The sequence below is a fragment of the Chelonia mydas genome, chromosome 5 (assembly GCF_015237465.2).
Source record: "Chelonia mydas isolate rCheMyd1 chromosome 5, rCheMyd1.pri.v2, whole genome shotgun sequence".
Lineage (NCBI taxonomy): Eukaryota > Metazoa > Chordata > Testudines > Cheloniidae > Chelonia > Chelonia mydas.
In genome coordinates this window covers 93,136,324-93,398,268 of record NC_051245.2, presented here as the reverse complement: position 1 = coordinate 93,398,268, position 261,945 = coordinate 93,136,324, and the positions used below count along the sequence as shown (strand labels likewise).

The 261,945-nt window shown below is 41.3% G+C and overlaps 1 protein-coding gene and 1 long non-coding RNA gene across 11 annotated transcripts; one reads left to right on the top strand and one right to left on the bottom strand.

Moving 5' to 3' along the window:
• Window positions 1-38,092: 38,092 nt before the first annotated feature.
• Window positions 38,093-223,739, bottom strand: PRUNE2 (prune homolog 2 with BCH domain). Of its 9 annotated transcripts, none has more exons than XM_027827905.3 (20): window positions 223,162-223,739; window positions 174,114-174,218; window positions 172,924-173,126; window positions 171,102-171,265; window positions 160,823-160,975; window positions 157,322-157,416; window positions 108,644-108,802; window positions 100,408-107,035; window positions 99,104-99,938; window positions 71,329-71,408; window positions 69,934-70,134; window positions 63,707-63,883; window positions 57,340-57,442; window positions 52,074-52,205; window positions 51,821-51,907; window positions 49,626-49,724; window positions 47,144-47,179; window positions 46,560-46,598; window positions 44,230-44,277; window positions 38,476-39,912 (listed from the first exon to the last, which is right to left on the bottom strand). In XM_027827905.3, exons 1-20 carry the CDS (start codon window positions 223,195-223,197, stop codon window positions 39,879-39,881), a joined length of 9,414 nt encoding a protein of 3,137 aa, XP_027683706.3. In that variant the 5' UTR covers window positions 223,198-223,739; the 3' UTR covers window positions 38,476-39,878. The 9 variants fall into 9 exon arrangements, with proteins under 9 accessions (XP_037757746.2, XP_043403148.1, XP_037757747.2 ...); XM_043547211.1 differs by having other exon boundaries at window positions 63,707-63,880; window positions 223,162-223,328; XM_037901818.2 differs by lacking the exon at window positions 47,144-47,179 and having other exon boundaries at window positions 38,093-39,912; window positions 223,162-223,328.
• Window positions 223,740-237,164: 13,425 nt separating this feature from the next.
• LOC122466020 lies at window positions 237,165-255,339 on the top strand. 2 transcript variants are annotated; one of them, XR_006291218.1, is made up of 5 exons: window positions 237,165-237,218; window positions 237,886-238,072; window positions 242,708-242,904; window positions 248,597-248,635; window positions 253,701-255,339. It is a non-coding gene; the product is annotated as an uncharacterized LOC122466020 (long non-coding RNA). The 2 variants fall into 2 exon arrangements; XR_006291217.1 differs by lacking the exons at window positions 237,165-237,218; window positions 237,886-238,072 and adding an exon at window positions 238,413-238,926.
• Window positions 255,340-261,945: the final 6,606 nt, after the last annotated feature.

Here is a 261,945-nt window from a genome sequence, read left to right as displayed (position 1 = left end):
AAGGGCAGGAATTAGGGGAAATAGCTGCTGCTGGCATTGTAAAACCAAAAGGCATATTTTATTTGATACGCCAAATTGTTGTGGTCCTGCAGCAAAGTTACTGGTTTTTAATACTAACATACCACAAAGAGCCCACAATATTTACCCCTGGACATGGTAGCACAATTAAGAAAATATCAACACCACAAAATAATATTTCTTTTGAGAAAGGTAATAACTGCTAAGTGAGTAATAATGCAGGACTGGAGATCTTCCTTTCCTTTAAACTCAGAAAACTAGCATGTGAGTCCAGGAGTGAGAGATGACCTTGAGAAGGGATTCTTTCAGCCAAGTAAATTAGAAGTCTCCTTTCCCCTGCCCCCATAGCAATAAAGGTCTTATTCTTGAAAGTATGTGACTGTGTACTGTTTAGGGGTCATTTCTGAAGGACATGCTTTCTTTTCACATTTCTGATTTTCGTTCTCAACCTATTAGATTTTTTAAAAAGCTAAACACAGTAATTCAATTGTCTGGAGTCAAGAGATCCGTGACACCAGCTCTCATCCTGCACTGCATCAAGACACTTAAGATCACCTGAGATGCCCTTGTTGGTTCCAGGAACTAAACTCTTTAGGGTAGGGACCATCTTTTGTCTCTGGTTACAGTGCCTGGCGCAAAGGGGCCCTGGTCCATGACAGGGCTTTGAGACACTATTGCAACACAAATAACTTTCCAGTTGCCGTAGCTGGTCTCTCAGTAGAGGGCCTCCAACTCTGGAACTCAAACCCACTGCTGTCTGCCAGAGACAGCTTGGCAGCTGTCAGGGAAGGTTGAACAGCTAGCTTATTTTCGTTAGCATTGGGTTAATTTTGTATTGGCGTTGTTTTTCCCCCATCTGGTAATAAACCTTGGAAGGTGATGACAGCAGCATGCTGACATTTTGGCATTGCTTATTGTTTGTGATGTAATATGTATATTTTGCCTACTTGTAATTTGTTAAAATCCCTAGTGATTTGTTGATAGCACTTTAGGATCAGTCTTTAAACCCTTACTCACCCAAGCAGGCTATACCTGTGCAACGAGTGCTATTAACTTCAATGGGACTATTTATGGGCAAGATTGTGACCAAAGTGGCTGCAGAGTAAGGGTTCCCCAGGGTTGTATTAATTTAGGTGAGATAAATGGGCCCTAAAAGGTCAAAGGTCTTAACATGACCCTATCACTGTCCAACATTAAACAGTCTAAACAAATTTGGGATTTGGTATACAGAGACCTCAGCCTGCTTAGTACCCCACACCAGCCCTGAAGGAGATAAGGTGGCTCAGAACGGGCTAATTAACCCAATAGATTGAAGCTTGTGGGGAGACTTAGGCTTGATTGACAAGCACTAGTTGAAGATGGAGCCCATCTGGGCAGGAGTAAGTGGTGGCTTGCGTAAAGCCAGGAAATAAGTGCACAAGAGGTGGCAAGGTGGAGGTCTGCAGTCACTTTTTGGGCCTAGGGAGGAGAGAAGAAGGAAACCCAGAGGGGAGTAGAAGTCCTGGACTCCTGATTGAAGGGGTTTAACCAGAAGGGTGGTGGAGAATGAAGCCTGCCAAGGGCAGAGTAGGAAGAAGCCCAGGGAAATGAAAGCAAGGGTTGAGAATGAGATGCTATGGACCTTGGCTACTGATTGCAGGGTCCCTGGGCTGGAACCCACAGTAGCAGGCCAGCCTGGGTTTCGCTACCAACCACTGAGAAAGCAGCATAGTCTTGAACTGGAAGACTGCTCAGAGTGACACTTGGACAGAAGGGGAAACTGTACAGTGACCTGGCCAGAGGGCCAAGCTGGGAAGAAGAAAAACAGAAACTCTTGGAGAGTAAACATGGCATGAGTTGAGAGAAGGGATGGGGCAACAGACCTGGCAGAGCTAATGAGATGCAGCCAGGAGGACATGCCCCAGTGGTGAGTGTACCCCATTACACAAGGCAAACAACCATTACAAATCTTCTTAAGCTTTCATTAAAGATGCAGAAAAGAGGGTAAAACAGTTAAAGCATTTGAAATGTAAAGTATTAAATAAGATTTTCATTTAACAACTTCCCCTGTCCTCTGGCTGGAGAGAGTCTTTAGAAGGAAGCCCCCATTTGACAATCTATTGGATAGTATCAAAGATGATAATAACTGTCCTTTTGGGAGAAAAGTTAGCTGAGATGAGCTGGAGCTATCATTGTTGCTGTTGTTTAAAGTCCAATCCTGTTTCCTAGAAGAAAACCCCAAGACAAACACACACAGAAAGGGGAGAGAAAAGAACAGCGGGGAGAGAAAATACAGCTTCTGTCTCTGGCTTTGACACTCACTTGCAATCTTACTGCTAGAAAAACACAGGGAGAGCACCCGGTCATCTTAGCCTCTTGTACCAGCATCAGGCTGTTGAGGGCATTGCATTTAGCTGCCTCTTTGTGGTCACAGGCTTACAGCAGTGATGCAAAATATGCAGTCCTGGAAACCTAAGCCAGACTCTTATTGAACAGAAGGAGTAAGGAGAGAGAGATGGGAAAGAGAAGAAATAAGGTGGGGTGGGGGACAGTGCAACCACTAGGCAACTAGGGGGCCGCCTAGGGCGCTAAGTGGTTGGGGGCAGCCAAAAGCACCCTGCAGGGAGGCGGTGGAGCGGAGGTGAGCTGGGGTAGGGGGGCGTGGGGTGGGCTGCCTGCAGCAAGTAATGGGGGGGGGGGGGAGCAGTGCACAAGGGAACCGCGCCCCGCCCCAGCTCACCTCTGCTCCGCCTCCTCCCCTGAGCACGCCACCCCTACTCTGCTTCTCTCCCTCCCAGGATTGGCGCTGCAAGCCTGGGAGGTGGGAGAAGTGGAATGGCGGTGGCGTGCTCGGGGAGGAGGCGGAGCAGAGGTGAGCTGGGGTGGGGAGCTGCTGCACGGCTCCCCGGGCCGAGGGGAAGGAGGGAGTGAGGGGGGCAGGGAGCTGCCGCAGGGGGGGTGCCTTGTGGGGGGGCGGGGAGCTGCAGCAGGGCTCCTGGGGCAGGCGCATGGTGGAAGTTTCGCCTAGGATGCGAAACATCCTTGCACTGGTCCTGGGACAGTCTCACATCCCAGTGGTGTCTAGGATTTAGCTGGAGCTGATGGGGGTGGTGATATCATCTAGGTCCTTCTCAGTGGCCTGACCTGGTCTGGTCAGGACATCACTCAGGATCAGGATAATGAAGGCACAATGGTGTCATGCTGAATCCTGGGGTGCCAGGAGACAGTGGGGCTGGCAGTCATGGTGCTAAAACTTGTTCCTTCCCCTTGTCTTTTCTTTCAGCCAACCACCATGGTGGCAGCCAGCTTCCAGCCCTCTCCCCTCAGTCTGTTTTTTTGAAGACACCAAACTGGTGTGGTGGGCAGAATAGCCCATCCTCTCATTATCTTTATCCACATATTTGGCCCAAATACTGACACATCAGTTTTGGTTAATTGATTTCCAGTCCCACACTTCTCTTGTGCACCAGGCATGATCTTAACACAGTCCTTGAATTATAGCAGTAGGCCTTTGTACTAATTCATTCTTTGTCTCCTTTTTGCAACTTTTTCCATCCAAGTTTGTTATAGGTTATTGTGACATTTTATGCATTTTCACAGTTGAGCTCACAGTTGGGGTAAATTTGTAGTTCCAACTATCTCAAAACCACCTCCCTTGTGCAGCAGTGTTAGGGCTACCCCAAACTTAGTTCTGCATACTGGGCAGAGCTGCGCCTCCCAGGGAAAAAGTGGACAGGGAGTAGGCAGATAAAGGGCTCTGAGCTCTCATTCTAGCTAGCAACTGAATCCTGAAATGGGCTGTAGGAAATTGCTCCTTCTTACTCCTTTCCCACCTGCTGAGTGAAACCAGAGTGCCCCAAGGAGGCTCTGTAGTACAGTGACTTCTGGCACTTTGGGCCAGTGTAGTCACATACCTCCGCCTTACTCCGGGGGGTGAATAAACATAATTACTCATGCAAGTAAGGATTACAGAACTGGGCTCTTAGGCAACAACCCACACTGTGTAATTTAAAGGAGAAGAACTGCTACAGAATTGATTATGTGAAAATCCCTTACCTAGACAAAGAGCACAACATGCACTGTGTATATTTAGAGCCAAATCTCACTAGCCTTCCCAATACTCCCCCATGAGCGTAAGACAAACAGGATTTGGTCCATTATTAGTTCAGTAAGACAGCCCTTGACAACAAAATAACCTGTCTTGACTAAACAATCAAGACACAAGACCTTGCCCAAAATAATCCCAGGTAGAAAAGACGGCTTCAATCTGCTAGATGCTGACCACCCTCAGCTCCCCAAATCTTCAGTTTTAGTTCAGTTTAGCTAATCACTTTACAGGACTGGGCACAGAGCTGCCATCCCTGAAACTGAACTCCATACTAATTTTGTCCCTTTCCATTTTTCCTTCAACGCTTTCCTTTTTCCATGGATGATTTTTCCCTGCAGTAAGCCCAGCACACAATCATGCTATTGATTTGTACATGTGTAGAGTAATTTCTGTTCAAATTCCCTGTGTCTAAACTGGTTAGTAGGAGCCAAGACCCAATTATGTTCTTTGGCTATAGATCAAGTTACTAGTTTAAAACATATAAAAGCAGATTTGTTTCAGACTCACACTAAAGTACAGATCAGGTAATAAAGCCAAACAATCATAGTATTTAACTTCCAAATAAACCTTCTTTAATATACGTTGAGATTGTTATGCTGAATAGATGATTTTTTTGAGAGAAAGAAACAAACAATTCTGTTCAGATATATTTCAGGTTGACACAAACCAACAGATGCCAGGAAGTTCCAGTTCAACAGGAAAAGAGGTCAGCATGTTTGCCTTAACTTTGAATTGCCTGCATATGAAGGGTGTATCACTGTCTTTCACATTTTTACAAACTATTTACATTTACATTTTTGAACATTTTTCAATTTTTGTTTAAAAGAAAATTAAGAGCACTTCTACATTATTAGAGACCAATTATTTACATAATACTTCATATTCTTTTGGGGCAAATCCAGTTTTTCTAAGGTAAATGTGTTTTAAGCTGCTATGGCTTATAAATATTGTGACAAAGCTCTGTCCTTGCCTCCATGGGTCCCGCGTTTCCTGGCAGATTTCACTCACTGTGACCCTCCACGTAACCTTTCTCTCTCTAGAGACAAGTCTACTGAGCCATTTTCATCATAAGCCAGCAAGGGAGGTGAGGAGAAGTTATCCTTCCTTGCACAGTCTCTGTTGTCTCCCAGTCTCAGTGATTAATCAGGGGACAAAGGTGGGGGGGTGGAGCCCAGGCCCACCCTCTACTCCAGGCTCCAGCCCAGGGACCCTAATAGTATCAGCTATGGTAGCTGACCTTTTAGAAACTTGACATGTACAATTCCCTGGGCTACTTACCCCACAGCAGCCCTCACTTCCTCAAGCTCCACTTCACCCTTACCTCAGGGCCTCCTTCCTTGTGCCTGATATGGTGTGTATTACTCAGTCTCTCCAACAGCACAGCTTCCTCCCACAGCTCCTGATATGCACATCCACCTGACTAACTGGGAGGCTTTTAACTAGTTTCAGCCAGCCCCTGATTGGCTTCAGGTGTCCCAATCAACCTAGCCTTCTCCCTGCCTTCTGGAAAGTTCTTAATTGGCCCCAGGTGTCTTAATTGACCTGGAGCAGCTGCCATTTCACTTATCCTGGTCCTAGGGATTTGTTTAGCCTGGAGCTAATATATCTATCTCCCACTACTTTTCCATAGCCATCTGGCCTTGCCCCATCACAATATTTATTTACTTCTGAGTCGGTTGGTTTTTTGATTGTTAATCCCCATACCAACCAGCCATAATATGACTCATTTCATTCCACATTTAGTGACTTCGATTAAAATCTTTTTCTGAATGCTGCCAAGTGTGCTAACTCCAGGTTAAAACATGGTTCTGGCACCATGGTTTGGTTAGATTTTAGACAATGTAGTCTACTGCAGCAGAAGTCACCTTCCAACAACACAAAACAAGGTGGCACTTGCTTCAACTGTATTCTTTATAATTGCACAAATGACAAAATATAATTACAATGATTTCAGTAGGCTCACACCTAGAATTGTCTGCAGAATGATCATGTGTGGCAGACAACTCAGCCAGACCTTTAGGTAAAAGTATGGGCTGAATGTAAGCATTGTACTCTGTAGGGATGGTATATTTTTTCACACTTGCCAACTATACCTATTTGTGGGTTCATTGGAGAAGCTGGGACATTCTGTGAAGTTCCAGGTAGAGAGTTTTTTTGTATCCAGAATGAGATAGTGCTTTCTAGATTTCATAAAATAGACACATCCTGAGGGTACTTACAGATATAACTTACAAGGATAAGTGTGGGCAAAAGTGAGTTCCAAGTTAGCCCTGATTCTGCCAGCCTCAGGGCCGGCTCTAGGCACCAGCAAAACAAGCAGGTGCCTGGGGCGGCACATTTCTCGGGGCAGCACATTTCTCGGGGCAGCATTCTGGCGCTGGCCATGATGCCCCTAGAAATGTGCCCCCGCCACCACAGCTCACCTCCGCCTGCTCCCCTGAGCCGCGCCACCGCCACTCCGCTTCTCCCCCCCCCTTCCTCCCAGGCTTGCTGCGCCCCAAACAGCTGTTTCACGTGGCAAGCCTGGGAGGGAGGGGGCGGTGGTGGAGTGGAGGTGAGCTGGGGCGGGGAGCGGTTCCTCTACCCCCCCCCACCCTCACTCACCTCCGCGCCGCCTGCTCCCCTGAACGCGCTGCCTCTCCCTTGCCGGAGAGGGAGCGGGGAGAAGCGGAGCGGTGGTGTGTTCAGGGGAGCAGGCGGAGTGGAGGTGAGCTAGGGTGGATGGTTGCGGGGGTAGGGGGGAGCCGCAGGAAGCAATGTGGGGTGGAAATGCAGCACGCCCGGGGGAGGAGGCGGGGCTGGGGATTTGGGGAAGGGGTTGAGAAGGGGCGGAGTTGGGGCTTGGGGCGGCAAAAATCCTAGAGCCGGCCCTGGCCAGCCCTGCTCACAATGAGATGTAACTTACATTGCTATCAGCTAGCTAGACCACTCTACACCAGCTCTGACCCCGTTGCAGGCTAAAAAGAGAGCGTAGCTGAGGCAGCTGACCCATGTATGTGCCTGTAGTCTCAGATGGATATGTACGTGGGGCAGCTAGCTGCTCAAGCTGCCACAGATCTGCTGTATTCCTAGCATTCTTGCTCAATCAGGGCTAGCGCAGGTATGTCTCCTCCAGCTGCGAATCACATGCCCAGCTCGAAGTATAGACTAAGGGTGGCAACTCAGGTTAATTATTAAGCTAAAGAGAACGGCAATTGCAGGCAGTTAGCACCCTGTGGGTAGGATCAGGCCCTAAAGTGTTCAGGGTGTGACCCCCATCCACCCGTTCTCCACCACAGCTCATTCAGTAAAAGAATGGGAGGCCTATCTTTTTTTCCCCCTCAAGCACCAGTGGACATTGTTCGTGGATTTCACTTGTTAAAAAATTGACAAGTAATACAAGAACATTCTTTGGTTTCAAAATTGCAATTGGGAGATTAATCTGTGTGGGGAAAATGAAAGTGATTTCTGCCATGGAGTCTTGCTGGAATTTAATGGCATGCATCACCAGGCTCTTCTTCAATGCCTGTTCCATCAGTGCTGCTTCCTTCTAGCATCTGCAGAGAGGGGAGTAAGAACCGTCTACATCTGTGCTGCTTGTTGGGGGAGGGAGCATGAGAACCCCCACCCTCTTTTTTATTAATGAGGAGAGTCAAAGGGAATACAAAACACTGGTGTAAATAGGATTTAATCCTAGCACAGGAGAAGACACTGTAGTTATCATGCAGACAAAACTCTCATTGACTTCAGGGCATGTCTTCATTAAATAACCCATCAAACAAGAAAGAAGCCTTGTGTAATGCAAAGGAAGGAAAGTATTAACTTTTGTATATTTGAAGGCAAATGGTCATTGTGTGTGATGATCAAAGACTCTAAATGCATTCCTCTTTCTTTGCCTTCTTTGCCCTTGGAGAAAGAGCCCATGTAGGTAGTTACCCTGTCAGCTTGTTTTCTGTGAGAAGCTATAAGTATGGACACAAGGAAAAATGCTTCATTTCTTGACTGTTTGGATTCTAACAGGGCAGAATAACTGAACAAGACAAAGATCCCCAGAGTTATTCTGGATAGCCCTGAGAGACTTTTGGGAAACTGGCAGATTACTACATCTCTGCTACCCATTTGGAATTATCGGCTATGACTCACCTGTATCTATACTTTTATCTGCTTTAACTTCTCAACCATTTGTTTTTCTTAGCTAAAACCTTTAGTTTGTTTACTGTAGAACTGGCTACCAGCTTCTTTGGTGTGAGATCTGGGATGCAAATCAACCTGAGTGAGTGACTGGTCTCTTGGGACTGGATGTAACCAGGAATGTTTGAGATTTCTGGTGTAGGTGACCATTTATCACATAGTCGAGCTTCTCTGGGTGGCAAGATAGACTACTGGGTTGGTGAAATCCAATTGTAGAACATACCACCAGTTTGGGGTGTCTACCCTGCTTTTGGCAGTCTGCCCTGAAGTAGGCACTCACAGTGGTGAGCCACTCCAGACAGCATGGCACTCGTATGAAGGGAATCCATCAACTTTAAATGTCTCCTTATGTAAGTATGTTTTGGTCTCAAGTCGACCACCATCAAAGAGTACACATTATTTTTCAGAGACGCTATAAACTGCCTAAAATGGTGGTTGATACTGCATACATTGATTTTACCTTGACTAAAATGGTACAAACACTCCCCGTTTCAAACCTTATGTTAACAGGAGTAAAATTAATTCAAAAGAAAAATAACAGAGTTCTGTTTAAAAAAAAAAATCCTGAAAGCTTATTTATGGAAACTTCTTAAAGAGCCTAATAAATAAGAGTGATTGAATGAAGGAGGCCATTCTTCTCTGCTAAGACTGCAGTGGCTGAGACTGATACAAAGCCAAATAAAAAAATTAGTTTCCCTTAAATGCAGGAGTGGATCTTGACTCTGTCATTGGTTACTGACTTCTGACACCTAGTGAATAGATGCTTGTCCTATGATAAGCCAAACCTTCAGCAATGGAGTGGCTAATATCACATATTGATTTGTCAAAAGGAGATTATGAAAGATAATTTTACTTCTGCAATCCCATCTGCCCATTTGAAGAACTCCCTCCCAAACTTGATGAAGGAAAGTGACTTGTGTAAAATGAAGGTTGTGAAAAGCAGCTCACACGTGGTGGAAGTATGTGCATTATTGAGGCTTCCTGCAGAGAAACAGTGAGACGACTAAGTAAAGGAGCTTTGTGGTAATCTGCAAGATGCAATGTTCTTGTCATCCTACTAGGTATCTCATTTCTGCAGAAGCGTACATTTCATTTACTGTATGAGTTTTTAAATATCACTTTCCGAAGGACATTATAACATGAAGATACTAGTACTTTGCAGGTATATGGCACCTGCCATCTGGCACACACTAGAGACCCCATTGTGCACCCCTTATTCAGACTGGTGAGCACTTACATTGGTGGGCATTTATACAGATACTTCCATTGAACCATGTATGTAAAAGTTCCACAAACTGGGCTCTAATGCATTACATTTGACATCATCATTGTGAGGTAGGGAAGGATTGCTGTCTCCCCCATTTTACAGTGAAGAAACTAAGGCACAAGGATAACATTTTCAAACATGCGTGCCTAAAGATATGTATCCAAATCCACAGACAGGCACCTAAATTTTCACCTATGTGCCTTAAACAGATATTCAGTTAACTACATATGGATTTAAATGTCTACTTTGGGCACCTAATGTTCCATCAAAATTTGATTCAATTACTTGCCCAAAGTCACACATCAAGTCAGAGACTGACTCATTCAAGAATTAAACCCAGATCATCCAAATCTCTGCAATTATCTGTAACTGATGTAGGGTATTTTAAAGCACCTCACACCTGCATGAAATTTCACTGCAATGATAACCTGAAGGGCACAAGGAAAAAATTACTTCAAGGTGCACAAGCTGCTGCTCATTGCTCAAAGTTAGCTGGGGTAACATCAGCTGTTTTCACTTACCAAGGAAAGTGAAAAGCTATTTAAAGAAAAGATTTCTTTAGAGTGGAGTGGGTTAGGATTTATGTGTTAAAAAACATTTACAAAACAGTTTTTGATGAGTAAATTACAATATAGCTAATAACAGCAATATAAAAACCACTCTGATTTTGAATGATAGGTCAGGGTTTTGTGTGTAGCAGAGCAGCTACTTCATCCAGCCCTCTGATTACGACCCTATGCTCCTCATCCATGTGGGCACTAATGATACTGCGAGGCATGACCCTGAACAGATCAGAAGTGACTACAGGGCTCTGGGAGTAAGGGCAAAGGAGCTGCGGATGCAGGTGTGTTCTCTTGGATCCTTCCAGTCAAGGGCAGGCAGAGACAGATGCATCCTGGAGGTGAATGCATGGCTGCAAGATGGTGTCGCCAGGAGGGTTTCAGCTTCCTTGACCACAGGATTCTGTTCTGGGAAGAAGGACTGCTAAGCAGAGATGGGGTCCATGGTATCAAGAAAGGGGAAAAGCATATTTGGATACAGACTGGCTAATTAGTGAGGAGAGCTTTAAACTACATTTGACAGGACCAGGAGACAAAAGCCAACAAGTAAGTCAAAAACACTGAGACCTGGGAGGCGGGTTGGAATCTTGGGGAGCATGGGCCGTTATAGCAGGGATAAGGGAGAGACAGGAGAACGTGGGGGGAAATCAAATCAGTATCTTAGATGTCTGTATACTAATTCAAGAAGTATGGGGAATAAGCAGAAAGAATTTGAAATGCTAGTTAATAAACACAACTAGACATAGTTGGCATCACAGAAATACACATGACAGGAATATTGGTATGGAAGGACACAGCTTGCTCAGGAAAGACCGGTAGGGAAAAAAGGAGGACATGTTGCCTTATATATAAAAATGTGTACTCTTGGACTGAGATTGAAATGGAAATAGGAGACAGGCTTGTTGAAAGTCTGGGTAAGGTATTAAAAACAAGGATGATGTCATAGTAGGGGTCTACTACAGAAGAAGAGGTGGATGAGGTTGGTTTTTTTTTTGTTTGTTTGCTTGTTTTTTAACAACTTACAAAGTCATCCAAAGCACAGGACTTGATGGTGATGTGGGATTTCAACTACATCTGTTGGGAAAATAACACAACAGGGCACAGGTTATCCAGGAAGTTCTTGGAATGAATTGGAGACAAGTTTTTATTTCTGAAGATGGAGAAAGCTACTAGGGGAGAGGCTGTTCTAGATTTGATTTTGACAAATAGGGAGGAACTGATTGAGAATTTGAAAGTGGAAGGCAGCTTGGGTTAAAGTGATCATGAAATGGTTGAGTTCATGAGTCTAAGAAGGGTAAGAGGGAAAACAGCACAATAAAGACAATGGATTCAAGAAGGCAGACTTTAGCAAACTCAGACAGTTTGTAAGTAAGATCCCATGGGAAGCATGTCAAAGGGGAAAAACAGTTTAAAAGAGTTGGCAGCTTTTCAAAGAGATATTAAGGGCACAAGAGCAAACTAACCCACTGCACAGGAAAAATAGGAAGTGTGGCAAGAGACCACCCTGGAGACCTTCAATGATCTGAAACTCAAAAAAGAGTCCTACAAAAAGTGGAATTGCAAAATTACAAAAGATTAATATAAACAAATAACGCAATTGTGTAAGACTAAATCAGAAAGACCAAGGCACAAAGTGAGATTAAACTAGTTAGGGACAAAAAGAGTAACAAGAAAACATTCTAAAAATACATTAGAAGCAAGAGGAAGACCAAGGACAGGGTAGGCCCGTTAGTCAATGAGGAGAGGGGAAACAATAACAGAAAATGTGGAAATGGCAGAAGTGCTAAATGACTTTTTTTCCCGGTTTTCACCAAAAAGGTTAATAGCGATTAGACATCTAACATAGTGAATGCCAGTGCAGATGAGGTAGGATCAGAGGCTAAAATAGGGAAAGAACAAGTTAAAAATTACTTAAGCAAGGTCTTCAAGTCACCAGGGCCTGATGAAATACATCCTAGAATACTCAAGGAGCTGACTGAGGAGATATCTGAGCCATTAGTGATTATCTTTGAGAAGTCATGGAAGATGGGAGAGATTCCAGTGGACTGGAAAAGGGCAAACATAGTGTCCATCCATAAAAAGGAGAATAAGGATAACCAGGGAATTACAGACCAGTCAGTTTAACCTCAGTACCCAGAAAGATAATGGAGCAAATAATTAAGCAAACAATTTGCAAAAACCTAGTAGATAATAATGTGATAAGTAACAGTCAACATGGATTTGTCAAGAACAAATCATGTCAAACCAACCTAATAGCTTTCTTTGACACGGTAACAAGCCTTGCGGATAGGAGAGAAGCAGTAGATGTCTTATATCTTGACTTTAGTAAGGCTTTTGATACTATCTCATATGACCTATTCATAAACAATCTAGGGAAATATAACCTAGATGGAGCTACTATAAGGTGGGGAAAATAACTGGTTGGAAAACCGTTTCCACAGAGTAGTTATCAGTGGTTCACAGTCAAGCTGGAAGGGCTTATCAAGCGGGGTCCCGCAGGGATCATTTCTGGGTCTGGTTCTGTTCAATATCTTCATCAATGATTTAGATAAGGGCATAGTGAGCACACTTATAAAGTTTGCGGATGATACCAAGCTGGGAGGGGTGGCGAGTGCTTTGGAGGATAGAATTAAAATTCAAAATGATCTGGACAAACTGGAGAAATGGTCTGAAGTAAAGAGGATGAAATTCAATAAGGACAAATGCAAAGTATTCTCCTTAGGAAGGAATAATCAATTGCACAAACACAAAATGGGAAATGACTGCCTAGGAATGTGTACTGCAGGAAGAGATCTGGGGGTCATAATGGATCACAAGTAAAATATGAGTCAGTAGTGTAACACTGTTGCAAAAAAAAAAAAAAAAAAAAAGCAAACATCTTTCTGGGATGTATCAGCAGCAGTGTTGTAAGCAAGATATGGGAAGTAATTCTTCCAATCTTCTCCATGCTAATAAGGCCTCAACCGGACTATTGTATCCAGTTCTGGGTGCCACATTTCAGGAAACTGGAGAAAGTCCAGAGAAGAACAACAAAAATTATTAGAGATCTAGAAAACATGACCTGTGAGGAAAGATTGGGAAAAAATTGGTTTGTTTAGACAAGAGAAGTCTGAGGAGGGTCATAACAGTTTTCAGGTACATAAAAGGTTGTTACATAGAGGAGGGAGGTAAATTGTTCTCCTTAACTTCTGAGGATAGGATAAGAAGCAATGGACTTAAATTACAGCCAGGACAGTTTAGGTTGGATGTTAGGGAAAACCTCCTAACTGTCAGGATGGTTAAGCACTGGAATAAATTGCCTAGGGAGGTTGTGGAATCTCTGTCATTGGAAATTTTTAAGAGCAGGTTAGACAAACACCTGCAGGAAGTGGTGCGGGCCGAGGGACATGCTGGCCACCACTTCTGCAGTCCCCATTGGCCTGGAGCGGCAAACCACGGCCACTGGGAGCTGTGATCGGCCAAACCTGCGGACATGGCAGGTAAACAAACCGACCTGGCCCGCTAGGGTCTTTCCCTGAACAAGTGGCATCCCTAATTTGGGAACCACTGGTCTAGATAATATTTGTTCCTGCCCTGAGTGCAGGGGACTAGACTAAATGACCTCTCGAGGTCTCTTCCAGTTCTATGATAACGTGAATAATAATAAGCAAGTATATGTGAGTAAATCATGAAGGGCCAGATTATGATAGGCCAGGACACTCTGAGAGAACACTAAAAGTTAGAAACCAAAATTGAAGTTGGAGTCACACCAACCACTTGCCTTTTAGTTAAAAGATTTGGAGTATTAAGATGACTTTATAAAATTTTTAGCTTAAAAGACATGGGGAAAAATATATTGACGTGGGTAAGGAATACAGGACTCCTAATAGTTGGTTAGGAGCAGTCTAGAGCTGGCAAGAGTGAGGGCTGCAGGACCTACTTAATTTTTACTCCTCACACTGTGGCACCACCCAGGGGTGAGCATGCATGTACCGAATAGTGGGACACAACTGATGTGCTTGGCCAAGTACTAACAGCAATACAGCGGTGCCATTAGTGAAGTATGCATGTAGAACTTGCTTAAATAAACATTTTTGTTTTCAGTTTTTATATTTCTTTCAACTTCTTGACCTCATTTTCCATTTGGATACCCCCATCTATCCACACATGCATATTTAAAAGATTAAATTAGTGAAGAGGACCTGTTATCTGGTGGCCTAAGTCTCAGACTGAGAAGATAGGACCCCCAGTTTCTATTCCCAGTCCTGCTTTGTTGTTTGACTAAAGCAACTCAGTTTCTGTGTCAAGTTTATCATTCACTTAAAATCATTATAGTTATACTTGACTCTCTCATAGGGGTATTGTGAGATTCTATATAAGTAATGTTTCTAAAACACTGTGAGATCTTCAATGAAAGGTGCTGTCAAAGTGCAAACTACTATTGTTTTTATAAAAATAGTGGAACAGAAAAATCTTGATAAGAAAACATTCTTTCCTTCTTATCCTTTTTTATTAATGACAACACATGGAATACTAACTATTAAGCTAGGTAAGGGGCTATTGCAAAAGAAACTATGAAACTAAAATAATATCTTCACATTAAGACAAAAAGAGTGTCATTGGGAAGCAGAACTTGCAAAATTACCCTTCCTTGTGGGTTGAAGCCCTTCTGCCATAAAGTTCTAATTGGCCACTGGATTCAGCACAGTGGTGACAATGGTCACAGACTTGTTACTTTCTGTGTTTTTCCCACCCCATTGTAATCCGTTCCCATCAATACTCAAGACAAAATTACAGCTCTGAAAAATCACCAGTTGAGATGGGAATTCGTTGTTTTTAGCGGGATTGATCCTGGAGCTAGTGACAACATCGGGTAATATTAGGTCAGCTCTGAACCAAAGGGATGTGTCGAGCCTTGTGATTAAGTAGTTGCAATAACATGTTTGTTATTTAGCAAAGACAAGCCATGATAAGACCAGATCAGTCCAGACCGATCTCAAGATTTTGTTTGTCTAAAAGCAACTTCCTCTTTAAGGTAGCATCACAGTAATTCTATCCAGCAGCTATCCTACCACCAGTTGTGGGAATAACAGATTTGGATAACAATGCAGTACAAAATGTAAGTAAAACAAAAAAAGTTGCCCACTAAACATAGGGACCTATCATAGTTTTTGTTCTATGCAAAGAACTACACCCTCCTACATGTAATCTTAGGAGTGCAAAGACACAGTGGGAGCGAACTGTAGCTACCACAACGAGGCAACCTTGGTATGTTTAGGGAGGTTAAAGTGGAGGTCAGCAATTTGGAGAAGGAAAGAGATCAGACCAAGGCATCTGACAGATGTGAGAGGGTTTGGCAGGTAGAAAGGCGGGACATCAGGCATGGTGCTGGAAAGACATGGCAGGTGGAGGATGGAGGTGTTGGGCCTTCACGAGCAGAGAATTTTTGGCTTAAGTTGCTGCACATTTGGGAGGGAGAGAGAGTCAGGTTATTTTACGTGGTTGCAGGAAAGTTAATTGTTTGAGGCAAGGGATGGTCAGTTGTTGGGAGGAGATTACGGTCAGATTCACTCAGTTTAAAGGATTAGCAAGTCACCATCTCTGTCACTGATAAGTATGTGGTTTACCAGCATTGGGACATGCAGGAATTACCAGACTGCAGAAGACCCAAGGTCCATCAAGTCTAGTGTCCTGCTTCCAACAATGGCCAGCACCAGGTGCTTTAAGGGAAGGTGCAAGCAACCTCACATTAAAATAGATGAGGGATAACCTGCTTCCCAAATTAAGTCTCCTCTTCATCCCTAATAGTGAGATTGGTTTAAACCCTGAAGCATTAGGTTTGATATCCCTTCCAACATTTCTTAGCATTAACCATTGTAACTTTAGATATTAACCCATTCTGAATAATTAGACCCATTTTTGCCTAGGGCACAAGCATTTTATACGATTATTTCAAACTCCAAAAAGAATGAATCCACAGGGAGAGGTTCATCCCATTTCTCCTTATACACCATGTAATTGTGTATAGGGGCCATAAACAGCCCACAAAAGGCCAGGGGAAAACACCCTGTATGCAGCCACTGCATTGGGTGCCATAGGAAGCCCTACACTGCCCCCACTATTTGAGGATGACCACCATTTCACTGCAAGTCATCAACAGCACAAGGGAGGCTGCTATGACTTAGAACAGCCCCCAGGCTGCCTAGATTACACCAGGAGCCTCTTGTGTCCTCCCAATTCTGGGCACTGAAAGCTGGATATTGAAACCTTTGCGGCCCCCCACCCCCACCCCACACACACACACAGCCCTTAGTTTGCACCTTTATGCTGCATTTCCTGGAGCACATTATCTGACCCAGGATTCCTACACACATTTTCCACCTTTTCCTGAATCCAGTCTGTCAGAGCAAATACGGTCAGCTAGTAAGTTTACTTTACCATTAGCGGCATTTCACAATTGTCCAATATTTCAAATCCACCATCCACAGCATATGATAGAGTATAGAAAACTAGGATAAATCTTGAATTAGGAATAGAAGGAAAATGGCTTAATGACAAATGTACCAACTTTCCCTTGAAAAAATAAATCCAGGTCTTTATGAAGCTGGTATCATATCATATGGGTTAGGTTTCCCACCTTCAGTTAAATATGTTAAAGAACATCTATCTGCCTTGAGAGCTCCATCACTGAGGACTGATTTGTGTGGGTTTTTTCCCCTTCCTGAGCATTGGTCCAGGCCCATTGCTTAGAAAAAAATAATTTTCTGCTTTCTTAAAAGCACTTTCAGTGGTCCACCAAAGTACTTTTAACCTTGGATATTATGAGATATCATCATACTTTTGAACATCTCATTCATTTTCCATCCTACATCTCTTCCCCTTCCCCCTCCCCAAGAGTATGGAAGGTTATACATGTCTTGGGGCTTATTTATAATGGAATAGAAATTAAGAGATTGAATTGCTCTGTTTGATTACATCTTATCCACTGATAATAGGTTAACCACTTATAGCTTAGATCTTATCCATGGAAGGGGAGATTCTGTGCTGAGCCTCTAAGAGATGCTATACAGAACAATCAGCTCAGTAGGTGTGGGGCCGTGAAGGCTTTAAGCTACATTTGCACTCTCCTGATCCTGATCTTTGTGCCCCTGTCATAATTGGAGGGGCCTGGGAACCAGTCAAAAGTATGGCAGCCTCTCTGCATTGCCCTATGGGTGGCAGAACCTGCTCCGAGTCTCTTCAGTGCTATATGCTGTAGTCCCATCCCAACCCAACCCTCCTTCCTCCAACACATCCACCATGCCAGACCTTGTAATTGGGTCCTCAGAAGGCAGCTTTACTGTCGTCTTCCTGAGTTCCAGCACCAGGGGAATGGTTCTCTGTTTGGATCCAGGATTTTAGAGGCCTTTTACATCCCACGCCAGCCCTTTTAACCTGACACAGAGGCCAGAGAGAGAATCTCAGCATCATCAATTATTATTACAATCAGAGCTCGGAACCAGCCAGCTCAGAGGTAACAGCTGCAGAGACATTCTGGTATCTTGTTCTCTACAGTCTCAACGTACTTTCATTTAAAAAAAAAAAGTGTCTAGTTTATAGTGTTGCGAAGAAAACCACCAAAAAGGTGAACTGGGTATAACTGATGCAGAGATGTCCATGTGATTTTTATAGAGAGCCTGGAACAGTAGCTTTGTGGGGCAACCTGCCCCATTCCTATAATTAAAGTGTAAACTCAGATGCCCAGTGTTTGGAAATTTAAATGTCTATATTATTGACTATTCTATTCCTCATGTAAGGAAAGAAAGGAAGGACCACAGAGCTGCAAATTTACTGTGAGAGACCACCACTTTTTTTTTTTTTTTTTTCTGCAATCAAGAACAAGCCCAGCAAGTTGCCTAGTAGGGCCCCAGGTATATTCAAGCCCAAATGAGGAGGAGCCCAGTGGAATGCAGAGAGCCACGTAGTCCTATTTTGAACATCTGCACAATGTGGTGAGTGGAGTCTCTTTCTCACATGGGTGACTCACACGGGTGGAGCTTGAACGACTACTCTTCCTCTGCCCGCATCTGTCCCCTGATTGCTACCTTTAATAGTTCAGTGTCATTGAGAAGCCACTGGCATTTTCAAATGACTACTGTACTTGAAAATGCAGCAGAGCCTCTCCCTGAACAACATTCTATGGAGCGATCAAACTGAATGCATCCGATGAAGTGAGCTGTAGCTCACGAAAGCTTATGCTCAAATAAATTTGTTAGTCTCTAAGGTGCCACAAGTCCTCCTGTTCTTTTTGCAAACTGATCTAGTTCACATGAATACTTCAGATGCTGATCATATAAAGCTAAACTGACTTCATCATTCGCAGTTTCATCTTTGACAGCTTATTCTTATTTTAATGTATAACCTGAGTCTGCTTCAGGCCTCTGTTCTGGGTTCTCTTATATAATTCATAGGTCACAATATTAAAAGAAAAAAACAGAGAATTGTGAATCCTAAGGTAACAAATATCCACCAGGAGAGCCCTGCATGGGACTTTTTTTTTTTAAATCCTTCTCCTGTCCTGCCCCACAATACCCACTCCCACCCCCTCCCGCTCCTTCATTGTTTCTTGCACTCTTATCCCACGCCCACCCACAAAAACCTTAGATTCCCCCAAATCCCACAAAAGAGGCAGTCCCCCTGCTATGTAAAAAAAAAAAAAAAAAAGTCAGTTAATATATGGCAACTGAATTCAGAGCCAATTTTTACCACTAAAAGAATAAAACAATCTTGTTTAAAGCATCTTGTTATAACAGATATCAAATCTCTTTCTACCCCTCACTTAAGTATTAAAACCTCTATTTTTCTTGAGAGAAACTTGCTTTATATTGCTGAAATTCTATTTATGATAAATTGATGTGAGATTTAGTGTTTTCCCGCAAATTACTGCAGTCTGGTTTTTTGGTGATCAGTTGGGGGTTTTTTGAGGGTTGGGGTTTTTTTGGTTTTGATTTTGCCCACCCAATCCCACTTGCAACACAGTACATTTTTCCTGCTATTCTGGTAGCGGGTCCTGCGGGACCCATGGAATCCCAGTTCCACTGCAGGACTCTACCTACTAGCACACAATCATAAAAATAACCCCCTTCTATAGCAGAGCTAAGAGCCTTTCCAGCCCTCAACCTACCCCTTTCCCAAATGCTAATGTCCAAGTTAAAGAAAGGGAGGGTTCCAAAGTTTGTTAAAATGTTAATTGTGCAGAATATTTGCTTAGGATGTATGATAACATTCTTCCCTTTTGTTGAATGGCAATGATGACATGCTAGCCAGCTTCTCTCTCCCTCCTACCCCAAACCACATGGTAATTTACATGCTACAGAGTAGGAGTGTGTGACTTATCTAGTTTGAATCATTTAGCCATTGTAGCTGTTGCCTGCAGCACATGGATTCATTACAACATTCATCAAACTGCAGAATGGAGATTCGGGACCACTTTTCAAAATAAATACAGTTTGTAGGCACGCGAATGGCCACATAAGTACCTAAATCTTGTTGCAAGTGTATAAATTTGAGTGCCCAAACTGTGTGATCTGGTTTTTAGGTTGGGATCCCTGTCTTTTTAATTTCTAGAAAGATCATACTCTCCAAAAAGAACAATAGCTGACATAAAACTGAAGTTCTTCGACAGCTCAGACTGATTCATAGTTGGGATATGAACTCTGACAAGGACATTTTTATAGATTAATATGTTTTCACCCTATATTGTTTGTCACTGAGTTTTACAGAGCTGGGACATAGAATTTCTTCCTCCTTCCTGTTTGTCCTCTGTTTACCAAACATCACTCTTTCTCTCTCACCCCTCTCTGAAGTCTTGTCAGGACTATTTCTGTTTACTTCCTAGTTCATCCTGTACAAAACAGAAACTATGTCCAAGTCATATTTTAATAATAGATCAAGTGCACTACAGGGTTTTGAGGGCCACACAAAAAGTGACAATATTTTAAAAAAATCTTTGATTGTAAAACAATTTTAAAAACACAACAAAAATAGCAAAAACTTTACAAAAACTAAAGGTTGACACATCATACCACCTTGCTCTCCACAACACTCCTGAAGACTTCTTTCACAATTGAACTTTTTTTAGATAAGAAATACAGCCCATTATCACAACCTGTCCCAGTCCCCCGCACTGGACAAACACCAGTCTGTTGTAAGGGGACCCAATCTCTTGATCCCATCTGCTTCTCAGGCCTTCTACGTATGGATAGTTACAGGCCTCTGTTCATAGCTCTGGGTCTCTCGGATGCAGACCCCATGTCTGACACTCTTCTTGGACCTATAGTCCATTAGCCTTAGACCCCAGCCTCAGTGTCACAGCCCTCCTGAACTCCCTGTTGCTTAGACCTGTTTTCCTAGAGCCCACCTAGCTGTGGGAACTCTAGTTTCTTGTTGTAACCCCTTCAGGGACAATGTGGCAAGAAAACAAGGCACACAAGCTAAGCAATAGGTTTCTTAACCACAAACACTTTATTCTTAAAAAAAGCACAAGAGTCACAGCTCTTTTCAAAACAACAAAATCCTGAATGCAGCCTCTCAGTCTGCTTTCACCCTTCCTGTGAGTTGAGCTCTGTTAGGTGTCCTTTAGGTTACGCCTTCCTTAGCCTGGTGGCCTTATACGTCACAGGGTTCTGGCCCCCTTGGTAGAAAAGCACTCCTCTTTTAAAATAGTCTGTGCCCCTTTGGCCATGTGCTTCTGCTTGGGGAGTTCCAGACTCCTTTGTCCGCTTCTGTGTAGGGTCATTCAAAGTCAATGGCCTGACCAGTACAAAATGCACTGTACCAATCGGAATGAGTCATTCAATGTTGATGGCTCTTGACACTCTACTTCCTTCTCCAGACTTGAGGAAGAGCTCTGTGTGCTTGAAAGCTTGTACGCTCCACTAACAGAAGCCAGTCCAACAAAAGATATTCTCACCTACTGTGTGCTGTAAGTGGTCAACAGATCTCTGGGGAGAGTCAGAGGGAACAATGCTGCCTAGAGTGAATTTTCCCATCAGCAGAAACCAGGGGATTAGCCATGTATCTATGTCTGTCCCAGCTCCTCAAGCATTTATTTTGTGCTCCTTACTGCAGTATCTGAAGATCATGGTATCTGACACAGTTGCCAGTATTGTATGGGGCTTCCTTCTTGCCTCCCCTTAGTGCAAGTCCCAAGACTTCCTTGGGGGCAGCTGCAAACAGTGAGGCCATGGGAGCAGGGCATCTGCTGAGCAGTAGTGGTAAGAGGGCGGGGCGGGCAGAGTCAACACAGAGGGCCTTGGCTTCCAGCAAGCAGCCCCAGATCAATGGCTGTGAGTGAGTGGGAGGGTAAATGGAGAAAACTCTCCAGGCCCTTCTACAGGTTTTTCCTCACAGATGATTTGACCCTAAGGCTGGTTGGAGACCTAACAGCATCAGGAAAAAGTCAGTGTGCAAACCCTGCTTACATACCTTTATAAGTCAGTTTGTGTAGTAATATGGCATTTAGCACAAACAGGCCTTCATCAGAAACTGGAGTAGAAAGGTGAAAAGAGAAGAATGAAATGTTGTGTGCTTCTTATCTCATAATGAAACTACGCACTACATAATCGAGTGAGGAAAGCAAACTGGGGTGTGTGTGTCTAGCCAACATTAAAAAAAAGTGAGTAGCAGCAGTGGATTAGCCAGGCTGCAAGATGGAACACACCTTCAGCAAATCCAGAGTGGGCATGAGAGGGGTGGAGGGCAGTATGTAAGATTGAAAGACCAGATGAAAAAGATACATGGTGCCATTTAGCTTCATGCAGAAATGTTTGGTAAGAAGCCAGTGCGGACTTACAAGATGTGTTTTCTTCTTGGTGGCATATAACCAATGAAATAGTCTTATAACACATACTTTGCTTTTTTGTAAGGAATGGTAAAAGCTGCCTAATCAGCTTTACATCAAATTGAATGCTACACAGAGAGAAATCTAAGGGTCTGTCTTAACTGCAGCACTGAATTATCTACACTGAAGGTATTCCTCTCACATTAGCTTAGCTTGAGTAAGAGCAAACACACAACAAAATAATTCTCAAGTGGCTATGTCCACAAAGGTGCTGCACTTACTCATGTGAGGTGCTAAGACTTCTGGGGCATCTCCAGTGGATCTTGATACTGCAACAAGTTGAGTCATTTTATTAATTCTTCTTGGTGTATGGTGGGAGAACGAGTCTGTCCTTTCTGGGCACAGAGGGGAGAATTGTGGGAAGGCACTGGAGGGCAGGTGCTGCTAGCCTGTTTCCACACTGCAGAATTAGCAGCTGATGAGTTGTGCTCACTCAAACCTTAGACCACATCCCCCCTCTCAGGCCAGCCAATTAAAGTGAAGAGTACCACCACACCAATAAAGGGCTTTATGAGTGGGCGAGAGTCTAGTTAGGGGAAACCCTTGAGCCATAACTTGAGTTAACTTAGCAGTGAAGACAAGACATAAGAGGTTGGATCAGCGATTTGGAGTCAGAATGATCTGAAAGGTGTTTACTAGCTTGCCAGGGAGCCAAATGTTGTCACATGCTGTCTAAAACGGCTTTCCTTGGGGAGAAGGTGAATAGTGTTGTAGGTAACCCTAATTAGTCACCTATATCAAGATAGGATTGCCCAGCATAGTCTTTTTGATTCTCTGATCTTACCCATGCTACTCTACACCTAGAACACAAACAGCATGTTCTGTGATTCCATAAACATATATAATTTAAAAGCTGATGAGCAAAATACTACACTTGTAGAACTTAACTGACATCCCTGAAACAGCCCCTCACAGGAAGCAGGGATAGCTTTGCCTACATGGACTTTACTAGCAGCTTTAAAATGGCTCTGCTCATACCTTTCATATGTCAGATCTGCCTACACACTCTCAGTTGTCAGCCTCCACTGTTTCACAGTTAGTAAGCATAGGTGCCTCAGGTCATTAGCAGATCACTGAAGGAGCTTCCCACGCTGCTCCTGAGATCTCAATGGTACTACAGTCTCCCTCAATGAGGAAGCAATTCAGAAAGTGTCTATTTGAGACCAGCAAATGACTTAAAGCTATAAAAAGACATGTTTCTATCTAAGTTTGGGTAGAGTTTTCATTAAACTGTCAACAGAACCTTAGAGACTACAGCACGAAAAATGGCATAGAATGGTATTGTGGAGCTAGCCTTGCTGGAAGAAAAACCAAAGCAGGATATGAAAAAGTATTTGGATTCTGTTTCACAAAGCAAACTGGAGCTGATTGCAGGTTGGGGTCAGCTAACCGGCCTACCTTTTCAGATTCTGCTCATCTTATGTTCCTGTAGAAGCTACGCACCTGATCTTGTCAAATTCCCTTTGCTGTTCCAGTGACACTCAGTCAGGCAGGAGCAGTGGGAGGTAGGTCGACTGTTTGCTTTGTAGGAAATTCTGGCTATATGCCCATGGCAGGTGGAAGCACAAAGAAACGAAACAGGTGCTTAAGAAAAACTGTTCCACTCGTAGATGGAATCTTGTCTCCCTGAATTATAAACTGGAAAGCATGAGATGTTGATCCCCTACCATGACTCACTCTTAGTGCATGAGAGGCAATGGAAAAGACCTGTAAAAAGGCTTGGAGCAGTAGCAGATCACATTGTGCTTGATTGGTACATACCACTCGCATCAGAGTGCAATTCATTGCTGTTCAGTTTTATTATTAGGAGCATTGCCAGCAGATCGAGGGAAGTGATTATTCTCCTCTATTTGGCACAGGTGAGGCCACACCTTTTTTTTGTCCCCAAAGGCCAAATCCTTCATTCCTATTCTATAGTTCTCCTCTCCATGCCCCCAAGGTTGATGGTTTAAAGTAAACTCTACCAAAACCTCAAAAGAATATTAAAGGAGCAGATGAAGATCTTTCAGGCTCTTGCTGGCTTTAATGCTGGTCTGTCATAAGCCAATGCTTTTATATAGTCTCCTTTTCTGTCTCACTTCTTTCTCAAGGGAAACAGTTTTACATGTAGAGCCTCAGGAGCTGTATGGGGAGCGCTATGTGGATTCTGAAATACCTAGTGGAGAGGCAAGAAGTTTAGGTTTTGACATTTCTAACTTTTTTGAATTGTTCAGGGATTTATTTGTGTGGGTTTTTTTGTTTTTGTTTATCTGACTAAATATCAGGAAGGAGATTTTTGTAAACGATTTCTGCATGTGAATCTAATGCTACTGAAAAGTGCTCGTTGCACAGCCCTGGAGAATGTCATGTTTCCTTTATCACAAAGATAATACAGTATATGCAGCAGTGCAAGCTTCGCTGCATTACTCAACCAATATGTCTCAACCTTGAGCTGAAGGGACTGACTGTGAAAGAACCAACAGTTCATTCTTTACACCTCATCCTTCACCTCTCAGGGTATTCTACACTACGGAATTAGGTCCAATTTATAGAAGTCATTTTTTTAGAAATCGGTTTTATATATTCGAGTGTGTGTGTCCCCACAGAAAATGCTCTAAGTGCATTAAGTGCATTAACTCGGCGGATGCTTCCACAGTACCGAGGCAAGCGTCGACTTCCGGAGCATTGCACTGTGGGTAGCTATCCCACAGTTCCCACAGTCTCCGCTGCCCATTGGAATTCTGGGTTGAGATCCCAATGCCTGATGGGGCTAAAACATTGTTGCGGGTGGTTCTGGGTATATATCGTCAGGCCCCCGTTCCCTCCCTCCCTCCGTGAAAGCAAGGGCAGACAATCGTTTCGCACCTTTTTTCCTGAGTTACCTGTGCAGACGCCATACCACAGCAAGCATGGAGCCCGCTCAGGTAACCGTCACCCTATGTCTCCCGGGTGCTGGCAGATGCAGTACTGCATTGCTACACAGTAGCAGCAACCCATTGCCTTCTGGCAGCAGACGGTGCAATACGACTGGTAGCCGTCATCGTCATGTCCGAGGTGCTCCTGGCCACGTCGGCCGGGAGCGCCTGGGCAGACATGGGCGCAGGGACTAAATTTGGAGTGACTTGACCAGGTCATTCTCTTTAGTCCTGCAGTCAGTCCTATTGAACCATCTTATGGTGAGCAGGCAGGCGATACGGATTGCTAGCAGTCGTACTGTACCATCTTCTGCCGGGCAGGCAAGAGATGAGGATGGCTAGCAGTCGTATTGTACCATCTTCTGCTGGGCAGGCAAGAGATGAGGATGGCTAGCAGTCGTACTGTACCATGAGCCATGATGTGGATGGCATGCAGTCCTTCTGCACCGTCTGCTGCCAGCCAAAGATGTAAAAGATAGATGGAGTGGATCAAAACAAGAAATAGACCAGATTTGTTTTGTACTCATTTGCTTCCCCCCCTCCCCTGTCTAGGGGACTCATTCCTCTAGGTCACACTGCAGTCACTCACAGAGAAGGTGCAGCAAGGTAAATCTATCCATGTATCAATCAGAGGCCAGACTAACCTCCTTGTTCCAATAAGAACAATAACATAGGTGCACCATTTCTTATTGGAATCCTCCGTGAAGTCCTGCCTGAAATTCTCCTTGATGTAAAGCCACCCCCTTTGTTGATTTTAGCTCCCTGAAGCCAACCCTGTAAGCTGTGTCATCAGTCGCCCCTCCCTCCGTCAGAGCAACGGCCGACAATTGTTCCGCGCCTTTTTTCTGTGCGGACGCCATACCAAGGCAAGCATGGAGGCCGCTCAGCTCACTTTGGCAATTAGGAGTACATTAAACACCACACGCATTATCCAGCAGTATATGAAGCACCGGAACCTGGCAGAGTGATACCGGGCGAGTAGGCGACGTCAGAGCGGTCGCGTGAGTGATCAGGACATGGACACAGATTTCTCTGAAAGCATGGGCCCTGCCAATGCATGCATCATGGTGCTAATGGGGCAGGTTCATGCTGTGGAATGCCGATTCTGGGCTCGGGAAACAAGCACAGACTGGTGGGATCGCATAGTGTTGCAGGTCTGGGACGATTCCCAGTGGCTGCGAAACTTTCGCATGCGTAAGGGCACTTTCATGGAACTTTGTGACTTGCTTTCCCCTGCCCTGAAGCGCATGAATACCAAGATGAGAGCAGCCCTCACAGTTGAGAAGCAAGTGGCGATAGCCCTGTGGAAGCTTGCAACGCCAGACAGCTACTGGTCAGTTGGGAATCAATTTGGAGTGGGCAAATCTACTGTAGGGGCTGCTGTGATGCAAGTAGCCCACGCAATCAAAGATCTGCTGATATCAAGGGTAGTGACCCTGGGAAATGTGCAGGTCATAGTGGATGGCTTTGCTGCAATAAGATTCCCTAACTGTGGTGGGGCCATAGACGGAACTCATATCCCTATCTTGGCACCGGAGCATCAAGCCGCCGAGTACATAAACTGTAAGGGGTACTTTTCAATAGTGCTGCAAGCTCTAGTGGATCACAAGGGACATTTCACCAACATCAACGTGGGATGGCCGGGAAAGGTACATGATGCTCGCATCTTCAGGAACTCTGGTCTGTTTCAAAAGCTGCAGGAATGGACTTTATTCCCAGACCAGAAAATAACTGTTGGGGACGTTGAAATGCTTATATGTATCCTTGGGGACCCAGCCTACCCCTTAATGCCATGGCTCATGAAGCCGTACACAGGCAGCCTGGACAGTAGTCAGGAGCTGTTCAACTACAGGCTGAGCAAGTGCAGAATGGTGGTAGAATGTGCATTTGGACGTTTAAAGGCGCGCTGGCGCAGTTTACTGACTCGCTTCGACCTCAGCGAAACCAATATTCCCACTGTTATTACTGCTTGCTGTGTGCTCCACAATATCTGTGAGAGTAAGGGGGAGACGTTTATGGTGGGGTGGGAGGTTGAGGCAAATCGTCTGGCTGCTGGTTACGCGCAGCCAGACACCAGGGCGGTTAGAAGAGCACAGGAGGGCGCAGTACGCATCAGAGAAGCTTTGAAAACCAGTTTCATGACTGGCCAGGTTACGGTGTGAAAGTTCTCTTTGTTTCTCCTTGATGAAACCCCCCGCCCCTTGGTTCACTCTACTTCCCTGTAAGCTAACCACCCTCCCCTCCTCCCTTTAGTCATTGCTTGCAGAGGCAATAAAGTCATTGTTGCTTCACATTCATGCATTCTTTATTCATTCATCACACAAATAGGGGGATGACTACCAAGGTAGCCCAGGAGGGGTGGTGGAGGAGGGAAGGAAAATGCCACACAGCACTTTAAAAGTTTACAACTTTAAAATTTATTGAATGCTAGCCTTCTTTTTTTGGGGCAATCCTCCGTGGTGGAGTGGCTGGTTGGCCGGTTGCCCCCCCACCGCGTTCTTGGGCGTCTGGGTGAGGAAGCTATGGAACTTGGGGAGGAGGGCGGTTGGTTACACAGGGGCTGTAGTGGCAGTCTGTGCTCCAGCTTCCTTTGCTGCAGCTCAACCATACACTGGAGCATACTGGTTTGGTCCTCCAGCAGCCTCAGCATTGAATCCTGCCTCCCCTCATCACGCTGCCGCCACATTTGAGCTTCAGCCCTGTCTTCAGCCCGCCACTTACTCTCTTCAGCCCGCCACCTCTCCTCCCGGTCATTTTGTGCTTTCCTGCACTCTGACATTATTTGCCTCCACGCATTCGTCTGTGCTCTGTCAGTGTGGGAGGACAGCATGAGCTCAGAGAACATTTCATCACGAGTGCGTTTTTTTTTTCTTTCTAATCTTCACTAGCCTCTGGGAAGGAGAAGATCCTGCGCTCATTGAAACACATGCAGCTGGTGGAGAAAAAAAAGGGGACAGCGATATTTAAAAAGACACATTTTATAAAACAGTGGCTACACTCTTTCAGGGTAAACCTTGCTGTTAACATTACATACATAGCACATGTGCTTTCGTTACAAGGTCGCATTTTGCCTCCCCCCACCGCGTGGCTACCCCCTTTACCCTCCCCCCTCCCCGTGGCTAACAGCGGGGAACATTTCTGTTCAGCCACAGGCAAACAGCTCAGCAGGAACGGGCTCCTCTGAATGTCCCCTGAAGAAAAGCACGCTATTTCAACCAGGAGACCATGAATGATATCTCACTCTCCTGACGATAACACAGAGAGATAAAGAACGGATGTTGTTTGAATGCCAGCAAACATACACTGCAATGCTTTGTTGTACAATGATTCCCGAGTACGTGTTACTGGCCTGGAGTGGTAAAGTGTCCTACGATGAAGGACGCAATAAGGCTGCCATCCCCAGAAACCTTTTGCAAAGGCTTTGGGAGTACATCCAGGAGAGCCGTGAATGCCAGGGCAAATTAATCCTTTCAAATGCTTGCTTTTAAACCATGTATAGTATTTTAAAAGGTACACTCACTGGAGGTCCCTTCTCCGCCAGCCGGGTCCAGGCCTTGGGTGGGTTCGGGGGGTACTGGCTCCAGGTCCAGGGTGAGAAACAGTTCCTGGCTGTCGGGAAAACCGGTTTCTCCGCTTGCTTGCTGTGAGCTATGTACAACCTCATCATCATCATCTTCTTTGTCCCCAAAACCTGCTTCCGTGTTGCCTCCATCTCCATTGAAGGAGTCAAACAACATGGCTGGGGTAGTGGTGGCTGAACCCCCTAAAATGGCATGCAGCTCATCATAGAAGCGGCATGTTTGGGGCTCTGACCCGGAGCGGCCGTACGCCCCTCTGGTTTTCTGGTAGGCTTGCCTCAGCTCCTTAAGTTTCACGCGGTACTGCTTCGGATCCCTGTTATGGCCTCTGTCCTTCATGCCCTGGGAGATTTTGACAAAGGTTTTGGCATTTCAAAAACTGGAACGGAGTTCTGATAGCACGGATTCCTCTCCCCATACAGCGATCAGATCCCGTACCTCCCGTTCAGTCCATGCTGGAGCTCTTTTGCGATTCTGGGACTCCATCATGGTCACCTCTGCTGATGAGCTCTGCACGGTCACCTGCAGCTTGCCACGCTGGCCAAACAGGAAATGAGATTCAAAAGTTCGCAGTTCTTTTCCTGTCTACCTGGCCAGGGCATCTGAGTTGAGAGTGCTGTCCAGAGAGGTCACAATGGAGCACTCTGGGATAGCTCCTGGAGGCCAATACCGTCGAATTGTGTCCACAGTACCCCAAATTCGACCCGGCAAGGCCGATTTAAGCGCTAATCCACTTGTCAGGGGTGGAGTACGGAAATCGATTAAGAGCCCTTTAAGTCGAAATAAAGGGCTTCATCGTGTGGACGGGTGCAGGTTTACATCGATTTAATGCTGCTAAATTCAACCTAAAGTCCTAGTGTAGACCAGGGCTCAGAGTGTTAATAAGGTTCCTCATTAGTGCCAGTTTTGCGATACGGACACTTGTCCATTAGTCTGAGACCACCAAGCATTTAATGCAGGTCAACAAACATCTTTCAGATGGTAACAGCTTTTAGTTGACACAAGCTGGGTTGGGTTCAAACTGGCAACGAGTAGGTAAAAGATCCAGTCACCTTTTGCCAAGGGTGAATCAGAATTAATAGCATGACTGTGGATAAAGTAGAATAATTACATGTTAATGATGTATTAGCATTGCTATAAAATATAATTATTCCATTTTTCTACTTCAGAACTGATGAAATATAAAATATACACATTAGAATGCACCATGGTAACACGTAAGGCCAAATTCTGACTCTATTGATACTAATGAGTTTTGCTAATTAAGTTGGTAAAACCAGGATTTAGCCCATAGAAATTATTTGTAAAGCTAATAAATTAGAACTCGCTTAACTTTTTATATACAATCTTGACCTTGAGTGAACAGAAACAAATTGACTTTAGTACAGTATATTTTTTTAAAAACCAACCTGTTTTTAAGAGTTTTGGCTTTTTTCTTATTTGATTGCATGATGCACATTGGATTTCCATAAAGGAAAAAAGGAGGTGAAGGCTGTGAGTAGATTTCTAGAACACTCATTGCACAAGGGTTTTTTCCTTATTCAATAGCTAAATATTTGAGTAAAATTCACCCTTCTGCAGAGGGCCAGCACAAGGACTATGCATTATTTAAAGGTTGAAATTTACACTTGGGTAGAATAAGACTCCATAGGGATTCGGTTTTAATTCAATAAAGCTGAGTTTGATAGTAATTTTTTTGAAGAACAGAAAAAGTCCTACGTGCCTTGTTCTTTAAAAAAAAAAAAAATCATTTCCACTTCGACTCAGCCATTCCATCTGGTACCCTTCTGAAAGCATGTGTAATGAACATTTAGGGCCTCTTGAGGGGATTTGACTTATACTCATATAAAAATGGATGTGGTATGTGGCTAATCTCCAATACTGTCTGAACACAGACCCCTTCTGAGTGGGAATAGTAAACACTGGAGAAAGGAAAGCTCAATTTCATATTCATTCTTCTGGGAGGGAAAGGAATGGTTTGCCACCTGCATTGGTATTTAGGCATTCTACATGAATCAGGTGGAGCATCTTGAGGGCACCCAAGGACTCTGGCCTTCCTGGCTCTGCACAGCTCCTTTATAACATGGTTATTGCAGTAGCTAGGGAGGAGGAAGCAGCACAAGTTAGTACAACTTCAGGCTACTTTTACTTGCATGCTTGTGAGGGGGAGACTCTGGAGGAGCCTAGCTGGCTCCTCTGCGCCCAGACAGCTGGAATCCTAACAATGTCACTGTGGGGGAGCTTCTAGGGGAGAGGGGTGAAGGGGCAGCATACTGTGGCCACCAGATTCCCACTTCTGCTGGAACAGGCTATTCTCTGTGTGCAAACAGAAAGGAGACAAAAAGAAAAGGAGTACTTGTGGCACCTTAGAGACTAACCAATTTATTTGAGCATAAGACACATCCGATGAAGTGAGCTGTAGCTCACGAAAGCTTATGCTCAAATAAACTGGTTAGTCTCTAAGGTGCCACAAGTACTCCTTTTCTTTTTGCGAATACAGACTAACACGGCTGCTACTCTGAAACCTGTCAGAAAGGAGGCAAGATGCTCAAGCATTTTTTGGAAGCCAGGGTTAATTTGAAAAGTGACTTATGAGAGTAAGTACTTTTCCTGAGGGCTCTATATCCAGCAGTAGGGTACAGCACCACCCTGAATCACGCACAGTGCAGGAAGGAACTGCGGAAACAAATGCTTTATCACTGAGCTCAGTGTTTCCCCTGCTATTCTGTTCCTGGCTGCCTGTTGAGTACAGATAGCTGATCATGCAGAACAGTAGTTTAAGTTCTATGTGATAACATTTCTTTATCAAAAGAAATATCTGATTTCTAAGTCACTTACATGCAGATCATCATATCTATCACTGCATATTTTTAAGGTGATAACAAAATTAGTCTGGAAGCCTCCACTGCAAAAAGAATCTCATTGCTGAAAGGCACATATAACTTGATTTTTTCAACTACAAACCTGAAAAGTGAAAGGCTCCCCAAAGCCCTGGTTGCATTCATCTTCAGAAAACCCCCAGAAGAAAAAGAAAACAGGTCATGATCCTTAGCAGCAAGAAGGGGAAAACATGGCAAAAAAGGCAGTTAAAGCATTTATCATTTGGAAGAGAAAAAGATACAACAAGTAGCAGCCTATTACAAACGAGCTACTTTAGGGTTACAGCTGTTTGCCTTTGCTCCATTTAAACAGCCAGCCCACAGGAAGGAAGGCATGCTGGGAGCGGGTGGAAATCCTATAAAAGGGCATCCCTACACCGAGAGGGTTAATAGGAATTAGATATTCTGGAAAGAAGGAGTTGCTAGGGAAGGGGTTGCTGTGTTTTACACACTTCTGTCACATGAGAGAGAGAGAGAGAGAGTGTAAAGTGTAAAACTGCTGTTTTACAGCTGTGGAGGTCTCCTACATCATGAGCCAGTTTTTTTTAAAAAGACAGTTTTCCAAATAAACCTGTTAGGCCCCTAGTCAGTGGAGGTGTTTAGATGCATGCTGATGGACTTAAGTCCTTATTGCTTCCTAAATGTTAATTAGGCAATTGTCAATTACTCTGTGAGGTAGGGGGAAAAAAAGTAAGATCCAGGAGTAGTAATCTGCATTTTACAGCTGGGAAAACTAAGGCTAAGTGACTTAATTAGTGCCCTGGGGGAGCCAGGATTAGAACGTAGGCCTCCCTTGCTCTCAGCCCTGGCCTTAGTGTATCATACTAGGCTGCCTCTTATACTACCCACCCTGTGGCAAGAAGCCATGTTGGCTGCACAACTATAGACAGAGCTTGTAGTGTCATGAGTAGCGGACTGGAAACATTGCTCTCAGTGACACTGAACTGGGTATAAAGAGAAGGAGTACTTGTGGCACCTTAGAGACTAACCAATTTATTTGCGCATAAGCTTTCGTGAGCTACAGCTCACTTCATCGGATGCTGAGCTGTAGCTCACGAAAGCTTATGCGCAAATAAATGTGTTAGTCTCTAAGGTGCCACAAGTCCTCCTTTTCTTTTTGCGAATACAGACTAACACGGCTGTTACTCTGAAACCTGAACTGGGTATGCAATTTGGAAAACTGGGCCATGCATTTTGTAGGTGTAAAAGAGCAGCCCTACACAAGTCAATTAGCTCATATTTTTAGAGTTGCAGTATTGCAAACATAGGCATTCAAAAATCATGAGTAGGGCCCAAAAAAATCACAAATGTCTAAAAATCATGACACTCCTGTAATGTTTTGGGCTTTTTATTTGCCTTTGTTTTTTGAGAGTTTGTTGTTGAGCTTTACCGTGTGACAAAAAAACTATCATGTGACTTGCAGTAAAATCGCAAGATTTGACAACTCTGCAGCTATCTCCACAATGAAGAGGGTCAGAAACTTACTTTTATTTTTAATGAAAACTGAGATCAGTCTTAACACTTACATATACTCTAACCTCATGTCTATAGGCCCCAAAAGCTGGCTTGGCAATAGCAGGTTCCTGCTTTAGAAGGTATAGCATAGCTCAGATTCTTTGTCCATCACAGAAAACAATTCACTTCTCAATATCTTCTGTTACTGCATCAAAGAATGAATCAACCTGAATATATATCATTGGGAAGCATGGAAGCAGAAAAGGAATGCAGTCAGGGAAAGAGCATAGCAGTGTTAAATCCACTGCACTCACCATGATATATTTCCCTTTCAACCAACCGGTTTTATTTTATGCCATTGAACTGGACTACAAACTTAATTCACAAGAAACCTTCATTCAAAGCAAAGTTTGCTGTAAAGGAAAACATGCTTTTTCAGCTTCTGGAGAAACAATAAAGGAATAAGAATAGATGGTGTTCACATTTAACAGTGTAACAAATTTCACGTTAGATTCACATCAGGCTTTAGGAAAAAACCCAAAGAATCCCAAATATCTGAGCTGCTTGAGCATCACAAAATATGTTTGGATAACTGGAGATTAATAGAAAAGGGAAAGACTTTAGCAGTGAATTAGTGGGAGGTTTGGATAATCAGGATTCTGCTCTACCTCTCTCTGGCATCCATGTACAAACAGACGTTATCACTGCACTAGTGTCTGACACTAGCAAAATTATTAGGAACAGTCAAATATCAGATGTTGAGGAGAAGAAAAGAAAAGGGAAAGAAAAAGTTTAGAGTTCTGATACCTTTCTAGCTACCATATGTACACGTACTATCAATTATCATAAAAAAATCACATTTTGAAGTATTTGCAAAGTATGTTATTCCAGAAACTATATCTGGGTTCTCTCTACAACATTTATTCTATAACTGGTCCATAATTAGCACATCTCAATAATTAATTGCAAACAAAGTATTTAAACTCCAACAGTGATACTAACAAGAGTTAAGATTCTGGAGAAGGACCATCCAAAGCAAAGGAATCCTAAGGCATAACTGTACATCCCCAAGGTTTGCCATGTTTTAGCTACATGTAAGAGGGGGGCCTTAATTGCCAATTTCTTTACCTTCTGGGCTCCTCTGTCAGTCTCAAGAGGCAACAGCAATTTAAGACTTTAGCAGCGATAGCCCTGTTTTCTTTCTGGGCCAAGTCCTTGGGAATAAATGTTATTAACTTCAGTGGAACAAGGATTTGGACATGCGTGGGAGGAGAGTGGGATGAGCATCTGAAATTTTATTTAACCCAAACATGAATATTTTGCAAGGAGTTTGTGGGGAAAGTGAGATGCCCAGAGGGAGAAAAGGAAGATAGGGGGAGAGAGGTAAGTTATCTGCAATGACTTACAATAATATAATGAGTGAAATGGCTAGTGCTTTCATTGACTAGGGTGAACAATGGGGGAAAAGCATCAGAGCTATCAGAATAACCTGTAACACTGGGAGCTACAAAAAAATTCAGCGCGCTGCTGAAATGAGGCACTTTTAATAGTGGATTGCAGCTTTTTATTTCTGAATCATACATACATATTATACATACAGTGATATTACGTATCCTTGTATTGCTTAGTCTACTATTTAGTGAGCATAGGATTTTTGTTTTTTTTTTTTTTTAACAAAACAAATAGTAAGTTAATTTATATCTTGCTCTGAGCACTGATCCATGGTAGGAAAAAAAATCTGTGTATAAAAGAGTACATTTGTGCAATTCTAATACAATATTCCTCTTTGAACAAACCACTGATTTTTGGTTAGATATTGTATATACTTGTTAGTATAATATATAGTTGCTATATCAGAACATTAATATATTTTAGAAATATATATTTTAATGAGCAAAGATAACCACACCTCTTCTTTAAGCCACAGTGATCTTTTTTACACCATCATATTGGCAGTCCTATTTTTTTTAACATGACATTTGGTTTAAATGTGTCCTTTCCATCACCAGACGCCATTACCAAATTAGTCTGCTCCTACTGATCAAATCCTTTCACATTCAAGTGCCTCTACAGTGAAATTCACCTCCTATGCAGCGGGCCAGTGCAAGGATTATGTGGCACTTAAGCCTCACTCGGGCTCTGAAAATAGGTGCATTGGATTTCTGTTGAGGCCCTGCGTAGGAGTAAATTTCACCCTCCATGAACATTTCTGTCCCCCAGAGTGTAATATAGGTGATCCAGCTCATTCTAGGTTGTTTTAACTGCAGGTCTACAGATGATATGAGTTCATGCTGTTATACATTTTTAATTATTCATATCCAGAACAATCTTAATTAGCATCTGGAAGTTAACACAAATATTAATTCCTAAAGAAAGCATTTATCTCCAGTATTTTAAGTGGCATTACTTTTGTAAGCCATATCAAAGCCAAGACTTGAATATCTGGAAGACTGGGCAAACAACCAGATCTAATTTTGGGCTCGTCTCTGTGAAGTTAATAAGAATTGATGATCAGTTCCTCGTAGGATTGGGCCCTTTCCCTGTGGAAATTCACAGGACTTGATAGAAAGCAGAGATAAAATCTATTATCTGGTACAACAGAGTTGCACTGCACAAATTGCAGGACAAATCAAGAACTATTAATGTGATGACATTTCAGGTTTGCTTGGCGGTATATAAGTAAGATTTTGGCAACTTCTTGTCCTTCTGACACTTGGTCTGCATGAGAGTAGCTGAACAAATGGGCACACAGTGATATTCATTCTCTTGTTTGCAGTATGCCTCATTATTGATACAAGAGAATAATCTACAGAGACTGAAATGTGCTCACTTTAAAACAAAAATGTAGATTTTATTTTGATATAGGACAAAAAGAAATCAGATTCTGTTCTCAGTTTAGATTTTACTAAGAACAATTCTCACATCATTTCTGTCCTGACTAACCTGTTTGCTCTCTCTGTCTAGTGATTCTCTCCTCTTTTAATTAGTAATACCGGATGCTGAGAATTAGTACATATGTAAGCTGTGAGATGAACAAAGCATCTAGAATTGCTTCCTACAACGATTTGCTTATTTCAGCCAAATCAGTACAGCTGTAATTTTGGGGCACAACAGTGACTCTTAGTGGTGAACTATGTTTATTCCAAACTGTGTGTTTCCCACAGGCACCCCAAAGGATCTATACATCTACTACCAGACTCTCTTGTTTGAAAGAGACAAGTAGAATGAATTTGGTTATCAACTTACATTCTGTCAGGGCGGTCCTCAGGCACAAGCAGCATACACAGCTGCGTAGGGCACCTGAAAATTTGGGGCACCCCTGGGTCTTAGTGTCTACCCTCCCGCTTCTTCCTATCCCTGGTCTGACCCTTCCTGCAGGCTCCTGCTTCAGCCTGGTGAGTCTTCCTCCAGAGGTGATCTAATACTTAAGAGTGAAAAAGGCTTCCAGCCTGCCAGACCTATTAGCACAACATTGAAACTAAAAAGAAAAGGAGTACTTGTGGCGCCTTAGAGACTAACCAGTTTATTTGAGCATGAGCTTTCGTGAGCTACAGCTCACTTCATCGGATGCATAGCAAGTGAGCTGTAGCTCACGAAAGCTCATGCTCAAATAAACTGGTTAGTCTCCAAGGTGCCACAAGTCCTCCTTTTCTTTTTACGAATACAGACTAACACGGCTGTTACTCTGAAACCTAACATTGAAACTGTTAAGGAGCCATTCAAGTGGTAATAAGAAAAGGAGTACTTGTGGCACCTTAGAGACGAACAAATTTATTTGAGCATAAGCTTTCGTGAGCTACAGCTCACTTCATCGGATGCATTCAGTGGAACATACAGTGGGGAAATTTATGTACACAGAGAACATGAAACAATGGGTGTTATCATACACACTGTAAGGAGAGTGATCACTTAAGATGAGCTAATACCAGCAGGAGAGTGGGGGGACGGAGGGGAGAAAACCTTTTGTAGTGATAATCAAGGTGGGCCATTTCCAGCAGTTGACAAGAACGTCTGAGGAATGGGGGGTGGGGACATGGGGAAATAATTGTACTTTGTGTAATGACCCATCCACTCCCAGTCTCTATTCAAGCCTAAGTTAATTGTATCCAGTTTGCAAATTAATTCCAATTCAGCAGTCTCTCCTTGGAGTCTGTTTTTGAAATCTCTAGCTTTCACCCAGATCACACCACACAATCCATTGTCTACAGCCAAGCTCTACAATACAACCGCATTTGCTCCAACCCCTCAGACAGAGACAAACACCTACAAGATCTCTATCAAGCGTTCTTACACTACAATACCCACCTGCTGAAGTGAAGAAACAGACTGACAGAGCCAGAAGAGTACCGAGAAGTCACCTACTACAGGACAGACCCAACAAAGATGATAACAGAACGCCACTAGCCATCACCTTCAGCCCCCAACTAAAACCTCTCCAACGCATCATCAAGGATCTACAACCTATCCTGAAGGACGACCCATCACTCACAGATCTCGGGAGACAGGCCAGTCCTTGCTTACAGACAGCCCCCCAACCTGAAGCAAATACTCCCCAGCAACCACACACCACACAACAGAACCACTAACCCAGGAACCTATCCTTGCAACAAAGCCCGTTGCCAACTGTGTCCACCTATCTATTCAGGGGACACCATCATCGGGCCTAATTACATCAGCCACACTATCAGAGGCTCGTTCACCTACACATTTACCAATGTGATATATGCCATCATGTGCCAGAAATTCCCCTCTGCCATGTACATTGGTCAAACTGGATGGTCTCTACGTAAAAGAATAAATGGACACAAATCAGACGTCAAGAATTATAACATTCATAAACCAGTCGGAGAATACTTCAATCTCTCTGGTCACTCGATTACAGACCTAAAAGTTGCAATATTACAACAAAAAGACTTCAAAAACAGACTCCAAGGAGAGACTGCTGAATTGGAATTAATTTGCAAACGGGATACAATTAACTTAGGCTTGAATAGAGACTGGGAGTGGATGGGTCATTACACAAAGTAAAACTATTTCCCCATGTTTACCCCCCCCCCCACTGTTCCTCAGACGTTCTTGTCAACTGCTGGAAATGGCCCACCTTGATTATTTCTTCCCCCCTTCCCCGCTCTTCTGCTGGTATTAGCTCATCTTCAGTGATCACTCTCCTTACAGTGTGTATGATAACACCCATTGTTTCATGTTCTCTGTGTATATAAATCTCCCCACTGTATTTTCCACTGAATGCAGCTGATGAAGTGAGCTGTAGCTCACAAAAGCTTATGCTCAAATAAATTGGTTAGTCTCTAAGGTGCCACAAGTACTCCTTTTCTTTTTGCGAATACAGACTAACACGGCTGCTACTCTGAATCAAGTGGTAATGAAGCCATTTAACAGGCTTTAGCAAACCCCCAGGTATATACTGTCAGTTTCTGAATTCACTGACAAAAACAGTTGTGCTTTACTGTAATATTTACTTTACTCAGAACATGTTAGTCTACAGCAGTGCTACTCAAGTGGTGGTCCGCGGATCGCTGCCAGTCTGCGAGCCATCGGCTGCCAGTCTGCACGCACATTGGACAAAAAAATTGCCACTCCCCCACATCAGATAGCTTGAGAAGCACTGGTCTACAGGACCTTAGTTTAAAATTTGCTTTAAAAATTCTTCATTCGTGTGTTGCTGAAGATTATAAAAATCACATCTCTAAAAAATCCTTGGATCAATTTTTAGATGCACAATCTGAGTATTCATCTTTAGCCTTAAATGCTTGGATCTTCAGACATACAGTTTTTTAAATAAATCCTTCAAAAGACCACCCTTATCTAAAATACACATGCGAGCCCGGGCTGCCATCAGGCATGGGGTACCAGTTTAATAATACTGCATATGGCCCCTTAAATCCTAGGGATTGGCCCTGCATTCAGTTATGCAAATACAGTGGTCACCATTAGAAAAATCAACATTTACCCACAACCACCACACCAAGTATTTCCCATGTTTAGCACATGGCCATGCTGTAGGGTCTTACATACCAGAATGTGGTATAGCAGCTGTGCATAGATGTTATTTTTGGGCGGTGGGGCTTATTTTCTGGTGAGTACTCTTGCTATATCACTCAAATTGCATTTCAATCATTATTTTACTGATATAAAATATACTCTCAGACTATTTTGATATCAGCATTTAATGATCATGGCACCACGCTATGGATTTGTATATTTTATCTAGCACTTAGAAAATCCGCAGCGTTCATACTACAAACATGGAATAATCAGCCTGTATTACTTGCGCTAAAGATGCCATTTTGAATTATCACAGTTTTAGATCTACCGAGTTTGCTTTTTTTAATATTGCCAACACTGTTAGGGCATGAGAGAATCATTTAGAGGACTGACCACTGTTAAAAAAAACCCTGACATTAAAAAATAAAAACACTGAACGCAATTACTAAAATTACATTTTCAATTAGATATTTTCTCTCTGAGAAATCTCTTTAATGACTCATATATTTATCAAAAAAAGTAGGCTTCTCTCTGGCCAAGCAAATGATTGTGTAAAGTTATCAGTAGCACAACCTGAACAAGTAGAGTTTCGCAGACAGCAAGAGCTATCAACACAATCAGAGAAAAATATGAACTATCTCTAGATGTATTTTAAACAGTAGAGTTACAGCTAATCTGTGAAACAAACTAAGCTAAGAGTGTTTACTGTAATAATACCACTTTATTAAGCTAGGCATAAATGTTAAAATACTGAAGACAAAACGTAACTACTCTCTTGTGAGGGTTCCACTGAATTACCCTTGAGGCACATTGTTGGTTAACTCTGATATTTTTAAATTAAAAATATACACAGTTACATAAAACAATTCTAAATTAAATCAATGTTCTTACTGCAAACGACACCTCTGAAGATAATAAACAAAGTGAGAGCAAAAGCCTGCAGCCTCTGTGGCAACAGGGTCGAGCCCTTAGCTTTCTTCAGAAATTCTGAACAGCACGGAGCTAATCATAAACCAAAAAGAAATGAACCAAACTGCCCCTTCCTCCATGGCCTTCTGTGTCAGGGAGACTGATCCAGACAACCGCTCTTCTTCGAGTGCCTGGAAGTTATGGTTTTTCTTTTCGCAGCGTCACATCAAGTCTTTAAAATAAACAAAACAAAACAATAATTCAGTGCTATGCAACACATTGCTGCTACTTTTCTCAGTCTTGAGGTTCCAGTCCCGCAGTGTGCTGAGCACTCTCATTGACTTCAGTGCTCCAGTGTTAAATACTTTAGACAGTCCCTTTGGGCCCTATCTTGCTTCTACTTAATATGGAAAATTTAAAGGCCTGATGCTGCTCCCTTTGTTGTCAATTGCCAAATTCTCATTGATTGCGGTAGGAGTAGAATTGGGCCCTAAGTGTGTGTGTGTGGGGTGGGGACTGGGCTACACAATGGCTTCATTAAGGATGTATTCAGAAGCACATTTTTGCCATCCATTTCAAGAAGCACTGGCAGCAATGTGGGCATATTTACAGGAATTTAAAATAAACTTGCAATGCAGACATACAATATCCCTGCCAGCACAGATGGGCAACTCATCCATTTGCTCGAGCATGCTGATTACTGAAATCTGAGATATACTATGTGGAGTTAATTATATAATTATAAATGGAAATGAATGTAGATTTATATTTGCACTATATCATTTTAAAGCAGAGAGCTCGATTCCTTAAAGGAATAATATACAGACATTATTTATGGAACTTTCTGCCATGAAAATGAAGAAATCGATAGACTGATAATTATTCCCAAATGTCAATATTTGTAGAAGGCCAGTGTTTTCTCCATGCTGAAGTGCATTGTCTACTGTACCTCTATGTGCCATTTTCCATAAATATATTTTAAAAGGCTTTGATCTCTAAAAATACAGCAAGGTTCATTGAGGGAAGTGCAGCCTGCAAACTTGATGCATCCATGGGAAAAGTAGAGCATATCCCTGCAGTACCCCAGTGATCCTTCAGAATGGACTTCCCCCTGCCATGCTTTCTGCTGCAGCCTTTGGCTACACCCCTTGTATACATTTCTTCCTCTGAAAGGCAGGCACAGAAACCCTGGAATGGATGATTCTACCACCATTAACTCCAAAATGGCTGATGAATGAGAATTCTCTTGGGTCCCTGAGAGCCCTGCCATGGACAGCAGAAGTTCCCCGTATCCAACCCATCCTCCTAACCCCTGAATGTGCCCCTAACCTAACCTCTGGCCCTGCAGTGTTCTTTAGGAAGGGAGCTTCATGGATTTGGGATGTGAGAAGTATCTTGTGAAGCCCTCATTCATTCCTTCCATGTCCCTGTTCCCATTCCCACACTATCTTTGCATACGGAGAAGGGAATCAGGGCACCAAGTAATCAGCAATACATCTGTCTGTAAGTGATGCTGTTTCTCATTGTAATAAGCAGAGCACTTATTAGTTAAAATTAAAAATCTGGAAAATATCTCCCCATTATGCCTTTGATGAATCCATCCCCCAGTTTCATTGGTATTCTTTAGACTAAGGAGCTGCCACCACATTAGATCATTATTTTTCTTTGTAGAATACAGAGCTGCTGTAAAGCTCTCCTAGAGGCATACTGCATATTTATGTTCTCACAAGATCAGTATTGTTTTTAAAACATGCAAAATGCTTCAGCGTACTGAATACTTTGTTTAAAGAAAAAAAAAAAAGAAAGAAAGTTGTCATTCAAACCACAAAACGGAAAACATGAGAGCACACCACCAGACAAAAGCCTTCCAAATGGATATAAAGAAAAAAACACAACAAGCTAAGGGCTCGGCAGACTCCAGAGAGGTTTCAGCAGAAAGGATATTGAACAGATTTGTGCAAAACTATCAGTGTCAATGAGAGGACGTTTATGGGTGAAAACTGATTTTTTGCAAGAATTTATGATTATGACAAGGGTGAATTTTTGCCGTTTTGGAAAACGGACACACACTTTTTTGGCATGAGAAATAGCAAGAGTTCAGCTTGGAATTCTTCCCAAATGTTCACACATTAGACCCAATGAAAATTTGCTGTTCTCATCGATGAACTGTGTCGTTTTTGCTGCAAAACCAGTCTTTTGTGGAAAACAGAAAAATTGGTGATGCCATACATTTTATTTTATTGCTTTTTTGTCAAACCCCGTGATTATTTTTAAAATTTGTTTTGACAGTGGTACGTTTTTTTCCACAGAGCTCTGAAACTGAGGCTATGGCTACGCTACGAACCTTACAGAGGCACAGCTGTAAGATCTCCCGCGTAGCCGCTCTTTGCTGGCAGGAGAGAGCTCTCCTGCCGGCATAATTAAACCACACCCAATGAGCAGTGTTAGCTCTGTCAGCAGGAGACCCTCTCCTGATGACATAGCACTGTCCACACTAGCACTTTTGCTGGTGAAACTTATGTCAGTCAGGGAGGTGTTTTTTCACATCCCTGCCCGATAAAAGTTTTACTGACAAAAGTCATAGTATAGACAAAGCTGAAGTCTTCACTAGGTGTCCTGTGCGTTGGGGGGGGGAGGGGGGGAGAGATGTGCATGTGTTTTTAATAGGTGCACAGGTCTGCAGCCCAGGGTTCTATTCTTGGTTCTGCCACAGATACCAGGTACGACCCTGAGACAGTGTAAAGTATAGTTTTATTCTGAAAAGCGACTATATAAAAATGGTTCCTTCTTATTCCACATATCAGTTCTCCATGGGAAGTCTGCTTGCTTACTTACCTATCTGCTTACTTGTTTATAATTGTGCTAGTAATAGAACAGAATTTTTCAGTGAACCAGTAATGCTATACTGCTTCCTGAATTAGGAACTAATACCTTGGGAGTGCTGTTTTGTACATTAGAGACACGTTTTTCATGCAATTTAGAATGAACTTAATAGAATATTTTGATATGTATAATTAGTCCACCATGAAATAGTGAAAGCAATGTTAGGGGAAATGGTTCAACAGCTGATAGGTACTGGAAGTCAATGGAACTGTATAAAGTATTATTTATATCTACACTAAAATCTTCATACTTTTTTTGCATTTTTAAATTTTGGAAAATGTGTCCATTTTCTTGATTTTAATTTTAAAAACTGACATTTTTAGGGAAAACCCTTTAAAATTCGGAATAGTCTTTCAATAAAGATTGGGTTTCACAATGAAACATTGCAAAACTTCATTGAAAAGCCAAGGTTGTGGGACCGTGAAGCAAAATGAATTTGCAAAACTTTAAATGAAATTTTACACAAAAGTGGTAATTCTTGCATGGCTCAAGTGGTCATTTTAAGGGTAGAATCTATATTTTCCCTGAATTATGCAGCTGAGTAAAAAAAAAACAGTGTCAATGAAAAATCCCATTATTCCCTGTTTTGGCATGTTTCCAACTCATTATAGACAAGATCATGATGTTATAATTCACCCTAAGTACAGGGCAGCATGCTGTTGTGCTGCCCCTGGAGCAGTCTGAAGGGGACATTGTGACCCGGAGTGTCCCAACCTCCATCCTGGTCTTTCCAGTGCTCTGAGGAAGGTATTAAACTGTGCTGGGTCTATCCTGGGTGCAGTATTATAACACACTGCTACACAGCCCAGTGCACTGGGTGGGTATAGCCAAGGGTCTACCCATAATGCACCCCTTCCCACCCACCTGTGCAGGTGGGGCACATAGCAGTTCTGTGGAACCTGCTGCCCCGCACAGGCTGCTGCCAATGACAGGAATTGGCAGTGCAAGAAAGAACCTTACACACTTTTGCAGCCACACAAGATGGGCCTCTGCTCACCTGCTTCGGTTATGAGGTGGCTTTAGGAGCCGTGTGCCAAAATACTGCCTCAGTGTTAACAACTGAATGATCATTGAACTGCTCCCATTACCCAAAGTCCAATTTTGGGAAGGAGGGGCATAAACACACTGGAAATGAAGTCAGGGATTGCTGTGAAGCACATCAAGAGAAGAAGGGAATTTAAAGCCTGATCCAGAGCGCATTAAAATAAATGGAATGACTCCCATTTACTTCAATGAGCTTTGAAGCAGAAGCTTGGAATGTGCCACTGAAAAACAAACTTGTAACTAATGACACATGTGCCTTTTATCGCCCTGATCACTTTATACCTTCCCCCCCGCCCACACACACCCTACTCCACCTGCCATATGTCTTTGTTTTTAACCTGTACAGTCATCAGGACAAGGACCGTGTTTGCCTCTGTTTGGAAAGCAGCGAGAACATTTTAAACACCACTGCACTATAAACACGTACCATTCAATCATCTTGAGTGCAGCAATGAAACACCATTTTTTCTATTTGTAAACCCCGGATTAGGCTCTTGAAAAGAAAACTGGAAAGCATTTGGTTTTGCAAAAAACTATATGGAGTTTACCCAGCCCTCAGAGTCAAACTGCATGGTCATAAAATAACATTACAATGTAACTGTCATTAGTTGTAAATTCTTACTCCTGCTCCATAGAAGTCATTTCCGGCTCATTTGAGAGGCAGCTAGTTCTGGGTTCAAGAGAAAATAGGCAGCAGTAAACATTTTCTCTGCATTTCTTTCTCTTTTAAAATATGAAATTATATTTTGGGATGTAACTCACTGTAGTGAGTCCTGGTGATTGGGTAATAACATAAAACAATATTAACATGAATGTAACAGTTCATTGTGAGTGACATTACACTGATTAACTCAGAGGAGTCTTTTTATGGCTATTTCCTTAGAACGTATTTGACTGTGGATGGGACATGTACTACAAACAGACTCTGTGCACCTAACAATAGTGTCCCCATGTGCCTCTCTACTCCCCCCTGCACTTCCTGTGCTCTAACTTGCAATCTACACAGGAAAGGTTATTAACAAGACAGCAATTTTCTCCCATGCAGTTTTCCTTCTCAGGTATTCTGATTTATTTGGCACATACGGAATGCTGACAGCACACAGAAGGATGTTTTGAATAGAATGGATGCAGTCCCATTTCTCACCATGTTCTTCTTCTGTCCCTATTTTTGGGTGTCTGGGTAAATGCCTGATGTCACATGCACACAAATGTCAGATATTTGCTGTTTACAAGGTGTATATAAGGTGAATACAAGTATTTTGGATTTTTTACATGTCGCCTTTCTCTTCTGTGGCTATACAGGCTGAATTCTCAAAAGAATTTGATGGGAATGTCTGACCACAAATGAGGAGGCATCAGGAATCAATACAACAGACACAAAACTGCATGGCTGAAAATGTAAACTGCATAAAGCAAAAGTAGGAGACCGAAGAGAATCTTCAAAAACAGTGGCTGGTTCCAAAAAAGTAGGGAAAGAAGTCAGATAGGACCTGCAGATGCAACCCCCTTCTTCAGAGACCTTATGACTAATGTGCACAAGAAAAAATATGCTCTACAAAAAAAACCCCACTATAATTTAGCTTTTGGTGTAGCACTGGAATAACAGTTTGATCATCTAAAGGGCAATTTGAATTAATGTCTTTGATAAATTTTAACTTCTTCAAAAATGGCAGTGTTGAGTCATCTATAGTTATAAATCTGAAATGGAAAACCAGGATTGTATTTTAAGGCTGTGCTGGCTAAAGCTCATGCAGTTAATTCAAGACTCGTTTGCCCCAGAACACTGCAAAATTGCTTTATCCCAACTGAAATCTGGAACAGGCCACATTTTAAAAGTTTTTTGTCATCATAGTATCCACTCTCATTACCCATAACTTGACGAAAGTGAAGTGTTGGGTGTCTCTATCTAGGGATTTCTACAGTGCTCTTCTTCCATACTGTCTGAGTGTGTCTTAGGCTCAAAGCACAGGCATGGGAGCCAGAAGGATACTAGGGTCTGATCCCCAGCTGAACCACTGATTTACTGTGTACCCAGTTGAGGGTATGTCAGTCAACCCATCTGGTGATTCAGCTACATCATGGCCCAGCTTCACTGAGTAAATCAGTGTAATTTTTTGTTTTTGAAAAGTGTCCACACTGGATATCATAAATAGAGTAAGTCATCTAATGAGTGGGGTAGGTGGAATGCTTAAGGAACTACTCTAAAGGACTGATCAGCAGGGATCCTAGAAATCAGTTTGCCGCAGAAAAATGTGGAATTTGCATTTTCACAGACAATCTTTAGTTTTTACATTTTGTGAAAAACTAAAAATATATACAGTAGAACCCTGATTATCTGAGGCTCCATTATCCGGTTCTTCGTATTAACTAAACCGGGGCTGACAGCCTGAGCCCCGCTATCCGGGGCTGACACCGGTCCCAATTAGGTCAGATAAACGGGGTTTAATAAACCATTGTGTTCAACTGATACCTATATATATTGTGGCTAGGGAAACTAAACGTCAGCATTTCATTTTAGTCACAGAAAAACATGAGGTTTTTATGTTTTTTTTACTGGAGAATTTTGGTTTTTTTAATCACAGAAAACTAGGTCCCTGCTGATCACTGACGTCAACAGCAAACCTTTGTGAGAGAGAAGGAAATGGATTCTCAAATGTGGCATCCTTCTACAGTAATTCAGATTATGATCTGCAGTGCTTAATTTGTAATGAAAGAAGTGCTGGGGCTCAAGTAATTAGGTGCCAAGGCTCAAGCCATTTTTTTACATTCATAACCGATGCAGCGAGCCCAGAGGTGCTGGGGCTATCAACTGCCAAGCCTAGAGGTACCAGGGCTCAGTCCTGAAGCACTGAAGATCTGACTGCAGTGGAAAACATAATGTGAAGTTTCACCCAATCCATTCCTGTAAACCAAGTGAAAGTAATGCCAGCAGCGAGCTGAATAGTGTCTTACTTAGCTGTTTCTGATGCTTCCCTCAGCTCTTCATCCAGTCTGCATGAGTAAAAGTTATTGATGTAGAGAAGAAACAAAGAAGAAGCAAGCAGAGCATAAGAGAGAAGCAGAGCAATAGCAGAGCAAAGAACAAGTAAGGTACATGCTTCTAAAATATTCACTTCATTTTCTGCACTGTCCCTAAGGTTCTTCTATTCAATACTGCGTCATTTCTGCCTGTTCAGTTTTACCCTCTTTTACTCTGTAACTCCTTGTTGAGCTCATCTGGAGGCAGACACATAAAAGTAGCAGGGGTTTGAGGCATGCTGTACGAAGCTGAAAACATTCCATTGCTCTACCAGATACAATTAAATTAGCTGCAGCCTCAGCCAAGTCAAGGATTTTTCCAGTGTAGTAGGTTTTAGTTGCAAAGGAGGCTGATCTCAACAGCTCGAAGGGGGAAGTAAGACAGCAAATTACATACAAGCAAATGCATAGGAAACCTCTCTCAATCAGCTGTTGAGGTCACCTATATGTGAAAGGCTGGTTCACACGTGTTCACTCCATTATTGACAGTAGCATGAGCTGCAGAGCAAGAGTATTACCTCATTCTTCTCTTAAAACACTTCTCTTCATCATACCTTACAAGATAAAAGTGAATGAAGGGGAAACATCTATAAATTCAAATAATACAGAAGTAGAAAAATGAGCAAACTTTATTTCACTTAAAAACCAAACCTAACCACAAAACAAAAACCTAATCTATTTTGAATACATCCTGATTAAAAACAAAGCAAGTAAAAAACTGGCACGAATCCTTCTTTTGTCCATGGGTCCAGCAGACTTGCTATTGGTGAAGAGGCAAACCCTGCACTACTCAACAAAGGAACCAGGATGTTGCAGTCTCTGCTCCATTAATTCTTCTAATCAGAGCAGGGTTCCTCATGGCAGGCAGGGAAGAGGCAAACTGGAGCACAGTATACTGCTCTTCTTGCTGCTGGCAGCAGCATGTGCTGGCAGCAGCCTGGGATGCAAGACACATCTCCTGGCCCCGCAGATCACCCCCCTTGTACAGGTACAGAAACATGTGCAGGAAAAGTAGGGAGGGGGGAAAAGAAACAAGGGGAATGACAATGACTTAAAAAAGGATCAAGGATGGAGGGGCGAGAAAGATGCCATGAAGTACAGAAGGAGAAAGGAAAGAAAGAAAAAATAAAAGAGAAAGCGTTGAGGACATTTGTAGAGAGCATTTGCACGTCTGGGACATGAATCCATTTCAACTTTTTCAGATCAAAAACTGCCAGCTGAGTATTATAACTACGCCTCATCAACACATTTATCCTGCCAGTAAAGTAGTCGCACAGACAATGAAATCTCCACTGTCTGTGCATCATCTTACTCGCCAGAACTTCAATTGTACTGAACTGTCTTTACCAGCATCACTATGCCTTCCAAAGCTATTGAATCTGAGGAGCTTGCATATCTCAAAACATCTCATTTCCTGCTCCCTGAACCCAAATGTTTTTTATAAATGCAACTGAAAGATGTTTGTTAAATCTATCGTATAGATTGAGGCATTTTGTATGCATCTCTGACAGCTACACTGAATAGCTTGTGAAATATAGGACAGCATCGATACTCATCTCAGATTGTCATCTATTGCAGAACTGAAAACGAGGGAGAGGCTGAAATTATTTAGTAAGATTAAAAAACTTGGAAGTCAATCATAGTTTCTTTATGGATCATTATTGCAAAGTTACATTATCTCTGACATGCATTATTTTTTTCTTCTGTGTGTCAGACATACCCGGTTTTGAACAAGGCAAAGGAAGTGTGCTAAGACCCCTTCTTTGCAAAATAAATCTGCACGAAGAGAAGAGTATGTATGCCCTAGTGCAGGGGTGGCCAGCCTGTGGCTCCGGAGTCACATGCGGCTCTTCAGAAGTTAATATGCAGCTCCTTGTATAGGCACCGACTCCAGGGCTGGAGCTAGAGGCGACAACTTTCCAGTGTGCTGGGGGGGCCGGGGGGGGCGGGTGCTCACTGCTCAACCCCTGGCTCTGCCACAGGCCCTGCCCCCACTCCATCCCTTCCCACCCCCTCCCTTGAGCCTGCAGTGCCTTCGCTCCTCCCCCCTCCCCTCCCTGCACAACAGGAAACAGCTGATCGGGAGGTGCTGATTGGCAGGGCTGCCGGTGGGCAGGAGGCCCTGAGAGCAGGGGAAGAGCTGATGGGGGGCTGCTGACGTATTACTGTGGCTCTTTGGCAATGTACATTGGTCAATTCTGGCTCCTTCTCAGGCTCAGGTTGGCCACCCCTGCCCTAGTGTGAAGAACCTTTCTTTTAGAGATGTCACAAGCACCTCCAGCCAGGGCAGGTATTTCCTTGTTTGCCCCACTACTACTTATGGAAGCAATATAGTTTCCTCACCAGGCTAATTGCTGTTTTCCATTTTCTTTTAGTCTTGCTCATGAGTTACTTTTCCCAATTATTTGACAAAAGATAATAGGTGAGCCCCAGGGCTTTCACTGTACAAAAGACAGTGGTCTTATCAATTGGCTATCTTTGAATTATTGCTTCGGTCCTAAGTGCAGTAAGATTAAAGACAAAAAGCACAGTAAGACTTAACTGCAGAGCAATCATTTAAAATGTAGTGGGATACTCATGAAAGGATTAAGCTTTCCTGTCCTGCCTTCAGGTTATGATTAGTGAATTAAGAGTTTGTTCTGATTAGATAATAACTCTTTCTTGTGTTTCATTGACTGAATGTTTTACTGCTTCAGAGTGGGGTGGAATTTTTGTGGAACCAGACAAAACTGGAATTGGCTCAATCCTGCTCGTGCAGCTGAATTAATGCTGTCTCTTAATAATTCTTAATAAAATGAAAAGTTTTCTAACTCCCATATAGACTCTTGAATACGAGCCTCCAATCCAAACATCATAAATAATCATGTCACTCCATGTGAAATCGGATTTAGAAGCAAAATCTGGTTATAGTTCAGGCTTGCAAATAACAATACCTTGCTTGGATGATGGTAACTCTTTTCACCAGTACAAGTACATTCTTTTTTATTATGCTTCACTTACTTGACAATACTCTCTGGAATGTGTACATATTCCATTGGAATCAGCTCACTGAGTTCTGCCAACGTGCCAACATACTGGATCTTGCTGCTGAATTTTGAACTGAAACACAGAAATGCCACACATGATTTCATTTCCCCCTTCACAATCTCCCACTAAAAGAAAACATAGGGAGTGGAGTCTTCCCTTTTGTTGTGAGTGCTCACTGAGGGATTACCTGATTATAACGTAAGAACAGCCAAAACAGCTCAGAGCAAAAGTCCATGTAGTCCAGTACCCTGTCTTCCAACAGTGGCCATTGCCAGGTGCCCCAGAGTGAATGAACAGAACAGGTAATCATTAAGTGGTCCATCCCCTGTCACCCATTCCCAGCTTCTGGCAAATAGAGGCTAGGAACAACATTCCTGCCCATCCTGGCGAATAGTCATTGATGGACCTATCCTCCATGAATTTATCTAGTTTTTTTTTAACCCTGTTATAGTCTTCACCTTCACAACATCCTCTGGCAAGGAGTTCCACAGGTTGAATGTGTGTTCTCTGAAAAAATACTTCCCTTTGTTTGTTTTAAACCTGCTACCTATTAATTTCATTGGGTGAGCCCTAGGTCTTGTGTTATGAGAAGGAATAAATAACACTTCCTTATTTACTTTCTCCACATCAGTCATGATTTTATAGACCTCTATCATATCCCTCCTTAGTCATCTCTTTTCCAATCTGAAAAGTCCCAGTATTATTAATCTCTCCTCATACGGCAGCCATTCCATACCCCTAATCATTTTTGTTGCCCTTTTCTGAACCTTTTCCAATTCCAATATATCTTTTTTGAGATAAGGCGACCACATCTGCACGCAGTATTCAAGATGTGGGCGTACTGTACCATGGATTTATATAGAGGCAATATTATATTTTCTGTCTTATTATATATCCCTTTCTTAATGATTCCCAACATTCTGTTTGCTTTTTTGACTGCCGCTGCATATTGAGTGGATGTTTTCAGGGGACTATTCACAATGACTCCAAGATCTCTTTCTTGAGTGGTAACAGCTAATTTAGACCCCATCTTATATGTATAGTTGGGATTATGTTTTTCAATGTGAATTACTTTGTATTTATCAACACTGAATTCATCTGCCATGTTGTTGCCCAGTCCCCCAGTTTTGAGAGATCCTTTTGTAACTCTTCGCAGTCTGCCTGGGACTTAACTATCTTGAGTAGTTTTGTATCATCTGCAAATTTTGCCACCTCACTGTTTACCCCTTTTTCCAGATCGTTTATGAATACGTTAAATAGGACTGAGCCCAATACAGACCCCTGGGGGACACCACTATTTACCTCTCTCCATTCTGGAAACTGACCATTTATTCCTACCCTTTGTGTCCTATCTTTTAACCAGTTACCAATCCATCAGAGTACCTTCCCTCCCATGACTGCTTACTTTGCTTAAGAGCCTTTTATTAGGGACCTTGTCAAAGGCTTTCTGAAAATCTAAATGCACTATATCCACTGGATCCCCCTTGTCCACATGCTTGTTGAGCCCTCAAAGAATTCTAGTAGATTGGTGAGGCATGTTTTCCCTTTTCAAAAACCATGTTGACTATTCCCCAACAAATTATGTTCATCTATGTGTCTGACAATTTTGTTCTTTACTATAGTTTCAACCAGCATTTACAAGGAAACTGAGGATAAAGGCCTGTTTTCATTTTCATCTTCAGGCTGGATGTGCTGCTCAGTCATTGCTCTCTGGCCTTTTTTTTAAGGGCCGATCAGGAGCTTGACCACTGGACAATAAGTAATTAAGTAATCCACATCATGAGTTTTCTAACTAAGAAATTTCAATAAAACACCCACTTGGGCTTTGTGCAGGGATGGTCCAAGATACCCTTAACAGTTAAGGCCAATTAAAAAAATAAGAGAGTCCCACTTGTACACACAAATACAGGTGTCCAATTGGGTGCCTATGATGTATGCAATTTCTTACTCCAGTTGTTCATGTGTAGTAAGTTTTTGCAAATACCCGAATACACACTTCATCTTTCAGAACCTGGGAAGTGACGTGCAAGGACTTGTAAATTAAGCATGCGTCTGTGGAAGGTCATCAGGAACAAGCAAGTCCTGTGCTAAAGCCATTTCTGACCATTCATGGGCTTCTATGTTTTGAAAGACACTGAGTGAAAATAAAACTGATATGTATTACATACCTTATAAAAGGTCGTGTCACTGCTAGAATAGTTCTGATAAACCAAGAAGGGTGAACGATTATAAATGATTTCAAATTCTTCCTTAACCTAAGTTGGAAAGAAAAATGCTTCAGCTTCTTAAAAATAAAAATGTCACATAGAAACACTATATGCAATCAATAATCTAAGAGCCGACTCGATAATGAGAAGAGGTGTTAAAGGATGGCATTTAAAATAGTGGGTGTGGTCAAGGAGGAAAATATACAGTGCTCACCGTCGATCAATCATCTGGTAACATTTTTTCATCCAGCCAAATCCAGGCATCTTTCTTCGTGGTGTTGCTCCATTCAAGTAGACAATCATATAGTCTTCAGCTACCATCAGCTCTAAGGTACTTATTACATATCTGATTGGAGAGTAAAAGCCTATGAGTGAGCAATCTTTTATCCATTTATCCCTAATCAAAACCACATAATTAGGCATAAATTAATTAATACAAGCACACTTAGAATAAAACAGCTTTTCATTTTGCTTTAAATTAAAAGCAGACATTGACAACTGACTCAAAGCTAGTTTGTGGTTGCTTATCCTGCAAGCTATAAACGTATCTTCAGCTTCAGAAAAATAGTTTCCTTAGGAAAACTTCCTTTCAGAAAGTGAGTCTGAAACACTTCCATCATTACGGGTGGGATTTTTACCCCATTTAAACACATTATGCCAACAGTCAACAAGGGACACCAGGATAATTAAATTCCAAGTGGTGCTGAGATCTGACTAGCACAGACAAAGAAAAACTTAGCTTCATCGTTAGTCATTGGCATGTTTACTAGGGAAAATAAGACCAAAAAAAAGGAACATAAAGACACTTAGTTGTAATTCTTGTTCTCAGAAGGTGCAACAGATCCTATCTCCTGGGTCTGTGAGTGACAGGTATTACCAAGCTTTTGAATTCCAAAACTATTAAACCAGCTAGGAGGCAGTATGAACCTCCCTGCTTCTGCTGAAGGGACAGAATACCCCTTAGTACTTCTAACCATAGGGTCCTTTTTGAACATAAAAATCCCTGAGGCCTACATAATACTAATATGAATCCCCAACCCTACAATAGTTTATGACAGGACTGCACTCTGTTGGCCAGATTCACCCCCATGGTAGTCGCCAATAACAGGACAATTTAAATTCTGGTCTAGTCTCCAAGGAAACAGATGATCACCTCTCTCCCCCCAACCCCATTAGGTCTCATCCAGCTCTGCAACATTGATGCCACTGGTAGAAAGGCTGAGCACATTTTCAGAGTCTTTGCCTTTGAGAGAGGAAAAAGTTGATAAAAGACCTTCAGAAATGGGATGTGTGTTGTGCCTAAACATAGCATCTTCCATTAAAGGCCTTGTTGTCACCAGAACAGCCTAAAGCCTGAGCAATCTGCTGAAACGTTTGTTAGAAGCCTGTAGACGTTAGCAGAACACTGCAACTTCGCTCTGCAATAGTTAGAAATTGGCTTATACCCTGAAGCATGAAGTTTAATATCCCTTGCAAAAAATTTTGGACTCTACCATCCAGCCCCAGGGCTGTGTCTTTATAAAAGTGGCAGGGAAACCTTTACCTATGTATTTAATGGGCCTCATCACTGTTGTTTTTGAGCACCTCAAAGTCTACTCTCCTCCTTTAAATCCTTTCTTAAAATATTGCTCTTCCAAACAAGAATCTGAAGCCCAGTTCTCACCTCCTGGGAGTATTTGTAATCCCATTTTAAATAAATATAAGGATACATTAATTAAATTAAATGCATGGAACTACCCAGACTAGTGTCACACTTCACTACTGACTCACAGTACTTTTTATTGCCTCTCTTCCCTTTTGCATTTGTATGTTGTCTACTTAGGCCTCGATCCTGCAGAGACTCATGCATATGTTGAACTTTACGCACTGTGAGTAATCCTGTGGAATTTAAAGCTGACTTCTCATTGCAGTGAATCGTCAGCGGGACTACGCACAATGCCTAAGGTTAAGCAGGCGTGTAAGTCTTTGCAGGACTGGGACCTTGGAGAAGGGAGCAGGTCTTTTTATGTGTATGAAATGCAGAGGGTTGGTGGGTGCTATACAGATAGTCAATCATAATAAACATCAAGAATAAAGAGAGAGTGATTTACAGATTTTAAGGCTAGAGATGACCATTATGATCATCTAGTCTGACCTTCTGCATAACACAAGCCATAGAATTTCACCTAGTAATTCCTGAAGTGGAGAGACTGCTTCCTCCCTGTTTCCATAAGTGAATGCTATTGTGATCAGTAACATGGCTGAATTACAGCAATTGCCATTTTAGGAAAAAACAGCCACCCTTATGATGCGTGTCTCCTCATCCACCTCACGAGAATGAAAGATTTTTTTTTTCTTTTTAATAAAATAAATTGTGGGTGAAGGGAAATGTCTTAGTGACTGGAGAGATTTTTCTACAATGCTCTACTTGAGTTTGAAAGCACAAACTCTCTCTTCAGACTTCAGCAAATACTTTTAGCGGGTTGTGGACTGATTCTTGTGTGGAACTTGTAACTGTTTGCCTCTAACATGCTGAGGACTAAGCAGCTGCAGTTGAGACAGCAGGCATTTCAGTCTGGGTCTGCAGCATCCCAGGGAAGGGCATCAGCAGCTGCTGTCTCCTGGGGTTTGAATCTTGGCCCAGACTCTCAGTATCCAACCGGATTAGTCAAGGTAACAAATTGATGACAGAAAGCTTTGATGACCCACAGGGCACTGTAACCACAGTAGGGAAAGTATGTAAACAACTAAATGCCCAGTTGCTGGTCATAGATTGTAAAATCACTGATATGGAGCTGACATCTGGTGAATACAGCATTGCAGTTGTGGGATTACCTATGCAAAGTACTTTGCTTAAGGCCAAGAAGTGCTAGATCATAAAATGAGGGGATGCAGGACTCCCCGAGATTCCTCATACAATTAACTAGGAAGAATTTATGCACATATATTTATAGCCTGTTGTACTAGGGATCCATATACTGACATCTCTTTGGTTCCATGCATATACCCCTACCGTGCCACAAACAAAATAAATGGGTGGCCAGATACTTCCTCTGTAGTTTCACTACCCTGAACCTCTGTGTATGAAAGAAACAGGAGTCTGCCAGTTGCAAGACAAGTTGAAGACACAGGTCTAAATTCTGCTCTCATTTACACTGGTATAAATCGAAAGTAATCCCAGTGAAGACAATGGAGTTAAAAAAAAAAAAAAAGGACCCTGCTGATAGCCTTGAGTGGGGAAGCCTTTAAGTCTTGAAGGCAATGAAATTATTTGTTATTTACTGTAGCATAATTGAGAGAAGAATCTGGCTCTTAACCCTTAAAGACTCCTCCTCTATAAGAGTCTATCCTGATTACACACAACTTTACTTAAAAACTGAGGGGTTCAACTAAGTCACAGAATAATTGTTCAATCTGAGTCATAATTATGCTCTGTTGTTTTTTGCATCTCGAGGATGCTACTCTGTTCGTAGCTCAATTGACTGCTGGTGATGATAGGTCGGATTTAGATGCAGCAGCTCCTTTCAGAAAAATACTAGTAATGGTCTGAACAGGGAGGAAATCAAGTGCTGTTGTTTTTCTGTTTGTGGTGTTGCAGGCAGGGGTGCTGGAACAATTTGTATAGTGGGGGTGCTGAGAGGCACTGAACCAGGCGGTAAACCCTCTGTATGATGGAAACCACTTCAAGCTGGGGGGTGCAGTAGCACCTCTAATTCCAGCACCTGTGGTTGCAGGGTTTCTTTTTTGCTGTATTGTGTTTTGGTTACCTTATTAGGGTATGCTTCAAATATGATCCACCATTAAGCCTTATATTGTATGGGTCATATTTTATCCCGAGCTGAGACAATCTTTCCTATGAATTAGGCATGAACCCCTCATTTGTGTTCCAGGGGACGGAACTGCAGGGAGTTGTGCTTTAATGGTCAGGTTCACCATTTCCTTACGCAGCAGCCTGTGTAAGGCCAGGCATTGGTTAGCCTTTGAACTGTGCAAGCTCACCAGGACTAGATAATACTTAATCCTGCCATGAGTGCAGGGGACTGGACTAGATGACCTCTCCAGGTCCCTTCCAGTCCTATGATTCTACGACTTTCATTTTAAACAGGCTTGTGGATCTTGGAGGCTCCGCCAGATTAGGATTTCAGTAGCAGAGTGAGGCAGACTGGAGACAGCTCAGGGCAGCCGTTGCCTTCTCCAGCTATTTGCTGCCAGAACAAGTTGCCATTAGGAGTTACCTTTGTTGTTAAAAATTAAAACAAAGTTGGGTTCACTTGGTCAAATTCGTATGTCCCTCCTCACTGGCAATTGCCATTCGTAGTGACTGACTCAGAAGCAGCTGGAGTCGGGAAACGTCCTAAACTTTTTGCGGCAGTGACTGCAAGGGTCCCATCTAGGGAAGGTGAGGGAGAGGGGGTATCTGCCCCCTCCCCCCAAGTTTTGTGCCACATTTGGGTGAAGTTTGCATCAGGAGGGAAGATGCTGCCCTCCTTCCCCCACTGCCCTGCTCCACTGCAGTCTGCAGCCGCTGCACTGCCCCTGCCTCCTCACCACGGAGCTACCACTGGCCATGCTGCTTGGGACTGGGAGCCTGCCTCCTGATCTGTGTGCAGAACTGGCAGCAGGCTGATGTTGGGGAGTCCCCTTCCTCCTGCCCATCGTGTACTCAGGTGGGCAGAGCATGCCCCTCGCCCCAGCTCCTGCCCCACGGATCTGCCCCCACTGTGCCAACTAGAGACTGAGCACATGGCCGGCCCAGCAATAGCAGCAGCACCCCTTTGGATACAGCCCCTCCCTGCACCCTGAGCTATACCCCTCCCGGTACACAGCCCCTAGCTATCCCCTGAGCTACATCCCTGCCTGCACACAGCCCCTAGCTACCTGTCTCCCTGCACCCTGAGCTATACCCCTCCTGTACACAGCCCCTAGATATCCCCTGCCTGCACCCTGAGTGGTTTTCAAACTTTTTGTGCTGAGGCACCCCCCGCCCCCTTGAGTTATAATTTTTGGTTGTGTCCCTCCTTTTATCTGCAAAAAACCTAGAGTTTCAAGGTTTCTAAGTAACCCTTGGAATCATGATTAAAGTTGTCCCTCTCCCCCCCCCCCCCCCCCGCCAAAATCTGAAATGGTGCCCCTGTGTGACAGTCTTTTTGTTCTGTGTCTATGCAGCACCAAGGACAATGGGGCCCTGGTCCAAGACTGGGACTCCTAGGTGCTACGCAATACAAATAATAATATTTGAAAAATGAACTGAGAGTTAAAGGCAGGAAAGGCTGCTCTCCCCTACAAGTAGGACTGGCACTCACTGGTGATGTGATTTAATGATTTTAGAGCCAAGGAGTGCTTCACTGAGCATTCTACCTAAGGCAGTTTTTCCCCATAGCATTCAAGTCACCCCCTTTAATATTCTAAATGATCTCTTAATTAAAGACAGCTTATCTATCAGTACGTAATTATACGTATTAACGCAAAAGACTGTCACATTGTTCACACATATCACTCACAGGAAAAGATTTTCCATGACATAGTTGTAATCAGCTCGACTGCTGTCTGGCAGGAAACATGCAGCAAACACAATGATGGCATTTAGACCATCACCATAGTATCCTGTGGAACAAACAAAAAGGCATTTGTCTCTCAGTAAAGGCTCTTAACAAGATCATCTTAAAAAGAAAATAATTATGGGAGGCCTGGAATATGGTGATTTTTTTAATCTAATTTTTTAAGCCTAATGGAGATCAAGTAAATCCTTTTGTTTAAGCCCAGTATTTAAAATCCCAGCTACCTCTGCCGCCAGCAGAGATGGAAACTTGGTATAGTCACAAGGGGGGCATGAGTTGGCTCCCATAGAAGGGAACAATAGCTAAGGACAAACACTGATTGCTGTAGTTAATCTAAAGAAATGAAAATCACCAGAGCTTCTGACATATCAGCTTGGTGACGAGACGGCTGGGAGAAATTTAGTTGTGGGGTAGAGGTGGTTAGAAGACGATCCTGGTAAGGGCAACCCTGACTGAACTTTTCCCTGGACAGGAGTCACGCAAAAATATTCCTACAGAAATGCAGAGGTGGTTTTTTGAATTTAGTAATGAACACCTGGATAAACAGGTTAGATGTAGGCGCAAAAGAGGAATTCTCTCTGTGCAGCGGCTTATCAAGGAAGATCAGAGAGGACTAGCTTTTTAGACATGTAAGAATAAGAGCATTCTTTTGTCTCTAGAACTAAGATGAAAATGCCTTTCATAATTTAGCTAATAAGAAGGTAAGTGAGAGAGAACTGTATTAGGCAAACTGTTCCTTATGTGTTAATTCCCTTTTCTCTCTGTTTTCAATCTTGTTTTAAGGAAATCTGCTGCTGGGTGGGTATTTCAAGTAGACCACTCCTCAAGGGAGCAAAGTTTTCAACATCTAAGGAACAGGAGGCAAAAGGATTTCTGGAGATTAATTCCCACCCAGTCTCAGTCAAAAGGGCATGGGCAAAGGTGTCCTCTCCCAGCAAGGAGTTTGCCCAAGTGCTGACCAACCGAGGTGGTGGTGGGGCTGGTCACACATGCATACACCATCTCTCATTCAAGGATCTCAAATGTTTTATAAAGGACAGAAAATATAATTATCCTCACGTTACAAATGGGCACACTGATACAGAGAGAGGATCAGTGACTGAGAAGAAAAATGACAGGTTTCAGAGTAGCAGCCGTGTTAGTCTGTATCTGCAAAAAGAAAAGGAGGACTTGTGGCACCTTAGAGACGAACAAATTTATTTGAGCATAAGCTTTCGTGAGCTACAGCTCACTTCATTGGATGCACGTGAGCTGTAGCTCACGAAAGCTTATGCTCAAATAAATTTGTTCGTCTCTAAGGTGCCACAAGTCCTCCTTTTCTTTTTGAAAAGAAAAAGGTTCACATCAAGCCTGTGACCTGGATCAGTCTCCTGTCTCTTAGTGCCATGGTTTATCCATTGAACCACATTGCTTCAAATCCTCACTTTGGAAAGTAGTCTGCAGAAGGATTTCAGTTTTGTTCTCCTGAATTTTTACAATTGAAACATGTCATATTTGATAAAATATAATTTAGCTGAATAAGACGATTGGCAGAATTAGCATATATTTACATTTGCAATTATCCAATTAACAATGCTAATCACAGAAGTTTTCAAAGTCACACAGCAGCTTGCATTATTTCAAACCAACAATTAAATGTGCTTTTTCCTGAACTTGGAATAAGCAGGAGAAAAAAGGACAGCCAACTCTCATGTTTGTAAGATCTTCATATTCAGAGGCCTTCAAATGAAGGAATAACCCAGTCTTCTAAACAGGAATTAGAGAACATTGAACCCCCCTGTTTTATTCTTCCTTTTTTTCAGACTTAAGTACCAATCGCAAAAGGGAGAGCAGCAACTGATACAGCCTTCAACTGAGACAAGGTGGGTGAGATAATGTCTTCTCTTGGACCAGTTTCTGTTGGTGAAAGAGACAACATAGCCTTCAGCTAACCAATAACATGAGCTGTATTAAATCAGATTAGCTGTATTAAATAATGGGCTATATTAAGTCCATACATTCAAGAACAAGGCAGTATTTTTCTCCTCTTCTTTGAAAGTTGGGATGGGATTTACTTGCTTACATAAATTAGGAAATGTCTAGGGATTCCCTATACAACTAACATAATGAAATCAAGAGCCAATCCTTTCAACCTGCCCAGGAGCTTGGCATTACCAGGTCACGGTGGCAGATGTGTCCAGTATTTTATACAGCTCTGCTAAGGGCATTATCTTGCAGTTCCGCATAAACCCAAAAAGATAATGTGCACCTAACCACATAGTTTGATCTGTGGAATCTTTTTTTCTATCACATATTCTTTTTATGCTCTCTTATGGACAAGCAATGTTCATGCGAGACAGTGGTGCTTTTTAATCCTTCATCAGAAGACGCTAACAAGAGTTGGCACAAATTCCTTGCCCATTGTTCAGTGGAAGCAGCCAGACTGATCATAGAGGAATTTCCCCAGGGGCTGGTGTGGAAGGAAACCTCTGCCCTTGGCTGAAGAGCTGTATTTACTATCCATTCCTCTCCACTCACACTCTGGTCACCGCTCAGATTCTGAACACCACCATCCCTCTCAGGAATATGGCCAGTGAATCCATGTAGTGGTGGATCTATCTAAACTCTAGTTAATTTATTTCTCAAGCACCTTTCTTTGCTATCTAAGCAGACAGGCTCCACCAGCCCTACTCCTGCTCCTGAATATCTATGCAAAGGACTCTGATGGAGGTGGACTTTGTAGTAATGCCATACCAATTGCTCAGGCTCTCCAAATCCTGCCTCATACATATGCAATGAAACTGCATCATTTCCACATCTGCAGCTGCAGGAGGGAAGGATCTGACTCTTGATAAATAAAGGTTGTAATCCCATTAACTTCAGGGGGGTCAGGATTTCACCCAATGTTTCTAAATTGGTCAATGTAATGTTGGTGTGTATTGCTGATTCTTATGTTTCCTTTATGAGGATTAAACTGTTAAATTCTAGCAGCAATCATTTTGAAAGCAAATCATGCAGTTTCAAGGTGACGGGCTAGAAGACTTAGTAGAGGTTTCCAGCTCAGATTTGTGTGGTTCTTTACAAAACTTTGCATTGGAACGAGTACATTTGTCACACTTTCCTGTCTGAAGAATAAGAAGATGCCAGACAAAAATTCACCAAATAGCATGCAGCTTGCTGTTGTGGGTGAACATGTCATGCACATATTGCTGATAAAACCATCAGCCATGTCAAAGGCAAGGTGCTCACTATCTCTTAGTACACAACAGCCCGGAGAGAAGGAAGACGGCAGAAGCAAAATAAGGGGTCAGTTTAACAGGTTATTACGCTGAAGAAAATGGTCACCACTTCCAAAATGAGTGCTAGAGGCGAGGCAGGGCCACTTCTCTTGGAAACAGTATTACCATAAACTACTGTCACAACAGACAGCTTCATTTCTACTTTTGGCAGCTTGCCAGATTCAGTTAGTGTCACTTAATTTAACTGGATCTTTCAGGCAAAAATAGGATGGACGAGAAAGTTGAAAGCATGTGTCAAACAGGTCTGAGGCAATGCACCTTGTTATAGAGCTGCACACTACTCACCTTTTTTTCATTAAGGTTAAGTCATCATTTCTGTTACATTTGCTCAGCAGAGTTGCACTGATGTAAACCTGGCATAATGCCATGAAGAATCAGACCCAGAGCACCTAAATGGTGGGGAATGGGTTAGACCACTTGGCTTTCACTCCTGGAGAACTGAATTTAAATCCTAATTAGTTCATACATAAAACTGAATTGAGTGGTCTGGTCCCCAGTGGAAAACTGTCCATGATTACAAAGCCATCACAGGATAAGGCGGAATTCCGCACAGAAGGCAGTTCCTGCTCAAAAGCTAAGTTAGCAGTAATTTTAACAGTAGGATTGTGTGACAAAGAGCCTGTTCCTCCTCCCACTGAAATCACATGACAGTCATATCATTGACTCATTTTCATTTTAATAGAAACTACTGTAAATGCATATGTAAGGGCACTAATCTGGAAAGTTGTGTAAATGTTTTCACAGTATATGCATGTAGAGTGTTTATTCGGCACATACATTTAAAATGTAAATAAATACCACTAGCAATGTTGCAATTCTTTCTGTTTTTCTTCCTTAATTATACCATCCATTTATGAAATACCTTCACGGTCTTTAATAGTGGTGTTATGGTTGAAAACTGGTTTTTCTGGACGTTAAAATGACTTTTCTAACTTATGATTAATCCTTTTGTGCGCTGAGTGATGTGAGTCTCTGCAGGCTTTAATATAGGTCACACTAGATGATCATGATGGTGCCTTCTGGCCTTCAAGTCTATGAGTGATTGATGTAATTGTAATTCTATTAACTTCAAGGGAGCTATACTGGTTTATACTAGCTAAGGAGCTGACCCTGAAAATGTAGTAGAAATGATAGCTTAAATTTCAATAACACTGCTAGTGAGCAACACTACAACAGTGGAAAAACTCATAAGACCTCAGTGGTTATACTGTGTTAACAACCATTCAAAGTTAATAAACAGCACTCCCATTAATCTGCTCATATGCATAGTGTATCCAAAGGGATCATGAACCTGATATGTCAATGGAAAGACATTTTTATTTATTTTTAATGTTCTTATTTTAAGTATCTATGGTAACAAGTCCAATGGGGTAAATAACTTGGGCTGGCTTAGTTACTGTATCAACACTGGTGGTGCTTTTAGGTTGTTAGTGACCAGAAGGATTGAGGAAGACCTGACCAGACCTCAAGTAGAGTCTGTGTGGCTTGATAACTTGTCTCTCTCAGCAGAAGAAGTTGATCCAATAAAAGATGTTACCTCACCCACTTTGCCTCTCCAATACTACAAGTACACAGCTTAAATTAGGTCACTTTCCTAGTTATATTTGATGGATTTGTCTAATAATTACCAAGTATGCAAGGAACACAAAATAAAATATTTGCTGGGATTGCTGGTGAAAGGCTGACGGCTGATGCTCATGAATGGCAGAAAATAACTTTAACAATATTCCCGGTTAATCAAGGGCACATATGCTGAAGCCACAGGGAAGCACTGCATATATTACGGGCAGTTTTTCCTTTAACCGCACCTCCTACTTGGAACTGTATACCTTGCTCTGGAAAATGGTTGCAGTCATGCACAGAATAAAAGTAGTTTAATGACTCATGGAAGAGCATACTTCATGAGGCAAAAATGATTACAGCTATAGCCTACGGAGTAGATTTTTCAGTACAGCTGGCTATACAAAAACCAAAGCATTCACTCTTTACTGAAAGGGAATTTTATGCTATGAGTATCATGCTGCTAATAAGGCATTTACATTAGTTTGTTTACTGTTTGAGATGCTTAGGTGTTTAAAGTACCTGTCACTGGAGATTTTTAAGCGCAGTTGGACAAACACCTGTCAGGAATGGTCTAGATAATACTTAGTCCTGCCATGAGTGCAGGGGACTGGACTAGATGACCTCTTGAGGTCCCTTCCAGTCTTATGAGTCTATGATCGTCTCACTTCTACCTTTCCCAGGTTGAATCAAACATTAGGCCTGACTCAGGTAGATCTCCCTTTACACCAGTTTTACACTGGCTGAAGTCAATTTACTTCATTGGAGTTACTTCTGATTTTCCCCAGTGTAAGTTAGAACAGAATCAGGCCTATTGCCTCTGCCAGAAATAATTCAGCACAACAAGGAATACTGTTGAGCGATATAACCCAAACCCCATATCCAGTCTTTCCAAGTGAACTTCCAAACTCTGAGGGTTAAATTCACCCCAAATTCACCCATGGAACAGAAATATGAAAATGATATCTCCTTGAACCAGTTGACCTCCCTATATCTCCAGAAAGATTCACCCTGCAGGGAGGGTAGGTGGTATTTCTATACAATTATTCTCCTATGGGGTTTCTGCCACAGATGAGGCTTTAAGTTCCACCGGGGATCCCAGCTGGCAAAGGCTGCTCAGGAGATGTGCTGAGTCAGGGCATCCTATGGTTAAACTGGCCATGTCCCTTTTCTGACAATACCACTCATTTTTAGGTCTATGCTCGTGGCCCGCTGGCCCTTTGATGGACAGGAGTTTGCAGCTGCTTTTTTGCCATCACAGTCTCCTTCTCAGTGAACTTTCGGATCCGCACCTGGGTCTTCAGCAACAGCAGCCCAGGCATGAATCTGGCCCCCTAGTATTTACTGTAATGTGAGGGTCTGAGCCAACATGTTGTTTATACGGGTGGCTGAAGAACGAACTCAGTTTTCCCACTGGCTGACGAAGCATGATTTTTCACATCACTCTAAAAATGCTTTTAGGAGTTCCCTACCTCCATGGGAAATAACTTTTTTGTAAGGCTCAATGACTTTCATATCAATCCTCTGCTCCTGTTCTCCAATCACTACCGTTCTCCATAACCTGTTGTCTTGTCGCTCTTCCTCAGCAGTATACTCCGGAATGGATTCAGACTCTTCTTGGAAAACATCCCTAACAGCTGCTTGGTCTTCTGAAAACAATAAAACAGCATATATTACTATAGCATCTTCATAATTAGTGGTCCAAATTTGTAGTAATTCAATGAACTCAACTTTCCCTTTAAAGCCATTAGTTAGTCTGGATTTACAGTGCTATAAATGAGAACAGAATTTGACCCTGTAACAGCCACTTGGTCAGATCTGCCTCCCTTTTCGCCATTTTGAACATGATAGTAAACAATCACAGAGCAGAATTGCCTTTACATTTTTCAGGTAACAAAATGCAATATAACACTCTGATTAGCAACTTGCAGTGGCTATTGAACTGCTGCTCTTCAATGATATATGGGCTGCTGGTGTAATAACTGTACCAAAAAGTAAAGTACAAAGTTAAAATGGAAAAATTAATCCCTTGGTCATACCAGTGCTTGCCAGGGTTGGGGGGCGGGGAGGAGGAGAGAGGAAGTAATTAACAATAGGGCTGCATTGTTCTCAACTTTCTTTCCCTTTTATCAAGTGTTCCTCCTATTTTTTGGTGGACGTCAAAGAGGTCTGAAATGGAGAAATACCTGATTAAACCAAACAACATTCTGAGTACTACTCCACATCCAAAACCATCAGACTCAGATGACGATGATAGTGCATTGCACTGCCACTGCTCCACATGGCTGTCTGCTCGAATATATTAAACAAAATTTTCAGGGTGTGGATTTTATTCTCTGTAATCCCTTTCATCTAAGGATGAAGTCTTTGTCCCCTGCTAAAAGGATCAAATAGAAGCACGGATGGAGGAACTACAAACTCCCTTCCTTCATACTTTGCATCCCTTCCTTCATACTTTGCATCCAGGAAGGGAGCAGCTATGCAGCCTGACCACCACTATGGGCATACCTCACAGGGTTGTGATGCACTGGTCCATAAAATTCAGAGCGCAGCAGCCACACTCAGATCCAAAGTCCACAGAGGACTATGGAGTCCCTCAGCACAGCCCCTCTGTTTCCTTGTCCCCCCAGCCCATGCAGGGTGTCACTGTATTTCTACTACATTTTGAGAGTTGCATAGTGTCAAAAGATGCTGCAGAATTTAGTTCTAAGTCAGGAGTAGATAGATTAACAGAGTAGCAAGGGACCAGAGTTGGTTTCTGATACTCCCGCGAGTATGACAAGTAATTAGCAAAACATATATATCCATTCTGCATTGAAAAGCATGGCTGCTAATGTATGTCTAATTGTATCTCAGGTTGCCAGATTTAGTGGCTGGCTACATAAAAATTAACATATGGTACTAACTTCATTTGTAGTTGGAATTACTTAATTTCTTTCCCTAGCTAGTGAGTACAACGTAGGATTTTTGAGTGAATCTGTTCCTCTTTTCCATCTATTTTTTATTAATCTTCCTGGAGCATTTAGCATTGTGAACACACACCACGAATAAGCAGGCAGTCTGAGCAAACATCTCCTGGTCAGAAAGAGAGGAAACAGCCCAGAAGACACATATGGCAGAAAAGCAGAGAATTTGTTTCAATGCGTGACACACATAAATAGCATGCTCAGTCTTAGGTGAAAAGACTAAATATATCTAGCAAGGAGATTTGGGGGGAAATGGAAGCAAGGTTTTAAAGCCTAACAAAAAAAGCCAAGAATCTAATTAGTTTGGCTGAATCACCAAATATAGTTACAGTTTGTATTTATGGTGACATATCTGTTCTGTTTAATGCAGCATTCCTAACTGAGCTAATGAAGGCATACTATTCTAATACAAACAGCGTCCACATTAGCCATGCATATTCATGTACAGAACCACTGTAGTTTTGCCCTGTGTCCATGCTAGCATGGGCTCCTGCATTGTTGCATTGCAGTTCTTGTCACAACTTCCCAGGAGCAGTAGTTTCTGCGCATGGCGGTTTGAAAGGCCACAAGTGTACTGTGGGGCAGTAGGGGGAACATTATCTGAAACACTTAAGTCTGAACTGTTTAGTGATGTCTGTACTGGTTCTAAACCAGTGCAGGCTGAAACAGCTCCAACTGAACTCATACTGGGTACTTGAGACAGAACTTGTGGACTTGGCTATAGATGTAAATCAAATAATTTGATTCAGACCCTATTTTCTCACTAGACACAGCTTTGTAAAGACACAAATCCCCTAGGAAGATTTTCTTCCTACTCAGCCAGTCTGATTTCTGATTTAAAAGGGTGTTTTTTTCATGTGAGGTACATGGAGCACTTAAATCAACCTGAGGCTGTTTTTTGCTAATCTGAGTAAAGGAATAAATTCCCTGAGCAGAGTTCTGCCAGTTCACATAGACATTTCAGGTCCAATCCAGGACATAACCCTCCAAGTATAAGAAATAACAGGAATGGACACCTTGAACTCTTTAAATTAATGGTACTTGACAAATGGCTCATAGTTAGTGAGTAAATGATGAACTGTCTGATTTAGAAAGTGACATAAAAACATGGGGCCAAATTCAGACTTGGAGTAAATGAGAACAATTCCCATTGAAATCATTGGTATTTGCATCCATTTTGCATCCAGCTGATTTCCCCTCCCTTCCCCCATTTTCTTATATTCAGAAATAGTTTGCTTTCATGCAGTATTCAATATAGTCAAATTCTGAAAAGCTCTCTGCAGCAACCAGGGTGGATTTTTTTTTTTTTTTTTTTTTACATTTCAACCATCTAATCAGCTCATCATCACGCTCCACATCTGCCCATAACAAACTCTGTCTTCTACCCAGAAGTGACATTAGAAATACTTATGGATGGCTGAATACACAGTGATATCCTCTTTAGCAATAACAACTTAAGCTGACATGACTGTTCCTTGGATGTTTAAATGATCATTCCAAGTACTTTTAATTTATAATGTCCTCTCCAGTAATAAAACATTTATATGCAAGGAAGAATTTAGTTTAAATGTATTAAAAAGTTGTCCTCTGTTGTTGGTTGTGAATGTGTGGTTCCCCACATAGAAAAAAATTATAATTATTATTCATCTACACAAATAACCACATTGTATATAAGGCCAATCATGTAACAAAAAAGAATTTGCACAATAACCATATCCCTCTCACCATGAGAACAGCTGAATTAAGCAATGTTATAAATTGTTTTACATAAGTAGTATGAGAGAGAGAATGGTATCTGGGTTAAGGCACTAGAATTAGATTCAGTTGATCATGGTTCAGTTACTTGGTTCTGCCATATGCAAGCTTATATGACCTTGGACAAGTCCCTTCATCTCTCTGTCCTTTAGCTCCCTATCTATGAAACAGGGATAATACTACTTCCTTTATCCAACACTTTGTCTTGTCTGTTTAGACTGTATAGTCTTCATTGCAGGGACTGCTGTGCCTAGCATATTGGAACACAAAAATTGGTTAAAAGAAAAGGAGGACTTGTGGCACCTTAGAGACTAACAAATTTATTTGAGCATAAGCTTTCGTGAGCTACAGCTCACTTCATCGGATGCATTCAGTGGTTGTGGCTTCTAGGCAATACTGTAACACAAATAATAATACATTCGTTGTGAAACACGTTAAGTTTCACTGCTGACTTTCAGAATACTGCTGATCAATGCAACATGCTCACTAGATTTGTTCTGGTAAATTTCAAAGTCCGAACTGACTTTTATTCCGATATAATGTCTATCTAGAATGATATGAGCAGAACAAAAAACCCTGTGTCTCCTTATCTGATGACTATCAAGATTTGGCCAGGTGTTCACAGAAATTTTGTAATAGGGAGATTTTTTTCTGCTGTAATATGTCCCATAAGGACTTTCACTGTACCATGTTTTTCTTTGCAGGACTGCGATTACAAGTGCACATGCTTCATTAACTGCATATTGTTTTGCAGCATTTCCTCTAAATTGGGAAGAGTGATTAATATTAACTGATATTTTATTATAAAAACTTGCAGTCCAAATACTGACTCCAAACAATGATGTCCATTCGTTTGCTAGCAACACAAAAATCTAACTTGCTTTAACTTAATCAAGGAAGAATGCTGAATTCACTGGAACTCTATATTCTATTGCAGACACTACATCCAGCTGGAGAAGCATTTCATATACAGAATTAAGGCTTTGGTCAAGTAAACACATAAGCATGTGCTTAAATTTGTAGTAGTCCCATTAACTCCAAGCTCCTTAATGCATTGTTGGATTAGGGCCTAATTGACAATAATTTAAATGCTGAATAAACTTTCATCCTAATAAAATGTACAGTACTTTATAACATAATTAGGGCCAGATTAATTTCCACTGGTAAAGGATGGGGTAGTAGTTTGGCCCACTGCACCACATGGGGATAACTGCAGCGGCGGGTTGGTGGTGTTTGCACTGACACCATCTCTCAGAGGAAAGACAGCTTTAATTTCTACTTGGAGCTCAACAGGAGCTCTGCCAGCACAGGTGCTTAGTCAATGCACTAAATCAACACTTCCCCTTCTCTCCTGGCCCCTCCCTGCCAGTGATACACTCTTTGGGAACTGCACTGGTCCTGTACATTTCATTGCTGGCACATAACAGATTATCCCTTACTGAAATTATCCCTTTATCTCTAAGAACAATGACCTTTTAATATTTTTTTACAATATGACCCTTATTTTTAAAAAGGTATGGAAAAGCGGGCTTGTACCAAAAGTAGTAAGGATGGTCTAGTCTAGTAGGACACTGTCTGGGGGACCTGGGAGACTTATTCAATTTCCAGCTCAATTGCAGACTCCGTGTGTGACCTTAGGCAAGTTACATCATTTACCTTCCACCTCAGTTCCTTCTCTGTAAAATGGAGATAAATCCCCAACTCACAGAGGAATTGAGAGGATAAAATCCATTAATGATTGGTATCTCAGCTCCTCACATAGTGATGAGGACCAACTAAGTATCTAGAGAGAGTATTGCCCCAAGAAATAAGTAAGAGTGATCCTGACAATTATTCTTTTGTAAGTCTCACTTCTCTCTCCAGGAACACAATGAACAAATATGGAGAGAAAAAAAGTCACTAAACGTGTAAAAGATAATGGAACCAGGTGCAATAAGAAACATTGGTTTATTAAGAATTGATCTTGCCAGATAAATTCAAATGTTTTATTTTTTTAAAGAGAATTAATAAATTAATAATTAGTAAATGAATGAAAAGGAGTAGATAGAATAATTGGGATTTTAATAAACCATTTACTACAGTATATCATGAAATTTCTCTCAATATTAATTCAAACTGACTTGGATGCGAACAGTCCCAAAGTATAAAAACTGGCTGAAGGTCCACAAAGGGTTATGACAAAACATTAACTTTTGGTTTCGTAAGTTGTCTACTAGGTATTGCCAGGAAGTGTGTTAGATTGAGTTTTATTTAATATCTTCATTAATGATCTAGATTCTAGAAGAAGAGGTAAAGAAAACTTTTATGAAACGCATAAATGGGTGTTATCCTAAACACTGACGAGGAGAAAGAGAACACAAAGGAACCTATGGAGATTAGACTAACAGACAGAAAATAATAAAATAAGATTCATCTTGCTATGATATCAGCAAAAATAATCTGAAACAAAAATATTCATTGGGAAAGAGAAATCTGGAAATGAATAATGTTAAGAGAGACAGGATCAAATTTTCAAAACTGCCAATGTACTTCCTAGTTATGTAACATAAACATACTGAAAACCAAAGTAGTAATACCTATAACTGTAACCAAGCCAGTACTGACTGTCAAATAACTTGTAAACTCTGAGATATGCTCCTAATCAAAGAGGGATTTTTCTGAGGACAAGTCCCATAGTAGTGCTGGGGAGTGAGAGGAGTCTGAACTTCTGCATTTCTATGACTAGCTGTTCTTACCTCCAAGATAACCAGCTAATCAATTAAGTTAGTTCTCAGTGTGGCACTAAAGAAGTAGACACCACTGATTACTTTCCATGCGGAAGAGACAGATATTCCTTATGAACGGAAAATGGGTGAAGTATTAGATTTACTTACACTGCCTAAAGGCTGACACACAAGAGACAGACCTAGGCCCATCTAAAACAATGAGGAAAAGCCTGCTTTATTTCTGCATAATGTCTTCCCAGTCTAGCTCATTACCATTTCCAGTGTATTCAAAAGAATCTGCTTCATCAGGTGTGTCAAGGTCATCTACATTGATGTCAATTTCATCTGGCGTATCCAGATTATCATCAGAAAGGACAGACCCTTCACTTCGGTCCAAAGAAAGGTTGATGTTTGGAGCAGTGAGCTTTATTCTTCTGGGGTGGGAGCCATTAAGATCCAGAGAATTAGGTGGCTCTAAATAAATATGAAGAAAGAGAAGAGTATCTGTATTAGATAAAACTGCTCTATTGAATGCTTTTGAATAACATCAAACACATTCAACAATGATATTTTCTATCAACCAGTCATTTAAAATTGTATAATATATAAAATCAATTGTAAAAAAAGTTAACAAGAAACCAAAATAGATTTATGTCTTCAGAAATGTCAAATGTAGCTAGAAGCTCTAAATTACATGAATTCCCAATGACCTCAGTGAGATACATATGGAAGCATCCCAGGACAGAATTTGGCCCTATAAATTTAGTTAAAATTATCATTATATTTAAATAACAGATGAAGGATTTGTATTGTCATGTTCCAAACTCTGATAGTAACACCATTATTAATCATAATCACTTTCTCTTAAATTGTTCAAAATGGGATCTAGCTCCTTTGAAGACATGCCTGAGCGAAAGTTCAAATCTGGTTACCACCTTTTCCAAACTTCTGTAATATTTAGATACAGATGCACTTTGTTTTTATTACAAAATTATGGGCCAAAAGCAAAGTTCAGATGTGCTTCTGACAGTATATGTGGATCACACAGTTCATTTCAATGTTGAACCAAGGTACCTTTGAATGAATATACCTTTAGGTATCTATTGCAGTATTTGTTTGGTATCATTCTTGTGGTGGTATTTTGCAAATATGCTGCTCTGTATTTTGTCTGATTATATAATGTGAAATTCTCTACAGTAGTAGTTATAAATATGCAACATAACCTTGTTCCTCATAGTTGGGTGTAATTAAAGATATTCTCAGTTAATTAAAATACAAGTTTGGCATGATTTCTTTCCTGCTACTGCATTTTATGCAATATTTTAAGCTCTTTTCTTTGGATTAGTGTCTTTTAATATCTGAACTTACTTACCCCATTTAGACTGAAGTCCAATTTAGCATACTTAAGGCAGAGTACTTAATGCATTTAGTTCTTGTGATAATTAACAGACAGCTGACACCAGGGCACAAGGGAAAATATGTGGCACATTGCTAATTATTATCATTTGTCAAGTGAAGTACAGAATTAACTAAATAAAGCAAACAACACTTTTTTTCTAACACTGAAATGATGCCTTATCAGCACAGAAATGTCCTTCTCACTGAATAATTAAATGTCATGGAAATCAGACATAACTGAATGAATGAATGAATAAATGTTTCTCTTACCAGGCCTGATCTCTGTAGTATCAGGACTTAGTACACCCTCCTCAAAGGGGATTTCCATTCCCACATCCTCTGGTACCAATCTGGAAAAAACAACGACAAAGCAACACCTTAAATTGACATACTGTATTTTATATGCAAGATGACCAAGATCAATTTAATCTAATTTGGAGCACTGTCTTTCCTCATACATGTCTAATTTTAATATATGATTTGCAAACAGGCTACAGTCATATAGTGAGGACCACAATGTGGCTGATGGAACATGTCTAGGTAGCTCTTAGTTACCTCTATTGTTGATATGGAGATGTGGCCCCTGGAGAGTGCAAACCCCACCACATAATCACGCACTTGAGTTTGGATTAGGACGTAGCATTGTGTAACCCCACTTCAGCAGACTGCAGTTGTTTCCATTTTATGCAAATTAAGTGCAGCTTTTGGGCTTCTCGCAAGTTGCTAATGCAGCACTAGGTGCCAGAAAGTTGTGGCTATCCTGAGCCACTGCACGCAAATCACATATCATAGCAAGACTTCCATAATAACCTAATTACCATAATCACATTTGCTGTACATCAACATTAAGACTAAAAGGATATTACATTATTTTGATTTTATTCATATTTTAGGGCTATTTTGCATGTGAATCAGCTGAAGTGTCTCATTCTGTCATGGAATTTCAGAAAGGCATGTATAGTACTGAAAGAACTCAGAAGCACAAAAATAATATCCTGGAATTTTGTGACAGATTTTCTATGTTGAAAAACTCCTACCAAATGTTTAACTTTCATATCAAGTAATATTAGTTAGGAAAATATTAGGGAACTATACTAATAATTATACCTAAAAATGACTATTAATTGGGATAATGTATAGCAAATGCTGGGGGGAAATTGCAAATGTTAGAATTTTTTAAAATAAATCACTTCAGCTGTGTTCATTCCCCTTTTGTATTCACTTTCTGTAAAATTTTTACAAATAAGTTTGCTAGTAGGAATGTTCACAGAAACAGCAAATTTGAAATGAATGTGACAGAATATTAATTTAAAGTAAATTTCAGTTTCATAACTGCGAATATTTACACCATAAGCCTTATTCTGAAAAGTTACACTAAATCAATCAGAATAAACATATTGCGTGACCTATGTGTCCTTTCCAAACAGCTCAATTTTAAATTATGAAAACTGATTACGCAAAGCAATATTTGCAGGAAACATTTCATAGGAAATCCAAAGTGAAATATCTTTACATAAAAATTTAGTTGAATAACTTTAAAAAAGAAAAAAAATTGTGGAAAACATAATTTTGTTTGCAGATAGTTTGTGAACTGAAAAAAAAAAGCCCAAAATGCCATGGCTAAATAGCTTTTTGAGAATAGGCAACCAACTCTCTATAAACATCCAACTGGAATGTTGAAAATAACTACGAATTAATTATTGAAAAAAAATACAAGATCAAAGATGTTAATGTAATAGGGGAATTTCTAATAGCATCAGCAGACCTGATCCTGCTTTCCTTGCTCATTCAAAGAAATTGTCATTGACTACATTGTGAAATGTGCGTTCTTATGGAAGGCAAGGACACACAAAACACACAGTATTCAGGTAACTTTTAAACATTATTGTGAATATGCAAATGTGTAGCCTCAGGCATATTTTTACAGTAGCAATTTAAGCTACAACATAGTCTGGCTTTTTTGTTGTTGCTTTTTTTAGCAGCAGAAAAATAATTTTGTTTTCACATCTGGATCACAGAAATTTGGCTAAATGGATTTGTATGAGACTTCTCTCCTCCCCCCCCCCCCCCCGCCCCAAAAAATCACACTCTGGATCTTATTTTTGGGCTGAGACTGATGTTATAGCCTGTTAATGATGTTATAGCCTGTCCTGTCCAGATGGAGGACCTGTTTTGAAGGATTCAGAGTAACAGCCGTGTTAGTCTGTATTCGCAAAAAGAAAAGGAGTACTTGTGACACCTTAGAGACTAACCAATTTATTTGAGCATAAGTGAGCTGTAGCTCACGAAAGCTTATGCTCAGATAAATTGGTTAGTCTCTAAGGTGCCACAAGTACTCCTTTTCTTTATGTTTTGAAGGAGCCAGTTTCCATTCAGTTGTATCTACAGGAGGCTCTGTTTATCCATTGAACAACTCTGCTAATGGTTTAGGAGAATATTATAACTATTGACTGCCACCTAGTTGTCTCCTGTACACTTCATCATCACAGGGCACCAAGGGAAACAATCTTGGAATTAAGAATTAACAAAGATGGAGGTTAAAGTAATGGTTGTGGAAAAGTGAGTATGAGGCAGATCAGTAGCAGTATAGAAAATTTTAACATTCCTGTGCTGGAGCTGTGATAAGGGCAAAGTAGTAAGTATTTTCCTCTGATATATCTTCAGCAGAGTGTCATCCAGCAGACTCACTTGAACTGATGGGGAGTCTAATTAATCCAACTTGCGTTAGTTCTTTGTCACAGCGTTCCTTGTTGTACATTCTTTCTATCTACTTTGTTGGGGGAAAAAATCCTATCTGGCTGTTGGGCCAGCATCCTGGGGGCAGTGTCAGAGCATGGCCTTCTTTGGTTATTTATTATTATTATTGTGTATTTATTGTATGATGGTAGTGCATAGAGACCCCAACCAACATCTGGGCCCCATTGTGCTAAACACTATGCAAACACACAGTAAGAGACAGTCCCTGCCCTGAACAGCTTACAATCTAAATAGACATGCCAGACAAAGGGTGAGAGAAGGGAACTATTACCTCCAGTTTGCAGATAGGGAACTGAGGCACAGAACGTTTAAGGGCTCGATCCAAAGCTCACTGATGTCAACAGAAAAATTCCACTGATTTCAAGGGGCTTTGGATCAGGCCTTAAATGACTTGTACAAGGTGACAGAGGAAGACTGTGGCATAGCAAGGAATTGAGCCCCAAACACCTGATTCTAGTCCATTTCTTTTACCATAAGATTAGCTTTCCTCTGACAGAGTGTCACCCAGTTTCTTTCAATGAGCTTTTAGAATTGGTGGCCTGTACAATCTCCCTAAATATCACTCAGCTGGGCAAATATATGCCCATGAAGGCACATCAGAGGAGGCACCTTATTATCTAGTCTCATGTAACAATGCCATGTCTAGACTCTGCAGGGGCCAGAGCTAGATGGGCAAGTTTCCATTTTAGGATTCCATCTCTGCTCTGTGGCTATGGAGCCTGGGAATTGTATAGAGAACCAAAGGCTTCTACATTGTGGATGATGCATGGGCAGGCCTTCTCCCTAAATGAAATGACAAAGTCTTTAAGGTGCCAACGGACTCCAACAGATTTATTTGGGCATAAGCTTTTGTGGGTAAAAAACCTACTTCTTCAGATGCATGGAGTGAAAATTACAGATGCAGACATTATTATATTGACACATGAAGAGAGGGGAGTTACCTCACAAGTGGAGAGCCAGTGTTGACAGGCCCAATTCGATCAGGGTGGATGTTGTCCACTCCCAATAACTGTTGAGGAGGTGTCAATTCCAGGAGAGGCAAAGCTGCTTTTGCAATGAGCCAGCCACTCCCAGTTCCTATTCAAACCCAAATTAATGACGTTAAATTTGCAAATGAATTTTAGTTCTGCAGTTTCTCTTTGAAGTCTGTTTCTGAAGTTTTTTTGTTTAAGTATAGCTACTTTTAAATCTGTTATAGACTGTCCAGGAAGACTGAAGTGTTCTCCTACTGGCTTTTGTATGTTACCATTCCTGATGTCCGATTTGTGTCCATTTATTCTTTTACGTAGAGACTGTCCGGTTTGGCCAATGTACATGGCAGAGGGGCATTGCTGGCACATGATGGCATATATCACATTAGTAGATGTGCAGGTGAATGAGTCCCTGATGGTCTGGCTAATATGGTTGGGTCCTCTGATGGTGTCACTAGAGTAGTACGGGGATAGAGTAGGCATCGAGGTTTGTTACAGGGATTGGTTCTTGGGTTAGTGTTTCTGTGGTGTTGTGTGTTGTTGATTGTGAGAAAGCAATGAAATGCTTTGTCATCACTTCACTAGATTTATTGCACAATGAATTTCCTATGCAAAGTCGAATAACTTGAGTACTGAAAAAGGAATTGTTTTAATTACTTAATTTCATCTACAAAACACACCACTTTGGAACACGTCTGGTGGTTGTCAAAGAGGCTTTGTATTTTTCTTTCTTGTTATGGACAACAGTAGAATAAATGAAAAAGTCTGATCAAAGCACCCTGCTAATGGATAAAATAAATGGCATTAAATTGTTTGTAATTGTTAACACTAAACAGTAGAATCAAAATAAATGTTATCTGGGCACAGAAGCGCTACAGAAAACTGACACTTTGAATGTCATCACTGTTTCCTTACAAAATGTAAATAAACGATTAACTATTTAAATGCTTTGACCAATACACAGTAAAATTCTGTTATTAAAACTAATTTATCCTTTTAAACGAATATGAAATGAAGCCTGAGTTTTATAATGATATTTAGATGTCCCAGTAAAGCTAAATAAGATACTGTATGCAAACATCAGAGCGGGAGTGTATATATTTGTGAATATATTCGCTTTAGTGTCCACATTCAGGTTTTATTTAAAATGTGTTTTATTAACATTTTACAATTTAGATGCCTAATTCTAAGCATGAGACTGCAGGAGTTTGGCACTTCTGAAAATCGGGCCATCTATTTAGGTGTCTGTAGGCACAAGTTTGAAAAGGTTGGCCAATATTAATAGACATGTTTTCTTGATATTTTAAAAATGTCACTAAAATATGGTTTGTTTTTAAATTTAAATTTCCCTTATTGTTCTGTGAAACAGAAAAATATTCTGTTGTTGCAAGGATTCTCAAACTTGGGGACGCGAGTTTATTACATGGGGGGTCGTGAGCTGTCAGCCTCCAACCAAACCCAGCTTTGTCTCCAGCATTTCTGATGTTAAATATAAAAAAGTGTTTTTAATTTATAAGGGGGGTCACACTCAGAGGCTTGCTATGTGAAAGAGATTTATTTGGGCATAAACTTTTGTGGACTAAAACCCACTTCATCAGATGCATGGAGTGAAAAATACAGTAAGGAGTATACATGTAAAGATGGGAGCTGCCTAACCAAGAGGGAGGTCAGTGCTAACGAGACCAATTCAATTAAGGTGGAAGTAGCCTATTCTCAACAGTTGATTACTTTTGTAGTGCTGTCCTCGCTTACAGAAAGCCCCCCCAACCTGAAGCAAATACTCACCAGCAACTACCACCACACAACAAAAACACTAACCCAGGAATCTATCCTTGCAACAAACCCCGTTGCCAACTCTGTCCGCATATCTATTCAAGGGACACCGTCACAGGACCTAACCACATCAGTCACATCATCAGCGGCTCGTTCACCTGCACATCTACCAATGTGATATATGCCATCATGTGCCAGCAATGTCCCTCTGCCATGTACATTGGCCAAACTGGACAGTCTCTACACAAACGAATAAATGGACACAAATCTGACATCAAGAATTGTAACATTCAAAAACCAGTAGAAGAGCTCTCCAATCTCCCTGGACACTCAATAACAGACTTAAAAGTGGCAATTCTTCAACAAAAATTCAAAAACAGACTTCAATGAGAAACTGCAGAACTGGAATTAATTTGCAAACTGGACACCATCAAATTAGGCCTGAATAAAGACTGGGAGTGGATGGGTCACTACAACAAGTAATTTTCCCTCTGCTGATACTCACACCTTCTTGTCAACTGTTGGAAGTGGGCGACGTCCACCTAGATTGCACTTGCCCGGTTAGCACTGCAAAAGTAATCAACTGTTGAGAATAGGCCACTTCCACGTTAACTGAATTTGCCTCGTTAGCACTGCCCCCCCTTTCCCCCACTTGGTAAGGCAACTCCTACCTTTTCATATATATATACTGCTTACTGTATTTTTCACTCCATGCATCGGATGAAGTGGGTTTTAGCCCACGAAAGCTTATGCCCAAATAAATTTGTTAGTCTCTAAGGTGCCACAAGGATTCCTCGTTTTTGCTGATACAGACTAATAAAGCTACTACTGTGGAATATGTGAAAGGGGACACCAGTTTGAGAACCACTGTGCTATTGCATAAGTATCTGAAAGCAGAACGTGATTATAAGTGAAAGTCACAAGGTAATTTTTATTCCTTATAATGGGCGAAAAGCAAAAATAAAACAGGCAACATAAATGGTGAATGGTAAATTTAAAAAATACTTTGTTTCATAATCTCAAGTGTAAAAATAAATTTAAAATGAGTTTTATCCCAATTGTGTCCATTTTATTTGAAAGTGTTCTGTAGCAAAACAAAAGACAAAACTAGGATACTACTGTAAGCTCTTTGAGAGACAGACCATCTTTTTGATCTGTGTTTGTACCATGCCTAGAACAATGGGGTCCTGGTCTCTGATTGTCCTCCTAGGTGCTATCGCTATACAAATAATATCTAAAGGAGCAATTTTCTGAAATGAATTAAACTGAGTTAATAATTTGTTATTAATGGGCTGTTAAAGTTTTACACCCCAAGCGTGAATTGAATCTCTATCCCTATAAACTACATTCTCTTCACAGGTTGAACTAGCCCATTGATTTCAATAGGAGTGATATTCAAGTAATTGAGAACAGAATTTGGCCAAGAATCTCTAAGCTCAATTTGATGGAACAGCATTTTTATGTAATTAATATACAATATTCAATGTGGGGTATTTGTTGTGTGACAGTTGTAGAAGCAAGAGGTACCCTCCTCCAGATGGAGACTTGACAGATTTGGGACACTGTAGGTACATAAAAAATAATTTAAAACATGATCATAAACAGCCTTGTTGACATAAAATAATCTCCTGCATTTCAAATCAAAGAGGGGCATATATTATGGCCTTACAGCAAAGCTGAATGTAAATATCTAAGCAGTTTTTGCTGAGATAATACTTTTTTTTTTTAGTGTCAAGTCCCTTTTCTATGAAATAAACAATGAACAGCACTTGAGAAAAATGTCCTGAGAATGATATTTTTAGAACCCTTGTATGCACCCTCGACTGACCAAATAAGCATGTCACGCTGGAAACATGAGCTCTAATATCGTCAGTAAAAATAAAGTTTTTACAGAATGGAGACATGATTAATGTTTATTTACTTATAAATTAATATGCAAAGCAGACATTTAAAAAAAGAGATGGGAACTAGCCTTAGTTACTCTCAGATGACTATTGTTTTCATTTCCCCTTTCACAGCCAGAATGGGTAAAAACCTGGTGGACTGGGGGAAGGGCATGGAAAGGAGGAGTACTGCTTCTACTGTATTGTACACTTCTTCCTCAGACTCCCCAGCAGTGCAGAAATGGGCAAGGTGGGGACATGCTGACTTTCTGCAGCACTATCACCCCCAATCTGGCAGGATTTTTGTAAAAACCTGACGTTCTTTGCATTAACTGACTTGGGTTCCTCCTCCACGCTATGAAGGGAATTCTGGAGGCAGCAGATAACAGACAAATCCTTGGCAGAGCATAGGCTGGGAACCCACTTACAGGCATTGGGCCTCCACAAATGTCAGCAGAATCCTCTGGTAATGCAGGAACTCCATTCTACAGTGGGCAAACCCTTCCCACTCCTTCACCCACAGAGGGAAGCGTTAGTACATCGGAAACCCCTTACGTCCATGCTTGAAGAATTTCCAGGCACACAAGATGATGCTGACCACAATGTTAGGAATAGAGAGAACACTTTTTCTTTCCGGTGAATGCTCCTTGTTGAAGGACTACTCAGCTGCATTAGAGGCTCCATTATAGTCATGCACGATTTAGTGGATTGATAAAAAGATGTTTTCTCTTGAAACTGAGGTCAAAGTAAATTAAACTTTGTGTCCTAAATGACTTGTGTGGTACACAGACCAGTCATTCAACGATCAGCTGTATTAGGAGTCAGGTTACGGGACATTAGCTTTGATATATAAGGCCTGCAGTCTTGCACAAAAGTAAGTCCAAAAATGTGTATTTCTTAAAGGCAGTTCAGAGCCAGATATCAGATTTGTATGAGAGTGAATGGGGGTGGGGAAAGCTGACTTGAACTCTTTTACATTCCCTTTTTATGGTTTAGTTAGCCACATATCTGATGAAACAATCTCTAGATCAGTGGTGGGCAACCTGCAGCCTGTCAGGGTAATCTGCTGGTGGGCTGCCAGACAGTTTGTTTACATTGCACGGCCACCCACAGCTCCCAGCGGCTGCAGTTCGCCATTCCCAGCGCAGGCCTTTGACCCTCCCGTTTTCTGTGCCCAAAAGCTACGTCACACTTAGGCTGGAGAAGGCCGCTAGGCCAGGAAACAGCACACTGACATTTTCTACGTTTTTTCACAGATCTTTCATATTTTCCCCTCCTATGTGCAGAAATGTATTTATATTTTTTACTCTGCAGGGCACTATGTTCAGGGCTTTTATAAAGTGGTCAAAGAAAGGTAAATGCAAAGAATGTCACGCCCATAATCACATAAAAATGTTGCTTATCCATGTTTGTTTTGAAAAAATAATAATGGTAAGACTGGAGAACAAAGTACAAAGAGAATGCCATTCAGAGAGGAGACTGGAAAATTAGCCATATTAAAAACAAACAAGCTTCTCAAATTTCACAGATAACCCCAGTGCCACCATGGCCTTGCAATAAACAACAGGCTTGGTTAGTGCCTGTTTTGTCACTGATTCTCAATGAAAGATGGAGCTTTTGGAGGGAGAATGGGTTCATTGTGAGATGGCTCAACAGATATAAAAATAATTTTAGGGGATTGGAGATCCTCTCTCTCTTGCATCTGCCTGGTGGATTAAAAACAAAAACAAAACAAAACACAGTGCAGAATTTATTCTCTATTCCTTCTTATCCCTATTTCAGATATAATACAAGTCACATAAAAATCAGGGAAGGAGAATTAGTAAAAAGTGGTATTGGACATCACAATGCAATATTTTTTTTTATTCTTGTTTCTTCCTCCCTTAAAAAAATCCTTCCTTGTGATCTCTGCAGGGAGCCAAAGTAGCACTCCCTTTCTGCTCGACATGTGTTCTTCCCCCCCATCACTTGTAATCTGTTCTTTCTTGCCTACCCCGCTCTTTCCCTTCCTAGCGCTCGATTCTGCAGGGTGTTGAGTACCCTCACCCTGATCCAGCAAAGCACTTACGCATGTTCTTAACTTGACTTCAGTTAAACTACTTTCATGCTTAAAGTTCAGCATGGATTAAGAGTGCTCAATACCAGGCGGGATCCAGCCCTCAGCTCTTTCACCTTCCCATTATCAGCACTAACCTAAAGCCATGCCTGAATTATCCAATCACATTGTGGCTGGCCCAAGGGCAGGGGTGGGACTGCCTTCTTCCCCTTCTTGAGTATTTACTCAGGGCCACCTAAAATCTGGGCCTCAGTCTGAATGAGCCAAATTAATATGACAACAGAAGTTAATAGAATTACACCAGAGATGAATTTGGCAAAATATCTTTGCTTAATTGCTAATGATATTTCTCTTCCACTTACAATTCTATGCTACAAAGTAAGACATCTTTTTCAGTTTAAGGCACATGGATCCAAAATAATCCCTTCAGATTATACACATGGGGTAACTCTCACTAGTTTCAATGGGGGTGGCAGGGTGGTCATACATCCCTTTCCAATGTTGTACTTGCTTTAACCCTCCCTTTTGCATTCAGGTAACACAACTGCAGAACCCATCATTACTGCAGATCAAACTCTTGTCAGACATATATTCTTTAGAATTAGAAACTGTTTGGCAGTTTTGCTTTTATTCCAAAAAGAAAAGGCCTTTCTGCTTCCTTTTTATTAAAAAATATTACTATATGTTTACGTGTTTGTACTGTGATGTCCTGTAACTAGAGTTCTTTCTCTATTTGAAAAGATAAATGAATGCCAGGGCCTTTCTTTATCAATATTTCTGATGAGAAATATTACCATAAATATCAATGGTCTAGGGTCATCTACCATTCTTGGACTACCTTTTCAAAATTACAACAGAAATTATTTAAAATGTAGTCAGTCTGTTGTGCATTTTGAATAGGAAACGATTCTTCTGGTTACAGATGTGAACTATGTAACTGTTTTACAAATGAGATGGGTTATTTCAAGTAACATCTTAAGCTACAAGAAGTGGTAGGAAAGCACATTAATTGCATGTGTGTGCCTTTGCCTTTTGAAGCTGATCATCTAACTAGGACAAGTAGAAGGGATTTGCAGGCTCCGCCGGAAACATGCTAACCAGACAATATCAAACAACCACAACAAAACAGGAGATTCAGAAAATACGGTATCATTATACACAATTAGGAAGGGAGAAGATGATATAGTATTAGGCCATAAGCTCCCACTCCAAAAAATATATATAAAAGTTGTCAGGAAATACTCAGCTACAAAGAGAAATATAAACCATAAGTAAGACCCATTAGCCCAAACTAGTCTAGGGAGAGAAAAAATATATTGACATGAAAATCTTCAAAATGACTTCCTAGAATCAGTTCCTAACTGCAACATTTCTGTGCTACAAATCTGTAAGCAGGAAATTTCTACAACTTGTTTTAAAAGAGGCTTTGGAAGGGATTCTTAGGTTGATAAACTGAAGAGCCCCAAAATACAGAACAGTAATCAACAAATCAAAGTGACATGTATTGCACAGCTTGGATTCAATGCAGGAAGGACATTACAGTTCAAGTGGACTTTTTAGTGATTCCCTATCTCACCTATATCTGCATACCAAAAAAAACCCAAAAATAAATAAAAATGAACAGCCTAGAGGGAACCCATGTCTGGACATCTGAGATTTCGGAAGAAGAAGCAATTACTTTACCCGAAGTGGTGTAACAGATCCTGTGGTATAATCATATTACATGCAAGTGACTAGTGTAAGCTGATTAATTATTTCTAATTAAGATCTGCAAATTAAGAAGAAATAGGTGCAGGCTTGATTTAATCATGTACTACAGAATATGTCCAAGTGGTTACTAAGTTTAATTCTTGGGCGATAATAAAATTAAGGTAGAAAAAATCAATATCCTGAATGTTGGAATCATCACTAAAAAACCTTGAATCATCCTTCTAGTTACATACTATAAAATATTGGAAAATGGGTCTCTGTTTGAGCCATATATTTTAATAACCATACTATAATACACAGCGCAAGGTGCTGTGCAAATATTAACTTATCATTTTTCACAACACTGCTGCGCAATAGGTATGCAAGTGCCATTATTCCCATTTTATAGATGGAGATACTGAGATAGAGAAGTTAGGCAACTTACCAAAGCCCTTAGAGGTAGTCATTTTCAGAACCAGGATTTGAACTCATGACTTCCTAGGTCCCTGTCCTGTGTGCCTCAGATCTAAAAGTTGTTTGACAGTGAACATTAGAGCTGGTTGAAATTTTCTGAATTTCAATTCTTTTAGTCAATTTTTCACTGAAATTTCAAAGTTAGATCAGAAAAGTGATTGGTTTTGTTGTAAAAAATTTCCCCTAAAAAATTCATCACGTTTTTCAACTAGATATAAGCTAGATGGCTGAAATTTTCTGAATTTCAAAATTTCAGTGAAAAGTTTTGTTGAAACTTTGAATTTTGACAAAAAGGGATGGATTGTTCACAAAAGAAATCTTGAAGAAGTTTTCCTATTTTTCAACTAGCTTTAGTATTTGTACGGTTTATCTTATTTTTCTGTTTTTGCCATAACAGAAGAAGCAGAAAAGAAGGTGTATGTTGTGCTTCACACAAGGACTTCCAATATGCTTGGCACGATGAGAATTCCCCTTCACCTATTCCTATAAGACTAAAATTTCTTTAAATAGTTCTGATGAAGAAATTCACAATGGCCTTGACAATTTTAAAATACAACTAGTGTTACTCCTGTACAACTGATCTGTTTGGCTCTGCAACTTTGTTGGCTTTCTCCAGTGTTATTTTTTTTTAATTAAACCTTTTTTTGTTTTTCATGGTCTTCCTTCTGCACTGCTTAATACATTTGCCTCTTGATAGTGACGTCTACAACTGTCCTCTATGGGATGGAATCAGATCTGTCAACAGTGGGTAAAAGGTCCTATCCTACTAACAACTTTACACCTTTTTTTTTTCTCGAAAGAGATTCCTCTTTAATACAAGTGATGGAGACTTTTGGGCCTGATTTTCAGAGGTGCTAAGCATCCACAACTCTAGCTGAAATCAATAGGCACTGCAGATACTCGGCACTTCTGCAAATCGGTTTATTAGAACACAAGGATCTGAATTCGTTGCTGCCAAGTTGAGAATTGGCACGATTTGCAGTATATTGATTTTTTTAAAGGGGTATGTGCACACAAATTTCTTATGCTACAGATGCCTTCTGGTTGTCATCATATTTGTCTCCCTGTGACACTTGTTTTTACCTTTTTTCCTATGTATTATTTCTACACTGTGGAATTGCACCTCTAGTCTAACATAATCCTGAATCCATGATTTTCTTACCCCTTTTTGCTCCTTTTTGTCTGCTGTATTGCTTTCTCCTTTATTCTCTTGCTATTGCTATACCTCTCCCTTATTTTTGTATTTTTATCTATTTTTCCGTTTTCCTACAATATCTAGGTTTTTTTCTCTTTTGCATTGTTCTACCTAAAATTTTCAAATTTGAATTCTGTAATTCAAATTCAAATTCTGTAATTTCATAGTTCAGGTTAGGACTTCAGTATAAATGTATATCTTAAATTGCTGTAGTGAGCCTGCAGCTCATGCAGCTTAAGATATAAATTTATACTGAAGTCCGAACCTGAATTATGAAATCATAGCAATTCCAAGTTAAGACTAAAATTCTCCCACATGGACTTGAAGGATCAGCCACAGATCAACTGACGAGAAAGGCAGGGACGCAGAGCAATACTGCACCTTTAGAAGAACAGGTGGATGAATGGATACTTTAGGACCTTTTAAGAACTGGATCCCAGAAGAAATCTGACATAAAAAGCAGGGAAGATCTGCCCTGTCTCATCTAAAGGCCTCAGACTGTCTTACAGATGCTCTGTGTGTGTCTCACCACCAACTACCCTAAGAAGAAGACCGCTATGATAAATCAGTGGGAACCTTGGAGCCAGTAAAAGGCTGCAGACCAACCAAATCTGGGCACAAAAGGAAACATTAGACAGGGGGATACTGCGAAAGTGCCAGAGCCAGTGTGTCAGGGAATGCACAGCTGATAACAGCTGGATTGGAACCAGGGAAGGAGGAGATCAGGGGAGCACTGAGACTGAAAGAGAAAGCAGTTGGAATGCAGCCAAAGAGCTGCATCAAGAGAGCTTGTGAAAACTGATCCAAGGATGTTTTATTCAAACTACTCAAAATACCCTTTTATAGGCAAATGTTCCCAAGGCATTGTGGCCTAACCTCACGGAAGATAAGCATGAATAAACCATGCCACAGGCCCATGCTGGGGGGGCCTCAGCTGTGCTTAAAATGACAATGACCAGATCAGGATGCATAGCCTTAAAGGGACAGGATCCCATAACATGGGGTCCTAGTTGGGGCAGTTTCCAGCCCCAGGAGAAGAGGGGGGGGAAATCAAAATGTCGGAAATAGAGCCAGTAGGAGAAGTAGCATGCAGGAGACACTAGATGTGGCAAACCCAAGGAGAGGAGTTGGCAAAGGGCCCATAATCCAGTATCATCCCTATAGGAGAGACCCTTGAGGAGAGCATGCTGGGCTACTGATACAATATCCAGCAAGGGCACAATGCAGAATGGCCCCAGAAAGAGCATTAGTGATGTGAAGGGCATCAGATATAGGGTGTGGAAGGTAAAACATCATGTCTGTGAGATCACAGAATCAAAGGATCAAGGTCAGTCCTGGTGTAAGAGGGTGCAACTCCACTGACATCAATGGAGTTACACCAGGATTGAATATGATACAAAAACTTTACAAGGGAAGATGGGTTTAAGTCCACAATTCAGGAAAACTTCAGCACATGCTAGGTCCCATTTAGTAAAAGTTCAACATATACTTAAGTGCTTTCCTGAACAGGGTGGCTTTCCTCAATCAGGTCTTAAATGGGCATCCTGGAGAGTATGCTCTATAGCCTTATTCCCAACTGGTTGGATTGCCCCGTGGCACTTTAACTAGGAGTTTCATGGCTTTATTTATTTCATAACCAAAAACAAGGCGTGTGCACCTACTGTGCTTGCACCCTTTCCTTTCTGCCATTCTTAATAAAGACTTCTTTCCTGTCAGACATATAATAGTGTATCACATCATGTGCTACAGCATAAAGAGTCTCCTGTTTAAAACACCTGCTGAGTCTGTGGCATACCCAGTACAATACCATGTACCTACAGCCAGGTGTTTTACCATGAACCTCACAATGACTCTCACGGCAGCTGGTTGGGGAGCTATACTGTCTCCATGTACTCCACTCAACCACTTGTGCTATCTTTGCAGATGAGTGTGCAATATAATGCTCACTAATTGTGCCCCAGAGTTCTCTCCAACTTTATCTCCTGTACTGAATATATGTTGAGGTGCTTCCCCTCCAGGAGTTGATGTATCTGGGAATGACATTTCACTGCCATCTCATTGGCTCTTCTGGAGCAGGAATGTTATTTCCATAAGTAACACATCTCATGTGATCCTCCAGAAAGGACAATGTGGCATGGGGAGTTGACAGCTGACTCTTCTTGAAGGGAATTTCACCATGTAATACTTAATGCTTCTATTTCAGAACTAAAAGCACTAAAATTTCTAACACTAAGAACTAACTTCCTCTTTCACTTGGAACAAATACTGAAGAATTTGTTTTACTATTGAAAAGTAAATGTGCCTTTTGCCTCTAGATATTTGGTTTGAATCTGTTCCACATCAGCAGTGTATGAAAGTCATTAGCATATGCGATAGCTATTTGATGTCTACTGTGAAATGAGAATTGATTGAGTCAATCCACATCCTACTGGGCAGGTTTCCACATCGGAAAAAGCACCATCAGAATATTGGGCAGAAAGCACAGAGGCCTGGGATAGACTAGACACTGAGCTCCCCTGTTTCATCAGGAGTTTATCCTTGTAGATCAAAGTTTGGTGCACTTTGGTGCGGGGTTGGCTATATGTCCTGCTGCTTTAGGTAAGCTGGCAAATGTTTGATCCATACTAGCCTGCAGTCACTCGCACAAAGAGCATTTCTATACATTTTGCTGCCTATAATATTTTCCTGCTGTAGGCAAACACCTTTCATCCTCTATGAGCGATCAAGCCCTGTATTGGTGAGATGAAATAGGGAAGTTTGCTCTCTTGCTGTCCAATTGGCACTTATCCCATAAATAAAAGGCCTCAGTTCCAGAATTATCAATCTTTTGCAGCACTAAATTTGTGTAACAATATTTTAATCAGTTAATGTGCTGTCATAAAGTCCATTAACAACTAAGCCATCTTTTTCAATATTCAAAAGAGAGAACAGTTGGTTCAACCACATGACATTATTAGTGTCACTCTCATTCTCCTCTGCTTGCTCTTCTTGTTTATTTTTGCATCACATTGCACGACCATGTCTTTCTATGTGTTTGCACAGCATCTAATACAATAGGACCCCATTCCTGGGACCTTTGGGTGCTACTGTGATATAAATAATAGGAACCATATTTACTTGTGCTGACAGAATTGCTTTCTTTACCACCTAGGACCCGTATCTTACTGATTTTTTTAAGCCCACACATTTATCTGAGCACATGGATTTGACATAAACAGTGACTCTTCCTTAGTAGAGTGGCTGCTCAGATAAGAGTGCCAATATTATCACAGGCTCTTAAAATGTATTTGCTCTGCACTGTCATTGCTTTTTCCAGCTCTTATCTGTCATCTTTTTCCAGTTTGTCTCTGCTGTAAGAGCTAGATGTTTAGGGCATGCTGCAAAACTACAATGAACTCCTGTTATTAGGTTGGAGATGGACTAACAGTAACCACTGGCTAACACTGTAAATAGATGGAACTATATGGACTTTCTGCAGCTCTGCCATGGTACCCTGGTACACCCAATGCTAAATTAGGGCCAGGCCAGTCATGGAGAGGATGCAAAGGACTTTTTTATCCTCACTGTTCCCATGCAGGGAGAAAGCACACTCTGGATGGCTGGACAGGAGAATGTGGTCTGAAGAAATGAGTAAAGGTAGCTAGTATTATGGGAAACATTACTGGCCTCAAAAGGATGTGTCTGGACGGGTGAGGGAAGAGCTCCTCCCCACATGTGGCTGGATGGCCGTTCTGGCTTGATGTGTGGTACTTTTCTTTTCACAGCCCAATGTGCTCCCCCAGGAGGCAGTATGACTAAGGAAGGCATGATGCCTCCTGGCACTGCTGTGCGCCTCCTCCCCCTCCCCTAGCACAGCTCTGCTTCTTAAGAGGTATAAATGAGTCCAAATCGTAACCCCTCATTTACTCAAAATGGTACTATCAACACGACACATTTCTTCCACAAGCTGTTTTAAGTACTTCGTAGTTAGATATTCTATATATATTCTCCAAGTTGTTCCGCACCACTGTCATTTCTCTGGACTAGAAAAGTATTTGTTCACAAAAATTCCTCCACAAGGATAATTTTCATTCTCTCTTCGCAGATTAAAAATGCAAATGAGCTAATGAAACCGGTAAGCTCCTGACCCTAAAAAGGAATGAAACTAATTCCTGTACAAAGCAACTTTTGCATTAGTTCTTCAGCACTCATGTCAGTTGACATTCTTAACCTTTACCTTAATTCTTGTAACCTTGAGAGAGCAAGATCTTGCTCTCTCTCACAGGGTTACAAGACTCTTTATACTACATAATTGAACAGGGTGTTGCAAGGGGTTGGGGGGCGGGAAATGTCATATGCTTCAGTTGATAGCAAAGGACCAAAAACAATAGACTGTCAAGTACTGCACTGTTAGTGCTATCTCAAATCCTTGCTATGCCAGTAGTTAAGCAGTCGTTTAAAAACACAATGACAATGCCTCGGTTTTCTCTTCTCCACTCCCCCGAGCCCCCCACCCCCCGCCCTGAAAGCTATGCAAATGAACTGAAAATAATCAGAAGTGTTAGGTGATTGATTGTACACTGAAGTTTTGTTCCCTAATTATAAATACCCCGTCTGCTCCCTGACAAAACAAGTCCATCGAATGGATGTAAGCTCCTCTCATAAAGAGTTGCAACATAATTAAAATACAGCTGCCTGATTTTCAGTAATGAGGAACTAGATGCTTTGCATCCTGCTGACAAACATTCCTCTCATCCTTTCTTTTTTCTCTGAATGAACTGCAACAACAGAACCGTTAACCAGAAAAACACTTTGCATATCATTCTCATAATGCAAAGAGATGCTTACCTTCTAAAGACTTGAGGAGAGTTTTTTTTTTAGAGGGAAAATAATACAGATGCTTTATTGCTGCACTTCAGCATCCCTCTTCCTGTAGCAGTTTACTAGCAATACAGATTCTCCACCATTTTCTGGTCACATGACTAGTGGTACTTCTAAATAAGGATGATCACCTGCCTTCGGGTAGCCTGCTGTATGTACCAGAAATCACAGCCACTCTGGTTGAGTGAATGAGAGAGAGCTGACTGGAGCTTTAACTGTGGGAAATATTTTTTTAATGGTCCTGTGGAGCTCTGTCACAGTATCCCCACACTTTTACATGGAGGGTCAGCTGTCAGTTGTGAAAAGCTGCTTGCTGTTTCATTTCAAGAGCCTGAGGAAAGCTTGCAGTGAGAAATGAGACAAAAGTTCATATGGATTCAGCTCATCCCAGCTCTTATTTCTGTTTGCCTCTTGTGGTTATATAACACATACATAATCAAGCATGCTTTAGATGACTTGTTTCAGTTTAATGGTTTAGTTATGAAAATGTGAATATTATTAAAACCATCCTGTGGAGCAGGGTGTGCTCAATAAAGCAATATTTCAGGCTTTACTAAAGGCTCTACGCTCTCCTCTGAGAATACAGGAGGTGGGGAGCCTGCAGGAAAGGTTCTTTCTCTGGAGCCTGGTGAGCCTGGTTCTGTGAAAGCCCCATTGGGGGCATGGTCTCCTTGTGCTTCCAGCATTACAGAGAAGGAGAAAGAGAAGGGAGTGGGCTCGGCTTTTCTGGATTTTTTCCCTCACAGTCCTGGAGAGAGGGGGGACACTGGAAGTCAGCAGCCCCTGAAGCTGGAAATGGCCCAACTTGATGATCACTTTAGATAAGCTATTACCAGCAGGAGAGTGGGGTGGGAGGAGGTATTGTTTCATGGTGTCTGTGTATATAATGTCTTCTGCGATTTCCACAGTATGCATCCGATGAAGTGAGCTGTAGCTCACAAAAGCTCATGCTCAAATAAATTGGTTAGTCTCTAAGGTGCCACAAGTCCTCCTTTTCTTTTTGCGAATACAGACTAACACGGCTGTTACTCTGAAACCTGAAGCTGTATTAACTTCAGTTGGCTTGTGAAACTCCCCTTTGGGCCAGATTGCAAGAAAAAAGACAACTACTGAGCGTTTAAAGAGATATAAAACACGCTCCCTCTCAAAGAGGATGTTGCTGCAGAAATGTGATTCGTGGTGCTGAGGCCAGTGTAACAATTCTGAAAATCAAGTTCCTTTATGATTGTTGGTGGGGTTGTTGGGTTTTGTTTTGGTTTGGGTTTGGTTTTATTAGCAGACTTCCAATGTGTCTGAAATTTTAATCTCATGTTATGCTGGGCACTTAGGAAAAAAATATCCATAGTAAAAAATACAAAATTGTGCTTGTGCAATGATAGACAAGGCAAATGAGGTAATATCTTTTATTGGACCAAACTTCTGTTGGTGAAAGAGACAAGATTTTGAGCCACACAGTACTCTTTTTCAGGTGTGGGAAAGGTACTCTAAGATTACCTCACCCATACTGTCTCTCTAATATCCTGGGACCAAGATGGCTACAACTACATGGCGTACAACTTGTGCAATTATATCATTATTAACCTGATAATCACATACCCCAATGAAATTAGAAATGTAATAAAAGCTAAGTCTCCAATACTACAATTAGATCTACTACAATTAAATTCCCTGTGCCGAGCCCCATTGACTTCACTGGGACTCCCTGACAGAGTGAGGGTCAACCCATATGGATCAGATTGCAAGAATGGGGTCAGCACTGTTAATGCTTTGAGCTGAAATTGAGTACAGCTGATCTACAGTGAACAGAACATAGTACATTTACCCAGAAAAACGAGGGTTGGACAGAAGGGGGAGTTTTTTGTATAACAGATGCTCTTTAGCAACAACCTACATTCAGAATAATTTTATTGTTTCTGCTTTAGAAGGGAGTCTATTATCTGTGTTTCCTGAATTAAATAAAAGGCACAATTCACAAAGTGAGTTAGTAACGGAAGGTTTTTTTATTTATTTAGCAATTCATGAATAGCTGTCCCAGTCTTATTAAAAGCTGGGTTTAAAGTACTTGGTGTGTGGCATGCAGTAAATAATAAAGCTGGTGTTTGGTTTTTTTTTACAAAAATGGGATTATCACCATATTGGCTTCTGCTATTTTTAACATCTGGCTCTTCAATGCAAAACTGGCATTACATTTTAATTATTTTCCAGCATCCAGATGGGAGTGGAAAATATATTACCACCCCAAAACTGGCAACAAAAAAGATAGTTGTCATGGCTTGCTGGGTCACAGGAAGTGTGGGGGAATAAAGGATGTTAAGAAAGCTAAGTATGAAAAGTAAGTTTCACGATTTCCATCAAGTTAAAACTTCAATAATTTAATTCACTGTTATTAAATTGGAGTGATGCAGAAAATATTGGGAAAAGGAAATGCTTGAATGAGGTCAATTACGTATTTACTAAAGTACCCTAAAATGCATCCAGGCTGGGTATGCCTGTTTCATTCTTCTACTTTCACAGACGTAACTTTGCAAATGATGATGATATCTTTGCAAATAATGAAATATCATTAAAAAACACATAATGAGTAACGCTGGGTAGGAATAGTTTTCCCATCCTGGGAAAAATTGAGGTTTCAAAACATTTTCCTATCTCAAATATGGGTGAAAAGTCCAAATCTTAAAACAATTTGAGAACCAATAATCTGGGGGGGGGGGAATCAGTTTGGGTCAGTTGAAGTATTTCATTTTGATAATTCTGAAACATTTAATTTTGATTTAAAAAAACAAAAACAAAATACTATTAATTTATGTTTCAAAACAAAAAGTTATTCTGAATCAAAATATTGACTCTTTTTTTTTTTTTTGGAAAATGTCCAGATTGGATGTTTTGACAAATTCAAAAGTTCATCTTATTCAACACAGGAATTTGTCAAAATTGACCCTTTCCCATGCGCACTTTGTGTTTTGCTGAACTGGCATTTTTCAGAGAACGATTCCTGACCAGCTCTTATGACAAGTCCTAATGGCAAGTAATATGGTAAGGTACAAGGGGCTAGGACCTTGCCAGATTTAGTACTTGTAAAGCACCAGGCACACCTATAGAGCTGTTTAAATAATAATGAATAACAATGCCAGTAGTAATAATGTGCTCTACCATTTGTCAGACCTGGGTTCAATTCTCAGTTCAAGTCTCTAATCCTGCAGTTCAGCAGGGACTGGCAGTACACTAAAGCAATAAGCTCAGTCCCCAGAGTGCCCGGCATTGTTGCAGAGTGACACTAACCAGTCAAGGAACAGTTGTGGTAGGAGTGAATAAAGTCCTGTCCACTTCTCCTAATTTAAAGATGATGCCTTTGAGATCTCCCTAGGGAGAGGCTGGCCTATAAAGCAGCACAGAGGCAGAGGACTACCATGCAGAATACTGAAGAATCCAGCTGTTTATGATTACAACAAATTTAAAAAAATATTTTTTTGCTTAATAAACATAATGGGCCAGATTCTCTGTTGGGCCCAGATTGTGCTGACACCGCAGAGATGGGATATCTCTTTCTTTTTCAGAATTTCTAAAGAACTAAAAAAAATCTATTATTTTGCCCAGCGGCCCTTCCAACATACACCTGATTCTATTACTGCTCTCACCAGTCCTGACTCCTCAAACAGCCCCGTCCTAGTGTTCATGATCCCTTCTCCAGCTCATTCTACTCCTCTTTTCCTCCTCTCACAATTCATCTTCCTATCTGCCTGCCTCTCCAGCAGCCATTCTAGCTTCCTCATCCCTTACTCAATTCTACTTGTTCCCCAGTGCCTGACTGAACCAGGCTTTTATTCCTGCCCCTACATCTCCTCCCCCTTCACCCTTCCATTCTGCCTCAGCCTTTTTGGTTTGTTTGTTTTGGGGTTTTTTGCATCATCCCCATCCTTTAGCTTTTTTGCTACACCTCTTCCATTCCACCAGACAGCCCTCTTGAGGTCCACATCTATCCTGACCTTTGAGCAGCATAAATTCTTTTACTCACTGGGTTCTTATTCTTAAATCTACTTCTAATCCTCGACTATCCTGACGTGGTAAGGGGAGGAGGCAGTTGCAAGGGGTTTATGACACAAAAACATGAAGGGGAACAGAGACAATGTGAAGGCATAAGTCCACCGGCTGGGGACAAAAAGGCGCAGGGTATCACTGGGAGCGTGTCCATGCTTCTATATGTTGTTCCAGTACCTATAATTCCAGTGCTTGTGAGATGAAACCTCTTTCCTTGAGAAATACTCTTATAATTTCCCACCACCACCACCTACCATACATGCAAACAAACATACCTGGGATAATGCCTACAGTAGAGCTGGGCAAATTTTTTTGGTTGAACAGTAAATTTGCTGGAAAATGTCAATCAAATTAGGCACATAGTTTCATCCAGATAAAAAATGAAAAAAAAAATAGAAAAAGGTGAAACGTTTTGTTTTGACATTTTTTAAATGAAACATTTTGACTTTTTTTGTTTTGCAATTTAGCTAGATGTGTTTTTCAAAGAGTAATAAACACCGGAAAACATAACAAAATAAAACAAAAAATGGCAAAAAAATTTGTTTTGTCCAAAGAAAATGTTTTGTTTCATCCAAAATAATTTTTTGTTTTTGTTTTTTTTTTGGCAAGAAAACTTTTTTTTTTCAGTTTCAGTTCAAAATGAACAGGTTTTTTTCAAAAATTGTTTTTTAATTTTTCAGCTTAGCCACCAAACTGGAAAATCAATTTTTCTCTCAGCACCAGCCTACAGAGCCTCTTCAAATGACTGCTGCTGCCTCCAGAGGAGAAGCGGGAGGGGAAGTCCCAACCCCAAAACACAGAGAGGAGGCAGGAATATTACTTCCAACAATACTTTACAGCCTTTCTAAAAATGACATATTTTATAAACATTACTTCGAACATGCACAGAAAAGAGTGGTTATATGTAAGCTAATACCACCATCTATTGTGCCCCGGACCTTAATTACTATGGTACTATCCAGTTTCATATAGTTATGTAAGATGAGTTACTCTGCCACAAAAAATGACCTTCAGACTCAGGAAATTTTACTGTTGGCATCACATCAGCGCTAGCAGAGAAAGATGTTATTCTAGACATCCTAGACCTGTATAGTACTCCATGAATTTTTTCTTTCTAAATTAGTCATTCTTGGCTGTTCATGTAAGAAAAGCCATACAAAAAGCTATTTTCTTTCCAATGAGAGTGACATTAATAATGTGCTATCAGATCTTTTTGCATTTTACATGAGGCCAAATAAATGCCAGGACTTATTATTTCTAGCATTCAGCTCTTATTGACATTGCTTTATGGTCTTTCTTACATATTTTAATGCCAGAAATAAATTTTTAAAAAGATTCTGTGAATGATGTCAATCAGCCCTGGTTTATTACATTTCTTATTGATTTTGATTTTCTGATATTGTTGTGGGTGTCTCAAGGCAAAGCAGGAGGAGAGGACCTTCATGGCCTCCTAAAACCCTCTTGCAACCTGCTTGAACCCCTCTATCAACTCTTGTCAACAAATTTGTTGATCTGCCATAAGGAAAGGACAGCACAGTGACTGATTCAAGGAAGGGGGACTTCAAGTTTTTATCCCCCTCTCTATCCAAGTTTTCATGTCTTGTTTTTATTTATGGTCTCTCATTCTTAATTTCTTCCCCAACAAAACAGTCAAACTGATTCCATTGAATTTTCATAGCTGAACTGTCAGACAGTTACTGGGGGAGGGCAGACAATTATGTAACCGGCATCTTCTCCCTCCCCTCATTCTACCAATTCAAGGCCCTGATTCAGCAATTAACCAAAAAGAGAATATCAATAGGTTGTTCCTGTACATGGGTACATGGATGTTCTTGTGGCAGTATCTGGTGCTAACCAGCCAGTCATTGGGTTGAGAAATTTCTGTTCCGCTGCTGCTTTAAACTTTATCCACGAAACAGGATATTTATTTCAGACAAAGGAGCCGGCCCCAGAGGGATTTCATGCTAGAGCAAATTAAACAAATATTTTTTCTTTTTTTAATATGTCACCAAAATGCATATAAAAGAGTCCCTAATTACACACACCAAATCAGAGTAGTTCCCAAGTTGCTGATTGCTCGATTTATACAACAGGTTTAATAAAATGACTATAAATAATTGTTCCCATATGTGTTTTGTCCCTTTCCATTTGGCAAATTATATTTATATGTGTTTTTAATACAGCAGCAGCCTAACTGGCTCACTTTCCTTTACTTCTTTGGGCCTCAACATTAATACAGAGAGCAGAAATACCTGGAGCTGTGGGACAGGCACCTGGTATTTAGCTATCACTGCAAAGCCCGAGGGGGAGAGTAGACCCATATAATAGGGTGTGGCCACACTAGAAAAATTTGATGATAGCCATATTATATCAAGAGCGAGCATCAGTATAGGTGCAAGCTGCTACTGTAGACAGAGCTCAGGTAGTTTTACCACCGGGGCAGGGGTGCTGGAACAATTTGTATAGTGGGGGTGCAGAGAGCCATTGAACCAAACTGTAAACCCTCTATATGATAGAAACCACTTCGTCAGGCAGTGCGGCAGGAACCCTAGTTCCAGCATCTATGGCTGTGGGTATGTCTAGCTAGACTGCAATCCCTAAGGCCACGTCTACACTACCCGCCAGACCAGTGGGTAGTGATCGATCTATCAGGGATCGATTTATCGTGTCTAGTGTAGACGCGATAAATCAATCCCCGATTGCTCTGCTGTCAACTCTGGAACTCCACCAGGGTGAGAGGCTCAAGCGGAGCTGACGGGGGAGCTATTCTCGTAGCTGAAGTTGCGTATCTTAAATCGACCCCCTCCCCCCCTGCCAGTGTAGACCAGGCCTAAGTGTCACTGCAGCTTGAGCTGACATACCTGAGCTAACTAATACAGCTAGCTCGGGTCCCAGAATAGCGAAGCCACTGCAGCATGAGCTTCAGCATTGGCTCACCCTGTGAGTAATTACCCAGGGATCCAGACAGGCTAGTACAACCCACACTAAAGCACATGGTGCTACAACTTCACTGCTCCAGCACCCAAGCTAATTCGATTAAAGCTAACTCAAGTATGTCAGTTCAAGCTACAATCCCACCCTTTGATTGCAGTCTAGACACACCTTGTGCCACACAAACATGCTCTGAAAAGCCTGAGCCTTGCCCCTATTAGCACTTACCCCATTGCTACCACTAGTTGCTGTAACAGAGGGCCAGATTTTTCAAATGCTCAGAACCCACAATTGGGCTAAACTTACAAACGAGCTCAGCATCCAACATGCTGCATTCCTTTGGAAATCTGGCCCCCCCTGGGCTCCTAAACAGGACTGAGCCCTTCTGAAAATTGGGTTCCAAAAGAGGGTGCTGAGCACTTTGACAAATTCAGACCTACAGGGACTCATTTTTCTAGTGTCTGTGTAAGACCAGAATCAGCCCCCATATTTTGAGGAATCTCACCAAAAAGTTAGCTATTTAGTGTTTGCTTCTTCAAAACTTTTCTCAGATCCACAGTGGTGGCATAAAAATAGCAGTGAAACATGGATATTTAGAATTATTCTCACTTCCTGTGTGAAGACATTAACACCACTGAATCGTGCAGGCATGGCATGCGAGAAGCCTGGGATGCTGTCTCCATGTAATTAATCAGGGTGACTTAAGCAGGGCCAGCATCTGGCAGCTTTTAATATAAAATGCTTTTAGTGGGAGGCTAAAGAGCCTACAGCTGACTTACGCCTGTGAGACTAACAAACCCACACCTTTCTTAAGTAACCCTTCCAATTCGTTGTCCCATTTGGCCATCTGTTATGAAAGTCTCAAGGTCAAGCACTGGGACAGAGTTTCCATTGCTTTACTTTTTTACTGTACAGAAATTATAAGCACCGACCCTCTCTGCCTTCAAACCTCTTCTGAAGATTTGCTTCTTCCTCTATGGCAATAAATGCTAACCGATGTCAGTTAAGCTACCATCATCCTCAATGCATTCTTGTGCTGTCCATCTATAGACTATAAATAATTTGAGATAGGGACAATGTCTTCTTCCTTTATGGTTTTGTACAGCAACAAACAATGTTTGTTCTTCAAAAAACTAAGGCGCCAAACGCCAATCTTGCCAAACATTTATGCAGGTGCTTAACTTTCAGCATGCAAGTAGTGCCATTGAAGTCAAATGTTTGCAGGATCAGGGCCTACACTTAGAATGAAACTAATGTTTATCTGAGATAAAAAATACCAAATAGCTGAAGTATTCTAGAGGTTTTTTTTAACCATGTGTGGATTGAAACAGAACAGGAGACGGAGGTTTCTTTAACCTGTCGGGGGGAAAAATCAGTGAGGGAACTATTGAGGTTCTGAGATTGCCAACATTAATCTTAGACAGATGAGGTGGGTGAGATTATACCTTTGATTGGACCAACTTCTGTTGGTGAGATAGACAAGGTTTTGAGCTTACACCGAGCTCTTCTTTGGGTCTGCGAACCATTCTCAGAGTGGTGTCCTAGCTATATACAAGGTTTGTCTCTCCAATAGCTTGGGATCAACAAGGCTACAAAAACACTGAATACAACAACAGGTTTCAGAGTAGCAGCCATGTTAGTCTGTATCCTCAAAAAGAACAGGCGTACTTGTGGCACCTTAGAGACTAACAAATTTATTTGAGCATAAGCTTTCATGGGCTACAGCCCCCTTCATCAGATGCATAGTTTGGAACATATAATAAGAAGATATATATACATACAAAGAACATGAAAAGGTGGAAGTTGCCATACCAACCCTAAAAAGAAAAGGAGTACTTGTGGCACCTTAGAGACTAACCAATTTATTTGAGCATAAGCTTTCGTGAGCTACAGCTCACTTCATTGGATGCATACTGTGGAAAGTGTAGAAGATCTTTTTATACACACAAAGCATGAAAAAATACCTCCCCCCACCCCACTCTCCTGCTGGTAATAGCTTATCTAAAGTGATCACTCTCCTTACAATGTGTATGATAATCAAGTTGGGCCATTTCCAGCACAAATCCAGGTTTTCTCTCCCCCCCCCTTGATTATCATACACATTGTAAGGAGAGTGATCACTTTAGATAAGCTATTACCAACAGGAGAGTGGGGTGGGGGGAGGTATTTTTTCATGCTTTGTGTGTATAAAAAGATCTTCTGTACTTTCCACAGTATGCATCCGATGAAGTGAGCTGTAGCTCACGAAAGCTTATGCTCAAATAAATTGGTTAGTCTCTAAGGTGCCACAAGTACTCCTTTTCTTTTTGAAAATACAGACTAACACGGCTGTTACTCTGAAACCATACCAACCCTAATTAGCCTCTTAGAGTTGGTATGGCAACTTCCACCTTTTCATGTTCTCTGTATGTATATATATCTTTTTACTATATGTTCCATTCTATGCATCTGATGAAGGGGGCTGTAGCCCATGAAAGCTTATGCTCAAATAAATTTGTTAGTCTCTAAGGTGCCACAAGTACTCCTGTTCTTTTTACCAAGTATAGCATTACACTTATTCAAATGTGATTTGTTTTGGGCCAGCAAACTGTAGTTGTTTGGTATATTATATGCTGTCAGTACATGCAATTATCAGTGTACGCTGCCGCAGTAATGCACGCACTGCTTCTTGAAAACAGGCTGACTGTCAATACTGATGCTTGTTAGTGAAATTTTCAGGAAGCCTAAAACAACATGTGAACCAATTATAGCGGGGTAATGGAAGTTCTAAATGTCATCAAGCACTCTGTTTCCAATTAAGTCCCAATGCTGGTATGCAATAAGAAATATCCCTCCCAAGGGCAGTATCTTGCATTTCACATGAACAACTTCCCCATTTAAAAAAAAAAAAAAAGCCACCAAACTGCAGCTGTAAAGGGGCGAAGCAAGAACAAGCCAATTAAATCCTTTTATTTGATTCCCAAAAAGAAGCTTCCCTCACACTTCCCAGGATCCTTACTTTGAAAAACAAAGTGACGATCAGGTTTAGTTATAGGTCTATTGTTTTAAAATGGTGGAGTAGGAAGGGGACCCTAACATAAAGTGACCAGATGTCCCGATTTTATAGAGACAGTCCCGATTTTTGTCGCTAAAAGCTGCGTGGTGTAAACTGGGGTTGGAATTATGCCTGTGATGGAAAAGTTATCCCTGTGGTTCCTATAATCTCCTTCAAAATTATGAAACAATTTTAAATGGACCCACTTTGGGCTATCACTAACCTAGGCTCTGTTTGTTACAAAAGGAGAGAGAGAAATCCTGTAAGTACAACTAATCCTTCATTTTTGAATGTTGTCACCTTTGCAGGATCCTCATCTATTTAAATAACACTGACTACAGTTTCCTAGAAGATTCTCAAAAACAGACTGTGTGGGAATTTCCTTACCCTGAAACTCGATTTAGTTCTCGTTCACTGTTGAGAAACTCTGTTTCCTCCTCCATTTCTTGTTCAGTTGCCATGCCATCTCCAGGATGCTGCTGTGAATGCACTTCCCATATACCATGACCGCCAACAACCTGCAATAAAAGAGCATCAGTCCTTACGATGCTTGAATTTTTGTCCTCCCTCGTCAGACTGTCTAAGGGAGAATATTTCTCTTGTTCAAATGATTTGTGAGGGGGTTTTTTTAGCTGAACTCCAGATTGTTTGTCATGGATCAACTCCTGGTCTAAAACTGCTTCCAGTTCTTTGACAGAATGTCCAGACCCTGAGTCCATTGTTTCTGTCCTGCTTGAAATTTCTTCAGGTGATATATCACTGGCTTCATTTTTGCCCAGCACTGTCCAACTGTGGTCTTGCGCAGGGCTTTCAGGAGATCTCTTTTCATCACCCAGTCTTTGAGGCAAAACAGAAGGACTTTTCTCTGCTAAATGAAAAGAACCCCATTCAGTAGTCAAAAAAGATTGGTCTTTACTTTCATTTATTATGGAGATTGACTGAAATGTATCTGAGAAGCCTGCTGAAAAGGCTTCATGAGACTCTGTTTGTTCAGCCACATTAGCTTCTTGAAATGCAAAATCACTTTCCTTTGTTTCAAGGATATCCTTCTTCACAGATCCATTTTCTTCAGCAGTAACAAGGATGTAATCCATCTCTAGTGCAGTCTGATCTTTGTTCACCTGTGTCCTCATATCTTCCTTACTCTCTGTACTTATCAGTTCAGGGCTCTCAGTGGAATTTCTTCCATTCCCCTCAGTATAGAGGGGGTCACTGGCAGCTTCTAAAATGCAAAACGAACAAAATTTCAGTTTTAGCAGTTAGCAATTATTGTTTTTCAAATGAGTCCTGTAAAATAAACCCATTTTTATTTGCCTTTGATAGCCTATGTCCTGTGTTAATTTATTCTTGCATTTTATATTATTATTATTATTTTATTTTATTTAATATTGTGGTAGTGCCAAGAGGCCAGTGAGGCTGGGGTCCTTTATGCTAGGCATTATACAAATATGTGGTAAATGACTCTCCCTCCTTCAAAGTTTCGGTTTTTGATCTAGCTACAATGAAGAGAATACAGGTCTTTCCAAGGCCCAGAGTTTCAGGAAGACTCATGTATTCCAAATGCCACTCCATTAAAGTCTCACCATGCAGTAGCTATACTGTATCTTACTGTTCAGTAGCAATACTCCTTCTCAGACATTTACTACTTTGTCCCATTAATTTATTTTATTAGACAGTGCATAATTTCTTACCATTGGGTGATCCTGTGACTCCACCTGCTGGTGAATCAGTATTACTTCTTTGTGCTTCATGTTCTAATCCTTTCAAGATATCAGAGGATTCAGGCATCACTTCAGACTCTAATGGTAAAGACCCCAATGCCTGGTCTCCCTGGGGGCACTCTGCAAATGAGTCAAATGACTGATCTTTGGCAATGCTGTCTTTGGTCTCTAAAAAGTTCATTTTATCTTTTTGAGGAGGAAGTGGAGATAATGGCATTTCCACCGAAACACTGCCAGAAAACTGCTGCTTTAATGAAATCTCCTTTCCTCTCTCTTTGCTGCCAGTGGCTTCTGTATTAAACGATACATCAGATGGAGAAGAGTACACCACTGGTGACTGTTCATTAGGTGATTCTTTAAACCAAGGATTATGGCTATCAGGCAAATGTTCAGGTTCTTTTACGACATTGTCAGCATGCTGACAAACTGCAGCATCTCTATCATTATCATCCAATGAGGTTTTTAAGAAGAGTGTTTGTTCGTCAGTTGCATCTCTTTCTACTGCTACATTGTCTTTACTGTTTAATATTGTCAGTTTGCTCACTTCACCTAATGACTGGCTGTTAGTGATTGATGTGTTGGAGCTATTTTCTATACCAGTCTCATTCCCATCAACACACATGTCTGATATTTCTACTTTATCGGAAGTCACTGCTGTATGATCAATGGCTGGAATTTGGCCAGTTTCAGCTGAGACACTCATATCTTTTATGCTTTCTTCCGAATTATCAAGGGGAAAGAAATCAGTGGCAACTAAATGTCTCTGGGAGTGAACTACCTTCACTGAAGCTGCAAGAATATTATTTTCATAGCAAGCATCTTTAAGATGCAAGGAAACCATTCCCAAATCTTCAGCAGAGGAGCCTGCTGAATCCATTAATTCAACAACTGGTTTCTTTTCTAAGTCAGATTTTTTTAAGATATTTTCCTTTCTGAATTCAGAAGCTTCATGAGCTTTAGGAGATATTAGCTGATCAACCTGTGTTCCATCATTATTTTCTGGACTATTTCGATCAGGATATGTCTCTACTTTGTGAGTTACTAATTGCTGTTTAAAATCAAAGTCTGCTTCTTTGCTTATATTGGACACCGTGAGAACCAGCTGAGTAACTTCTCCAGCCTCAGCCAAAGCATCAGTAGATTGTGAAGATGCATGCTTAGCTTCATATTCATGGCAAACATCAGGCCTGTTTGAGGCCAGTGAACTACTGTCTTGGTCACAGTGACTTAATATATCAGGATTTTCACCATCAGCTTTCAAAATGAAAAGCTGTTCAGTATCAGTCCACAAATCAGGATCTACTGGGAATAGCTGATTACTTTCTGGAGTCTCGTCCTGTAAAGTATATGGGGAACATGTAATTTGGCGAACTTCAGCTAACTCATTCCATCTCAGGCTTGACTTTTCTATCAGTTTTTGGGATGAGTCATTTGCAATGAAAGCATTTTTGGGGGAGCTGCAGAATTCTAAAGTTCCACCGGTATTCCATTGTTCTTGAACAAATAGATCTTTATTTGAAGTTTTTATTTGAACGTCCACATTATCTCTTGAAAGATCAAGTATTAGGTTTGCCTGAGCAAATGTGTTTGGCATATCTGGTTGCCACTTTTCTGGAAAAGCATTTTTAGAAGTATCTTGATCTCCATCAACTGTGACAAAAGGCTGCTCTTTTAAATCCCTTTCTTTCTTAGCCAGTGCCAGTGGATCAGACAGTTTATGCTGTACAATATCTGGATCAATTTGACTCTTGTGAATATTCCTGGAATGCACTATACTTTCATATTTCTCTTCCTTAAAGTACAGAGGGGGAGACTGATTTGCGTGGATACCTAGATAAGCAGGATATGCAACTTTTAGTTCTTCACTTTGTACTGGTGCTCCCCAGGCATCAAGCTTAATGTTTGCCAATTGATTAATTTCTAAACCACCATCTGAATTAGAATATTGCCATTCTACTGGCTTGTGTTTATGCGTTTCTGAATTCCACCATTCTGAATGGTCATTTGTTTCCACAGTGGACCTTTGATTTATTTCAGAATCAGCTTGCAATGATATATTCCATGATTCTGAATTCTTTGAAGAATATTCTTTATGTCCTGCTGCAGAAGATGGGGCAATATAGTAATCCATTGTACATGAATTCCAAACATGTGGATGGTCTGGATTTTCTTGGAAAGTATTCACTTGAAATTCTCCCTGACTTGTTTCCCAGCCATCTAAATATTCAAAAGCTTCACAGGTATCATTGTTAGTTGTGTTTAAGTGCATAATATCATCTTCCTTTGATATATTCCAAGGTTTTACATTTTCAGAGTTTTTATTTAAGATGGCCATCTGAACCTCTTTCTCCAGTTCCATTTCAGCATCTAAACTGTCTTCAGAACTCACTGCACTGGATTGTGCATAATCGTGTTCTTTAGTTTCAGAAACTTTATTCTCATTTGCTTGATAGTTGGAATCTATCTCTATCACTGCCTGAGGTGCCTCTGAATTTTTGGAATCCTCATTTGCTTCAGGACTTGATAAAGAAGATACTGTATCATCATCTACATGTGCATTCCAAAGATCTAAATTTTTAGGAACTTTGTGATCAATGCTCTCTTCAGATTCTCCCTGACTTTTATTCTCAAAGCCCCCCTTTTCAGGAGCTTTTTCTAATCCATCATTGGTGATATTCCAAATGTCTTCACTTTCTCTATGACAGGTAGCTGGCATGCTCCCCCAAACATGCACATTTTCAGAGGCATCACTTATATCAGGACTTGTGGCACTGGACTGTGTATAATCATTTGTTGAACCACTCCATACATTATCCTCTTCACAATCACTTTTGATTTGTGTATCTCCTAGAAGGCTATTCATGGTGTTTGTCATTTCAGGAACCTCACTTGTCTCAGGACTTGTTCCAGGAGACTGTGTATCTTCACACATGCGTGAATTCCAAACACCTAGAATTTGGGGAAAATCATGATGAGATGTGGTGTCAACATGTTCCTCATCTGGAATTTTATTCCCAGATTCTAAACCTTCAGAAGCATCATTTCCCCCAGAATCCATTTCATGTGATAATGAATTATCCATCACAGATATATTTGTAATGCCAGGCACTTCAGCAGATTCAGAAGAGGGATTCACTTGAATTTTAGTCTGCAGAATCTCACTCATGAAAGGTGTTTCATGAGCATCACTTATCTCTGGACTGAGTTCAGAAAAACCTAATTCAAAACTGCAGATCTCTAAATTGCTAGGAACTTCCTCAGATAAACTCTCTTGAGCCCCTCTGAACACCTCTGGTGCTTCATTTATCAAAGGACTTGATACAACTGATTGAGAGCTACTCTTCGCAGAGTCATTCCAGCTATCTAGATTTTCAGGCACTGTAGGAGAATGATTTTCTTGGCCATCCTCGCCTTTGTTATAACTTTCAGAGGCACTTTTCATCTCGGGACTTGTTGCACCCTCTGTAGCGGTACTTTCCTTATTAGTATTTCTAGGAAGTGTCTGTGATATATTACTATGGCTGTAATTTTGGAGATTATAGAAATCTAAATGCCCAGAATGTCTTTCTTCCTCGTGACTTGTTGCAGAAGATTCTGCATTGTTCTGCAAAGTTCGTTTCCTCTGTTCCTGATTGGCAGGGTTAGACGGACAAGAAAAGGGCATATTTATTTCTGATTTCTCTGTTTCTAAAGCTTTGAAAATGTCACTGTTCCTTATTTTTTCTGGTGAGTTAGGAATTTCGGATGGTGGTGTACTTTCTTCTGAATTTGTTATACATGATAGTTTGGATAACACTGATGGTGACACTGTGTTATCTTGCATGGTTGTGTTCCAAACATTGCTAATGGTTAGCTGTCCACTCATCTCATCTATTCTTTTATATTCATCTATTCCTTGTTGAGAAGTACCAGAGATACCATTATTCTCCCATCCTGCCTGATGATTCTGCTGAAGGTATACACTCCAGAGATTCAACTGTTGCTCTGAAAGCTGAGTTCTCAATTCTGAATCTTCATTAATGCTTCCTTGTACTTGCCCATTAACTGAAACCTCATTTTCTAAGTCACTTCCTTTCAAGTCGAAACCATTACCCATCTCTGAAGTGCTTGTAGATGACTGTGTATCCTCAAGGATGACCCTGTTCCATATTTCTACATTTTTTTCAGCTGCAGTTGGTCTGGTATTCAGTCCACCATGTGGCTGAGATAAGTGGTTGACTGTTTGATTATACACCTGCATGACTCCAGTGTCCTCAGAACTAGAATTACTTTCACTGATATTCTCATCACCTGAAAAATACTTAGCAGCTATTTGTTCTGAATTCCGTGAAACTGTACAAGTGTTTGGAAGAGCAGTAATTTCAGAATTTTCTGCTTTTAACTGACTGACATTATTAAGAGACACATTCCACATTTCTGTGTTTCCTGAGCTTAGAAAAGGCATGCTTCTAATGGATGGTTGTGGTAATGATTCCTTATCTGTTTCCTCCAATATTTTAGGTTCATCTGAATTTGAGTTAATCACTTCATCGAAAATTGTTTCTCTGTCAAAATGCTTGTCCTCATTTTCCCTTTCGTCCCCTATAAATGTAGGTGATATGTATGAATCAGATGTTGAATAATTGGTATCTGGTGGAGAAACAACTAAATCTTCACCGGCATTTGATGAGCTAAAGTCTGAGCATCTATATGACAAGACAGAATCTTCCCATGGAACCAGAGTTTCTAGTACTTCTTTCTCTATGTCTTTTTCATACAGATCCCAGACATCCATATTTTCAAATTGTTTTGGTCTACATTTAGTGTCACCTAATACATTTTGATTTTCTATGGCTAGATTAGAATTGTTCTGCACATTATCAATACTGGACTTTGTATTTTCAAAAGTGCTGTATTCTTCCACTGGATAAGCCCTCCCTTTGTTCCAGGCTTCTGAAGATACTTCATTGTTCAGGTTTTCAGACTCATTTTCTGCAGTGTTTTCTGAAGAATATGATAGATTAGTTTTGGACATGGCCCAGGCTTCAAGACTCCTCACAGAAGTTTGATCAGTGTCCAGTTTCAGCATACTCCATACATTTTCTGATGGCTTAGCGCCGTCTTCTTGATCAAACTCTGTCCAAACATCGTAAGATTCTGCATCGAGTTGTCCACTTTCACCTACAGTGTTACACCATGGAGCTGATATCACTGGGGTCAGCTGACTGGACTTCCACAAATCAGTAAATGCTTCCATGTGTTGTTTTGTCTCCTCTAAAGATGTACTTTGCCCGTGTGAGTGTTCAGTGGTTTTCTTCTGCAGCTCTAAGCTATGTTTATCTCGGACAGGGTTAAACTGATTCTCCCACAGACCTGTTCTTGAGTATTCCATCTGCCTTGGCTGTTTTTGCAGGAATACAGAATCTGAGGCTCTTCTATCAAAGTGCTCCCGAAGTAATGGGCTTGCTTTACGATCTTTCCATGAATCAGGGCTTTGAAATACAGATTCCTGTTCACTTGAACTCCAAGCATCAGCATTTTTAGAATCTAATTCAAAACCATCCCACCAGCTTCCATACCTAGCACGTGACTGAGAATAGCTTGCACTATCTATTTCATTAATTTTTTTAATTACATCTTGTGGAAAAAACAAAGGTGGTCCATTATCTAATGGTGAGCTTTCTACAAGACTGTTCATAGGAGTTGGGGGAATTCTTGTTTCAACATTTTTCAACACCTCAGGCGAAGAAGAATCATCTTCCACTAAATCTGTCAAACTTGAAGTTTTTTCAGACAAATCTCCAGGATTTTCTTGCCTAAATTCATCATCAAATTCTACTAAACTGTCTTCTTCATTTGTTGTCATTAGTAAATTGGATGAATAATTAGCCATGTCATTTTCTGATAGATTTGTCTCATCAAGTTCTTTCTGCACAATAGGTGGTTGTCCTTCTGATGAATCACTATTCAGGAAGAAGTCATCTGCTGGGGAATAATCAACAGAACGAGAAGAAGATTCAGATCGAATTGTAACCATAGGTGCTAGATCAAAACTGAAAAGATCAAAGTTATCACTGTTGTTTCTAGACTGAGGCTGTTGTTCTTCTGGTATTGCTCCTTCAGGAATGGGGCTATAGGAATCAAAACCTGGAAGGAGACTGTGATGAGCACCTTCTGCAACTGGACTATCGTCACTGAGAAAAACTGAGCTCTCCTTGGAAGACCGGCTGCTTCTAATGGTAGCCAATCCACTGTCTGGACTCACAAGGTCTATATTAACATCAACATGGGCTTGGATAGATCCATTGAGATCTTGAGGATTTTCTATAAAGTTGACAGAACTGGGCTGTGGTTCTATGTCAGAACCATATAGCTCCATGATACCAGAAGATCCCTGTGAAAGTGGAGCACTCCCAGCAACAGCTTCAGTAGAAGACGTTCTGCTGTTTGGTACCATTTCTGGCTGTCTTCTGTTAATAACTTCTTTAATTATTAGAAAAATTTGATCACCAGTCACCAAAGCATTGTCTTGGTGATAAACGAGGAATTGGTCACATCCGCATTCTAAAGGATCCAGCTCCAGGCAAGGATTCTGACATTCTTCTAATTCACAGCAAATCTGTTGGAAAATACAGTGGTTTCAAAAAGTCATTGTAAGGACAGTTACAAATGTATACTAATAGTATTATTGTCTATTATTGACATATTCTTGTCGGTTGATTTCTCAGCTATCTTGCTTTACCTATCTTTTTAATGAACTTTGAACACATTAATCCTCTTAAACTCAAGAAGATCACTGCATAACATTTATTATTTAATTAACAAATATTTACTTGAAATGCTATAATTTGACTTTTCAAATTAATTCTTCACTCCTAAAATAAACTCAGATTTTTGTTTGCTATTCTAGGAAAGCTGACTAAAATCTGTAAAAGGTGAAAAAGAAACTGAATGCTTCCAGGAAGTGTTAAAGAAATGCATTTCTACACCAAAGGGGGAAGTACTTATTTAAGCCACTGTCCTGCAATCAGATCCATGTCTGTGAGCTCTTGGGACTATACAAAGTCTCCTCAAAGTCAAGTGGGCTCCACCCTGTTACAAGGCTCTGCCTGCCCATGCAGATCCAGTTGCAGGATTAGCACCTCAGTGTGCACTGAATTTAAAATAATTTAAAAACAGGTCTAGAATACTAAAAATAATTTTTCTTTAATAGTAACAACTGTATGGTGCTCAAAGATCTAGTGAAATATTTATACTATTCATGAAATAAAATCAAAACCTTGAATCAGAACTCTTTCACATTTTGAATAGGTAGCAGGAGTCTGATTTTAAATTCCTGGATCTCAACCAACACCAGTAGTCCAGCTTACAGATTGGAACCAAAACTAGAAACTTGTTTCTTCCATTTCTGGTTTGGATGTGGCCAAAATTACCTTCTGAGATTTTCACCTAAGATGAAGAAAATCTTACAAGATGCTCAGAGTGGAGCTCAGAAGCACTTCCTCCATTTTTGTCCAAAATTTCATGAAAATAGCTGGCAACTTTTGTTGCTGTTAAAACCCAAACTCAAATCAGAATCCTGAACTTTACCTTATATCTAATCCAAATCTAAACATGAAAACAGTCCCTTTGGTTTTTCTCTCGTTTATATTGTATATGTGTTCACAACCCAATCGCCATTGAGTAGGCCACAATGAAACACACAATCAAGTCAAATCAACACAAAAATGTTGTGAACATTTTTTAATGAAAAGTCATCTGTATATCCCCCTTCTCTTTCTTTTGACCACTGGATCTAGCTGCATGACTGCTCTGGAACACTGTCAAATACGGTAGTGCTTTGTTATGCAATACATAAATAATGCAAGAGATAAAGTGGGTGAGATAATATCTTTTATTTGACCAACTTTTGCTGGAAGAAGGAACACGCTCAGATCTGGGGAAGAGCTCTGTGAAGCTTAAAAACATCTTTCTCCCTTCTTCCATAAACAGAAGGTGGTCACCCACTTTAACTCTCTCATATTCTGGGCCCAACATAGCTTCAGCAATACTGCAAATATAAATAATGCAGTCATTCCACATCCATGACAATAAAGTGTTGTAGCACCCACACCATCACATGTTAAATGGTTATTCAGTGTTTAACCCATTTAATTATACAATAACTATTTTCAAGCATACTCAGTTCAGGAAGGACAATGTTTCATTCTTTCTTTATAGTACTTACTTGATTGCATAGCTCTAAGTTTTCTGAGTACACCACTATCTGCCGCTTAGCCTGCTCATCCTCTGCTAAATAGTTGGCCAAAATCACAAGAACATCAAAACCATATTTATCTATAAATGCTTTCAGGTCACCAGTGATATTCCTGTGAAATATGCAATCCTGAAATATAACAAAAAATTATATAGTAAAGGATTTGATAGCTTATTCCTAGAATTCGTCATCAAAGATATATCGGTTTCCACAAAACTTTTATTAAGAAGCTCCTGGGGTGAGAGACAGACACTCTATACCTAGATGGTTAGGGAACTGACCTGGGATGTGGGACATCCGCTGTTCTTTCTGATTTAGAACTGAATTTTTCATCCTACAGCACTCAAAATCAACCATAACAGAGACTTGACCCTGAACCTCTCACATTCCAGATCAGTGCACACATGCACAAGTCCTTTTTTGTGTAAATATTTGAGAGAGTTTGGTTTTGTTCTGCACTGGAATGAAAAGAAATTCTGAAACCTTAAAAGTTTTCATAAAATGGAACTGTCATCCTCCGGGCAACTGTACTTATTTCCCTTGCTCTTTAGAGCTCAATGTTTGGGCACGCCATCAACCATGTTAAAGTACAAGTCAGTCTGGTAGCATGGGTATAACTGAGAGCAGAAACATATCCTAATCGTTATAACAAGTATCACCAGCCTTAATAAAGTCAGATAACAGTTGTGATTTCAAGAACCATCCTCACAGCACAATTAAAAGACATGTTACTTTTCATAATTTTTATTCACCATGTGCAGTATATCTACCCTCTTAGAAGCTTGCAAGTATTCTTGCCTTACCTGTTAGTCTGATTTGTTATTGTAGGGTTGCTTATGAGCAATGGGCTGCTGCAATGCCCAGAATAGAAACATTTGTTTTAGAAAAATGTATATATAAAGGATTTATGATTTTGTCATAATGTTACATTTAAAATAACTATGCTAACAGAATGTTATTAAGGTTGCAAAGTCAAACACTGAAAAATTAGGAAAAGCCACATTTAAGTTGCTTGTGCAACTTTAATTTTGTCCCTTGTACATCTGCATTATGATATAGCCTTTAATTATATTATCACATACTATTTTATTCACAGAATTCCTGCCTCATTCAGCACCTAATCCAATGCTCTTTGAAGTCATGCAATTCTTTCCAAAATAGTGACAGGTTGTAATCTCCAGCAATAGAGATATGTTAGCTGGTTCTATAAGAAAAAGATGTGAGACAATGTAGTTTTAAAATTTGTACACAAGAGCGGCTATCATAATTCACTGAACAACAAATACACATAATTATGAAGAAAATTGCACCAAATACTGTTGGGCTAGATTCTCATTTACTTAAGGCCCCTCTAAACCACTCTGACACTGTAAATGGGCTTTAAAGTAGGTCTAAATATACAAAAGTACACTACAAAATTATGTCGACCTAATTTATGGCACCGTACAGCCATTGCAGTAATTAAATCGCTTTTGCATGTCCACACTACCCTCCTTGTGTCAGCGGTGCGTGTCATAACCAGGGTATTTGCACTGATTTAGTTGCCTTATGCCAACCTAACTCTGTAGTGTAGACCAGGCCTTAGATTTTCCAACCTAAACCAGGTGTATCACTTTTAAGTGTTGGTAACAGAAACACATGCAGTACCTATGATCTCTGTCTGTCTTTCTGTAGTTCTCAGTTCTGACAGCCACCCAGTGAAATAATGAGCAAAGTCTGAGAAAACATTTGTATTCTTCCCTTGTGCTTGTGCTATTTGTATTTGAGATAATGTATTGTTGTCTCCTAGCGAAGCACAATGTCATATGCTGTGATGGTTCTTCTGTTGCTGCCAAGCTATGCTCTCCCTGAATAAACAGTAGTTCATCATCAGTACAGCACAACTGTATATACAGGTTGGCATTTTATTCCCCACTCCCAATTCCCCAACCCCCAACTGACTTCTACCTGATAAATTGCTGTTTTGGTTACATGTATACAAATACAATTTATTAATCTGCTCAAACATGTCCAAAAATGTGTTTCCCTTAAGTTAAAATTAAAACAAAAAAACTTTTTGTCAACTGTTTATAAAGTAAAAATATTGTTTTTCTACATTAAAGATGCATGTCCATCTTGCTTGGACATGTGGTATGTATTTCTGTGGTATGTAACAATGAGATTCAATGAGTGTTAGGATTGCTACACAATGAACACTGAGTGTTAGAACAATGAGTGTTACTAGGATTGCTGCACAAACTGATGGTAGCATCTTATTGTTGGGCATCCGTATCAGGTTCCGATAGACTTACATCACAAGTAGTGCACAATGGCAAAAAGTTGTGAGAGACGGTGATGAAATGGTCTGAATTTCCAAAATAAACACATTGCACATCTATTATCCTTTCTGAGGGCCAAGTTGGCAGGTGTGCTGAAAAAGCCACACGTGCACCTACGGGGGGAGCATGGCTTTCTGCCATCTTTTTGCTCCTTGGGGCAGCCAGGGGCCACTGCAGTCTCTAGTGTAACTTAGAGCAGCCTCAAGACCACATAAGTCACATGGGTTCATAAAAATCTCCTAGAGGATTTTATGCTGTCTATGATTGCAGTCAGGCATCCTATGACAAGGGGCAGCTGGAAGGAGCTGACAAAGAGCTGGTTACACAGACTCAAAATAATCTAAGGATTCTCCCACAGCAGGGACTTTTCAGTTTATAGTACCTCCCGCCCCGCACCTCCCCGCCTTTACACTACTGGAGCAGCATAAAGGGGACTTAACATGGGCCAGAATCTGGCCTGCAGCATGTTTTCTGGCCATACAAAGTAACATTAATTAATGTTAATTAGGACACTAAATTATGTTTCAATCCTGGACCTCATATTAACACTCCTTTTTAGTTTTTAGATTTTTCTCACAGCAGTTGTAAAGGAGTTACTAAACATTCTTTAGAGATAAAATGATCCAGTTTTTAACAAGAAGCTAAACAAAGATGGATTTGATTGTCAGAATTCCTATCTCCATTGGAGCAGCAAGAGTAGAGAGCAGAATTGTCAACAGGCTTTAAACTGAACCACATTTCTACAAACAGTGAATGGTCAATATTATACATGTCATTACAGATGCTCTGACCAAAATTGGCCAGGTGCTATACGTTAGATTCATGCTCTGAAGTCTGGAGTCGAGCATTCCTTGTTGACAGTGTCACCAGAACACCAAGGATTGAAAGAAGCAAGAGGATGAACTATAAAGATACTATCCCTAGACATTTTCCCTCTCCAGTTCAGGGATGAGCAACACTAGGAGGTCAGTATGCCCACCATTTGCTCTCAACTTCTTGTGCAGATAAAGAGAGGATTCTATCAGCTGACTGGGATTCTTTCTGTCTTTCCAGTCACGATTTAGGAATATCAATATGGCAACTTTAATGATTTTAAATGGCACTAAATAAGTTTTAAAATACAAAATACAAGGATATCTTGATTCAGAAAATAACAGTCTAGTAAGATTTTTTTTTTCTCAGCACAGGAGAGGTTGTGGGGAGTTGAGTGCAACCAGACAGCTGGATTCAGCTCCTTGATTCCTGGGATACGTTTTGGCCCTGTTGCAACTTATTGTTATTATTATTTATTTGCATTACCATATGACTAGGAGCCATAGTCATGCACCAGGACCTCATTGTGCTAGGCACTGTACAAACACAGAGCAAAAGACAGCCTCAGTCCCAAAGAGCTTGCAATCTAAGTATAAAACAAGAGACAACAGGTGAATACACACAAACAGAAGGGGGAGTACAAGGATACAATGAGACAATATTGGCCAGCATGAGAGGCTGTGATCTAAGCACAACAGAGGCCTACCCATTGTCAAATTGTTTGTAGACATCAGTGAAACTGATTTAAATTAAATGAATGGATTTATATCAGTGAGACTGAGGACAGAATTTAGCCAAAGGGTATCAGACTGAACACAAGCTTCCAAGGTGAGGAGCATCTATGGGAGGACTGTAGTAAGGCTGTGTGAATAGCCTGAACCTATGTCTGGGAACCATGGCACATTTCTAATTGAAGTGAACCCCAACCCCCTCTTGATTTCAAATGGGTTCTGCATTCTATGCAAACTGCTCACACGGCCCTAATATAAACACAAATATTCTAACTGAAACCTTTATGATTTATGCTAGCCAATTTCCATTATTATGTTTAAAAGATTCAGTATTAATAAATTACGGAAATGTTGACAGGCAAATGATTTATGAGAACATAAAATGCATAAATTATAGATGTTAGTTATTCACTTTTTGTCATTCACTCTATAACTGGTAAACAAAGATGTTTCTCCATTTTTACCACAAATTGGTTTTCTATTTATTTTCATCAGGCATCCATGGAACTTGTGGGATTTAATATTTAGGGCCTGATTCTCATTTACACTAAATCCTCTTTGCACCTACCTGGCAGTGTAAAGGAGGTCTTAAAGTGCATATAAATTACAATTTTTTTGCCTCAGTACGCTCCTATTCTGAATTCTACCATCCCAACACGGTCTGAAACTAAAATGGTCAATCACAAAAGACATTAATTCCATCTGAAAGGAAGACTAAAAGTTGTGAAATTGTTACTGCAAGGGAGCAGCAAAAATGGAAATGGAAATACTCATCTTTCCAACTTCAAACTTTTTACTAAATGGATCTAGCTAATTACATCGCCCCCAGAGCTTTTTTGTATCTGGTTCTGTTAGGGTTCTGTGATATAATAAACTTTTATTTCTTCAACTTTCATATATTGTATGATATGGGGGTAGCCAGTCTGGCAATTTTGGGAAGTCTGACTGTACCATTTATGAATTCTGGTTCATATTATAAAATTGCTGTAGGCATATACCTCCCAGACCAGAGACAATAGCTCATAGTTAAGGATTATCAGTACCTGAGTAGGCCTTCCTTGGGGAGAACAAAAGAGGAACTGACTCCTAGAGCAGTGCTTTTCAAGCTATCTGATGTCGGGGACAGGCATTTTTTTTTTCCAATGTGCGCGCAGACCGGCAGCTGATGGCTCGCGGACCGGCACCAGTCCGCGGACCACCACTTTGAATAGCACTGTCCTAGGGAGTAACCAATTCTCCTTCAACAGGTAGTTGGGCACTCAGAGTGTGGAATCTTACCAAGGGCAGAACAAAGATACCAAGGTGATGATACTACCTTGTAAAAATGACTCACAGGAGTAAGACCCAGGGAAACGCACAGGAATTTTGGGAAAGAGGATGGTCTGACTAAGCTCAGGGAAGGCAAGCTTGTGGGAAAAGGTTCCATGTTTCAGAATCCAAGCAGTGCACTAAAGCAGAAGGATCCTGGATGACTACCCATTACTCTGGCCCAACCCCAAAGAATGCTCTCGAAGAGTGGTGAGGAAACGGAGGTAGGGAAACACGTGTTGGGTTTATTACTTTTGTGTAAATGTGTGTATTTCTCATGCTATTAAAGAAAGAGCAACAGGGTTTTAGAAACCTGTGCAAAGTGTCTGTGTGTGTTAAGTGTTACACCTACCAAGTGCTCTCTTTAAGAGGTCAACCAGAAGGCGCTCATCTTCTAGTGGAGTTATAGGAGACAGTGTGTAGTTGTTTAAATAATGGAAGAACCTGAGGGGTCAGCACTGGTTTCCAGGGCTGGCCAAGGAACCATGTGGTCACAGCTCCCAAGAGAGGCTGCCATATAGAATATCTGTACCCCAAGAGTGTGCCCAGAGTCCCTAAGACAGCAGGAGTGCCTGGATTTTGTTCAGACTGTGGAGGCTTAACACACATGGCATCCAATGACTGGATCCTCTCACAGCAATCTGGTGAGTGGCCAAGAGGTGGCGCATGGTGGAGCTGTGACAGCCAGGGATTCTTATCTTGGGACAAGACAGAAATAGTGGCTTATTTTATATGCCTTCCTTTTCATTCCATTCTCCATGATCTTCTGGAAGATATCAGGAGGAAATGTCTTTGAGTTGTGGCTGTGTTGTCTAGGGCTTCCCTGGATGTTTGTGTGTGTGTGACTGCATAGTCTAAGGGGCAGATTTTCAAAGGCACAAAGAGGAGCTAGGTGCCCAACTCCCACTGAAAGTCAACTGGAGTTAAGTACCTAACATGCTTTGGCACTTTTGAAAATCTCACCTTGTGTGTCTAACTCCCCACTGAGAATATTCCTCCAAGTCCTCAGTATCCAGTGATGGTGAACATGAAGAGCTGGAGGACACAACCCAGAGAATAAAGCTAATAAGGTATTTGGGAATGTGTCGTGGACTGAGTGAATATTTCCTAAGAGTATATAGATTGTCTCTTAGTATTTTCCCAGGTCAGCCTTCATATCACATTTTGCTGTTCAGAAGTTGGCTTTGACAAAGGAGATGCAGTTGGCTTTTTATATTGAAACCACCAGTGCAATATTCTGGTTCAATTCAGACAGCAGCACAGCATCTCTCCCTACCACAGCAGTATACAGGAATGCGGAACAGCCAGCTCTGTAGTTAAAATTTTGAATTGCACCCAGGGTGGACTGGCAGCCAGTGTAGAGTATAGAGCAGAGAAGTAATATGCTCACTTCTGACTGTCCCTCTGATGTGGTAAGCAGCCACAGTCTGTACTAGTTGAAGCTTTCATGGGGGCTTAGGTAGTGGACTACTGTAGTTTAGCCTGGAGATGATGAAGACCTAGAAAACTCAGACAAAGTCTGCATCGGAGAGGAAAGGACACAATATCTGAGACAGCTGAGATGATAATAGGAAAAAGAATTTCTGGCTACTGCTGCTATCCAGAAATCTGAGAACACTGATGGATACAACAAGAACCTGAAATTGAAAACCCACTGAGACAAAGGGTAGGAACACCTAGTAAATAGTGAACAGTCATAACCTCATTCATTTCCTCAGAGTACTTTCCCCAGCCACCAGTGTCACTCCCATCTCACAAAATAAAGAATCCCTCGCAAAGTAAACCTGCACCCCTCATTCCAGTAGATTCCATGGTGATTGCGGCAAGACAAAGAGATTCCTGCCTCATGAAGAAAATTTGTCACGTAAAAGCCAAATACGACTAGTACTCTGTATGGTAGCTCAGCATGACACAGTTCTCTTATTTCTGAGTCAGAGGGCTTCAAGTTCAAATACCCGCTGAGGAACCCAGCCATGCTCCCTCGAATATTACCCAAGTATGTCTCTGAGATGCTGTGCAGCTGATAGTGTCATTCTTCAGAGGAGACATAAAACCAATGTCTCCTTATTCACTCTGTTGTCAGGAAGATTTACACCATATGGCCAACAAAATGACAACATCGCTCACATTAATATTACCAGACAGTAGCTAACATTATTTCAAATATTTAAGAGAGGCTGCTTGCTAGTACATAAAACTTTCTAAAGTTTCCTGTATAATGCTGGTATATCAATAATGAGATATGTTTCATAAAGTGCTTTTGAATAGTCATTTCAGTGAAGTGTGTCCACAAAGTAGCTAAAACATGTTGTGCTCTGAGATAGATTTCTGTAATTATTCCAGCTAACATAAAATATAGGCTTCATTTGTGACAAGCAAGATAAATATCCTCTTAAAAAAAAAGATTTTCTACTACTCATCATCATAAGAGTCAGGTTCTTCCAAATGGCAGAGTATCATAAAACTTAGACAATTCATGGGAGATTGGAACTACGGAACCTTTCAGAACAAACTTTCTATAGCTGTGTAAATAATCATCAGTAGAATACTGCATTTATTACAAATGTTAACTGGGAATATATTATTTCCTGCAGAAATGGAAGACTACCAATGATTTCACAAGCTTAACTGCCAATTCAAAATTCATTATAAACACTGTAAAAATAAATATGCTCATGGAGTTAATGAAATAGCATAATAAGAAATACAATAAGGGCACAATGAAACAATGGGGAAGGTCAATTACCTATTACTTTTTGGTAAGATTTTTTTACTTTAGTATTTTAGCTCTTGTTGGTTTAAAAATTGTTTGCACAGCACTCTGTAGCTGTAAAGCACTATGTATATATTTTACTAGTTTTCATGCTGTCCTTTATTTACTCTTGTAACAAAGGCAAAACTATTGTAAACAGGTACAGTATAATTTTAAATAAGTGTCCCAAACTATGTGGCATAGTGATCAGCTCTTTGCAAGAAAAGCCAATATCTTTGGATTCCTACAACAAACTCCAAACCATTTCCTTCAAAGTGTGAGTTGTGAGTAATATCACGTTGTATACATAATGTATATAAGAAGGCTCATATTAATATAACATGATGAAATGATGTAAATAACAAAACCGAACGGTAAAATTTAAAGGAGAATATTTTGTTTTTTTTTCCAGGTCATTTACCCAATGTAATTTAGAATGTATTCCCCAAAGTAAATTGGAGTTTACAAAAATCTGAATAATTTTGAAGCATTTCTAGGCTTGACAAATTCAATAATTGTGTGTCTTTATTTTAACTTACAGAAAGTGGATTACATATGTTTAACAGTACTGGTAAAAATTAAACTATTTTTCTCTGTGCAAGGTAATGTTTCAGCAGTTATAGGAATATTGTCTATTTAACAGTGGTCATGTTTGCAAACCTGAACAATTTTACTTGACAAGAAACCTCTGAACAACACTTAAAAGTGAATTGTAATTTCTCCCACTCTAGTAACACTTTCTGATTTATGACATCCAACAGTCAATTATCCAAGTGATCACTGTAAATGTACATTACACACACTTCTGAGTCTTCTGAGCTAACTGTGTCAATATTAACCTGACCATATTAAGAACAAACTGTCTCTTTTGTTCTCCACACTTCTCACATGGAGAGCCCAATATGGCTTTTGTCAGAGGTGCTCCATCATTTTGGCTCAAGGAAACTGTCAGTACAGTTTGGGATTCGTTATTCATGGGCAGATATCCTGATGGGTCTAATGAAGCCTTTCTGCTGACAACTCATTTGCTAAAAATACCCAACCATCACAAAGCAAAAGTGAAGAATATAATTGTGTCTCTATTATAATTTTCTTAATAAAAGCAACTATTTCTAACCATAATGATTCACAAGTTGAGACGTGCTTTATCTCATTAGACCTTCTTTGTATTTCATGGTCACTACTTCTGCTTTCCTGTTTCTTTCTGTGTGCTCCAGAAAACTTTACAACATACTTAAATTGCAATATAATAGGGTAAACACCAATGTTATCGCACACATGCAGAGCTAACAGTCTGTGTGCCATTTGTTGTAAATCCAGACTAATTACCGGAAGCCCCCTCCTGAAAACAGACACAATCCACTTTTATACAAGTTTTCAGGTAAGGTCAAGAAATTGAAAAAAAATTATAGCGAAATCACATAGATATTTATTAGAATAGATCTAAAGCACATAAATGCATTTATTGTTCTAGCCCTCTTTGGTATCCACCACTGGTGGATCTGCTTAATATAAAATCCTTTGCTCTCCATGAGAGAGGTTTATGTTCATCTGGCATATGTACCAATCTACCTATATGCAATTTTGCTGTTCCTACCACTAATATCCAAGCACCATGTATATGAATAAAGGTAATATCAATCTGTCCCGAAAAGGACCTAAATTTGCCACTCCTCTTTTTATAGCTGCTGTTCTAAACTTCCAGGAAAAGGTCAAGTGAAGGTGCTAAAGCAAAGAACAGAAAGAGAGGTGGTATCTGAGAGAGCTGCTTCTGTTCTGTTCTATTCTATTCTATATAAGTTCCTATACCACACTCTTTACTACAGAATCTGAGCACCTTGTACCTTGAGCTTAGCCAATTAAGGAATTTAAACGTTAGGTCCCATATCCTGAAGTAGAGTTTGAATTGGATACAGAACAGTTAAAAAGCACAAAGCCCTGGTGTCTCTGCTGGACATTAATTGTAAGGATAAATTCTTGCTCTTCCTATTCAGAGCTGTGTTGCAAGAATAAAGTGGATTGGTGATAGTTGCGTGGTTCAGCAAGAATCATCCTGCCTATGCAAGGCAGAATAATTGTTCAGAGATGCACAGGGGAAATGAGACAATGGAAGTAAACCAAGAATTCAAGTATAACCAATGGAATTATCACATTGTGTTCAATGGAGGTGTGGCTGAACAGTTTCACTGATGCATTACATTCTCCACATCGGACACACATTTCCTGTTTGTTCACACAGAGTATAATAATCCATGCTTTTTGAAGGAATAATCCAAGATAAATAGTCTTTATCCACTGTTGATAACATTTCAGATGAGTACGGATTAAAACTCTGGTTTATCTATTTCAATTTCTCTTTTTAACAAATCTTTGTAACTAATTTAAAATTCCTGTGCTTTATATGCATGTAGCACAAGCCGAGATGGGGTTCTGGGAGTGCGTAAACTGAAAAGTTTCAAAATTCTGAAAAAAAAGTTATACAGGTAAACAACCAAATCTCAGTTATATCAACCAGCATTTTCAAAGCTGTCTGGGGCAGCCAGCACATTCTGGCCATATTTTGAGTTTGGTAATAGGAGTATGGCCTTTCCATATGTTAGAAGAAAATAAGAACTGTTATATTGGTTCAGGCCATTGATCCATCCAGTGGAACACCCTGCCTTCAGCGGTGGCCCACGCCTAACTTCAGAAGTGACTTATCCTCCACCATAATAGACTTACGTAAACTGTGTGTTTTCCTCCATAGGTAAGAAGGAATCCTTCTGTTATGGGTAAGCAACATATACCCTAGACTAGAACATTGATTGATTACTCTTTTCAGAGTCTTAAAGCCCAATTCTTGAAACATTACAGTACAGAAAGTTCACTAATGGGAGTAGTTTCATAGCTTCTTGTGAGAAACTTTGTTAAAGGCTTTTTGAAAGTCTACACAAATTAACTTAACATGCTCAAAGAATTTTGGTAGAGTGGAGACTCAGAAGCAGAAATAATTGGTTAACTCCTATTGTTACTGCATGAGAGATAAGAAATGATTAAGAGAGACAAGGTGGGTGAGGTTATATATTTCACTGGATCAACTTCTGTTGGTGGAAGGGACAATCTTTCGGCCTTCACAGAACTCTTCCTCAGGATTGGGGAAGGTAACCAGAATGTTACCCCAGATGTGAGGAAAAACTCTGTGAAGGCCAAAAGCTTGTCCCTTCCATTACCTCACCCACCTTGTCTCTCTCAGATCCTGGGACCTACACTGTTACAACAACACTACAAACAAGAAATGATTACTCGATCTAATATAAAATAAACAGCAACTGACATTTGTCAGTGGTGTACAGACTGAGATGGTGTGCACTGGTATAACATGATGGCACTTACTAACTGGCATCATTAAGTCCAGCAGAGGCAAAGTTGGGTACAAGTTCAGGAGTTAAGGTGGGGATGGGGATGATTCTGAACTGGTGAGCTAGAGGGGAAACTCTCTGTTTACTGTATATTTGCTTGCCACATTTAAGAAAAAAAATGGATTTGCCCAAGAGCCGGTAAATCTTCCACTTGTTAATGACTTGAGGTTTTTCCTTTTTAATCAACACATTGTATCTATTCCTACAGTAATAAATGAAACTGCCATTTTGACTACAAATGTTTTTGTATCTTTACGTTTTTAAGATTTACACTTCCCCATAGGCTGAAGCTCAGCTTCCCTTTTTCAGGTGCATTTTAGGCCTGTAAAATTTGTATCTATAACATTGTCCCTGAAAAATAAATTACAGGAGCAAACGAGAGAATTTGCATTGCTAACTGCCTGATTTGTGTCTATATCACAAAACTGTAATAACAAGTACTCAGATTTGCACCCACCATTCTTACTGAAGGCACAAAAAATGGATACAAATTGTACGGGAGGAAAATTGGATATGGAAAAAAAGAAGTCACGCTTTTGAAAATCTAGCTCTATACATCCAGGACAGAAAGATATAATGGAAGAAAGTATATGTCAGGGATTTGCTAAAGCACTGTATTTTTAAATACAGGCCCACCTGCCATTGAAAAGAGCAATTATATCTGTTTATACCCTTGTCAGTCTTCTTTGTATTACATTTTTCTTGCTATATAATATGCTAAGAACTTGCATCCAAATTTTCAGTTCTTTTATTAGCTTGTAAATCCACTTAAAATATTATTGAGAAAACACAAACCTGCCAGGTGCAATCCTAAGATCAATGCTGAACATGTGTAATATTTGATTTCATTGTTGATAGAGGAGGAAGAGATAATAGGCAAAATTAGCATGGGCCATCGTGCCGGGTGTGGTGTACTAAGCTACACAGAGGCATCACTAGTATACATACTGACCAGGAGCTGTACATTTTAGCCGGATAACCCTCAGATGTAAATGTATATGCAATAATTCATACCTTACAAAATAACTTGCATGCAAACATGGTCATAAAAAAACGCATTTCTAGCTGTCAAGAAAATTTCTGGCAAAATTAATCAACCATCCATCCATTCAGGCTCTTTGCATACCCTTTTGTCAAAGAGGGAATACTAAGACATTTCTTTCCTCTTCCACGCACTCATTGCAATGGTTTGTAGAATCCATCAAGCTTGAGTTGATTTATTGAACTGTCTCTTAGCTCAGCAGTATAACTACGGCAAATGAACTGGTAACTTTTCCCAAAACAGTCGTGATTCAACAATATCTGGTTTATTTAATTCCTTACAACTTCAGATTAAAGATTTCTTAAAGGGCCTGACATGCATTCTTCCACAGCTCTGTATGCAACCTGGTACTGAATATTTTGTTTAAAATTCCATTTCTTAGTGATCCGATGGGTTTGATTTACAGATAGCTGAAACTAGTATCAACCTAGCATCTTTACACTAAATAGTGCAGTTCTTCAGGTAGTTTGTCTGCAGAGACAATTACATTTTAATTCAATGTTTTATAAACAGGACAAATAAAAATTGTTTATTTCATTTACATGAGGTGCTTTACATACTGTAGTTTCTCATGTTCATTATCACTCTAAAAACTTGCAGATGTTCAATCACTTAGGGGTTTTATTTTATTTTTTTGCATTTAAGCAAATAAGTTGCATGCAGGCTGAAGTTATTTTCATATTTATTTCAGACATATCACCAGGTAAAGAGGTTATAAAGGGTACTTAAACCATAAAGAATACAGATATGCCAAACAGCCTGCAATACTGTTTAAACATGGATTTTATCCCTGAGCACCGTCCACTGAACCCCACAGAGCACATTCATCACTCACCAGCTTTGCATTTTTCTTCACATAGATATATGACCTTTGCCTATTAGATTTCATTAGCAGGGCACCATACAAGGCTCCTCCGCAGATGACAGGATAGAGAGCTAAACATCCTCGCCTGAAGGATTTGTGGGAACAAGCCCATCTTCAATCTTTGTCCCTGGGAGGCACTTTTAACACCTGCCAACCACAGCACTATCATCAGAAAAACATTTAGAGATTTATCTTCAGGCTGGTGATTATAAGAGATAATTTGTTTGGAGTATGTATAAAGTTGGTCTAGCATAAACAAACTAGAGGCTCGAATTACATCACGAACCTCATTAACTATTGATTTAACCACTGCAAACCCGTGAAAGAACAGACATTATCTCGAAACATTAATTCTTCCTAAACATAATCAAGAAATGCAGGGCATGACTTGTTTAAAAATGCTCTGTTTTAATACTGATTTTTACAGACACTTTTAATTTTCTCCCCTAGGCTGCAATTGGAGGGTAGTTACAAAAATGATAATGCAGATATCTGTAGTTTTCTTTTTTAAAAAGTGCTGTATCTCACAGGTCATCATCATCATAGAGGGGATGCAGTTCCCCCTTAACTTCAGTGGGACATTTACCTGAGAATAGCAGGACTGGACCACTGTTTGGCAGGTAAATGGCTAGCAGTACTATGGACCAAGTTCTTTGCACAATGGGCACCATCAGACATACGTTGCCAGAAAAATGATTTACACAGAGTGTGTCTTACACAGAAGATAACTGTTTTTCAGATCTTCAAAAAACATGCTCATTCAAGTTAATAAAACATCAGTTCATTTCTGAGCAAAGAACATATTTATAAAAAATGTAATTAGGTTTACCTCTGAAGACATTAATGCTGTAGTATGATGGGGTGTTCACACCATACCAATCCGGAAAGGATGAAGAAAGCTGAGAAAGGGGCTAGTTAGTGAGATAGACCACACATGAGGGGTTTAGAGTGGAGAAGCAACCCCTGATTGGAAGATGGAGCTCAGCTGAGCAGTAGCAGCTGGGCTAGTATAAAGCTAGGATGCGGGCAACAGAAATTGGTTGCAGTGAGGCAGTCTGCAGCTATCCTCTGTACATTAGAGAGGGAAGGAGGGAACCCAAGGAAAGAGTAAGACCCTGGGAGCCTGACTCAGAGGGAAGGGTATATCCAGAAGATAGAACAGTGGAGAAGAAAGCCTGTGGGTAGAAAGCAGCCCAGTGAGAGAGCAGCAAGGTTAGGGACTGAGCAGACCTTGGTTGCATGTTGTAGGGACCCTGGAACTGGAACTCAAGAGTTGCAGTTAGGCCTAGGTAAAATTCCCTACCATCTATTAACAGAGTGGCATTGCCTGGACAGCAGGTCCAGAGGCTCTATACCCTGGAAGGAGAAACCTTGTAGTGACCTGGCCAGAGCTCTGAGTTATGAAAAGGAAGCTATAGCTCCTGGAGTAAGAAAGGGATTGTAGACAGAAAGAGGTCAACAGGTTGAGAGACCACAAGGGGAAGTGTCAGACCTGGAAGAAATCTATACCCCAGGGCCACCAGGAGGAGGCACCACCCACAGTGAGTGGACCCCATGACACATGGACTCAAATCTCTCCTGTGCCTGAGTGCTGCCGGGCACAGGAAAAGAGAGGGCTATCTGTGCACTAGTTAAGTTACAGCTCCTAGACCAAGGATAGTCAATTATTTTTTGTCAAGGTCCAAATTTCTTGGTCAAGGTCCAGACTACAGAGAAAATAATAAAACAACAACAACAACAATAATGATAATAATAAGTAAATAAAAAGATTTCAGGGTCTGTTCAAAAGCATTTGTTGGTCTGTATTTGGCCCACAGTCTGCCCATTGACTACCCCTTTCCCAGACCCTGCATTGGCTGACATTAGCATCAGCTAGAGAAGCCTATGGACTGCTCTAACTTCTACCATTGTTGGACTGGCCTAGCAGAGTTCTGTTCCACCATGCCTCTGGCATGTCCTTTCCCTTCCCCTCACTTCTCCTGAGATGGAGGGAGGGGTACCTGGTCATGAGCCATCTCCATTAGGCTTATGCCAGCCAAGTATTCGCCTATATAAGGAAATTCTCTGCTCACCCTTTGCACAAAGTAGCTAAATTATAGTAGAGAATCTGGCTTTGTGTTTAAGTTTAGGTTGCTTAGAATTAACTAATTAGCTACATCCTGATTTGTTTGTACTTAATATCCAGATGTGAGTGTTTCTTAGATTAGGGTGGGTTGTGAAAGTAATCGGAATCTTCTGGATGGCATTGCAGAGCTTTCCAGAGGGGAAAGCACCACATATTCAAAAAGAAGAGAGCAGAAAGTTCAGCAAATAAACATCCAGGATATAAAAATTTCTGTATAGTTAAGTGATAAGAATAAACGACATATAAACGTAAATGTACATCGTTTCACTTAGCATGAAATGGTTGGAGATCCAGAAAAAATGGAACAAAGGAAACAACTGTGGTTGAAAATATTTTCTTTATCAACGATGCTGTTTCCTATAGAGAAATGCAGCCACAGTGCCAAATGTAAAGCCAGCTGTAAGGGTCCAGATTTACATACCTTTCACATTCTTCTGATTCACTCCGCATTTAAATTACACCAATGGAGAATTAATCTCAGAATTTGGCCCAAAGTGTCAACATAAAATCCCTCTTAAAAGAGCCAAACTGTGGATTGTATCTAACAATGTCATATTTCCTTCATTAAATTATCAGCTGGCGTTTACGCGAAAGAAGCTACTCAGGGCAATAATGGTAGGTGGGGAAGGGGTTCTCCCCTCAAGGTTCTTTGCTTAACAGGGTATATTTTTGACAATTTTGCCATTAATGTTTCCCCAACCTCAGCCCCTTAGGCTTTCTCACTTCTTCTGGCAACCTTTCTTCCAGCCTCTGTCTTCAAGGAACTGCTGCTCCCTTCTCTCTCCTCTCTCTATCTCACATTTTGTTTGACTCCTTCCCACAATCTTTCATTCCTCCAGTCACGCTCTCTCCTCCAGAACTGCATTGTAAACCTGGGTCTGCAGGACCAGGCTCGTGGACTGTGTGTTTTCAAGCCCACACTTAAGTGTCCACACTGCATTGTAAAGCTGGATGTACAACTGCTAGTAGATCTGTGTCTCTCAGTCATGCTAGCACATCCATACTGCACTACACAGACCTTCTGGCTCAGGTCTGTGGTTTTAGCTGCATCCACACTGCAAAAGAACAGGGCTTAGACCCTAGTCAAAGTGGGACTCTGGCTCTGACTCACCCTCCCCACCCCCAGCAAGGTTCTACAACCCAGGTTCTAAGTTCTTGCTGACCTGAGTCAGACTGATTTGTGTGTGGATGGAACAGGGACTTAGACTCAAACCTGAGTCAGTGCCTGTGCTTAGTGTCAAGTGTAGACATAGCCTTTCTTCTTCTACAGTTTCTTTCTCCACTCCAGTACTGCTGCCACTTCCCAGTGCATATTCTCTCCTTTAGACACCTGGTAATGCTCACAAGCTTCAGATCACCATTTCCAAATTTGTCACTCTCCCTGTTACTGGATGGCCAGCTGGAACTGCTGATACCCATTCTATTTATTTGGTTAGTTATATCTAATATTTAACCATTTGAAAGTCTCTGAATCCTCAGGTTGAGCATATAGCTAGTGCTCCTGTCACTGTTATCTTTCTTCTGTCTCCCCTATTCTGTCCTTGTGTTCATACTGTCTTCTCTTAAATTATACCGTAAGATCTTCAGGACAGGCACCATGTCCTTCTATTTGTGTGCACAGTATCCAGCAAAATGGGGCCCAGACCTCACTAGGGTCTCTGGCACTAGTGCAGTGCAAATAGTCATTACTTGCCCCATCTGTCTGAATCCCCCTGAATCCATTACTTACTCACGTTGCATTCTGAGGCAAATACAGCCTGATCCAAACTCTACAGAAGTTAATGGAAAGACTCATTAGTATCAATGGGCTTTGGAACAGGTCCGTATTACTATTTAAGTACTTCTTGCCATGATCAGCTCACTCAGCTGAAACTGGTCAGTAGCCATATCATTTCTGGAGGCCTGGGACTAGCAAAATGTCCACTTTTATGGAACAGCAACCCCACAAACTTTCACAAGGTGTGATCCCATAAATAAATTCTTAATCCATGAAGCAGAATGGGTGTGTAATTTACCTCAATATATTAGCTCAGCCCTTAGTACCTGATAGTCAAAACAATGTTTCACTCACACTATTCAAAAGAGAGAGAAATCTAATTATAGTATATATTCTTTTTTAGTACATTTGCTTCCCGTAAAATGAGCTGAATTGGCATCACTGAACTGAACCCTACTACTGTATTATAGATTCAGCATGGGTAGCAGCAAAATAGACATCATCACATTTTCTTGTCAATGAACAGGAACCTTGACCTGGAAAACTTCTGAGGTGAAAGAGTAGTTCATTCTCCATGCCCATTCAGTTCTTAACCTCTCTGCTGAGGCTGTCCAAGGTTCTGATCCAGTTCCCACCGAAGTTAAGGGAATCTTTCCATTAACTTCAATGGAGTTGGATCTAGTTTAAAAGGGCACCATTTATTATGACTGTTTCAGTGATGTGGACACCTGTCCATTAGGAACTGGACAGAGATGACCAAATATTTTGGATTAGCCACCAAAAAAGTTCCAATCTGTTTACAAAGATTATAGTTAGCAATTCTTTGTAATTCACTGAAGTTTTGATAAGGATACTAATAAGCACTCATGGTTATGCGAGTTAAGAGATGCCTTCAGCAACTCATTTGTTAAACAGTCAGTTCCTTCAGATGAGATATAAGAGTCATTATCTACCCAAGCAAGAAAAAAAAAAAGTTCTTTGCAGATGCTTATCCTATGCCATGCACTCAGCTACACTTGGTGAAAGCTCAGCAACTACGTATGGATTTGTTTTATACTGAAAATGGCCAAGGCAGAAAAAGTAAATGTTGAAATAATCAACGGTTCTACAAACAAAATATAAGCGGAGTTACGAGTGGATTGCACAGGTATTAATAAGGAGAGAATCTGGCTCAACTGTATTGAATTGAAAGCTATCAACATGCAAGACCTAATTCTCCACTGTTCTACAACTTACTCAATTGTATATTTGATAATGGTATGGTTTTGCACTCATTATGCACCGGTATAAATGGCTACACAACGTGCAAAACTGTGTCTAAGTCCCAGAGTTTCTAAAATAACTTATTTGAGTTTCAGGGCCAGATACACTTCTCTAGTGGCATTAAAGTGATAAACTTGGCTTAACTGACCAGCTATCGCAGTGGCACAAAGCAGCTGGAGAGTAATGGTGAATCTGGCACATATTCTCCACTTGCTGCTTGTATGTAACACCCAATGGTTATAACTGAGAATGTGTACGTGGGTGACTAGGGGAGAATATCCCTCTTTCTCTGGGAGTTTAGTAAAGAGGTCAAATCTTGTGCTTGCTTGCAAGTTTCCATAAATAGCTAGAGTGGCTTACAAAATATGTACCTCCAGATAGGCTCAACATCCAATCCATTCAGCTTCCAAGGATGATACTACACTGATCTTGGTACACATTATGTCCACTTGGTATTTCCACAACAGCACAAAGCAGATCTAGAGCTGGCCTGTGTGGCTGGTGGAAACTTCCACCAGCAGACAGGGGGCTGTTCATGTCAAGGGTGACTGTTCCAGCGATCATTAGATGATATGACAGCCTTTAGGGGCTGTGACGTTATTGACATAAACTGTGACCGTACAGATCATTGCTGCAACCACTGTTATATATTTGCAGGAAATATTGTACAAAGGTTGTTGTGTGAGGTATCTATAAAAAGGTTATGATTTGCTGGTTATGATTATGCTATCTGTATGTGTGTATCACTTTTGTAGCTGAAATTATGAGTATTGGCTATGTACTTATATCTCATTGTGTTTAATTTTAAGTAGCATTAGTGAAGCATTTGGTCAGCTTCTTGAGAAAGGAATTTGCAGATTAAGTACTGACAATGGACCTTGGGAGACTCCAATCCACATATGAGAAGTCTTCCTGGGATGTTCAAGCTAGCATGTGAGCAATGGCTGCCGCCTGCAAACTGAGTCATTCATGGATATGTGTCTTGCCCAGGTAGCTACAAACGCCATCTTGTTGCTGTGATTTTGCACAGGAGAACAAAAAGGGGTTTCCGCCCACAAGAGAGAGAATATAAAAGGCCCTGGAAACCTCTCCATTTTGTCTTCAATCCTGCTTCTTACCTCTGGAGGAACCTTGCTACACTGAAGCTCTGAACAAAGGACTGAATGACCCATCCAAGCTGTGGATGTACTCCAGAGACTTGATTTAAGCCTGTAGTTTATTCCATCACTGCTATAAGCCTGAACCAAAAACTTTGCCATTACTGTATGTAATTGATTCCATTTAACCAATTTTAACTCTCATCAATATTTCTTTCTTTTTATAAATAAACCTTTAGATTTTAGATTCTAACAGATTGGAAACAGTGTGATTTGTGGGTAAGATCTGACTTATATATTGACCTGGGTCTGGGGCTTGGTCCTTTGGGATAGGGAGAACCTTTTTTCTTTTACTGGGGTATTGGTTTTCATAACCATTCGTCTCCATAACAAGTGGCACTGGTGATACTGGGAAACTGGTGTGTCTAAGGGAATTGCTTGTATGACTTATGGTTAGCCAGTGGGGTGAGACTAAAGTCCTCTCTGTTTGGCTGGTTTGGTGTGCCTTAGTAATAAAGGACACCCAGCTTTGGGCTGTGACGGCCCTACTCTAAGCAATTTGTCCTGAATTGCTACTCTCAGTAGTGTCCCACTAGAGGCCTCAACATTACAAGGGCTCTTTACTAGCTGGCATAGGTTAGAACACCTTAAAGCCAACCTCTCCTACCATTTAGGTCCTGAGTCAAGTGCTGTCTGGCTGGTCCCAAGGATCATTTCCTACATGAATAAAGGTGTAGGCATACTATACAGAGAACACTTATAAAGTTCATTCCCATTCTACAGCTAGTACCATGTATAGCATTATTTCTCAATTTAAACATAGGGAATACCACTCAAACCTGTAATATCTCTTAACACAGAGATTAACTTTTAAAGTGCACCTGCAGTACATAGCCATACACAGTACACTCTGATTCTGTATATAAAGTTATCCTTCAAACCTTTTCTTGATCTAAGGAAAAGGCTAGAATATTTTGTGAATGAATCAAATGGAAAGTTTCACTAAACACAGTAAAGAGCCAAATTCTCTTCTGACGGACCTCCATTGACTTCAATGGAGCCAGATGAGAATTTGAACCCAAATATTTAAATATAATTTTTCAAATTCGAAAATTGTTTTCATGCATAATCATAATGAGGCTAAGCAAAAATAGAGGAGTCAGCGCACAAAGCAGGAATGTGTTCATAACAGGTAGCAACACTTGTAACTCCTGATACAGCAAATCACTTCAACGTGTGCTTAAATCCCATTGAAGGCAAAAGTGCTTAAATTCCTGCTTAAAGTTACAAAGATGTTTCAGTGTTTTCTAAATTAGGGCCATAGTACAGAACATTCTATTGCTTTCTATCAAAGAGTTGCACATGCATGAGGGAATTTTTTTTATTTTTAATTTTTACTTCTTAAAAGATGCAGGAAATTCCATACCTGAAAGTTACACTGCTGCAATGCAAAGCACTAAGAGGCCAGAAAATAAAAATGTTAAGGCTGTACAACCTTAACTCTGTGCCCTTATGTGTATGCATTATGACAGGTGGCCTAAATCACCATTGTGTTCCTCTGGTTTCACAGTGATGCAATTCCATTGATTTACGCCAGCACAAAACTAGAGTAAAGCAACAGTGAATCAGACTCATAGCCTAACTACATAACTACATGCTATATTTGTCTCCAAACGCCTGCCTCATGCAGTGGACAACATGGATGATGATCAGTGAATATTTTTCTGTTCTCATCATTCGGTTTGTGCTTTTTCTATTGTATACCATCTAAATCCTAAGGATTTTTAAATACAAGATATGTGAAACAGAAAACTCTCATAATGCAGGGACATTCTTTGGTACTTCCTGGCTTCTGAATGCATCTTATCAGTCTTTAAGATAGCTTTTCTAAGTGGATATAGGATATACTGTAATTATACTTGTACACAATAAGGGTGAAATTCAGGGTCTATGATAGCATTATAGCCATATTTATATATATTAAAGGTGTATATTATTTAAGCAATTCATGACAAAAATATTACTGCTTATTTTCTTTAAAAGTGAACAACTGGCACAGCAAGTAGTTTCCAAGTAACTTCCTCAGTATTCTTCCCACCCCAACATCCTGAAAAATATTAAAATAATTTAAAGTGAAGTACTTTCAAGCCCAACTCAAGTGGCTGTTTGCTTCCAGCTTCAGGCAGCTCCACTGTGCTGTTCAGCACAGCTGCCTCCTTATCACCCAGCTGGCAACTTCAATGCCAGCTAGAAGAGACCCAAAATACCAGCAATAGTATGGACCTCTGCTAGGAGGGGAATTCGTAATGTATTGGCAGCTGCTTCAGCAGTGCTAAGATATTTAAGATGTTAAAACTATACTGATTTCTTTCCTACTCACTCCCACCCCCAGGAATGTGCTCTGTGCTGTTGCCACTCTGGGTTTTCTTTGCATGATAATAGGGGTACATAATAGTAAAGAACATCTGACAGCCCTAGTGACATGCAGGGGAAGGAAGATATATTAGTCTCCCTTTCATCTGGGCAACGGGGTGAAGATACACTGACACCTCACTTCCTCTCCAGAATGGACCATGGGGATAGTATTAGAGAAAAATGAACAGATGAGAAATATCGTGTGTGTGTGTGTGTGTTTATGTATGTGACTGTCCACATGTACAAACATTATTTATAAAGAACTCTCTGACAAGGTACTCAGAGCACTGTAGAGCAGTAGAATAAACATTATAAAAGTATAAAATAAAACTAAAATAAAACAAAACATCATGTACTCATAGAGACAGGAAGTAAATAGTACACTCAGCAAGAAATGGTTATCCCATGTTTAAAATGTTACTGTTGAAATTAAGGTTTAGGCTGCTACACAGTTTCTCATCCACCAGATGGCGAACTTGAAGCATCAGTGAATGATAAGACAATATATAACTGCTTCTGGAGATTTAACTCTAATATTTGAATTGTTCCTGTAAGAGGAGAGTTGCTGTATTATATTTGACTGCACATTTTTCAACATCTCATTAGAAATCTGACTCATTCCAGCAGAAACATGAACTGTAGCCTGCCCCGCCCTGAAGGCAGTTGGCATCCTATATGTTATCTGAATCTGTAAGCAGGAATAGGTGACAGTTTCAAGTACATTGCAATAATTTAAAAATAGTAGGATTGTTTGCTTTTTGTTTGTTTTTTTGACCCTTAAATTACAAACTCAGTTTTAATATGGAACTATTTGATCTATGTAGGATGTTATATTTTTGCCAGTAGCCCCACAGTGATGGAGAAAACCTTACACTTATTCAAATCAATTTGTTTATATTTGCCCAATGACATTTAAACTGGAGAATATGCAGCATTCCTCAAAGCTTGATTGGCTGGTGCAAGCAAAGTACATAATCGGTACTAATCTCCTAGTCTGTTGCCACTGTCTTGTTTAATCTAAAGATTTTTGGTAAAAAATATTTAGAAAGAAATGCTGTTCAGAGCAAATGATGCATCAAATTCAAAGAGGCCATCAAGATTGCTAATGGATTTTAATAGCAGCTATTACAGCATAATGGTATTTTCCCAACAGCTGTTTGTTTATAAAAATTTCAGTTTACAAGACCTTTATGTCCAATCCCAGGAGATATTTCTCAATTCATTTATAATCATTTGCTTCAACTTACAAATAAATGCTGTCTTATTCACATTGTGTGCAAGAGATTTGACGAACTTCTACTTCAGTTAAATTGACAGTGAACATTACAAGCTAAATTTATTAGTTAATATCTCTTGACTTTACTGACAAAAGTAAAGTTTTGTTGGTTTTTTCCCTCCAGTTAGCCCTGAACACCCACTACAGATAAAAGACAGCAAGCTGGATTCTACTGCATTTTTTGTCTCAGACGTGATTAAGTTCCAAATAGGTACATCTGTCCAAGACTTTTCAAGATAATGAAACGGCACAAGTATCACTAGGGCATAACTAGAAAACCATGAGGTTATCTGGCCTGCAGAACCTTTATCAATGGCGATGAAGTATTAGATAGAAAATATCCTGCTTGCCTTTCAGAGCTTGAACTGAATTAGCAAGTCTGGCAGTTAAAGAAAAAAAAATTAACTTAAAAACTGAACATATTTGACTTGAAATCACTGATAGGACAAACATGGAACGCCACCTTGCCATTTTCATGGAGTCACTTTTCAGAGTAGAACCACACTTTAATAAAAGTGATTTTTTTTAGGTAGTAATTGAGTAGATAATTGGGAAAGGAAGTTAACTATTAATTGAGAGGGAGAGATTTAGTAATTATATTGAGGATTTTTAAGAATAGGAAAAACTTCTTGAGGAAGGCCTAGAGCGAGCCATTGTTTTACCCAATCTTCTCCCTGCCTCTTAAGCATTGTGCGTATGGAATAAATCTGTAAATAGAAGTTAATGGTGCACTGTGACTAATAGTCTTTATTTTACTATATATCTTCATGGACAAGTTATTTCCAGAAACATCCAGATCTAATTAATGTTGCACACAACTTGTTATTTTTAACATTCGAGGGTCTTTCAGGATGTGACTAAACTGGAAAAAATAAGTATGCATCTTACTGCTTTAGATATTTTTTTCTCTGAGACACTAGGTGGCTCTGACTTTCCAGAGAAAAGAACACGTCTAAAATTCTCAGCCATGACAATGACTTAGTTTTCTCAGGTAACAGGGAAATACCTGACGCTTTATAACAAGTATTCTCCAACTTTTTCAGAGTGGAACACACCTGTGTAAAGAGCTTGTCTGTGGGACTGTCCTCTTTGCTTGATCGTAGCTCACCTCCTATTTCACTCCTAGCTTTGCAGACCACTTCTCCCATTCATGATCACAAAAAGTCTTTACTGCGCTTGCTCAAATAACTTCAGCGATTTCTGACATGGAAAAACAACATTAGGAAAGTATGTAGGTATTTTTAATGGTCTTTAATGTAATTAGGGTTTTTTCTTACTATTTTATCTCTGTTTCACATCTGTCCTGTTCCTCTTGCTCTCCCATATTGCTTGGATTCTTCCTCCCCTGAACACGCCACCCACCCTGCTAGTCCTCTCCTCCTGCTCTCCCCAATATTCTTCTCTCAGCAGTGGCTCCAATCTCAGAGAACAGCTTATGTGTCTTATGAAGCAGCAGCCCTTAGTAAAGACAGTTAGTCTTGCTCTTTCAGCTATGGTACAGGACTCTTGGCTCTTCTTTGCCATGTAAATGTTTAGAAGCCTCTTGAATTAAGGAGGGCCAGCCACATGTGACCAACCATCCTTCTGTGGGCCACCAGCACTGGAGAACAAACACCCGGGTTTGACACAGAAATGCAGACTCAAATGTTTGCTGATGTTCTGTCCCACATGCACCCATAGTCAAGGATGCAGGGCTTGAAGTAGAACAAATTATGCCAAACCAGCTTGATTTCCTTCCTTGATAAGATAACTGGTTTGGTGAACAGGGGGAATGCAGTGGACATAACATACCTGGACTTTAACAAGGCTTTTTACACGACATTCTCATAAGTAAGCTTTAAGAAACATGGGCTCGGTAGAAGTACCATTAAGTGGATATGTAACCGGTTAAAAACTGCAAACAAAGTGTAACTATGAATGGAATGATGTCAGATTGAAAGGAGGTCTCAAGTGGGGTTCCACAGGGATCTGTTCTGGGTCCTGTGTTATTTAACATCTTTATTAATGACCTGGATGTAGGAATAGAGAGTAAAATGATCAAATTTTCAGATGACAAAAAGCTAGGGGAGGTTGCAAACACTATGGAGGAGAGAAATAAAATTCAAAGGGATCCTGATAAATTGGAGAACTGGGCTATGGACAACAACAACATGAAATGCAACAAAGACAAATGCAAGGTGTTACACATAGGGAAGAAAAACTAAATGCACAAATACAGAATGGCTGGCTTGGCAGCAGCACTTCTGAGAAGGATCTGGGAGTTGTGGTGGATCACAACTTTAACATGAGTCAACAATGCAATGCTATTACAAAAAAAAGCAAATGCAGTTTTGAGTTGCATTAACATAGGAATAGCATGCAAGTCATGGGAGGTTATAGTACCGCTCTACTCAGCACTGGTTAGGCCTCAGCTGGAGTACTGTGTCCAATTTTGGTCACCACTGTCTAAAAGAAATAGAGAAACTGGAGTGACAAAGATAATCAAAGGAATGGAATGTAAGCAATATGAGCACAGGCTGAAGGAATGGGGTATGTTCAGTCTGGAAAAGAGGAGAATAAGGGGGGACATGACAGTGGTCTTCAAATACTTGAAAGGCTGCCATAAGAAAGATGGAGAAAAATTGTTCTCTCTTGCCACAGAGGGTAGGACAAGAAGCAATGGGTTCAAACTACAGCATACCAGATTTAGATTAAATCTCACGAAAAACTTCCTAACTGTGAGAACGGTAGGACAATGGAAGAAATTGCCTAGCAAAGTCATGGAGGTTTTCAAAAAGAGGCCAGATACCCATCTGTCTTGGATTGTTAGACACAACAAACCCTGAATCTTGGCAGGGGGTTAGACTAGATGAGCCTTGCAGTCTCTTCTAACCCTATAGTTTTATGATTCTATAACAAATAATTTGTATGTAGAATCAGCTATTCTGGTGATGGGCATGGAACAAAAGCACCAGTTAGATGAGATTGAATGGCCTATAGTTGCCACCCTTAAAACGTTGTCAATTTTTCCTTCAATAAACAGATACTTCATTTCCTAAGGAAATTCTATTATGTAAACTTCATTCTTGATTAACGCACAGGCTTCACAGTCATGGGCCCAGTGCCCCAGCCCCTATGCTCATGTGATTACATTAGTTCAGCTTTCATTTACAAAAGATCGTTTCTAGCTGTCATCATCGTGAAGAACACCTTGAAAATGTGGCTCACGGGCAACTGATACAGCGTTGTTAAGTCTGCAGATGACATGAAACAAAAGCTCTAAGAGGTCTGATCTGCCCCATTCATCTTATTGGGCTGTTAAAGGGTTAAGTTACTGGAAGAGTACTTTGGATGACTGGGGCCTGAGTCATTCCTCCTCCAGAAGAGGCAGGGAGTGGTAGTCTGGGGTGCGTCTGTCCAAAGAAGTATGATGATGGGGCTCAACCAAACCTGCAAATTATTTGTGTATGGGTGGCTTCTTCCACTACCACCCAGGCAGGGCAAGGTTTAGGGTAACTCCCATGTGGGATGTTTCATGAGGCAGGCCTGAATTGCTTTCACGGAGCCCTGCTTACAGTATTCTACATAATGTAAATATGAAGAAAAAGTTATTGATTTATCTAAGGCATTATCAAAAGTCACTGGAAACATTATTAATAGCATTTTACAAGCCATAGAAATTTCAAAATACGAGACCAGTTACTGTGTGTGTAGTAAAATAAAGAATATGTGAGGCTGCTCCCCCCAATTTGATTAAAAAGCATTGTGTGTGGGAGTACGGGGTAGCCTTTATATAAGCACAGTATTAACAGCATGACACTCAGATTTATTATTATGTCTAAAAAACAAAAACCTTCTCTGCGATTCAAGATAATTCACTTTACAAGTGAACAAACTAAATGAAAATTAACTAAGAGTAATTACACTTTACAATGTTTTAACATTTGAAGACACTTTAATTAAAAATATTATTTCATTAATAATATTTAGGTGAGCTGCTAGATAGACACAGATTCCTCACAAACTGAGATGATAAATCTTACCACTTATATCTTATTTGCCTTTTACTTGACAATTTGTTCTAGTTCTTACGAGATGTGCGCTCAGGGACTTTTCAAGAAATTAGATAACACGATATGCTGATAAACAAAAGAAGGGAAGTGGCTTACTTCTAAATTGAGGTTAAGCTTCTCATGGCTTCAATATTGGCCAGTCCATCCACTGAAACTCTGTCCTGCTGTAATCACATTTTAATCAAGCTGCCACAATACCCAGAGTAGAAGAATTGGAAGTTTGCATCCACAACCAAAAGGAAATTTCAACCTCAAGTGAATCAGAAGCAAGAACACATCAGGAATGAAAAGGGAGTGTCTGGTGACAGTGGAAAGCAGGCTGCATTTCTCCCCACAGTAATAGCCACAAGCTACCTCCTAAGATAAGGAAACTAACAGAAATCAAAGCCAGGTGCTGCAAGGAAGAGCCCATAAACTTAGCGAGCATTCAGACTTGAGGGCAATACTTTTCCCTACAATGATGAGCTTTTTAGGGGTACCATTCTAAACAAATCTATTTACATAAGGGCAACACTCTAAAGTCCTATTCTTCAAGGTATCTCCAACGGCTCAATGCTGTGAGGTGTTGAGTTCTCCTTCGAGATGCTCAGCACCCTCAACTCCCATTTAAGTCAGTGGAATGAATGCCAAGCACCATGTAGGAGCTTGCCCTGAGTAAAAAATTCCAAGTCAATTAAAGAAAAAGTGCATCATATAAATGTGATAAGTTACAGTAGAATTGTTTTCTCCACCATTTTTAATCATGATTTCAACATGGCCTATGTTATACAGTAACATAGGCCATATCCTCAGATCTGGCTTTGCTCTGCTCAGTGCAGGACCCAAGGTGGGGGAAGAGCACCTTTAACCACCTGGTACTGGGACTGGCTCTAACTTGTGCCAAGCTGCAATGGGCCCCAAGGGGCAGTCCAGAAATTATTAACTGCTGGAGCATAGGAGGTCTCTAACCATACACGTGGCCACAGCAGGGATAAGGATCTAGCCCATGAGTGACAGATCAAGCACTTCTTCTTCAAAACACAGTTTATTCAGAATATATTTGCTCAAACATATCGTATAGTTGGCTATCCAAAATAGCACAGCCAACAGAAAGGAGGACGGATAGTCTTGAGATTACAGGAGGAGACTGAGTTCATTTCCTGGATCTGTTATAGACTTTTGGGGTGACCTTGGACAAGTGACTGGGGGGCTGATTAAAGGCCCACTGTAGTCAATGGGAGTCTTTCCATTGACTTCAGCGGGCTTAGATGACCCCTTAATCCCTTTGTGCCTGAGTTTCCCATCTGTAACGTGGGGACATTAGTACTTCCCTATCTCACAGGGCTATTTGTGAGGATGAACACATTAGTGACCGCAACGTGGAGGACGTCCCAACTAACCAATTCTTATCTACTTGTATATATTATTATGATTTATTATTTGTATTACCAGTAATGACTAAAAGTACCAGCCCCATTGTGCTAGGGATACTACAACTATATAACAAAGAGATGGTCCCTGCCCCTAAAGAACTATCATTGTAAATACAGCACAAGAGACAACAGATAGAAAGATGGGGAGAGCACAGTGTAACTGAGATGATACTGGTCAGGATGAAAAGCTACGGTCACCAACAAAAGTCACATTTATGTAAGTCTTTTACAGTTTCCAACACTTTCATTTTGTCTTATTTATAAATTGAAAACAGTTTTCAATACAAAAGAGAGCCTATAAGGAAGCATAAGAGAAAAGGAAAATTGGCTTCAGAAGCAATCAGTAGAAAGATAAAGTACTTTTACAGGTTCAGATCTATAGAGACTTGTCTCTCTTAGCCCTCTCTTCCCAGCTAAATTTTAATGGGGATACCCATAGTCTGCCTATGTGCTCCTTGCATTTTCAGTTGTATTCCTCACTTCCGAGTCTGAAATATTGCATTAGGTCTCTTTGTACTGTTAAACAGCGGTCACCCTTCTACACAGAGGAACTGTTGATGAATGAAGTGAGAGTGACATAGATTAAATGTAGACCTAGATGTGAGGGAAGGGTGTTTGAGTAAGTACGAAGTAAGAACTTTAGGATTTGGTTTAGGATTCTAAGTGCTATATAAATATAAAGTTTATTGTTTATTATCATTATTTATTATTAATGCATTTCAAACAACTAGAATGAAGAGTGTGTGGAACATGGCTCTTCCTTGGAAGCACTATAAAAATTAATATTCACCCACTCAAACACTTTGTCCTGATAATGAGAAATATAGCTAATACAGAATGGGAAAACTGTCCAAATAAACAAGTTGCAGTCCAACATAGATAGAAAACATATGAAGCAGTATAGACAGTGTATAACTTTCTATGGCAACATTAAACAGGTAGCCTTTAAAGAGATTAACTGTTCTTCAATAATTTTGAGTCAAATATATTTTCTCTTTTCACCTATTTATTTTTAATCAAGCGCATTTATGTAACTCATTGTAAAGAAAACTCACTCTAATTTTGGATTTACAGGTCTCCCTGTCCTTGTAGGCTATTTCTACTAAATATATCTATGCATTACTTGGAATATTATTTATTGTATCGTGTCATTTATATACAGCCAAATGCAACCCTGGTAAATGGGAATAGCTACACTGAAGAGGCACTCTCTTACCTCAGTACTGAATTTAGCCCATAGTTTCTAGTTGCTGTACAATATTTTAAAAGGCATAAATAAATTGTTAACTTCTGACAACTTTGAAAGGCAGTCAGTCTCATCATTATAGCACCTTAATTATAAGATTCCACATAAGTTCTGTGCCTTCCCTTGAACTAGCTTGCCTCCTGTGTGATTATTAAAAATCACCATTATATTATGTGCAGTATATGTAACTTTTTTGAACATTTATGACACTCACACAATGGGTCAGATTCTGATCTCAATTACACCATTGTAATATGAAATAACTTCAGTTAAGTCAATTTAAGTCATTTGAGATAATTTACACTGCAGTAGTTGAGATCAGAATCTTTCCCAATAACTTTATCCTGAAAATAGTCTAGGCAATGCGAGCTTTAATGTCGCTCATATTTCTTCCTGTTCCACACTGTATTGCTTGCAGCATAGCTTAGGGTCTTGTGACTTTTTACTGTAGAGTTACTCTAAACTAATGGGTAAAATATTTCCATACGACAAGATATTTCATCAGGAAATTCAAAACACTGTCCAGGATACTCATAAATACTATAATGTCTGAAATGACTTATCTCAGTAGTGACTTGGGCTCAGATTTATTGTACAGTTCATCAACTTCTCAGCATGTTAGATAATGAATGTTTCATTTACATTGCTAATTGCCATGCCATGGTTCCTTCAACCTTTAACCCTTATGCTTTATCACATTATCACCATATGTCAATATAATTGCACTTAACATTCCAAATAACGAACTTTCACTAGCTGATCAGAAACATTTTTACAAAAATATAATCTCAGAAGTAGCTACAAAACTTAACAAGAGAGCAGGACTGAAGCAGCACTGCAGAGATACTGCATAACTACTACAATCGTTTCCTCAAGAAAAAGTTACTCTTTTGACCAAAAAATGAGCATTTTCCAAAGATCTTTGCATAGCTTGGCCTAATTAAACAACAACAAGCAAAAAGTTCTCAGTTAAACTTTTATGAAGAGCTTCAACAGTACTTCTTGTGCTTATGTCTCAAATACTATTGCATATGGTTCAGATTCAGAATAAAACTCCCTTCTATATTTGGATAGTGGGTGTTTTCCTCCAGTTTGCTTTAAACTGTGGAACTGTCATTAATTTTACATACCATATGATCATGACAGACATTGCCTCCAGAAGGCAAAATGTTCTCTTGTTGGGCACCCCAGGTTCTTTTAGTCCTTTCAAAACTGACTTGCAACACGAAAACCATTTAGAGACTGAACCCATTTCCGAGAAAGCTCTAAACAACCACAAGAGAAGGTTCACAAACAGACAAGTGCATAGGGTTAATAAGTAACAACTTACTAGGATTAAAAAGAAAAAAGGGGGAGAGGGAATCAAAGAAAAAAAGAAAATGGAGCAAACACATCTGTACACTTCACATAGCAGAATGTCCTGTTTATCCAGATGTGTAGGTGACACTTAAGTGAGACAATCCAACATTTCTCCTGGAAACAAATCAAAGCATTGTGAGACAAGACACTGCCTATACAAGGCATTACATATCCATCTATCTCTATCTATATAGATGTCTCAATACCTCACATACAGTGTTCAGAACTGGTCATACTATCTCTAAAAGTAGTGGTTTTCTACATTTTCCTGTTCCCTGTGTCTTTTTTATTTAGATCAAGTTCATTTACAGTACAAGGGATAGAGTTTCAAACCAAGATTTTAATCATGCATTGAGGGACAATTCAGTGGCCCAGTTTAATGTGCAAATACCAACATTTTCGCAAGTGCAATTTAATATCTAATTATATAGAGAAAGTGTTGATGTACAAATGGCATCTTTTTAGTCCATAAGTCTGCTCCTTGTGTCTATTCTGGGTCACACCTCATCTCGTTACCCTCACTTCTCCCCTGGTACTACACTCTGCCATTTCAGCCTGCTTTCCTTTCTCACAGGGGATTCTGTGCCTTTTCTCGTGTTGTCCCCTACCTCTAAAATGGCCTCCCTGACCTGGTAGACAATGCAAACTCCCTCTCCTACATAAAGCTCACTCCCTTCAGATACCAGTCATCACTTACTTGCACCATGGACTCTTTTCCTGGCTCACTGTCCAAATATATATATATTTTTAAAACACCACACTAACATGCAGTGGATGATGTGCAACAATCAGCTTATCTCATGCCCTGGACATGCCCTCCCTGGAGTTATTGTTAAATATATTTGGCTTTAAAAACCAACATACATAACATTTTAAAAAAGAATATTTATTATACTAATTAAACTATGGTCTTCATGAAGCACCTTGTGGCAGGCACACACTGGGGTGCAGTTAGAGACAGATTAAGATTTATTGGGACCCTGGGCACAAAGAACATTTGGACCCCCCACCCCAGGGGCCCAGGGGTGCCAGAATAAGGGAGGGCCAAGGCCCCCCCCATTTTTAAAAGTGAGAACGCCATGCCTGCCCAATTTTTAACATAGGTGTAGTGGCCTCAAGTAGGTGCGCAGCAGCTGCGGCCAGGGCTGTACTTCGCGGCAGGAGAGCTGATAAGGTGATAAGCTCCCCAGTCGCGAAGCACAGCCCGTTAGTGGCGCCAGCCTCTTCCCAGTAGGAGGCTGATGTGGGCCTTAGCCCTCCCTCACCATAGGACCCCAATCCCAGCTCCTCCCCAAGGCCCCATCCCCTGGCCAGGCCAGACGCTGGAGCTGGGCAGTAGTAAGAGCTGCGCAGGGAGCCCAAGCCGCTGTGGGGAGTCCCAGACCCTCCACCTGCCCAGGGCAGGTGGAGGGCTGAGGCTCCCCACAGTGGCCCGGCTCCCTGGGCTGCTCTTACTACAGCCCAGCTCCAGCTTCCAGCCTGGCCAGGGGGCAGGACCTTGGGAGGAAGAGGAGAAGCAGGGGGTGGGGCCACAGTTCCAGCACCGGTGGCCCTCCATTTCTACACAGGTTCCAGTGCTCCTGGGGGGAGCCCCAAATTGGCTGGGGGCCCTGGGCATGAGCTCATGCATTAATCCACCACTGGGTTGCCACTATGCAGCAACAGGACAGGTAGTGATAGAGAGGAGAAATGGGTTATCAGGGTGGTCTGCACAGCACAGCCCCATGTGGGTGTGGTCTGATGGTTAGAGGATATGGACAGCTACAAAGTTAGCTAGTGTGTATGGTGGTGTCAACAGTAGGCACTGGCCAAGATGTACGCTGTTCCTTTTCAGAGAAGCAATAATCCACACCCCAATGTACAACTCTTAAACAACCCCTTTGGAATCTTACCCAGGATGTCATGGTCCCTGTAGCATACTATGCACTGGGGAGCTGTGTTCCTGTTCCCTATCACAGTACTGGCTAGTGCAGGATTTGGCCTTCTGATTTCATTACCAATAAAACACAAGGAAAGATTATGAAAGCATTGGCATGAAAAGCTTTTGGACTTGATTATCACCTGAAATGTATGATCCTTCTCACCAACATGTTCCAAAACCCATTCAACATCTCAGAGAGATGAAAAAAATATAAATTCTGGATTGCCACTGAAAAACGAATATTCCCAAATGTATTCATGTACCACACCAACTGCGTTCCAGTGCAAGTATTTTGCTTAAAAGGAATCCTAACTATGAGGAACTTTTAACAATATATATCAGTGTGCATCTAATGGTAGGAATTAGATTTATGCATATTGTGGTTGTCCACTTCCAGCTGCTTTTGTGGAGTCAAACTTTTTTTTAATGTTAATACATCACATTATTATCACATTTAGAGAAGAATAATGGCATCGGATGTTGATACATCACTGGCAGCGCACGGTGTCATTTGAAAACATGCTTGCCTTTTGAATCTGTAATAAGGGGTCAAATATATATTCTGGATTTAGCACCTTAGTACTTGCTCACTGGTTCCGACTACAATAAATGAGTGTCTATTACATGTGAGATGTCTTATCCCTCAAAATATAAGAAACCCTAACTCTCTTCCAGTTGGCAGATGAAGCTGCAAGTAGACTCGTTTAATAGGTTGAAATTAAATTATTACTGAACATGTCTATGGGATTTGATGGGACCATTGAGTCCAATTCAATTATGGATTTAGGGTGAGATTTTTCTAAAGCACTTAAATGTTAAGGGAGACAAACCTCCATGCTTCTGGGTACAAGCCAGCTCCTAATTGACAAGGATTAGAATTTTCTGTAATTGGCCAATACACAATTATCTTACACCTTCTTCGGAAGCACATGGACACAGAGAGGCAAGATACCTGACTAGATGGACCACTGGTCTGATCTGGCATGGAGATGGCCCCCGCCACCTTTCCCCATGGGCACCCCCTTCCCGTGGATGCCATCTTCACCCCTCCACTGACTGCTCATGTTGGTCACCCCCATGCCACCCAGTACCAGCATTGGTCAGAACAGCTCTGGAAAGGGAGTTAGTTGCTGCAGAACCAATAAGAAGGAGCCCAAGCCATGCCTGGTTTTGTATTTTATTTTTGTAAACTTACAAGGCCATATGTCTGTGATCATACTGTCAGATAGATGTGTCCATTTATGTAGCAAAACTGAAAGCACTCAAGTGGAAGCAAGTTTCTTTGTACAGTTGACTGTACATATATCTTAAACTGCTCCTAGATTAAAAAAAAAATAGCTTGAAACTTTAAGGCATGTTGCCAATGCAGTGTGTAGTGATACTGTTCTGATTTCCCATGAGGTTAACCCTACGTTATTTCCCTCTCTCCCTCTCCTGCTCACTGCACTGGGGACACTGAGGAAAAAACATGCAGCCTTTTGGAGGAGGGAGTGATTCTTGTTGGTCCACAGTAGTTTGCCCCATTGATAGACTGAGGAATGGCATTGACAAAGCTGCAATGGGAGTCCGCTTCTCCTCTGTCTGAAGGACAGTAGCCCCAACAAGGGCCCCCAGTGCAGAGAGGTACACGTATGGTGGGAATATTTGTACAGAGACATCACAGGATCTGCAGAAGGCAGTAGAATCTCAAAGAAAATAGGACCCTTTGGAAATGTCAATGATGTAGCTTTTCTGTTTTAAAATACGGAGGAAAAAAACCACCTGGGGTTTATTCTGGCTTCTGCTGTTGCAGATCCTGGCAGAGGACAACAGAATCAGCTCATCTGTTCAGCTGGTGGCACCCCAGTCAAAAAATAAAGCTCCCCTTTTCACAAGGAAAGTGGTACTGCCTCCTATCACCTACTCTCCATGGTGTAAATATTCCCCCAGACGCAGGCCTGGCAGCATGCCGAACTGGCACAGTGAAGTATAATTCACACATTGTCACACCAGCTTTAGTCAGTCCCATGGCAATAAATATGCGTGAGATCTTAGTCTTTAGAAACTCTGTATTTTATGGTATATACCACAGCTGCATACCCCAACTTTATGGACTTAACCTGAATATATTTGGGACAGTAAAATAAGAAAAAATATTAATTTTGTGTTATTTTCTTTGTATCATCTTTTCTTCTGTTCCATCAATGTGAGTTTGCCATAAATTAAGCCTGCTGAGAGACTGATGCTGAGCCTTCCATATGGCAAATATTGAATTAAGAGATGTGAAAAAGAAATCACTTTTTTATTCTTGAATTAATTCTTTTCCCTCTACATGGAATGTCAGGTTAAGCCACAAGTGTAGAGAAACAATACTGCTAGTGATGTTTCTAAATACAAAAGGAAATGGCTAATGAACAAAATTTTAAGAAAAAAAAAAAAAGCAAGTCCATAGACAGCATAATCAAATACCTAGATTGAATTTTGCATCAGGCTCAATATTAGGACTTTTAGGCTATAAAGCACAGTTCTTTTGTTTCAAGGAATAGCAGTTCACTATTATAATCAGAGTTCATTCAAACGCATAACTGCATTTTTTTTATTAGATAAAGTAATCCTCAGGTGGAGTAAATCAGCATAGAGCCAGGGAAATCAGTGATGCTATGCAAATGTATGGCAGCTGCGGATATGATACAATGATTCCCACTTCAGGTAATCTACTCTAACATCTTTTCTGCCTAGAACTCTACACACAGTAGAGGAACAATTCAGAGAAAAAAAATCTGGAAAAATCAACTTTTGTGCAAAGATGCCAAGCGTATTTTTTGCAGGCCAGGGCCCTCTGTAAAACTAGTAATAGAGGGGAGGGTGAATTTCCTGGTGCTGCTGAGTCATATGGAAATAAAAGATTAAGAATCTTATTGGTGGTTTTGTCATTGCTGAAGATTAATTGTGTGATCCCTTGGAAACCTGACTAAAAAAAAAAAAATACAAAGAAATTTTTAAATTGTAAAATGTGACCATAGTCAAAATTATACAATGTATGTAAGCCCCTCTCTTTCTGAACAGCAGGATTTAAACTTCCAAAGGGCCTTTTTCATTTTGTATTTGCAGTTTCATGCCTCCAATTACTTATCTCTGTAATTTTTCACTCATAACAAATGTAAGCACAAATAGTAGCAAACAGACACCCAGTTGCTGGTTTTTCATGGCAAAATTAGAATTCAGGTTGCGATTTTCAAAAGTGCTCAGCATTAACCTAATTCTGTTCCTAATGAAGACAGTATTAACACTCCTATAGACTTCAGTGGGAGAAGAGTTAGGCCAATACTGAGCACTGTGAAAATCCCACCCATTAAGGCCTGGCTGGAACCAAGTCCTAGAAGAGGAAGCATGGTCTTGTGGTCAAGGCACAAAACAGGCCCTCAGGGAACTGGATTCTGTTTCCTGTTTTAGCACAGACTTCTCATGTGATGCTGGACAAAAGGGCTGGACTGAGGGTGAGGGGTTTACAGACCCTGTGCGAAACCAAGCAAGGCATGGAGCAGTACTGGGCCAGGGAGGCCCCAACCCTCAACAGCTGCAAGGTATGCCCCAGGTGATGAGACAATTTAAAGGGGCAGTGGCAGGCCAGTGACAGGGGGGAAGGTGTTACAGGCTGCCCCAGAGCTGTGAACCCACAAGAGGCCCTGAAGAACAGGATGTTGTATCCCACAGGTGAAGCCAATATTACTAAGACTGTGACCACACCCTAAATGGAGGAGCCACACCTGGTATGAAGTGACCCTGGGGGAATGTAACTTGAGGTGGACCAACAAGTGGTCCAGACACTGCAACATCCCTTTAGGGCCCTATGTTGAGATCTGGTGGAGTGGAATGACCTGCGTCGTCCTCTCCTGCTCCCCTTTCCCTCTGTAGTGAAAGAACCTGAATGGAGGAAGAAGGAACACATAGGAGAGACTGAGGCCTGCTGTATAGGACCAGACAAGGCTCTGTCCAGGATGGGCATACTGAAAAGCCACTGCCTGACCACTAGGCCAGCTGGCTATCATACTGACCTGCTACACTGTGCAACTCTTATTCATGCTCCATGAGCACTTTTTCACACAGCCTAGACTGAGCACTCACCTGTGTGAGTAAAAGTTGCACAATCTCAACCCAGTTCTCTCTGTGTCTCAATACCTCATTTGTAAAATGCAGATAATAAGATTTCCCTATCTCACAGGAATGTTGTAAGGATAAATTCATTGACTCCTATTTCCACCTCACTCTGCCTTTATATGGGTGTAATCCCATTGACATCAATGGAGTTACTCCTGATTTACACAGTGCAAATGAGAGGTGTTTAGGTATGAAGATGAAGGGGGCCATAAAAGTACCTAGAAAGATAAATATCTATGCAGTTGATAAATATCTATGCAGTTCCCATAAGTCATCAAATACACACATAAAACTCCATTTAAGTAAATGGGAGCGGCACATTTATATCTGAGGATGGCCCTGTGATTTTCACTTGTAAGTAAGAATTAAGAAGTAAGACATAACAGGGTCTGGTGGTATTGTCTAATGTGGCAAGAACCACCTTGTGGAAAGGTGGACAGTCTCTCCAACGTTAAAGCCCAAGGATGCTTTTGATACCAACCAACTCCAGCAAACAAGAAAACTAGGGGCATTCAAAATTTTCAGTGACAAGTATTTTTTATGAATGTTAAGGAATCAGAGCAACTAGTTTTCAGAAAAAAGAAATATTAAGAGTCTTTGAAACTTTGAAAAGTGCCTATAGTTCCTTCCTATCTCTAGATCTAGTGAACAGATCCAAATTGTAATACACAACTGACTAGGGATAATTACCTCACACACAGGATAATATTCAGGACCAAAAAGGAAATAATACATCATTCATAAACAGCATTATTTTTTGAAAAAACTATGTATGAGTCTCCATCACTGAAGCCAACACAGAAAAGATGCCATCAGAGAAAGCTTTTACTGACTGGTGCTTCAGTGTTTTGGCTGAAAGCAGGAGGCTACAGATGAGAAGAAACGACAACAAAAGATGTTGAGATAATTCTCCCTGCACCTTCTAAGGGATGCATGAGGGGAACCCTGAAATATATACATGCATTATAAACTTTAAATAGTCAGAAGTATCTTACGTTAGTGAAAGAATTGACAAGTATTTCCTGTAAATCAGAATTAAAGTTGTCTTTGGATTTTAGGAGTACATCACTGACCTACATAGGACAATAGGTTTGAACAGTTTGGAAATTCCTATGTTCCTATGTCTAAGAATAGAATATGGATTGCAGATTAGGCCTCTAAAATTTAGCAGAAGGTGTATAAGTAGTGTGTTACCATTCAGGTTACTGTATATATTACAAGTGAACTGCCATCTATCTAAGATCGGATTCAGCAAAGCACTTTAGAACATGCACTGGTAAATAGGGATGGATATAAGAACATGGTAAGTACATGTTTAATTGCTTTGCTGAATGAGGAGCCTTATTCCTCAACAAAATATCTCTATTGTAAATATGCATGGTGTAAGGGGATTTTTGTAAATTAGGTCTTAATAAAAAGTTGGAAATCATGGGTTAGAATGTTCAGTGACCAATCAGACCATTCCTTTTGGTAATATTCTACTTCAGTTAGAGGTTCTGTAACTTTTTATAACTAGAATAAATGGCATATGTATTTGTCTTCATTTTATACTACACAACACGCATATCCAAACATTTCAGCAAATTATAATAGAAGAAAGTGACTCTACTTTTTAATTTAAATTTGGTATTTGGTAACACTGGTGGGTTAACAGTTTAACATCCTGCTTAGATGATCTCCCACAAAATATCAAGAAACAAAATGAATACTACATAGTACGGAATCAAATTTAAACCTACAACAACTTTTGTTAATAGGTTCTCAATCAATATGTTCAAACAATGTATTTTAACATATTAAAATTGCTTTTGTATTAAATATCCAGGCTATAGAGTTCTTTAGGGATAAGAAAAGTGTATGATACATCATATGAACATATTTTTATGCTGAACATTTCTCAAAATAGCACCTCCCGCTGTCAGTGTCTATGCCCCATGAACAGCTGAGCTGAAGTGCTACTGACAAAAGCAAGAAGGGTACAAAAATGATAAATTAGTCAAATTTATACAAGTCAGGAATGAAGTCCAATAACGAGCCTTCTCTTTACCACCAAAATGAAACTGTAGATGTTCTGTTATCTATATATATGTATGAGAGAGACACTTGCTCAACATCATACAATCAAGAGTTCATATTCTATAAACAAACAGTATTATTTTCTTTACAGCTAGAAACAAATATTCTTGTAAGCTTCTAAGGAAAGGAAAAACCTACTAACTTTCTTAAATGACAGATATATTTAAAAACATAAAAAATATTTGCCTATTATAGAAAATTAGATTAGAACAAGCTAATGTATGGGTACACTTATAAGATTACATCTTATTTATTTATTTATTTAGCCAATTCATACCAGCTATCTGAATTTTAAACTGAGATTGACTAGCAAAGAAATAGTATAGCAAAACTCCCTTTATTACAGTATATGCCAGAAACAGATTTAGATCTGATACCAAACAAAATATAGCACAGGTCACTGGAACTTCATAAAACATAAACTGCTACGGAAAGAAATGGGGAAAACAAATCAAATATGACTATGAATGACATTCTTAAATGACACCAGCAGTACAAATCTTGTTTTTGTTTTTCCAGTTTATACTGTGTATAATGGTGGTAGCTATAGAATAAGATAAGCAAATATACCTTATAAAATATTATGCACCATCTTTAGCTCAACATGACTTCAATTTACTAGTACATGCCCTGAGACTGGTCAATGTTATTCATAGATTTTAAGGCTAGAAGGGACAAATATGATCACCTATGATCACAAATATGATCACCTCCTACCGAACACAAGCCATAATATCTCACCCAGTAATTTCCACATCAAGCCCATAACTTCTGTCTTGGCTATCGTATGTTTTGTAGAAGGCTATCTAATCCTGATTTAAAGACTAGAAGTGATGTAGATAATCACTATAACCATAGCTGATGACACTTTTTGCTTTTCTACAGTCAATTAATAAGCAGTTACGGTCATAAATAAACAATCTGGGATGACCCATACACATTCCCACCTGTTTCCCTTCTGCACTTGTAGAGCAGGATAGACAACCACAAAAGAAAACCCACATGCTTTGGTTAGCCTGTCAGCATCTAGAACCAATCTGTATTCATTCCAAACGGGATTCTTCATGCAACCTGGGGCATCAATAGCACAGGTACCATCCTCCAGAATGGTAGAGTTGCGTAATTATATTTTCATTAATGGATCTTTGACTGTACTATTCATTCTTGTAATGTAATGACTTAACTCTCTGAATACTTCCGGGATAGAAAATTCAAGTACATTTAGCTGTGTGTGTGTGTGTGTGTGTGTGTGTGTGCGCGAGAGAGAGAGAGAGAGAGAGTGTGTATTTTATTTTATATATATATATATATAAAAATATAAACACATATTTACCTATAGGCAGATTTCACACACTGACATTTAAAAAAAAAAACTTAATTAAGGTTGATTTATTTACAAATGAAATGTTTTCAACACACACAAAGGATGTATTTAATGTTTTATTTTTAAACATAATTAAAAAATAATATATAAATATATACATACTGCAAATGTAATACAGATAACAAATTCATTTAAGCCCATTTATGCACATTAGTAACACACCATGTGGCAGAAAGACTAGGACTACAAGAAGACCCCTTGGCGATTTATTTTATATTAAATCCCTAATGGCCTCGCCTCATCTTTGTAAAAATATGCACAAAAGTCCAGACTATGCAGCCATTGAAATGAATGGTTATTTATTTGCTAAACGAGAACCCTATGTTTAATGTTCCTTAGACATAAGGTAGCCTGCAAAAGTCGCATTCCTACAGCTCCATACATCATTTATTTTACATACCCTAACTTCTCACAACAGGCATCAGAAAAATATCTCTGAACAGCATTGTAAGTTGCTGAGAATTTTGTTTCCAATTCCATTACTGGAAGATTAAATGTTAACATGTTTGCTTGCTTTTTTAGCATCCAAAACAAATCCATGTACCAATCTGACACCATTTCAAAAACGTAATGTGTATATTTATACTGGAAAAGAAAAGTTTGCCAAGTCTGTGATGTGATCAGCAAAAACAGACAATGGAAGTTCAACCCTTCAAATAAAATTAAATACATTATGATTTATGTAGTAACCCAACTAGTTTAAAAGTTGTTTGAAAATGCCTGCCATGCTACAGCTGAGAGAGTTACTTGTTTTTATATAGGTATAATGTATAATACTTAAATAAAAATCTGTCTTCATAATACACAGAACACCATACAAATCTGCCAGAAAAAACTTGCAAATGTATACACTGTGCTACTACTAATGCTATTTTGAAAAAAGATTTTGAAATTTAACCAAGGAGTTTTCCTTCTCTTGGACACCAGTTGGGCTGGTTAGGAGATCAAAATCTAGGGCTTGATCCTTGGGTCTGGCCAGTGTTCAGCAGGATTGAAGGAGGAGAGGCATACGTGATGTTATGCCACCTTTCTGTCCTTCCCCTATTCAATTCTTGAGACAGCTGAGGGCTGTTTCAAATCCAAGTGAAATTTATAAGAGCCTCCAGGCTGCTCTAAGTTATGCTGGCTGTAACAGCCTCTTGGAGAGTTGTTCCACCAGCCCAAGATCAGCAGAGCACAAAGTGCTGTATCCACCCCCTCTTCCATTCCTGGGACACACCCCACCCTGACCAGGAGGGCCAGCAGCAGGAAGTATAGAGTCAGCTACGCTATCATGTGGGGATTGCCCTACGTAAAGAACACTTTACAAAATTATAAAGTGTGCTCAGATATCAGGGTGAGGAATGTGATGTAACAACCTTAATAGAGCACTATCTCATCAGTCAATCAGCTTTCAGTTTCTCTCACATATACTGATCAAGACCAGATACCCGTTGGCCATATTTTTCAACTGGCTTCCTTAAGTCTCCTTGAGAAATCTTTCTTTATGTTATTTTTTTTCTCTTTAAAGATACTGCTAGTTGCGTTAAGTGGTCCAACTGAGAGAACCTGGCCTGCAGGACAATTCCATCCAGCCCCCAGAACTCCTATGGCATCCGCTCCCCCCAACAGCTGCCCAGAACATAGAGGGTATTGCAGTGAGTGAAATGCTGCACAATCTACATGTGGAGACAAAATGGCCTCCTACATGGGAGGTCACGCAATGTGGAAGAGGTCATTTTATAGAGCCAGTCTCCCTCCGGCACACGCAGCACTTCTCTACAGCAGCAGAAAGGTGAAGGTAGCTGGCAAGGTAGCCAGTGAGCAATGATGATCCTCAGAGTCATCTCTCTGGAATTATATTTTGGTAATGGGCCTATGGAGGTGTCTCCAGTCCAAACTAGCATCCAGCCCACAGCATTGAAACGGTTGGACCACAGACTCCAGCAAAAAAGTCATCAAGCTTTCATAAGAAACTATAAAGAAAAGTTCCATGAAAGTTGCATATCTTGTTCACTATATTGCATCGTGAGGAAAGAGGAGAAATGGAAAGTTCAATTCACAAAGTATTATTCATCTCTCAGGAAAAAATGACTTTCCCGGAAAGTCACATTGAGAAGATGCTTCTCATTTCCAAGGGAATTCCAACAGAGAACAAGCAAAATATACTCTCAGGGTATAACATAATAAAACAGAAATTAACAGCAGTGCATGCACTCAGTTTTGCTACAATACCCTATGAATAATCTCCATCATGACTTGGAGAAATTTTCCAGTACAAGTAATGAAAACAACAGCCACTTGGGCCATGTTACTTCTCTGTTGCCACTGTCTTGAACAAATGCTGCCATGCATGTAAATAAGATGTAGTTTGTGTGTGATATGGTTCTGTTCATTTCTTGTTTTAACCTAGAACTTCACTGTAATTTAAATCTATAAAACCCCAGACAGAAAGAGCTTTATCTGAAAAATGCAAAGCTGTGTACATCCAGCTCCTCACACAAATCCTGATCTGTATGCATGAAATGCCTTCCCTGAATTGATCAATAAAGCCCGCTATTCCTTTAATACTACCCTCTATTTCTTTAAAAGTCTCCTCAAGATCCATCTCTGCCAAGATGCCTATAAGAGATCAGCAAATTGATGATGGGCAGGTGGGGATACGTGACACTTTATTAATATAATAACAGCAGTAAATATACTCACATATAAATAAAATATATATATTTGATTATATTCCAACCCCTCACACCCTTCATATGTCCCTTGTCTTCCCAAATTGTAAAGATACTGGAGCAGGGATTGTGCCTTCCTATGTGTTTGTATAGCACCAAGAACCATAGACCTTGATACTTTTCAGGCTTCTCAGTGTTACTGAGATGTGAATATTGACTAGTGATACTAATAGTGAATTAGTTGGTAACTGAAGGAATTATTCAATTATTGCCACTATTACCTTTCCCCTAAACCAAAGAACATTTTAGCAAACATTTTCTCTAACAAGGGATATTAGCATCTATATTTTAATAGAAAACTCAGGTCTTAACTCCATAATAACTGAACAGTTCACAAATATTGCAGAATTTATCTTCACAACTCATCTATGAGGTAAAGAAGTGTTATTATCCCCATTTTACAGAAGCAGAGTGACTTATTCAAGATTGCACAGGATGTCAATGGCAGAGCTGGGATATGAACTCAAACATCCTGAGTTCCATCCCAGTGCCTATCCACAAAACCATCCTTCCTCTCAGAAACACAGGAGCTAAGACAGACTCTAATTTCATTCTAGATCTGTAAAACCAATAATAAAAGATAGCATGCTTTTTATGGGTATATGAAAGACTATGTATGTTATTTCATTTATTAGAATATCAATGTCACTTGATAGATTGATCTTAAGAAGTCTTTATCATTCTTAAATACTCATTTAACCCATTCACAGCCTGAGTGTTTCAGGTGTGCCATTTTCATTCTTCGTGACACATAGCAACTACAGCAATAAACATATGTTTGTGAACAACACACTATTCCTGATGGGTTGCAGTAGATATAATCACTTTATTATCACTATTAGAAGCAACAGCAGCAGCAGCTGTGTAACCATCAGACCCAATAAATCCTAACAGATCAGGAGAGATCATGAAACCAAAGCAAATAATAAGGCCTAAGAAAACTCTTCATCAAAAGATGCTCTTATGTATCTGTTGGCTGGAAGAACAGTTTGACCCTGTTAGTTTTCTAAAGAAGCAAACACATTATAGATGCAACATCTGCGGCATTAAAGCAAAGCAAAGCAAAAGCAGTGTCTCATGTCCTCATTGATGTTTAATTAGTTAATATCTGTACAGCACTCAGAACATGAAAAGCACTGCATAAGTGCTAAATAGTAGAAATTATCATCATTATTACTAGAGCAAATCCGGAAGTATTTATACAAGCAAAACTCACAGGAAGGTGAACATGAGTTTTATCAGAGTAAAGACTCATGTCTTCAGGACTTTGCCTGAAGTAAAAGACTCAGGTTTTCAGATTTTTGCCTATTGTTAATGATTATTCCTATTATGGGTTACAGAGTTCTGCTTGCTGGGGATGTGGCAGGCAGAGCAGTACACCATGGTTTTGCAAATCCACTCCGGACTCTGTTGGTGCTGTTGCAGATTGCTACAAGCCAACAACTGTCCTATGTGCTTCTGTCAAGCACTGTAAGCCAGACAGAGTTCTGGAAGTGTTTGAACAGAGTGTAGTAACTCAGCAACCTCAAAAATTAATCTCCAGCCACAGAGGCTAAAGCAATGCCACTTCAGTTAAAGCATGTTTCTTTTGCAAAGAGAAGAACTAGAAGGAATGACTTCTAGGAATCACTTCCAGGTAACTTCAGTCAAAAATGCTGGTAATATCAGTGACTTGATGGATAGTGATTAAAGATCATTTAACTCATGGAAATCACTAAGAATTGACTGTTTTGTGGATATGCAATTGAATCTCTTTCCCCTAAGACAGTTCCATTTAGTTATGCCTCAAGTTGCAATGGGGGAGGTTTAGATTGGATATTAGGAAAAACTTTTTCACTAAGAGGGTGGTGAAACACTGGAATGCGTTACCTAGGGAGGTGGTAGAATCTCCTTCCTTACAGGTTTTTAAGGTCAGGCTTGACAAAGCCCTGGCTGGGATGATTTAACTGGGACTTGGTCCTGCTTTGAGCAGGGGGTTGGACTAGATGACCTTCTGGGGTCCCTTCCAACCCTGATATTCTATGATTCTATGATTCTAAACAATGTTCTTGTGAACCACTTCACTGCTTAAGAATCAAATCTTGGTGTTCCCTGCACAAAAGTATTCTAAAGTCAAATGTGATATAATATATTCACTGAGGCCAGTTCTGAAACTTGTCTGCTTTTAGAACTATAAAAACATTGCAGCGGTCAAGTAGTAGAAGAAAGGGATACAAATTATGGGCTAGAATGTGACTAGCCTTAATACAGTTGTGCAAAGTAGAAGTAAAGATCCTCCATCTCCCAGCTGAGCTACGTGAGTGCTACCTGGATGTTGGATCTGGATAGAGCAAAGAGCACAGAAGCTGCATTCCACATACTCTTTCCAGGAAGTAAAAAAAGCATCTTAATTTAATACTGAAGCTCATTATAAGCCTAATTTGTACCACTCACCTAAATTAGCAAACTGATAGACAATGGTTAAAATAAATTATTAGATGATTATAAAATCCCATTTCTTATTCAAAGAATGCATTTCCAACCATCTTGTTATTGGTTATTTTGACATTTGTATATTTTTGCAAATTTTAGGGGCCAAAGTTAAAGCTGAGTGGGCCGTGCAAGTTTGGTGGAGTGATGGAGGATAATGGAGGATTGTATGGCAGTGAGAAAGTGGCTGGACCCTTTAACTGTTCATTTCTTTACTTTCTAACATGTAGTTTTTTAAACTGATTGATTACTGTGCCAGCATGTAAACTACTGTCACTGACACTACTGACACTCTATCACTTATTTAGTAAGCTAGACATTAACTTTTTGACATACTAGCCAGTACAATTAATATCTAGTATGATTCAAGGTATGTAGCTTTGAAATCCCTTCACAGAAGATATCTTGATACGAAACATGCTTCTCTGAGCAATTATAAAGTGTTTTGAATAAGTCAGGAAAGAAAATCCAAGTCTGACATTTTAAACACAACAGGATGATATTCAACAATACAAAGCTACAGACTAGATCCAGCAGACCTAAGCCGCTGGAACTGCTATCCCTGGAATTTCCATAGGCCTTGTGGTGTTTTCAAAGATGAAAACTAACCTCTGTTTTCAAGGGGAACTATTCCTCTCTTGTACCCCAAAATGCTGTGTTTCATGGATTCTCCCATTCTGTACTGCTCAACTGCCATAACTGCAGTAAATTAGGTTATTTGATATTATACCAAAACACTCTGTACCTGAGCACACTTAATGCCCTACATGTCCTAACAGGTTCTTCTCCAACTGACTAAACATCACTCAGTGAGGGACAAGTTTGAAGGGCTCACACCATTAACACACTAGGCTCTTCCCTTGCTGACAGTGTCATTTCAGAAGGACATCCAATGAGAGCATGAAGACCACAAAATTGAAAGGTCAAAGATTAATTCATACTTCATGGCACCCAAGAAGCTTGGCAACAGAAAGACAGATGCCCAGCACCCTCAGCTCCTATTGAGTTCAGTGGAGTTGTGGGAGCTCTTAAAATCAAGTCCTTGGTGACTGGGGATGGGGTAGAACCCCATCACCTACTTGCAACATTCATCTACCAATAAGAGCAATGATGGCTTCTTCCAGGAAGCCTATTTAAAATAATACGGGAAGGGAGAAAGAATAAAACATGACCGAATCATAAAACATCTGTTCCCCCCTCCCCTCCAGCTTAACTTCTGCTTGTCTCATAGTCAGCGAGGCATGAAGTTTGCAGAGTTTGAGAATCAATGTTTGTGGAACACAGGGAGCTCATTCACTGGTAGCCATAAAGTTCATTTTTACTTGTTTGAATTGGTGATGCAGCACAAATACAGTCTTGGGTATTTTTGGCCAGATTGGCTCCCTGTATGTAGGGTGACCAGATGTTCAATTAGCAGGACAGTCCCCATATTGGCGGCTTTGTTTTACAGAGGCTATCCTCCCGGGGAAAAAAAAGTCTCCCGATTTTTCACTCCTTCTATTGGTTACCCTATCTGTATGTAAAGGATCATTTTGGCTAACACAAGATAGATGAGTCAGTAATACAAACCACAATGCTTTTAGATGAGGCGTGCTTTATATGCACCTGCTCAGTGTGTGAGGACTTGGCTGGGACTAAAAGCGACCACCTACACTGATGGGGTATGTGAAGGGACTGCAAAATAGTAAAAGCCCCCAGGAGAAATAGGAGCAAATGTAACAGCTGCCTTAGGCTCGTGTCTTACCCCATTCCTTCTGAGGTGACCGATGCCACTTGCAGGACTAGTCATACTCAGTTGCTGCACTTCCCACCCACATTGTGGCTAGTCCCTGAACATGGGCTTAAGGGGAAGGGGAAGGTTCCTCGTGTGTCCCTTTGCTTTCTCACACCTGTGAAGAGCCAGCCTCAACCTGGCCCTGAATGATTTTGATCTGTACTTCTACACATATAACAGCTAATTCTAAAGTGATATCAGCACAATATTCGTTAAAAACAATACACTAGAGGAAAGAACATCTGTAAAATATGCCAGGTTTCAGAGTAGCAGCCGTGTTAGTCTGTATCCACAAAAAGAAAAGGAGGACTTGTGGCACCTTAGAGACTAACACATTTATTTTAGCATAAACTTTCGTGAGCTACAGCTCCTTTTCTTTTTATAAAATATGCATAACTCTAACAGCTAATAGTTATGCACACACTTAACTAAGAGCACTCCAATTTAAGTGGGGTCAGTTCAGAAGTGTGACACTGAAAACCAGCAACCAAAAAAATGACTTTCACCAGTACTGCTAACATAGGAAATGCCTGAGACAAGCAGCCATCTTATTAACAAATTGGAAGGTTTTCTTATCAACCCTGGGACGTCTATAATTTATGACCAACATGACTGTTTTCACAGCATTCAAAGCAGGTGTATAAAAGTAAAAAAAACAAGGGGACACTTTTCTCAAGGAGTTGAGACATTATTAACCCCACTGCACAGAAGGGTAGGTTCTGATCCAAGCATTGCAATTTTCTGCAGCTGTTGCTCTAAAGCATACTGGTAAATTACTTTTATTTGAAAGGATATTCAGATGCATAGTAATGAAAGTCAGATCACAAATAACTACAGCATTCATAAAAATGAATTACATCATTGACAAAATCTGCTCATACTCTATCTTGAGAAAACAAGTAACTGAAAATCTATGTGAAAGAACAGGCCACCTTATGCAGCTTGGTTGTTTAGCAGCTATATTCTGTTTATGTTTCCTCTTACCTCAAGGGTCATGTACACCGTGCTAACTGCTACTTTAATTTCTCCATCTGACAGCTCCTTGAGATCCTTCAACATAGCCTCCTCAATATTTAAACCTGTTTGAGATACAGAAAAACTGTTTAATACATACAAGTTTCAGAGCTAGTCAAATGCAAAAGGATGAGTTAAGACCAGAACTTTAGCCTTAATGTTAACTCTTCTGGCTTTTCGGGGTTCACATCAAAAAATTAACATTATTATTTTATTATTTAAATTAATATTAGTAGTATTGCACTACTACTTTAATATCAGAGTAAACAAAGTTCAAAAGAATTAAAAGACAAAGATCCTCATCAGTTTCCCTCTATGAAGTTGTAAAGGCTCTGATCTGGAAGCATATCGAATACAACTTGTCAATGAGTGCCCATACTCTTTAATCTTTAGATCATGGATATAAAACTTTTGGCACTAATATAGAATTGCTGTAACAAATCATTCAGAGCTGAAGCAATTAAAGTACATACTGTAAATACAAACTTCAGATTATATTCTACCACTGATCTTCCTTAAACTAACATTGTACCAATGGATGTTTCTGTGTGGGATTAAAGATTAATATAACCCTCAGGAACAGATTAATGTGTGTATGGATGACACAGGAGAGTTTATCATCATCATCTACTGGGTGACTCTTTAATTGTGGGATCTGGATTCTTTTTATATAGGATCCAGGAATGTTGTGAATTTTCAAATATTTCATTTAACCATATAGCTTTCATGTAATGGGAGATGTCCAGCTAAGAGGCTGCAACATTCTCTAAAACTATATTTAAATAATGCATGATGCATAGGAACATGGTCAATTGACCCCTACTGATAATGCAGATAATATAGCCAAATAATCACTCATGACTGAAACAGCCATATAAATCATAACTGCTCATCAACGAATTCAGTAGCTAGATTCTCTTCAATCAGCAATCTATTGACAAGATGAACTGGCAGGTTCTCATGTATAGTCAAAATCTTTGATATTTTCATTTCAAAAATTACTACATATAGACATTAGAGTCTTTAATAAGCAGAGTAGCTATTCTCTTCAATGTGCCCAAAATAACCAGTACACCTATGGATTCAGGTTTGTAAATGAGCACTGCTTCTTAGATGAAACCTGGAACTGCTATTTTATTGAATTGTTCCACTTCTGCCTAACAAACTAGATACATAAAGGCAAACCGTTCATCTGACTTGCAAAGGACCTCAGAATCTCATCCCCACCTACCTGCGCATAGAGCACACAAACATATGCAACGCTAACTATGTAATTTGTAATAAAATCGTAAACAATATTGATAAAACACAGAACAATGTAGCTAGTACACTACTCCCTGTTTAGGGGCACTTGAAATTATGATGCATCAATGGCCATACTAAAGCTGCTTCCAAGAGTAGTAGAAAAGTGGCTAATTTTTTTTTTTTTTAACAGTGTAGTTTCATTAACAGCCAACTATGGTCTTATCTCTGTGCATGAAACTCCATGGATCCCAATCCTAAAAAGACACACAGGCAGACTTCACTTGATGTATTGTTAGTAATCCTGTTAGGTAAAATCCTGGCCTTATTGAAGTCAATGAGAGTTTTGCCACTGACTTCCATATATTGAAGTCAATAGGCCTACACACAATGAGCAAAGTTAAGCACATTTATTAATCTTTGTAGAATTGGGGCCATGAATGGCAAATGTGAATAGTGTTTGTGATCACAGGAAGTATGGCCTTTTAAATATATTTTAATATTTTCATTAATGATCTAAAAGAGGAGCTAAAGAGCACATTGGTCTAAATTGGCAACACCCATCAGATACCTAAAGGGACCAGAAATATGAAAATAAAATTCAGTTTGTTTCAACAGAAACAGAAAGTTAATACATTTGGGAGGAATACTTCAAAAAAATTTAACTCAATCGGAGGGAGATGTCCTAGGGAAGCAGTGATGATTAAAGGGATTTCGGGATAATAATGAAAAGCAAACTGGACATGCATTTGTAATGTGACATGGCAGCAAAAAAAAGCCACTGACATTCCTAATGTGTATACAGAGGCTGTACATGACAGAGCTGGGAAGCACTAGAATCATGTCAACTGCTTTATTCAAGCTGCAGAAACCACTGAAATCAAGCTATATTCACTTCTGTGTTGTATCTATGAAGTGACAACGTTTCACTGAATTTTGTTCAGATGCATGAACTCTTAATAGAAGCTTTTTGTATATGTCTTTTGTTTTGTATATTGCTTGACCTTGATTTTGGAGCACAGAGAATAACAGAAAAGGAACAATGAGACTGATTCTGCCCTCAATTATACCAGTTTCATTTCAATATAGCTACACTGATTTCAATTGCACTGCTTCTGATTTATACCAGTAGGTTTAGGAAAATCAGGCCCAACGTTCAGAAATTTCATCCCACTGCTGTTTACAATGTATTTCAAGTTTGATACTGAATATTAGGGCAGATTACTTGAGCCAAGCCATATGGTGGACATCACACGTTCTTCTCCTTTGACCCTGACTGGCTGATCCTAGCTTATGCAATCAGGGAGGTCAGCCAGCTCAGCTGGAGCCATTTTCACCTGGTTTCTCACAGGGAGGCTGCATTGAAGTTGCAGTCTCTAATCCAGCTGGGAAGAGAATTTTTTCTCCCAGCCTCCATGTTTTTCTGGATTGTGGGACAACTTCTCTGTCGACCTGGGCACATGGCAGGAACTGAGAGAAAGCACTGAAGGTCTGTCAGTGCTCAAGTGAATTAGTCTGTGTCTTCATTACAATGTGGGTGGATTACCAAGCTGCCTGGAAGCAGCACCGAGGAGCGCTAGCCTATACCCCAGCTAGGCTAGCTAGCCCGGGTGTAAAGCACCTTCAAACCCAGATAGACAATGTTTTTGGAGGCATGGAGTAAAAATGGTTCAGTCTCATTTGAGTGACAATGAAAAAGAAATATACTTTTCCATTATTAAAATAACTTCTTGCTATTTCAAGTTTTATTTAGGGTTGAAGTCATTTCAGCAGCTCTATGAAACTGAGAAACTCCAAGAAACTGAGCTCTATGCAGGTGAAGTAGGTTCAGAAAGTAAAATCCATCCCCAAGATGGCATTGAGCTATCTACACTTGAATGAATGCTGAGCATCCTCCTTATGGCTGGATCAGTGGCTATAGCCCACCATGTTGTGTTGAGGCCCACTAAATTGTGCGTGTATGTATATATATACATACATACTAGACAATATTAATTATCTGGTTTAGAACCTCAGATAGCATGGATAGTCCACAGAAACAAGACTTCTATGCTCCACCTTAAGTCAGTCATTTAACTTAAAAGTAACCATCATATGTTAATACAAATGAAGACATTTTTAATTTTTTATTTCAACTACTGTCATCTCACATAATGATCCATTCTATCTAGATGTAGCCACATGACAAAAATGACAAGCTGCCTGAGGAATGGAAGTAAACTGCATTACCTTGAGCCTTAAATGGGGTCTCCTGGAAAACAGAGATTATGTCCTCTCGAGGAGGCAGCTCTGGAAATTTTTCTTCTAGAATTGACAGTATTTCTTCCTGTTGTTCTGTAATTCTTTCTGGTTCCATAGACATACATTTGAAGAGAATGCTTCCTGAAATGTGAAACAGCAAAGTCAACCCCTCCTGTACAACAGTGAAAAGGTACTAGAGAAACTACAATTCTTACTGTACCCATTTCCCCTTCCCCTTTAAAGCCCTTTCCTTCTTTGGGCTTGTCTTCACTTTAGAGTTAACTCAAGTTATAACTCGAGTGCTCTCTGCACACACAGAGCCTTAACTGGCACGTATTGGTGCTTTTTTTAATTTGAGTTGGCTGGCCTGTCAGGGGATATAGATTTGTAGGTCACAGCTAGACTTAGCATAACGCATCAGCTGCTAACAATCACCCCATAAAGTAATCCAGTCACTCTTCTGTAGCTCAAGTGTTATTTCCCTGTGTGGCTACTCTCACTAGAGCTACACTTACTCAAGATGCATTAATTCAAGTGTAGATAACTCAAGCTTACTCTGCAGTGAAGATACAGCCTTCATATACTTGTTACAAGGACCAGTACAAACTGACATGCCAAATTCTCATTTTCTAAGCAGCCAAAATATCAAATTCTTTAAAAATCTACACTGGTAATTTGTTATTTTGATAAATCTAGCACATTAGGAAAAGCTACTTTAATTTATCATATAATTTCTATTTCTATAGGGTTTGGTATATTTAAACGTAACGATCCCAAGCTTGCCCCAGTGGCAACATTCCCACTGACTTCATGATAGGTCCCAAAAATTAGCATGATGTTTTTTGAAGGGAACGTCTCTTTAAGTACAAGTAATTGCTTTTCCCGGGAGCTACCTGTTTACAAATCCATCCTGCCTGGTAGCTGATCTCCCTCTTTTTCCCCACACAGGATGTCAGTATCAATGGACATAGAGTGTGACTGCTAAAATACAGCCAGCAGAACCCTGAAATAAGTACGCAAATACATACACAATATCACCCACACCACAATTAAACAAATCTAGATTAAGCATTTTAAGCAAATGATTGATTTTATCGTATTTATTGACTCCATTATTTCCATGCTGAGGATTTCTAATGGCCCTTCTTATTACCAATATAACACAAAACTCTTCCCGTATACAGCACACAAGTAACAACTTCACAAAGGACTTTGAGGATAACCTTAAACTTATGATTTAAGTCAGTCACTAGTCATTCCAGTGTAATCGACTCTAGACAACTCCATGCCAATGTATTTAGATGAAAGCACAGCACGTTCAGCCAAATACGACACATTAATTTCAAAGTTAAAAAAGAGTCCATTAAATAATTGCAGCACAATTGGCACTCTGTTGCAAGAGCTAAATAGAGTTGTCGTCTTTTCAGAGGATTACATAGAGCATACCATCTCCCAGATTCCAGCCTTGATGTGACAGATATTGCTGGCGGGGTAAGGATTCAAGGTCATCCTTTAACTCCCAGAAGGCTTTGTTCCCATTTGCTAATATGCCCAAAGAAAACATTCATTGCCAATTATTCATGCTAAATTAAGAATAATAAAATCTTATGCTTCAGCATTATTATTTATATTAAAGTAGTTCATAGAGACCCCAACCAAGATCAGGGTCCCATTATGCTAGGACAGGGGTCGGCAAACTTTTTGGCCCAAGAGCCACATCGGCATTGAGAAACTGTATGGAGGGCCGGGTAGGGAAGGCTGCGCAGGTTAACAAAGCAGGTTAACGGCAGAGCTAGGAATTGAATCCAGGTCTCCTGACTCCCACTCCAGTATCCTGTTCATTAGACCACAAGCCTGTAAAATGAGTGGAATCCCCTACCCTTTCAATGTAAAGCACTGCATAGTTGGGTAAGTGCCTTATGGGGGTTTTCAGTTCCCCGAGAAGCAGCAAAGATTTTTCCAACCTAGCAGATACACTCCTCTCCTCAAGGACTATTTGCATGTCAAAGTCTTTTAGATTTCAAATTTTGGTTGTTTTTGGCATAGTCCTGGCAAAAAAGTATAGTTTGAATGTTTTTAAACTGGAAAAGTGTGGGGGGTTTTCCACCGTCTGATCACTGAAAGGATTTTTCTCAAACTTTACAACCATCGCCTTTGGAGATGAATGTTTTATCCTCAATAGTAACTTTCTTCAAAAAAACAAAAGGAGTACTTGTGGCACCTTAGAAACTAACAAATTTATTTGAGCATAAGCTTTCGTGAGCTACAGCTCACTTCAGCTGTAGCTCACGAAAGCTTATGCTCCAATAAATTTGTTAGTCTCTAAGGTGCCACAAGTACTCCTTTTCTTTTTGCGAATACAGACTAACACGGCTGCTACTCTGAAACCTTTCTTCAAAAAGTTATAAGTGCATGAACGCAGGATGATCTGCTACTGGAAACAATTTTGCAACTTTAAGTATAGGCCTCACTAGCAGACAAATGCTGGTATAGGAGTAGTACTCTGAAGTAGGGAGTGAATCTCTCTGAGGAACTGAGACTAGTTGACATATTAGTCCAAGGGATGAATTTGGCCTAACATGTTGATATGGAGACATACAACCTGAAAATACATAGAGCCATAAAAATTATTGTAACATACCGCTCTCTGGAGAGACTGTAGACACTTTTAATATTTATTGTAGGGTGAATCCAGGATGGAATTTCTTTCTTATCTCAGAATTTCCAGAATTTCTCTCTTTTACCCTTAATTTTCTTGGGTTTATGTCAGTCTTATTATTTTAAATAGTATTCCTCTCTGTGTGGTAGTATTAAAAATCATAAAAGAAACAAGACTGTACAGAAAATATATACTGTGGCCCACATTTTCAAAAGTTGCTAGTGATTTAGGCATCCCAATATTTGAACACCTTAAGGGGTCTGATTTTCAGGTACGTAAAGTTGGGTATCCAAAAGCTGAAGCACCCATAATCTTTATTCATTTTTCAAAATGTAGGCCTGCATCTTTAGTGGTGGTTCAGTTGGTTGGGGTTTTTTTAATATAAGAGATGGAATAGTTACTATTGTATGTGTCATCTGAACCATTAACCAATGGATTTAAAAAACAGTATCTTAAGAAGCAGAGGAAATCAGAGCACAAAGTACTGGAAAGTGCAATAAAGTAACAGGTATTAGATATAAAAACCATACACACTCATCAGTTCAGAATTACAGATGGCTAGAAGGTCAACCCAGATTTGTATACCTAATTGTATAGAAAGAACTAAGATCAAGTAACTTATGCTTCAGTACAATCACAATAACATCATGTTACTAATTTTCTTTTAATATAACACAGTCTAATTACAATTGATTAAAAATTGAGCAATAATTACATGACAGCTTTTCCCTGATCAATCCAGGTTTTCAATTAAGCTGTGAGATAAGTGCAGAATTATGTAATTCTAAAAAAATGCTGAAGGCAAAGGCAATACAGAAACAGTAAAAGGAAAATAAAATTTGATTCTCAGAATTTGAGCAAAATATTGTGTGTGTGTGTGTCTCACACAGTCAATTTCTGTTTCTTTTACATGAATAGTGGAGTTCAGGTAAATGAAAATCTAGGGCCCAGATTTTCAAGATAATTAGGCCCCTAATGCCCACTGACATCAGTGTGAGCTAGGGGCTTTTGAAGATCTGACCCCAAGACACTATGGCAGCTGGATTCTAAAATCTCACACCAGCCTTATACTGGCATAACTCACTTGACTTTAACTAAGTTACTCCTAATATGCACAGGTGTGAGGGAAAGAAGAATCAAGCCCCTTAAATCAGAACGAATCTTCATAATAAAAATTCTTACCAGTGACAATTCCATTTTTCAGTTCAAGAACAGTTTTATTATAGAGCATTGTAAAAATGATTTTCTGAACATTCACGAAGCTAGTTTAAATTAATCTGCCAATCCTTATAAATATATTTTAAAACAGGGAGTTCTAATGTTTCTAAACGTTTTTACCTTTATCTCCCAAATCAAAAGAGCTTGAAGGATTGTTTGAAGATAACTCTATACTGCTATGTCCCTGTATCTGGTTTTCACTGGTATGATATGTTCTTGTGAATTTCCATTGGGAAAGCTCTCTTAGAATTTGACCAGACTTTCACTAGGATACACACACGTGAGTTATTGCAAGTTTTAAAATCAGAGTTTGAACATGGGTGCAAGAAAGAGTGCAGATATGCATTTCACCTGGCTATTTGAAAGCAGCCTTGTACTCTTGATTGCTAGGTACCTCTCAAGAGTTGCAACTTGACATAGTCTGGTTGTGTGCAAAATTTTCTGATAGGAAACCCACTTTGGGTTTTAAGGGGTACAAGCATTTTCATCCCAACATGAAATGTAGGCCTTACAGCATTAATGGAGTAATTAATCAAACAGGCACCCAATTTTAAAAGCTTTTTTGTCGTAGGCATTCTGTTGTTTAATGCTTCTGCTAAGAAAAAAGGAAGAGAGAGAAAGAGTCTTCTCAAACTAATATAGAGACATCTGCAATTCCCAATGTCAACACGGGGGTATTCTTCCTTCAATGTATACATTGTGCTTGTTAGCATTAATGGGACATACACACAAAATCCCTGCATATTAGTGGGATATGGAGCCCTCAATTTCTTTATGGGTTTTAAGATCCCACATAGTTTAGAAAAACAAACTCAGAGTTTGTCTTAAGTAACACTGCCTCACCTCATTTCTCTTCATCCTAGGCATGCTTTCATTACCACTTTCCCAGACTGAGTCAGATCAGCAGTCCATTTAAGTCATGTACTCTTTTAAGTATCTGTTGTAAAGGAGATCCATCAGCTAAGAACACTGTGGCACTTACGCCCCATATTCTTCACAGAAATATTATGATGTGAATATGGCATAACTAAATTGTGTTTTATGCAAGATGGGTCATGTAAGGTATCATTGGAAAGGTTATGATGTACTGACTCTGATTATCCTATTTGTACGCATGTATCATTTCTATATCTGAAGTTAGAAATATTGACTGTGTATAAATTACTGAAGTGTTAGCACCTGGGGAATGCCCACCAGACAGAAGGCAATCAGCCTGGCAGGGCCATTAGGAAGGACAATAAGACTCTGAAGATGCTAATTTCCCATCTTCCTGAGAAGCTTCCTGGGATGCTGCTTTGACACGGCAGGGACAGATGATTATGTCACCTCGTACTGGACCCCATCTTGGCCTACTAGTATTTTTCCACAAAAGGCGTGGAGACCAAACTGGGAAACAAAGGATTCCCGCCATATGTAAATCCTATTTAAGGCAGGGAAGCAAGAGTTAATCAGGGCTCCTTCTTCACTGACTCTCCACCCAGGATGACTGCTGAGAAAATCTAAGAAACAAGGACTGAGGGGGAAAGAAGAGCTGAGCCCGGACCAGAAAAGGTGTCTGGCCTGTTAAAGAAATGCCTAAAACAACATTTAGGGTGAGAAATTACTACTTGTAACCAGTTTCTTTAGTGTATTGAACTTAGTTTGTGTGTTTGTTTTATCTGCTCAGTAATCTGCTTTGAGCTGTTTGCTATCCCTTGTGATCACTTAAAATCTATCCTTTGTAGTTAATAAACTTGCTTTGTTTTCTAAAACCCAGTTTGTACAATTCATAATGGGGGAGAGGGGCAAAAAGCTGTGCATATCTTCCTCCACATTGAGGGAGGGGGCGATTTTCATGAGCTTACGCTGTACACATTTCTGGGCAGCGCAAGACAATATAATTTTGGGTTTACACTCCAGAGGTAGTGTGCGCTGGAGTACTGAGCAATCCCCAAGCTGAGTCTTCCCACGCAGAGCTGATCTCAGTGTCTGTGTCTTTTGCAGCTGGGTGTGGCCCTACCTGTGTGTGTGTGTGTGCTCGAGGAGGCTTGAGGGCCTGGCACTGCAGGACAGGGTGAGGCTGGTGGAACGGGTGGGCTCAGTGGGACCCCAGTATATCACTTTCATTACCACTTTCCCAGACTGAGTCAGGTCAGCAGTCCATTTAGTCATGTACTCTTTTAAGTCTCTGTTGTAAAGGAGATCCATCAGCTAGGAACACCTCCTGCCAACAACTTGTTTTTACTGAGAGCTAGTGCCACTCCCATTGGATTCCTGAAAGGACTCCAGAAGCTCTTCTGTCTACTGACACACACAAACAAAAGAAAATACAATATATAATCCAAGGGTTGATATTACTTACCATGTGCATCACACTGCATTACTGGGTTTTGGGGGTGGGGTGAGGAGAGAGGACAATGGATAATATGCTATGCTGCTTTAAAAAAATGATGGGCATTTTATTCTTTTCTCAAAGCAGTTCAGAAGTACCACTTTTGCCAAAAGCAATTGCTCTGCATTAATATTAAACATGATCTAATGAAGGCAGAAGTTGTTTTGGGAAAACATTAAAAACAGCACAGGCATCTCCTGCATGATAAGTTTGTGGCTGAAAAGAATAGTGCAGTGAAAATACAGATACCTCCCTTTTTCACCTAGGTTTTGATCTTTAAGATGAAAAAGAATGGATGGTAGGGAGGTGGAGTAAGAAGCAACATTTCATGAAAACTGTACATAGAGCAAAAAAGCAGCCCTCATTGATGATCAGCAGTTTAAAAAAAAAGATTCCTAGCTGAAATGCTACACAATCTTGGTGGAAAAAATATTTGCCTTCTGGAAAATGCTTTGTTTCTAGACACAGTAGGAAAAAAATCTTATCAAGCCAAAAAATCATGTTTGGTGAAGCTGAAAATGTTCCCCTTTCTCTCTCATACTATATGTATAATAAAGGGATGCAATTCACTTGGACTTCATGACCATTTAAGAAAAGTGTGAATCATGCATCTGATAAATGCTGGCACCTTTCCCAAACTCCCAAAAAGGACCTGTTGTGAGTTGCTAAAATAACAAACTAATTTTGAAAGCCAAACTGCACCAGCACCGCACTGAAAGGTATTAATGCTTCCGTTCATATCCAGAAAAATCAAATTCAGTATCTATAAATATTGTTGTTCATCTTGGTAAAAAATTGCTAGCATTTACGTGTTGCAATCTGCATCTTGTGGCATCCTTCAAGTCCTTATACAAATAAACAGAAGGAGGCATTTTCAAGAATGCACGGACTCAAGGTACCTGACAATCAGTTTTTTGAATCACTCCTTGCCAGCTGGCTCCAACAAAAAATGTAATGATTCAGCAATGTAATGGATCTTGAGTTTGGCAACAGTCCCCTAGTAAACATCTCTGGGGAAATAAAGTAATACAGGCCCAAGACTCTGGCAGATTTTATAATCGTTTGCTTCTGGCACAAATCCAGAGTCAGAACAAGCACTGACTTAAGGCAGATATGATTGTGCAGTACTTTGACTCTTGGAGCAGGTTCTGATTAAGGCCCAAGGGTAGAATTAACTCACAGTGTGTCTGAAGAAGAGACAAAGACATCAGGAAAGCATACAGCTTAAAAAAGACCTTAAATAATAATACTGCCTACATTAATGATGTTAAGTTTTGCCTGGATATGCCTTTTCTTCCCTTCTCCCTTTTTTTCCATTCAAAAGCATGTCTAATTTGTTCAAACTTATAATAGTACACAGGGTATTTTTAAATACTTTCAGCTATTATTAAAATTAATAAATACTGTGAGCCAAAGTTTCAGAATTCCAAAGAAGTCTGTTGAGATGGCACCTAATGAAATTGTCACAGCTGGTGCAGCACAACTGAAAAGATCTCTCTAAACCTGGGCATTTGAATCATGTTACTAACATTGCAATATCACCCCCTATACATCCTAAAGGCCTGAATCAGTGCCCACTAAAATAAATGTCAAAGCTCCCATTGACTTCAGTGCTGATTATCTCCGCTCAGCAATTTTATGAAATCAAATCCAAATTCATAGCACTTTGACTTTCACGTTAGCTCTCCGAACCTAAACACCAACAAAAATTGCTCCATGTAAATTATACAATTATTTTACGCTACAGATAGTATTAAAAGGGAGGAATACTAGTGTCGGTACTTCTATACTGGCTTTATGCCACTGGAATATCACCTATGCCCTGGAGCAATCGTGCTAGAGTGAGATATCTCAGCCTTACAGCATATATCCACTGGCGGTGCAGCACAAAACAGCCATTCTTCACCCCAAAATATGGTCCTTTGCTGGTAGCTACAAAGTCAGAATGGCCATGAAGAGCAAATCATTTTGGTATCTGTATATGAGTGGGAATTTTTCTACATTTCCAGTACTGTAATTGGTTGCCTTGTTCTCCATGGCTGCTCCCAACAGTGATTTGAGATCCCAGAATTTAACAGTCCTCTTGCAAAAGGCAAGACTCTTATAACAGTACAGCTGTATATGTAGGATTTGGGTAAGTTGTAAGGACAGAATTTGGTCTACTATCTGTAAATATTTATAGTCTTAACAGCTTGGACAATGTATTAAAAATTAAAATTAAGAGATGTTGGTATTTACTGATTTTTCCTGAATTTGTAAATGTGGTTTCCTAACTACTAAAAACTTTTTAAAAGTCACATCAGAGCTTATTATACTGTTTAATTCAGTACCTTACTATTTTCTACACCATTTGATATCAACAGAATAACTAGATACCATGCAAAAAGAAAAGGAGTACTTGTGGCACCTTAGAGACTAACCAATTTATTTAAGCGTAAGCTTTCGTGAGCTACAGCTCACTTCATCAGTTGTTGAAGCTGTATTAATATGACAGATAACTGTAATTCTACTAGGCATGGGCCCAATTCCACAAACACTTACTACCAAATAATATTGTTTACAATCATGAATAATCCTCCTGATTTCAACAGAACTAATTATGGTGCTAAGCACTACACACATTAACAAGTATATGCAGGATTGGGCCCTTATGGTTGCATTAAAAGAAAAATCTTGCCTATGTTTAGCTTTTATAGCAAATATATTTAAAGTGTTTGAATAATAAGCTATAATTCTACCTCTAAATAATGAACTACATAAAGGCGTTATTATCAGTAATATCCTACCAGCTCCAGTCACTTTGCATTGTCACAGAGGCCTCTTGACATAAATCCCCCAAATGCCTTTTTTTTTTTTTTTTTTTGGTTCTGTCACAAAGATAAATGATTATGCTTACTTGGTTAGTTGAGGGCACAGTTTCCCATAGAGCTATTCTACAGAGATTTGCAGACTGCGAAATATTTAATGGCAGCTTTACTGGGGACCATTAGTTATGAAACATGTACAGAGATTTGACCAAATTCTGTATTACTGGTAACACCCTTTCCTCATGAAAATATGAAAAAGCCTTATAAAAATACAAACTTTTGTAGTCTCTCAGTATAAATTCAATAGTTCAGATACTATGATGGAGGGCATGTTATGAGATACAGAACAGAGTAAAATAAACTCATATCTTTTCTTATACTTAGGTGTATGCAAAACTGGAGTTGCGACATTTGTCTAAGTTAATTTTTCAGAAAAGAAAATTTAGCAAGCATGAGTTCACAATTTAAACTGGTTATTTTTTAAAGTATGTTCTGAAGAGGGAATGATAAAAGTACATAACTAACTTATGGGCAACCGTCAGTTCTTTTACAGCTTCAGCTTTCTGTCTAACAGATATCACAAATTTAAAAGCAGTGACACTGCAAAAATGAAGATAATGGCAAATGTAACAAGCTAAAAAGAAAAACTGAGAAACATTTGTGACTATACTGAAGCCCCACTGCTTAATACTGTGGTGCACAAATGAGGCAAACTGAGAAGAAAGTGTCATGGCAATTTGATTATGGCATTCTTAGATCATGAAAGTTACACATTATACCACCAAAACAAGATTAAATAAACATGGCTTTGATTAGAAGTTTTAACATGCAAGCATGGGATCTTGATCCATATTCATTGTCCACTACAGGGTAGGAGTATCTTTATTCCTAATACCACACAGTCACTGGAAACAAAGTTAGAACTATAAGAGCTATTCCATCTACCCAACTGATGTGCAGATAGCTCCATTTAATATTCCTCTCTAGTGATACAGTAAAGACCCCTCATGCCTGTTTTTAAATGCACATTTTTAATATTAAATATAATGTTACTCTTTAACAAACTCTTTACTCCCTGCTTCTTTTATGGAGCTTCCCGTGGTCTTTAAAGGGATTGTTAACCAAAGAATGGATCGCACTCTTTCTGCATGAGCAAATTCAGCAACACTCCATTAAACCTTTCAGTATTTAATAAAAAGAGTAATCTCTCACCTCTGAGGAGATGAGCCAGTTGCTGAGTGATTAACTCTGGTGCCTCTTGAAGAATCTCTTTTACTACTAAAGAGGAAGAAGACGCCTGTAACCCCAAGTTGGCATCACATCGCTCATCTGGATTGATGACTTTGACAACAGCTGATTCCAAACTTCTATCATCACTATCACAAAATTTTTAAAAATACAAATTAAAAAAATTCTAATTATTTGATCTGTAAACACACCAGTGTAGCCTTTTCAGTTATTTTGCTATTGTTAATAGTACAAATTATTTTTTAAAAAGAGCTATCACTTAATAACAGCTGCTGACATAATGCTACACTCTAGTCATTCCTATTCAAATTCTACTGTGAATGAAACAATAAAAAAATGTTCATTAATTTCTTGACCACAATGTCCTAAATTTAAGTCACTATTGTAGAGTGATAGATTCTTAGCTTCTTTAAAATAACTACTGTTTGATATTTAGTATGTACTCAGACTTGAATGCTTGTAAGAGACAAGGTGTATGAGATAATATCTTTTATTGGACCAACTTCTATTGGTGAGAGAGATAAGCAGTTGAGCTATACAGAGCTCTTCCTCATGTCTGGGAAAGGTACTTTTAGAATGTCACCGCTAAATACAAGATTTAGCATAAGTAGTTAGCACATATTCTAAGGGCCTTTTCAAAGTGAAGTGACCCATTAACACCCCTGTAGTCATAGGACAAAAAAGAGGGCAGGGTTAGTGGGTTACAGATTGTTGCAATAACCCCTAATTCCAGTCTCTTTATTAAGACCGTGATTTTTAGTGTCTAACAAAGTTATGAATTTAAGCTTCCAGGCTTATCTTTTGAAAATGCTGTGCAGGTTTCCTTTGAAGATGAGGACTGATAGGTCAGATATAGAGTGATTGCTTTGGGAAAATTTTCACCCAAGGATGATAGGGTGTTTTTGTCTTTTATCATTTTCCTGTGTGAGTTCATTCAAAAGCGTAGTGTTTGTCTGGTTTCAACCACATAGTTGTTACTGGGGCACGAAGTGCACTGGATGAAGTATAACACATGTGATAGGCATGTGTAGGACTCATGGATCTTGACACGTGTGTTGTGGGGGGCATTGATCATTGTAGCAGTGGAGATATGTCTGCAGGTTTTGCATTTGTTGTTCTGACAGGGTCTGGTGCCGCTTTGAATTGGTGTGTCCTGGTCTGTGGGGAACTTGCTTCTGATGATGACCTTTGAGAGGCTAGAGGGTTGTCTGAAGGCCAGAAGAGGAGGTTCAGGAAAGATTCTTCAGGATGGGGTCCCCATGGAGTAAGGAATGTAGTTGTTCGATGATACCCTGTATGGATTCCAGGGTGACCTGCTGTTTAGAGACCTTATATAAAGCTCTGGGATAATAAATCTAATTCAATAGTGTCTAAACTGAGATCTATGAAGGTGCATCAAGGGCTTTTAGTAAAATACATAAAATGGTCCATCAGAAAAGTGAAACAAACAGACTAATACGTTTCAGAGTAGCAGCCGTGTTAGTCTGTATTCGCAAAAAGAAAAGGAGTACTTGTGGCACCTTAGAGACTAACAAATTTATTTGAGCATAAGCTTTCGTGCTCAAATAAATTTGTTAGACTAATACGTGTAGCATGTTGTACTCAATGGTCATAATGAAGGGAAAATAATGTTGGGTCTTCTGTCTCTTCTGTGATTCCACATTGTGTCACAGATATAGAATAGAAAATGTTAAGACAGCATTTATAGCCCTAAAACTACTTAAAATATAACCTTTAAAACAGCTCAATCTAGCATGGCCACTTTATCATACACAGAACACTATACCTTGCCAGCATGTTGCTGTTAACAAGCGTTAAAGACAATTTCCCTTCATCATTCAGCTGATGCAAATTGATTTCATCTTGGAAGATATGGAATGATTCTGGGATATTCAACTCTTCCAAAATAAACCTTGTTTCTGGGTAGTAGCTGAATTCTCTTCTTGGTATGTTCAGCACGGGCAAGCATAGAACATCCGGGGGACTGACCTGGAACAAGAGAATGTGTATCTGTCAGAATGGTGCAAAAGAATAACTGACTTTCATTGGGACAATTTTGTCTGAATTTCTGCCCATCAGTAAACCTTATTTTCCCACAGATAATTCCTTTTTGCTGATTCCTCTTTATGTAGCTGTAAGAGAGATGCTGGAAAAATGAGTGGGGGAAATTGCTAAAAATTCTATTTCTGTTTTTTCAGCACGTGCCTAAATCCCCATCAACTGCAGTCAACGTTTACCTTTCAAACTTGGTTTGGTCCCATGGTTAAGCCGTTTGACTAAAAATCAGAAAATCTTAATTCAATTCCCAGCTCTAGGACATATATCTTGTATAACCATGGACAAGTTACTTAATTACTCTTGGTGAAATTGCGATCCCACTGAAGTCAAGAGAAAAAATTCTGATCCCATAAAATTCCATTGACTTCAGAGGGGTCAAGATTTCACTTTCTGTGGTGACTGACTTTTACTATGCATATGTACAGTGCTTAGAACAAAGGGGTCTTGTAGGTGCAACTATGACACAAGCAGTAAGTAAATAATAGTAATCTGTCCTCTGTCTCCTGTGAATCAATAGTCTACTGAACAAAAAGAATAACAATGGATATGTTATTTGTATCAAAGATTTTAGGATGAAACTCAACCCTGTGCACAGGATTAGGATTTGCATGAGTTCTATGCATCACTTAAGTCAGCTTTTAGCGATGAATAGGCCATGTGCTGGCAATGAATTTCACCTATATTGCATTAACATGTTCTTCGGGTTTTCGTTATTGCCATTCATCTCTTGTATGTAGATAATCTCTAGATCATTACTTCTGTATAATAAAGGGCTGCCATCTGCTCCCACTTAACTCAACGGGAGTCTTGTCTTTGACTGCCAGGGGATCAGACCCTAATTTTGTACATGCATGTTTTTATTTGCTGAACATTATTACATCTATAACAAATAAGTCAGGATCTCATTTTTCTTTTTACCTTGTCTAGGAAGTAGGCATACGTTAATGCAGAAATGAGAGAATCCAAATCACATGGTTTATTCCCAAGAACAACATGGACTTTCCCAAGGCGTTTGCTCCGGTTCTGAAACATATAAGACCATTTTAAAAGGTGACTGTAAAAAACAGCAAGGAATGCAGACATTTAACTTGCCAATTGAAATATCTAAATGTTTTGCTTAATTGTAAAACTTCTCAGTCAGTCAGCATAATAAATGTGCTCATTATAGGGTCAGTCCAATCCCCATGCACCCATAACTCCCAATGAAGTCGATAGGAGCTTGGAGTGCATAGGGGACCCAGGTTTAGACCGTATGGACTGAACTCATATAGGTCAGTTCCCACTAAAATCAATGGTGTAGGTGGAATAATGAGAAAAGCAGCTTCCAGTGCGAATGGTGAGATGCTAAACACACTACACAGACCTAGTTATCAAAGCAGCATGGGGGCAAGGGGTGAAGACCTACTTGACAAACCCCTGAATCACAAAGCATGGTGAGTTCTTTTGGTAGTAGCTGTTTTCCTTGTCTGCCACTTGGCCTGATATTTGCAACTTTAAAAATGTAACTAGCCTTAAGCCTGATCCTGCAAGAAGATGAGCACACCTCTATGAGGTGCTGCATGTCTTTAATTCCCACTGACAGCAACAGGAATTAAGGACATTCAATATCAGGTAAAATTGGGTCCCTTCCAAACAATAGACAGGGAAATGCCAAACATGCTGTGTAAATGCGAAGTATTTCAGAGAGGTTCATACACAATTCATACACACACCCCCACACACGTCAGATGATTGCGAATTATGCTTTTCCTTGAACACATCATTAATGAGATGCCAACTGTACAGAAATGTTCTAGCCTATTGCTTTTAATGAGCTGTGCATCTTAATTTGAGAAACAAATGTGTCTGACACTAATATAGGTGTCTCACATCCAAACATACACAATTAAAGAGGTTCTTTTCCTTGTCTGAAGGTTGAAGTACATTTTGTTATTTTGAGTTAATTTTCTACACTTTCTCAAGTGAAATCTAATCTTCCTGCAAAGAGCTATAATTAGCATACTTGCCTCAATTACCTGTTAATAAAAGAATACAAATGTCTAATCTTCACTCTACCAGGAGAGAAAAAAGAGGTACAGCTCTTTTTTCATTATGTAGAACACAATCATTCAAAATACGCTTGGGTAATAAAAGCAGGTCAATCGTTCCCAGTCTCCTGTGCACTTGGAAGGAAACTACTTAAGCAAGGTACCTTTCTGAACAATGCAGTTGTAAAAACTGTCAAGAGCAGACACCTATGACTTAAATGTACATTTTTTCTATCATCGATATTTCTCTACTTCTTTATTTCCCTATGTCAAGCTGTCTAGAGTGGCTCATGACCGTGAGTGCCAACCTCAGGACAAACTGTGAAGAAGCAGGGCACAAACCCCAAACTGGCCCTGTGTTCTATACTTAGATTTCACCAACCAAGTATAAAGCGTGAACTCCTCGAGCACTACAACAGCCTTAATATGGAGTCACAGACAGTCCCCTTGGGTACTCCAGTCTATCTTGCCCCCTATCTTTGTGATAGATGGTCCCTTATGCCAACAAAATCACAATATTCAGGTTACTTCCAGTCCCAAAGGACTAGTGACTTATCCCCAGCTCAATTGTACCTTAGATCTCTCACCAAAGACAATTCTTGTAGCCAATCCTATAATAAACTAACTAAAGTCTTATTAAGAAAAAGAAATAAGAGTGATTTACAAGGTTAAAGCAGGTAAATATACACACACAAACAAGTCATTGTCTTAGGGCATGTCTACACTACAAAACTAAGTTAACCTAACTTATGGCATCACACAGTGATTACATCACTTGTGCATGTCTACACTTTGCTCCTTATGTCAGCAGTGCACTTCCTCACCAGGAGCACTTGTACCGATTACACTGTCAGTGTGGGGTATTGTGGGATGGCTTCTAAAACCCAGTAACTGTCAATGTAAGCAACACTAACACTCCACCGACCTAACTACATTGACACTGACTCTATGCCTCTCGTGGAGGTGGAGTTATTAAGGCTATGTCTATATGCGACACTGTACAATCTCTTGTGCAGCTACTCTATGCCAATGGAAGAGAGCTCTCCCTTTGACATAATTAAACTACCCAGCAGTGGTAGCTATGTCGGTGGGAAAAGCTCTCCCGTCAACATAGTGCTGTGTATACTACCACTTATGCCAGCAAAACTTCTTAGATCATTCAGGAGGTGAGTTTTTTCACAACCCTGAGCGACATAAGTTTTGCTGACATAAGTGGTAGTGGTAGACATGGCCTAAGTCAGCGTAGCAGGACAGTTATGTCACCAGGAGCGAAATTTTAGTGTAGACACTTACAGATTTAGGTCGGCATAAGATGCCTTGTCGATCTAACTCTGTAGTGTAAACCAAGCCTCAGGTTCCAAAAGGTAACAGTAGTTGCTGTGATATGCAAGCTTTCTATGTCCTTGAGAGCTAACCCAAGCTAAGCAGCTTGGTAATCCCTTCTTTATGCTTAGAAATATTGCCCTCTCCAAATTCCAAGCAACATAATACAGTTCGTCTGGCCAGGGATTTTTTTTCCCTTTCTCCAGAGTTCAAACTGATGTAACAAGTATTGGTGCCTGTCTCTTCTTCTGGGAGTTGGGGAAAGGCAATCAACAAAGTCTTTGTCCTTTGATGTTTCACAATGGAACAGCAGGCCAGCACTTTACATTAATTAATTCTTCTTTTCTATTTGGTGAGTTACACAACTACAGAGGTTTACAATGCAAACACTCAATATTACCTTTTACCATGGGCTACAGATGATATAAGCGAGATGAATGCATGCAGCATCCTACAAACATTTCATCGAGTCTAAACACTAAACACATTCTTATCAGCTTAACATCTATTTTATCAATGCTAACACACAGTTGAACCAGACTGGTTTCCAGCTATGGTTGTCAGTGTTCAGTGAGGTCTAGGGGCCTTGGCATGAGCTGGCACCTGGTCTGCCAGTGTCACACCCAATTTTTAATTTTTCCCCTTTCTCAAATTGTCCTTGCTCAAAATATTTTTAGGATTACCAAATAATGCCAATTTCAGTGCCATCCTAATGACTAAATAAAAACTCATGACTTCTTGGCTTCTTTAATACAAACAGAAATGTATTGTCATTCTTTTTCTTTAGCTCCTTGACAAATGTGCTATTTCAGCCTTTGGGTTATTTTTGTGGCATTTGTGTATTCTACAAAAGCAATAAGCGATTGAATGGATCAGGGGGGTTGATAATTAGATAGTGAGCCTGTCACCTCTCAGAATCCAATCCAATCAGTAGTATCTGAAATTGCTACCATCTAATGGCAGTCATGGTGCCTCTATAAAATGAGTTTCTTGATCTTGTCTACTTCCCAGTGAACACATGTCCACATCCTAAAAATGTGACACTAGCAAGCAAGAAACCGCAGTGGCAGTCCCAGCAGAAAGGCCTAAGCTTGAATAGGCACAGAGATTAAACTCCAGCTCCAACTTCAGCTCCATATGATTGCTCAGACACCGTTGTGTTTTTTTAAATAAAAATAAAATAAAGAGAGAGAACTTCAGTCTCCAGCATTGACCATGTGGCACCTTTCCTGTACACTAAAATTCACACAAAATACCCATGTTACTAATTAGCAGTGGCTTTGCTATAAAGATATGCTGCAGTTCCAAAGAGAAACAAATTGGGTAGGTGAGATAAAAACCTAAATATAGCAGCTTCCGATAATCCTTTGTCTTTGTAGTTGCTTTAAAGGACAAGGAGGGTTCAAATTTCTAAACCAGCATTTGCCTTCTTCACATGCCCACATTTTCCCTGCTTTTATTTCCCATCCTATTATCTACCCATCTTCTCTTCAACCCTCTTGTGACTGACATGGTATTACTATGTAATAGTCTAAGAATACTGAGATGTAATAATTTTGTGAACCCTATATGAGACTTGGATAGGGAGATAAAATTATTGTACAATTATGGTGGGCTATTAGAATTTCCTGTATTGATATAACTCAGTAGCAGCCAGTGGAAAAAACAAGCAGGGAAACGACCCAATGAGCCCAGATAAGCAACCTTGGAACAACACTTAGGGGGCAGTTACAAGACAATGAGAAAAGTATTAGCTTCAAGCATACTGTATCCTGTCTCCAACTAAGTGACACAGCTGTTCTGCTGGGAATGCTGGGAACAAAGAGATCGAAAGAACTTCAGACCTGAAGGAGAGCTCTGTGGAGTGCCAAAGCGAGTCTCTTTCACCAACAGAAGTTGGTCCAATAAAAAATATTGCCTCACCCACCTTGTCTCTCTCAGACTTTAAACAGTTGTAAAAATCTCTTTTCCGGGGGCGGGGGGGGGGGGGGACGACGACGACACGTCAACTGCTGTCAAGGGGGACATGCTGACACAGAGAGAGGCTCTGCAGAGGGAGAACAGACACTGGATATCCCCCAGCTTCCAGGAATGGTATGCCTTAGAGAAAGACAGGCAAGCATGTAGACTGTTTACTGTTGTAAGATCTGTTTTCTCCTAAATGCTTTTGTTCTAAATAAATAATGCTTTGCTTTTAGAAGGCAAGGTAGTCACTGGTTACCATTGTCATTGTCCTGGAGGGGATGCAACTGGAGGTGCTGAAGACAAACCAGGACAACTGAAGTAATCACAGCTGATCACAGGGGACTGCAGCCCAGTCTGAGAGTGGGAGAATTCCATGACTTTACCCTGAGGTGATAGCTACAGGCCCAAGATCTGAGAGGGGGTGCACCTGAACAGACAAGAAGGGATCAGACATGAGGTACAGTTATCCTGGTAACTGTAACAGCTCCTTCCAAAATTCCCATTCTCTAATCCTCTTCCATACGGCAACTTATGTGGGAATTTCACTGCCCCTCGTTGTGTGCTAGAGGAACCAAGAATCCCAGGTAATGGAATGTTCCTAATCAAACACAGGCACTGTCCTGAGCATGCCTCCAGATTTTTAAAGGACAAAGTCAGGTTAAAAGTCCTATATTTAATAAATAAATACATTAAAATGTCCTTATCTATGTTTCTCATAACACCCAAAACTATTAAAAATGAAAGACTGTTAAAAAAATAACTTGCACTATTTTGGCTGCTTGTTCACCATTTGTTTCACTTTCATGACACACAGAAGCATAGACCAATAGGTTTCACTTTAACTTTCAGGCTCCCATACTTTAAAACAATGCTGCAGCGTCCAGAAATATGGCAGCTGAAATATTCTAATTGCCCTGCGGGTCTGCAAAAAAGCTGTTTTCACAAAATCTATGTTTTTATCACATTTGATCAGAAAACATTCCTTTAAAAAATGTACGTCCAACAGACCTTCCAATGTTATTTCATAGATTCATAGAATTTAAGGCCAGAAGGAACAATTAGATCATCTGGTCTGACCTGTTGTATAACCCCCCATTCGTAGTTTGAGCCTATTCTCTCAGTTATGGAGAGCCAATTATCATATGTCTTCATTTTTTCTAAAAATGTAAAAAAAACAATGACTCTGAGAAGAAGGCTTGAGACCTCATCTTCTTTCTCCATCCTAAAGATTATTTATTGCAAAATAGTGTGTCTGCAGTAGTTTTAAAGAGGCACTCTGCACTAGCTGAATTATGCATGATCAAACTAATTATTCATGAAAAGTCCAGTAAATAGATATTAACATGTTACTTATGGGAATAAAAGTTCTGCCTATCAATGTCCCCTATAAAAATAATTTAAAAACAAGTAATCTTTAATTATTATTAAAAGGTAGAGCTTAACCTAAAGCTAAGTTAACTTGTATGTTCCTATATGAAATTCTCCATTATCAGAATAAATATCCTTATCCATTAAAGCATCCTGATCTCATTAGGCCAAGAGGCTCTTGGAAAAAAGCAGCAGCATTGATCTGAAATAGTTCCTCCTGGCTACCTCCACAAGCTTGTAGAAGTGCATTAGATACTGTGTATCAGACAATTGGTAGATAGCGTATACCAGCTGCACTAAAGGTAACTATGAGAACTCACCATTAGTACCCACTCCACAGGTAAGTTTCTGTATTTAAGGCCACTCATTTAAATACATCCAAGAGAAATGCAAAATAATAGAATCTTTGGAAATGAAGCAAATACAAAGATTAGAAACTTTAGGTCAAATGATGCTCTTGCAGAGTGTGGAGTCCCACTCCCCAGACCAACAGCGATGCTGTGAAATTTGGCACTGACCCTGGAGCCCTGGCTGGCAGGGGAAGAAGCTGGCCTCTCACCCGCACAGATCTCTGACTGGCTAGAGAGCTGGCACAAAAATCCCACCCCTCCTTCCTACTGTGATCTGAGCTTTCCTGCTCCTGGATTAGAGGAGGATGTGCAACTGCATCTGCATGGGCTGTAGTAGCAGCTGGTGCTGGGACCTAGCAGGCTGAGAGTCCGAGCTCTGGGCTGGGGTCCAGACTGCAGCCTGAGTTGGTAGTCCTTTGAGCCTGCGCCTCACTGCATGTGAGGATCAGGCAGAGCCCAGTGGAAAGGAGGCCCCCGTCAATGTTGCAAACTGAGAGGCAGGGATATTCCACTGAAGAACCAAGAAAGGTTCCTATGAACATTTTTTTTTTTTTTTACATTTTTTAAATAATTAAAGGGGAGAGAAAAGAACAGTAAAATACATGGAACAATCACAAGGCCTTTTAAATCGTTTTCTATCAATCAGATCACAAATTAGCAAAAACCTTGTAGCTCATATGGGGAGTCAGGTTTCTGCCTGCTCCCAGGCTCCCTCCAGCAGCATCTAAATTCTAGCAAGTAAGGCTGCTTTGACTGCTCTGCCTTAGGAGGAGTTTATCCCTAATCCCTCCCCTAAAAAGTAAAATGCTGCTTCATGCCAAAACAAAACAAAAATTACTCACATGTGATACAACCTGAGCAGGTAACTCACTGCGCCATTTGAATATACAAAAATAATTCTTAGTAGCATGTTCTCCAGTGTAACCAAAAACATATAGGCAACAGAAACACAATGACCCTCGGTCATTTCATTTGATTTCCCAGAACACAAAAGGCCTATGGTCAGGCTCACCCCATCTCTGTAAGTACATCTCCTCCAGGAAGTTCCTGCTGCAAGAATGAGTGGCACAGAAAACACTTCAGCTCTTGCTGCCCATCCCATGTAGCACAATCAAGCACATGTTCAACTCTAACAACAAAACACCACATAGTTTGGGTCCCTCTATAAATATCTCACTGACCTCTTAAATATTTAATTTTCTATCTATGTTATGTACTTATGACCCCATTACCACAGTATCTGAGCACGTGTCTTTAACATGTTTATTCTCACCCATCCCTGTGAGGTAGGAAAGTACTATCCCCATTTTACAGATGGGGAACTGAGGCCCAGAGAGGCTAAGTTGCTTGCCCTGGGTCACACAGGAAGACTTGTGGAGCAGGGAATTGAACCCGTCTCCAGCTAGTGCCCTAACCTGTGAACCATCCTTCCTCTTTTTCCTAGAGATAACTACTTAAATCACTCAATTAATATCCAGAGATTCATATAAGCCAGCATCACACACATACCGGCAGTGATTTGTGTTTCCTGTCCCAAGCATCTCTACCACTTGATCCAGACATTTATTAGACACCATAATTAAAGTAAGTCTTATAGTGTAAGTCTTTATATTCCAACATAGTAAATCTTATAGTGTAAGTCTTTATATTCCAACATACATTACCCAGATAGCTAATTAGTGGCCGCTGTGCCTCACAGAAACATAGGAAACCTGTATGTTGCAACAGTGCAAATATCTTACCTACCACAAGCATGTAATCAGTGTAATATATTAGAATTTGTTTCATACTGTCCTCTGAGGTATGGAATATCAGACCTGTTCAAATGTACGTGATCACCTAGACCTCTAGCAGCAGCAGCTTGTAGATAATATAAGCTTTAGTGCTACTCAGTGCTTATCAACTTACTATTTAGTGCTAAGTGACAAACATTTTTTTAGCTCAAGTGCGAAAAGTTTGTGTATTTGGAGCCAAAGATCCTGGGGTTTTTCTCCAATTCTGCAGGTGTGCAATTTAACCAGTGATCATGCAGCCAGCTATTTTTAACCTTGGATCTGTTCTGCTGAGGATGCAGTGTTTGAAATACAATCTCTAAAAGGCAGTATTTCCTGGAATGACATCACCGTCTCAGCTAATGATTACTGACAAATAATGCAACATCATCCAGGGGTTACTTAGGGAAGTAACATGAATTCACGATAGATTATAAATTATCAAACATAGTTCCAGAAATAGCCAACGTTTTCACTGTCTATAGCTAAATTATCTTATGATGATTTCAAGAAAAGATGTTAATAGGCAATTAAGATCTGGCAAAGAAAATGGTACAAATAGGTTTGAGATTATAGTAAAGAGAATATTTGAAAAAAATATTATAATGTTATCTTTTCTGATTGCAAAATTTAAAAATATAATTTTATCTTCAAAATTTAGCATTTAGGGCCTAATCTTGTAATGTGTCTGTGACAATATAATCAATGCACAAGGTACTGCTTCCCTAAGGCAACTTCATACTGCATTTTCATTACATTGTAAACAAAGAGATACTATCCCTTTGGAGCATCACGGTGAAATAGCAGCAGTCAAAATTTGTATTAATGCACTCAGAATCATACCATACCGGCAGTATTACCTGTCACTGTTGACACCTCAATCTGCTTTCAAAGATTTTTCTGAGAAAACCATTCTGTTAATTTGTCACAGCCTCTTCAGATACTAGCAGATACTCCAGGTCAACAATCAGCATGATGCAGGCAGCCTTTGTTCACTTTTGATATGACTTAGCTAGCTTCTTGGCTTTCAGAGGATCACTCCTCGTTAACAGGAAGACTCCACAAGGCCTATACTCCTTGGAGAGCTTAGCTACACAGTCCTGCCAGCCTACTTTGGAGTGCAGCAGTACCTCCTCCCGTCACGTCTTCTGTTTTATTTGATAGGAAAGATCATGCTCTCTTCTCTTACGATGCTCTAAACAGCACTTTGCTCTTGTCAAGGTTCCCTCCCCACTCTGAACTCTGGGGTACAGATGTGGGGACCCGCATGAAAGACCCCCTAAGCTTATTTCTACCGGCTTAGGTTAAAAACTTCCCCAAGGCACACATTTCATCCTTGCCCTTGGTATCGCTGCCACCACCAAGTGAGTTAGACAAAGATTCAAGAAAAGGACCACTTGGAGTTCCTGTTTCCCTAAAATATCCCCCCAAAACCCTTCACCCCCTTTCCTGGGAAGGCTTGAGAATAATCTACCAACCAAATAGGTAACCCAGGTGAGCACAGACCAGACCCTTGGTTTTTAGGACACTAAAAACCAATCAGATTCTTAAAAAACATAACTTTATTATAAAGAAAAAAAAGTAAAAGAAACACCTCTGTAAAATCAGGATGGAAGGTAATTTTACAGGATAATAAGATTCAAAACACAGAGGATTCCCCTCTAGGCAAAACTTTAAAGTTACAAAAACAGGGATAAACCTCCCTCTTAGCACAGGGAAAATTCACAAGCTAAAACAAAAGATACTCTAACGTATTTCCTCGCTATTACTTACTATTTCTGTAAGTTAGAGGTATCATTCAGTAGGAGCTAGATTACTTGCTTGGTCTCTCTCTTTGTCTCAGAGAGAACACACACAAAGAGAAAGCAAAAACCTTCCCCCCACAGATTTGAAAGTATCTTCTCCCCTTATTGGTCCTTTTAGTCAGGTGCCAACCAGGTTATCTGAGCTTCTTAACCCTTTACAGGTAAAGGGATTCTGTACCTCTGGCCAAGAGGGATTTTATATTACTGCATACTTAAAGGTTGTTACACTTCCCTTTATATTTATGACAGCTCTTCCTGCAGAGCCCCAGTACTTGCTATCATCAGCATTTTCAGCTCCTCTGGAAGGCTCCTTCAGTGCTTACTCTTTAATCCCAGCCTCCCAGGAGTTGCTGAACTGCCATTGTATTCTCAATGAGAACACCCCTAATGTGCTTTACAGTGCCATAGGCCCAGGATTAGTAGAACTTGAATTAGCAAACCTTGAGTTTGTTAACCTAGAGCAGGAGCGTCTACACTCATTTGCAACCCCAGGTTCGGAATTATAGAAAGCTGTGTCCCAACCTGGGATTCCAGAATGTACGCTGCATTATGTGGCCCTGAGTCCAAACGTCCATATCCCAGACTTCCTAGCACCCTCCCAAAACATGACCACTCTAGCCCTTGAACGGGCTGGGACCCGGGGTCTGAGTCCTGGGTTAGCACAATTTGTATGTAGATGGAAGAGGAGTTAGGCTTGCACCTGAGTTTGAACCCTAGGCTTACATTGCAGTGCAGACATACTTTCAGAGAACTGCATCTCTTCCCCCACACACAAACCTAATCTGCATGTCCTGGGACTAGTCAATTAGCTAGAAGAAAAATATGGAGGTCAAATGTGAAGCTTCCTCTTCCAGCTCAGCAAAATTTGTAAAGGAATCCATTCCGCCTAGCGGAGCCCCCTTGTACTAATGCAAACCCACACTCAATTGTTAGTAATTCTGAAAACCTGAAAGCAGTCTAGGTAGATGAGTGAGATTTGTGTCACTAAACAAATCTCTGTCCCCTTGAGTGGAACCCACAGATTTCTGTTATGATTAATGAGTTTCTATACAGCTTTATAAAAGATATATTCTGCGCAGTAGTCACACTGTAACAACGTATTCACTTTTAAAAGACTGACTCTTGATATTCCAGGTGTGAGGTATAAAATTAATTAGACACAGGTCACATTCTCAGCTAGTGTAAATCAGCATAGCTCAATTTAAGCCAACAGCGCTACATCGATTTACATCAGCTGAGGATTAAGCCCATAGTGATCAAAAAGTACAACACAGTTTGAAATTTATGTATATTATTAAACAATAAACTGCCCCTGCAATCTGGTACCCACATAGAAGATGCACTCTGGTATTTTATAGTAAAACTTCCTTTTCTACCTAGCTTTGTTCTCTGAAAATAAGACAACTGTGGTAAGAAACCTTTATTATTCGTTCTTATCATCTGACTCATTCATATGTCCTACATATGCTTTGAATCAGGATTGCAAAGACTTCAGCTAATATATACTGTAACAGTGGCTAATCACATCATGATATCTCAATTACAATCAAGACATCGTCTTCCTTTCCTCCTTACTGTATTAATACAAGGTTGAAATGCTCCTACATAGAAGGGGCTGCTGTGAGCTGACTTCCTCTACTATAAAAAGAAAATCATACATTATGTTCACAATCTTCAGACCAGTATTCCTACACCAGTTCCTCTTACCCTCTCCCCTAAAAAAAAACACGATAACCTTGCATTCTGAATTAGGGGGTTTTCATTCTCATTGCCCCAAATCTTACTCTGTTCTCTGTGCATGTGGTGGACCCTGCCTGCAATAGAACCACTGCAACATCTGCTCCATGGGACAGGGGCAAGATTTAGGGCACTCCTGAAGAGAGTACAGAAGGCAGCTTTATGAGGATTCTCTGCATGTCTCTATGCCATAGTTCTTTGGAAGAGGAAAGTGCATGGGATGACGGGAATATGGCTAGTAGGTAAGATGCTGCACAGTCACTGCCCACTGGCAACCACATGGCGGGTGACGTGTCTGTGAAGGCTACTCCAGTCCTGATGCTGGTGTAGCAACCATGGAGCAGTTCTGCTGCCACAGTGTGGCCCAAAGAATTGAATTCTTCCCCTATGGGAGAACCCTTAGCATTAAACCTGGCTGCTTCTGCTGGAAGCTTGGAACAGGATTTGTCCCTTTGGAAACAGGGTATTAATACATCCTGTGAACTGAATAAGCGGCAAAGAGTCCTGTGGCACCTTATAGACTATCAGAAGTATTGGAGCATAAGCTTTCGTGGCTGAATACCCACTTCTTTAGATGCATGTGAACTGAATGTGACTTTAAACCATTTAACAGAGAATTTGTTCAATGGATATTAAGGGCTCAGTTCTACCTTTTGATCCATGAGCACAACCCTGAGCAGTCATTTCAGAATATTCTCTGAATTTGTCTCAGAATAGCAGGCAGCATGATATCTCCATTGGCTTGAGGGCTTTTGAGTTGAGCCTAGTACAAGGCCTGTGTGCCACCGGCCATGAAAAGAGGATTATGTGGGGCTTAAGTGGTGAATATGTAACAAACACTTGTTCAGTGGGGAGTTCTGTCCCCCATTAGTAGTGGTTGGACTACATGCAAAAAGTTGATGAGCCTACAATAGGCTTTCTTAGCAGATCTGGGTCAGTTAGCTCAGGCAGTAAAGGCTCATACTTTAAAATCCAGAGTAGAGCTGATTGAAAAATTTCTGATGGAACAGGTTTCAGAGTAACAGCCGTGTTAGTCTGTATTCGTAAAAAGAAAAGGAGTACTTGTGGCACCTTAGAGACTAACCAGTTTATTTGAGCATGAGCTTTCATGAGCTACAGCTCACTTCATTTTCCATCTATTCTGTTGAATTTTCATTAATGAAACCAGGCAGGCTGGCTGGCTGCCTGGTTGGTGGAGCTCAACCAAATTGTTCCATTTTGCCGCAAATTCTGTGATGTCAACATTACATTCCCACGCAGATCAAAGCGAAACTTTGACAACCTGGAATTTCCTGCAAAATGGAAATTCCTTTTCCTGGTCAATTCTAATCCACAGTTCCCAGGTTCAGGTCTCACTCTGACAGTTCATCCAGGGAATCAGCCTTACACATAGGGCCTGTTCTGGGCCTCTGCACAATAGTAAATTTCACTTCTATGCAAGAAATAGTTTCCAATGACTTAAAATATCCATTTGAAGTGATTGATGAGTTTGTTTACATGCTAATCAGCTCTGCCTATTTCTGGATCCTACCTCTACGCAGTCTAACTTATTCATCACACCAACTACCCACATTGTGAAAAATAGATTTTAAAAAATGGTCTCTGTGTGCTGTTCCCCCCTAAAAAGGATGGCTTGAAAGCACAAATAAAGCACAGAAACTACTTAAATATCAAGAGAACTGCCATAGAACTAACAACATTCCTCAAAAGCTTTGTCTGCTCCTTTTAAAATCAGATCTATTCCACCAATTGATCTGGCACAGATTTTCCTTGATATTTTCTAACCTTTAAATGTTAAATGTTCAATTCTCGAGTGTTTCCATAATTTACTATTCAGGCCAGATTTTCAGACCCTGTGCTGCTTTTGGACTTGGCATGTGTCTAATCATGTGTCTAATATCACCTGTCATCCAAAACTGCTCATTGCTCAAGAAAACAGGGACATACATATACAACTGCATATTTTGATCATGTTGTAGGTGTGCACGCAAATTTTGTGGGCACAACTTTGGCACCAGTGTCTGAAAAGTTGTCTCTTAAAGCCCAGTTCTGCACTTACACCTAGAAATAATTCCGACTGGAGTCAGTCAGATATTAAACTAACTTGATCTTAGCCACACACACACACACACACACACACAAAAACCACAAAAAAAACCCCCCCGCTTTTTGTGACAAAACAAGAGAAAAGAAAAATCCATTGAAATGATCTCAGGCCAAATAAAGATAGCTAACTGCTTTCCCTGCCAAGACAAAAGCAGGACATATCCTCTATGACTGAACAAGGAAAATGTTCTCAGTAGAACTATTGTTTAAGCATGAATCAGCAATACTTCAGAGTCAAGAGGACTCTATCAAAGACGTACTGGTCTTGGATGCAGTAAGTGCAAGTTCTCTTCCTGCCTGTGCCATAGATTCCCCACTTTGAGCAAGTTACTGTGTGCCTCAGTTCTCTAACTCTAAAATGGGGAAAGTCACTTAACATCTAAAAATAAAATATCAATATATAATATATAAATAATAAAATGATAAATGTATCAAGACTCAGACACTGCATGCCAGATGAGAGCCATAATAAATCCTACAGCAAACATTTCTTATTGAGTTATGGTTTGGATGGTATGTAGTACATGAAACATGTGGTCACACACGGAACTGAGGCAGTGGTCCTTGGGAAAAAATAGTATGTGACCATGTAATTAGACTATATTGTAATGTATTTGTACTGGGGAGCAACATTAAGATTGTACAGGCGGTATTAACGTTGTCATTTTCTGACTTGAGTGCTTTACCTGGCAATCTTAAGATTTTTAATGTATTTTTTGTTTGAATATATATACTCTTTATGTGTGTGTGTTTGTATGTTTTGTTTGTTTGGAATATATATTTGTGCGAAATTGCATATTTTGCATACACACGCACACACAATTATATAATATGCATGGTTACATTTCATTTTGCTACAGATCTTCTATGTGAGCTTCTGTCTCACATTCATCATTAACAATACTCAAAATTATGTTGGATGCATAGTGGAGTGAAAAGGGATTAGCAATAATTGCACTGACCCCATCTTGGGTTTCAGGTTTGCTTCCATACCTGTGAATGAATTGAGGTGAAATATAATGAACCAGATCACATTACTTATAGATGAGGGCAAAAATCATAGTTGTAGCTAGAACAAATGACTGAGCTGTTGAAGTCAATTTTTAAATTTGCCTTTTTAAAAAAAGAACAGTTTAACATAATTTAATTTTTTTAATTCCCTCCCTTTTCTGTCTGTAGCATGGATGGCTCTGGATATGTCCAATATTCTCTTATATTAATATTATTTTATTAATAATTTATTTTTTCCTGGTTGAAAATGTAGAAATTAATTAGCATAACTCCCCTAACTCCCTTTATGCCCACTAGAAACCCCACTTCCTGGAAGGATTTTCCCAAAACACTCTCTTTACCATAGGTAACTTTTCTTTTTCACTGGGGAGATCTATTGTAATACTCTTGAGTGCAAGTGTCTTTGTGACAGATGTATGTCAAGGTGATATCCCATGCAAACTGGGTATGTATGTGTGACCCCTTGGGGTTTAGAAAGCATGGCCCCTTTACATATTTTTCCTAATCCGGGAGGGGGAGCAGTGTGAGAAAGGAAGGAAACTCCAGGTGGGGCTCTGGAGCGAGCGAGCGAGAAAGAGAGAGAGAAAGGGGATGCAGCCCACAGGCCCTCACAAAGTGAGGCAGAGAGAGAACCTACCTGAACCCTGGGAAGGACAGGGCGGCCGATCGGGGACACGCCAGGAAAGGGGCCAGGAGGAGCACTGTGCCAGTGGGGAATTGCCCGAGAAGGACAGGCTGGAGCTGGACCCAGTACCACTGCTGCCCAGAGCTGCATGGGGCTGTGAGTACTGGGGCTTGTGACTCTGCATTGGGAATAAGGAGGCTGCTAGCTAGTTAAGTGGGGAGGTGGTCGCTCTGTGTGGCTCCTGAACTCTGTGTGCAGACACATTGCTCAGTGTCTGCCCTTTCAGATTATGCTACCACTGGGCCTGTGGGGCCTTGGTTTGGATACAACCCTGTTCTACTGCTCCCCCTAGATTTCCCCTTGTTGTTTTTCTCCTCTCATCCCTCTGTAAATAAATATTTCCCTTTGTTATATCCACTGTACTTTTCCGGTGGGTGTGTGTGTTCACTCTGAGAGGAGTAGGGGTGGAACAGGTGCCCCTGGGGTGGAAGGGATTTTTCCTGCTGCATTCCTGCACGCACCTTCTCTTGGCCAGAGGAACCTGCAGAGCAGGCTCCATCTTGGCCACGAGGGCGCTAAAGTTACATATGAAAGAGAAAATAGGCTTCCAACAATGGCTACATTAATGAAATTATGGTATACTAGAAGATGATGTACTGGAAAATATAGGTAATTACTGGTTTTCTAAAATTGCAGTCATGAATGCTATTATTTTAATATAATATGTTATGCTATTTATCTATAACCAAAGAGTGCTTAGCCTTATTTGGTGCCTCCACCTTTTGCACAGAAGAATAACTGTTACAGTGAGAAAGGGCTGTTTTTTTCCCCCAACATATTCCTAAACCAATACAGCAGTAAAGCAGGTAATAATCTAATTATCCAAATGAATTAATAATATATTATAACATCACTGTTAATATTAATAGGAAATATATTGGAACTGATAAACTAATCCTGAGTGCTCTGTTTTTTATAACTCTGTCCACCTGTCTGTGTGTTTCATTCTTGTAATGAAATGTCAGTCTTCATAAATAAAGGATACACAAAACAGAAAGACAGAACATTCTGCACTTATATATTCATAACCCCTGGATGCTTTATAACCATTTAAAAATGACAAATATATAAGCAATCCATATGGATGTTAGATAGAGTAAAACCACTGCCCCTGAACACAAATATATGTCTGTTTTTACATGTTCATACCCATCTGAAAATTTCATCTTTTTGGATAAAGCTTTTCATGATTGGTCTCCACCCAAAGGTTTTCTGGCAGTTCCCCCTTCCCTTTGGAGAATTAGAGCATTACCTGCGCTATACTGTTTTTGACTTAGGAATGTGTTGGAAAAAGGAAACATTTCCCACTTGAAGACACCATTGCTACCCTTTCCCTACCCACAAATAATGTGAATGACTAAAGCTTGAAACTTGAAATTTGGCATGTAAATAGTCCTGACTGAAGAGGACCTCCGGGATCAAGTTTGGGTGGAAAAAGAAGTAGAAATTAAAAACTATGAAGGTTTGCATATGCTGTGCTATTTTATATGGGTTTTTGTACTACCCTCATCACTGTACTAATCAGAGAGCATATTGAGTATGGGCAGTGGAAAATATCACAGTTCTAGAGAGATGTCGTGTTCATGTATCATCTTTTCCCCGACATGTACACTTTTCAACTTATGTCAATAGTCACCAATAAGTCTTAAGTCTCCAAAGCTCATCCTTGTGAGGATGATATAAGAAGAGGGAGAATTGGGGAGTTACTCTATTTATAGTCATAGCTAAAAACAAGCTTGATTACATCCAGCCCTCCAGAGGTGAGCAAGGGATGGGGGAGGGAACAATTAACCTTTTGTATCTATATGCAAGGGCTGCACCCTTGCAATTTCCTGAGTTTAGGAATTACTCGGCATCCCTTCTGATCATGGGCTGCAGCTTTTAACTTTTGCTGAGCCCATAAAATCCAAATAGACTATTAACAGACTGAACTGGTTGGTTTCAGATTGCTGTGAGGAATAATACTGCATGGGTTAGTCTGCCTCAGAGGGCAAAACAGTTTAACCGTCCACACTGACAGCACCACAGGTGAGCCCTAACTCAAACCCTAGACTGTAATGGTCTAACTGTGACCTGGGTGTAGCCCACACTCCTTCAGTCACCACTAATTTAGCTTACATTGCATCTGAAAGGGAGCTCTCTTTTTCAGTCAGCCCAGTTTTCTTTTGTACTAGAAGTCTCTTATCAGAACAGTGTTGGAATTGGTGTATCGAAAGTGGGACACCACAGATTTAGGGCCTGATACACTACTCCATTACATAGCATAACACCAGAATAACTCCTCTGCAGTCAATGGAGTTAATGCTGATAATATAACATTGGCATGAAGCATTAGGCACCATATATTTTGTCTTTTTTGCTTTTCATGTTCCCAGGGCCATCCTTAGGCATATGGAGCATACATGGCTCCGTAGGGCACCAGAAAATTTGGGGCAACACCGGAACCGGGGTGGGGAGCTGGGATGGGTGCCCAGGGTGGCCAGCCAAAGAGTGGCCACAGCACTGGTTCCTCTCTGGCCCAGCCCCTCCCCCTGGCTGCTTTCGGCTGGGGGGCCCTGGGCTGCCTTCTCCCTCCCCCAGCCCACTTGCTCCTCTCAGCCAGCCCGCTGCCAGCTGAGAGCTCCTGCCAGTGACGGGGCGGAGAGGAGCTCTCAGCCCCTGCAGCTCCGCTCCGGCCCCACCTCCTCCCCCCAGAGGCTCGTACCACTTGGTGGTGCGGGAGGGGGGAGGCTCAGCGGCAGGCCCAGGGGTTTCTGGTTGCTGCACCACCATGTACTGCGGACTGCTGGGCTCCCCCGGGACATGGCCCCGTCCTCCTCCCTGTGCTCTCGGGCCCCTGTGGGGCCTGGGGCAGCGCTGATGCAAGCGTCCTGTGCATGCAGCTCCCCTCTCGCCCTGTGCGCCGGCCCCGCCATTATTCGAATGCGGAGGCTCGACAGCATGGTGTTCCCGGACCATGCTGGGCAGGAGGCGGCACCGGCACCCAGTGGACGGACATCCCGATCACTGGGTGCTCCTTGTTCTAGATAAGCTCCCTCGGCCCTGGCCCCATGCAGCAACTGGAGACCCAGTTCCCCCTGCCCCATCTCCCCCACCACCATGGCGGCTCGGTATCCTTTGCTGCCTCATCCCTCCCCCCGGACTGCGAACCCAGGCTTCCACAGCGTCTGCTCCGTACGCTCGGTGTGTCAGTAATTGGGGGGAGGGGGTCCATTAGCATTATAGTGTGCTTAATTTGTTTAAACTGGTTTTAATAAAGTGCATTTGGTAAGTTTTCCAATACTGTAAGCTTATGTTTGTGTTGCTAAGAGCAAGTTGGACATAGGGGCACCAGTTTAATAATACTGCGTAGGGCCCCATAAATCCTAAGGACGGCCTTGCATGTTCCCAGCAGTACACATTCCTCTCATTGTAACCACAAGCAAGCCTCTACATTGCTTTCCAAACTGTTCTCAACTAACAAAATATATTTTGCCATGGCACCAGAACCCACCACATGGACACTACACAACACCACATCATCAGTTTATGAAGACTAACCAACTGGACAACACAGCTGCAACAACACTGCATACAAAATATATTTCAACATAAACTTTATATAAAACCTTTTAGGAACCAGACTTTGCCCACCCCGCCCTGCCCCACCCCCCAACATCCTCACACTATTAAAAATGGACCTTATTACAATTTGGCACACTATGGGGTGTTGTTTTTTAAGTTTATTATAGTTGCGTTAAATAATCTCACAATCACAATTAGAAGCAAACTGATCCATTGCCACCAATGTACTAAAATATATGATAACAAATACAGTCAGCATTTTCTATACTGTATGCTGGTAAATGTTATTCTACAGGGAACCAATTAAAACTCTGGAAAACTTGGAACACAGACATATGGAACAAAACAAAGCAACTTACCATGTCACTGTGGTGCTTGCTCAGTACAATGATTAGGGAATGATAATATTGTAGGACAAATACACATTACTTTAATTAAATGCACTGAAAGGTAATATACAGTGGCAATCTAAAACTTTTGTCTGTGCTAATTTTAATATTAATGAGATGAAAAAGTAAAGCCATTATTGTAAAAACAATAATATCAACACAAATTTTCACATGTGCTCACAACAGGAACACAATATGGGAAATAATTTACTAGAGATTTTTCTCTTGCAACACACAAAGGCAGAGGGGTGGGAGACTGAAACAGGGCAACTTTTGGTCAGAGTGAGTGCTTTGAAATTTGGCTAAGAGTATATGATACTTCTGTCTAAAAAGACGTGTGTGTCTGGCATCTTAGCAGCCCATGTAGACCAAGAGGGCCTAGTAACTGTTACTGCAGTGCCATGGTGGAAAATCAGGACAGTAGTTCTTACTGAGGATTAGATTCTGCCTAGTGTGGTTGGCAGTCTGAGGGGAAAGAATTGCCATCCCTGCTCTTTAAGTACCCCGCCCCAGTACCCCGAGAGACAGGAATCCCAAAGGGGGCAGGGAGGAGAGAGAGAGAGCGAGTAAGCGGAACCATCGCTGTCTCCTCTGCACTGGCCAGAGCTGGCCATATTCACAGAAAGAAGCATACCCTGTATACCTATGGTGGAGAAAGCAACTAGGGGCGAGGCTGTTCTAGATCTGATTTTGGCAAATAAGGAGGAACTGGTTGAGAATTTGAAAGTGGAAGGCAGCTTGGGTGAAAGTGATCATGAAAGGATAGATGTCATGATTCTAAGGAATGGTAGGAGAGAAAACTGCAGAATAAAGATAATGGATTTCAGAAAGGCAAATTTAAACAAACTGAGGGAGTTGGTAGGTGAGATCCCGTGGGAAGGAAGTCTAAAGGGAAAACAGCTTGGGAGAGCTGGCATTTTTTCAAAGAGACATTATTAAGGGCACAAGAGCAAATTATTTCACTGTGTAGGAAGACAGACCACCCTAAGTTAACCAGGAGATCTTCAATGATCTGAAACTCAAAAAAGAGTCCTACAAAAACTCAAAAAAGAGTCCTGCAAAAAGTGGAAAGTAGGTCAAATTATGAAGGATGAATATAAAAAAACAACACCACAAGCATGTAGGGACAAAATTAGAAAGGCCAGGAATACAATGAGATTCAATTAGCTAGAAACATAAAGGGTAACAAGAAAACATTCTCCAAATTACATTAGAAGCAAGAAGACGACCAAGGAGAGAGTAGGCCCATTACTCAATGAGGGGGAGAGACAAGGACAGAAAATGGAGGAAGTGCTAAATGCCTTTTTTGTTTCAGTTTTCACCAAATAGATTAGTAGCGATTGGACATCTAACGAAGTGAATGCCAGTGAAAATGAGGTAGGGTCAGAGGCTAAAACAGGGAAGGAACACGTTAAAAATGACTTAGGGCATGTCTCCGAGTACAGTGCTGCAATGGCACAGCTGTACTAATGTAGCTGCGCCCCTGCAGTACGTCTGGTGAAGTTGCTCTATGCCAACAGGAGAGAGCTCGCCCATTGGCATAATAAAACCACCTCCCCGATGGCAGAAGTTATGTCGATGGGAGAAACTCTCCCGCCAACATACCACTGTGCACATGAGCGCTTATCTTGGTGTAACTTACGTTGCTCAGGGGGGTGGTTTATTTACACTCCCTGAAACAGATAGATCACGCTGACATAAGACGTAGTGTAGACATAGCCTTAAACAAGTTAGATATCTTCAGGTCAGCTGATGAAATACATCCTAGAATACTCAAGGAGCTGACTGGGGAGCTATCTGAACCATTGCCAATTATCTTTGAAAACTCATGGACGACAGTGTGGAGAGCCAGGGGCCCAAGCAGGCCAGGCAGCTCCTACCAGCTTCCGACCTACCGGCTCCTGGCAGGAGGTGACACATGGGCACTTCCTCCTTCTGCTTGACTTTTTTTTCAAATGGGGCCTGATCCGGCGGTCAGCCTAGGTGGCTGAACACCTCTCTTCCCACCCCCCACCCCCAGTGTGTGAATCATTCTGGGGCTTAGGAGATAGGTGCCTGGGTGCCTAGAGGGAGACAGCAGGACACATGCCCAGATGCAGAAACATAGGCACTGAGGGAATTTTTACTCTGAAAATGTAGTGCCAAGTGAGTTTAGGTGGCTACAGGGGTTAGGCAACAGTTTTGTACATCACAGTGGAGCCAAAACTAGCACTTAGATGCCTGAAACAAGGACTTCAGCACCTAACTCCTTTTGTAGATCCAGGCCATTGTTAGAATATATTTTTAAAAGCCCGTCACACATGCATTATAGTACTTTTTGCCAATATTAGGGAGCTATGATACTAACTGTAGTGCTATATTAGCATTATAATATCGACATGGAAGGTTTCCAATTTAAAATAAATCTCTGAAATACAATGTGTACATTAGCATATTAAAGTTTGTTATTAAGTGTATACCTTGAAATATATGGGATGTGCAATGTGTTTGAATTAACATTACCACAAGGGGCTTAAATTTTAATTTTCTGACTTCTGGATTGTGCAATCAATTAACATCAGGGATGCAAAGTGATACTTGTGCTTAGCACCAAAATAAATCCTAACTTTAAATGTCACTTTGAAATACACAAGGACAAGGAGATCTTCGCATCATAGTTTAAACAGAATCACATGTAGATTCTTTTTTCCTGAATGTCACCTTCTTTTCAGTAATGCTCCACCAAAGAAACAGCATTTGGAGAATACAGTGGAGCCACTTAAATGGCAAATCTTCTTAATAGAGACATATCTCAGCAACAGATGCGAATCAGATTTAGAGATCTGAATAATACGACATCTAATACAAATATAATTCAAGTCTAAACAACAGGTTCTTCACCAATTATTGCTATGTGTTAACTAAAACATGACAGTGTCCAAGACTAATTAAGCCATCAGAGACTTCAGTTTAATTACTGTAAAAGACAAAAGTCTACAGGCCCTGCACAATTTTTCCCTACAGCAAAAAAACAAACAAACAAAACAAAAAACAGTGCCAATACAGAATCAGTTTCTCAGGTGCTATTTGCTTGTATTATTGTCCACAGATTTTCAAATTTCTCTTATGGTGACATATTAAGTGCAATGGATTCTCAGCTTACCACAATATTGATCTTAATACAAACTACAGCTCATATTGAGCCTTGCATTAGATAAATTCATGACAAGAACACAGAAGAAATGTTGACAGCTTTTAGAAGTAGCAGTATTAGGTTTCCTCTGTTTCCTCTAAGATATTTTCAGTCTTGAACCAAAATTGTGAGTCATGTTAGTGGAAATAATAGGACAAACATCCTATTTATTTATGCAACTCTTGTCTCTTCTCTGTTGGAAATGATACTATGTCCTTTTCTCCCTCACCAGCTTTGTTCGTCAAATGATTACTACGGTGAACTCCACCTCTAAAGAATACTAACGAGGCTGCTTAACCAGTAAAAATCTCTAATTTACAACAATTTTATGCATGGCTAATGACAATCACCAAGCTATTTATCAGTAGATGCAGGTGAATGAATGACAGACACACACACAGGATAAATTTAAGCAGCACGCTGCAACTTTATGTATATATTAAATACTGGAAGGTGCATTATATGCCCAGTCTCTCATGACAGACATTTAACTGGGTCTTGTGCAATGTTCAGGACTCCCAGCATATCACCAATAACTTGGAGTAGACCTGCTTGGGCCCATCTCTAAGACTCAGCTCACTTCTGAATCCTCTCCACCTCCCCTGCATGGAGGGGGTAGAGGTTCCCAAGGGAGCACCTCAGTCCCTCAAAGATTTCAGGACCATCAGTACAATCTCAGGTCTCATCTACCACCAGAAGCTGGTCCCTTTTATCTTTATCTGCACTAGACACTGGCCTCAAGTAGTAACATGCTAAAAGAGTATCATTTTTCTTAATATTAATCCATTCTCAGTCTTAATGTTATGATCTCCCAGGATCCTGGAAGGAAGGCAAAATAATCCCACCAGACCACTTATTAGCTTGCTCTACTGGGAAAAACTTCTTCCTGATCCCCAAACAGGCCATCAGTCAGATCTGCAGCTTCATAAATAACACAATGCTATACAAAGGGGAGGGAGGCCAGGGTAGGGTAAGAGGCTTTTGAAAAGCACAGGTAAGCTTAAATAGGCAAGGGGGAGGACTGGCAAAATCCAGTCAGTTAGCTTGTTCCCCTACCTCCACCCAATGGAAAGGGGGCAGACCTGAGAGGCACAACAGCACCCATCCCAGCCATACACACTCCCTCGCATTGGCCCTGACACCCACACCTGCCAGCTGAGCACTGTGGCCTTCCCCTAAGCTCCTTCAAAGCTCTTTCCCCACGGATTGCTGGGAAGGGGCAGCCTGTTTCTGCAAACAAGAAGCAACAAGTTATATACTTGAGACTTCAGAAGAACATTTCAACTCAACTCTAAAATCTAGCCCTAACCCAGGCACTTGAGTGTTATTTAAGAAACTGATCAAGGAATAACAGAATATCACAATATCTGTAGGTGTTGAGTTTTCAAACCTTATGTGAGGCACAACAGAGAAAGCTAAGTAACTTTAGCACTTGATAAGTGGCTATAGCATACACCTGTATTTCCACATACCTTGGAGTGACCTATTCTAATAATAAAATGACAGACATTTTAAATTTTGTTTACAAAACCTTATCAAAATTAAATTGCAAAACAAAGTGTTCTAAACAAGACTGAAAAAGAGCCCATTCCCCAGTAATGATATCTGCTAACAAGTATCTCTTTAATGACCACCAAGCAAACGAAAACAAAGTCTTGTGTTACTACTAATGGGGTTCAAGTGAGCAAGCCTTGATGTCCCTATTGCTGCCCTGTGATCACAATAGAAATTTAAAGCCATGAGAGTCAAGCTGCTTTAACTGCAGCAATGTGTCTGTAAACATGCTAGGAAAGAAAGAACAAGATAAGGAAAGGAAGGATTGATAAAGTGGGGAAAAGAAAGCAAGGAGTCAGAAAATGAGGTACTAACTAAAACGAGACAAAAGGGAAAAAAGATTTAAGGACAAAGGAATGGGATTGAAAGAGAAACCATTTTACATGGTCATTAAAAACAGACAGAAACAAACACATGAATAAACAGAGAAATGGACACAAACAATGACACTGACAGAGCAATTGTTGACAGAAAAATAGAAAAGGATCAGAGAAGAAGAAACAAAACAGTATTAAGATTGAAGACTTTTTTTCCACAATGATCTAGCACTACTATGATTTTAAACAGTCCCAAAGTTGTCTGATACATATACCGTTTCTTTTTTCTGACGTTTGTGAACAAAAAGGTAAGACAAGATTGAGTGATATAGCGATGGACTACTGATGTCTTTCACCACATTAAAGAGGATATAGAGCATTTCTACAAGTTATTTTTTTCTGCCTCTGAGAATTTAGACACTACTCATTAGTAAACATTGGAAATAAGCTTAAAGTGACTGGATATAAGGCCCGTGGGGAGCCCAAGATACAGCTACGGCTAAGGTTTGTGTTTTTTGTTAAATTATGAATAGAGAAAAGCCCAGGAAGGTACATGAACTATGGGCCAATCAACTGTGTGTGTGTTTATTGTTTATTATTCTAGAAAATAAAAGGACTATTTCTGCCATAGTTTTAAAGGTTTTAATGTTGTTATTTGTATTGTGGTAGTGCTGAGGGTTTCCTAACTAGGGATCAGGGCCCTATGTGCCAGCTACTGCTCAAAAACATAACAGAAAGATGTTCCCTGCCCCAAAGAGCTTACAATGTGTACCAACAGTCCTTTGGTGTCTAATCTTCCTCTGGTTCTCTGTATTGCCATTACTCGAGAAAAAGAGTTAACTCTACCCTGCACCATTCCCACTCCCTAGTTGGTTCCTGATCCAGAAGTGCACATGCCTGGGATTGGGGACAGAAAGGACATGACACAGCCATTCCTCTTCCTAGCCCTGCCACCCATCTGCTGACAGTGGGGAGGGGAAAACTAATTTCCCTGTCTCCTCTAACGCTCTTTTCTTGTGTTATCACTCAAGGCCATCCACAAACTCCAGCTTGTACAATGCATATCAGCAAGCTTGTAAAGTGGAATTAGTCACAGTGAGCACAGTCAGACCAGCGCTCTGTGTCCTCCATTGGCTCCCCATTCACTAGCGGGTCCAGTTCAATATTCTGGTCCTCATCTTTAAAGCCCTTAATGGGCTCAGATCAGACTACCTTAGTGATCATCTCTCCTATAGTGACACTCCAGGACACTGCACTCAGAGGGGATGCTGACACTGTACCAGTATGGGATTTTTCTGAGACAGAGACCAGAAACGTTTAGTGTTAGGTGCTAAACTTATTCAAAGAAATCGAAATGTGATCCAATCTGGCCTCCTCCAGAGCTAAGTGCAAAATCCATTTTTCAGCTTATGCACAATAACAGGAGCTAAAAAGAACAAAGAGGATTATAAAAGAGGAAGAAGGGAAGAAAGAGAACTCCACCCCAGGATATTAGGAAACACAATCCCCTTTTCAACACACATTTTGGTTTATTTGATTTACATTTTCTTTCTGGTCTCCCATTAGAAGTATTCATGCTTTATAGGTGTGTTTGCAAAACACTGCTAGGAAAAAGCCTAATTATTAAACCTTGATGGGTTTGAGATATTTTAAACTTTTTATGCATGTTTATTTTAGTTAATTAAATGCCCTCAGAAACATATGCAATTATATAAACCTTGGTTGTCGAAATTAATATCTCTCCAAGGATAGCAGAATGCAAAGTGGGCAATCACAGATAGAATGCAGATAAAGAGCGAGAAGGAGATACTCTCAGTGGCCTTTTCCCAGTTTACTTCGGCTCTTGCAAGAACCAGGAACCCCACACAAATCAAAATGCTTGTTCCAGATTCAGCAAATCATTTTAGTGTCATTTCCCACATACTATCCTGCTATTTGCCACACTTCTCCTTTTTATTTTCATTTTATTTTCATACAATAGGCCTGATTCTGATCTCATTCACGTTCATTTTGCACTAGAATAGCTCCATTGAGAATAGAATAGCTCTTTATTTTCACAGGTGTTAGATCAGAATCAGGCCCATCATTCCTAGGAAATATTTTGGGTTATGCACTACCATTGTGATTGTTTTGGCAGAACAAGTCCCTTAGAGAAATAATCACTATGGAGACTGATTGTTTTCCTTCCCTTTTATTTTATTTATTTTTATTAACTAGTGATGTGAATATTTCTTGCCCACCTGTGTTAGGAGAAAAATTATGAGAAATAGGATCCTCCGCCCAGATTTTCAATGAAATTGTGCTATATAGTAGGAAGACTCAATCCCAACTCTAGGGAGCTTATCATCGATACATAGGGACTAATTAATCCTTGTGTAATTCCAATTTTCAGCTGAAGTACATCAGGATGAATCTGGTGCACTGAGCCAAATTCAGAGGTGACATACGTGTTATATGAGGAAGTATGAGAGTAACATTCATGCAGAATGGATTGAAAGTCGGGGTTCTATAAATAGGAACATCAAGAAATGTAAGATAAAGCAGTCCTTCTCCTACCCTCTTCCGCTGCACTTCTTTGTTACATTCTTTTGCTGTGTTGATTGCTTTTACTGCTACATTCCCACCCTTCTACTCAGTGATGAGCTGACAAAGTCTGAAGAACCGGTTCCTTCAGTCGCTCCGGGTCTTCTGCGGCACTTTGGCGGCGAGTCCTTCACTCACTCTGGGTCTTCGGCGGCACTGAGGTGCATGCCGCCAAAGTGCTGCCAAAGACCCAGAGCACCGCCGGGTGAATGAAAATTAAAAAGGGATTCTCAGCCAGGGGAGCCTCCACAGCCGGGAACTCAGGCGGGCTGGACAGGACGGTCTTGCGGGTCAGATATGGCCCGCAGGCTGGAGTTTGCCCACCCCTTTAACAACCAGTTCTAAACCGGCTTCAGAATTCAACAACCGGTTTGCATGAACTGGCTCCAGCTCACCACTGCTTCTACCCCTTTGGCACACAAGTCACACTTATACCAACTTACCAACATGTATTACTGCTACTGTTATTTTTCAAGCACTCTGAAATGTGCTAGGCACCTCACAAGACAGGCATGACCATGTGACATGCTTCAAAACAATATGCCACATAGTCCGTCTGGGCCGGGGGGGCCAACCTGAGCCTGAGAAGGAGCCAGAATTTACCAATGTACATTGCCAAAGAGCCACAGTAATACGTCAGCAGCCCCACCAATCAGCGCCTCCCCCTCCCTTCCCGCACCTCTTGATCAGCTGTTTCATGGCATGCAGGAGGCTTTGGGGGGGAAGGGGGAGGAGCGAGGTCACTGTAGACTCAAGGGAGGGGGTGGGAAGGGGTGGAGTGGGGGCAGGGCCTGTGGCAGAGCCAGAGGTTGAGCAGTGAACACCCCCTGGCCCACTGGAAAGTTGTCACCTGTAGCTCCAGCCCTGGCGTCAGTGCCTATACTCCTATAAAGGAATCGCATATTAACTTCTGAAGAGCCACATGTGGCTCCGGAGCCACCCCTGGTCTGGGCCATGAAGTATTTCACTGTCTACCTACCCAAGACTGTCATATCTGACCTGCTTATCATGAGGGTTGACTTTTTTACTTCAAGATAAATGATCTTTCAGCTGTGGCTGTATAAAGCACTGGTGACATCCAGTCATCTGTTATATTAGTCACAGATGTGTATTCTTTATGGATCTCTGGAGGACGTAGCCAGGCTCTACTTCCTGTTAAGTGACAGTCAGTTGACTTTAAATGTGTTATCAAGTACCTGTGATGCTCTGAATATCTCTACTAATGACATACTCATTAATCTCCAACTTTGAAAATATATATCAGAGCATGTCAAATGATGACTGCATAGAACATCAGACCTAATTTTGTTATGGGAGAAGAACTTGCAGAAATTTAACTGTTGTACACTTATTTCAGCATTTAGCTCATTTTCAGGGTAAGCCATAAAAGGTTCTTCCAAACCAAATTAAAAAATAATTCAAAAGACTGTGTTTATTTCCTTACCTGCCTTACCTCTCAATATAAGGCCCTTTCTCTGAAATGCAAAGCCTGTGGTCTGAAAGAGCAGAGATGTAAGGTCTAAATTATTCTACCTTTTACATTTGAGTGTGTGTTTAGTACTGATGAAAGATGCTGTATTGACAGACCTGGAGACTGAAGTCTTCTCATCCACAGAACAGACAGTGCAGAGGGCTTTCCTGCACAGCACACCTCAACCTTTTCTTGGAGAATCCCTCTTTGGAAGCAACAGAGGAGGAGAAAGACCAGGGTATTGGTTGATCACAGGATGATTATGAGCAGCCAGTGCAATGCAACCATGAAAAAGGCTAAGGCAGTCCTACGATGCAACAGGAGAGGCATTTCCAGTAGACAGGGAAGTGTTAGTACCAAGATGCAAGGCACTGGTGAGACCTCATTTGGAATACTGTGGGCAATTCTGGTCTCCCATATTTAAGAAAGATTAATTCAAACTGAAATAGGTGTACAGAAGGGCTAGTAGGATGATCAAAGGAATGGAAAACCTATCTGGTGAGCACAGATTCAAAGAGCTGGGCTTGTTTAGCCTAACCAAAAGAAGGCTGATTGCTCTCTACAAAAACATCAGTGGGATAAATACCGGGGGTGGGGAGGCGGTATTTAAGTTAAGCGCCAGTATTGACAGAAGAACAAATAGATATAAACCGTCCATCAATAAATGTATGCTTCACATTAGATGAAGGTTTCTAACCATCAGAGGAGTAAAGTTCTGGAAAAGCCTTCCAAGGGGAGTAGTGGGGTGCAAGAAATCTAACTGGCTTCAAGAGTTGATAAGTTTAGGAGGGTATGGTATGATGAGCTTGATAAGTTTGTGGAGCGGATGGTAAGATGAGACTGCCTACAATGGCATGTAGCCGATCTGTGACAGCTAGTAGCAAAAATCTTCAACAGCCGGTGATGGGACACTAGATGGGGAGGACTCTGCATTACTACAGAGAATTCTTTCCCAGGTGACTGGCTGCTGGGTCTTGCCCACATGCTCAGGGTCTAACTGATCGCCATATTTGGAGTCAGGAAGGAATTTTCCCTGGGTCAGTATGATGGGGTGTCTACCTCACACTCACCCTGAAGGGGTTAATGGAGGCCACATGGGCTAATTAATCTATTAGGAATTAAGACTGAGAGAAGGCTTAATTAGAAGAAGCTCACCTGTGCAGGAATAAGCCAGGAAGCTGACAAGAGACAGGTGAAGGGCCCATGTTTGGTCCATCCACCTGCAAACAGTCAGGGCACACCCTGACCGTTGTGAGGAGCAACACATTGCTCCGTCCAAGGACGAGGACCAGATATGAACCCTGGGAACTTGATTAAAGGACAGTAATCGTGGGAAGCTTCCTTGGCTTGGCCTTAAGGCCTGAGAATTAAGAATGTAGTAGATAGAAGCTGAAAAACAAGAATATTAATCAATGTCATGCATTCCTTTGCGGTGAAAGTAGGTAATGTGCAGGGGGGAGAAATAGAATAAAGGAGAAGGTGGAAAGCTGACAGGCAGCAGCCCATTTCAGCTGACCAGCTTGCTTGCTTGAATAAATCTGTGTTCTGTCTCATCATTGAACCGCCACAACTGGCGCCCAACGTGGGGCCCTCAGCACTCACCTCGCCCGGCAAGGGTTTCAGACGCGTCACTCATCCACTTCGTGGATCCCGGTGAGTATTTTTCATTGTGGTAAGTATGGGAAGCTCCCTCTCTGCTTTGCAAGTGCAACATCGCAATGAGCTACAGTATTTGCTGCGTAAGGCTCAGCATGTCTGCCCCACTCGAGAACTCACTCTCCTGTTACAGGAGGTGAGTGCCCAGTGCCCGTGGTACCCTGAAGCCGGAACCCTTAAGCTAGCGGACTGGGAGCGTTTGGGCCAGACATTGCATGAAGAACCTCGGGCGCCCGTGCAGGCTCTACATGCCTGGCACCTCTGCCGCGATGCGATACAGCGTGTCGCCTCGGACAGGCCCTCCGTCGCGAGGCTGGTGATCTCGCCACGCCCGTCGGCTCCTGCAGCCACCCCCCCTCCTACCGATGCAACACAGTGTGTCGCCTCGGAAGAACCTTCTCTCGCGCCAATAGAGGGGCTGCCAATTCCGCCATCGCCGTCGGCTCCTGCAGCCATCCCTCTCCCTGCTTCGCCCCCAGTGCCTTTTTTACCACCGCCTCCCTTACCTTCCCCGCCGGAGCCGGTGTGTGATTACCCTCCCCCCCTAGGACCCCATGCTTCGGGGCCCCCCACGGGGTCGTCTGCATCTGCTCAGAGGCTTTCGCTGGTGCAACAAATGGTTCACGCAGCGAAGACTCGCTCAGATCTTACAGCAGAGGAGCTGGCTGAGCTGCTCTCAGTTTGTCCGGTGACCTGGCAGAATGACGACCAGGGCAACCCGGTGGGAACCTGGGTTTCATTGCCTTACTCGGTGGTTAGAGAGGTAAAGAAGGCGATTTGCGAGTTCGGTCTGACTAGCACGTTTGTGCGTGGTCTCATTGAAGGGCTAGGTAGTGGGTACGCCTTGATCCCTGAGGATTGGAAGGCGCTGATGCGCATGATGCTGTCACCCAGTCAGTATGTTATTTGGGTCAGTGAGTATCGGCAGGAGGCGGACCGTCAGGCCCAGATTCATAGAGCAGCAGGTGTTAATGTTATTTATGAGCAATTGGCAGGGGAGGGACAGTTTGTTACCACTGAGGTGCAGACTCAACTCCCTCAGGCCCTCTTCCCCCTCATTTCCACCTGCGCCCAGCATGCCTTCCGGAAGGTCCCGGATTCAGGCAAGCCTACCAAAAGCTTTGTCAGTATCCGTCAGGGTGCATCAGAGTCCTATCTGGATTTTACCAACAGATTGCAGGAGGCTATCCTCCGACAGGTAGATAACGCTGCGGCAGCTCAGGAGATCCTGTTAAAATTGGCGGTTGAGAATGCGAACGAGGATTGCCGCCGTGCCCTCCAGACGGCGCAAGCCTCTGGCATTTTAGAGCTCTCAGACATGCTACGGGCGTGCCAGAACATCGGCACACAAGCCCATAAGGCTGGAGTTCTGGCTGCCGCCCTGAGAAAAACCGGGAGGGAGGGGAAGCGTTGTTACCGCTGTGGTAAGGAGGGTCACTTTCAGCGGGAGTGCCGCTCATCGAAGGCACCCGCTCGGCCCTCGAAAAAGTGCCCCAAGTGTGGGAAGGGCTATCACTGGGCTAATCAGTGTCGTAGCGGGTCGGGAAACCGCGCAGCGGGTACCCCCCGAACCCAGGGCCAAACGGGGGTGTTTCCCACTCAGACAACCGTTCCTCTGCCTTAAAATCCATAGACTCTATGAGGGCGGCGACTGCTGGAAGTGCAGGGCTTGATTTGATTATGCAGGAGGACACTGATTTTCGGCTGCCAGGGGAGGTCTGCGCCATACCCACCCAGGTGACGGGACCTCTCCCTGCCGGCTTTGTGGGTCTCGTTCTCCCTCGCTCTCATGCTGGGAAACAGGGCTTTTTTGTCATCCCCGGGGTCATTGATGCCGACTACACCGGCATTATTAAGGTTCAGGTGTGGACTCATCTTCCACAGTCGCTCCCGCGTGGACGGTCAATTGCACAATTGATTTTAGTCCCCTATCAGGTGCCAGCTGCCGAGGATCGAACTCGGGGCGGAGGCGGCTTTGGATCAACGTTGTCTCACTCGCCGTCTCACAGCACGTCCTCTCCACTTGTTGCTCTGACAATGTCAGTCCGCCCCTCGAAACCTCAGTTAACACTTCTCTTAAATGATGTTCCCTTCACAGGGCTGGTGGACACTGGAGCTGACGTTACGGTGATTCGTGATCCGGAGTGGCCGGTTAGTTGGCCTACGGTTCCTTCTAAAGAGTTGTGGGGGATCGGGGGTAGTAAACCCGGGCGACAGAGTTTGTCTTGGGTCACGGTCTCTAAACCGGGAGGCCGTGCCCTTGCTACTATCCGCCCTTTTGTGCTCCCTGTCCACCTCAATATTTGGGGCCGTGATTTACTTACAAAGCTGGACACCACCCTCGATATTAATATCTGATGGCTCAAAACCCTCCCTCACCCACATTGCCCTCCGCATTACCCTTGGTATGGCAATCCTTAGAGCCCGTCTGGATTGACCAGTGGCCCCTCCCTCTAGAAAAACTGAAAGCGCTTCATTCGCTTGTGCAGCAGCATTTGCAGGCACAGCGCTTGGAGTGCTCTACTAGTCCCTGGAACACCCCGGTGTTCGTTATTAAGAAAAAATCTGGTGCTTGGCGGCTGTTACATGATTTAAGGGAAATAAATAAACGCATCCAACCTATGGGCCCCTTGCAGTTTGGCTTGCCAAATCCAAATTTAATTCCTCAAACCGATCAGCTCTGTGTGTTAGATTTAAAAGATTGTTTTTTCACCATCCCCCTTTGCCCGCAAGATCGCGAAAAATTCGCGTTTACGGTGCCACAATATAATAATCAGCAACCCTCTCAAAGGTATCAGTGGAAGGTCTTACCCCAGGGAATGCAAAATAGTCCAACCTTGTGTCAGCTTTTTGTGGATCGGGCCCTCACCCCTTTCCGTGCCCGGTACCCTACGCTAAAGGTCTACCATTATATGGATGACATTTTGCTTAGTGGTCCCCAGGTCACGGAACAACAGATTGAATCTTTGTCTCAAATTCTCGGCCAAAATGGCCTGTTGGTGGCACCAGAAAAAATCCAACGCTCTTATCCCTACCACTACCTCGGCCATAAGGTTTTACAAACCTTTGCTGCTCCGGTTCGTCCGGCACTAACTCTACCTCAACCCCTAACCCTTGTTAAATTACAACAGATTTTGGGTCATTTAAATTGGATTCGGCCCTATTTTCGTCTCCCCACCTCAATGCTGCAGCCGTTGTTCAAGCTCCTACGTGGAGCCCGAGCACCGGGTGCAGTTATTGCCATCACCGAAGAGCACCTTGCCTGCATTCGACAAATCAATGCAGCATTGAGTCAGCAGTTTGTGGACAGACCCCCTGAGGTCCGTCCCCTACGGTTGATTCTTCTTGCCACCCCTCATACGCCCACTGCGGCTCTGTTTGTACCCCGTACGAATACAGCCGTCTCTATCATAGAATGGCTGTACCTCTCCTCCACTCCTCCTCGGAATATTTACCCATATCTAGATGCCCTGTCTGATCTTGTTCGCAAAGCCCGCCACCGTGCAGTGCAACTCACTGGCATTGATTTAGTTGATATTGTGTTCCCCTTGTCCCGTAGTGAATTTGATTCCTTGTGCCACACCTCTTTGGCTTGGCAGGTTGCTCTTTGTGATTATGTGGGAGAAATTTCTTATAATCCCCCAAAAGATCCTCGGTTGGTAATTACCCAAAAGGTGCCTCTAATTGTTCATCGTCTTAGCCACTCTCAACCCATTGTTTCTGCTGTTACTCTTTTTACTGATGGCTCTCCACATCGAGGTGTTGTCACCTATCAATCCGGTGACCCCCCTCGCTGGCATTCTCGTTTTACACTGCCTCAGCGTTCCGCGCAGCGCTCGGAACTGGCTGCTGTTATTTTGGCCTTTCAACTTTTTGCTGATTGTCCCTTTAATTTAATTGTGGACACCCATTATGTTTATCAAGTGATTGATCATTTACCCCTTGCCCTCATTACCCCTCAGGTCGATGCGGACCTCCTTCGCCTATTTTTGTCTTTGCAATATCTTATCTCCACTCGTAATTTTCCTTATTTTGTTGCTCACATTCGCAGTCATACCCCTTTGCCTGGGTCACTCACTGAGGGCAATGCGCGCGCCGATCGCGCGCTACGTGGTCAGGTAAATTCTCTTTTTTCTGACCCCATTGAAAGCCATGCCTTTTTTTCATCAGTCTGCCTCTGTTTTGGCCCGGCAGTTTCACATTCCTACTGATCATGCACGTTCCATTGTTCGTTCCTGCCCCCACTGTGCCGCTGCTGCCCCTACCTTTTCTTATGCCGTTAACCCCAGAGGTACCGCAGCGAATCAGTTGTGGCAAATGGATGTCACTCACGTGCCACAATTCCGCCCCTATTCCTTTTTACATGTTTCTGTTGACACTTATTCAGGATTTCTCTGGGCAACCCCACAGCGTGGGGAAGCCACTGCCAAAGTGATTCACCATTTGCTAGCCTGTTTTTCTGTTATGGGTCGCCCAAGCCAGATTAAAACAGATAATGCCCCAGCCTACTGCTCCACAGCCCTCTCCACCTTTTGTGCCCGATGGGACGTCCGTCTTAAACACGGGATCCCTTATAATTCCACGGGCCAAGCCATTGTTGAACGTGCCAATCGCACGCTCAAAACCTTGCTTGATAAACAATTAAAACAAGGGGAGCTGCGTCTCCGAACCTTAGGAGACATTCAACAACAAATGCATATCCTTTTGTTTACTTTAAATAACTTAACGCTGAACGCAGATCAGCAGACCCCCGCGGATCGGCATTTTCACAAATCTGAGGTACTGGAAAGACCGCGTGTCTTTTACCGTCAGCTGCCTGATCCGCAGTGGCTGGGCCCAGTACCTCTAATCACTTGGGGTCGGGGATATGCTGCGGTGTCTCTCCCTGCAGGACCGTTGTGGGTTCCAGCCCGGTGTGTGCGACCGGCACTGAAACAGCATGGCATGGCGCCAGGGGCTGCCGAACCCCATACCGGAGTTTCAGCTGACCTTGGAGGAGAACGCGGTGCCTCCCGGGTCGACAACGGCGGGACGGAAACGGAGGAGGCGTAGCGTCCCAAGCCAGCCCGTGACATGGGGAGCAGTAAAAGCATTGGTCGCGGCGGCTCAACGAAGACTGGCAGCAAACCAACAGCCAGAGACTCCTGAGACTTTGTTTGTGGCGATTCTCGCCCAAATCACTGCTAATTCTGTACTGATTGTATGCTTTTTGTGCCTGCTGTTTCCTGTGGGGGTTGGCTCGGAAGCGCTTCCCCCGTTACGGGCCCGAATGACGTATAACATATGGGAAAGGTTGGCTTCAATAGCAAATGTTACCCACTTTTGTTTGTCTAATTCTGTAGAAGCCGGAGAATTGTTAGGTACATGCCTTATTCCAGTATGTCATCACCCTGAGGAGATAGGGAATGAGACGATGCTCGCTGCTTACGCGAATCTCTCTTCCCAGTACTCTGGCATGGCTAATTGGGGCCCGGCCCACTATACCTTGCCTCGCACGGCTATATCCCTCCACACACCGTACCCGGCCGGGGCCAACAATGTCACCTGTGCGCGTGTGGTTAACTGCACTAGTACAAAGGTGCCCTTGGGCTGTCGGCAAATTCCTCAACCCTTTTTAAATTGTTCCCATGCTGTAAATGTTTCATACAATTATGGCCATATCATCCTACCATCAGGGTGGTTTTTCACCTGTGGCTCGCGCACCTTTAGTTATATTCCTGCAAATTTAAGTGATGGCACCCTTTGCTGTCTTAGCAGAATGACACTTATATTGCCTTTTGCCAGCCAAAAACGCAGTAAAAGAAATACACCCCTTTCCGAAGATTGTGTTGCAGATGTCAATCTTCTCAGCCGCTCTGAGTATACCGCCTTAGCGGCCTCTATTGTTGGGGTCCCCGGGCTTGCCACTTATACAGCCAGAACCCTAAATGCCCTGGCGTGCTTTGCAGCGAAGGCAATTAATACAACATCCAAGGCAATTGCCCTACTTAATGCAGAGCATCACGAATTAAGGGATGCAATTTTAGATAACAGAGCAGCCATTGATTTTCTACTCTTGAAACATCACCTAGGCTGTTCCACGTTTCGGCATATGTGTTGTTTTAATTTAACTGATAATAGTCGTTCCATAGAGACTAGACTGGCCGAACTGGCCAATCTTACGGCACACATACGTCAAGATGTGGGGTTTGAGGGCTTTTGGAATTGGCTTACAGGTTGGCTGCCATCTCTAGGCTGGCTGCGACAATTTTTCGGTTATGCTGTGTTTATAATCATTGGGCTTATTTTTTGCTGCTGCTGTGTACAATGTATTCCCTCTTTGCTAAGGCTTTGTAGAGATACGCCCTGGCAAGCTCCCCGAGTTATGTCCTTGTCTGTTTGGGAGTTAAATTGCTCGCAAAAGCAAATTGACGGCTCCCATGAGAGGGCAGAGTATAATTAAACAAAAAGGGGGAGATGAAGGGCCCATGTTTGGTCCATCCACCTGCAAACAGTCAGGGCACACCCTGACCGTTGTGAGGAGCAACACATTGCTCCGTCCAAGGACGAGGACCAGATATGAACCCTGGGAACTTGATTAAAGGACAGTAATCGTGGGAAGCTTCCTTGGCTTGGCCTTAAGGCCTGAGAATTAAGAATGTAGTAGATAGAAGCTGAAAAACAAGAATATTAATCAATGTCATGCATTCCTTTGCGGTGAAAGTAGGTAATGTGCAGGGGGGAGAAATAGAATAAAGGAGAAGGTGGAAAGCTGACAGGCAGCAGCCCATTTCAGCTGACCAGCTTGCTTGCTTGAATAAATCTGTGTTCTGTCTCATCATTGAACCGCCACAGACAGGGCCATGGGGAAAGGCTGCAGTCACTCCCTGGAAGAGGGAGGAGTATTTGGAGGCTGCAGAGATGTATACCCTGAAGTAACTCCTGGGAGGAAGGAGTAGTGAAGCTGGCAGACCCAGAGAAGGAAAGGAGAGCCAGATGGCTAGAAAAGGGCTCAGGGAAATGGAGCAAGGTACAGGGTGGAACACACTTTGACTGCTGGCTAGAGGGTCTCTGAGCAGGAAGCCAAAGTAGAGGGTGGGCCCAGGTTCCCCAACCAACCACTAAGGAAGTGGCACCAGTGGGTAGGAAGACTGCCTGAGCCTGTGTGTAAGAAGAGACTTTCCAACCGCCAGAAGGGGAAACCACAATAGTGATCTAGCCAGAGTGCTCTCACTAAGAGGCCACAGCACCTCCCAAGATGTGAGAGGGGTACAGACAAAGAGACTGAGACTGAGGCCGGAAGTACAGTGTGCAAACGCAGGAAGGGGTGTTGACCTGTGATGAGCTATTCCCCAGAATGGCCAGGAGGAGGCACCATACCAGCAGTGAGTAGAGCACCCTGTCAGACAAATTGGTAAAAACCCTGGGGGGGGCCGAGTTTCATCTTCCACTGCAGCTTGGAGCATGGGTCACTTGCTGGCTGAACTGGTATAAATGGTGAATTCTGTGTAACTTCTTTACAGTAAGATATGAGGGCTTCAATAACTCAGAGAGAGGTTATGGGCTTATTTACAGGAGTGGGTAGGTGAGGTTCTGTGGCCTACAATGCACAGGAGGTCAGACTAGATTATCATGATGGTCCCTTCTGGCCTTAAAATCTGAGTCTATGAAGCTAGTATCTGAGGTATGGTCTCTTGCCTACTAGGAACTGAAATGAGACCACTAAACTCAATTCATGTGCAAAACAGCCAATAGATGATAATGACACTTTACTTGTGTGGGCTGACTGTGATCTGACCACATGTGTATGAAAGGGTCTATACCCCAATACCAATCCTTACAGCCACCAAGATTCCTACTGGCTTCACAAAATAATCCTGTGAGCAAAGCCAAGGCACACAAGGATACACACGGTCTGTCTTAAGGAAGCTTAGGGCACTATTTATCCAATTTGGAGCTATTACAATCCATTAGTTCAATAATCTGCACTTAAAAAAGAGCCCAGAGCTCTTACAGTATAATCAATCAATAACATACATTTCAAAATCTCAGTGCAGGATGTTTTCACTTTAAAATGCCTTGAATGCAAACAATAGTCTACAAGATCAGCTTCAAAGATGAGACACAAACTGTAAAAAGTAAAGAAATCCATCCTTAACTTCTCCTGTTGCACCAGGAGGGCTCATGTGACTATGACTGGTGCTGCTATGGCTTATTGCTATGGGTTGGGTTAAGGATGAAGGTTTAACTTAATTTCCTTGGTTTCTGCCACAACCCTAATATTTCTTAAACAGCATTTGTTATAGGTTACTATGCACTTTTGTCACTATATAACTACTCCTGATTGATGGGGAGCGAAGAGCACACATGCAGATTCTGTTCTTACAGCTCCTTGTTAATTCCAGATTGGTAATTATTAGCTGGTCTGCAAAGAAGTCCCTAGCTTTTAATAACTATTTGTTTAAAGAAGCAATGACTATGTTTGATTTTTAATAACATTTTTAGGGTAATGTGGGGATCAAGCCATCACCAAGTGGTCTCAGTCTGAACACTGGAAATGGAGATTTTTGTACATTTAAAAATTACAACTTAAATTTATGAATTTCAGTTGGAGGATACAGTGATTAATGTGGGTTTGAAAGGCCTAGAATGTCATTCTCCCTCCTTGCTTGCATTCCAGGAGTGTAGCAAAATGCAATCAGGGACAATCTCATGGGAATATAGCATCCAAGTGCAGACAGGATGGGCTGGCTGTTCACATAGGTAACTGGCCAGCTATGTAACACTGTAAGAAGCGAAAATGGCAGCCCATAAGGAACATGAGACCCCCTAGAACCTGTTTAGAAGAGCCAAGGTGTTGCTTATTATTGGATGCAAGTGAACCTATAAATTATAAATTTCTACACTTCTTTTTGTTTGTTTGTTGCTACAGATAAATAAGGGAGGTTTGTGCAGAGAGACAGGTAAGCACGAAGTGGAGGTTATGGGGTGGTGGAGAGAGGAGAGTTGAGTTGAGTTTGCCTGGTTTGGGCATGCCTGATGGATCCCAGATACTTTAATTCCTAAGGGGCAGAATGAAGAGGTTGTCTAGGTGGAAAGTGAGAAGACTCACCTTGAAAATTCTGCTCTGGGAGGGAATATTTGGGGAGAGAGTAAATGCCCCCACCTTTCCTTCTTCCCCCTCAAACACTCTGTGCGCAATGCACATACATATTAGTTTCTAGGATGGGGGGAAACTATGGTTCTAAATGAACTATGGTTCAATCTATCTGTACCACTCTTCTTGGCATAGTAGCAATAATCTGCCTGGGAAAGCTGGCCCACTGTATGAAGTTGCAGATGTCCACAAAATATAATTGTGCTATCGGGTTCTGAGATGGTGTTATGAAGTTAGCATTGTGAGATTATCACACATGATGAAAACACAAAGCAATGTGATGTCATGTGTGACGCTGGCAAACGAAGTGCCAGCACTTGACAAGGCTTTAGATCTCAGCTGATCACGGACAAATTCATTGCTGGAAAGCAGCCTGTTTCACCCATGTGTTAGTATGGTTAAGATGAGTATTGAACTTATAACAATGTGTTTATAGTGTTTAGACTTTGAAATTATGAACTTCTTATAAGCTGCTGATATATTACTTATAATATCATCTTCACCTACTACAAGGTAATATTTAAGTTTTTGCTTTATAACTGGAAAAAAGTGTTTGCTGTGAACCTGTTGGGGGGGGATATCAAAACTAAAGGGGCCATTGTGGGACATCACAATACAAAGACTTTGTTAACTGCCCCTTCACATCCATGAAGAAACTATGTGCAAAAGATCTTGTCCCATCAGCTTGAATTATGGAAGAAGGAAATTATAGCTGACAAGAAAAGTTTTCATTTCTCATTTGTTGTCTGGATTCTCTCAGAGCTGGAGCCAAGAAGCAGAAGTAGAGTTCCCCAGGGTCAACCTGGGTTAGCCCTAAAAGACATTCAGAGCTGACAGATTATTACAACTGTCACCTTTTAAACCCATATAACATAACTAATTCGTATATATGTGTGTGCACCTTGTAATAACTCTCATTTCTTTTTTCCTAATTAATAAATCTTTAGTTGGTTTATTACAGGATTGACTGCAAGCATTCTCTCTGGTGAGAGATCTAAGGTACAAATTGACCTAGGGCTAGTGACTGGTCTCTTAGGACTGAAAGCAACATGAATATTTCGTGATTTTTGGTGTGGCAAGCTAGCTTGGAAAACCCAAGGAATATCTGTGGCTCCATGGTAAGGCAGTGTTTCAGGAGTTCACATTTGTTACTGCATTGGTGAAATCTAATTACATAGAGTCTGCACACCTCAGGAAAATAGTGGACCACCCCCTGCTCTAGATTGGGCCTGAATGGCACAGTCTACATCATAATCCTTTTGTGAAGTAAACAGAACTTCATTTTAAAGTTAAACTTTATTTTTTCTATAACTTAGGTAAACTTTGAGAACTAATTACTGTATTTTGGCATAGCAAATGAACTGTCTGTCATGACGACCATCTCATCTGTTGTTCAGACCAAGTCAAGTGAAAGGACAGATAAGTCAAACTTTACAGAAGAACGAAATTTTGCTTATTTTCTTAACACCAAATGGTTGAAGTCAGATGAAAATATTTTCTTTTCTCCTGCCTGAATTTTTAAAAAAAAATCCAGAAAACAAAAGTAAGCCAGAATAATAAATCCAAATAACTTTGAGATGGGTGGGGGAGGGGGGAGATAAAATCTGGATTTGAATAGTATGATAAGTTTATCTCTAGGAAAAAAAATTCGACTGATTTCTATTGAACACAAAAGCACAATAATAGCTAATCAGGTGGCTCAGGTTTTGTTCTTTTGGTTTTTTCCAACTGCTGCCTAGCAAAACTCAAGCATTTATTAAACTTCTCAAGTTGCTATACTTTTGTTGTTGTTGTTGTTCAGTAATAAATCATTATACAATGAGACTTTCTATTAGAAAAAAAGAGACTTATTACAATGTGATGGTCTACCGCCTAATCAGACTGGCTACCTCACTAGCTTAGTTATTTAGAAAGTGCCAATCACTGCAGAAAAAAATATAGACTTTCCCACATAGGGATCAGAACTGTGCTGATTACAACAACATTTAAACACAGCTGTTTCTAGAAAGATCTAGCAGCATTTCTCCGATCATTATGGACAAGGAGGCTTCGTCTGAGAGCGGTGCTATAGAACTGCTCCAGATAAGGAGACCATATTTTCAAAATCAAGATCCCAGGATATTTTTGTGGCAACATTTTTATCATTGCAAAATAAACATATAAAGATTTTTTTTTAATGTATTATAGTGTTGCTGTGGCTAGTTTTTGACCAATTAATGACACATGCATATTTCTTGGAATGGAGAACGTTTCCAATAACTTAGTTTTCTGAACGTGTCTGTCATGTAATACTGAACAAGACTCATGGAAATTCACTTTGAACACCTTAAAAGAGTATAAACACTATCAAAGCTTTCTCTTCACACCAAACATTGCTTATTACATTGACTATGAAACACTAGGCCACTTCAGTTGTTCCAAAGGAAGTTCCCGGAACAATAGGCCATTACATGGAAACCCAGAACTGTCCTGATAGTCACTTTAGCTTTTGGAGGTGGTCTATAGAATGGTTTGGCTAATACAGTTCTCAGACAAAAATCACTGTGAGTACTGCTTACAGGAAACCTGACTGTAACAACTGAATTAAGAAACACTTCTAAGATCGCATTATGATTTCAATATGGATGGGAATTAAAATATACACACATGGAGATAACATCCATGTAATAAATGGCAGATCCATGCAATGAATAAACCTCTCCTTTCCTCTGCTCACAGATTCATCTGCCTCAAGACTTTCTACCTGAACCTGGTCAGGAATTTTTCAACAAAATGCTTATGTCAAAAAATGCCAATTTGTTGGACCCAAAACTTTGTGCAGAAATATATTATTTTTGACAAAACTTTTGTTAGGAAGGTTTTTGCAGGTCCAGGATGGAATTTTGAGGGTGACAGAGACCTGGTCCACCCTAAAACACCCAATAACCTAGTGGTTACAGTACTTATTTAAGCTGTAGGAGACCCAAATTCAAGGCCTGGCTCTACCTGATTGATAGGAGGGACTAGAATGGGGGGATCTCCTACATCCTACGTGAGTGCCCCAACCATTGAGCTATACAGCCTCTCTCTCTCTGATGGTCAATGTCTCTTGTTGAAGCTGTCCCACTTTACAGAAATAATTCAGCATTCATTGGGTCAAAGAGAGCAAATTCAAATGACTGGATTTTTTTAAAACGTATACTACCAGAGAAATGTTTCTTCTTTCCTCCCTCTCCTGCAAAGCTAAAATCTTTTTCCCCCAAATTTCCCCTGCCCGAGACCCACGATAGGGCAAAGTTCAGTTTCTTGTAGATTTTGCTAGTATTTTAGGCCCTGATTCAGCAATTGAAGCATTTGCCATTGACTTCAATGGGACTACTCATATGCTTAAAGTGAGGTACACTGCTGAATTGGAGCCTTATTAATTTTACAGGGACAAAGTAAATTAATAGTATTTATTAACCTCTGGAAAATTACTTATTTCTGTCTGAGAAGGAACTGCACTATCAACAAACATTACATGGCACTATATAGTTGTTACATTTTGAAAACATTGTACAAATATTAATACATTTACAAGCATTGGTGTCCTGATTATGTGTAACTGACATTGCCCTTTATTATGAAGTACTGAAAATTAAAGCATTTGAACAAACAACTAACCAGCTTCACAGAACTCCAATATATTTCTTCAAACATTTATAATTTCTGTTCAGGATAACCCATCGGTCAGCTTTGCATCAATCATTACAAATCTTTCATACCACAGCATTCAAAGTTTTTTACAGGAATCATTGAAATGTGGCTACCTCTTTGGTGGAACATAACAGCTCTTTAACAGCAGTTTAGGACAGGAAGTTCAAGAATCCTGAACTAAAACTTCAGGGGAATATATATAGCCTGGATGTGATTACACAGACAGGAAAAGGGCCAGCACAGTGGAGCTATTACATAGCATACGTTTATCATCAAATGACAAAGTAAACAAAACATGGTTATGAACAAAATGAAAAGAGAACATTGTTTGACATCTTCCAGATGTCATTTTAAAAAAAAGTCCTTAACCCTTTCACTGCCACTCTTTCCACTGCCTGTATTGTGCTGCAATCTTACATTAAACTCTCATTAGGCCATATGGCATCATTCAAACGCTTAACAGTCATTCTAATATTATTGGCACAAGACTCTGTATCTTTTGCTAGAGGAAAAAAAAAATACAGACACGTCAGGTAGTTTAGCCTTTGAATTTGTCCTCCCACTTCAATATGTGTGTGCGTGTGCGTGCACACGTTTGCATATATATAAATTATGCAGCACATCAAATTTCCTGCCACTAAGAAAAAATTTACTTTTGTGTGGCACACTCATGAACAATATGTGAGCACTCCCAGCTGTCTTCCAGCAGAAATGCCATATTGAACAGGTTCCCTACAACCATACATATTCCCACTGATAAAGGCCTCTATGCCTCCTGTTTTGCATGACAACTGGAGAAGCCATACCAACAAACACACATTAAATGTGGCTTATTAGCACTGAAGGAAGGAATCAGAGGCTGCAAAAAAAGCATGTACACAAATGCATCCTCTTAAGCCAGGAGCAGCCCCTCTATGTCTTTTGTATCCTGGTATTTCAGGGATATAACTGGCTGGCAGTGGGGGCAGAACCAAGAAAGAGTTGCGAGCGCTAGCATGCTCCCCTAGCAAACTGGGCTCTGATGCAGTTGAAATCCCTTTGGACCTTAATGTTGCTCTTGCAAAATAATCATCAGTGAAGCAGGCTAACCACGCAGATATCCCAATATCGAGAGGTTGGGAGGCAAGGATTTCTTGTGCATTCTCAGGCTCCAACTGTTCTGATGCACTTCACCCTTCCACTTTAAAGGGAGAATGCACAAAGACTTGTATAGTACCTTTTCCCCTTCCATTCATTTTGTGTGAACAGAAGAATGTTATTTATTTGAAAATGCCAGTGCAAGGAGTTGACAAGTGCAAGACATATTAGTGATAACAAAAAAGAAAACATTTATCTGTGCTATCTACAAAGGAGGAAAATCAATAGGGAAATACTTCTTTTATTTTTACCTTAGTGCTACTACTGGCATTCTGTGTGGCTTTGCATAGAAACACAGAAGGCTAACAGACTCCATAATCGATCTCCTAGCCAATGCAAAATTGCTCTCTGCTCCACATTATAGCAGAGTATAGTTGTGTATAGTGTACTGTCTAGTTTAGTTTTAAAAACTGTCAAAGGATAGGGCTTCCACCACTTCCTTAAGGAAACTATTCCACAGTCTCATCTTCCATCCCCTCACTTCTCTATTGGTCTATTGAAACTCCACACCCTCACACCCCAAAATGGACTCCACACAATGTGGACAGCCCTCTATAGTGTCTGAATAAGGAGGAAATAGTTCCTCAGCAGCACCTCAGTCACTCTTTAGCATCTGGTAGGGGTGATCCACTTACAGAGAATCCCTCCACATGTGGGGGGATGGTTTGACCCATTACCAATGTCTGTGTTGCAGTAGAGTTCAAATCCCCCCCACCCCCAAATTAAGTGGTGTGACTAGTTTTAACAAGTTCTCTAGTTGGAGACCTTCACTTGTGTATTTTGGAGGTTCTTTTTTCCATAATCTAATATGGTGCTTTCTGCCACCTTTCTGCTCTCTGGATTCGAGACTGTTTGAGGGGCCAAAATATCCTAACTTGCCTATGATGAAGCCCAGAACCACTCTTGCAGAATATGTCACTTACTCCCACCTCTGATTCCCCCCGCCCCCCCGCCAGCCCCACCTCCAGAATTTGTCCTAGACCAGGGCCATACTCAGCAGTTACTTAAGCAAAACGCTCATTGATTTCAAATAGAATTTTGCCTGAGAAAGAATTGCAGGACTGGACCATAAATGTGGATCATTTCAGGATAATTACTGTCCCACACCTTAATATTTTTTTCACTAGCCTTTTTTTCCTTCAGCCTTAGAGTAACAGTTGTCTTGTCCTATGCAAACATATCCCTGGATTGCATTTTTGTAACTAAAAATTCTGCACTGAGCATTACTGAGAATAATCTGACACTGCATATAAAATAACAGTAAAATTTATTTTCTTTAAAAGAATACATTAATGGAGATTTTAATATCATTAGATGCTGTGTAGAGATTTTTACTTTTTTGGCAGTTATAGAGTGCTACATAATACTATATTATTTGAAATCATGAAATAGGACAGTCCTATATATGATTAAGATTTTGTCACAGTTATTTTTAGTAAAAGTCACAGACGGGTCACAGGCAATAAACAAAAATTCACAGGAGCCTGTGACCTGTGTGTGAGTATACTAAAAATAACCGGGGAGCAGGGCTGGGGAGGGGGAAGACAGCTGGAGCCCCAGGGGGGACTGACAGCCTGAGCTCCATTGCCATGGCAGGGGGCACAGCCCTAACTCCAGCCCTGGCCGTAGCCATGAGAGGGGTGGGGACTCCAGCCCCGGCCACAGCTGCAGCGCAAAGGCCCACAGTTCCAGCTTCAACTCAAGTTGTAGGCTCGGGTCGGGGGATAGCGGGAGATACACAGTCTTGGCTCCAGCCCCAGGATAGTTGTGTACAGCCACAGCTCCAGTAGAAACCGGGGGGGAGGGGACGCAGCTCCAGCTCCAACCCCAGCCTCAGGGGGGGAGCACACGGCCCTGGCTCCAGCGCTGGCAGCAGCCACTGACAGCTGAAGCCGAAGAAGTCATGGAGGTCCGGTAAAGTCACAAAATCCATGACTGCCATGACCTCTGTGACTAAACCATATCATACAGGCTAGAACTTATGCCATGAAAGGAAACCAGCATTGATTAATATTGTGGCTGGAGTCAGATACAAATGAATGATGAAGCGCTCACAGTAATAAACTTTCCTGTATAATCTGAAGCAATTGTTCATTTAAAGCCGATTTTGCCACCCCTTGCTCTAACTGAGTGGGCCGGTTTTGTTCAATATCTTCATTAATGATCTGGAGGATGGTGTGGATTGCACCCTCAGCAAGTTTGCAGATGACACTAAACTGGGAGGAGTGGTAGATACGCTGGAGGGTAGGGATAGGATACAGAGGGACCTAGACAAATTGGAGGATTGGGCCAAAAGAAATCTGATGAGGTTCAGCAAGGACAAGTGCAGAGTCCTGCACTTAGGACGGAAGAATCCCATGCACAGCTACAGACTAGGGACCGAATGGCTCGGCAGCAGTTCTGCAGAGAAGGACCTAGAGGTGACAGTGGACGAGAAGCTGGATATGAGTCAACAGTGTGCCCTTGTTGCCAAGAAGGCCAGTGGCATTTTGGGGTGTATAAGTAGGGGCATTGCCAGCAGATCCAGGGACGTGATCGTTCCCCTCTATTCGACACTGGTGAGGCCTCATCTGGAGTACTGTGTCCAGTTTTGGGCCCCACACTACAAGAAGGATGTGGAGAAATTGGAGAGAGTCCAGCGAAGGGCAACAAAAATGATTAGGGGTCTGGAACACATGACTTATGAGGAGAGGCTGAGGGAACTGGGATTGTTTAGTCTACCGAAGAGAACAATGAGGGGGGATTTGATAACTGCTTTTAACTACCTGAAAGGTGGATCCAAAGAGGATGGATCTAGACTATTCTCAGTGATAGCAGATGACAGGACAAGGAGTAATAGTCTCAAGTTGCAGTGGGGGAGATTTAGGTTGGATATTAGGAAAAACTTTTTCACTAGGAGGGTGGTGAAACACTGGAATGCGTTACCTAGGGAGGTGGTGGAATTCCCTTCCTTGGAAGTTTTTAAGGTCAGGCTTGACAAAGCCCTGGCTGGGATGATTTAGTTGGGATTGGTCCTGCTCTGGGCAGGGGGTTGGACTAGATGGCCTCCAGAGGTCCCTTCCAACTCTGTTATTCTATGATTCTATGAGTGGTACTCTGCAAGTCATTCTACTGTACTCTGCAAGCCATTCTACTGTAATCACTTTAAACCAATGGGACTGTTATGGCCTAAGGTACCACTCACTGTAAGTAAAGATTGCATAATTTCACCCTTACAGTAAATATATAGAGTTTGAACCTCCACTGTATCTAAGCAAAACACAGGTGCACTGGAGCGAGGAGCTCATAGACTCAGACTTTAAGGCCAGAAGGGACCATCATGATGAGCTAGTCTGACCTCCTGCACATTGCAGGCCACAGAACATCACCCATCCACTCTTGTAATAGGTCCATAGCCTCTGGCTGAGTTAGTGAAGTGTTCAAATCAATAAAGACTTCAGGTTACTCCACCATTTACTCTACTTTAAACCAGCAAGTGACCCATGCCCCATACTGCAGAGGAAGGCAAAACAACAACAACCAGGGTCTCCACCAATCTGACTTGTGGGAAAATTCCTTCCTGACTCCAAATATGGCGATCAGTTAGACCCTAAGCATGTCAGCAAGACCCACCAGCCAGGCACCTGGGAAAGAATTCTCAGTAGTAACTCAGAGCCCTCCCCATCTAGTGTCCTATCTCTGGCAGCTGGAGATATCTGCTAATAGCAGTTGCAGATGGGCCATATGCCATGGCAGGGAATCTCATCATACCATCCCCTCCACCAACTTATCAAGCTCATTCTTGAAACCAGTTAGGATTTTTGCCCCCACTGCTCCCCTTGGAAGGCTGTTCCAGAACTTCACTCCTCTGATGGTTAGAATGCATCCTAAAAGCATAACAGGAGAACATTTAAACAACCTTTTAACAGGCAGAGTTACGACAATACAACTGCACATTTTCTGCCATGTGATCAAATAGACATTCCTGATGTAGACTTTACTGATTGCCTGCACAGAGTGCTTAAGGTTAAGGGGATCAGCAGTTAAGTATTTCCTCTTGTGCTTTGCTACCCCTCTTAGAAGGTGCCTTCATTGTCAAATTAAAGCACTGTTTTTAACTTGATACAGGACAGCAAAAGACAGCTTAACGACTTCCAAGTTATTATAAATAGGGTGTGGTTGGCTTAGGAATGGAGGCTCTCTCCAGTGTAGTGCCTCTCTCTCTAAAGCTTCAAAACAGGTCTGGAAATCAGGAAGTTGCTGCTACTGGAAGTATCAACACTGAAGTTTATTTTTCTTTTATGATAACATCCCAGGAAAAAAATACAAGCATGCAGGGCCTGATTTTCATAAATTACTGAGGCAAAACTCCCATGACTTCAATGGGAATTTTGCCTGAGCAAGGACAACAGTATTAGCAGCCCAACGGGTAACATTATGCTAACCTGCATGTGAACACATGAATAGCAGGCAGCCCACTAAAGGCAACTAATGTGGGACTGGTTCTTCAACAGATTATAGAACTGTCTGAAGAAAGGTATATAGTAAATATCTGGGGCCAGATCATCAACTGGTGCAGCTCTGCTGCCTGATTTCAATAGGGTGACATCAGTTAACACAAGCTAAGGATCTGAATTACCTTGCAAATTCCTTTGATTATTTGAAATCTTGATTACCCAGACTTATTCCGTGTTCCAAATGACCTTCAGATCACAGAGGTTGCACAGTAGATAGACTGTTTTCCCCTCTACTTTTGATAGATTTCTATGTTTTGGTCATTTTTACAGCAACTTGATGCATATGAAAGACACTTTACAAACTCATAAATAACTTCCTGAAGTGCCCCATTTACTGTTATTCCCCATATGGAAGTCAAATATGGTTTTTAGAACACTCCATAAAATGATGAAAGAGTGCTAACCGCAGGGTTACAATTCGGTTACTTTAGATGAGACAACAAAAGAAAAACAAAACATGTGATCCACTGAAAGATCACACGTTATGTCTTGCCCCAGCTGCTCAGGTTGCTGATTAACTCTTACTAACAGATTATCCTTTTGCGTGGACTAAAAAGCTGCCCAGAAGGTTTTTGTGTGCAGCGCACAAATGCAAACAGACCCGCAAAGTAACAGTCACCTAAGGCTTTGCTGCCCCCTCCCTTCTTAACTCTCCTCTATAACTTACCAGCTTGGATTTGGTGCGCTGCAAAAATTCTTCCATGTTGTTGTCATAGGGAATCCGAGCAGGCAGGGCAAAGTTCCATGCACAGAGCCTCTGGCCTGAGCGGGGCGGCTCCTTCCAGCTGCGACTGCCCGGGCTGCTGCTGCGGCTGTCCGCGTGTCCCCCCCTCAGCGCAGCGCTGCCCGGCCAACTCCTCTCCCTATCCTGGAACGTGGGAGTAAGAGACAGGGGTGCCCGGGGCGGAGTGGGGCGGGAGCGGGGTTGCGCGCACAATTCCAAAGGTCGGCCTGGCTCCTCAGCCAATAGCACGGGCGTCTCCGGCTGGCTGACGTCAAGCAGGCAAGTGCTGCAACCATGGACAGCGCCCAAAAGTGAGGACAAAGTGAGGGGATGCAGGGAACTCTGCAGCAAAGATGCGCTGAGGAAGCTCTGTGTGTGTGTGTGTGTCTCTCTGTCTCTCTCTCCAGCGCCTGGCTGGCACTGCAGTGGGTTTTATTGGCCGGGTAAGGAATGGAAGCGCTGTCTGGACAAGGCAATGCACTCAGATAGCTCATAGTCGGATATGTCTGCTCCAGAGGAGTGATTTAAAAGAGAATTACACGGAAGTGTTGCTGTGTCCCTGACACACACGTTGCCTCGTGGCCACTACATTACAATAAACTTACCTCAGCGAGGAACAATAGATTAGAGCCTAAAAGGATTTAGTCTGATAAGAGAGCTGGGGATTTAAGTGGGTAACCATCTGAGGACGGTGTGGTTACTACTCCAAACTTCCAGTCCTGTGCTTTAAATACAAGAGCATCCTTCTTTACAATAATTACTCATACAGCATCTCTCAGGTGGTGCCCTTAGTCAAGGTACAAAGGTTAATTAATTCAACATAATTGACCTGTGAGGTAGCTTAATAGTTCTTTGCAGAAGTGCTGGAACAATTTGGATAGTGCGGGTGCTGAGAGCCATTGAACCAAAGGGTAAACGCTGTATATGATGAAAACCGCTTCAAGTCAGGGGGGCCGTAGCACCCCCAGCACCAGCACCTATGGTTCTGACCCATTTTACAGGGGGACAAACTGAATTGCAAAGGGATTGAGGGCCCTATCCAGGGCCCACTGAAGTCAATGGACATTGCTAACTCAAGGTTACACAGTGAGTCAATAGCAAAGCTGGGACTAAAACCCAGAAGTCCTGGCTGCCTCTACTGCTCTGACCACTAGTACCCTTTGGCTTATATCCCTTACTATAGATAACTAACCTGAATATGAAATCATCACAATTATTACTCCCAATCAATTGTGCTTCATCTGTGGAGTTAGTAACTGGTGATTATTAATAAATTCTGTGCTCTGAGGTCTGGGAATTTTTCTCCCTTGTATTATTTTACAGCCTACTGAAAATATTTCAGGAAATTCCAACAGCATCTGATTCCTCATTAACATGTGGGCTCTATTTCACTCCCACTTGGTTTAATAGTTCTTTCATGATATTTTGCAGATGATATTACTGATCTGTCTGTCACAAACTATATATCCTACGTGGTAATATGCTCTTATTCTAATTTGTTCCATGGAACAGAAAAACTGAACTGCACCCCAACCACTCAAATTAGAATCGTAGACTTTAAGGTCAGAAGGGACCATTATGATCATCTAGTCTGACCTTCTGCACAATACAAGCCACAGAATCTCACCCACGCACTCCTGTAACAACCCCCTAACCTATGTCTGAGCTATTGAAGTCCTCAAATCGTGGTTTAAAGACTTCAAGGTGCACAGAATCCTCCAGCAAGTGACCCGTGCCCCACGCTGCAAAGGAAGGCGAAAAAACCCCAGGGCCTCTGCCAATCTGCCCTGGAGGAAAATTCCTTCCCGACCCAAAATATGGTGATCAGCTAAACCCTGAGCATGTGGGCAAGACTCACCAGCCAGACACCCAGGAAAGAATTATCTGTAGTAACTCAGATCCCACCCCATGTAACATCCCATCACAGGCCATTGGGCATATCTACCCTAATAGTCAAAGATCAATTAATTGCCAAAATTAGGCTATCCCACCGTATCATCCCCTCCATAAACTTATCAAGCTTAGTCTTGAAGCCAGATATGTCTTTTGCCCCAACTGCTTCCCTTGGAAGGCTGTTCCAGAACTTCACTCCTCTGATGGTTAGAAACCTTCATCTAATTTCAAGTCTAAACTTCCTGATGGCCAGTTTATATCCATTTGTTCTTGTGTCCACACTGGTACTGAGCTTAAATAATTCTTCTCCCTCCATGGTATTTATCCCTCTGATATATTTATAGATACCAATCATATCTCCTCTCAGCCTTCTTTTGGTTAGGCTAAACAAGCCAAGCTCTTTGAGTCTCCTTTCATAAGACAGGTTTTCCATTCCTCGGATCATCTTAGTAGCCCTTCTCTGTACCCGTTCCAGTTTGAATTCATCCTTCTTAAACATGGGAGACCACAACTGCACACAATATTCCAGATGAGGTCTCACAAGTGCCTTGTATAACAGTACTAACACCTCCTTATCTCGACTGGAAATACCTCACCTGATGAATCCCAAGACCACATTAGCTTTTTTCACCGCCATATCTCATTGGCGGCTCATAGTCATCCTGTGATCAACCAATACTCCAAGGTCCTTCTCCTCCTCTGTTACTTCCAAGTGATGCGTCCCCAGATTATAACAAAAATTCTTGTTATTAATCCCTAAATACATGACCTTGCACTTTACACTATTAAATTTCATCCTATTACTATTACTCCAATTTACAAGGTCATCCAGATCTTCCTGTGTGATATCCCGGTCCTTCTCTGTATTGGCAATACCTCCCAGCTTTGTGTCATCTGCAAACTTTATTAGCACATTCCTGCTTTTTGTGCCAAGGTCAGTAATAAAAAGATTAAATAAGATTGGTCCCAAAACCGATCCCTGAGGAACTCCACTAGTAACCTCCTCCCAGCCTGACAGTTCACCTTTCAGTGTGACCCATTGTAGTCTCCCCTTTAACCAGTTCCTTATCCACCTTTCAATTTTCATATTGATCCCCATCTTTTCCAATTTAGCTAATAATTCCTGATGTGGAATCATATCAAATGCCTTACTGAAATCAAGGTAAATTAGATCCACTGCTTTTCCTTTGTCTAAAAAATCTGTTACCTTCTCAAAGAAGGAGATCAGGTTGGTTTGACACGATACTACCTTTTGTAAAACCATGTTTCGTCCCAATTACCATTGACCTCAATGTCCTTAACTACTTTCTCCTTCAAAAAATTTTCCAAGACCTTGCAACTATAGATGTCAAACTAACAGGCCTGTAGTTACCCAGATCACTTTTTTTCCTTTCTTAAAAACAGGAAGTCTGTTAGCAATTCTCCAGTCATACGGTACAACCCCTAAGTTTACAGATCCATTAAAAAATTTTGCTAATGGGCTTGCAATTTCATGTGCCAGTTCCTTTAATATTATTGGATGAAGATTATCTGGGCCCCCCGATTTAGTCCCATTAAACTGTTCAAGTTTGGTTTCTACCTTGGATGTGGTAATATCTACCTCCATATCCTTCCCGTTCCCCTTTTACTATTGGTTTTAATTCCCTTTGCAATTATAAAGATATATCAAGATTAAAATATTTAGTGGTTTGTAGTCTAGCCCAAAGAGCATAATTCTCAGAAACAATCACTGGAAAGGACATTCAAGAAAAAACATATTTCATCCTACAAAATTTCACAGTAGAATAGAGAGGATATTACTACATTTATTCGTGGTGTTTGGGGTTTTTTAAAATTTGAAACCCATTACTTTAATGACCCTGTCTTTGACTCTAGATTTTCATTTGCCACTTAGAAAATATAGACTGTGACAGGGTCAGGCCAGATGGCTACAGGAGACTGTGGGGTTTTGTTTGCTTGTTTGTTTGTTTGTTTTTTATTTTTTCCAAAATGTACTGACAGTCGGATGGGTGAGGCTACAGGGACAGTATGAAAGTCATGTTCTCCCCTCATGTTCTAGAGACGTGTTTAAAGCCTTCTGTTCACATCTGGACACTTAATGTTGCTCTGTGGCTGAGTCCCATGCTCTTGAACCATCTGTATTTGTCTGTGCAGCCAACTGCGCAGGTAGTTACACCCATCTCAGACACACTTTAGTTTAGGAGAGTGTTAGAAGGCAGATACATTAGTCCCAGATTAAGCAGGTCCATTTTCCCTGGGTAAGGTAACAGGGGCAGTTCCAGAACAAGAAGGAACTTGCTGGAACAAATTCAGACAGGCAGGCTAATTATGACACCTAGAGCCAATTAAGAAGCTGCTATAATCAGTTAGGGCAGGCTGGATAATCAGGTCACCTGAGTTTAAAAAGGACCTCACTTCAGTTTGTGGTGTGCTTGCAAGGAGCTAGGAGCAAGAGATACTAGGAGCTGAGAATGAGAAGGCGTACTGCTGGAGCACTGAGGATTACAAGCATTATCAGACACCAGGAGGAAGATCCTGTAGTGAGGATAAAGAAGGTGTTGGGAGGAGGCCATGGGGCAGTAGCCCAGGGAGTTGTAGCATCGCACAGCTGTTCCAGGAGGCACTCTAGACTGCTGCAGTCCACAGGACCCTCGGCTGGAACCCAGAGTAGAGGGCAGGCCCGGGTTCCCCACAAACCTCCCAACTCCTGATCAGACACAGGAGGAGTTGACCTGGACTGTGGGTTCCACCAGAGGGGAAGGTCTCTGGGCTGTTCGCCAACCCACATGGTGGATCAGCAGAGACTGCAGGGATTGTTCTCCTTCCTTTTTCCCTTGCTGGCCAGTGATGAGGTTAGCTGAGTGAACGGTAGGTTTGAGCCACGAGCAAAAGTGGCCAACCTGAGGGCTGCCGTGAATCTCTGAGGCAAGCAAATCTGCCAATAAGTGCAGGCCCCACCAAGGCAGAGGAGGAACTTTGTCACAAGACGTTTTAAGTGATTATATATTTTGAAAAATATAATCTTACAATTACAGTTGTGTCTCATACTTGAAACAGATTTAACTGCAACATAGAGATGCCTGCATAATTTGAGACCTAGCAGTTTGAGGTCTGTTTAAAACTTTGTCTCAATATGTAATCAATACTGTCTTGTGAAAACTGAGACTGTGAGAGTAACACAAACATTTCCTTTCAACAAAACCAATGAAAATATTCAATGTAGTTTAGCAGGAAAACTGAAGTTTGTGGAATGAATGCTTAAAGTAGAAATCTGTCTCATGAGTACTTCAAAAAATGAGATACAATGCAGGTTTGTGGAGGCATATAGTACTTGGTTGAAGATTTACTCGACAATGAAGACTGAATTTTCTCAGAGGATGCAAAACTGCATTGTTACATTGTCCGCAAACCCATTTGCTTGCACTTTCAGATTAAGTAATTTTGCAGATATCTGTTTGCATGCATTATTAAGAGACTTGATTGAATGTGAGGGGTTTGTGGATGTAGTTGGTGAACACATTTTTACTCCCTACCCTTTTTGTCTCCCACTGGCTCCCTGAGTCCTGGTCTACACTACGAGTTTAGGTCGAATTTAGCAGTGTTAGATTGATTTAACCCTGTACCTGTCCACACGACGAAGCCATTTTTGTCAACTGAAAGGGCTCTTAAAATCGATTTCTGTACTCCTCCCCGGCGAGGGTATTAGCACTAAAATCGACATTGCCGGGTCGAATTTGGGGGTAGTGTGGATGCAATTTGATGGTATTGGCCTCCGGGAGCTATCCCAGAGTGCTCCATTGTGACCACTCTGGACAGCACTCTCGACTCAGATGCACTGGCCAGGTAGACAAGAAAAGCCCCGCGAACTTTTGAATTTCAATTTCCTGTTTAGCCAGCGTGGCAAGCTGATCAGCACAGGTGACCATGCAGAGCTCATTAGCACAGGTGACCATGGAGTCCCAGAATCACAAAAGAGCTCCAGCATGGACTGAACGGGAGGTGCTGGATCTGATCGCTGTATGGGGAGACAAATCCGTGCTATCAGAACTCCGTTCCAAAAGATGAAATGCCAAAATATTTGAAAAAGTCTCCAAGGGCATGAAGGACAGAGGCTATAACAGGGACCCGCAGCAGTGCCACATGAAACTTAAGGAGCTCAGGCAAGGCTACCAAAAAACCAAAGTGGCAAACGGCTGGTCCAGGTCAGACCCCCAGACATGCCGCTTCTATGATAAGCTGCATGCAATTCTAGGGGGTGCCCCTACAACTACCACACCCCTGTACGTGGACTCCTGCAAGGGAGTCTCATGCAACAGGGATGAGGATTTTGGGGATGAGGAAGATAGCGCACAGCAGGCAAGCGGAGAAACCGTTCTCCTCGACAGCCAGGAACTGTTTATCACCCTGGAGACAATACCCTCCCAACCCAGGCTCCCAGACCTTGAAGGCGGAGAAGGCACCTCTGATGAGTGTACCTTTGTAAATATAATACAGGGTTTAAAAGCAAGCATGTTTAATGATTAATTTGCCCTGAAGACTTGGGATGCATTCGTGGCCAGTACAGCTACTGGAAAACTCTGTTAACATGTCTGGGGATGCAGCGGAAATCCTCCAGGGACATCTCCATGAAGCTCTCCTGGAGGTACTCCCAAAGTCTTTGCAAAGGTTTCTGGGGAGGGCAGCCTTATTCCGTCCACCATGGTAGGACACTTTACCACGGCAGGCCAGTGGCACATAGTCTGGAATCATTGCATAAGAAAGCATGGCAGCGTATGGTCCCGGTGTTTGCTGGCATTCAAGCAGCATCTGTTCTTTATCTCTCTGTGTTACCCTCAGGAGAATGATATCATTCATGGTCACCTGGTTGAAATAGGGGAATTTTATTAAGGGAACAGTCAGAGGTGGCCATTCCTGCTGGGCTGTTTGCCTGTGGCTGAAAAGAAATCATCCCCGGTGTTAGCCACGTGGTGGGGGGACGGGTGAAGCAATCATCCCAGATAATTGGGTGTGAGGGGGTGGTTTAGTTGGGTTTGTGCTGCATGTTAACCTGAAAACCGCAGCCCCTCCTTTTAAATGGCCAACCCATTTTAAATGGCCAACCCAACGGGTGCTTGGTATGGGAAAGGAGGGCACTGCTTTTTGAAACCATTCCCACATGTTATGGAGGTTAAAGAAGCCAAAAGACTGTGGCTTACCATGGCTCCCTGCAAGCCAAAGTCTGTTGCCCGGCCCTGCGTGTGTGATCTCTCACACCAAACTGGCAGGCCCTCAATATAAGAGGCAAAATGAGACCTTGTAAAGAAAGCACATGTGGTATGTAATGTTAACAGCTTGGTTCACCATGAAAGAGTCTACCCATTGTTCTCTAAAACGTGTCTTTTTAAATACTGCTCTCCATTTTTTTACTCCCGCAGCTGCAAATGTTTCAACGCTCCCCCTATCATCTCTGTCCCAGAGGCTAGTGCAGATAAGATGATGAAAAAAACGTACTTGCGATGAAATGTTCTCTGAGCTCATGCAGGCCTCTCACACTGAAGGAGCCCAGCAGAATGTGTGGAGGCAGACAGTGTCAGAGTCCAGGAAAGCACAAAATGAACGCGAGGACAGGAGGCTGCAGAAGAGGACCAGTGGTGGCAGCATGATGAGAGGAGGCAGAAAGCAATGCTGAGGCTACTGGGGATCAAACTGATATGCTCTGGCATATGGCTGAGCTGAAGGAAAGGCAGCAGGAGTACAGACCGCCACTGCAGCCCCTGTGTAACCAACCTCCCTCCTCCCCAAGTTCCATAGCCTCCTCACCCAGAGGCCCAAGAACGTGGGGGCGGGAGGACTCTGGGCACCCAACCACTCCACCCCAGAGGACTGCCCAAGCAACAGAAGGCTGGCATTCAATAAGTTTTGAAGTGCAGTGTGGCCTTGTCCTTCCACCCCACCCAGTGCTTCCCTCCTCCCCAACCACTCCCAGGCTACCTTGGCAGTTATCCCCCTATTTCTGTGATGAATTAATAAAGAATGCATGAATTTGAAACAACAATGACTTTATTGCCTCTGCAAGCGGTGACTGAAGGGAGAGGAGGGCGGATGGCTTACAGGGAAGTAGAGTGAACCAAGGGGTGGGGGTTTTCATCAAGGAGAAACAAACGGAACTTTCACACTGTAGTCTGGCCAGTCATGAAACTGGTTTTCAAAGCTTCTCTGATGCGCAGCGCACCCTGCTGTGCTCTTCTAACCGCCCTGGTGTCTGGCTGCATATAACCAGCGGCCAGGCAATTTGCCTCAACCTCCCACCCCGCCATAAATGTTCCCCCCTTACACTCTCACAGATATTGTGCAGCACACAGCAAGCAGTAATAACAATGGGAATATTGGTTGCGCTGAGGTCTAATCGAGTCAGTAAACTGTGCCAGCGCATTTTTAAACGTCCAAACCTTTTGCACATTCTACCACCATTCTGCGCTTGCTCAGCCTATAGTTGAACTGCTCCTGACTACTGTCCAGGGTGCCTGGGTATGGCTTCATGAGCCATGGCATTAAGGGGTAGACTGGGTCCCCAAGGATAACTATAGGCATTTCAACATCCCCAGTGGTTATTTTCTGGTCTGGAAAGTAAGTCCCTTGCTGCAGCCGTTCAGACAGACCAGAGTTCCTCAAGATGCGAGCGTCATGTACTTTTCCCGGCCATCCCAGTTGATGTTGGTGAAACGTCCCTTGTGATCCACCAGTGCTTGCAGCACCATTGAAACCCCTTTTGGTTTATGTACTGGCTGCCTTGGTGCTCCGGTCCCAAGATAGGGATATGCGTTCCGTTTATCACCCTACCACAGTTAGGGAATCCCATTGCAGCAAAGCCATCCACTATGACCTGCACATTTCCCAGAGTCACTACCCTTCATACCAGCAGCTCAGTGATTGCGTTGGCTACTTGGATCACAGCAGCTCCCACAGTAGATTTGCCCACTCCAAATTGATTCCCGACTGACCGGTAGCTGTCTGGCTTTGCAAGCTTCCACAGGGCTATTGCCACTCATTTGTGAACTATGAGTGCTGCTCTCATCTTGGTATTCTTGCACTTCAGGGCAGGGGAAAGCAAATCACAAAGTTCTATAAAAGTGCCCTTATGTGTGCAAAAGTTTCGCAGCCACTGGGAATCATCCCAAATCTGCAACCCTATGCAGTCCCACCAGTCTGTGCTTGTTTCCCTGGCCCAGAATCAGTGTTCAATGGCATGAACCTGCCCCGTTACCACCATGATGTCCAAATTGCCAGGGCCCATACTTTGAGAGAAGTCTGTCCATTTCCTCATCACTCTCATCACTGCCCTGCCGTCGCCTCCTCGTCTGCTTTTGCAGGTTCTGGTGCTGCATATACTGCAAGATAATGCAGGAGGTGTTTACAGTGCTCATAACTGCCGTGGTGATCTGAGTGGGCTCCATGCTTGCCGTGGTATGGCGTCTGCAGGAGAGCAGAGTGGCAGCAGGAGCGGTCGTTCGATGACGATGGTTTGCAGCCCTACTGCACCATCTGCTGCCAGCAGTACCCAGTACACAACACCGGCGGATGAGCTAAGCGGGCTGCACGCTTGCCGTGGTATGGCGTCTGTGTGGAAAAAAGGTGTGAAACGATTGTCTGCCATTGCTCTCATGGAGAGAGGGGCAACTGATGACATGTACCCCAAACCACCCGCAACAATGGTTTTGCCCCATCAGGCATTGGAAGCTCAACCCAGAATTCCAATGGGTGGCGAAGACTGCAGGAACTGTGGGATAGCTACCCACAGTGCAATGCTCCGAAAGTCAACACTAGCCTCCGTACTGTGGATGCACTCTGCTGACTTAATGCGCTTAGTGGGGACACACACAATTGACTGTATAAAATCGCTTCCTAAAAAATCGACTTCTATAAATTCGACCTAATTTCGTAGTGTAGACATACGCTTAGTGGTCTCTCAAAAGGTACCGGCAAAAACATGCTTCATGTCCCCCTACTGGAAGACCACAGATGCCGCTGATACACTCTATGTTGCTTTATTCTAATGTATAGGTGTGTGAGCACTGGCTTGTTAGTGAATAGCTGTAGATTGCCACTAGGATAGATCATTGACAAGACAGAGAACTGAAGGAAAATATTTGTAAAAATATACTCTAAATATGTAAATCTCTTGAAACTGCATTTTAAATGATGCATTTATGCAAATAATTCTATTCATTATTCATTGTTAATTGTAAAGAGTGTACTGAAGTTTGCATGTATATAGTATTTGATGGAGATCTTAGGCCTGATTCTCCTCCCATGTACAATAATATAACACCATTGGTAACTACGGAATTACTCCTGATTTATAGTGAAGTAAATGAGAGGAGAACCAGGCTCTTATTATTTCTAGTTATTCATTCATCTTTCTGATGTACCTAAACAAAATAAATTAGTAATCCTTTCAGAGGCCCATCCTAAGGGATATAGTCTCCCCTTGATATGTATGCATAATTCCCATTGACATCAATGGGAATTATGTGCATGAATCAAAATGAGAGTTTACCCCTGAATCTCATTCATTGATTTATTTAAGTTATTATAAAAGTCTCCTTTGTAGTGCTGAGTTTCCATTCAAAGTATAGCAGCAGATTTGTTCACAAAATATCCTGTAATCAAGCAGAGAGAGAAACTAGGATCAATGGGTACATTTTTATATGCTTTTGTGCTTCTGAATATGCAAATATACATGATGACTTGCTTCCAAGTGAAGCAAGTCAGAAGGGCATGCCCTCTTTTCTCATAGGTCTTGGGAAAAGGTCCTGTTTTAAACTTTAGCTGTGCTAAAACAATGCAAGGATTTACAATGACTGCAATAATATTTACTGTCTGTGTCCTAGAGAATTATAGCCCTGGTGATTATGTAGAAATGGAATGCCTAGACATTATGATCTTGTAAAAAGCTCCTTGCATCACCACTGTAATTTTCCAGTCAAAAGTACATAAAGTATATTTAGAATTATATTCCCAGATATACTACGTGGTACAGGACATTGTGAACACTTCATGTAGGTCTTTGTTACTTTCCATTGTTTCCATAATCTAGCTCCACCTTATTTCCTACATAAGAAAATATTTGGGATTTGTTTTGATTCCTTATTAGAGAGGAGCACAAACAGGAACCCCATTTCTTAATTACTCAAACCTTGAGAAAGTTTAGATTCAGATTTGAGCTTTGCATTTGGGGCCTAACTCTTATCCTTACTAATTCCCAGGGGTGTTGGAAAGGTGGTAACATTCATGTGGAAATCCACTGGCTGGGCAATTCCATTGTAAGCATATGTCAACACAAGTAAACATTTGAGTATGAGTTTTAATTTGTATTGTGATAGCGTTTCAAGACCCAGTCAGGACTGAGACCATATTGTAATGGTTGCTTCACAAACACATGGGACAGTACAGTGCCTGTTTAACCCATAGGGAGATATCTCTTGAAGCAATCTATTGGGGGGTAGGTAGGAGTGAGTAGCTAGGCTAATGCACAATTAGCAGTCCACATTCAGAAGTTTCTGGAATTAGGTGTGGTAGTTTTCAGTATGCTCCAATAGGTTCCCTCTAACTGGACTCAGATTCCATGAGATCAAGTAGTCAGGGCAGCTGCTTCACAAAGGGCAATGTGCGGGTTGGGAGAAGCTGAGCCCAGGACAGAAAGGAGGCTGTTTTCCAGACCTCTGAAGCATTATGCACCAGGTTAGTGATATTGTTAACCCTCCAACAGGGAAGCCCTGACAGTGTTAATTATAGAAAGAAGAAATTAGAAGGGAAAATTATTTTATTTTATTTTATTTTAATTGTATACTTCAAATGTTTGATTTTAGCAAAACTGTCTTAATTAAATTGTCTCAGCTAATATGATTCACCAACTTCTTTTTAAATGTGATTGTGATAAATGCAGCGGGGGAGCTCCCTTTTATGGACACCCAGCCAGCCAGTTAGCTGTAAAATCCCTCTTGGTAGCTGTTCTCTGCTTGCTTTGCCTGTAAAGCAGAGGTGGGCAAACTACGGCCCGCAGGCCACATCTGGCCCGCAGGACCATTCTGCCTGGCCCCTGAGCTCCTGGCCCACAAGGCTAGCCCGCAGCCCCTCCCCTGCTGTACCCGCTCTCCTGCACCTCAGCTCACTGCACCGCCAGCGCAATGCTCTGGATGGCGGGGCTGTGAGCTCCTGGGGCAGCGCAGCTGCAGAGCCCGGCCTGTCCCAGTGCTCTGTGCTGCGCGGTGCGTGGCTGGCTCCAGCTGGGCAGCACGGCTGCCTGTCCTGGTGCAGCTGCGCTGCCAGCCACCAGTGCTCCAGGCAGCGTGGTAAGGGGGCAGGGAGCAGGTTTGTCACAACCTCAGGGATTCCCCTGAGGAAGGCAGATCAGCACTGCATGTTGCTAATGCTGTTGCAAGCATCGCAAAGCATTTTGCGGAGGGTCAAAGGTGTGAGTGGGGAGTGGAAGACTCTTTTGCAGGCTGCAAGAGGCCAAAGAGGGAAGGAGAAAGAGAGCAGAGAATAGGTTAACTCAACACTGCAGCTAGCAAGCTCAGTCCAATGATAAGATGCCGGCCGCAGTCCAAGGTCATGGCGCCAGATGAGAAGTTTATCTCTCACTCAGCCACAGCCAGCCATGAGAAAACCAGGGCTGCAGAGATGGAAAACACAGGTGAGACGACGAGGGGAGGAGCAGATCTTCATGTCCCTGGAGCCGTTGTGTTTTGGGAAAGCGAAGAAGACCACAGAAAGCTGGTTTGGACTGGCACAAAGAGCACCAGGAACAGAGGTCGTGGAATGGAACACCCCCAAAGGAACCCAGGACTTAAAACACTCCTGAGAGCTGGAGTAATTTGGAGATCACAGCGGATCCCGGACAACCTAAGCCCAGGACAGAACTCCAGTCCACCCTTCCCCCTCTTCTGCTTACGTTACACCCAGGCTTGGCCAGCCTTGGGTAGAGCATGTGTGAGTATGAAAGTGGGTTAGAGGTTGGGGCACTAACACTTTCTTCCTTCCTTTAAGTGATGTGGGGAGCTCCCATCACTCTCCACTGTTATTTTATTATTTTATCAATAAAGCTTTAAAATTCAGACACTTGGTGTGTTTTGTCATCTCCTCCCCAAATGATCCTGCGGCTTCAGCCTGATCACCTGATGCCTCAGGCAGATTGGTAACAGAAATCTGTCACAGGGTTGGATAGAGGGTAGGGGAGGGCAGGGGCCAGGAGTGTGGATTGGGGTTGAGGTCGTCAGAGGGCAGGGAACAGGGGGCTTGAATGGGGGAAGGGGTTCTGGGGGCAGTCAGGGAGAAGGGGTGGTTGGATGAGGCAGGGGTATGGGGGGGGAAGTCAGGAAGGAGAGGAGGGGTTGGATAGGGTGGTGGGGGGCAGTCAGGGGTGGGGGGAAGTCAGGGAGCAGGGGGGATGGATGGGGCAGGGGTCCCCCAGGGGCAGGAAGGAATGAGAGGAGGGGTTGGATAGGGCGGTGGACCGCAGTTAGGGGGGGGATCCACGGGTGTCAGGGAGAAGGGGTGGTTGGATGAGGCAGGGATCCTTTGGGGGGCAGTCAGGAAGGAGATTGGGGTTGGATGGGGCGGCAGGGGGAAGTTAGGGGCAGGGATCTGGGGGCGGTCAGGGGACAGAGAGCAGGGGGGTGGATGGAGCAGGGGTCCCGGGGGGGCTGTCAGGGAACAGGAGGGGTTGGATGGGGCAGGAGTCCCAGGGAGGCCATCAGAGGGCGAGAAGCAGAGGGGGTTGAATAGGGGGTGGGGGCCGGGCCACGCCTGGCTGTTTGGGAAGGCAGCACCTCCCCTAACCGGCCCTCCATACAATTTCTGAAACCTGATATGGCCCTCAGGCCAAAAAGTTTGCCCGCTCCTGCTGTAAAGAGTTAACAAGCCCACAGGTAAAAGAAAAGGAGTTGGCACCTGACCAAAAGAGCCAATGGGAAGGCTAGAACTTTTAAAAAATAGGAAAGAAACTTTCCCTTTGTCTGTTGCTCTCTGGGCTGAAGAGACAGGGCAGCAGGAATGCGGTGTAAAGTTTGAACCAGATATGAAAATCATCAGATCATATCTAGAACTACTTTTAACAACCTAAAGGTGTAAGTAGATCAGAATGTTTAGCTAGAGTCGATCAGGTTTATTTCTGTTTATTTTTTAAGGCTTGTGGATCTCCTCTGTGCAAACCCCAGATTCTTTTGTTTGCTTGTAGCCTTTAAGATGAACTCCCAAGAAAGCTATTTTGGGTGCTTTGTTTTTGGAATTGCTCTATTAAAATCTAGTAAAAGCCTAAGTTCCAGATGTATTTTCTTTCTTTTTGTTTTTAATAAAATTTACCTTTTTTAAGAACAGGATTGGATTTTTGGTGTCCTAAGAGGTTTGTGCAATATGTTGTTTAATTAACTCATGACCAAGCTAGTTTCCTTTGTTTTCTTTCTCAGGTCTTCCCAGGAGGGGGCTGAAAGGGCTTGAGGGTACCCCACAGGGATGAATTCCCAAGGCATTCCTTCCTGGGTTCAAAGGGTTTTTTGTTTTGTTTTGTTTTTTCATTTCAGTGGTAGCAGCATTTACCAAGCCAAGATCAGAGTAAAACTGTATCCTTGAGAATTTAATACAAGCCTGGAGTGGCAAGTATTAATTTTTAGAATCCTTGTGGGCCCCCACTTTCTCCACTTGGAGTGACAGAGTGGGGATTCAGCCTTGACAGTGAAAATGGGGAAAGAGTTGTTTATATTTTGCTATTCTCAGTTTTGTATTTTCTTGTAACAGGATTTTCTTTTAATCTATTTATTTAACTGAGCTTGATTAATCAGTTAATTGACTGGCTAACAGTGATTTCAGCAGAGGAAGAGTCTGCATGGATTCCAGCTGAAGATCCCTACAAACAAGTGGAGGGAAGATGTTGGGTTTGACTCAGCAGACTGTGTAGATTTGGTGATCAAAGACTCTAACTCAGGTGAACTCAACCTAAAGCTTTTGGGAGCTCTGAGTTTCTTCTCATTGTGTTTCTGTGGGGACTGACCTGTTTAGATTTAATTTGTTTTCTTTATTTATGCTCATGTATAATTGTGAAGATAATGTATGTAGATTATAAAATAGCCATGTTATGTTGTAAAAATTAAGTATTATTGTTATGTTTCTTTATCATAAGATTTATAAAGTTGGCACTTTTCATTCCTTTTGTTCTTTTTAGGACTTGAATGAGGAGGGGGGTTGACCCTGTGGAATCCTTGCTGAAAGTCCTTAAAGACTAAATTCTGGGTCTTCTGCTGCTTTTCTATGGGAGTTTTTTTTTTTTTGGGGGGGGGGGGGGGGGGATAGGGGTTAGGCACTGGAGAAAGGCAATGAAATGAACTCTTGCCCACCTAAAGGTTACACCTGCCTTATAGACCTTACACTCTTACTTAAGACAAGAGAGAACATGTAAGTGTTTTTGTAACACCGTGGCAAAGCCAGTCCTGATTACAAGATGAGCCCCACCTGACAGGAACCAGGTGATTCCAATGCAAAAGGAGCAAGAAGTTGTAGTGAAGGGGGGAAACCCAGGAAACTTCAGCTATGTCTGTAAGCTCTGCAGGGAATAAAAAGACTCCTGCAGGACCCTGAGTCAGCAGGGGAGACGCTCAGGAGCTAGTGAGGAAAGCTGGAGGCAGGGAGGCTTGTGAGAGAGCCGACTTAAGTAGGGGAGAAACTATGTAAACTCATCTGGAAAGGCCTGTGGAGAAGGACAAACTCCAGGCAAAAAGGGCTAGGAAACAGACAGTTGCTCAGAAAGGTGGGGCTTTGCCTAGGAGAAACTGGAAGAAGATTGTGAGTTTGTGTTTTCTCTTTTGAAAGACATTGTGTTATTTTGGACTATGTGGTGGGAGGGAGAGACTAAACTAGGGTTGGGGTCTGAGGGGCCAGTGTGCACTGGAGGATTCAGTAAATGAGACTCCTTGGGGGGATTGTTTGAACTAGCTTTGAACTGAGTGAATTCTTAAAGGGCCAGGGGGGAGAGGGTAGGGACAGAGGCAGGGTACTGCAGAGTGACCTCTGGCCACAGGAGGGCACTCGAGGTGGCTGCTCATGTTCCAGCACTCTGGAATTATACTCAAGGTGAATGGATCATGCTTCTAGTGCAAGTAATTCAAAAAGAATGGGGCTGCCTGTACCTATGGTGATTTCAAGGTTACTATTAACCCAACTATTGTATATGGATCAGTATCATTCTCCTGGAATGGAAAATGTATTTGCTTCATTAGCTGGTGTTAGGCTTTTCTCTATTGACCTTGCTTAAAACTACCTATAAATGGAGATTGAAGAGAGCGACAAGAAGTACCTCACTATTAACACACACACAGTCCTTTTTAAATATAATAGGTGTGTTTGGAATAGCATCCACACCTGCTCTTTGCCGGTGAGCTATGACTCAAGTATAACGGTATTCCTAGCATTGTGTTACTTAGATGATATATTGGTCATGGGATCTAGTGATAAAGAGCACAGTGGGAACCTCCCAAAGGTACTTGTGAGACTGTCTGTCTGAGCATGGTCTTTAGAGTAAACAAGGAAAAGATGTAAATGAGTCTTTGAATTTTCACATTGCAGTCATACCATTGACAAAGATGACTGGCATAAATCACAGTACAGAACTGAAACTATCCTTAAGGCACCCCAACCACAAAGATTGTCAGAAATGGAGTTGATCCACCTACTGTAGGAAGCAAAGGCAGCTTATAAAATGTAAAAGAGTTCTTTTGCACCCCAGACTTTCCTACGAAGTTATCATATGATGCTTCCCCTTTCTGGAATAGGAGTAGTAATTTCCCATGTGATGGAATATCCTACTGAAAGGCCTATTGTATTGTCTTTGCTTCTAGATTTCTTGTTTCTGGAAAAACATAACTATGCTGAAATTGATAAAAGCTCAGAGTTTTGTCTGGGGCATTAAAAAGTTTAACCAATATCTGTCTGGGAAATTACTTAGTGGGGTTACCAATGAGCAACCCTGAGTTTCACCTTTTGCGTTTAAAAAAAAAAAAAAAAAAAAAAGAGGATTACTACTAATGGCTGCAGGAAGTTACAGTTACAGAGATGGGTGGTACCCTGAGTGCGCGTGCCCATGAGTATGTCTACACTGCAGTTTAAAAACCCATGGCTGGCCCCTGCCAGCTGACTCAGGCTCATGGGGGCTTGGGCTGCAGGGCTGTTGAATTGCAAGGTAGGCTTCCAGGCTCAGGCTGGAGCCTGGGCTCAAGGACCATGAAAGGATCCCAGCCCAAGCATGGAAGTCTATGCTGCAATGAAACAGTCCCACAACCTGAGCCCTGTGAGCCCAAGTCAGGTGGTCTGGGCTAGCCACAGGCTTTTAATCGCGGTAAAGACATAGCTATAGAGTTCAAATATAGCAACCAACAGGTGAATGCAGATTGCTTATCACACCTGCCCTTAGAAGTGGCAGGTAAGAACACTGAAGTGGAACCAGGGATAGTAGATGTTCTATCTGGCACAAATTGCACCCTTTTCAGTGACAAATGCCATGATACAAAGTGAAACTAGTCAACACTGGATCATTTTTAATGTGTATGATGTTATAATGAATAGATGGACTTCTGTACACAAACAACTGTGTCCAGCTTTCTTTGCTCAGAAAGAACAATTTAAGTGTATAACAAAGTTGCCCAATGTGTGACACTAGAGTAGTTATTCCTACAAAGCTTAGGTCACACACACTCCAAAAATTATTTGAAGACCACTTGGGGATTGTAACAATGAAAGTAGTTGCCAGGTGTTTTGTGTGGTGGCCAGGGATTGATGCACAAATAGAGAAAATAGCAAAACAATGTCAAGGTTGTCAGCAAATGCAACACATACCTAAACATGCTCCTTTGTATCCATGGGAATGGCTCATCAGCCTGTGGCAGTGAATCCACGTAGACTACACTGGATCACTTATGGGTCATGGGTTTTGATTGCAATAGAATAGATGCTCATTCTGCATGAATTCAGCTAATTCAGCATAGTGTTGAAAGTATTAAGACTTGTTTTCAAGGAATGGAGTTCCTGAACAGATTGTGACAATAGAACTCAGTTGACATTGGAAGATTTTCAAGTGTTTGTCAAGAGAAATTTTGTCAGACATCCGCTAGCTATCAGCCTGCTGCAAATGGAATAGTGGAAAGATTTATCCAGACATTCAAATAAGCAATTTGAACTATGGCTCTGGATAAAGGCATCCTATAACACAAGATTGCAAACTTTCTATTGTCCTCTACGAATGCAGTGTATGGTGTTACAAATTGGACACCAGTGATGATGATGTTTCTAGGATGTAATTTAATGTGTTTTCTGGACTTGGTAACGTCTAGTCTACACAGGGACATTACGGAACAGTGTGATTAAAATAGTCACACATAGCTGTGCAGTTTTCACCTGGGAGAAAATGTCTTTGCATACGTCTACACGTAGAGCTGGAGGTATAAATTCCAGCTTGAGGAGACACATCTGCATTAGCTTTTACTGAGCTATTAGTCTACATATAGAGTGTAGCCACTGTGGCATAAGCAAGATGAGGCGCTAGCAGGCCACGTACGTACCTAGTATTTTGGATGGCTATGTACTCAGGATGGCTACCCCCTCCTACCACTTGCATCACAGCAGCTACTCTCATCTTGAGCATGATAGCTCAATAAGAGCTAATGCGGATATGTCTCCTCAAGCTGAAATTTTAACCTACGAAAGGTATGCATACACTTTGATCTGTAAGAAAGCAGTGAGACAGTTCATGAAATCCTGGAGTAATTACATCATAGAGTGGCACCAAATGTCATGGAGAAGACATAAAACCAGATTTTGAGTGCAAGTTCCTCAGCATGTTCTACACCAGAGATGCTTGTTGAAACTAACGAGCCTACAATACCACCACAGACAGGATATGTGACAGTACCAGTGAGCCTCATGTCCCTGTTTCTACTGCAAGTGACCCTAACGCTACAAACAGGAAGATGTTCCTGATACGGCTACCCCTGAAAATACAGATGCAGATCCAGATACTACTATGAAACCTACAAGACATTATCCAGAGAAGTCATTAATCTACCTCTGACTTAATTTGTATAATTAACGATAAAGTATTTGAGGCCTTTATTCTGCAGCCATATTAGGAGAGCAGCAGCCATGAGCCAATAAGCAGAAAGTCACATCCTCACATTCCTTCTAAATTACATTAAAATAATGTAATATCGGTCTGTTAAGAAGGAGATCCTGTTCTAATAGTACCCATTATCACCAGATAAAGAAATGGATCTTAAGATGTTTAAAGAGAACTTTGTTTGATAGCAGTCTGTCTATCTTGCAAAGAATCACTTATCAACAGTTTTGGGTGTGAAATCTCTACTTTATTGTTTTGCTTTATAGTCCCTACTAATCTATTGTTCATGGTCTCTGTCTGGTTTTTTTTTTTTTTTTTTAAATTAATTTTCCAAGATGTAAATCAACTAAGGTGGTGGGGTCTAATTGGGTAAAGATTGTTTCATAGTGGGCTAGGATTGGTGAAAAGTACTGTCTGGTAGTAAAACGATTTACGACTTTATTAAAACGATTGGTTAAGGTACAGCTAAGCAGGACTCAAGTTTCACTATCTAACCTGGGATCCAAAAGGAAGTTCTTTGGAAAAGGGACACAGCCCCAAGATCAGAGCTGATTGACTTCAACACCCTGCCAATTACACCATGCAGAAGCTGGAGTCCCTGGATGACCTGATCCTGACTGGCCAGCAGGAAAAGTTCATCTACCTTGTTTGGAGTGGTGAGCATTGTATGCTTAGCATGTGTATTCTGTTTTGGTAACTGTTAATAAATAGAGGCTAAGGATGTTACTGTGTCAGGCTCTTTCACTGGTAACAGATCCTGCAAACCCACAGAAGAGTATGCCCTGAGACCTAGGAACGGGGTAAGGGTGGCCCTGAGCTGTAGGAACTAGGGCTCTGAGAGAAGGGCACCTTCCCTTGCCCGAGAACTAGGAAAGGGTGGGGGTGCCTAAATCAGCTGCGTTATGGCTTGAGCCCTAGTAAAAGTGGGTGCGGGTAACACAAGTGACCATAACACTACAGAACAGGAAGATGTTCCTGATCCAGCTACCCCAAAAAGTACAGACTCTGATCCAGATACTGCTGTGATGCCTACAAGATCTTATCCAGAGAGAAGTCATAACTTACCTCTCAGACTTAATTTGGAGTATGTTATATAATTTAATGAAAAAGCATTTGTAATGCTTTTGTTCCCTTACTTTAAAGGGGGAGGTGTATGCCAGCTGTAAGAGTTGGGTAGTCACCCTGATCAATCAGTCCATCAGCCCTCATGAAGAGAGCACCAATCACAACATGTCTGTTGGGGTGTTCTAGCCAGTCCTTCAGCCACTCTGCTGACCAGGCTGTCAGTGGTACCGGACACCTGATCAGCATAGCACACCCCAACCCAGAACCCCTGAGCGATCCACCAGCCTCAGCCTCCCAAGTAGTTGGGATTACAGGCACATGCCACTGCACCAGGGAGAGGTTTGGTAGTATCTCTTTTAAAAGATGTGCTGTCTAGTGGCACTCATTGTTCCTTGTTTTAGAAACTAGCCAGAGCTATAGTATATTACTAGGCCTTGCATGTCTGCATATAGAAAGTAAACATGGTTATGTGAAAGCCTACTGTGCCCATGTGGTTTCTTCATATTGTTGCTTAAAGACCAAAAGAGACAACAGGTTTTTTCATTTATGATATAGATTTCTGGAGATTATTGCAGGATAATGAGTGTTGCTGATATTTTTTTTCCATTTATTTTCTGCTTCAATAGCAGTGTATTTTGCATTTATAAGGCTCTTCAGCCAAGAATTCATGGTGTAAAGCTAACAGTCTTGGCTATTAATGATCATTAGTGTCACTACTAAGAAAAGATTCATGTTGGTATTACTTATTAAAGGCAATCAAAATGTGCTATTATGTTCCTAATTACAATATTTACTCAGATTTACTTACACACAGTACAAATACAGTGCAGGCAGCTGTTGTAGGAGCTTCCCCATGCAGCACTGGAAATGCCATCATCCTTCAGCTGAAGACACTGCTATCTTTAAAGGGGGAGACTGGACTCCATCTGAATCTTTTGTGTTAAAGGGCCAATTCTCTACCTTTGTATTTATTGGGTCACTGGTAGTCTTGCATGGATTAAAGCTGAAGCAATGGGGCAGAAGTCAATGGGAGCTGTGCGTGATGCCCAGCAGCAAAACTTGGGCTTAGAATTAAGCCTCTTGATTAGAAACCAGTACATTTTCCTTAAAGACATGTTGAACTTGTTATCCTTTATATTGTAACTCCTCAGTAGAGACAGCCTCCAAAATATTAGGAAGTATTTTTGAGGGCCGTTGTTGTTAGAAGATGGAAAAACATCAACACAGTAAGCAGTTCTGAGGCTACATCTACACTTTAGAGCTATGGGTGTGATTGCCAGCTTATGCAGACACATTAGCACTAGCTCTCATCAAGCTAGTACACTAAAAATAGTAGTGTAGCAGGGGCAGCAGCGAACAGTGGCATGGCCTAGCCATCCTGAGTACAAACCCACCTGGACCCTGTGCGTATGTACTTGAGATGGCTAGCTCATGTCGACATGCGCCACTGACCATGTTACCACAGCTACACTACTATCTTTAGCGCACTCACTTGTGACCGCTCACATGAGTATGTCTGCATGAGCTGGGATTTTCACCCCACCTCCAAGTGTAGACCTAGCTCTAGAGCAGTCAAAATAGGCTCTCAGCAGAGGCTTTAGTTTAACAAAAGCTCTTTTGTGCCATCTTACAGTAGAACCAGGAAGCAGCAGGAACAAATCAATAAATTAAATAAATCTGGATCATTTGTATTTCCCTGATACAGTTTTGTACAACTTCTAGTATTTATAACAAAGACAGGTTCTGTGATTTAAGAACTACTTATAAGTGTTTGTGTTAGTGCCCATGAACTGCATTGTTTTTTATTAGAGCAAGAAAAGCTTGTGTTTAACAAATCAATTTTTTAAACATTATATAATAGATCAATAAGTTCCTGCTATAAGCCACTACCTGCTGCAGCATTCTGCCCCTGCAAACCAAAGCCCCACCTTCCAAAACAAAGGATGAACTTTGATTTCTGTGGCCACACCTGTATCTTACATAGCAACAGCAGCTGCTCCCACAGCCTTCCCTTTTTTTCAGGGGTGGCAGGAAGCTTTAAATGTATGTGTCTGTGGAGGCTCTGGATGCATAGGCTACAGTTGTCCAGTCGGTCATTCCTTCACAGAAGTTCTGCAACTCAGACATCTTTAGAGTCCTGTACTGTGGGTTTGTTTTATAGGAACCACAAATTTTTATTTATTTATTTTTATATAGTACCTGAGGATTGTGTTGGGGTTGCAAGCTCTCTCTTTAAGAGTGGGGCTGTTTTCTGGTCCTGCTGGCAAGCTAGGGGCAGTGGTGCTGGAACAATTTTTATAGAAGGTGCTGAGAACCATTGAACCAAACTGTAAACCCTGTATATGATGGAAATCACTTCAAGCCAGGGGGTCCAGCAGGATCCCCAGCATCCCTAGTTCCAGCACCTGTGGCTAGGGGACTCTGTAGCAAAGCGTGGGTGCAGAGTCCCATTTGGAAAGAGACTGCTTAAAGCAAGGTCGGGTTGGTTGTGCTTTGCTGTTTGAGGGACCAGACTGTTTCCTCTGTTTTTTGGGTTCTGTGTCTATTGTTCTGAATATTAAGAAATAAAGTCGTGCTACATTGCAATCTTCCAACAACAGAATTTGTTGTTGTTTTTTTTTCCCCCTCTAATTTCTCTGTGATATGCTGTAAACACAGAAATAACCAGATGAATATCAGAAACAGGGTATGGCACACCATACCCTTTCTCATGCTATCCCAATATTCACAACAAACTCTTACGGATCTGGGTCCTAATAATGCTCCGTCTTTGTATATTTGTGCTGTATCAAACTTCTATTTTAGCTGATGCTGTTTAGGTATTTCTAAACTTCCGCTACCTCTTTAGTCTTTTAAATCCAGACTTTTTTGTAAGTAATCCCCATATGTCCATGCAGGCCTCTGGAACCCTGTCTCTCAGCTACACTCAGCTGGTTTGATTCACCTCTGCCTTACTCCATTTTGGCACTAGACTAATTCTATTGATTTCAGTGGTGAAGCAGGCCTAGTTGATGTAAGAAATAGTTAAATTTAAAGACTCCTCTCTCCATCATGTTTACATTTGTGACCTCTCTGAGTTTAGTTAACACCAGGCTTTTTTTATTTTGCTAAAAGACGGCTAAAACCATCACAGAAGCCACTAAAAGGTGTCCGTCTCCTGTTTTGGTTAACTCAATGTCCAAACCAATTTTGATACATTTTACAAAAAATACTTTTCCCTGAACATAGAGAATAATAATGGAAGAACAGACTATCTGGATTGTGTTGTCACAAATATACTGTGATTCTGTGCTCTACAACGCATTCTGTATGGGTGCAAGGTGGGTCCCTAGATCCCAATATTCAGGAAGGCTAGCTTCAACAGACTCCTCCTCCTTCTTTCTGATTTTTCTCGTAGTTAATAAATCCTTGTGGGAATGCATTTTTGTGTCATTTGAACCATTGTTAACTGAAAGTGAAACTAACCACTAGGGAAAAGTAGAAATTAGAGCTGCCTGAAATGCTACAGCTGTATGAGGGGTTCAACAAAAGTTTTTCCCCCTTTAGCAATGGTACATGACTAGCATTATTTGTTGCAAATGTAGTATAGTACAATACAAAAATGCATTATTGGGTTGCTTTTTTGTTTTGTTTTTGTTTTTTTTGTTTTTTGTTCTCAGCAACCTCTTCAAGAAACCCAGAAGGAATTTACTTGGTAATTAATCTATCCACTTATGTGGTTAGACTGTATTTTCTTCTCCTCTATCTCTCCTTCACATGGATGTGTCCACAGTGGGGATGGAGGACATTTCAGGGATCTCCCTGTCACTGCTCATTTTCTGCCTTGGATAGCCAATTAAACAGAAATTTGCCTAGAGCATTAAGCTGTCCACAGAGCACTATAGCTAACTAACTTTTTATTCTCTAGCAAAATGCTGTTTGCAAGTATTCTACACAAAAAAACTTAATTCAAATAAAGGGGTGATGTTGTTTGTCAAAGGTCAGAATTTTCTAATTTACCTGCCAATCAAAACTCTGTTTTACTTCTGTTCATATAGTAACTTGCTTCTGCTGTTAGTGGGTGGCAATTTGCTTCCACTGTCCTTGCACCACAGACATTATACATTTAAGATACAGAAACTATGGCTGTTAAAATCAGTTGTCTGGTTCTCCTGAACTCACTTGGGAGACTTGCACCTTAGTTTCTTACATTTAGCTTGGTTTATAGCATGATTACCGATAATGCCTCTTAAATCCTCATTAAGGCTCTGATCCTGCAAGCATATAAGCACATGCCTACATTTACTCACATGTGTAGCAACTATTCATTTGATTAAACTGAAGAATATGCTTGCTGGATCAGAGCCTAAATTAGCAATACTCTGCATAATGTTTACTTTTAAAATTCTCCTCTTCTTTTTTTTTTTTTTTTTTTTTTTTAATTTTTATATCTATATAATATATTTTAAAAAAAAGAGAGGATTTAGTACTAGAAATTGTCAAACCACTCAGCTAATGTTTTCCCTTTCCAATGTAGTGGTAATACCTCCCATATAAAATATATTGTACCTCTTATCTGTGTATGGCACCACTCAGCTAACGTGGGGGGGGGTTTTCCACCCATTTCCTTTCAGATATATTATCTAAGAAGAAAACATTTCTATAACACCTCTTATCTGAAGATCTCAAATTGAGGCTTAAAGAATTAATATTTCTACCTCACAAGACCATATGAGACAGGCAAATATTCTATACATTTTACACACGGTTAAATTTGATATACAATGAAATGACTTGCTCAAAGATTACAGCTGCACTGCAAACTTCGGGGTGTGATTTCCCTTGCTTGCGCACACACATTCAAGCTAGTGCAAGTAGAAGTGTAGCCACTGTAGGACAAGCAGTGGAGGTATTGCTTGGCCAGGCCGAGCACGTTTCAGGCAGGTTTGTACTCAATACAGCTAAGCCATGCCTCGGCTGGTGCTATCATGGCTACACTTCTACTTCGACTTCTTGTACTAGCTCCGTCAGAATTGGCGTGAGTATGCGTACGTGAGCAGGGGCATCATACCTCCCCCCAGCTCGAAGTGTAGATGTAGCCACAATAAGTCAATGGATGAATCAGGAATAAAACCAAGGCGTTCTGACCCCCAGTCTCTTGCTCTAACTGCTACACCACTATTTCTCATCAGTTTTGTAGTGTACTTGTGTGCAGTGTAGAGGCTGAAGATCTACAAATGATTTCATTGCACTCTGCTTGTGGCAACCGTGGGGATTTAACAGCTTTGATCATTCTTTTTAAAGGGCCTGCTGCCTCAGTCCTTATCAGAAGAGGAGAGTGAGGTAATGTATTTGAATTTTTAATTTTTCACTGGCCACCTTCATGCCCCAAAGTCTTCACTTTCTATGAGCTTTCAGGTTGTTGTTTTGTTTGGCTAGTAAAATTAAACAACAACAATTGTGAAAAGCCAACTTCAAAGCTGCATGTACAGTAACTCCTCGCTTAGCATTGTAGTTATGTTCCTGAAAAATGCTACTTTAAGTGAATCCAATTTCCCCATAAGATTTAATGTAAATGCAGGGGGGAGGGGAGGGTTAGGTTCCAGGGAATATTTTTTTGCCAGATAAGACACTGTGTGTGTTTGAATAAAAAATACACAGTATAAGTTTTAAACTAACCATTTAATACTGTACACAGCAATGATGATTATGACGCTTGGTTGAGGTGGTGGAGTCAGAGGGTGGGATATTTCCCAGGGAATGCCTAACTGCTAAATGGTGACCTAGCACTTGGCTGAGCCCTCAAGGATTAACACGGTGTTAATTTAGCCTCCCACTCTACAAGGCAGCAGAAATGGAGGGAGGGGACACAGCATGGCAGAGAGAGACACACACACACCAGGGGTGAAAGTAAAATGCAGCTCTTACTGGTATGTGGCCTCTCTGGGCGCTGCCCCTCTTCCCCCCAGAAGGGGCGTGGCCTCGGGCAGAAGTGGGCAGGGCTGGGGGGTCAGCGTCCCCTAGCCTGTCCATCTGCGCTCCCTGGCCCGCGCTGCCCGGGGCTCCAGCGGCAGCCCCGGGGCAGCTGCTTCTTTTGCGCCCCCCATCGGCGGCCCTGCCAGGTCGTCGCTACCCCTTTTGGTGCACCCCCCCCCATTGGCGGCCGTCCTGTTAGGGACCCGGCTGGGCCGCCGATCAGGGGTGCAAAAGGGGCAGCGACGTTAGAGCGCTGCTGTGGCAGTGCTCTAAGCAGAGTTCTTAACGCACTGCCACGGCAGCGCTTTAAAGTCAGCTGTACAGGCCAGTACTGGTGGCTACCTTTTACTGGTACGCTGTACTAGCCCATACCCCCTTACTTTCACCCCTGAGAGACACGTGTGTGTGTGAGTGTGAGAGAGAGAAAAAAGTGCTTTGCTTTGCCCCTTTTAAGTATCCTGACCCCACTCTACGTACATATATACATACTTTGCCTTTTTAAGTAGAACAGCAAGTTGAGACAGCAGCTGCTGCCAGCAAGCTCCCTCCAGCCTGAGCCCTGTCATGTCTTCCATCCCTGTTCTGTGGAGATGGGGTGAAGGAGCTGGGGGAGGGGGACACCCTGACATCAGCACCAACCCCTGCACAGCAAGCAGGAGGCTCCCAGGAGCAGCTCCAAGCAGAGGGCAGGGGCAGCGCACACAGTAGGGGGAGGGATAGCTGAACTGCCTGGCAATTGATAGCCTGCTGGGCGGCTGCCACACAGGGAACTTAGGGGAGCTGATGGTGCGGGGTGGGTGGGGGCTGCTGGTCCACCCTGGTTCCAAGCCCCCACCAGCTCCAATGGGCTGCTCTTCCCATTTCCTAACCGGCTCTATGGCTAACCCATGTCACTTAGCAGCTGAGATATGCCTTGAACCATGAGGGTTTATGTCCACTCTCTTGTTCCACAGCTGATGTACCTGGATGTTCTTCTACATGTAAATATCTAATTCTTTTTTTAAAACCTGTTATCTTCTCAATAACATCTGGAGGCAGTGGGTTTCCGGGTTAATTATGTTGTGTAAATAAAATATGTATTAGTTTTAAATGTGCTGCCTTTCCATTGTGTTGAATATCTCCAGACGTGACCTTCCGGATCTTTGCAGATTGAACAGGGAAGTGTATACTGATGACAACCTTTATATTACAAAGTTATACAGAGTGGCCTAACACGTTTTCAGAAACTACAGTCGGGAACAACATCTTTACACAACTGTATATGTAACAAGTCTCCTTTTGGATAGTCACTTTATTTAGGAAAGCTAAATCTCTATAACATACTAGATTTCTACCCCCCTCGTAATTCTCGTCTTTTTTTGCAAAAGACAAGCATCTAAGTCACAACACTTGTGCCACAGAGAGGTTGCACCCTTAATTACTTTGAGCGTTTAAATGCTCAGAGCCATTTCGGAAATGGAGGTTTTAAATCATACTGAACCATCTCTGGTTTCTGTTCCATAAAATGATATTCAGATTTAATTAGAAGCTTTTTTTTTTTTTTTTTGAGCAGCTCTGTTTTTTGTTTTGTAATGTTAGCCTTTCTCTTCCTTGCCACTGACATCCTGGTTGCTGAATTCCTTGTTATCCTTACATTTGCACAGAAACAAATGGTTTGTTAATTGGCTCATTAAATGGATGGTGCACTCTAAAATTTAATATTTAAGCAAAACGTGATGTTTACTAATGTCTACTTTGCTTTTTACTATACAAGTCACTATACAAAACAGCATGCCATTCTGTTTCTGGGCAGTGACATGAGTGCAGGGTGGTGGTTTAATATTTAGTGTAAATATATTATTCAAATGTCTCATACGCTTTTACAATGTCAGTGCAGTATTATGTATCACTCCATGTTTTTGGACCTTAACAATGTTTAGTCTACTGATGATATAGCATAAGAATGGAATCTGATTTTGAATCCCTTCCATCTCTCTTCACTACCTCTGGAGTCACACAAATGATGTCACTATTCAGCAGTGTCTGCCATTAGTAGCAGACCCAAATAAGCACTTTATTTAAAATTTAAAGCATTTTCAATTTCGGAGTTAATTCCTACTGCTAAATGCTTCCCCCTATGGGCTTCATCCTGCAAGGTGCTGAGCACTCTTCCCCCTGATCCAGCAACTCACTTAAATGAGTGTTTTAAGTTTTGTGTTCCCTACCTTTCAAAGAAGTTGGTGGGTTGCTGGGGGGAGCTCTGTGTTGTTATGCCTCAGGCATTCCTCTCTGCTTGCCCTAGGAAGTGTTCCCCCAACTGATGGGCCCTATGCTATGGCCTGGTATGCAGGTGATCAGTCTAGATGATCTTAATAGTCCCTTTTGGCCTTGAAATCTATGAATCCTATCCATTACTGTCAATTGTCTGTCAAGCAAGGAGGATCTTACTTCCCCCAACCCAGTGGTGATGCTAGAGGGACACTTCTCCCCGACGTTATCCCCCATATCTCTGTATATAACAGAGCAATTTGCAAAACAGGCATATATTCCTTTTAATTTCACTAAGAAGGCTGTCACAGAGCTGTAGAAGCTCTTTCAACTCAACCAAACGAAATAAAACAGTGTCCCAAGTCAAGAGTTCTTGGTTAGTGAGATTTCTGTCAAGGTCACGTAGCTTTGGGACTGTTACCTTTTTGCTATCTTCCCAACGCTGCAACTGCAAACACGTGTGCTTTTTAAACCTCAGAAGATTTTTATTCTTTTACACATTAAGTCTGGATATGCCTGAGCTTGTTTCCCTTCTTTCTGAGAATGAATATGAAGAGAAAATGAGTGTATTTTGCTGATTCAGATTAATTTGCTCTTCACAATTATACAAAGAACCTAATTTATTATCAAAATTTAAGGTTTTTTAATGTAGTTACAATATCAATTCCCGCGGAAGAAGTTTTTGTTCTTATCTCTCCCTTTTAGAAGCCATGCTCAAGAGTTCTGCTACCAGTGGGCATATTAGCTGGAAGAAAAGACAAATTTACTTGCCCTTCTGGTTACAAGAAACTGATCAAAGATTTCCTCTCATTCACACTGGTTTTACACTAGTTCAACTTGCTAGGGTTACCAGGTATCCAGTTTTTGACTGGAACGCCCAGTTGAAAAGGGACCCTGTCTGCTTCGGTCAACACCACTGACTGAGCCATTAAAAGTCCAGTGGGTGGTACAGTGGGGCTAAGGCAGTGGCATGTTCCCCCTCCAGCTCCTACACACTGCACCCGCCCCAAGCACCAGCTCTGCAGCTCCCATTGGCCGGGAACCACAGCCAAGGGGAGCTGCAGAGGTAGTACCTCCGGCAGGGGGCAGGGCACAGAGCTGCCTGGCCATGCCTACATAGGAGCTGGATGGGGGATATTTGCTGCTTCTGGGAGCTGCCTGAGGTAAGCGCCACCTGGACCCCTGACCCTCTCCCACGCCTCAACCCCCTGCCCCAGTCCTGATCCCCCCTCCCACCCTCTGAACCCCTTGGTCCTAGCCCAGAGCACCCTCCTACACCCCACATCCCCAACCGCAGAGTCTGCACCCCTGCCCCAGCCCAAAGCCCCCTCCCATACCCTGAACTCATTTCTAGACCCACCCCAGAACCCGCACCCCACACCTCTGCCTCAGCCTGGAGCCCCTCCCATACTCTGAACCCCTCACTGCTACCCTCCAGCCTAGAGCCCCCTCCCTCATCCTGAACTCATTTCTGGCCCCTCCCCAGAGCCTGCACCCCCAGTTGGAGCCCTCACCCCATCTAGCACCCCAACCTTCTGCCCCAGCCTGATGAAAATGAGTGAGTGAGGGTGGGGAGAGCAAGCAACAGAAGGAGAGGGGATAGAGTGTGCAGTGGAGGGGTCTTGGAGAAGGGGCAGGGCAGGGGTGGGACCTCAGAGGAGGGGTGGGGCTGGGAAAGGGCAAAGGAGGTTGGTTTTATGAGACTAGAAAGTTGCCAACACTATCAACTTCACAGGTGTAAATTGAGTCAATTCCTGCTATATACCAATGTAAGTGTGCAGAAAGTGGGCCATAAACGTCTTAGGCTCAATCCTATTCCCAATAATTTCCAGAAAAAAACCTCCTTTAATTGCAGTAAAAGGAGGAGGGCCTTGAAATGCAGAAAGGGACCCACCCTTTTGGCCAGAAGGGAGCCCGTCTAGTCTTTTAAAGATGGAGTGCCCTCTAGTGGCTGGTCAAAGAGCTGCATGAATGTCTGTCACAGAAACAGCAGCTTAATCTCCCTCCCAAGTAGAAGAGATCAACATATCAGCAGGCCCCTGAAACTGCAAAATTTCAAAGCTTCTAAATGGTAAGGAAACATTCCATTAGAGGAGGGCAGTAAAGAATTCTATGGCACGGTTTAGTTCTGAGGCACTTTTGTTGCAGTACCGCTGTATAACTCTTTACATTTCTACACCCGCAGAATCCACTCCGGGCTGCAGATTTCTCGGAGCACTGAGCTTTCCAAATCATCACCGCAGTCTGCTCACTTCCTATGGAGTTTATTTTCCATTGCAGTAGACTTGGATGAACAATCTGCACCTGGAAAAAATGGACAGATACTGTATGATATGGTGAGAAAGGAAAAACCATATAGAACAATCCTGGGACAATTCACCTCACTACAGATAGTGCTGATTTTTTTTTTTTTTTCCTTTGGAGTAATAAAATAGGCATGGGCCTAAGCCACGAAGTTCACATCTAGCGTCCGATTCAAAGTCACAGGTTGAACATCTTAAACCTAGAATTTCTAGAATTTTTTTTTTAAGCCAGCATTTGGCATCAGCATTACAAGTGATGTTGCCAGATTAATTGTTTAGGGCCTGATTCTTTCCTCCATTTCCGTGAGTAGGAGGGACAAAGATCGGGCATATCTGGCGAGGCTGGACAGGATGACAGAAGTGGCAGAATGCCAGTTCCAAACCATCTCCCTCTGCCCCAGCTTGCTGAGACCCTACAAAAAGCTCCTTTGCTGGAATGCTGGGAGCTTGAGACTCAAGGTTTTCAGAGCTTTGTAGCAGCCACTGCCTGTGACACCCCCACACGCTTATTGGTAGCAAGTATCCTTGCCTAAATTAATGGTGCTAGAAGCAACATTAACTTAAGCTCATTGCCTGCACTCCCACAGAGAGATCTTTTCTCCACAAATACTGAATGGGCACTCAATGTTGACGTGGTTCCTGAAAAAGCCAGGTTGCCAGAGCACTAGAAGGGGGGCTGACCTGCTAGGGACTAGAACACCTCTTCTGTGCAGATCCCTTGACTCCATTTGGTTTGGAGGCTGCACGCAGTACTTTCTTCAGGGCCCATGTTACTTAAACTGCCAGCAGGAGGAAGAGTGAGTTGATATTTGACTACCCGAGCTTGGCGAATATGTTCAACGTTTTGAAATTTTAACAAACTTTTTACAAAAAGTCCGTAATTTTTTGTGGCATTTTTTTAACCATCTGTTACAGTGTTCAACGTTGTTCAAAAATTCAAAATTTCAGTGAAAAATAAATGACAAACAAACAATAAAAATATTTTGCATTCTTCCACCAGCACTACTGACCTATTTTTTTTTTTATTTTATTTTTTGGTGACCTAACTGAATACATGGCCACAAAAGAAACTTTTTATATATATATATAGTTATTGCTCTGGCAAATACTCTGGAGATTTCATCTATACTTCCCTGAGCCTTAACACTCTGACTACTTGAGGATCTCTTTTATGAGTTCTGGTAATTCTTTAGACATGAATCTGACTTGAATTTATTTAGAAGCATCCCAAGAAATGTTTTCTCCCTGTCTCCAGGATTGGTATATTTTTGTCTTTATATTTGTACGTGTTTTACTAGATCCCTCAAGTCCTAGTCCCAAATGTTTTTACTTTGGTTTTACTACATTAGAAGGTATAGAAGTGAGAGAGCTCATGGATTTAGGGATGTATATGTTGTATCATTTATTTGTGGTATTTTTCTTTTGAAAATCAATCTTAAAATGTTAACTTACTCTAATAACCATAAGAAATATGTGCATTGTATTTGCAGCTAGACAGAAGCGATATAGTGTGACCTCAAAGAGAACAACAAACAGGAAAGGTTCATACTCAGATCTCTCTCTTTCTCTTCAGCAGCACCTGGAAGGAGACAACATTTGAACCTGTGATGGGGCACGTGCTCCACAGTGGCAAATAAAGAGTTAACAGGAGTCTTAGGGCCTAATTAGCCCACCAGGTTACACCTGGATGGGTGGGGAATCGGGCCCACTTTAGTACTGGGCCCTGCTGAGGAGAAGGGTGGAGCTCCATAAAGGAGGGCCCACAGCAAAGTAGGGTGGAGAGTCTGGAGTTCTCCAGCAGCTGGGAGTGGCCCCGAGGAAGTGCCTAAGAGAAGAAGCTACGTGAGAGGACAGAACTCCAGAGCAGGAATAGTGGAGGCTACAGCCCTGTGAGAGATGCTGACAAGCATGGGAGAGGTAAGAGCAGTCCAGGGAAGCAACCAGGATTGTAAGCAGCTATCCTTAGCTGATCACAAATGAGTACTGTGCTGGAACCCAGAGAAGAGAATGAGCCTGGGTTCCCTTGGCCCTCCGCCAGCAAGAGGTGAAGTACTAGCTTTGGGACTCAAAGAGGTGAGGACTTATGAGTCCCAGAAAGGGGCTGAAAGCCTGGTATAAAGACTTAGACTTTTTTTTTTTTCCTGTCTGGATGTGGATTAAATTTGAAAAGTGACCTTGCCAGAGGGTTGGGCCACAGAAACTACAGGCTGCTGCAAAACCAGAATTTCAGACATTTGAGGGTCCTAGCATAGAACCACCCCTGCAATGCTGTGTCCTGGTCTGAGGTGGTGCCTGGTGGTAAGTCTCCCCTCCTGTACCCCTATGGTACCTTTCTAGAAAGTTTGCTTCAGAATCATTAGAGAGACAACGTGGGCGAGGTAATATCTTTTATGGGACCAATTTCTAGTACACTGCATACCTCAGAATCAGATAGTTTTGTCCCTATTTTGTTTACGGATAAAAGTATAGCTTTTGTTTAAAATAAATCAGTGAAGCAAGAATGTTTGAAATGTATTTAAAATGGGAACCAGTTAGGTACATTCAGCAGCATTTCAGAAAGAGAAATATAATCCCAGATGTTGGGACTGGACTATGGGGGACGGATCACATGATAATTGTCCTGTTCTGTTCATTCCCTCTGAAAGATTCTGGCATTGGCTACTGTCAGAAGACAAGATACTGGGCTAGATGAACCATTGGTATGACCCAGTATGGCCATTATTATGTTCTTAATTCATTAAAGGCTCAAGGACCTCTTGCATACAGGAATAATAGGAATGTTAACTCCTTAGTTCAACAGAGTTGTCAGGCCAGCGTGGAGCCACTGTTTTAAGAACTATCAGGGCTGAGCAGAGGGGGCGCAGCATGGCTTTGAAGACCTTCTGCAGTCAGAACGAACTGCATTGCTGACAACCATGGACTTCCTGCATGGCACTCCATGGATTCTGTTCCTTTATGCTGAGAACGATCCATGCAGACTACTGCAGATCTGAGGTTGTAGGGAGGAACAATAATGTACATGGACATAATGACTCTGTGATACAACTGCCCCCATTATTTGAACAAACTTTCAAAGATTATCAGTTCTCCTGCCAACGTTAGGAAGTATAATATCGGCAATTAAAATGCCCTTTCTACCAAAATTTATGTTTGTGTACCTTTTCCATTACCTACCCCCTGATACTCCTAACAGGCTTGTTCTGATCTCTTGATTCATACATTTCCATTTTCACTTGGAGAGAGAAATAGCAAAGAATCAAATACAAAACTCTTTGGGCAGCAAAAGACTCAGGGATTGGTTCTTCCAAACATTAACTTCTATCAGGCAGATTACCTAATAGACTGGATAACATATCTTTGTACCACACAGAGAGCTTGGGTGCATTCAAAAAAGTCAGCCCTTCCATGACCACACTGGCCTTTGTAGATTCCACAAAGGTAAATACACAAATTCACGATGGCCCAAAGCCACATCAACTGTTTGGAAGTACATAATAAAGAAGCTGCATGTCTATTCAGTAAACACTCTGAAATCAAAGACTTGGCCCCTGATTTCCCCCATAAAACCATATATAAATAGAAGCAGAATAAATGTACTCCTCTACAGCACCTATTTTTCAGATTTCAGTGCTGCATTCATTTGAAGCCCTCACTCAAAAATAAAATCTTCAAAGATTAGCTCATCAATATCTCCAGCCAGGATGGCACTACCTCCACCTATGGAAAAACATTCAGAAAATCCCCTAAAATTGAAAAAATATTGAAATGCCTCAGAAAAGCAGGCATGTCTAAAGGACAAATGTCATTATCTGTACAGCTCTGAATAATGGACAGCACGTACTGTTTTTTGTTTTTTTTTGTTTTTTTTTTTTAAAGGAAGCAGAATTGCAAGGTACTATACCTGACATTTGGCCAGGCATCCTCCAAAACACATTATAAAGGTGGTGGCATTGTTCTTGATTGGGCTTACCAGTCAGTGCTATAGCCTTACTCATCTGATCTATTACAACACCATGTATATATTTTCTGAGAGAGAGAGACATTTTGGTCACACATGAATAAGAGTTTTGATTAAAAACCCAATCTATCGTGTTCTAGGATGCACTCTTCCAACTCTCCAAAAAAACATTGAAACTAAAGGAAGCTCTATGTTCCCAGCACCTCTGAAAATCATGATGATGTTGATTAAACAAGACCTGCAAGATTGCATAACAATTTCCTGTCCATGTAACTAACTATGTATAAAAACTATACAGCAGTTACTTGTGGACCTAACAGCATACAACAATTTTACACTAAACACTTATGTATAAAAATATAGCACCAAATATTGTGTATTATTAAGTAGAACAGTACAGCACCAAATACCTGCCTTTTTCCTTACAGATCACAGTACTGCACTTAAAACCTATATGCATACTTTGTATTCTATGTGTATATTTACCTGCAAATAACCATATAAACACATACAGCTTCTTAAAAAGAGACAGAAACTGCTCCCCATATCCAGAATCAAGAGTTATTTAACATTTTTATCCTGTATTAAACTTCAAAACAAAATGGAGAAGACTGGAACAACAGTGATTGTCCGTACACTAATGATAATGAATCTCCAGGAACAAGGTTTGTCAGTTAACTTGTGCTTCCTCTGCTGGCTGCATTACAAACAGCAACTGCACCCAAAACTATTGCAATAAGGAATGGGCAACTATTTTTAAGGGACTGTGGGTAGAGATGTTGGTTTTGTTTTTGTTGGATAATTTTGGATGATAAAATCAATAGTTATTCCAGCTGGGAAGAGAGTTTGTCAGATTAGTTAAAGTTAGAATGGATTTTTTTTTTAAACAGAATCTAAGGTACTAATGAGTGAGTATTTCTGCAATCCTAAAAGCTGGCAGCAAGTCTTACTTTGTCCAATGTATAAGAATTCAAAGACATGTCATTGCCAATAACGAGCTAGTCACTTTTTAACCTGTGCTCATAGGAGTATAAATACTAAAGAAAATAAGGGTACTTTTATGACAATGAACTATCATACCAGAAAATAATTCAGTGCTTTGATTTGCAAAGACTTCATTTTTATGGAGTTGAGAGGTAGTAGTTCCCCTATAAATTGCTCTGATGACCACACTGAGGGTACTCTCTTCAGCTCTATAAAACTCATTACCAGCAAGATGTAGACTAACTGGATGCAATTTTTAAAAAGCAGTCAAAGTGATCAGGGGGATGGAGGAAATGACTTATGAGAACAAACACATATTTGGGTATTTTAATATCCTGGCTAAAGGGGTGCTACATGATAACCATCCACAAATATTTGAAGGGGATAAGCACCAGATACCATCAAGAATTTTTTAGTATGGTACAAGGGAGGACAGCTTGGAGTAGTATGATAAAAGAAAAGGAAACTTAGGCTGAATGTCAAAAAAATCTTCCTGACAGTGAGACATATACAATTTAGAATAGCCTCTAAAGGAAGTAATGGGAGTCTTAATGCTGCTTAAGGCATTTAAATTAGACTGGAGAAAACACTTGAAGATGTAACATAGGAAACAATCTGCATTGGTCAGGAGATAAACCTAATAGGTCTTTCTATTTCCAATGTCTATGATTTCCAGATTTTGGACATAGCAATGTATGGAAAATTCAAAGCAGTTAACCCTATTCAGGAGTTCACGCAGTTATTGTTTGCGTGAGTTTAGTGTCTAATAGTGTGACATAGGCAACAGTATGTGTAATCAAATATCCTGTTTAGTGGCCAAGCCCATTTCAAGGTATATACCATAGTGAAATATGGCTGTCAGTCTGCTGGCTGAGGATATTGTGATGTCATGCTGTTAGATCCCAGACAAATAGATTGACGATAGAACAGAGTTAGATCCAAGTCTTATGCAGAATGGTGAACTCACTTGTGAGCCTTTCACCATCTTTGTCACTGTCGGAGCTGGCCTTTGGAGCATTCACCAAACAGAAGAAGCAAGATGGAAAGAGCGCAGGCATGAATGTATTGAGAGATCATTCATCTCCCACCCAAAAAATGTCACATCTGTGCCCTGGATATCAAAACATTGTCCCGACACTTTCAGTGCTTCACTGTCTTACACTTTTAACCAAACAGGCTGCCCCAGCATCTTGTGCCTAAAAATGATGCTTCTAACATCTCTGTCTAACAATAGGATGTTCTTTTCTTTTGAAGTGAATCTTTAGCAATAGGCCCAAGCTGCAGAGTTGGGATCTAAATTTGGTTTTAAAGCCAAACTTCCCCAAAGTTCAAATGTGGTGGTCAAGGTTGCGTTCATTTCTACCTTTTTTCTTTTTCTTTTTTTTTAACTCAAACCCTTACATTATGAGATATTATAACTTCTTTGTGAATGGGTCACTACCACATTAAGGCAGTCCTAGCCTCACCATCATTTTTTGATCAGGGCCAGGTCATCAATCATTTGTAAAAACAATATATGCCAGGGGAAAGGTTTGCTGTATCACATGAGCTTGAGCTAGGAGTAAGATATCCTGGATGTCTAGCTCTTCAAACAGTAGTACTTTCCACAGGTGCTCAGTCATAAAAGTATATAATGACCATGCACTGTTGGCACTCAAAAAGTGAAATTTTCTTTAACAGTGTCTACAGCGATCTCATTCTAAAGAAGCAAATTCTTCTATACGTATCTAATGAAGTTCAACAGTGAAATTTTTACTATCTTATTTTCATTTTTTATTTGTCTGAAGCTCTATTTTAGAATAAAATAGTGCAATACAAAAAGGCTTTATTTTTTTTTAAAAAGCAATTAGTTAAATGGTTTAAAAACTACCCTCGCCACTGAATAATAAAAATCCTATTATGAATATGTTAGTGTTTGGTTCTAAACTCTGTGGAAGGAATTAAGCCCCCAAGCTTTACAGTTCCATAAAGACTTTCTATATATAGGAAATTAAACTGAAATTTGTCAGTTTGTTAATGGCATCTCTTAAAACCATAGCAGTTAATTAACTAATTAACAACTTAATTAACTCAGCACTTAATTTACTTACTTGAGTTCACTTAAATTCCCTAGATGAGATTTAATGAACTTTGTGTAATTTCTGACTAACTATATAAATTATATGATGTTTGTATGTATGTATGTTTCCCTTATCTAGAAGCTAATTCATGAAACTAAATGATTTAAGACTGATCCCAATAGTAAGTTTTGGCTTTGCTTTCTGCCTACAAGTCCCAAAACTTCGATACTATGGGATTTTGGGGGACCTTTTGGTTGGTTAGTTATTTGAAAAGTGCTTGATATTTTTGGAAGAAGCTGTTTGTTTTTCTTGTTCTTGTGTAATACAATTCTATGTATGGGTCAGTCCATTGAGATTAAATCCTTCTACAGGTCAGCACTTGTAAAATGCTCACTTTGGTGAGTCATCAGCGGGGGGGGGTCAAATGCAAGACCACTGAATCGAAAACCATAAGCCTCTACTGCCTGAGCTGCTTAAAAAATAAAAACACCACATTATGTGGTTATGTATCCTAACGCATACACACAAGAGAGCTGAATTCACGTTGCACAGGCATTTTTAATTCTGGCATTTCCTTACTTTTGAGTGTGTCACTTTGCAACCTGAATGTTCTTTTAACATTGCTTCTTGTATGTAATTTCCTAGACTTTCAAAAGGCAAATTTTATAAAAAAAAAAAAAAAAGGCAGGAATTCAATTATGTAGAACCCCATGATTCATCCAGAGGGTTGGAACCTTTCCACAGCACACACATCTGATACTTGAGCTAATGAAGTAACTGATAGAAGTAGTAAGCTGTCATCCTCTATGTCAAGCAGCCACTAGAGAGGGATGAGGCACACAATTTGCCAGTTGGTGTCACAGATATTTGCTGACAGCGGAGGAAAGGTGGCCTAGATCCACAGAAGGACTTTTGCCTTGTGATTAGGGCACTCTTCTGCAAGATCCCTGCTGAAGTACTTTCTCTGCATCAGGCAGAGGTGGGGATTTTAACCCAGATCTCTCACATCCTGGGTATGTGTTCTAACTGCTGGGCTAAAACTTAGAAGGGAAGCACGCTTCCTCCTCTAGTGTTTCATGCAAGAGTAGCTTGGGTGCCTAAGCTGCTTAACTCCATAAAATGAGT

What these genes read in the sequence shown, in the direction of transcription:
- PRUNE2 (XM_027827905.3), bottom strand. Translation starts at nt 223,197, where the DNA reads ATGGAAGAATTTTTGCAGCGCACCAAATCCAAGCTG. An exon ending in TTTTGAATACACTGGAAATG is followed by an intron (nt 63,884 to 69,933) that starts GTAATGAGCTAG and finishes TATTGTTTTCAG; the next exon opens with AAGACCAAGCAGCTGTTAGG. An exon ending in AAAAGTTATTTCCCATGGAG is followed by an intron (nt 57,443 to 63,706) that starts GTAGGGAACTCC and finishes TTTGTTCCACAG; the next exon opens with GATACTATGGTGATGGTCTA.